The sequence below is a fragment of the Heterocephalus glaber genome, unplaced genomic scaffold (assembly GCF_053883595.1).
Source record: "Heterocephalus glaber isolate CG9 unplaced genomic scaffold, H.glaber_assembly_v1.0 deba00001594, whole genome shotgun sequence".
NCBI classification, from domain to species: domain Eukaryota; kingdom Metazoa; phylum Chordata; class Mammalia; order Rodentia; family Bathyergidae; genus Heterocephalus; species Heterocephalus glaber.
Genome location: NW_028258369.1, coordinates 12,029,877 through 12,318,234, shown reverse-complemented (window position 1 = coordinate 12,318,234; position 288,358 = coordinate 12,029,877). Strand labels below are relative to the sequence as shown.

Here is a 288,358-nt window from a genome sequence, read left to right as displayed (position 1 = left end):
TTTTGGGTGTTGATATTTTTCTCACACTACGACATTCCCACATGGTAGCAACCTGGGGACAAAAACAACACCCTTGTCTGAGGGAAAGGGGGTGGGGCTGTGTTCTTCAGATGCTTTGGAAGAGAACATGCATTTTGGGAAATGTTGCCATAGGGGGCTGTGGGCTCCTGGGGTGTTTGGCAAAGATGGCTTCTCTGCAAAGTCCAAAGGTGATATATTTAATAGGCGGCTCATTTTCTTTCATCTTCATGGTAAGTGTCTAATCCCAAAGGCAGTTCTTAAAACAAAACACAGCAGGTAAGATGAGATGAAGTCCCCATCAAACTGCTGCTAAAATGGAGTGGAGAGAAAGGCTGAAAAACAGCAGCATGAGATGTGGCTTCTGTAAGAGGAATAAAAAGAAACACAACCAGGGAGGAAGCTGGTGGGGAGGGAGGAAACAAAGAAATAGAAGCCACAAAGCAATAATGTATGAGCAGGATACAGACAAGGGACCTATCTCTATGGGAGGAAGGTGAACGCCAGAAAGGGAAGGCAGAGGCAGGAGGGCAAGCATTTCCAAGTGGAGCCTCCCAACAGACACCCAGCCTGGAAGGCGTCTGAATATTATGAGCCTCATTTTAAACAGTAGAACTTTTCCTACAAATAAGGCACCCACAAATATCCACTGAACACTACCGCGGCACTGATCACAAAGCCTAGAGGTAAAAATTAGGCCATAAAATTTGGATTTTTTTTCTCTGATTATAAAAGTAACACATGTTCATTATGGAAAATACAATTATATAAGAAAGAACAAAGGTTCCATTCAGTCCCACCACCCAGATAGAACTACTGCCTGACTGCATTTTCTTTTTTTCTGAAAAAAATGAAAACACTCGGTATATGAAGTTGTATATCTTTAATTCTTTACTAAATATTACACAGTACTGTATTTTCCTGCTTCTTGAATATTCTTTGAAAACATGCTTTTAGAATGAAAGTTACTATTCATTTTATATAAATCTTTTATAATTTTCTGATTATTTTCCTAGTATAGATATCTGAAAACTAAATTGCTATGTCAATAACAATATTTACTTCTAAAGTTCTTAATGCTTATTACCAATTGCTTTCAAGAAAGTTTACACCACTTCATACTCCCACTGCAATAAATACGGGTATACTCATATTACTTTTTTATTCTTCACTTTATAAAGCAGCCAGTCTCTGTCAATGAAGTACTACTATGAAGATACAGAAAGAAATCTGAGGATTTAGTCTTGGTTCTGTCGTGTATCTTTAGGAAAATTACTTCACCTTTTCATGCCTTTGTTATCTTTAAGAACATACTTCAAGTTCTAATGCACTTTGAAATTGTTTTTTTAACTAAGAAAGATTTTTAAAAGAATATATGTCACGTTTCACCCAACTAGTACAACACCAAAGACATGGTAGTGTTAAATAAATGCATATACTAGTGAAAATCTATTAAGCATTTGAGATTGGCGGAATTTAATACTCTTGAGGATAGTCACTAGAATATGCTATTAAGGAAGGGATTTGCATCTGTTTTGCTCACTGCCATCTTGCTATACCAAAAGGCATACTGAGAATATGCTAGGTGCTTTATAAATATACATTGAATGTGCAAATGAATTCATGGGGAAATTTTTATTAACTAGATATACTCAATGCCGTTGGTGCCCTGCCAGTACTCCTTGGCCCACTTGCAAGTTACTTACAGCTTTGGTGGGCAGTTGTCCCCACGCTGGAAGATGCCCATCTGTAGCAACTGGGTCTCTCTCTCTCTCTCTCTCTCTCTCTCTCTCTCTCTCTCTCTCTCTCTCTGAGACTCTATCTCAGTCCATGCAGGGTGAGTCAAAAGTGCTAGGGACCTAACACCTCTAAGAACAAGTCTCAGACAGTGAGAATGGGAGTTGGTGGATAAATGCCCTAACTCCCTTGCCCTTTGGTGGGATGGTTTGAGTTACATTTTACACAATCTCTCAGAGAATCCTCAGCAGGCCTGAGCCCAGTTGAACCCAACGGAAACCTGCTCGTTAATATGCCCTCTTTTCTACACACCCTCACTTTGCTTCCTGGGGCCTCCCAGAATAAACCACTTGCACCTAAATCTTTACCTCACAGTCTGCTTCTCGAGGAACTCAAACCCTAGAATTGATGTTTGCAAAATTATAGGTGTATGACTTGAAAATGTATCCTCGTTTTTATCAGGAGCACCCTCTCCCTCCTTTTCATTCCTGAAGGTAAGAAGTAGACTGGTAATCTCACTCGGAGGTGGTGATATAAGTGGGCGTGTGTGTGTGTGTGTGTGTGTGTGTGTGCGCGTGCGTGTGTCCAAAACAGCCTCAGTCTCAAGATTAATTTGATTGTAGATGCCAAGAAAGAAGATGAAATGCTAATTACTTTAGACAATTCAAAATGAACAGCTAAACAAAGAAATAGAAGCCAGAGAGCAAGGATCTCTGAGCATGATGCAGACAAAGGGCTCATGTCCATTAGATGCTGGTGAGTACAAAGAAAATGAAGCTCCAGAAGGGGAGAGCAAGGCTGAGATGAAGGCATTCTCAATGAATGCTCTCAGCAGTCACGCTGGCTGGGAGGCTTCTGGACACTGTAAGCCTTTTTTTAAACAGTATGATTTTTCTAAGACTACAGTATACACAAATGGCCACTGAACACTTCCCCAGCACTATTATCAATGCCTAGGGGTAAAAATTAGATGTTCTCTAACTGGAGAGGAGTCAGAACTGTTCTTCTCTGTCCTGAGGAAGACCTTGGTGTGGGGACGCCAATCACTAATATCACCTTGTGTGTGCTGCTGGAATGAGGCACTGAAGCCTCGTGTTTTTCTGAATACTTCCAGCTGTTATTACAGTGCTGAACACAAAGCAGGTCTTAAAGTAAGAATCATTTGCTGCTTGAAACATAAGTTAGATCTTTGGGTATTAATACACAACACACATAGAAAACCATATGTATCAGGATTTTAGTTGCAAACAACAGAATCCATTCTAGCTATGAAAAAAATTGAAGAATATAATTTCTGACGAGCTAGAGAACCATTTTAGAGACTATGCCTGCAAGGAATGATGCCTGCAAATTTCACCCAAGGACTAGTCTGGGAGAGACATCTCTGCCGCCTTCTCAGCAGCGTCACAACAGCTGGCATTACCCACTCGCCAAAGCTGACACTGCCTCAAAATTTGGTGACTCCATTGTCACCTTAATGACTTCTTCCAAGACAAAGGCTAACTGGAAGTGTCTGCTTGGCTGAGCCATGGTCTCTATTTGCAAGGGAAACTGGAAGCATGAGAAGCTTTATTGATTGTAGAAAAATGGTAACTTAAAAGGTAAGCACTCTTCGAATATAAGAAAGGTGATCTAAGGTGCTAGGTCAAAAGGGATGATGCTGGGTCCCATTGCTGAATACCTGTGAGCCTTGACATATATCTACCAAGTCAGTGGTATCTTAGCAAAGGCTACACGCTGAGCACACAGTCAGAAAGCATAGGTTAGAAAAAGAGCCTCAAAAAGAAGGGAAAAGAAAATATATGAGAAAAGGAAAAACATGGAAACAAAGTCTTTGTAAATAGGGAAGGGTGGAAGGGGTGAAGGGAGGGCAGGGGAATGGGGGAAAAATAAGAACCAAGATACATCATGTAAAGGTACAAGATCCCAATGATGAATGTAACTGTATTGTATGCCTAAAATGTACCAATAAACTAAATGAAAAAGAAAGAAAGAAAAAGAGCCTCAAATGGCCAATGAAATTCCCAGGGGCCCTTTGATCCATGCTATCCAATAGAAATATGAGCCACAAACACAAGTCGCACATGGAATTTAAAATTTTCTAGTAACTGCATTTAAAATATTAAATGAATGATGTCTATTTTAAGAAAATATTTTATTTAACCTAATGTATTTAAATGTCAAGAGATCAAGATAAAATCCAAGATGAACTTATCACTTAGACCTTACCACCACTTGGACCACATTGCAAGTGGCTGAGCCGCTACATGTGGCAGGTGGCTCCCATAATGGACCGCTCAGACACTCCTTTCTGAATGCCAGTGCCCGTGCTGTGCCCCCTCCTCCTCCTCAGCCACAAGCCACCTGCTCAGGCCACCGTTTAGAGAGCACATATTTTATACCACAATGGAGAAGAGAACTGTTACTAGGTTTTCTTTAGGAGGTGAGCTGAGTTGCACAGTTTATCGGTCCTGGTCCTAAGCTCTCCTAGCTCCCTGAGATAGCTATGATCTTGTTCCCTCTCTACTGTCATGCTACTGCTAAACCCTCCGGGACCTCATCTTCTTCAAAGCTAGGGACCAGAGACTTACCTTGGATGCGAAATGTAAAGGGTTGCCAAAAGCTCAGTCACCAACATCTATATTTTAATGCAATATTTTAAAAAAGTAAAATCAGTGTAAAGATCTATGATGAAGATAGTATGAATTTTTTAAATAATAAGTTCCATCAGGGCTAAGATTAAGGTAAGTCAAGTGGGTTGGTCATGGGAGAATAGGGCCCAGCCTTTCCCTTCCCTCTTTCTCATGTCTCTTAGGGTCCACAGGCAATGAGGCCACTTTCCTGGCCCACAGTTAAGTGCTCAGTAAATATTTCTGGGCAAATGAAATGAATAAGCAAAAAGGCCTTTCTCTCTGGCTCTTGTAGGCTGGTCTTGAACTCACAATGTAGCCCAGGTTGGCCTTGAACTCGCAGTGATCCTCCTGCCTCAGCCTCCTGAGTACTGGGATTTCTGGAGTACACTACCATGCCTGGCTTTTTTTTTTAATGGTTCTTTATTACTTAACATCAAATTCAGTTTTAATGAAAAGCAATGATGTATTGGTTTGACACAGTTACAATAAAAATCTCACTAGAAAAAATTGTAACTTGACAAATTGATTCTAATATTTACACTGACGAATAAGCAGGTGAGAGTTGTGAGCAAGAACACGTAAAAATAAAATGAGAGTTATTTTACAAAGCAGGAAAAAATTATTAAGAACCAAAACACTGCTTGGTTTCTGCTTATTGTCTGAGCCTTGCCTCCTAAAGAGGGCCAGGGATGTAGCTCAGTGGTTTCGCCGCCTGCTGCGCAAGTGCAGGGACCCGAGTTCGATCCCCGGTACCAAAAAAAAAAAAAAGACAAGAGTCACAGCTCCTTCAGCAGCTCCGCAGCAGCCGTGTGAGCAACTCACCCCTCCAGGGCCTGTCCCCTCCCAAACTAACCCTAGCAGACAAAAGTGTTTGAACAGTCAGCAAGGGTCTTGAAGGAGGAAAGGAGGGCGGGAGTTCCCAAAGTGCAACCTGTGGCCTGAGGAGTTCAGGAAATCGGAGAGAAGTGCTAGCCATTCCTGCCCCACAAAGCTTCAGGCCCTCTCTCCACCCCAAGGCCACCCGAGGTCCTGGCCACCTTGCTGCAGCCCCCCCATTGGCCTTCCCTTGATCCTTTCTCCTTCTAGCAGTATCTCCTGCTAGCAAAATCCCTGAGAAAATATTGAATTAGCACCACCAAGGAGAGCTCACAGACCTGCATCAGATTATGACATGAGCAAAACCCAAACCTTTATTGTATAAATCACTGAGCTCTTGGCGGTGATTTGCTGCCACAGCATAGCCTACCCTGTCTTGTCCAATAGAACACCTGGGAATAGAGGGCCAAGAGTCAAGTGGAAAAGAAGGCAAGCATCTATGAAGCTGCCCCAAGGGAAGTGATGTCGAGGGCTGGGTATGTAGCTCAATGGTAGGGCACTTGCCTAGCACATGCAAGGCCCTGAGTTCCATCCCTGGCACTACAAGAAATAAAAAAGAAAAAAAATAATCTCTAAAGTAATGAGGCAGGTTTTCCAGGAGTATATCCTCAGCTCCAAGTCAAGCACCTTAATTTATGAAGTTGCATGCAGAGGAATTTGATCAATAAAAAGGAGAAAGAATACCCTTCCTTTCTGTCTTTTCTTGTGGCTAGCTTAAGATTTAAATGTATCTGTCATCTGTCATTTAATATTCTTTCATGTGATTTAAATAAGAGGTACGTTCTATTCCAAAGCACAAAAACAAGAAAAGCCAAAGCATAAAACCAATCCTTTTTTTTTTTTCATATGGGAAAGATTTTATATCAGATGGGAAGATTCTTAAAACCCCAGCGCTACATCTTTGTGCATATCATGAGTCTACTCATTTTTTTCTTCAAGAATGAAATTTTCTTCCTGTGAGTCTATCCAGGCTGTCAAAAATACTATAAAAGACCATACATATAGTTTTCCTGACCAAATGTGCATGGGTTATAGAACATGCCAGCTATGGAATGCACTTTGTTTGAACTTTACACTCATTTCAGCCCCCAGTTTTATTATCAGCTTTTTCCATATAATTTTCTCTAAGTTTCTAGTCTGTTCAGGGAACAATTGAGAAGGTGGTGTGCAGTTAAAATTAAAATCTGCCACTTCCCACATAATATATGTAAATAGAGCAAGGCTGTTTGCATTTTTAAAGGCAGCAACTTCAAATTCTCTTTAGTATCAGAAAGTCCATGGATTAATTTAACCCAATGTCTTCCAACCCTTCACATTCCATAGGAATTTTAATTAATGTGAAGGATTAAACATCTGGACATGTGGCCTCCATCTAATATTTGCCATTGGGTACAGTTGCATATGGCAGAGTGGTTCCCTTCATCTCATTCTTGAACCTCTATGAAAAGCAACCAAAATGGAAAATTTCTTCTGGTTCCTGCCTTGGAAAAGAATGTCCTGGTCAGTATCATCAGAATCACACTATAGCACACCAGAAGTACGGTATCCTATAACTACCTTAACTCTTAGTCTCTAGCTAAGACACTGGAACTTTATAGAGACTGCAACTTTACAGAGAACTACCGATTTTGCTGACATTCGTTTTTTTCAATTATAATTATTTAGAATGTACAATTTTGAAGTAATAGAAAATGTATTTTGTTCACTGACAGGCACAAACACTAATGTCTGTCCCTACATTTTCTCACGTCTTCTGAACATTTGGAGTCACCCTACTATTGAATATTAAATGATCTGAGCCCCCAAATTAGTCAGGTTAAGCTAGGACTTGCTATAGTAATGAATTAATCATAAATTCTCCTAGGAAGTATTCATCACTCACATAAAATCTAACATAAGTATTCTTGTTCAGAGGTTCTCCAGTTGACTTTTCTTCCAGTAGTGATTCTAGGATCCAGGACTTTTACATCTTATGATCATCCCTACTCTACTGGCTCTTCTGAATTTGGCTGCCTGATTTTAAAAAAGATAAAAATATTGAGAGTTACATGGGATGGCTCAGGGGTCAGGCCCATATTCAATTAATCAATATGAGTTTGATGAACATCTGACCAATTTCTGTCGTAGCCTCTATGCCAGGCATCAACAGATACCATAGCGTTCTCTCCCACCAGCATTTCCAAGAGCTCTCAATCACTGCATTCTGCACTTTTTAAATGTAGAATTATACATTATTAAATATACCTACATAAAGTATTCTACATCATATAACAGCAGTGATTCACAACTGAAGGTGACTTGCCTGCTCTCTAGAAGACATATGGCAATATCTAGAATCATTTCTAGCTGTCACCATGAGGGGGAAAATAGACTTCTGTCTCTGGTCCAGAGTGCAAGTAGCTTAGAAGTCATTGCTTTTCTCACACACACAAAAACTGAATGAAGTGAAACCAACAAGCCTTTCTAGATACATCAGAGTACAGAGGTCACGGGACAAACTACTGCCCCTAAATTGAGAGAGGCAGGTGGGCAGGTACAGAGATCCCTGTTTACTATCAGGAGCAGAAAAAGGAAATCATGTGGGAGCCAGTACCAGGATGAGAAAACCTAAACTTTAATCGGTGACTTACTAGAGGCTCAGGAAGGACAAACTTGAGAGTTAAAAATGCCAGATGGGGTGGGGGGAGTGTTATGGAGGGTCATGCTTTTGTTGGTTTTTACCCCTGCGATCCTTACCAGGTCCTCACAGTTAAGATGGTGAGGGGGCTCTTGATTCTGACAGAGTAAGAAAGTATTCATTTTGAAATCTGCCCAGAACACTCTGCTCTTCAGGCTTGCCCTCAAGGAAGAGCCTAACTGACATAGGAAAAAGGAAACACCCAACTCCAGCCAACTTTAGCCCTCCTGACTCACCTAAGGAGGTGCTAAGAAGCATATAATGAGGTCACAGGCCCACTGAAAGACTGAGACCTAATCACAGAACTACAGGATGCTTTTCCTCTCCCCAAACCTTACCGCCACACCTACAGGGCTCCTGTCTAATAACAAAAAAGCACAACTGAAAGAACTGCATATCTCCAACCTTACTTAATAAATCTCTAAGGAAACTGAAAGACAACAGGGGAGATAAAAACAAGGACATGAGAGAAAACTGTAACTTTTAACACCCATAGCTATAGTAAACACAGCTTAACTCCTAGCCACAAAAGGCCTATTTACCTCAGTTCCTTTTACCCACTACATCATGACTGGTTTTTGATCTAAATATTTTAAAAATCAATTTCTTTAAAAAGATATAATCCTGGGGATATTTAGCTCAGTGGTGCCACTGCCACCCTCGCAAGCACAAGGTCCCGAGTTCAATCCCCGGTACCAAAAACAGATATAATCGTAATGGAAAACGTTGAAGAATGCAGTAGATACTTCACAAAAGAAGAAATACAAATAATTAATAAATATGGGAGAGAATTTCAACTTCCAGCTAGTAATGGAATGCAAATTAAAACAAGATACTATTTTTACCTTTCAGATTGATAACATTTAGAAATTATACTACTCTGTTTTGACAACTGCAGTGACATGAGCACTTCATTGCCTTTTTTAAGCACTATAAATTTGTAAGATTTCCTTAAGAGCAATTTGGAAATATGAATCAATGGCCTTAGGAAATCATTATAAATTTGAGCCAATAGTTCTACTTCTAGGACTTGTTCTAAGGAGACCATCAGAAACACGTGTAATAATGAATGTAGAGGGCCTGTGCTCTCAGCTATGTCTATTACAGAGAAAAACTGAGAACCCAGAGGGATGGCTAAGTCAGGGCACATTTATTTAATAAACCTTTAAGCATCCATGGAAGAATATGTTTCCAAGGAATATTTAACCACATGAGAAAATGCTCAGAACATAATGTGAAAAGCAGGATATAAAACTGTATATTTCATATTCTAATTTTATACTGAAATGCATGGAGGAAAGCAATGAAAAATGTTAATAGTCTCTGTAGTGAAATTATGGGTGGTTTCTAGTTTCTTCTTTATTCTTTTTTTTTCTTTTCAGCACTTTCTCCCATGTTTCCTATAGTAAAAAGGTTTTAGCTTTATAATCAGGAAATAAACAAATGGAATGTAATAATCATTTTTAGCTTTGTCACATAGCTAGAAGGAAATTCACACTTGATTATTTGTAAAGTTGAACATGTTTTTGTCAGACCTAGTAGAGCCTGTTGGCATTAGGACTGATTCTAAGTCAGGGATCCCCAAGGGCCTGAGAAACTTTCCACACTATCACTCAGGCAACTTCCCAGTTCTTTGTGTTCCATATCGGTCTTGTCTGCGGCACAGCTTGGAAGTTGGGAATTTTTGAAGAAGTCACATGTAACTCCTCAGAAAACCTATTCGATTGGTAGCTCCATATTCTGTGAAGGAGGGGAAGTAATGAGAAGTAAAAGTAAGAGATTCCTTGAAAATCATTCATTTTACTTCCAATTGTACAGAAATAAAAAGGTAAAGAGGAGACATGCTCCTTGGATCTGAAAGAACAAATTGATGCAGTGTCCTTTAAGGGTCACTGCTCTGTATGCAAAATGCTGTGTAACAAATCACTCCAAATCATAATAGCCAGAAAACAAAAATCAGTTGTTATTTCTCATAGTTTTCTGAAGTTTAAACAGGAGTTCTGGCTCAGAATCTCCTGACATTGCAGTTAAGACTTCAGCCAGGGCTTCAGTCACCCAAAGCCTACCAGGCACTCCAGCAGGATTCGTTTCCAAGATGGCTGGCAAACTGGTATAGGCTGCTGTCTGTAGGCCTCAGTCCCTAAGTGAAGCCCTGTCTAGTAGATACAGAGATATACTTATAGCATCGTGGTTGGCTTCCCTCTGAAGAAGCAATCTAAGGTAGAAACTACAGTGCTTTTTTATGACCTAGCCATGGAAACCACATTGTCATTTCTGCAATATTGGTGACATAGTCCAGCTCTATCCAATGTGAGAGGGGTGGCATTCTCCCAGCCTCCAGGCTTAGTTCAGGGTTTATTATATGCCAGATTTAGACCAATAAGGTGTAAGAGAACACTTTAAAAGAGCTTCTCAAAACAAAGCCTTCAGGTTCCACTGATGTTCAAAAAAGGCACCAAGAACATACAATACAGAAAGAACAGTCTCTTCAACAAATAGTATGGGTAAAACTACATATACACATGCAGAATGCTCAATATAAAAATCAACTCAAATAGATTAAAGACTTAAATATAAGGCCTGAACATATAAAACTACTAGAAAACATACAGAGACAGCTTTATGACATTGGTCTGGGCAGCAGTTTCTTGGATATGACCCCAAAAGCACAGACAAAAATACATTAATAGATTACATCAAATTTTAAAACTCCTACACAGCTAAAGAAATAATCAACAGAGTGAAGAAACAACCCAAGATTGGGAGAAAATATTTGCAAATAATATGTTGGATAAGAGGATAATATTCCAACTATACAAGGAACTCTACTCAATGACAAGAAAACAAATAACCAGGGCCGGGGATTTAGCTCAGTGGTTTCACCACCTGCTGTGCAAGCGCAAGGACCCGAGTTCAATCCCCAGTACCAGAAAAGAGAGAAAACAAATAACCCTATTTTAAAATGGGCCAAGTATCAGAATAGACATTCCACAAAAGACGACATATGAATCACCAACAGGTATATGAAAAGATATTCAACATCACTAATCATCAGAGAAAAACAAATCAAAGCCACAGTGAGATATCACCTACCCCCAGTAAGAGTGGGATTATCAAAGACACTAAGTACTGGCAAGGATGTGGAGAAAAAGGAACACTTGTGCACTGCTGGTGGGAATGTAATCAGCATAGCCACTATGGAGCACAGCATGGAGGCACCTCAAAAAATGAAAAGTAGAAGTAATGTGATCCATCAATCCCACTACTGGGTACATAACCAAAGGAATTGAAATGAGCATGTCAGATACCTGCACTCCCATGTTCATTGCAGCATTATTCATCATGGCCAAATTATAAAAACAGAAGTGCCCATTAATGGATGAATGAATTTTTAAATGGCCTTTAAAAAGCAGGAATCCCTGCCAACATAGATTAACCTGGAGGACATTATATGAAGTAAAAGAAATCAGACACAAAGAGACAAATACCACATGATCTCACTTTTATGTGAAATCTTAAAAAGGTGCACTTGTAAAAGTAGAGCAGAATGGTGATTATGATAGGCTGAAGAGAGAGGAATGGGGAGAGATGGTGTTCAAGAGGTAGAAAGTTTCAGGTAGATAGAAGTGATAAATTTTGGTGCTCTCCACAGCAGTGACTGTAGTTAATAATTATATACAGGATATTTCAAAATAGCTAAATGAATAGATGTGGTGAGAGATTTGTTAAATATCCTGATTTTCTATTCCAAAATATATACATGTAGCAAAACTTCACATCATATCCCCTACATAAATACAATAATTATTTGTTAACTAAAAATGAAGTAAGACTTTTTTAAAGAGAGCCACCTGAAAAACATGGAAAAAAGCTTTTCTCTGCTCCTCAGATGTTTTGCGGGGAGGGTCTGAGGCCCGGGTGCACTGCAGGGTCCTTTGCAGACAGAATGAAGTTATTCCTTGGAGGAGAGAGAGTATCACGAGAAAATGTGTCAGTCTTGAGAGGGCCTGAGCTGGTCACTGCCTGCTGCTGCACTCTTCCCTTACTCGGGCCAATAAACTTCTGTACTTTTGAAGCCACTTTAAGATAGGACTTCTCGTACACAGCCGAAACCCATCTTCCTCTCTTGCAAAATGGAGATATCATGAAATTAAAAGGAATGAAAACAAATGCTTTGAAAATGAAAATAAATATTACTCTCTAATATTCCACCTGATTATATATACCAAATCAAAATTTGGGATAGTTACACTGATGTGTAAACAAGAATATTATCCAGTAGGCCTAGTCCAACATGTTCTCAACAGTGGTGTCTTAGTTACTTTTCTCGTTGCTGAGACAAAATACCCAACACTCAGAGTTAAAGGAGGAAAATTTTACTTTGGCTCACAATTTGTAGAAGTTTCGGTCCATAATCCACTGGCCCCAACGAGGGTGGTATGGCAGAGGGGCATCTCAGAGGAGAAACAGTTCATGGCAGGAAGAAGGCAGCAAAAGCAGAAAGTGGCAAGCAACCCCAGCAACCTTCTTTCTGTCTCTTTTATCTTACCCAGACTACCCATCCTTAAGGTGGGAGCCCTCACACCCAGGGTGGGGCAGCCTTACTCCTAGCATCTCACCATGAATCAATCCCAGCAACACATCCTTGATCCCAGCAGCACACACCCTAGATCCAGTCACCTCCAAAAAGCCCCACCTATGACTGCATGAGGCTTTGCGGGGACATCTAGACACAGGCCATCACAAATAGCTACCACCATGGGCTGAACTGATAATAGTTTTGTGGGTGTGACTTCAGAAGTGGTGTGGTGCCATGGGTATGGGGATCCAACTAAGGGAACGTCACAAGCACAGGATTTCTGAGCTGTAGTGAAGGACACCAAGCGAGTCCACACAAAACTGGTCTTCAACATGAGCACCAAGTGGCACAAAGAGGTCCACCACTTGTGGCCAGTGCCTGAAATGCCACTTGAGCCCCTTGATGTAAATCTGAGAGAAGGAGCACAGTGAAGGTTATCAGTCACTACAGTAGAATTTTCCCATGAATTAGTCTTTAGCCCCACCTGAGATTGGTATGGGATATTTGTGTAGAATGAGAGAACAATGATGGGATCATGAAGAGGACAAGATCCCACTGAGGTGAAGGGGCAGAGAAAAAGAGCCAGGAACCTTGAGGGCATTGGAGACAAATTTTGTGGAATCACCCTTTTGCAGATGGCAGAAAAATGTGGCTGACTCAGTTTCACCAAGAGCAATTCATTTGAATTATTTGAGAAACATGTAAATCCATGTGATGTACGCCAGACGCTGGTCTGAGTACTTTACGAACATTTACTTATTCAATCCCAACAATCCATGAAATATGTATCCCTGTTGCAGAATAGGAAACTAAGGCCAAAAGAGGTCTAGATACTCAAAATCACAGTTGGAAACCGAGGCATAGAGAAGTTAGGAAACTTGTAAATGATAGCAGCAGACTTTGAACGCAGACTAGGGGCAGGGCCTATACCATCATTTTTCAGTTTCTTTGCAGACTTGCTGCCAAATATACACTGGTGAGAAGGTTTCTTTCTGCAAAATGGTTCACTCTAGGGCTTTGTGAAGCTAGCACAAGTTTAAGTACATGTGGTAACCAGGGGTGGTTTTGCTACAGGTCTGGCCCTCAATCTAGGGATCTTGAGTTGCCACAAATTCTGGTTCTATCATCTTCAACCAGCCTGGTGAACAGCCATCACTTTGGGCTTGTTAAAAATGTAGCCAATCATAAGGGACTCAAGCCACCCATTTCCCTCTTTGCCCAAACTTCCTGATCTTCCCAGGCCTCTGCCCATCACACACCCTCCTTCCTAAACACTATCATCAGTGCTGGGGTCATTAGGGAGAAAACCAATGAAGAGGAAATGATTATAGAAGTTACATCTGCTATTCAGGCAGCTGTTCTCTTTCCTCATTAGAACAATCAATCATTTTTCAACATCATTTTTGTAACTAGGAAAGGGCTTCATTTATTCTAAGAGTAAAGAGCGGGAATGAGGGAATTAAACCCCACAGGTCTTTAGCTGATAAGATTTTTTTAATATTCTGTCCTCACCAATGACCTAATTAAGCTTTCAGAGAATGATAAACTCTCAGCTCTTCTGTCTCATTTCCATCTGTGCCCCTGCCCAGTGGAAGCTACTTGCCTCCAGTAGTGCATGACTTTTCTCTCCAACTCTCTCTAACTTTCTCTGAGGGCTTCTCTGAAACCTCAGAGTGTCATGGAGGAAGATTTTCATATTTCTATGGAATCACAGAACTGAGGAAAATTACCTTTTATAATAATTATGAGCCTTGACCGCCAGGCCACACTGACTGCCCGGGTTCAAATACCAGCTTTGCTCCTTGCCAGCTCTTTGATACTGGGCACATTACTTAGCCTCTTGCTGCCTCTGTGGCATCTTTCAAATGGAGAATACTGCATACCTATCTCATAGGATTGTCATGAAAGTTAAGTTCATTAATGTGTTCCCCCTGGCTTGACCCACCAGTGGTACATCCATGACTGTCCCATCGGGTGGCATGAGATAGTCATGCAAATACAACTGGTGGTTCAGAGCCACCCAGCAGTGAGACATACAAGTTATGGCCTCTCATGAATGTGTTAAGACTGTATGTAAAGCCCCTAAAACAGTGAGTGCCTGGCATACAGTAAATACAAAATTGTAAGCATATCTATTATTATTGTCTTTGCTGCTGCTGTGCTGCTATTGTCTATTTCCCTACCTTGGGTGCCTCTGTTTCCTCCTGAGCATCTTCTACAAACCTCCAGGGCTGGTTCAGCCCAACTATCTGCCTTCTCCATGCCTACACCCTGGCTGCCGAGAGCTTTGGAAAATCATCACACAGGTATGTGGACTGCAGAGCCATGGTTCCCACCTGCACCCACTCCTGACACTCGCTCTATATTCTCCCTGCACAAGTCAGGGTCCAAGCAGTAAGACAAAGGACAGCAGTCTTTTTAGCAGGGAGAACCCAGTATCTTGCTTAAATGAGTATTGGAGGACTAAAAAGAGCAGGAGATGCTGAGATACCACAGAGGTGGTGTCTTAGTTACTTTTGTCATTGCTGAGACAAAACACCCAACACCCAAAGTTAAAGGAAGAAAGGTTTATTTGGTTTAAAGTTTGTAGAGGTTTCAGTCCATAGTCAGCTGGCTCCAAGGCAGAGCAGCATGGCAGAGGGGCATCACAGAGGAGAAACAGTCCATGACAGGCAGAAAGCAGTGAAGCAGTAGCAGAGAGCCTCCCTTTCCCTTTAATTCCATCCAGGTTAGCAGCCTATTGGCTGGTGCCACCCACACCAAGGGTGGGGCTTCTGTCTTCAGTAAATCAATTCGGCCACACCCAATTAAACCAATTAGTGGACTGATCCAACACCACACACACTTAATCCCAGTATCACACACTCATGATCCAGCCACTTCCCTAAAGCCCCACCCATGGGCAAATGAGGCTTTTTGGGTACATCTAGAGGCAAGCCAGAACAGGTGGAAACCATGATCAACCTGAGTTTGGGGGAATAAGGAGGAGGGACTGTATTGGCTGCAGCCCAGGTCCCTGAAGGGACCATCCAGCTGGGATTGAGGTCTCTAAAGGGACACAAGGAGATGGGTTCTGAGAGGGTTGGGAAAACTGCACCCCGATGGGAATAAATGACGCCCCCAGTAAGAGGAAATCAATAAGAAGTGAACAAGAAGAATCCACCACCAGTTCAGGGCACCATGGCCATTTGCTCTTCCAATAAAGCAAACCTGTCCAGATCACAACGCTTCTTAAAGCTCTCAGTGGCTTTCTGAACATCTCGAGATGGATCTGGAGAGGAGCTTGGCAGACAGCCCCCAGCAGCCCCCACTGCTTACCAGCACTCTTAGCATGCTCCATACGCTCCTCTGCCACTCCAGGTGCCAGCCATGAGGAACACACTGCATTTTCCCAAACACCTTGGGCTTTGTCTCCCACTCAGGAAGCTCTTCTCTGTGAAGTCTTTGTTGATCACACAAACTAGGGAAGACTAGTCCTCTCCATGTGCCCTTGCTGTAAAACCCTAGCCCACTTCCTTCAGCAAACGCTATCAGGGCTCTGTCCATCCTGTTTGGTATTGCTCACTACCCAGAGGGCTGTGTACTACAAACATCTGTGGCTCCTTGTGGGGCTTTATTGTCTGCCCGCTGGAGAACATTCAGGCCAGGTGTGAGGCAAACTGAATTAAAGGCCTTCAGGGCCACCTTCAAACAATGATAAAGAAGATTTAATGGCTAACTCTCGCAGCTCCTTGGCCACTAAATAGAGAGAACTCTAGGGCACGCTTTACAGTATTTCCCAGAGTTCCCTGCAAAGATGGAATGCCAACTGCCCATAGCAGTAACTAATTTAAAATGCAACCTTGATCAGCTTTCTTCTGTTCCCTGCCTCAATTCTCTGATCTTTTCTACCAATGTTTCCTGGGATCACCTCCCACTACATGTTTACACCCAAGTTCTTCTTGCAGGACCTGTTTAATTGCCCAAAGAAAGGCACTTCTTTCATAACCCATTGCCTAGTGGAGTTTTGATTTTTTAAAGGGACTTCAACTCTCTGAGGGCCAGGATTTTGTATCATGATAAAATGATAGAATGGCAAGGAGAACTAGATGCATCACTACAACAGTTGGAGACTTCAGCACTACTCTATCATATATAAACACATTCATCAAGCAGAAAATCAGTAATAACATAGTTGAAACCAACAGCACCATCAATTGGATATAATAATAGACATCTGGGGTGTGTGTGTGTGTGTGTGTGTGTGTGTGTGTGTGTTTTACTGGGGATTCCATCCAGGGTCTTTGCAATAAACTACATCCCCAGTCCTATTTATTTACTTTTTATTTTGAGAGTCTCATTAAGTCACTATGTTGCCCGGGCAAGGCTGGAACTTGTGCTCCTCCTGCCTCAGCCTCCCACAGTGCTAAGGTTCCAGGTGTGCACTACCATGCCTGGTTTAATTGGCATCTATAGAATGCTTCAGGTAAGGCTTATGGAGCCAACACAGGGCAGGGGGCGATTATCCTTTTGCGGTGCTCCTCCAGTCTACCCAGAATGACACAACTGCAGATTGGCAACAAATTTAGGCCTGGGGTGCCCTCTAGTGTTGAAACCGTGAAAACGCACCAACTACAGACTCATGGCAAACCTGGACTTATGGCGCCCCCTTGTGTTGAAAGAGTAGAAGTGACCACCAATTCGGAAAATGTAATAAACAGCCTGTATAGAATTTTTGAAGACAGGCACAAACAAAACTGGATGATGAAAAGTGGAATAAATACCTAATTCTTTCATAAGCTAGTGCCATCATATACCAAGAAGTATCAAGAACTTCAGGACACTGAGATAGGCAAAGATTTTGTGGTTAAGCCCCTAAAGCACAAGAAACAAAAGGGAAAAGAGACAAATGAGGTTACATCAAACTAAAAACTTCTGCATAGCAAAGGAAACAAAAAAAATGAAGAAACAATCTACAGAATGGGAGAAAATATTTGCAAACTGTACACCTGACAAATGTTTAAAATATAAGGAACTCAAATAACTCAGTAAGAAAACAACCCAGTTTAAAAACGGGCAAAGGATCTGAATAGACATTTCTCAAAATAATAATCACCAGGGCTGGGGATTTAGCTCAGTGGTTTTGCCGCCTGCTGTGCAAGCACAAGGACCCGAGTTTGATCCCCGGTACCAAAAAAAAAAAAAGAAATGAGCTATTGAGGAGTGAAAAGACATGGAGGAATCTTAGATGCATATTAGTAAGTGAAAGAAGTCAATCTGAAAAGGCTACATACTGTACAGTTCCAACAATATGACATTCTGGAAAAGGGAACTATGGAGACAGTAAAAGGATTGGTGGTTTCCAGAGGCTGTGAGAAAAGAAGGAAGAATAAATGGAGCGCAGTGGCTTTTCAGGGCAGTGATATGGCATTACCTGATATGGTAATGGAGGGTATATACTATCACACATAGAACAGAATGTGCAGTCCCAAGAGTGAGCTCTAATACAAACTATGGACTTTGGATGACAATGGTATGTATTGCAAGTTCGTTGATTATAACAGATGTACCACACTGGAAGCTGTTGGTTCAGGGTTCAGCTAGATGCAAAATTGGAAGAAGGGAAAGGAAATCACGGTACGAGAGTGTTACAGTTACTAGCAGCAAAGCTAACACTTGAACCATGGCACTCTATCTCTGGTGTGTGTACATTTAACCACTATACCACCTGCCTCCCAATTTTTTTATTACCATTATTAGTATTATTTTGCAAATAGGTACATTAAAGCTCAGAGAGTCGCTTGCCAGGGTCCCAGATTTGGTGAGAGACAGAATGAATTCCAGGTTTCCTGAGCTTCTGAATGCCAGTTCTTCCTCCACTCTGTTACACTGCTTCTGCATTCTACCAAGTCTACTTCCTCACAGCATGTGGGAAGATCCAAGCATATTATCCTGTAAAGGGGGAAATTCATATTCCAAGTACAATATTCAAATACCCAAATCTTTCCGAAGCCAAACTCTTTCCTTTTCCCTTTTAATCTCGCTTTATCATTAAAATGAGAAGAGGATATTCACCAGTGCAAGTTATCAACAAATAAAAGCTGGATCTAATCTGCTGCAGGACTCCAGCCTTTGTAGCATCCCTAACTTTGGCACCAATTGCATGTATTCATGAGACACATAGGGTGAGTACAATGCAGACCAGAAGGAAACCCAAGTGTAAATGTAGCCAGCAAATGGCAAGTAGAAGAAAGTGGATTTTTCCCCACTGAAAAAGAGAAGCTATCCACTGAGGCACTAGAGAAGGTGTTTTTTTTAAATTCTAAATGCTTGTCCATCTGCAAAATATATGCTATAATTACCTGACCTACTTTTTTCCTGATAAGAGATAGCCAAGATACCCAGATATGAGGGATAGTGTCTCTGTAGAAGGCTTTTATTTGATTAGACTCTACTTTCATTTCATAGAAATATATATTTCCAAGGGCATCTCCTTCCTTGCTTTACTTTACATCCCAGCTTCTATTTCCTTCCACAAAACCCAAGGCTCTATATCTTCAAATTAATACCACAGTGCACCAGAATGCATAATTATGTGCAATCTAATTTCCTTTAGGTATGTTCACATTCAGTTATTTTATACATATTGAGAATAACTCAATATGTATAATCTTTCCTTTGAATTTTAAAGCTGTTAGTTCAGTCTGCTCTAAGATAAATTAGACATTATTCCTAAGGCTTAGTGTGCTCTGGTGAACTACCCTAAGACCCCAGGGTTTCAAACAAATGTCTTTCTTTTTCTCCTTTCAGAAAAATAAGGTGGGCCCAAAGTGTGTCCCTTGCTATTGTCATTTCTTATTATTTCCTTTCATCCCTAGAAAATATCCCAGTTCGGCATGATCCAATGCCTCAGTCATTGGCTGAGTGATGTTTGCTTAAGTAACAGCCTTTCCCAGATGACTGATGCTAGCTTCAGGTCAAAACATAATGAAACTAAAGAGTGATCAGTGTTCAGAAATCACTGGAGTCTTGCTGGGTATGTAAGCATAATGCAATTTCATTGTATCCTCTGATTCATAGCAAACCTGAGAGGAAGTTGGAAAGGGCTATTCTTTTCTATTTGCTTGTTTTGGAAGTTTTTGGGGAACAGAAGTTTCTGAAGGCTGAGAGTGACAATGAAAAATGAAAAAGGAATGATGTGTGTATTCATGTTTGCATGTGAGTAATTAGACATCATGCACAAACGTCATAGTAAATATCTTGCTTCCAAAAACAACTCCAGGGGAGAATATCAAAGATAATAGAACTTAACACTTATTATAAAACCTAAGGCAGATTTTATCATCTGGGAGAATGTAACCATCTTAAGGAATCTGGCAAAAAAAAATAAGCTTGAAGGTAACATAGTACTTCCTTTTGATTTTATCCTAGTATACTTCTATCAAAGCATTCAAATTATGAAAAGTCAAAGTTCATTTAAAATCCATATTTTCATTCCACATAAAAATACGTATGATCACATTAAATATACTTGGCATATCTGGAACCAACCATATAAGGAGTCTTACCCAGAAAACCACACCTTTCTATTCACTACTAAACTTAACATTCAAATATATGTACATGAAGCAAAAATCATTCCCTTCCTGTACAAGTTGTTCTACAATTTTCAAGGCACTTTCCCACAAATGATCTCCTTTCATCTTCATAATACCTGTGGAACGGAAGGGCAGAAGTTATTCGCATCATTTTACACTTGAAGAAATGAGATCCCAGAGAATATAGTGGAAACTTGCCAGTTGTTCACAAAATTGTCCCTTTTCCCTTTGGGCATACAGCAATACTACATTTCCCAGAATGTCCTAAGGTTAGTTATGAATATGAGATGTGTCTTGCCTGATGGAATGTGGATAGAAGTGATGTGTACCACTCCAACGACTTACCCAGAAAAACCCTCCTGTATAAGCCTCCCTTCCTCCTCCCTCGTTGCCTAGATAAATGAAGATTAATTGAAGGACTAAGACAACTGCGAAGCCCCAAGATGGAAGAAGCCTGAGTCAACACTAGGAGGGTAGCTGTCCAGGAAAGCCAGCCAGCCAGGAATATATATTGAATTTTTCCATGAATAAGAATTGCATTGTTTTAAGTTACTGGATTAAGCTATAGGATACAGTACAGTGCCTCACATATGGTTGGTTCTGGTAAATTAATGAATATTAAACTAAACACCAGAAAAACAGTTTTGTTCTAGTTTTTAAAAATTAGCTGTATAACACTGAGTAAATCATTTAAATTTTCTATATCAATTGGAGTAACTGCTACAGAAAATAATTTAAAACACTGTAGTGTTTAAAATTATGACAGACAAGTCACACACAAACTTTTTGTATCTCTCAACTCTGTGAGGATCTCCTCCTTCTGCTTCTTACATATGTTCTTCCAATAGTCACTTCTTCAAAGATCCCAGCAACACCCAAATACAGTGACAGATACCAGCTATACTGATCTAAGGGGACTCATATCTGAAAATTATCTCTCCTGAGTTCCCTTCCTTCATGATAATACAATCAAGAGTTAATAAACCACGTATTTTCTACTGATGAGATAACCTCAAATAGACTTCTTTAAAAAGAACCTGATAAATGAAACTGCCAGAAGATGCAGAAAACAGGAAGTGACTGAAGTACCATTCGGTATGGGGCATTAACAGATAATACCAAGGAACCAGAGGTCAGAGGGCAATGCCAAGGCAAGCAGAAGTAGGGATTCCATTGGGTGAGAAGTACTAGGAAGAGGAAGCTTCCACCAGACAGGAGAGGGAGAGGCCAGCAGTTGTTCAGGACCCTGGAGAGCTCCCCGTGAGCATCTTTGTGGTCAGAATGTTTACTCTGAGATCCAGTTGGGTAGTTTGCCCCTTTTTCTGAACTTCCTAGTTGATAAAGAGGTCTTGTCCCCTATATGAATGTCTTAGTTTCTGTGGAACAGGACACACATTCTCGTTCTTTCTAAGGAGTTCAAGGTATGTGTTCAATGGGTAACTTGAGGATGTCTCATCTAGCCCTACTGAGAACCACGTGAGATGCACACATCTGAGAAAATCTAGAAAAGTACATACTCTGTGATAGTTGATTATGTCAACTTGAGTAAGAAACACCCAACTAAATTGGATCAGCATAGTTCTGGGTGTGGAAGACCCACCTTAAGGAAGATTGTCTCCAGAATGGTATAAAAAGGAAATGAAGAAAGAAGGCTCACTTCTGTTTATTCGGAGAAGCTCCACTCTTCACCTCCGCCTTGGACGTTGTCTCCTGTTTCCAGCACAGACCCTTTAGCCTTCCATTACAGACCCTTCGGCCTCCTGATACAGACACACACAGGACACTACAGTGGCCCTGGGCCTTCAACTGGATCTTTCAGATCTCCAGCACAGACAAACCTTTTAATTCTTCCACATCTGACTCTGTGGGCAGCTATTGTAGGCAATATTGTCAATTCTTATTGCATTAAGTCTGTTACTCTAGTAAGCACTGACTGATACATACTCAAAGGACATCTTTAATTGATTGTGTTCTAGACCTTTAATTCTAGACCTTTACTTTTATTGTGTTCTAGATCATTAATTTATTGTGTGTCTCTCTTCTAGGTTAGAAGTTGGTGCTTAGATGTGTCTGAGCTCCAAATATCTCACCCTAATGAAATCTTGTTACTATAAGAACCACATTGTTAAGCCCTATGAACCTAACAAGAGATCTCTTAAATTGCAGGACCCTTTCTTCCTGAAGGTGTGTTTTCAAGCAAGTAAACGTGTATTCTGTGAAAATTGATTCTATAGGAAAGTAATTTGGAGAAAATTTGAATAAAAATACTTGAAGTGCCTTTTATATATTTCTCCTCTCATTATAAAGTACAATGTGATAAATATCTTCAGGTATGTAACATTTTCTGCTCTTGGGATTTTTCTTCTTTGTAGATGTGTTACCCAAAGCATTATTCCTAAGGTAAAGGGCTTGAATAATGTTGTATCTCTTCATGAGTAGGGCCAAATCCAATTGAGATTGTTCAATTTTACTTTCATTAATAGTGTATAAAAGTATCAATTTTTTGTACTTGATACTAATTTTTTGTGTTCTTTAATGACTAGCAGCTAGAACTCCTTTGATAAAGTAATTATAGTAGATACTCAATAAAGGTTCTCAATAAATGTTTTGGTTTGAAATGAAAGGTGTAACACAAGTATGTGGGAGAGTGTTACCCCCATATATTTCTGTGCTAAGTACAGTTCCTCATTTGGAATTGCTTATTATATCTTTTATTCTTTATTATCGGGTTATAAATGTTTGCATTTAATTTGTTTAATCTATTAAGCCTCTGTTTTCCATGGTTTTTTTGTTTGTTTGTTCATTTGGGTTTTTTGGTACCGGGGATCAAACTCGGGTCCTTGTGCTTGCACAGCAGGCGGCAAAACCACTGAGCTAAATCCCCGGCCCTGTTTTCCATGTTTTTAGAAGTATTTTCCCTGTGTTGTGTAATTTCTTATATACACAATTTTAATTTTTTGTGTGGTCAGATCTGTCAGTCATAAGTGTGATGTTTTATTAAAGTTTATAAAACTTATGAAGAACTCTGTAGACCTCATAAAATTCATAGTTTTTCCTTTTGGATTAATTTTTTATGTATAATTTATCCATCTGGCATTGTGGTATGAAGTGTGGGTCTAAACTGACTTTTCTATAATTTAGTGATAGATATTCCAATATAATTTATAGTCTAATCTTTTTCCCTGGTGTCCTTTCATTTTTACCAATGGCTCTTACAACATGTGCAGATTGAAATAAAATAGGATGTTTCAAATCTCATGAAAAGAGGTAACGTGAGATTAGGTGGAATTATTTAACCATTTCTTGCATGGATTGATCCACCCTGTTCATGAAGGGTTTACAATCTTGTTGTCAAAAGTCAAACTTTTGGCTACACCCTTCATGTATTTGAATATAACAACTTAGCAGCCTTAAAGTGGATGCTGAAATTTCACTTACATAATTCAGATGTGTAGTAAAAATGTAGTTTCTTTATTTCTTATCCTAATATATTATTTTTCACAAATCCTAATGTCACATATTTCCAAGCCCATGTACTTCTTTGGCTAGAGTCTACATCAGTGAAGGGAAACTTTTTAGAGCTTTCATTGATAACAAACAACCATGAATGTCTATATTCATAGGTTCACCATGAATGGTCTAGATATCGGGTAGTTATGTAAAATATTGATCTTGGAGGGGTGTGCTTGAACTCTCTGGTACTGTGGACCCCTGATGCCTTTGAGGTCAACATCTCCAACTGGTGAACTTATGGTCTGTTTTGGGGTTTGACTCAGTGTTCTAGAAGAGTATTGGTCCATTCCTTCTAGTGGCTTCAATCTCATCTCTAAAAATCCCCGAGCCTCTGTTACAGCTTCTTTCTCACTCCATGTGAGAACAGTTTATCCTTATCCCCTTCTCCAAATTGCTGTGCCCTATCATAGCCAGCCTCATACCGGCTTCCTAGCTCCCATATAGAATCCATACTACATGAGAACTAAGGTTGACTCAAGAGTACCAACCAGATCCCCGCTGTGGAACAGGAGTCCACAATCCTTGGGCCATGAACCAGGCTTCCCAGGAGCAATTAAGTAGCAGGCAATTGAGGAAAGGTTCACCTGTATTTACAGCTGCTCTCCATCACCCTCATTACCATCTGAGCTTCATCTCCTATCTGATCACTGGCAGCATTAGATTCTTGTATGAGCACAAACCCTACTGTGAACTTCACATGCCAGGGATCTAGGTTGAATGCCCCTTATGAGAATCCAATGCCTGATGATCTGAGGTAGAGCTGAGGCAGTGATACTAGCACTGGGGAGCTGCTGAAAATACAGATTAACATTAGCAGAGAGTTTGACTGCATAAAGACCATAATAAATAAATTGCTTGCAGACACATATCAAAACTTTATCAGTGACTGGCAAGTGCAAGCTGCATCTGGTGGCAGGCTTTAGAGTGGCAAGTGAGTTGATGTACTTCATTTGCATAGTTGCATCTGATGGAAGGCTTTAAGTCAGAAGCTGACATTTATTTTATCTGCACTTTTCCTCTCCATTATTTTATTGGCCACTTTATCCACACTTCCTTCCCTCACTGTGCACTTACCATCAGTCACAGTTTTGATAAGCCCACAAGCTAAGCCTAGACAAAGTGAGGAAAAAACAAATGTCACTAGAGAGCTTCTTTGAAAAGAGAGAAATATTCAATGATGAGACACAACAAGACTCGAGTTTTAACAACAACAAAAAGGCCACAGTTAAAAGATAATACCAAGAGTTCTACTTAAATTACAGGTTCATTGCAACAAATGATTCACATTCTCCAAGCCCACTTTGTAAAAGATATGGTGACCACTATCCAACAAAATCACCAAACCTTCAAAACTGCTTCACCACATGGAGACAAGGCACAGTGCAATAAAAGACAAGCCTTTAGAGGGTTATTTTTCATTAATTTTATTGGTACATTTTAGGTATACAATATGCTAGCATTCATTATTGGGAATTTGGAACTTATCATAATATATCTTGGTTCTTATTTTTCCCCATTCCCTTCCCCTCCATTCAACCATTCCACCCCTTCCTATTTACAAAGACTTTGTTTCCATTTTTCCCTTTTCTCATATTTATTCCATTCCCTTCTTTCCTTTCCCCTACCCCCCTTCCTCTTCCCCTTTGGATCATTTCTGCCTATTTCACATTATCTATTATGCATTCTGATCATTATATACACTTTCAGTTTCTCACACTAGCAAAACTATTCAGTATTTACACATATGTGTCCTATTTATTTCGCTTAAGAGTATCACCTCAATGTGCATTCATTTAGCTATAAATGTCTCTAGTTTCTCATTTTTTATGGTTGAAAAGTACTTCATTTTATTTTTTTAAAACACATTTTCTTTATCCAGTCTCCAGTTGATGGGCAATTGGGCTATTTTCAAGTTTTAGCTATTAAAAACTGTGCCACTATGAACATGGGTGCACATATATTGCTGGGGTATGATTCTTTTAATTCTTTGGGGAAGATACACAGCAGGAGAATAGCTGGGTCAAATGAGACCTCTAATCCTAGTTTTTTGAGGTATCTCCATGATGATTTCCACAGTGGTTGCACCAGTCTACACTCCCACCAACAGTGGAGAAGGGTTCCTTCTTCCTCACAGCCCCGCCAGCATTTGTTATTGGTTGATTTCTTGATAGCAGCCATTCTTCTGAGGTGAGGTGGAATCTCAGCATTGTTTTCTTCTGTATCTCTCGAATGACCAGTGATGTTGAACATTTTTTCATGTGTTTATTTGCTATTTCTACTTCTTTGTCTGACAAATTTCTGTTCATTTCAGATGCCCATTTTTGGATTGGATCTTGAAATTTGGGAGGTCTGACTTTTTAAAGTTCTTTATATATTCTAGATACCAGACCTTTGTCTGAGTCTTTCTCTGCTCTGGGGATCAAGGTGATGTTTGCTTCCAGGAATGAATTTGGGAGTATTGCTTCCCTTTCAATTTCATTGAAGAGTTTAAACAGTAGTGGCAGCAGTTCCTCTCTAAATGTCTTGTAGAATTCAGCAGTGAAGCCATCAGGACCTGGGCTTTTCTTAGTTGGTAAGTTTTTAATTATGTTTTCAATTTCATTGGTTGATATTGGGTTGTTCAGAATTTTTAGGTCTTCTTCGTTCAACTTTGGTTAATCATATGTATCTAGGAATCTGTCCATTTCTTCTGTGTTTTCCGTCTTATTGGCATAGAGGTTCTCAAAATAGATATTGATGTTCCTCTGGATTTCTGCTGGGTCCATTGTAATTTCACCCTTTTCATTCGTAATTGCATGGATTTGGGCCTTTTCTTTCCTTTTTCTGACAAGGTTGGCTAAGGGTTTGTCAATTTTGTTTATTCTTTCGAACAACTAACTCTTGGCTTCATTGATTTTTTTATCATTCTCTTAGTCTCCATTGCGTTGATTTCTGCTCTGATCTTTATAATTTCCTCCCTTGTATGAGCTTTGGGTTTGTCTTGCTCTTCGTTTTCTAGAAGATTGAGGTTCAGAATCAGGTTAATTGGGCTCGCTCTGTTTTCCTCATATGGGCATTCACTGCTATGAATTTCCCTCGTAAGACTGCTTTCATTGTGTCCCATAGATTCTGATATGTTGTATTGTCATTGTCATTTAATGGAAGGAACTGTCTGATTTCTTCTTTAATTTCCTCTGTGACCCATTGGTTATTCAGAAGTGTGTTGTTCAATTTCCACATGTTTATGAAATTCTTGCAGTTTCTTTTGCTATTGATCTCACTATGGTCTGATAATATACAGGGGATAACTTCAATTCCTTTACACTTACTTAAACATGTTCTATGAGTGAGTATGTGGTCTATTTTGGAGAACGACCCATGTGCAGCTGAAAAGAATGTGTATTCTGATTTTGTGGGGTGGACCACTCTGTAAACATCTGTTAAGTTCATTTGTTCAAGAGTTGGATTGAGTTCTAGTATGTCATTGCTTATTTTTTGTCTAGTTGATCTATTTGTGACAGTGGGATATTGAGGTCCCCCACTACTATTGTACTAGTGCTTATTTGGTTTTTCATGTCCGATAGGATTTGATTTATATAGATGGGCGCACCAGTGTTTGGTGCATGTATATTTATGATTGTTGTCTCTTCCTCTTGGATTGTTCCCTTTACAAGGATATAGTGTCCTTCTTTGTCTCTCTTAGTCACAGTGAATTTGAAATCCACTTGATCTGCAAAGAGGATAGCTACTCCTGCTTTTTGGGGGGTTCCTGTCTCATGCAGTATTGTTTTCCACCCTTTAACTTTCAGTCTATGAGTTTCCTTTTGAATTAAGTGTGTTTCTTGTATGCAGAATATTGTTGGATTTTGCTTCTTGACCCATTCTGCCAGTCTATTTCTTTTGATAGGTGAATTGAGACCATTAACATTGATGGTTATGATTGATTCATACTGAGTTATCATTGTCATTACTTTTTCTTTTTGTTGGATTCTCCCCCTTTGCATTTAATTTCTGTCATGCCTGATGGATTCATTCTACTGGGCTTCCTGGGGTTGTGATCATTGTCTTTTCCTAGAATATTGTATAAAATTATTTGGAGTGCTGGTTTGGTATTCATGAAGTTCCTAAGGTGCTCTTTGTCATGGAAGTATCTTATTTCTCCATCAATTCTGTTTTTTTTTTTTTTTTTTTTTTTTTTGTACCAGGGATCGAACTCGGGTCCTTGTGCTTGCAAGGCAAGCAACGGTACCACTGAGCTAAATCCCTGGCCCTCTCCATCAATTCTGAAAGATAGTTTTGCAGGGTACATCAATCTAGGTGGGAGGCTGTTTTCCTTTAAGGCTTGAAATAGGACCCTCCAAGCTCTTCTTGCCTTGATGGTTTGCATTCAAACCTCTGCTGTGATTCTGATGGGCTTTCCTTTGTATGTGTTTCTTTTCTCTAACTGCTTGTAGAATTTTGTTCCTCTACTAGGTTTCTGGAATCTTAACTATTGTATGCCTATGTGTAGATTTTTCTTTTATCAAGGATAGTTGGAGTCCCATATGCCTCACTTATCTGTATGTCAAGTTCTTTTCCCTTGCTTGGGAAGTTTTCTGCCATCACTTCTGTGAACAGGTTTTTTTTTTTTTATGTCATCTGCACTCTCTCCTGTTTCTTCATTAACTTCAATGAATCTTATGTTATTCTTCTTTGCATCATCTAGCAGCTGCTGGATTGATTTCTCCTTGTCTGAGGAACACATGGTAAAAAAGACATTGTAGCTTGTCTCTTTACACTGTTGTTGGTTTCTCTTGCTGTGCAGAAGCTTTTTAATAAGAAGAGATCCCACTTGTCGATTCTTTGTGGTAGTTCATGGGCAACTGAGGTTTTGTTCATAAAAACTTTTCCTATGCCAACAACCCATATCATACTAAATGGTCAAAAACTGAAATCCTTCATACTAAAATCAGAAACAAGACAAGGATGTCAACTATCACCACTCCTGTTCGATATAGTTTTGGAAACACTAGCCACAGCAATTAGACAAGAGAAAGAAATAAAAGGAATAAAGATAGGAAAGAAGGAAATTAAATTGTCATTATTTGCAGATGACATGATACTTTATATAGAAGACCCCAAGAACTCAACCAAAAGTGTTCCAGACTTCATAACTAAATTCAATAGAGTAGCTGGATGCAAGGTCAACACACAAAAATTAACAGCTTTTCTGTACATGAACAACCAACTCTCCGAAAGAGGATGTAAACAAACAACTCCTTTCACAATAGCATCCAAAAAAATGAAATACCTAGGAATCAACCTAACAAAAGAAATCAAAGACCTCTACTCTGAAAGCTATAGTACTCTGAAAAAAGAGATCGAAGAGGAGATCAGAAAATGGAAAGACATCCTTTGCTCCTGGGTAGGAAGAATCAACATAGTGAAAATGCCCATACATCCACTGCGAGATAGATTCAATGCAATCCCAATTGAAATTCCAACAGCATTCTTCAGACCTTGAGAAAACAATTCAAAAATTCATTTGGAACAAGAAGAGACATAGAATAGCAAAAGTAATTCTAGGCACCAAAGACAACATAAGGGATATCACAATCTCCAACTTGAAACTATACTACAAAGCTACTGTGATAAAAACAGCATGATACTGGTAAAGAAACAGACCCAAGGATTAGTGGAACCAATTAGAAGATGCAGAAACAGCTCCAGACACACTCAACCACCTCATCTTTGACAAAGGAGCCAAACACATTCATTGGAGGAAAGATAGCCTCTTTAATAAATGGTGCTGAAAAAATTGGGTTTCAACTTGCCAAAGAATAAAACTAGACCTACATCTCTCACCATGCACTAAAATAAAATAAAAATGGATTAACGATCTAAATATTAAAACAGAAACATTAAACTGGCTGAACAGGGATTGGATAGAACTCTTGGAGTTTTTCAAAAGAAAAAAATATGAACATGGTAAAAAGAAGCAATTATTAAAGGCCACAATTTCATCAAATATGTCCGCATAGAGAGCCTTATTTTTAGTAGCTAAACTCATTGCTAAAGTTAAGGAGTCCTTTACTATTGGTGAAGAGTTTATCCTACCTGCTGCTGGGGACATTTATTATGAACTTTAGGATAGACTGCAGCTCACAAGGTGGCATGTGTACCTCTTTTGGTTAGCATCATAACTAGGCAAATTGATAACATAGCAGAAGATTTGAAGCATAATTGTTAGAGAGGATTAAGTAAGCCCTCCACTTCCAAATATTTGAGTAGCAAACCTTCACAGGTGTACTGTATAAGACTCTGTCAGGTGGAGAACTGGACATACAGATAAGTGAAGTATATAGAACTCCAACTAGCCATGATCAAAAAGAATCTACACCTAGACATATAATAGTCAAGATCCCAGAAACCAACAGAAGAACAAAATCTGACAGGCAGTTAGAGAAAAGAAACAAATCATCTACAAAGCAAAGCCCATCAGAATCACAGCAGACTTCTCAATACAAACCCTCAAGTCAAGGAGAGCCTGAAGTGAAGTATTTCAAGCCCTAAAAGAAAACAACTTCCAACGTATACTGTTAAATCCTGCATAATTATGTTTCAAAATCGAAGGGGAAATTAGATACTTCCACGACAAAGAACACCTGAGAAATTTCATGAACACCAAACCAGCACTCCAAGCAATTCTAAACAATACCCTAGAAAAACACAATGAAGATCACAAATCCATGAGCCCCAACAGAGGGAAGCCACCAGGCAAGGTAAGAAACTAAAGGGAAAGGGGGAAAAATAAATAAAAGAGCCAACAAAAGTAAAACATCATGACAAGGATGAGTCAATATCTATCAGTTATAACCATCAAAGTTAATGGCCTCAATTCACCAATCAAAAGAGATAGACTGGCAGAATGGATTAAGAAGCAAAATCCAACAATATGCTGTATACAAGAAACACACCTAACTCACAAAGAAATTCATAGACTGAAAGTAACAGGATAGAAAACAGTGCTCCACACCACAGGAACCCAGAAAAAAGCAGGGGTATCAATCTTATTTGCAGACAAAGTAGATTTCAAACCAAGATGAACTAAGAGAGACAAAGATGGTCACTACATCCTTGTGAAGGGAACAAGCCAAGAGGAAGAGATGACAATCATAAATATATATGCACCAAATACGAATGCCCCGAACTATACAAAACAAATATTAATGGACATGAAAAACCAAATAAGCACTAACACAGTTGTAGTGGGGAACCTCAATACCCCACTATCACAAATAGACAGATCATCTAGAAAAAAAATTAACAATGAAATTCTAGAACTGAACCAAGCTATTGAACAAATGGACTTAATAGATGTTTACAGAGTGTTCGACCTGACAAAATTGGAATACACGTTCTTTTCGGCTGCACACGGGTCATTCTTCAAAATAGACCACATGCTAGCTCACAGGACATGTTTAAGTAAATATAAAAGAATTGAAGTTAGCCCCTGTATATTATCAGACCATAATACAATAAAATTGGAGATCAATAACATAAGAATCCGCAAAACCCCCACAAACACATGGAAATTGAATAACACCCTCCTGAACAACCAATGGGTCACAGAGGAAATTAAAGAAGAAATTAGACAGTAAATGATAATGCCAGTACAACATACAGGAATCCATGGGACACAATGAAAGCAGTTCTATGAAGGAAATTCATAGCAGTGAATGCCCATATTAGGAAAACAGAGAGAACTCAAATAAATAACCTAATGCAGAACCTCAAGGTTCTAGAAAAAGAAGAGCATAACGAATCCAAAGCTCATACAAGAGAGGATATTATAAAGATCAGAGCAGAAATCAATGGCATGGAGACTAAGAGAAGGATAGAAAAAATCAATGAATGAAAGAGTTGGTTTTTTGAAAGAATAAATAAAATTGATAACCCTTTAGCTAAACTTATCAAAAAAAGAAAAGGAAAGGCTCACATCCATGCAATTAAGAATAGAAAAGGTGAAGTCAAAACAGATCCAACAGAAATCCAGAGGATCATCAATACTTATTTCGAGAACCTGTACTCTAATAAAATGGAAAACACAGAAGAAATGGACACATTCCTAGACACATACGAATTGCCAAAGTTAAATGAAGAAGATATAGAAATTCTAAACACAGCAATTACAATGACTGAAATTGAAAATATAATAAAAAATTAACCAACAAAGAAAAGCCCAGGTCCTGATGGCTTCACTGCTGAATTTTACAAGACATTTAAAGAAGAACTATCACCATTACTCTTTAAATTCATCAAGGAAATTGAAAGGGAAGCAAGTCTTCCAAATTCATTCTTGGAAGCAAGTGTTACTCTGATTCCACAACCAGGGAAAGACCCAACCCAAAAAAAGAACAACAGGTCAATCTCCCTCATGAACATAGATGAAAAAATCCTCAACAAAATACTGGAAAACAGAATACAGAGGGTCATCAAGAAGATCATACACCCTGACCAAGTTGGATTTATCCCAGGGATGCAAGGATGGTGCAACATTCGTAAATCAATCAATGTAATACACCATATTAACAGAGTCAAGGACAAAAACCATATGATCATCTCAATAGATGCAGAAAAGTCATTCGAAAAAATCTAACATCCATTCATGATTAAAAACCCTACAGAAAATTGGAATATAAGGTCTTTATCTCAACCTGATTAAGGCTATCTATGAAAAACAAACAGCCAACATCATACTAAATGGTCAAAACCTGAACACTTTCATGCTAAAATCAGGAACAAGACAAGGATGCCCACTATCACCACTCCTGTTCAATATAGTTCTGGAAACATTAACCACAGCAATTAGAAAAGAGAAAGAAATAAAGGAATAAAGATAGGAAAGGAAGAAGTTAAACTGTCATTATTTGCTAACGATATACTTTACATAGAAGACTCAAAAAACTCTGACAGAAGGGGAAAGGGAAGAAAGGAAAGGAAAAATTATAAGAAAGAAAAAAATGGAAACAAAATCTATGTAAATAGGGAAGGGTGGTAGGGGTGAAGGGCGCATAGGTAGTGGGGAAAAAAATAAGAACTAAGATACATCATGTTCAAATACAAACACCCAATGATAAATGTAAATGTATTGTATACCTAAAATGTACCAATTAATATTTTTAAAAAACTTACAAAAGACTTCTAGACTTAATTGACAAATTCAGTAGAGTAGCTGGATACAAGATCAACACTCAAAAAAATAGCCATCTTATACACAAATAAGAGACTCACTGAGAGAGAAATTAGGGAATCAATTCCTTTTACAATAGCATCCAAAAAAATGAAATATCTAGGAATCAATCTAACAAAGGAAGCAAAAGACCTCTACAATGAAAACTACAGCACTCTGAAAAAAGAGATTGAAAAGGATATAAGAAAGTGGAAAGACATCCCTTCTTCCTGGGTAGAAAGAACCAATATAGTGAAAATGGCCATACTTCCAAAACTGCTATATAGATTTAATGCAATGTTGACTGAAATTCCAACAATATACTTCACAGAACTAGAGAAAACAATCCAAAAATTCATTTGGAACCAGAAGAGACCTAGAATAGCAAAAGCAATTCTAAGCAACAGAGACATGGCAGGGGGTATCACAATCCTCAACTTGAAACTATACTACAAAGCCACTGTGATAAAAACAGCATGGTACTGGCAAAAGAACAGACCTGTGGATCAGTGTAATAGATTAGAGTATGCACAATCAACTCCAGACATACTCAGCCACCTCATCTTTGACAAAGGAGCCAACCACTATCATTGGAGAAAAGATAGCCTAGTTAATAAATGGTGTTGGAAAAACTGGATTTCAACCTGCCAAAGATTAAAACTAGACCCATACCTATCACCATGCACTAAACTAAGATCGAAGTGGATTAGTGATCTAAATATTAAAACAGAAACACTAAACTTGCTGGAAGATAAGTTAGGTAGAACTCTTGAAGACACTGGCATAGGAAAAGACTTTATGAACAAAACCTCAGTAGCATGGGAACTAGCTCAAAGAATCAACAACTGGGATCTCATCTTATTAAAAAGCTTCTGCACTGCAAAAGAAACCACCAACAGAGCTAAGAAACAACCTACAATATGGGAAAAAAATTTAGCAGCTGTACCTCAGAAAAAGGGCTACTATCTAGAATATATAAAGAACGGAAAAAGTCAGACCCCCCCAAATTTAAAGACCCAATTCAAAAATGAGCATCTGAAATGAACAGATATTTCTCAGACAAAGAAGTAAAAGCAGCAAATAAATATATGAAAAAATGTTCAACATCACTGGTCATTCGAGAGATGCAGATGAAAACAACACTGAGATTCCACCTCACCCCAGAAAGAATGGGTGCTATTAAGAAATCATCCAATAACAAATGCTGGTGGGGGTGTGGGGAGAAAGGAACCCTTCTCCATTGCTGGTGGGAGTGCAGGCTGGTGCAACCACTGTGGAAATCAGTATTTCTCAAAGACCTAGGACTAGAGGACCCATTTGACCCAGCTATTCCCCTGCTGGGTATCTTCCCAAAAGAATTAAAAGAATCACACCCCACCGATATATGTGCACCCATGTTTATAGTGGCACAATTTGTAATAGCTAAAACTTGGAAACAGACCAAGTGCCCATCAACTGGAAATTGGATAAAGATGTGGGGTTTTTTATAAAATGGAGTACTACTCAGCAATAAAGAATGAGAAATTAGAGTCACTTATAGCTAAATGGATGCATATCAAGGTCATACTCTTAAATGAAATAAATAGGACACACATGTATAAATACCGAATAGTTTCTCTAGTGTGAGAAACTGAAAGTGTAAATAAGGGTTAAAATGTTTAAAATGAATAATTGATAATTTGAAATAGGATGAAAGGTCCAAAGGGGTAGGGGTGGTGGGAGAGGAAGGGGAAAGGAAAGAAGGGAAAGGAAAAATTATGAGAAAAGAAAAAAAATGGAAATGAAGTCTATGTAAATAGGGAAGGGTGGAGGGGGTGAAGGGCGCACAGGTAATGGGGAAAAAATAAGAACCAAGATACATGATGTACATGTACAAGCACCCAATGATAAATGTAAACATATTGTATACCTAAAATGTACCCCAAAAAAACTTCAGAATTAAAAAACACGCTGTTTCACCACTCACAGCCCAGAGGAAGGGGCTTCAGGACCACCGTTCCACGACTCCCAGCCCAGAGGAAGGGGCTTCTGGGCAACTGTTCCACCGCTGACAGCCCAGAGGAAGGGGCTTCTGGGCCGCAGTTCCACCACTCCCAGACCAGAGGAAGGGGCTTCTGGGCCACCGTTCCACAGCTCCCAGCCCAGAGGAAGGGCTTCCGGACCGTCTTGCCACTGGTCCCAGCCTAGACGAGGTGAGACACACAGGTGCCAATAACACCACCACCACCACCACCCCCACTGAAATGAGAAGACACGTAAATAAGTCTCAAAACCAAACTTTCAGATAACCTACAGCAACCCCAAAGGGAAATGAGATGGAACAATCTGATACTCAACAACCTGGACTCCCTGAACTGGCAATAAAAGAGGATCTGGAAAAAATGAAATCAGAAATAATTTCTCAAATAACAGCAGAGATTGTGCTCATAGTGCAAGACATGATTTAAAAAATCTAGAGAGGAGCTGAGGAACATGATGAAATCCCAACATAGGAAACCAATGGAATCCATGAAACAGATGCAAACAGATTTCCAGGAGATCAAAAACTCCATTGAAAGTCTACACAGCAGAATGAGCCAATGTGAGGACAGAATTTCAGATAGAAAAGATAAGATTGTGATTAGTGAGGAGGAAAAGAAAAATTGCTTCAAAATTGTAAGGGACCACGAGAAAGCAATCCAGCAACTGCTAGATGATGCAAAGAAGAATAACATAAGACTGATTGGAGTCAATGAAGAAACAGGAAAAAGTGCAGATGACATAAAAAAACTCTTCACAGAAGTAATGGCAGAAAATTTCCGAAGGAGGGGAAAAGAACTTGACATACAGATAAGTGAGGCATATAGGACTCCAACTAGCCTTGATCAAAAAAAATCTACATATAGGCATATAATTGTTAAGATTCCAGAAACCCAACACAAGAAAAAAGTTCTACAAGCAGTTAAGAGAAAAGAAACAAATCACATAAGGAAAACCCATCGGAATCACAGCAGACTTCTCAACGCAAACCCTCAAGGCAAGAAGAGCTTAGAGTGACATATTCCAAGCCCTAAAAGAAAACAGCCTCCAACCCAGACTGATGTACCCTGCAAAACTATTTTTCAAAATTGATGGAGAAATAAGATACTTCCATGACAAAGAGCACCTTAGGAACTTCATGAATAATAAACCAGCACTCCAAATAATTTTATACAATATTCTAGGAAAAGACAAGAATCACAACCCCAGGAAGCCCAGTAGAATGAATCCATCAGGCATGACAGAAATTAAATGCAAAGGGGGAGTATTTAACAAAAAGAAAAAGTAATGACAATGATAACTCAGTATGTATCAGTTATAACCATCAATGTTAATGGTCTCAATTCACCTATCAAAAGAAATAGACTGGCAGAATGGGACAAGAAGCAAAATCCAACAATATTCTGCATACAAGAAACACACTTAATTCAAAAGGAAACTCATAGACTGAAAGGTTTTTTTTTGTATTAAATTCTTTTATTGGTACATTGTAGGTATACAACACAATTACATTTCTCATTGGGAATTGTACCTTTACATAATGCATCTTGGTTCTTATTTTTTCCCCATTCCTAGCCCTCCCTTCAGACCCTCCACCCTTCCCTATTTGCAAAGACTTTGTTTCCATTTTTTCCATTTCTCATCATTTTTTCCTTTCCCTTCTTTCCTTTCCCCTGCCCCTCCCACTACCCCTACCCCTTTGGAACTTTTCTTCCTATATTACATTATCGATTATTCATTCTAATCATTGGTACATTTTAGGTATACATTATAATGACATTTATCATTGGAAATTTGCACCTTTACATAGTCTCTCTTGGTTCTTATTTTTCACCCTTGCCCAGCCCTCCCTTCAACCCCTCCAGTCCTCCCTATTTACAAAGATTTTGTTCCTATTTTTCCATTTTGTCATATTAATCCCATTCCCTTCTATCCTTTCCCCTAGCCCTCCCACTTCCTTCCCCTTTGCCCCTTTTCTTCCTATTTCACATTACCTATTATACACTTAGTCCTTATTTACACTTTCAGTTTTCACACCAGAGAAACTCTTCAGTATTTACACATGTGTGTCCTATTTATTTCACTTAAGAGTATTTCCTCAATGTGCATCCACTTAGCTATAAATGTCTCTAATTTCTCATTTTTTATGGCTGAGTAGTACTCCATTTTATAAAAAAAACCACATTTTCTTTATCCAGTCTCCAGTTGATGGGCATTTGGGCTGTTTCCAAGTTTTAGCTATTACAAACTGCGCTGCTATGAACATGGGTGCACATATATCACTGTGGTATGATTCTTTTAATTCTTTGGGGAAGATCCCCAGCAGTGGAATAGCAGGGTCAAATGGGACTTCCAGTCCTAGTTCTTTGAGGTATCTCCATACTGATTTCCACACTGCTTGCACCATAGATGGAAAGTTAAAGGGTGGAAAACAATACTCCATGCAATGGGAACCTGAAAAAAAGCAGGAGTAGCTATCCTCTTTGCAGACCAAGTGTATTTCAAACCCACACTGATTAAGAGAGACAAAAAAGAACACTATATCCTTGTAAAGGGAACAATCCAAGAAGAAGAGATGACAATCATAAATATCTATGCACCAAACACTAGTGCACCCACCTATACAAAACAAATACTAACAGACGTGAAAAACCATATAAGCACAAATACAATTGTAGTGGGGGACCTCAATACCCCACTGTCACAAAGAAATAGATCAACTAGACAAAAAATAAGTAATGAAATACTAGAACTCAATCAAACTCTTAAACAAATGAACTTAACAGATATTTACAGAGTGGTCCACCCCACAAAATCAGAATACACATTCTTTTCAGCTACACATGTGCTGTTCTCCAAAATAGACCACATACTCGCTCATAGAACATGTTTAAGTAAATGCAAAGGAATTGAAGTTATCCCCTGTATATTATTAGAACATAGTGTGATAAAATTGGAGATCCATAGCAAAAGAAACTTGAAAAATTTCATAAACACATGGAAATTGAACAACACACTTCTGAATAACCAATGGGTCACATAGGAAATTAAAGAAGAAATCAGACAGTTCCTTCAATTAAGCGACAATGACAATACAACATATCGGAATCTATGGGACACAATGAAAGCAATCTTACGAGGAAAATTCATAGCAGTGAATGCACATATTAGGAAAACAGAGCGAGTCCAATTAAATAACCTGATGCTGAACCTCAAGCTTCTACAAAAAGAAGAGCAAGACAAACCCAAAGCTCGTACAAGGGAGGAAATTATAAAGATCAGAGCAGAAATCAATTCAATGGAAACTAAGAGAACGATACCAAAAAATCAATGAAGCCAAGAGTTCGTTTTTCAAAAGAATAAACAAAAATTGACAAACCCTTAGCCAACCTTATCAGAAAAAGGAAAGAAAAGGCCCAAATCCATGCAATTAGGAATGAAAAGGGTGAAATTACAACAGACCCAGCAGAAATCCAGAGGATCATCAATACCTACTTCCATAAACTATACGCCAATAATATGGAAAACACAGAAGAAATGGACAGACTCCTAGATACATATGATTAACCAAAGTTGAACGAAGAAGACCTAAAAATTCTGAACAACCCAATATCAACCAATGAAATTGAAAATGTAATTAAAAACTTATCAACTAAGAAAAGCCCAGGCACTGATGGCTTCACTGCTGAATTCTACAAGACATTTAGAGAGGAACTGCTGCCACTACTGTTTAAACTCTTCAATGAAATAGAAAGGGAAGCAATACTCCCAAATTCATTCCTGGAAGCAAGCATCACCTTGATCCCCAAAGCAGAGAGAGACCCAACTGAAAAAGAGAACTATAGGCCAATCTCACTAATGAACATAGATGCAAAAATCCTTAATAGGATAATGGCAAACAGAATGCAGAAGATCATCAAGAAGATCATACACCCTGACCAAGTGGGACTCATCCCAGGGATGCAGGGATGGTTCAATATACGAAAATCAATCAATGTAATACACTATATCAATAGAGCCAAGGACAAAAACCATATGATTCTCTCCATAGATGCAGAAAAAGCATCTGACAAAATCCAACATGCATTTATAATAAAAACCCTACAAAAACTTGGAATAGATTGTCTCTACCTCAAACTGATAGAAGCCATCTATGAAAAACCAACAGCCAATATCATACTAAATGGTCAAAAACTGAAATCCTTCACAGTAAAATCAGGAACAAGACAAGGATGTCCACTATCACCACTCCTGTTCAATGTAGTTTTGGAAACATTATCCAGGGCAATTAGAGAAGAGAAAGAAATAAAAGGAATAAAGATAGGAAATGAAGAAGTCAAATTGTCATTATTTGCAGATGACATGATACTCTATATAGAAGACCCCAAGAACTCCACCAAAAGTCTTCTAGACTTAATACCCAAATTCAGTCAAGTAGCTGGATACAAGGTCAACACACAAAAATCAATAGCTTTCCTCTACATGAATGACAGACTCACTGAGAGAGAAATAGGGCAAATAATTCCTTTCACAATAGCATCCAAAAAACTAAAATACCTAGGAATCAACCTAATGAAAGAAATCAAAGACCTCTTCTCTGAAAACTATAGCACTCTGAAAAGAGAGATTGAAGATGATATCAGAAAATGGAAAGACATCCCCTGCTCCTGGATAGGAAGGATTAATATAGTGAAAATGGCCATACTTCCAAAACTGCTATTTAGATTCAATGCAATACTAATTGAGATCCCAGCAGCATACTTCAGGGACCTTGAGAAAACAATCCAAAAATTTATTTGGAACAAAGAGACCCACAATAGCAAAAGCAATTCTAGGCAACAGAGACATGGCAGGAGGTATTACAACCCCCAACTTGAAACTATACTACAAAGCTACTGTGATAAAAACAGCATGGTACTGGCAAAGAAACAGGCTTGAGGACCAGTGGAACAGATTAGAAGATGTAGAAAAATGCCAGACACACTCATCCATCTCATCTTCAATAAAGGAGCCAAACACCCTCACTGGAGGAAAGATAGCCTCCTTAATAAATGGTGCTGGAAAAATTGGGTTTCCACTTGCCAAAGATTAAAACTAGACCTATATCTCTCACCATGCACTAAACTAAAATCGAAATGGATTAAAGATCTAAATATTAAAATATAAACGATGAACTGGCTGGAACAGAGGTTAGGTAGAACTCTTGAATACATTGGTGTAGGAAAAGATTTTATGAACAAAACCTCAGTTGTCCATGAACTAGCACAAACAATCAACAGGTGGTATGTCTTCTTATTAAAAAGCTTCTGCACAGCAAGAGAAACCACCAGCAGTGTGAAGAGACAACCCACAATGTGGGAAAAAATCTTCACCTGCTGTTCCTCAGACAAAGGCCTACTATCTCAAATCTATAAAGAATTTAAAAAGATCAGACCTCCCAAATTTAAAAACCCAATCCAAAAATGGGCATCTGAAATGAACACATTTCTCACGCAAAGAAGTAGAAATAGAAAATAAATATATGAAAGAATGTTCAAGATCACTGGTCATTTGAGAGATGCAAATAAAAACAACACTGAGATTCCACCTCACTCCAGAAAGAATGGCTGCTATCATGAAATCAACCAATAACAAATACTGGCGGGGCTGTGGGGAAAGAGGAACCCTGCTCCACTGCTGGTGGGAGTGTATACTGGTGCAACCACTGTGGAAATCAGTATGGAGATACCTCAAAGAAGTAGGACTGGAAGTCCCATTTGACCCAGCTATTCTCCTGCTGGGGATCTTCCCCAAAGAATTAAAAAATCATACCATAGTGATATATGTGTACCTGTGTTCACAGCAGCACAATTTGTAATAGCTAAAACTTGGAAACAGCCCAAATGCCCATCAACTGGAGACTGGATAAAGAAAATGTGGGGTTTTTTATTAAAAATGGAGTACTACTCAGCCATAAAAAATGAGAAATTAGAGACATTTATAGCTAAATGGATGCACATTGAGGCAATACTCCTAAGTGAAATAAATAGGACACACATGTAAATACTGAATAGTTTCTCTAGTGTGAGAAACTGAAAGTGTAAATAAGGACTAAAAGGTATAATAGATAATGTGAAATAGGAAGAAAAGGGGCAAAGGAGAAGGGGAAGTGGGAGGGGTAGGAGAAAGGAAAGAAGGGAATGGAATTAATGAGAAAATGGAAACATTTCTTTGTAAACATGGAGGGATGGGGGGGTTGAAGGGAGGGCAGGGGAAGGGGGAAAAATAAGAACCGAGAGATCATGTAAAGGTGCAAGTCTCCAATGATGAATGTCATTATACTGTATACCTAAAATGTACCAATAATTAAAATGAATAATTGATAATGTGAAATAGGAAGAAAACGTCCAAAGGGGAACGGGAAGTGGGAGGGGTAGGGGAAAGGAAAGAAGGGAAAGGAAAAATTATGACAAGTGGAAAAAATGGAAACAAAGTCTTTGTAAATAGGGAAGGGTGCAGGGGTGAAGGGAGTGCATGGAATGGGGAAAATATAAGAACCAAGATACATCATGTATTGTAAATGTAAATGTATTGTATACCTAAAATGTACCAATAAAAGAATTTTTTAAAAAAAGAATTTAAAAAAAGACTCTGTTAGCTTACAAATAAATCTGACTTATGAACAATTCTCCCAGAATGGAACTTGTTCACAAGTCGGGGACTTACTGTAATGACTCACTGTGGTACACAATCCAGCTTTTTAAGTTTACTAATGCTGAAAACAAGACAACAATGCTTGTTTTTGTGCAATATTTTTTCAGGAGGATATACATGAAGATATGTTATGTTCATTTTTGTTGCCAATCAATACCACAGCTGCAGAACTATTCAAATTGCTGAATGATCACATATCAGGACAACTAAATTGGTCATTTCATGTAGGTATACTCATGGATGGAGTGGCTCCCATGAATGGATGGATTCCTGGTTTCACTACTCAGGTCCAAGAGGTCACTACTGAATGTGAGTCTATACACTGTGCCATCTATAAAAAAATGCTGGCTAGCTAAAAATGTCACCTAGCCGGGGATTTAGCTCAGTGGTTTCAGCACCTGCCTCGCAAGTGCATGGTCCTGAGTTCGATCCCCGGTACAAAAAAAAGTCACCTAAACTTTATGTTTTACAGGATGTGCTTAAAATTGTCTACCATATTAAAGTATGTCCCCTTAATTGGCGTCTGTTCATGTAGGTTTGTGACATGATGGATGGAAAATATACATCTTCTTTTATACACAGAAGTGAAATGACTTTATAAAGGTAGTCACTGACTAAAGTTTTTGTTTTTATTGTTTTGTTTTGTTTTTTTTGTTTTTTGTACCAGGGATCAAACTCAGCACCTTGCACTTGTGAAGCAGGCATGGTGCCACTGAGTTAAATCCCTGGCCTCCTAAAGTTTTTGAATTATGAGAGCTGCTTTGAGATTTCTTTTAGAAAAACAGTCACCACTGGTAGCACATTTCAGTGACACAGGATGAGTTGCAAAACTTGCTCATTCACATAACATATTCAACAATGAACTCAATCTGTCACTTAAGGGGACAATGGCAACTGCATTCAAGCCAGCAGAACTGCATTATTCAAAGCCAAAATGGGGAATTATGGAGGCAACAAGTGAATACTGGAATTTTTGACATGTTTCAAACATTAGCAGAGATTTTGGAAAAGACTGAGCCAAGGCCTTCTTTATTCCAGCTTGTACTTAATCACCTATCTCAGCTTTTAAAAGAGTTTGAACATTACTTCCCAACCACAAAAGACCCCAGAAGTGAGAAGGAATGGATCTGTTACTCATTTGTGAATAAACCAGGTGAATTGACTTTGTCTATGCTAGATCTCAAGTGCTTGAGATCACAAATGACAGTGATCTTAAATATATGTTTGAGACAACTTCAAATCTCCATACATTCTGGATTAAAGTCAAGGCAGAATATTCTGAGATTGCCATAAAGCAATTAAAAATCCTGCTTCCATTTCCATCATCCTACCTTTGTCAAGCAGGATTTTAGGCAGTGATAGTAACCAAAATAAGATTATGGAGTAGACAGGACATAAGCAAAACACTTCAGGTGTCACTGTCTCCCATCACCCCCAGACGGGACCATCTAGTTACAAGAAAAGCTCAGGGTTCCCATTGATTCTGTGTTATGGTGAGTTGTATAACTGTCTCATTATATGTTATAATGTAATAATAGAAATAAAGTACATAATAAATGTAATGCACTTGAATCATCCTGAACCCTATCCTACCCGTCTTTGGGAAAACAGTCTTCAAAAAACCAGTGTCTGGTGCCACCCAGTCCTCTGCTGTTATAGAGGACACTATTGGTTTTCCACAGTGAGTCTATTTACCACCAATTCATCCCTCCCTCCAGCTATTGGGTATTGGTTTCTAATGGCTTACAGATGTTTCTTTCTCTGAAGAATTTCACCCAGCTGAATGAGATCCACTTCTGCCCAGAAAGTTTTAATCACTTCCTCCTTTGGGGTGCACCCCACAACCAATGACTCAGTGCTACAGGAGTGTAAATTCTTATTGCCTCAATTGAAACAACTCTGTGGAGCAATTCATGCCACAGAACTCTTTGTGGGATTGGGCTAAGAACATATCCTTACTTAGAACCTTTCCCTACTGTGTTCCTCTTTCCTCCCTCCCTGTCTTCTCAGAACATTCCACTACTGAATAGCCTATACAAGAACCCCTGTCTCCAGCTCTGCTCCCAGTGAGGGCTTCCTAAAACGTGCACTATGTCTGATAATGCCTCTCTTTATGAGGATGGACAATCCTATTGCCTTGGTATGATTTATTCTGACTGACATCTCTTTTTTCTACAGTGCAATGTATGTTACATATTAACCTTTTGTGGTGATGTTTCTGAGTATTTCATTATATTTCTTTGGTCTATTTGAAAAAATAATATACTGCCTTTTTTGTGGTACTGGGGATTGAACCCAGGGCCTTTGCACTGAGCTACACCCCCAGCCCCTTCTTTATTTTTCATTTTGAAACAACGTCTCACCAGTCTCCCAGGGTGAAAGGATTATAGCATGCCTTACCATCCCTGGCCATATACTGTCTTACTATGGATCTGTGACAGTATTGTTATATACTGGATCAAGTCCTTCTGTCTTGTTCTCCTGTTTGAAAAGAGTGGTAGCTATTCTTGGAATTTTGCATTTCCTTACATATTTTTAAATCAGTCTATCAGGTTCTATCAAAAATGTATTAGGGAGCCGGGGATTTAGCTCAGTGGTTTCGCCGCCTGCTGCTCAAGCCCAAGGACCTGAGTTCAATCCCGGGTACCAAAAAAACCACCAAAAACAAAACAAAACAATGTATTAGGGCCGGGGATTTAGCTCAGTGGCATGTGCCCTGCGTCAAAAGTGCAAGGTCCTGAGTTTGATCCCTCGTACAAAAAAAAAATGTATTAGAATTGTGTTGAATTTTGAGATAAATTTGTTGAGAATTGTCATCTTTTTTCATATTTACTGTGGTAAATCTCCCCTTTTCATCATTTCTTTAATGTCTTAAAATAAGGTTTGATCATTTGTCTCTAAAGGTCTTGCACATATTTGATGAGATTTATTCTTAGGTATTTGATATTAATTTCACTTTGTTACTGGTATGAAAAAATATATTGGATTTGGGGATATTGAGGTTTTACATTCAAGGACTGCTAAATTCTCTTATTAATCCAATAGTTTATCTGTCAGATCATTTCCATTTACTATTAAAATACTCATATCATCTTAAAATAATGACTATTTTCTGATTCATTCTTTTCTATTCTTAGGATATTTCTTTTTCCTTCCTTGTCTTATGTATTGGCCAGAATAATGTTCACAGTGTTGAATAGCATCATTCTTTTGTTCCTGATCTCCAAGGGTAACTTTTCAACATTTTATCATTTAATATAATGTAGGACTTCTGGAAAGTGAAAAAGTTCTCTTCTTCTCCTAATTCTCTAAGTGTTTATCATGAATCCTTGTTTAATATTATTGCATAAAGTCTACAACTATTGAAACAGTCATGTGAGTATTTTCTCTTACTCTGTTATATCCCAAATTATACTGTTTGATTTTCTAATTTTGAGTCAACTTTACTTCTCCAAGTGAAAATCAGATTGGTCTTTATCATATTCTACAAACATTCCTATATATGTCTTCTGGTACATTGAGTACACGTATCTTTTGGCTTTTATGTATAGAAGTGGAATTGCTGGATAATAGGGTATGGGAGTTGGTTTTAAGAAAAAGATTGAGTTTGATTTCAGATGTAGTGAGTCAAAGCTTTGGGAGACCCCTAGGGGAAAGTGCTCAGCAGGAATTAAAAATGTAGGCCTGGAGTTTGGGTAGAAGCCAGAGGTGTGGATTTGGAGTTATCAACATGAAGCTTATATGTGAAGTCATCAGAATGGAATGTTCCTTGTAGGGGAAGATCAGGGAAGGGAAAGAACTCCAGATCAGCACTTGGAAAACACCTGTAAGTAGGAAGCAAGATGACAAAGAGCCAGGAAAGATAAGGTGGGAGGAAAACTGGGAGAATACCAGGCTTCCAACACTACAGAGATAATAACTGTAAGGAGATCCTTAGATTTGGTGTAAGGTGACGGGGGCCATCACATTATTTTCTTGCTCGCTGCAGCTGCTCCTACAACAACTGCTGGTGCTTTTTTGTTTTCTTGCTTTTACTTTGTATAAAGTTCTTTGGATACTTTTGGGGCCATTCCAATTTGCAGAACTATTATCACCCTGGCAGGTGCTAAGAACATTCTCCACCACCCCACAGAAATACTCAGGACAGAGTACTTAATGAGCACTTCCTAATTATAGACCCATCAGTCAAAATTATGACCTCCAAAATAGCAGGCTTTCAAAAGTCAGCTGAAGGTGCATATGTCACAGGACAAAGCAGTCACACAAATGAAGAGGGGGAAAAAAGTTCCCTTTAAAACTCTTTGCAGATTTGGGTATCTTGGGTTTCATGGCTTGATATACTGAAGCTCCATTTATGCTACCTCTTGCACCTTTTGTCAACACTAATCCAGGCTCCTTTTTAAATACTGCGGATAAAAAAAATCATGAAAAAAGAGAAAGGGGGAGGAGGATCAACCAAGTTCTGTGGATAAAACACTAGAGAAAGTATCAGAAGACTTCTTTAGTTTACCTCTATTCTCTGTGAGCAGGATGTAAAGCAACATATTCACTGTATGTTACTAGGTGCACAGCAACAACTCTCAGATATGTAGTGGATTACTCTACAGGACATGTATTTATCATCATTTACTCTATTCCAAGTAAAACAAAGACAATTAAACTTGTAGAAACTGCCTCACCAGCAACGTAAAAACATAAAAGATCAAAAGGCAATGGAGGGGCCGGGGATTTAGCTCAGTGGTGCTGCCGCCTGCCTCACAAGCACAAGGTCCCTGAGTTCCATCCCAGTAACCAAAACAAATAAACAACAAAAAGGTACACCTAAAACATAATGACACATATAAGCCAAAATAAAAGATATACTAGACAAGTAATAACAAAATTAATATCAGGCAAAACAGAATTTAAAGGAAAAAAATCTTAGTAGGAATAAAGCAGGACCTGACTTGACAATAGAAAGAGCAATGAATAAGAAGCTATACCAATTTTGAACCTATGAGTACTTAAACTGTGATTTCAAAAAATATAAAACAGGGGCCGGGGATTTAGCTCAGTGGTTCCGCCGCCTGCCTCGCAAGTGCAAGGTCCCAAGTTCGATCTCCAGTACAAAATATATATATAAAAAACAGAATTTGTATAACAGACTTACTATCATAGGAGATTTTGCTTAACTTTTCTCAAAAAGTTATCACTAAGGTGGGTAATAATATGCTTAGTAAGAACATCCAACTAAAAACACAGCTTTAACTTTTTTTATACATAGCATTATACTCAACAAATAGAGAATACATATTCATTTTGAGATTATATTAAATACTTAAGAAAAACCTGACCAAGTATGAAGTAGTCTATAAAGAAAATCGCTCCAAATCTATAGGATATTGACCTTACATTACAGGTGGAGAGAAATCTACTAATACTGCTGGCTCTTTTAGTTCAAGACTGAGTCAATCTCAGCCTCCATATGACCAAGTCAGGAGCAGATGGCTACCTGACCCAAACTGAGATCATGTCAGATTCCAAGAAGGCTTTCTCGTTAACCAGAAAACATGATACAAACTAAGTCATTGGAAATTCCATATTTTAGAGTTCAGAAACAAAACCATTTAAAAACATTACAGTGAGAAATCAGCATTAGTTTTATTTTCTAGTTGACTGCTCTTCTTTGCTTCAATTTTCTATCCAGCTGAAAACTGTGAAATCATTTCTACTGCTACCTTCCATTACTCTTGTGCTTTCAGATATTACTGTAATTCATTTGATCCTCGCAATAACCCTACAAAGTAAAGATGGTATTATCATTCTCCTTTATGAAATGCAAGTAAATGAACCTGCTTCTTGTTCATCATCAGAAAAAAAATTGGTGGCATGTCAGACTGTGTTGAAAAATATGTTATTCTGGGTATCCAAAAGCATCTTTATAACACTCACCCATCCCCCTAACCTATCAGCACAATGCCCATTTTGCTCCCAGGGAAGCATACTCAAAGTGCTGGGAATTAATACTCCCTGTGTTAGTCAGCTGTCCTTTACTGTAACAAAACACCTGAAATAATCAACTTATAAAGAGAAAAGGTTAACTTTTGTTCATAGTGTTGCAGATTTCAGTCCATGCTTCACTGTACTTTTGTTTTAGGGGCACGGCATTATGGAAGGACAGAGCAGAATTGCTCACTTCATGGCCAGGAAGCACAAAAGAGAGAAGGAGAGCTTGGGATCCCACTGTTTCCTTTCAGAACACACTCCCAATGACCTAAAGATCTCCCACTAGGCCTCACCTCTTAAAGTTTCCACCGCCTCCCAATAGCACCAAATTGCAGACCAAACATCTTAGTCACTTTCCTTGTCACTGTGACACAATACCTGACACATACAACATGGAGGAGAGGTGTTTTTGTGTGTGTGTTCTCACAGTTTCAGTCCACAGCTGGCCAGCTCCAAGGCAGAAACAGCATACCAAAGGGGCACGGGAGCCAAAAAGCAGTTAAACCCATGGCATCAGGGAAGCAGAGAGAGAAAAGAAGAGCCAGGGATGAGAATACACCCTTTTAGGTTACACTCTTAGTAACTCGCCTCCAACTAGGCCTCACCTCCTAACAGCACATTTAACTATCAACTTATCAGGAATCCACTGATGAGAATAGCACCCCCATGATCCAATTACTTTCCAAAACTCCACCACTGAACACATGAGGCTTTGGGGGGACATTCTAGATCTAAATTTAAATACAGTCTCTAAAATAGAGGCTTTGGGGGAAACATCTAAACCAAAGCACTCCCCAGTAGTCCTCAGCGCAAGCAGTGACAGGTTTTGGAATATAAATCCTTCTGCTTCCTCACCCACAGGTGAGATAAAACCAAGGCAAATTTTCTATACTGCCTCTTAGAGTTCTTCAGCAGGTATAGGATCCAGTTCACCTCATTTGCCCACTTCCTACTAGTACTAACTATATTACCTTTATCTCTAATGATTTGCATCTGAATCTTTGTCTTGGGATTGGCATGTATGGGAACCAAAACTAAGACAATATTTCATTCAGAAAAAAATGATAGTGTGTCTTGCACAATTTCTACTTATTGCTTAATGTCAGAGATAATTAAGTCCTTACTTTTTTGGGTCTTCTGAAATGTAGAGTTTGTGGTAAAATGTAACCAATGAACATGTTATTTAGTGAGCACCCTCAGTGTGCATAGCTGGATAGTGATGGCCTTCTTGACAACAGAACAACACAGAGCAATGCTATGCAAGCTACTGAAGAGGTAAAAGGAAGAATAGACTCTTTAAGGTTGGTATTTACAACTAGACTTAGCAAGGGTGTAGGGTCAGGGAGGGGCTAACAACCGCTCCCGTTATAGGCATTGCAAGTGCTTTGCCTGTGTATACTTCAGAAAGCAGCACAGTTTGAAGCTCCAAGAGCTGCTATGCACTACAGTGGGGTTTTGCATGGCTCTGATTCCACATTGTTTCCACCCCCAGGAAAGACTGGCCTTCCCGTGAATACCTTCTGTAAAAACGATGTCCTCGCCCACTCTCTGTAATGTCAGAGTGAGGCCTGATTCCAGACTGCCCAACTCCACAACTTGCACCATTTTTGGAGGAAATTAAGAAACATTTCTTCTGCCTTTTATTCTCTTCAAGATGATTTGCAACCATTCATTGTGCATTACTTACAATGACCCTATGAGGCAATGCAGGCGAAATCAGGGAGATTTCTGGATGGGTTACTCAGTCAAAATTACCACTTCCAGCATCCTCACCCCCTTCTTTGGACAGAAGAAAGTCTCTGAAGATCATACCAAATCTTCCTTTGAAGTGACAAGACAATGGAAAATAGTTCAAAGGGATATTTTATTTTCTAAAAGAATTTAAGATCTTGCTCCACCACTCTGTATTTTAAACAGCTTTATAAAGACTTTGGAGTTATATTTATGTTATTCCTTCTGCTTTATAGCCATGTTTTTAAAGGCCAAATCCATTCTAAGATAAATAAGGCTTTATCCCTAGTAAATTTGACTTTAAGTTCTTACAATGCATGGGTTCTGTCTCTGAGACCATTGTTTTTCATCTCCATTGGGATAATATCCTCTTGTCTAAACAAACAAAGAATATATAAAAACTGTGGCAAGGCACAAGGGATAAAATGGGTAAGTAACTAAGTGAAATGATGGATGTGTTAATTTGTTCCACTATAGTACATATATAGTCTGCCCAAGAAATGTATATACCAGGAAAAGAAAAACTTGTATAAATATTTTAATACTAAGTTTATTGAGACATCATGAGATAACCACAAGTTACCTTTGGCCTCTACAATTACAAGAGGCACTCAAAATGTTGGCCATGAGCTTCCAGATATTTATTACGGTGAAATGCTGACATTTTTTGGCAGACTCTGTATATGGTTTTTTATTCCTTAAATATGTGCAATAAAACATATTTTTAAAAAATACTGTGAGAGAAAGAAGAAAAACAGAAGGAAGAAAGCAATTAAAATAACAACTAGAAGAGAACACCCCTTGTTCTTTCTTGTATATATTCCAGAAAGTGGCTAGTGTAGGGCCAAGGGTTCTTGGTCACTTATAACAAGAATAGAGACTCAGCAGGGTCTTATGTGAGTTATACTTACCATCACAAATCTCTTCTTTTTAATTTTTCATTGTTTTCAAATTTCACATTTCATATTGGAAGTCATCTTGGCTAGAAATGGGAGAGGGATTGTAGACTCATGGCCTTCAAGGGGCAAATTCCTTTTTATGCAAAACAAATCGTATTTGAATTTTCAATGTATAAAGCTGATTTAAAATTGGTACTTTGGAAGGGAAGAACGATAGTAGAGTAAAAGCCTCTCTAGGACCTGGAATCGAGACACCTAGAAAACAACAACTTATGAAGAGAAAGAAAAGAAGAGCTCCAACAATCAATAAAGAACAGATAGGAGGGCCAGGGAATTAGCTCAGTGGCGCCACGCCTACCTGGCAAACACAAGGTCCTGAGTTTGATCCCCTGATCCCTGGTAAGGGAAAAAAAAGAAAGAAATGATAAGAACAGATAGGAAAGCTAGAAATGAAAGAGAAACTGGTGAAATGGAAGCCAATGCAGAGATAAAGAATGAGATAGTCTGGAATCTAACCCTGGATCGTAGGGAAGAGGACTTGTCTCCACAAACACAAGGCAAGCCTAGAGAGGGCAGAAGTCTCAGTGACAAAGAACAGGTGAGCATCACTAGACCCAAAGTAAGCCCAGGGCTATGGTAAACTGCAAATAGTACAGTGTGAGATTTCACTCTGAAAGTGACACCTTCAGAATGGCAGCCAGTGTTGGGGAAGAAATCCACTGCAGCACCCACCATATTTCAGACTGATATCATCAGGGGCCATTTTGAAAAGGGGCTTATTGTTTAAGACTGAGCTATTCTGAAAGTCAGGAGTCATAGATAGAACAATCATACTTCATTGTTTCTGGGGTCACCCTGCTGCAGTGACTGGGTAGGAAATGGCCACAAAAGACAGTCTTGGAGAGGGGGAGGGCTAGTCACAGACCCTCTGAGAAGTTTAATTAACTGTGAGCTCAGGCTATGGAGGACACAGTGATCCTACCCTCTGTGGTGAGAAGCCAGGGTGGTCACATGTGGCTTTCTGAGGGGCTGGGTCTAAAAGTTCTGTGATTAAGTCTAGTGGACTACTTTGTCCCCCTCACTGCCTACCTCTAGAACAGAACTCAGGAGCCTATTTGCTTCCCTTCTCTGTCAACATGATCAGGAATATACCTTAGCTTGCACATTTGCCACATCCCAGGGTATATAAATAGAAGGGCCTCTGGAGCAAGTGGGGCACGGGCACCTCACAAGCCCATAGGCTACAAAGCTAATTAGGGAGTGCAGTGGCTTGGGCCACAGAGCAGGGTACAAACACTAAAAGTCACTGGAGTGAGTATATGCCTGAGTCAGACAACACACCACTGACTGACCCTGCCCAGATGAAAAGCCAAGGCAGGACTCAGCACTTACACACAAAAAAGTAGGTCATTGAAGGGCCAGGAATTTAGTTCAGTGGCACCGCACCTGCCTTGCAAGCGTAAGGTCCTGAGTTTGATCCCCTGTATCAAAAAAAAAAATGTAGGTCAAATTGAAAACACAATAGGCCCCAGTTGTATCATTAAACATCCCCCATATCCAGTGGATTCCAAAACCACAGGCCTTGGAAAGAAATTACCCACCTAAATACCTTCATGAGGAGGATTTTTTTTTACTTATTTGTATTTTTCTTTAGGTTGGGGGGTATTTTTATTTTTTCCTTCCATTTGCTCTTTGTTTCATTCTTTTTCCTTATTTTTCTTTTGTTCTTGTTTTTTTTTGTTTCATTTACCTAATTCTATTTACTTTCTTTTATTCAATTGAATTTTAACTTTTCTCTCCTTTATTTCCTTTTTTTTTCAAATTTTACTTCTTTCATTTTCCCCTTCCACATCTCCATTTTTATTATCACTACTATTAACCATTTAAATTTTTAGCTATTTAATTCATACCATAATTGTTGATTTGTTTTCTATTGTTAATGGTTGCATACTTCTGCTTTTAGTAGATAATTCACTGTATGTCAGTACTTACTTTGTCTTTGACTTTATTATTATTATTATTATTTTTTTTTTGGTATCAGGGATCGAACTCGGGTCCTTACGCTTGCGCAGCAGGCGGCAAAACCACTGAGCTAAATCCCCAGCCCCTTGACTTTATTATTGTTGTTGATTTCTTTTCTATTATTAATGGTAGCATAGTTTTAACTTTTTATTAGTTTTTACCGTATGCAGATATCTGGTGTGACTTTGTGTCATCAACATTACCGAGGTTTGTTTTCTCCTCTCGGAGTAGAGCCTGTGGCTGAACATACAGCTCTTGACAGGGTCACACAATGCCTTGGTTGTGCCTTTTGATAAACAGCTGTTTGCTTCTGTGATAGAAGGGACTGATCCACTAGAGTTGTCACAATTACGGCCTAGCTGCTGCAGAAGCCTTCTTCTGAAGGTGACACAGACTGGAGGGGTCTCCTTTTTCTCTTAAGACAATAAGATGATATAGGCCTACCCCAGCCACCAGAGGCAACAAAAAGGGTTCTTAATATGCTCATGCAGCTATAAAAGGGACCTAGTACTTTCAGGGCTCAGATGGTCACTGTTGGGAAGACACTGAGGCCTTGCTCTAGTGACTCTACTGGAGACAGTCAGGCAGAAACTGCTTCAGCCATGAAGAGGTCAGCCTCAAAGGGCACGGTCAAGTTCATAGTCTTCAGCAAGGATATGCTTTGCTGATCGGCAGATTTAGTCTTTAGAAACAACCTGGGAAAGGAATCTTGGAGATAGATTCTTCTTGTATTAGTCAGTTTTCCCATCAATGGGATAAAATACCTGACACCTGCAACTTAAAGGTATAGAGGTTTATTTAGCTTACAGTTTCATATCATGGCAGAAGGGCATGGCAGAGGAAACCTGCTCATCCCATGGCAGCCAGGAGGCAGAGAGAGAATGGAGGAGCTGGGGACAATACAACCTTCTAGGTCACACCCTCAGTGACCCACCTCCAACCAGGCTCCACTTCCTAACAGCATATTCAGCTATGTACTCGTCAAGGGATGAATCCATTCATGAGTATACCACCATGATGATCCAATCACCTTCCAAAAGCCTCATCTCTAAACACATGAGACTTTTAGGGGACCTAAACCATAACACTTCTAATCTAAGTGGGTGAGGGATCTTGAGATAATGATTTTAATGACATGGATATAGATGCACATATCCTCCCCCCAAAAGAGAAAAGAGAATCATTGAAAGACGGGGAAGCCACCTGCACCAAAGAGCCCAAAGGAGAGTACATGTAACTAGAAGAGTAGTTAAACAAAAGGAAAAAATAAAGAAATAAACATAGGAGAAAGAATGCAGTGACGGGATTCAGTAAATGCCCTAAAATAATATTTCTCAATGTCAATAGTCTTAATCCCCCAGTCAAATGACCCAGACTGGCAAATTGAATCAAAAAGTAAAATTGAACCATATGTTGCCTTCAAGAGACATACCTATTCCAAAACAAACCCCATAGACTGAAAGTGAAACAACCTAAAACGATGGTTGATGCAACCACAGCCCAAAGGCAAACAGGAACAGCTATCATATTTTCAGACACAGAAGACTTCAAGGCAAAACTAATCAGAAGAGACAAATATAGCCACTACATACTACTAAATGGAACAACTCAACAGGAAGAGACAACAAAATGGAACAACTCAACAGGAAGAGACAACAACTATAAATATATGTGCATCAAATATTGGTGCACCGAATTTAATACAAAAACTACTGGACAAAAAAAGGACAGATAGACACCAATACAATCTTAGCAAGGGACTTCAATATCCCACTGTCACCAACAGATAGATCAACTAGACAAAAAGTAAATAAATATCAGTGTTAAAAACATACTACTGAAAAACTGGACTTAACATATTTCTACAGAGTGTTTCATTCAACAAAATATGCATTTTTCTCAGCAGCACACAGAACATTTTCCAAAATAGACCATATCCTAGGCAATAAAGTATGCTTAAATAAATACAAATTAAATAAATACAAATAAGAATTAAAATAATCCCCTGCATGCTATCGGATCACAATGGAGTGAAACTAGAAATCAACAGCAAAACAAGACCACAGAAATTATGCAAATACACAGAGATTAAATGATGCATTATTGAATAATCAATGGAATATAGAAGAAATCAGTGAAGAAATTAAAATTTCCTAAAATCAAATGACAATAGAAGCACAATATAACAAAATCTATTTATGGAATACAATGAAAGGACTCCTAAGAGGGAAGGTTATAGCTGTGAATGCCCACATTACAAAAATACATTACGAAAATAGAGTGATCCCAAATAAATAACCTACTGATTCATCTCAAGGTCCTAGAAAAGCAAGAACTGTCCAAATCAGAAAGAAATAGAAGGGAAGAAATTATAAAGATCAGAGCAGAAATTACTGAAATTGAGATTAAAAAATACATAAGATCAATGAATCAAAAACCTAGATCTTGGAAAGGATAAATAAGAATAATAAGCCCTTAGCCAAACTTCTAAAATAAGAAAAAAAAACTTGTACCAATTCAACTAGAAATGAAAAAGTTGAAACAATGCCAAAAGTCAGAGGATTGTAAGTGTTATGGGTTTTATCTAGATGTCCCCCTAAAACCTCATGGGCTCATAGGTGGGGCTTTTCAAAGGTGGCTGGCTCATGCTGTGTGCTACTGGGATTAAGTGTGTGTGATAACCAAATGGATTTAGCATAGTTCTGGGTGTGGATAACAGAAGCCCCACCCTTGATGTGGGTGGCACCAACCAATAGGCTTTCGATACTCCTAGATTAGGTATTATACCTTTTTTTTTACCTTTTACCTTTTTTACTATTACTTGAATTAGAATCAGTCTACTTTAGAGTATCCATTCATTTAAATTATAAATAATTGAAACAATAACATCTCCTCACATCTATTCCTTCCCACTCTCCCTCAGAAGCAACCAGAGTAAACATCCAAACAACTATTCTCTGATGTTTATGATTCAGTTATATATCACATATAGACCCATGCTTTTCAATAATACAAATGAAATTGCATTCCATTTACTGATCTGTAACTTGCTGTTTGAACTTGAGAAATATATCTTTGCAAAAAAAATTTTTTTTAATTTAAAATGAATGTCTCTGCAAGTCAGGGTGTGATTTTCAAATCACTTTATCTAGATTGACTACATTCTTTTTTTAACAGTACTGTTATAATTTATAGAATCCAAATACACAAAACTGAAGTACAACTTGAAGAGATTTTACATGTATATATATATTCCCATGTGACCACCACCCAGTTCAATGTGTAAAACATTTCAATTATCCCAGAAAGGCTCCTGTGTGCCCCTTCCAGTTAATATCACCAACAGAGGTAGCTACTACTCTGACTTCCAACACCACGCCATAGTGTTGCCTACTGAATGTCACATTTATGGACTCATATAGCAGGTGTTCTTCTGTCTGGATTTTTTTGTGCAACATAGCAATTTGGAGATTCACCCATATGATTGGCACCCATGTATTGGCAGTTTTGGGTTTTTGTTGCTGCTGCTGAATTGTCTTTTTACTACAGTTTGGGTTCCTTCTAGTTTGGGGCTTTTGTGAATGAAGCTAACGTGAATATTCTTGTAGAAGTTCTTCTGGACATATGTGCTCATTTCTACTAGAAATGTAATTTCTAGGTTACTGCACTTTCCATTTATTTAGTTAGTTCTGAGACAGAGTCTATATAGTTCAAGCTGGCCTTGAACTTGTAATAGAGCCAAGCAAGTTGGAACTATAGAGATGGGCCACACTCTGAATTGAATGGAATCCTTTATTATAAGCTGGCTGATCCAGAGCAGGCTCAGGCCTCCAAAAACTCTGGACAAAGGAAAGGCAGTTCGGAGGGTCCTTTTAAGGGCTCTTCTATTTGGGGAGGGCTCAGGGAGAGGGGGAGCACAAACAGAGTTTCACAGGGGCAGAATTTTGCTAAGCTAGTGGGGATGGGGCAGTTTCACACAGTTTAGTTAAAACAAAGTATCACACAGGTGCAGGGGGGTCTTCTGTTTACAAGGTAGTAAAGATAACATAGTTGTAGATTGCTCTATCAAAAGGTCACAAAGATAACATATAGTTACAGACTCACACAGGCATCCTGTTTACAAGGCAGTAAAAATGATGGCAGTGTGTCATGCATTAACTGAGGGGGACTCCCAAGCGGGAAGGCAAACCACCCCCCCCCCCATCACTGGACTTTACACAAATGGAGTCAGGTTGGCGATCACAAACTCACTGTGTAGCCCAGCCTGGACTTGAACTCATGCCGATCCTGACTCAGCCTCCGGAATGCTGGGATTACAGGGGTGCACCATCATGCCCAGCTCTGTCCATTTAATTTTATTAGAAACTACTGAACATTTTTCCCACAGTGCCTATGCCATCTTCTAGTCCTGCCAGCAGTACTACATGGCATTGCAAATGTTCCACAGCTATGCCCACAATTTGTATTATCAGTCGTTATCATACTAGCCATTCTGACAAGTATATACTGGCATCTCATTTCATTTTTAATTCGCATTAATCTGATGAGTGATGTTGAGCACTTTTTCAGGTGCTTACTGGCCATTCATATATCTTTTTAAATATGGAAGTATTTCATATATTAGCAATAAAGCTGAACAGCTCTGTTATCAGAATGTGTGTTCTTATGTAAAAAGAATGATGATTAAAATTTAAATTACTTTTATCTTTAAAATATAAAAGCTGTTTCCATATGAAAGCATTTCCAGGCCCTCTGAAAGCATTTGGAAACCATAACTTGAGGACCAGAAATGGATACACTCCCTTTCTTTCAGGTGCTGGTATTATAGTACACAGAGCCTGCCTCCACATCATCACTTGCTTATCACTCACTAGTCTTTGCCACTAGCCTGAGCTTACTGAAGGCAGACATTTTGTCTTCAAGCCAGGCATAATCTCAATACTCTAGAAAGCTGAGGCAGGAAAATCACAAGTTCAACACTAGCCTAGACACCATAACAATTTAGTGAGACCTTGTCTCAAAATAAATTTTTTTTAAAAAAAGATTGTATCTTTGGTGCCTAACCCAGTGATCTGGGAATAATAGGTGCCCATTCAAGGATTCTACCCATTTTTCAAACTGGGTTGCTCATCATTTCATTATTGATCTATAGGATTATTTTATATGTGCCTTGGTTACTTTCTCATTGCTGACACAAAATACCCAACACCCAAAGTTAAAGGAGGAAAGGTTTATTTCAGCTCACAGTTTGTAGAGGTTTCAGTCCATATTCGGCTGGTTCCAAGGCAGAACAGCATGGCAGAGGGGCATCGCAGAGGACAGTCTATGGCATGGCAAGCAGAAGGTAGTGAGCAGCAAGCAGCCAGCAGCAAGCCTGTCTTCCATCTTTCTCTTTTATTCCATTCAGGCTACCACCCTTTTGAGTGGTGCCACTGACACCCAAGATGGGGCTTCCATTATGCATGCCTAGAACTATGCTAAACCAATTTAGTCATCATATACCTTCAATTCTAGTATCACACCCTAACCCAGCATCACCCACCCATGATCCAGCCACCTCCTCAAAGCCTCACCTATGAGTGCATGAGGCTTTGGGGAGACATCTAGGTATAAGCCATAATAATAAGTAACAGGTATAAGTCCTCCATCAGACATGCATTGTTCATATTTTCAGTCTACATCTGGCCTTTCACTTTAATACTGTCTACATTACTTTTAATGGATACTTATTTCCCCACTATAGTGGCAGCTTCTTAATCTATAATTCTATATTCATGGATATTTACATTTATAGGAAAAAAATGTGCTTCAGTGGAAAACTGCATTTTCTAGAGCACACGCTTCTAGAGTCTAGATTATCTGATTCTGATTCTGCACCTTTTATTGTCTTTGAATCACTTTATTCTATAAATTATATGTAACTGATAGAAGTGCATCTACAGACATGCAAATAAATTCTATCTGGTGGTTTCAATTAACTTCTTTCTGCCACTGTGGAAGAAGCCAATTCTGCCTCAATTTGCACATTCATTTTAATATTCTGATTTATACATGTGTCTGAGCTTTGACTTGTCTTTTGAAATGATAACATCTTACCAGTTCCTTCATTAGTAATGAATTAAATCTCTAATTTGTGTTCATTTTATATTTGTAGTCTTGCTTTTACCTTTTATAAAATTATCAGAACATTGTTTTCGTTTCTTTTCCTTTTACAGAGGAGGTTGCAGCCCTTATTGCACACTTATGTTTGTGCAGAAGTCTCTGAAGACTAAACAAGTCTTGATGCTCTTTTCATGAATCAAACCAACTTTCAGGAAGGGATTTAACATCTTAATGAAGGCATGAGTGATGAGAACAGACATAAATAGGGAAAAGGTCAAATTAAGCACAAACCCAAGAAATAAAACTAATGGCAGGATTTCTGAGATAGTAAGGCAGAGTGAATGAGAAACATGTTTGTTTATTGGGCACTTACTATTCTCAGACCGCTGCATTAGGCACCAGACATAATCTTTACCCTTGGGAAGCTCAGGTTAGAGGCAAAGACAAATAAGCAAATGAGTGGGATTGTATCTATTTCTGGTCCTCTGGTTATGGTTTTTGAGTGCTTTCAGGGTGCCTAGAAATGCTCTCATATGGAAACAGCTTTTATATTTGAAAAAAAAAAAAGGGAAATTAAATTTTGATCTTCACTTTTTTTCACATAAGAACACATTCTAATAACAAAGTTATTTGGCTTCATCGCTAATATATGAAATATTTATTAAACTGCTCATGGCTGGGTATCAGCACAATCAACTTGTGAGTCCTCTCATTTCTAATGGCAACAACTCCAAGGGTGGTGAATTAACATATTACACTGATGTCAGAGGTCATTTCAGGAAACAAGCCGTGGTATATCACCAGGTATAAAAGATTTTAGCATAGGAATTAGCAGTTTGCTGGACTATTAAGAGGTGTAGGACATGGGCCGGGGATTTAGCTCAGTAGTTTTGCCACCTGCTGCGCAAGCACAAGGACCTGAGTTCCATCCCTGGTACCAAAAAAAAAGAGTTAGGACAGAGGTCAAAGGAGGAGCGATCAAACAGGAAGGAAGCAGACACTGGAGATCTCAGTTTGAACCACCACGGCCTGAAAAATTTCTGGCAAGCTGCTGAAGTTCTCAGGAGCCTCTGAAAACCTATCCTCACCCTATCCTCCTCACTGCCTGCATCTGCGAAAGTTGTGATTCTCCTGAGTTCCTCAGGAAGTTTCTGTAAATCTCATCTGCCTGTGGGTCTGGCTATGAAGAATGGTTTTCCCCTTTTTACCTTCAAGTTTCACACAAGTTCTTCTCAGTGGCAAACTCTAACTTGGAATCATACTAAGATAAGGATCTGAGGGCATATGTTTTTCAGCTTCTCTTCTGCAAAACAAATCCAGGAGGGCAAGACGGTCCCCATAAAAAAAAACCCAGTGTCTGCCACACAGCTGAGGCATAAGAAATATTAACCATCATCATCATCATTCATGAAGCAACCCAGATACTGAGCAAGTGCTTAACTTCTTGATGTTTGAAACTCCTATTTCTCTTCCAGGATTTCTGTCTACCTCCAGCTTCCAACAAGGAATGGGTAGTCATGACCCTAGAAGGCAAGTGCTGAATAATTCAGTGGTGTTGAAAAATATATGAGAGGCTTTATGGGCTAATGGTAACACTCCAAGCACAACAGTGAGACTTGAGGTCTAGTCCTGACTTTGGTGCTAGTGGCTCTGTGATTTTGGACAAACTACTGAACCATCTTGTTAACTGTTTTATTGAATAACTCAAGAGGCTGCAATACTGAGAAGAGCATGTCATCTCTGGGGTGTTCTTCCTAAGAATGCCTCAATCTAACTGAGAGAAAACAGGCAAACCCAAATATAAGAGCATTCTAAAAAGAAAAAAAATTGGTCAGTATCCCTCAAAATTGTTGAGGTCAAGAAAAACGAGACTGAGGATTTGTCAGATTAGAGGAGCCTAAGGAGACATGACACAAAATAAATGCCAGAAGGGATCTTGCATTGAATCCTGAAAGCCAAAAAACAAGTTAGTGGAAAACCAAGTGAAACATGAAGATAGTCTAGAGTTAGCAGTATTGTACCCATGTTAATTTAATTATGTACTATGGTTATATGAGCTGGTGACACCAGAGGAAGGTGAGTGAAGTATATATAGGAACTCTGTACTATTTCTGCAACTCTTCTGTAAGTCAAAATAATAAGTTAAAAAATGGAAGAATGTGCTATCTAAATAATACCAAGAGTAAATTAATCATTTTGTGCTGGGCCTGCAGATTATGTAGCCAGTCCCATACGAAGTGCAGTACACAGAGAACTGCACAAAACCCATTTCCTGTGAAAAATGAACAACAGCAAAATGATTCCTATGAGTTTGAGGGGATCCTGGAAGGTGCAGAGATAGGAACTGCTTGATCTAAAAGGGTCTTAGGGACAGAAATAACAATAAATAACAATGGCTAATGGCTAAAGACCAGATGGGACAAAAGGACATTTCAACTGATGGCTACAGAAAATGACAAGAATCTAATTCTGATGTCCTCTACCTAGCTTGGCATTGTTCAAGACCCCTAGAACTTAGAAGCATGTCTGGCGAAAATGAACACATCCACCCACAGGTATTCCCCCAAACCTACCTCTGATCATGTCCTGGGTTACTCTGCCTTCCATGGAAACTCAGAAGCCTTGAATGATCAAAGTTGTTTCCACTCCCAGTTCATGGAGCCTCAAAATAGAAATTAAAGCCAAATATGGTGGCATACACTTGTAATCCCAGCACTCTGGGAGGCTGAGGCAGGAGAATTTCAAATTCAAGCCCAGCCTAGGCATCTTAGCAAGACCCTGTCTCAAAAAATACAAAAAAAGGGGGGCGTCTGGGGATGTAGCTCAGTGCAAAGGCCCTGAGTTTCATCCCCAGTACCACAAAAGAAAAAAAAGTAGAAATTAAGTTATCCAAAAATAAAGTTATATTTCCTGCCACTTGTGTTTGTGGATTGAGAGTTGGATCTGTCACCCATCAATTTTCTAAACTAATTTTACTAATTATGTGGAAATTACCAATTATCGCATCTCAAAAGAGGTGAGCATATTTTTTAGAGTGTTATAAAAGGTCATTGTAAATTTAATGTATTGCTTGTTTTTGCTCATCAAGGAAGAAAGCAAACACTCTAGCTGTCACATTTATGAAATTGGCTGAAAATGTTATTAATATAAAACACTGCAGATAACAGTACAAGTTCTGTAAAATGAGTTCATTAAAAATACAACTAGGGCCAGGGATTTAGCTCAGTCGTTTCGCTGCCTGCTGCACAAGCACAAGGACCCGAGTTCGATCCCCGGTACCAAAAAAAAAAAAACAAAAAAACAAACAACTAGCTGGGCATGGTGGAGGATACCTGTAATTCCAGCTACTTAAGAGGCTGAAGCTGGACTATTGTGAGTTCTAGACCATGCTGGGCAACTTAGCAAAAACCCGTCTCAAAAAACAACCACCATCAACATATCTCTAGTAAGACTTTTAAATGTTTATTGATTTTACTTTGGAAGCAAATGTTAAAGATAAACATGTAGTAAGAACAAGTTTCAAGAACAGACATTTATTGGGGTAATACAATAAAAAGATTAAGCTGAAGCATTTTGAAGACAGGAATTTAGTTTAAAATAAAATGTGAAATATCTTTATAAAATCTATTTTGCTCAAATGTCTGTATTACTATTAAGCCATGGGAACTGTTTTGCACACGTTTTTAAAATAAAAGACACTGCTGGAACTAGGGCTGTAGCTTAGTAGTAGAGCACTTCCCTAGCATGCACAAAGCCCTGTGTTAGATCCCCAGCACTGAAAAAAAATAAAAAAATTAAAAAAACTGTCATCCAACACAGTAGCCACTATCTACCTATTATTTAATTCTAAATTTTAATTAGCTAAAATGAGATAAAACCTTAAATTTACTTCATCTAATTAGCCACATCTCACGTGCTCAAAAACTACATGTGCCCAGTGACTACCACATTGGACAATATAAATTTATTTTTCAAATTTGTTATGTTTATGTTTCCATTGTTATGGAAAGTTCTATTAAGATAAGGCTGCTCTTATATATGCAATCACCATAAAGCATAAACCTTATAAGTACTGAAATATGTTTGCAAATATAGTTTTTTGTAGTTCTGCTTCCAGTCCAAGGAATATTTTAGAGATCAGAAAATGCAAATCTAACTTGAATTCTACATATACAAGTTGAACTTTATTCTTGCCAATTATATAGTCTTACTTTTATAATTTTATTTTTAACTGACATAATAACTGCATATATTTTGGGGGCATAATATGATGTGTTTATAATGTGGATTACTTTTATGTATTAGCTCTATTACTAGTAATTTGTACAATTATTTATGAAACTGAATGGTGAAGGTAAAGACTTAGATGAATCTAACTCTGTACAAAACTCTTTTGCCCCTTATGGGAGAAAAAGTTTTATATGAAGATTTTAAAAATTATCTACTTTTTAAAACCTTTGGGGCGGCGATTTAGCTCACTGGTTTCGCCGCCTACTGCACAAGTGCAAGGACCCGAGTTCGATCCCCGGTACCAAAAAAAAACCAACAAAAAAACCCCATCAGACTTAAAACCTTTGTAGGCCTAGCCTAAATATATAAACATTATATGTAGAAAAACTATAAAGGCAACTACTATAGCAAATTATTTATTTAGACAACAGAGTACTGAAAACTAAATTCTGTTCAGGCATGGTAGTGCATACCTGTAATTCCAGGATTCAGGAGGCTGAGGCAGTGGCTCATGAATTGAAGGCCAGCCTGGGCTACACAGTGAGAAATCTTATCAACAAATAAAAAATAAATTTTAAAATTTCTTTTTTGCTCCTGGGATTGAACCCAAGGCCTCAAGCATGTTAAACATGTGCTCTACTGCCTAGGTACACTCTCAGGTCTCCAAAACCAATCTTTCATGTCTAATCTTTATAAAACTGTACTAAATTTCACTGAAATATTCTAAAAGTTGAACTTAACTTTCCCAAGACATTTCATATAAAAATATGCATTCAATAAAGTAGTTGTACAAAAACATCTTAAACTATTTCACAGATCACAAAAATAAGACGACTTGTCAATTTTCATGTAAATTGTAGTAACTGACTGGCTGACATTACTTTCTGTTGAATTTACCTTATCCCAAAACTGAAATTAGTTAAGGTCAATTATCTAAGACAAACCTATGAGTCACAAGAAAATGGCCAAAGTAACTTATACAAGGGAAAAACTTGCTTAATAATTAAAATTTGCATTAAGTGAATGAGGACTGTTTGACAGGTTGAAAGCTGAAAGAGGGTATTATAGCTCACAAAATGTTTCTTACACAAATGATGAAATTGTACTTATTTCCTTTGGATAAAACATTGAAGAATTTTCTTTAAAATTAGGGGCTTAGGTTAAAAATAAAATCCTACTCATGAGTAAAATAGATTTTTTAAAACTCTAATAATTCTGCCAATATCCTTTAAAACTATTTTCATCTCATTAAATTTCTGACTATTTTCTTTCATTTAAATATTGTGGGATATAAATTTGTATGCATTCTTGACTAGTAAAATCTATCTGAAAATATACAAAATATTAAAACCTTCACCCAGACACTTTGGAAACCAAGAATAAGGTTAGTGTCTGCATTTGGTCAGATTCTTATTATTCACAGTGACATAGTCTTTAAACTTAAAACTACTTAAAAGGTATCAAAACATCTCCTGATATAATTTTATGGGTTCAGCCTGAGAAAACGTCTATGATAAAATGTTATCATGAGTAGTTAAAAGAATACTGTTCTTATCAGGAGTAAATCAAAAGAACATTAAGTCTTGTGTCTGGAAGGCTTAGGTCAGACAAACGTTATATCAATCCTAAGATTCTAAAGAATGTATAAGAAAGTGAGAGTGGGTATGTTGGACGTATGTAAATCACACCTCCCTTCTAAATCACCAGTTTATATCTAAACTGTGTTGTTTCAATTTATTTGATAAATACAGAGTGTCTATTACATGCAAGTTACTATGCTTGGTATTGTGGTTTGTGCTTCCAACCACAGCTCTCTGTCTATCTACCTGTGCTTCACTGACACTCAGATTTCACCTATCACTAAATGCTAAATGTGTTACTCTACATTCAAATAGCAACAATAACAACTGTTGAGTTTGCTACTATTCCCTCAATCAGAGGTTCATAGCAGCATCCTACCCATCATTTCGTTCAAAGACAAAACCATTACATATCTTCCTACTGCAATTCTGTCTCCCTTTGCAGGCAGAAAAAAAGAGCTTTGGCTATTTCTTCAGGTTTGTTTTGGAATTATAACTGAGAGGCTTACAGACAATCTAACATTTTAAGAAAGTGGGATGGCTGACATTCAAATGTTTGAGTCGGTTTCATCATTCTCTCTTGGCTCTGGCTATGTTGAAGGATTCACTGATGAAAGCCGCTTCTGTACTTTGACCCTAGAGTCCTCAAAGTCAGATCTAAAACTATGGAGATAGCTGTTGATGGCGATCACACACAATTGCCAGTCGCATCCAGTTTCTTCTAGATCATAAGCAGAGAAGTTGTCTTGGAGAAATTCTGGTGGTGGTAAAGTCCCAAAACAGAACAGTTACTTCTGAGAGAAATGAATTTTTTCACCCCTAATTCTACTGTTTTTCGGGGGGGGCGTGCTATGGGGCTAAATTCAGGGTATCACTTGTGCTAAGCACACACTCTTCCACTGAGCTATACCTCTAGCCCAGTATCTTTGAAATTTTAACTAAAATGTATCAAACATGCATCTAGCCTGCTATTCATTATCTCAAACACAGGCATGTTAAGCCTTTGTAATCCACAGGAGGCTGCAGTGTCTTTAACCTTGGAGATGCAAGAAGCTGAAACTGCTAACGTTTTTTTTTTTGCTACTCCTGGATTTATATCTGACAAAAGGGATGACTATCTTTAGATCAGGATGACTTGCATAAGTGAAAATAACAGAGAATCATAATTCAAGCACTCTGAAAGTGGGAGGACAAAGGGAGAGACAGAGAAGAAAAATGTTTATTAGAAGATCAGAGTTGCCTTTGATACTTTTTAATGTATATTACCTCAGTACTTTTGAGCCCTTACAAGAGAATTTAGTGATCCCTACAACTTGGCATTAGTTTGCAACATTAACCTCACTTTTCACTAGGGTTAATAGACTGATAAACAGGACAATGCCATTAACACCGCATATATCCAAAATAAAGGTGTATCAAAGTGAAAAGGTTTTCATGCCCAAAGGAATAAAGGAAACATTTATATTAGGTCAACGGATTCAGTATCAAGCTCTCTTCTGCTGAACTGAATATTTTTATTAACAAAAGTTAGGGAAAGGCTTATTCATGGGCCCATGAAGCAAAGCTGGGATGGGTAATTAACACACGGGAAGACAAATACACCATCTCAAAACCTGCAACAGGCAGTGGCAAAGGGCCAAAACTGGTTGGTGTATTCTCTAAAACACTGGTCCTGGAAGAAGTTTCTTGAGGAAAAGACTCCGACTGTATAAATGGGAAATGTTATTCCCCACTGGGGGATTTACATTATACATGGCATATTAAATACTTTGCGAAATTCCACAGTGCAGATGTGTAACATCAGTAACTGTCGTTGTTCTAAGATTATAAGTGCTTATAAGTGCAGTGGCTCTGGTAGGGCACATAAATGAGGGAGATGACACTGCATGACAAGAGGGCCAAGCCTGAGCAGAGCTGGAAGGCTTGACAGCTAAAGGCATTCAAAACATGTTTTAAAATTGAGAGTCCACTGAGGCCCTTATGGTGCTTACTAGCTTAAAGTCTTTGCTGATTATTTGACTAAGAAGCATGTTATTCATGAAATACTTATCAACTCCAGCTGTCTTTGAGAAACAATTTGAGGAAAGCTGACCTGTACTAACAGGATAAAATGAAGAAGAAATAATATGAAATCCTACACTGATATTTAAACATACTAACAGCAGAAATGATGTTCTGGTTTGGATCTAATATGTGCCTCCAAAGTCTCAGGTGATTGCATCATGGGAGCACTATACTTACTCATCAGTGCATTTAGGAAGGTTGAACCTCCTGGCCTGGAGCCAGGTTGAAGGTGGGTCACTAGAGGTGTGCCCTGGAAGTGTATTTTCTTGTCCTTGCCTTCTCCTTTCTTTTTCTCTGCTTCTTGGCTGCCATGAGGTAAGCAACTTTCCTCAACCATAGCCCTCCACCGTGCTGCTTCTGCCTTGGAGCCAGCTGATCATGCACCAAAATAAACCTTGCCTCCTTTAAGTTGTAGGTGTCAAATATTTTGTCCCAGCGACGGGAGAGAGACTATTATACATGATAACAGCCAAAATGCTAACAATATCAGTACTACATAAATGTCAGTATACAGGAAAAGATATCTAGGGCTCTTAGTTGACCATAAACTTAAAAGAAGCAAGTGCCATTGTAGGCTATATTAACAACCTAGTAGGTAATAGTGCTACTGCACTGTGGATCGACTTGAGCACATCTGGAGACCATAATAGAATCAGATCAGGGAAACATGGCAATATAGGAAAAGGTTGGATAGAATGCTTCCTCACCAACTCTCATGCTTCCAGGTGGAGATATCTCTACATTGGAAAGTTTGGAAGAATTGGGCATGTATGATTCAAGAATGAAGCTGATATTTTTATCTCTACCTGATTCAAGTGACTGTCTCTCACTTCATTCTGAAGGGCAAAGGTTATTATCTCCTAAAGCCCTAGCCAGAAGTAATAGCTGTCTTTAACTATCTGATGGCCCAGCCTGTGAAAAATGATGGATTGACCTGAAGAGCTAACTAGGACAAACGTGTAATTTACAAGGGGGTACATTTTAAGTCACTACAAGAAAAAGCTTTGCATGAACTGGAGCTCTTTTGAAATGAGTGGATCGCCTTATTGAGACAGAGGGTGGCTCATGATCGCAAGCATTTAAAGGCCCGGGGCAGGCAATTCTGCATCAAAGCTGAGATGGGAAATACAGCTGTGGGTGGGACACTGGATTAAAAGACGTGTAAAGAACTTCCTCTTGCTACAATTTTATAGTTCTGTAATATACAGACATGGATGGAGGGATGTGTAAGGAGTAAGAGTTTTTTTATTACAAAACTGTAGCCTATTAACTTTCTCCATATAAAGTAGTCTCTAGAGAGCCCTAGAGAGCCCTTAAGAGACAATGAACTCTTGTCAAAGAGAATTTCTTATGCGAAATCAACTCCTTTGCTTAATGGACATAGTTATCCTTGACTACTAAGTTCCTTCAAAAACAATCTTAGGATAAGAAATGTTACTAGAATAGAAAAATAACTTAGTTTATCCATTCAATGGGATAATAATCACCAGTTAAAATGAACAGGTCTCTAAAAACAATGTAAAGGGACAAAAAGTGTACAAAAGGATATGTACTGCACATTCTCATTTATGTACATTAAAACTATAGAACAGTATTGTATATTATTTATGGCTCTATTAACATAGGTAACATGAGAATGATCTATCCAACTCCTGGACTGTGATTACTTCTAGGGAGGAAGAAAAGGGAAAGAGATGATGGGCTGTAGTCTTCATTATATAAACAATACCTTATTATTTTTAAAATGTCTATGTCAGTAATGGTTAGACAAGTACTGATTATATTATTATATTCTTCTCCATACATTTTAGTGTAACTGTTTGCAATGAAGTGATACTTTCATAGATTACATTAGAGGCTATAAGCCCAGGCCTTCTACTGAAGACATCTCCTCCTATCTCTGGTCACTCAGTTTTTGTTTTGGCTCTTTCAGTTCTCCAAGTTCATTTTATCCTTATATTAAAGTGCAATATGCTTCCTTGTTGGCTTCTACTCTTTGGGTCTGGCTCTGCCCCTAGGGATAACAATGACTCCTCTGTTTTTTCTCTGCTGAAATAAGTCACAGGATTGCCCTTTCTACAAAGCAACAGAACTTTGAATTTTATGAGAAATCTATTAAAATATGCCCTATGTGAATAGTATGTCAAACTAGTGAGTATTTTTTACTGCAAGAGACATTTTCTTGATTTCCATGTAATTCAGTAAGGCAGAAAACAAGATGAAATATACAAAAATATTTTTCATCAACTTTTAAGGAATTATGCTAGTTCAAATATTAAAGAACTATAAAAGTAACCTTGCTTCCCTCACACTAAGACATTATTTCTTCTATAAATACATTCATTTCCAAATTAGTTTAAAAAACCTTTTCTATTTTAAGGTATGAGGACATTGGGTTTGGAATTTTTGCCTGGTGGGTTAACTCAGTGGTGTTCAAATTGTAAGGTAAGGTGGCCGGGGATTTAGCTCAGTGGTTTCGCCGCCTGCTGTGCAAGCACAAGGGCCCGAGTTCAATCCCCGGTACAAAAAAAAAATTAAAAAATAAAACTAATTAGACCATACATATTAAAAAAAAAAAATTGTAAGGTAAGGGGCCGGGGATTTAGCTCAGTGGTTTCGCTGCCTGCTGTGCAAGCGCAAAGACCCAAGTTCTATCCCCAGTACCAAAAAAAAAAAAAAAACTTAGCAAATTGTAAGGTAAGATCCATTACTAGGTTGCAAAGTCAGTCACAGCAACATTTTTAAAAGAAATATAACAGAAGCTGGGTGTGGTGGCACACATCTATATTTCTAGCACTCAGAAGGCTGAGGCAGGAGGATCACCACAAGTTTAAGGCCAGCCTGAACTATAAAGTCAGACTCTGTCTCAAAAAAAAAAAAAAAAAAGAAAGAAAAAGAATATAATAGAAAACACTGGAATATAACTTTTTTTTTTCCGGTACCAGGGATTGAACTCAGGAACTTGTGCTTGAAGGCAAGCGCCACTGAACTAAATCCCCAGCTGGACTACAACTCTTATACAAAGAGAAAATACTGTTTGTGAAACTTTTGCTTTGATTTTTTTTCTTTTTTTTAATAAACCACATACACATTCATGGACTAGGTCGCAATGTAAATTTTTTTTTTCACTGCAAGTTGCAGTAAAATTTTAAAAAGTTGAAAAAATTGCGTCAGATGACAGCAAATGCTTACGAAAGGAGTAGTAAGCAGAGCTTTAGTTTAGTATAAAACACAATGTTGTTCCAATTTGCTGCATATGAAGGAAATCAGGTTAGGTGGGGTCCAGAGCTGTCTTTCCTGAGTACCAGAAACACAAGAAAATACTCTTGCTTCCTACTGTCCAAATTTAAGATTTCATACAATTGCTTTTAGAAGCTTTCTTACTTCATTTACATGTCACAGATAGAGACTACAATGTGCTAATATTCATCATAAAAAACTAGCAAATTAACCTGCTGTGGTATGGTTGGCACTTCTGCAAATTGATGAGGCCTTTCAACTTTGACCTTAAGCCTCAAAGAAGGTGTTTGAGTTTCCATACCCTCAGCAGGGAGGACAGAGCAGGGAGTCAGTCAATAACCCCTTTCCTATCATAGTAAACCCATTCAGGGCAGAGCAATTAGCCCTAAGCATCCAAATGTAAAGAGAGATACAATTAACTTTGTTATTCTCTAACTAGGGACTTAGTGTAAGCACCACCTCTCCTGAGAACATACACAAACTGGATGGATTCTTTCTGCCCTTCTTCCCTAAAACAGCTGGCTTGTATTTATTCCAACATACTGTATATGTAACAAACCTCGGATGGCATTAATCCTATTGGAGTCAAGGGCACACAGGCCTTGCTCTAAACTGCCATAGACGTTACTTCTTATCAGGACATCTTCTGTGAACAGGTGGTGGAGGAGGTATTTGGCTGACTCCTCTGGGCAACGCTTGGATTTTGCTATATCTATTACTGAATTTGGTATCTTTATATGCCTGGATGGATTTCCAAAATATCCTGGAAGCAAAAAAGAAAGACATCAATTTTCATGGCAGATGTTAGGTTGCATTTTTTAAAAGGCTAATTTTTCTGACTTGGGGAGGTGGGGGAGACTGGGGATTGAAGTCAGGGTCTTTTGTTTCACACTGAGCTACAGCCCTGACCCTTCTTTTATTTTTGAGTCAAGGTCCGGCCTAGGCTCTACCTTGCAATCTTCCTGCCTCAGCCTCCCAGAATGCTGGGATTATAGGCATGAGCCACCATTCCTGGCTGATTTTTCTGAATTTTTAGACATGAGAATTTGAGAAGTTAAAAGAATGGAAGCCTTAAGTTTTAGTGGATTGTGAGTTAGCATGAGAAATGAGGCAGAAATCACTGATAAGGTGATTACACGTGTTCCCATTGTTCAAGAGGAAGATTTAGTATTCTGCTACCTTTTAGGATACAATAAGTTTTAAAATTTCACTTACTAATAAATTTCAAGTAGTTTTAAGTATTGTTTCTCTACTTATAAGAAAAGCTTTTCCAAAAATAAGCACCATGTTTCTTACTGAAATATTTAAATTTTTAAGATGTAGGTTTTCTATTTAGTATTAAATATTTCTATTTAGTATTAAACTCATTTTACAAATCAACACACTGATGATTCATCTGAAATATATTTTAGATATATTGAAGCTGAGCTGACAAAATAAATGTTAATTTAAGCTTTTCAATTCTCAATTCTAGTTCATCTTCATCTCTCTGCAGTTCATGGTGATACACTTAGTTGATCTGTTCCCAGGCAGAGCTTGTACGACACCTGTAAACCAAGCTCCCCAGATGAGATACTTTTTCTTTCCCACAGCCTTGGGGCCATTCTTGGGGCCTAGCTCCTACCTGCCATAGGTTTGATTTGTACTTCGCTTCTTTAAGTACAGGAGCTAGTTATCTGTTGATTTTTGTTGTTTAATTTAGCCAGTCTGTTTCTACAGTGCATACAACCTTAACGAATACAGCAGTTAGATGATGATGATGATGATGATTTTGGTACCAGGGATCAAACTCGGGACCTTGCGCTTGTGAAAAGGCGGAACCAATGAGCTAAATCCCCAGACCCAGATTACTTTTATAATGGAAAAATAAAATATAAAAATATATCACGTCAATAATTCTGTTTGGGGCTGGGTATTTAGCTCAGTGGTTCCACCACCTGCCTCAGAAGCACGAGGTCCCGAGTTCAATCCCCAGTACCAAAAAATAATAATAATAAAAATAATTCTGTTTGAACAGGATCTCAGGTAACATTCTACTGAAGGCTGACATGGAAGATAGGGTAAAGACACAATAAAGTTTTGCCATCTCGGGGACACTTATTGGTAGTGATGATGCTAAAGGCCAGCAGTGAGGCACTAGGGGCTAGTGGAACTGCCCCCTACAGAACCGCCACTTGACACAAATGAAAGCAGGACATGACTTCGATAGACAGCTGGCAGTGGGAATGCAACATTCTGAGGAATGGGATTAATTCATGCCAAAAACTTGCTGAGCATGAGCAATGTGCCAGACACAGAGAATATGAACTTCCAGCTGATCCCAGCTGCAGCTCCTTCCCCTTCACCTGCAGAGGCAGGTGCCTGAGAGTTTATACTTCTCAGATGAGTGGGTAAAGAGCTGCCCTCCACAGGAAAAATAACGGATTCAGCTTAACTTTACAAATGACCAGTTTTAGAACCAGGCATCGATATTTTATTAGCTCATTAATATGAGGATAAATAGCTTCAATTTCTTATGAAATTTTTTCCAACATATGTAAAAATAGAATAGCATAGTGAGTCCCCTGAACACATAACCCAGATCCCATATATATCACCAAGAAAATTTATTTTTAAAACCCACCTAGTGATTCAGGAGTGATCACTGCATTATCACTGCTGTCAGGTTTAGTATTACTGCTCTGCACAGAATTCCCATTTTCTTGTTTCTAAGGCCCTTGTCTATGGAGACAACTGAGAATTACCTTTCCTACCACCAGCCCTTCAAGCATTCATGTGTACAGATGTTGGTATAATGGGGTTGGGAGGGGTGTCTTTATTTTTGTCAACAATGTATAAACCAAGTCCCATAGTAACAAAGTATGTACAAACGCTCCTCATTAACAACCCAGTTCCATTCCTGTGACTGTCTTAGTTACTTTTCTTGTTGCTGAGACAAAATACTCGAAACCCAAAGTTAAAGGAGTAAAGGTTTATTTTGACTCAGTTTGTAGAGTTCTCAGTTCCTAATTGGCTGGCTCCAAGGAAGGGTGGCCTGGCAGGGGGGCATCACAGAGGAGAAAGTTTATGGCAGGCAGAAGGCAGCAAAGCAGTGAAATAGTGAAGCAGCAGCGAGTGACAACAGCAGCCCTCTTTTCATCCTTTATATTGTATCTGGGCTACCTGCCCTAGCACGGATACCCTTAGACCCAGCACCCTTAATCCTAGCATTGTGCCATGAGTCAATCCCAGAATCGCATCCTTAAACTCTGCATCACACACCCTAGGTCCAGCCACCTCTGAAAAGCCTCACCTATAACCACATGAGGCTTTGGGGGGACATCTAGATGTAAGCCATAACAGCTGCGAAATGGGGAATTGTATATAGTATGTACATTACAATGTTCAGAACAAAGAAACTGTCAAAGAAAATTCCAACTTGATGACTTTGCTTTTATTTGCATAACTTACATGCAGTACTGTAATATAACAGAACATAAAGCAGTGGGTTAAGTGTGAACAATTGTTAAACAGGTAGGTCATTAAATGAGAAATATCTGTACATGCTCTAGCATCTACCAGGAATTTGTAGGTTGGTAGGGAGGCAGTATCTCTAAAAAGCTGGGCTGACATTACATAAATACTGTGTGCCACAATACTATCTGAAAGGAAGCAGAGGTGTGGATGCTCCCTCACGCTGCCATGACTTGCTACTTCTCGGGGACTTGGTAGATCTATCTGATGAACTGAACAATAATTGTTGGCACAAAGTAAGTGCCTGATAAACATTCCATGAATAAATGAGTAAACAAGTTTCTTGGGGAATGACAATTTTTGTTTTTAATGGTTTTTTTTTTCTCCCTACTGGCTTTCTAATCTGGCTGTACATCTGAATTACCTTTAGAATGCTTTTTTCAAAAACATCCATGCTGGGTCCCACTCTCAGCAAATTCAACCAGAATCTCTCGTGGTGTAAGAGGAGAATTGGCAAGAGTAATGTTTTTTATTTTATTTAACTTTTTTGCTTGAATTCTTTTATTGGTACATTTTAGGTATACAGTATGTTTACATTTATCATTGGGTGCTTGTACCTGTACATGATGTATCTTATTTTTCCCCCATTACCTGTGCACCCTTCACCCCCTCCTCCCTTCCCTATTAATAAAGACTTTGTTTCTACTTTTTTTCTCTTCTCATAATTTTTCCTTTCCCCTTCCCTTCCCACCACCCCTACCCCTTTGGATCATTTCTTCCTATTTCAAATTATCAATTATTCATTTTAATCATTTTAACCCTTATTTACACATTCAGTTTCTCACACTAGAGAAACTATTAGGTATTACACATGTGTGTCCTATTTATTTCACTTAAGAGGATGGCTTCAACGTGCATCCATTTAGCTATAAATGTCTCTAGTTTCTCAATCTTTATGGCTGAGTAGTACTCCATTTTATTAAAAAAACCACATATTCTTGATCCAGTTTCCAGTTGATGGGCACTTGGGCTGTTTCCAAGCTTTAGCTATTATGAATTGTGCCACTATAAACATGGGTGCACATATATTGCTGTGGTATGATTCTTTTAATTCTTTTGGGAAGATACCCAGCAGGAGAATAGCTGGGTCAAATGGGACCTCTAGTCCTAGTTCTTCGAGGTATCTCCATACTGATTTCCACAGTGGTTGCACCAGTCTACACTCCCACCAACAATGGAGAAGGGGTCCTTTCTCCCCACACCCCCGCCAGCATTTGTTATTGGTTGATTTCTTTTTTGGTAATGGGGATCGAACTCAGGACCTTGTGCTTGCGAGGCAGACACCAGAACCACTGAGCTAAATCCCTGGCCCTGGTTGATTTCTTAATCTCCTGGAAATCTGTTTGCATCTGTTTTATGGATTCCATTTGTTTCCTATGTTGGGATTCCATCATGTTCCTCAGATTCTCTATTTTTTTTATCTGTGTCCTCTCTACATTAATCATGTCTTGCACCATGAGAAAAATCTTTGCTATTATCTGAGTAATTATTTCTGATTTCATTTTTCCCAGATCCTCTTTTGTTGCCAGTTCAGAGAGTCCAGGTAGTTGAGTATCAGATTGTTTCATCTCATTTCCCTTTGGGGTTGCTGTAGGTGATCCAGAAGTCTGTTTTTGAGGCTTGTTTATGTGTCTTCTCATTTCCACGGGGTGGGGAGGGGGTGCTTCTGGCACCCGAGCGGCTCATCTTCTCTGCCCTAGGAGCTTGGGATGGCGGCAGGGGAGCTTCCTTCTGGGTTCTGGGACTGGCTCAGCTTCTCTGCCCTAGGAGCTTCCTGGTTGATTTCTTGATAGCAGCCATTCTTTCTGGGGTAAGGTGGAATCAGTGTTGTTTTCATCTGCATCACTCCAATGACCAGGGATGTTGAACATTTTTTCATATATTTACTTGCTGCTTTTAATTCTTTGAAAAATGTCTGTTCATTTCAGATGCCCATTTTTGAATTGGATCTTTGAATTTGGGGGGTCTGATTTTTTTCAGTTCTTTATATATTCTAGATAGTAGTCCTCTGTCTGAGGTACAGCTGCTAAACATTTTTTCCCACATTGTAGGTTGTCTCTTAACTCTGTTGGTGGTTTCTCTTGCAGTGCAGAAGCTTTTTAATAAGATGAGATCCCAGTTGTTGATTCTTTCTGCTAGTTCCCATGCTACTGAGGTTTTGCTCGTGAAGTCTTTTCCTATGCCAATGTCTTCAAGAGTTCTACCTAACTTATCTTCCAGCAAGTTTAGTGTTTCTGTTTTTTAATACTTAATCTTTAATCCACTTTGATTTTAGTTTAGTGCATGATGATAGGTATGGATCTAGTTTTAATCTTTGGCAAGTTGAAATTCAGTTTTTCAAACACCATTTATTAAATAGGTTATCTTCTCTCCAATGAGGGTGGTTGGCTCCTTTGTCAAAGACGAGGTGGCTGAGTATGTCTAGAGTTGTTTCTGCATCTTCTAATCTATTGCACTGACCCTCACATCTGTTTCTTTGCCAGTACCATCCTGTTTTTATCACAGTAGCTTTGTAGTATAGTTTCAAGTGGGGGATTGTGATACCCCCAGCCATGTCTCTGTTGCTTAGAATTACTTTTGCTATTCTAGTTCTCTTCTGCTGCAAATGAATTTTTGGTTTTCTCTAGTTCTGTGAAGTATATTGTTGGAATTTCAATCAACATTGCATTAAATCTATATAGTGGTTTTGGAAGTATGGCCATTTTCACTATATTGGTTCTTCCTACCCAGGAACAAGGGATGTCTTTCCACTTTCTTATATCCACTTCGATCTCTTTTTTCAGAGTGCTGTAGTTTTCAGTGTAGAGGTCTTTTGCTTCCTTTGTTAACCTGATTCCTAGATATTTCATTTTTTTGGATGCTACTGTAAAAGGAATTGTTTCCCTAATTTCTCAGTGAGTCTGTTATTTGTGTACAAGACGGCTGTTTTTGAGTGTTGACCTTGTATCCAGCTATTCTACTGAATTTGTCAATTAAGTCTGGAAGTCTTGTGGCAGAGTTTTTTGGGTCTTTTATGTAAAGTATCGTATCATCAGCAAATAATGACAGTTTAACTTCTTCCTTTCCTATCTTTATTCCTTTTATTTCTTTCTCTTTTCTAATTGCTGTGGCTAATGTCTCCAGAACTATACTGAATAGGAGGGGTGATGGTGGGCATCCTTGTCTTGTTCCTGATTTTAGCGTGGAAGTTTTCAGTTTTTGACCATTTAGTATGATGTTGGCTGTTGGTTTTTCATAGATAGCCTTAATCAGGTCGAGAAATGTTCAGAAATTTTCTGAATCAGGTTGAGCATTTTTCTCATGAATGGGTGTTGGATTTTGGTGAATGCCTTTTCTGCATCTATTGAGATGATCATATGGTTTTTGTCCTTGACTCTGTTAATATAGTGTACTACATTTATTGATTTACATATATTGAACCATCCTTGCATCCCTGGGATAAATCCAATTTGGTCAGGGTGTATGATCTTCTTGATGACCCTCTGTATTCTGTTTGCCAGTATCTTGTTGAGGATTTTTGCATCTATGTTCATTAGGGAGACTGGCTTGTAGTTCTCTTTTTGGGTTGGGTCTTTCCTTGGTTGTGGAATCAGAGTAACACTTGCTTCCAGGAATGAATTTGGAAGACTTGCTTCCCTTTCAATTTCCTTGATGAGTTTAAAGAGTAATGGTGATAGTTCTTCTTTAAGTGTCTTGTAGAATTCAGCAGTGAAGCCATCGGGACCTGGGCTTTTCTTTGTTGGTAAATTTTTTATTACATTTTCAATTTCAGTCATTGTAATTCAGGTGTTTAGAATTTCTATAGCTTCTTCTTTGGCAATTCATATGTATCTAGGAATCTGTCCATCTCTTTGTGTTTTCCATTTTATTAGAGTACAGGTTCTCAAAGTAGGTACTGATGATCCTCTGGATTTCTGCTGGGTCTGTTGTGACTTTACCTTTTTCTTTCTTAATTGTATGGATTTGAGCCTTTTCTTTCCTTTTTCTGATAAGGTTGGGTAAAGCTTTATTGATTTTATTTATTCTTTTGAAAAGCCAACTCTTTGATTCATTAATTTTTTGTATCGTTCTCTTAGTCTCCATGGCACTGATTTCTGCTCTGATCTTAATAATTTCCTCTCTTGTACAAGCTTTGGGTTTGTTATATTCTTTTCCTAGGAACTTGAGGTTCTGTATTAGGTCATTTATTTAAGTTCTCTGTTTTCCTAATATGGGCATTCACTATGAATGCTATGAATTTCCCATGTAGAGCTGCTTTCATTGTGTCCCATAGATTCCTGTGCGTTTGTTTTCAGTACTAGGGATTGAACTTGGGTCCCTGCACTTGCGCAGCAGGTGGCAAAACCACTGAGCTAAATCCTCGGCCCTAGATTCCTGTATGTTGTACTGCCATAATCATTTACCTGAAGAAACTGTCAAATTTCTTCTTTAATTTTCTCTGTGCCCCATTGGTTGTTCAGGAGAGTGTTATTCAATTTCCATGTTTTTTTTGGGGGGGGGGTTGCAGATTATGTTATTGATCTCCAACTGTACTGCACTATGGTCTGATAATATACAGGGGCTAACTTCAATTCTTTTACATTTACTTAGACATGTCCTATGAGCTAGGATGTGGTCTATTTTGGAGAATGACGTGTGTGCAGCTGAAAAGAATGTGTATTCTGATTTTGTGGGGTGGAACACTCTGTAAATATTTATTAAGTTCATTTGTTCAATAGCTTGGTTCAGTTCTAAAATTTCATTGTTAATTTTTTGATAATCTGTCTTTTTGTGATAGTGCGGTATTGAGGTCACCCACTACAACTGTATTAGCGCTTATTTGGTTTTTCATGTCCATTATTATTTGTTTTGCATAGTTGGGGGCATTCATGTCTGGTGCATATATATTTATGATTGTCATCTCCTCCTCTTGGATTGTTCCCTTCACAAGGATGTAGTGACCATCTTTGTCTCTCTTAATTTGTTTCGGTTTGAAATCTACTTTGTCTGCAATTAAGATTGCTACCCTTGCTTTTTTCTGGGTTCCTTTCGCATGAAGAACTGTTTTCTATCCTTTTCCTTTCAGTTTATGAATTTCTTTTTGAGTTAGGTGTGTTTCTTGTATACAGCATATTGTTGGATTTTGCTTCTTAATCCATTCTGCCAGTCTATCTCTTTTGATTGGGGAATTGAGGCCATTAACATTGATGGTTAGAATTGATATTGCCTCATCCTTTTCATGATGTTTTACTGTTGTTGCCTCTTTTGTTTCTTATTATTCCCCCCTTTCCCTTTAGTTTCTTACCTTGCCTGGTGGCTTCCCTCTGTTGGGCCTCATGGAATTGTGACCTTCATTGTTTTTTTCTAGGATATTGGTTAGAATTGTTTGGAGTGCTGGTTTGGTGTTCATGAAATTTCTCAGGTGTTCTTTGTCGTGGAAGTATCTAATTTCCCCATTGATTTCGAAAGATAATTTTGCAGAATACAACAGTCTAGGTTGAAAGTTGTTTTCTTTTAGGGCTTGACATACTTCACTCCAGGCTCTCCTTGACTTCAGGGTTCGTGTTGAGAAGTCTGCTGTGATTCTGATGGGCTTTCCTTTGTAGTTGATTTCTTTTCTCTCACTGCTTGTAGGATTGTGTTCTTCTGTTGGGTTTTTGGGATCCTTACTATTATTATGTCTAGGTGTAGATTTTTTTTTTGATTGTGGCTAGCTGGAAGTTCTATATGCCTCACTTATCTGTATGTCTAATTCTCTACCTGTGTCTGGGAAGTTTTTGACTATTCCTTCTGTGAACAGTTTTTTTAGGTCCATTGTACTTTCTCCTGTTTTTTCCTGGATTCCTATCGGTCCTATGTTATTCTTTGTATCATCTAGCAGCTGCTGGATTGATTTCTCTCCCTTACTATCTTTAAGAAAGCTCTGTTTTCATGGTCATCAACCACAATCCTGTCTTCTGTATCTGATATTCTATCTTCAGATTCCCTTAGTCTGCTGTGCATACTTTCAATGAAGTTTTTAATCTCCTGGATATGTTTAATCTGTTTCATGGATTCCATTTCTTTCTTATGTTGGGCGATCATGGTTTCCATTTCTTATGCTGGGCATTTATGGCTTCCAGCAGGTTTCTGAGCTCATCTATTTTTTTTTTATCTGTTTCTGTTCCAGAGCCTCTAATCATGTCTTTCACTCTGCTCACCATCTCTGTAGTTATCTGAGAGCTTATTTCTGCTTTCAATTTTTCTAGAGCCTCATTCATCTGTTGTTACTTCCTGTGCTATCAGTTCAGGGTGCCCAGGTGGTTGATTATCAGACTTTTCCACCTTGTTTCCCTCAGAATTTGGCTTTTGTGGGGTGGAAGTCTGAGTTTGTGCCTTAAAGGTCTTCTCATTTTTGTTTTTGGTACTGTCTTTGGTTTAATTCCTGGGTTGATACTTCGAAGTTACTTATTGTAAGTATCTTTGTTGCTTGTATTTAGAACTCTTATGGAATGATTGCTTCTCAGAGGTGTCTTCCAGATATAGCTGGTTTTTTGGTTTTGAGTCTCTAATGACTCTGAGGCTGTCGCATTTTCCTTATACCAGGAAGGACAACTGATTAGATCAATCACAACACCTTAGCCCAAGTGATACAATCAGCAACACCATAGCGTCAAGTACATCTTAGAAGAATTTGTAGTAGTTAATCACTTTTAACTGTGTGAATTAAATCAAAATCGAGGACCAGCCCAACATATGTTTATAGTGAATAAACTCTTCACTATAGCAACTTTACCCTTCGGGATGGGGAGTTAGAAGGAGTTGGGGAGAGAGGGATAGGTAGGTAGAAGGATAGAGGAAGGTTAGCAGTGAGGCCAGAGGACTCAGGTGAGAGAAGGAAAAAGAGAAGCAAAGAAAAATAAAGAAGAAATACAAATTAGGGCCAGAAGAGGAACACAAGGGAGATGAAGAACAATGTGGTACAGCAAGGGAGTGAGAAAGAAAGATAAGAAAGAAAAAAGAGAAAAATAAAAATCTGAAAAGAGTAAAAAAAGGAAAAAGTTAAAAATATGTGCAAAAAAACCTCAATAATAATTTTGAAAATAACAAATAAAAGATAAAAATGAAGGGCCTCCTTCAGGGTATATCTTTGCTGTCACAATAGACAACATGGGCAGCAGTGTGCAGTTATAAGTCAATGAGTCTCAGCGAGCCAGTCACAGACCTGTGAAATTCAGGCAGATTTCTGGCTGCAAGTTCCAAGTTGAGCTCCCTGTCCTCCTGCAGGGTTGAACTCTGCAAGGCTCTACTGCAGGTTCCAGCTGCCCTTCCTGTGAAGATAGTCCAGGTTCCAATGGGAGGTGATGATCCCTCCAACTTACCAAGTAAAGTGGTCTGGTGTGCCTTTATTGCAGAGATTCTCTTCACTTTTCCAGTGGGCTTCAGTTTTCATCAAGGAGCCTGAGAGAAGCCCTCTATCTGTTGCTCACTTCTGCAGCTCAGGATGATTGCCTTTATGGCCCCTGTGCCTCTATAGTGTCAAACCAGGTAGCAGGTAGCGGCACAGCCAGGAGGCCAGAGGTGGGGGGGGGTGCAGGCACCCACGTGGCCAAGCTGGTCGCCGGTGGGTGTGTTGAGGGGGTCCAAGAGTAATGTTTTTTAAAAAGATCTTAGATGATTATAATATGCATCCAGGAGTAACAACCACTGCCATAAGTTAGGGCTTCTCAAACTTTAGTGTGCTCACAAACTACCTGGAGGGTCTTGCTAAAATGTAAATTCTGCCTCAGTGAGTCTGATGTAGAATCCAAGGACTCCACTTATAAACTGACCAGAGCTGCTGCTGCTTTTGGGCCACAAACCCACTTTGAATGGCAAGAACCTATCCGGTTGTTTGCCAAGCACACAGGAGGCACCTGGCAGATGTTGCTTCTCTTCTGATGCTCAAGCATATAATGCAAATTATCATTTTCCAGGCGGCATCCTAATTTTACATGCAAATTGTTTTGGGTGCAGTTTTTGAAAGCTATAAAATGGAATGTTAAAAATAAGCAGACCGGTTTTAGACAGATGGTGCTTGAGCTATCACTGAAATCAAGCCATTCACCAGGAAAACATAAGCTCAGCTACAAATATTCTTGGCAAAGAGTTTCCATAAACTTACTCCAGAGAGATAAGAGTAACTAGCCATGGCAAGAATAAAGTGAGGTTTTTAGAGAGGTTGGTGGAAATTAGAAATTGTCATTAAGTTAAATACTTTATCAGGAGAAGACAATAGATATGATATTCTTTGCTAATGGCTCGTGTAGGATACAAAAAGTCTAATGTACTTTGAAGATAGAATGGTTGAGAAAGAAAGATTCTTGTTACTATTTTAACTATGTAGGGTGTAAAACATTTGTGATAGTTTAACCTCATGACAAGTATTATTTTTACCACGTTCCATCATCACTGGACGGGAACAGGTAAGGAGGGGCCTGCCTTGAGGTCCTCAGCCACTAATGAAATAGTCAAGGAACATACACAGCTGGTTCCTTTTCATGTTACTCGGTGAGATACTGAAAAAGATTTTCTAAACATCTTTGTAGCTGAAATATTTTCCAGTATAACCCTTAGTTTCAAGTGTACTAATCATAACACTATATTTGATTTTTCTTTAGGTTATTTTATAGTCTATAAAAATCAAGTAGTGAAACGGGAACTATGCTTTTGAAAAAACGTCTCCTGTCCCCTTAATTAAGTAAATGAAATATTTAGCACAAGGCCTAAAGATTCTGTGTGTTACTCTATCAGTTATGCAGTTGTATACAGTATGGACTTATGAAGCAGTTACCACACTTAGATGAAAAATAACTTACTGAAGTACTTTTGGCTTCAAAACCTAAATAGCAAATCAGAGAACTGATATGGGAAATACAGGCTTTTTGGTCTTTTCCATATTCACTCCAATCAAAGTTGAGAAAAAGTGTTGCCAGATATTCTGCAAATAGCAGAAAGTATTCAGGAAAATCAGAAGTGAAATTAACAAAAAAAGACTAAGGAAAATTGTATTTAAAAGAAATACAGACTTTTTCTATTCCTGATTGCCATTCTTTTCCCTACCTCATTCTGAGAGTTTAGAAGTTTCACTTAATGGAGATGCTCTGCTGAATTATATTTCCTCTCATATGAGTTACCCTAAACACTAACCTAGGAACCCAATACTAAGATCTTGGTGCTTTTAAAGTTTTTAACCAAAAGCCAAATCTTGCAAGGTGCTAATACTAATAATCCAATGGATAAGTCAGAACTAAAAAAGAAAAGAGAATCTGTAAAGAGAAAATAGACTCACTGCAAACATTATGACACCATGCTTTATTTTCCTGTGCATTTACCCCATCTATCTTGCCCATAAGGTATTCTTTCTGCCTGAAACATCTCTCCTATGCCCTTTAAGAAATTTTCTGATTCAAATGTCTGTTCTTAGCAAAACCTACTGGAACTTTCTCAAAGAAGATGCTCTGCTCTCTAAGCTTCCTGTCATTACCACCACACTGGCCTGGAATTTCTGTTGCTACTGATGCGTCCCATTCTGGACCGTGAGCTCCTTGTGGGCAGAATACTTTTTCCTTGTGGTGTCTTCAGTACTCATGCACTCTAGGGCCTCAATACAAAATTTCTGGAAGTGAATTTATCATGAGTTTCTATTTCACTATTTATTGCCAGTTACTAGCACTGAAAAGTCTCGTTTTATTCTCATACCCTTTATTTACTTATTTAGGTTCTTTATTTCTTTATATCAAGTTTCAGCACTAAAAAAACTGATTTATTATTTATCATAAGCAACTAACATCAATAGGGCTTGTCTTAATCCATCAGTCTATGGACAAATTTTGTTCCTTATCAGTTATTACCTATTATATATCACAAAGTTATAAAATCGGGGTCTGCCAGACAGCCATTGTGGACTCTCCCACCTCTGATCCTATAAGCTTACCTAAGAAATCCTTGTATAATTATACATATATTTTCTATTGATCCCATTCCTCTAGAGAACCCTAACCAATACAGATTTTGGTACCAAGAGTGGTTCTAGAGGAACAGGATTTTAAGGATAATTTCTCTAATCCATTTCATGGTTCTTAGAGTTGGCTCTCTAATTTGGTGAGACCTAAAGTTGTCATGATCTCTCTTTCTGATAATATGGAGAGTACTGATTGATAGTCTATGGTGGGAACTATTTAAAAGTAATACACAGCACAGATCCATTTGATTATCCTAATTCACCGCTTATGAGATGGAAGGAATTTAGTAATTCTATACACAATGCTTTTGAACATTTTTTGGAAGAGTAAGAAATATAATGTTGGCTGATTAGTCTTAGCATCCATCTCTGGACAAAGTAACAAAGGAAAATCATGGGCTTAAAATTCAAGTTATAAGCTCCATACCCACATAAATGACCTAAAGCCTTCTAAGATAGCACACATCTGATGCTCAGCCATGAAGGGTTATCTGTAGTTAAGGTGAGGGCACTGTTTGGAAAAGAATGGGATCCTATAAACTGAGATGGAGATCTGAGGAAGAACTTGATGAGGCTGGAAACACTGCATTCCTAAATTTTGATGAGATTATCTTTCCAGGGGAAGAAATTTCCCCATTCCCTCGGCAGAGGCATCCAAGGATAGGACATGGCAGTTATGAGTGCAGTGTCAACTTGATCGGCTTTGAAATTCACCCTGGGATTGGTAGAGCACACTTCTGGGTGTGTCTATGTGGGTCAGGGAGGTATGACCTTAGGGTCTATGTCTGGTCCTTTGTCCCTTCTTCTTTGGCACTGTTCTCCCACTCTGCTACCCAGCTCACATGAAATAAGCATTTTTGCTCTGCCGTACTTTCACCATGGTGTTTCTGCATTAGAGCCAGCCGACCACGTACTCAATTCCGTGGAAACCATGAGCCAAATTAAATCTCTCCCTCTTTAACTTGTGAAGGTTGGATATTGGGTCTCAGTGGCAGAAAAGCTGACTAATACACCTGTCATTATGATTTCCCTTACAGGTGACATTTACATTGTACTTACATTCTGGACATTGCTTTAAGAGCTGTAAATGCACTATCCCATTGATCTTCACAATTCTATGACATGGGTAGTTAGTTTTGTCACTTCACAGCTAAAGAAACTAATATTTAGATTGGAAAAGTAGCTGAAGGTCACAGGTTAGTAAGATACAGAGCTGGGATGTGAACCCACCAGGCAGTTACACTTAAGAGTCCATGTTCTCAGACATTATTCTTCACTGCCTTACATGCCATAGTGTTAACGCTTTGTGTCTAAAATGTCCCCCAAACCCACGTGTGCTCATAGGAGGGGTTTGGGGGAAGTGACTGGATCATGGGTATGTGATACTGGATCATGGGTGTGTGATACTGCATTAGTCCACTGATTGATTTATAGCTGGGAAGTGAAGCCTGGCTGGTCACTGAGGTTGTGGTCTGGAAGTATATATCCTTCCTACTCCCTTGCTCCCTCCTTGCTTCTCAGCACCATATCATGAACTCTTCCTCCTCTGCCATGCCTCTCTGCCATGCCACCCTGCTTGGAGCCAGTGGACTATGGACTGAAACCTCTACAAACTGTGACCCTAAATAAACCTTCTTTAACTTGTGGGTATCAGGTATTTTGTCCCAACAATAAGAAAGTAACTGAGACAGATTTTGGTACCAGAGAAGTCATTGCTTTGACACTACCTAGCTATATGGTTCAGAAGCCTTTGGAAATGGCTTGTGGGAAGAGTCTTGAAAGGTTTGGAGTCGCTGGCTAAAGAAGCAGCCCTAGTATGCTGTAAGCTGATCTTGATGGGAGATTCTGGTAAGAGCTTAGAAAACCAGAATGCTGATAGAAATGCAGCCAATAAAGACCAGGTTCAGGAAGTTTCAGTTGGGAACAAGGATTGTGTTGGCAGCTGGACTTCAGGCCATGTATGTTATGCTCCAGCTGAAAATTTGTCTATATTTTCCTCATGTCTGGAGACATTGTGGGGGACTAAGATTAAGGGTGGTGGACTAATTAATCTGGCAGAAGAAATTCCAAGGCAGTTTAATGTCGAGACAGTGGTAATTGCTACTGCTAGGGGCTTTGGGGTAGCTCTACATTGAGAATCAAGAGCACATGTTCCAGCAGAATGATTTTAAACGTTTTTGAGTTTGGCCAGAAAAGAAGTTCTGATAAAGTAGGGGCCCGCACAGATAGAGCAGAGGAGAGCTTGGCTGCTGAAGAAATTAGCATTAAAATGAATCCATGTACTTTGGACCAGGACAATAGAAAAGATAGCCTGGGGGCATCACAAGAACCAGCAGGACCCCCACCCTTTGAAGGCTCAAAATTACAAAAGTGAAAGACTTTGCTTTGACAAGAGGGCCTCAGGGTACCCTGTCCAGAATGGGGGCAGCCTAGCAAATAGTAATTGATTCCTTGGGATTCAGGTCAACTTGTTCACCCATCCAGGCATTCAGGGGTTTCTGCAACTACCAGCAAAATGCAAAAGGGTTCAGCTACCACTCCAGCTGGTGAAAGACCTTGGCATCATCCATCCATGTGGTGCTGGTTTTGCATGCATGCAGAATGCAAGAGTTGTAGGATCAGCAAGGCCATGGTTTCAGAAAAAGGCCTGGGAGGCCAGGCAGTGTGCTCCTGAGAAGGCAGTTCTTGAAGCTGTGAGAGGGAAGCCTAAAGTGCTATGGTGAACTCAGGATACTGGAAAAACCAGGAACATGAATCATCTGAGGAAAGCTTCAAGGAGTGAACAAAGCCAGCCCAAGAGAGAAGCAGTGAGAAATGCAACCACCTGCACGGCATTCAGGCAGGACCACACAAGTGGTTCAGAGTTCACATCTTGCCACAGATTGCCCTGGGTGCTGGACATGGAACTATGGGATTTAATGTTTGCCCTGCTGAATTTTGGTCTTGCTTTGGTCCCATTCCTTTCTGTCCATCTATTTCTACTTTTTCGAATGATAGTGCTTATTCTGGGCCACTGTGTCTTTGAAGAGTTTAACTTTCTTTTCATTTGTACAGGGGCTCACAGCTAAGTGTTTGCCTTAAATCTCAGAGGAGACTTTGGTCTTGGACTTTTCAGCAATGCTGAAACTGTCAGGACTTTGGCAACTCTTAGAAATAGACTAAATGCATTTTGCACAAAGAGACGCACATGAGTCTTTGGGGGGCCAGGGGCAGAATGTTATGGTTTATATCTAAATGTCCATTGACGCTTTATGTGCTCTTAGGTGGGACTATAGGCAGGGGACTGGTTTATGGGTGTGTGGTGCTGGATTAGTCCACTGATGGTAGCGGAGTGTGATGTTGGGAGGTGAAGCCTGCTTGGAGGAGGTGGGTCACTGAGGGTGTGTCCTGGAAATATATATCCTTCCTACTCCCTTCTCTTCCCTTGAAGGATCATGCCATCCTTGGAGCCAGCCAAGTATGGACTGAAACCTCTACAAACTCTGAGCCAAAATAAGCCTTTCTTCCTTTAAACTGTAAATGTTGGGTACTGTGGTCTCAGTTATAAGAAAGTAACTAAGACAATGGATACAATAGAAGTCACTTAACTAATTCCCTATTGTTCCTTATTTGTTGCCAGTTTTCCACGATTCTATAAAAGGATTTTCTTTTTTCTTTTCGTTCCAGGAATAGAACTCAGGCCTCATGCTTGCCAGGCAGGCACTGTGCAGATAAGCTACATCCCCGGCCCCTAAAAGGACATTCTTATACCAAAATTTTAATGTAAATATTTTTATTATAGCTTTAGATAGAAGTGGGATTACTAAATCAACTGGCATAAATATGTTAGTGGATTTTTACAAACTACCCTTCAGAAAGTCTCCAATTTACAATTGTAAATTGTAAATTTACTGCACCAATGTGCTCATTTTAGTACAAAGAGTACAATTTCTCAATGTTTCTTCTAGTTTTGGTAACAAAACAATTTAAAGGAAAGGCTGTGCTTTAGGAGAGTCAGGAAACTGCAGTCCCCAGGCTGATCTCAATGCTTGTTTGTATAAATGAAGATGCACAAGTGTGCAGCCACACTGGTCCACTGACACATCATCCCTGGTTGCTTTTTTGTTACAACAGCAGAGGTGAGCAGTTCAGACAGATAAACAAATAAAGTTTGCTGACTTCTGCTCTAGAGTATTAATTAGTGATAAGGACTCAGAAATGAAGACCAAAAGGAACTATAAATTATTTGGAAGGCTTGCCCTTAGAGACCACAGAGCCTTGGGTCCCCTCATCTCTACCACTGTGGCTTGGGAGGAAGTACAGTGGACTGGTAAACAACATGAGCTTTAAAGTTAAAGATAACTGAGGTAGAGTTCACCAAGTGTCACTCATCTGCTTTGTGAACTTGAAGATTTGAGTAATAAAAATGCCAACACATCATGGAGTCATTATGAGTATTAAGTGAGAAGAAGTATGTCAGTTGATCACCACAATGCCTTGTAAATAAAATGCACTTAATAAATTCAAGTCATTATTGTACCACCTCAAAATAGGAAACAAATAGCTTCCACTAGCTTGCAGCAAAATGCTAATGAACGTAGGTTAAACAGTGCTACTTGTAATAGGTGTCATTTCAGACTTACCAAAATGAAAACAACGAGAAACAGATGATGAGGAATGATGCTGACCACCATAATTTCTCAGTAAGTTTGGGCAATTCTTCAGGCCACAGTTGTTTTCCATATTGGTTCCTGTTTTTACTGATGTTTCTGTAAGTAAAAATGTTAAAAGAAATAAGCTCTCAACTGCAAATTCTATATCCAGCAAGAACTGTTCTTTGGCTATGAGAGGAAAATAAACACACAAGACACAAGAGGAAAGTAAAAGTATTTGTCACCAGCACACCTACTCTTAAAGAATAGCTCAAGGAAGGTCTTCAGACAGGAAAATTATGATGATGGAAGGACTCCTGGAGCATCAAAAAGAAAGGAAGAATAGAAATATGCATGTGGAGAAACTAGATCATTCATATATTACTGGGGGAGATGTAAAAATGGAACCGCCACAATGGAAAACAGTTTGGCAGTTTCTTTAAAAACTGTATCTGCAATTCCACATAACCTAGTAATATCACTCTTAGGCATTTATCTTAGAGAAATAAAAGTCCATGCTGACATAAATCCCAGCACATGAGTGCTCTTAGCTTTATTTGTGATAGCCCAAAGCTAAAAACAACTGAAGTGTCCTTCAATGGATGAATGGTTAAGCAAATTGTGATAAATCTATACCATAGAATGCTACTTAGCAATAGAAAGGAAGAGCAGAAATATAGGTAATTTTTTTTAAAATCATGAACTTTCTAAATCATATGGAATTTCTGAAACCAAAATAAAAACTCCATCTGATACCTAACCCAATGAAACAAAAGTGGGGAGGCCAAAGGGACTTAAGAAGAATTAAAGTTTCAAAACTTTACTCCAAGCCAGGCATGGTGACAAACACCTGGGAGGCAAAGGCAGAAGGATTATGAGTTCAAGGACAGCCTGGGCAACAGAGCAAGTTGGAATCCAGCCTGGACTAGTGAGACCTTATCTCAAAAACAAAGAAAGAAAAGAAAAAACTTTACTCCAAGTGGCAAAATGTTCATACCAACAGACTGTGATAAGTGATATATATATATAATAATCTAGAGCAACCACTAGGAAACCTATGCAAAATAATACTCTCAAAGTAATAAATCAAAATGGAATACTAAAAACCACTCAAGTAACCTAAAGAAAGGCAAGAAATAGAAATACAGTAATGACTAACAAAAGAAAGAAACATAAAAACAAATGAAGCCAAATATGATGGCATATGCCTGTAATTCCAGCATGCTGGGAAGCCGAGGCAGGAGAATCACAAGTTTAAGCCCAGCCTGGGCAACTTAGCAATTTACCAAGACCCTATCTCAAAAAGTAAAAAAAGACAAGGTCCTGAGTTGGATCCCTGGTACAGAAAAAAAAAAGTAAAAAAGAAAAAAGTGCTGGACATGTAGCTCGGTGCAATGACCCTGGGCTCAATCCCCAGGACTCCAAAAAAATTTTTAATAAAATAAAATGAAATAATAATAAAATTAAAGACAGAGACCTTAGGATGACAATAAATATCTTAAATGCAAATTGTCTAAACACATCAATTAAATGGCAACAATGACAAAGTAGATAAAAAAATAAGATGGAACTATATGTTGTTTATAAGAGGCTCTACAATTTCAATGACATAGGTAGGTTAAAAGTAAAAGGATGAGGGCCGGGGATTTAGCTCAGTGGTTTCGTGGCCTGCCTCGCAAGCGCAAGGTCCCAAGTTCGATCCCTGGTACCAAAAAAAAATGAAAAAAAATGTAAAAGGATGAGCCAGGCATGGTAGTGCATGCCTGCAATACCAGCACTCAGGAGGCTGAGGCAGGAGGATTTCTGTGAATTCAAGGCCAGCCTGGGCTACATAGTGAGTTCAAGGCCAGCCTGAACTACATAGCAAGACCCTGACTCAAAAAACCAAAACAACAAACAAACAGAAAGGAAAAGGATGAAAAGGATGAAGCTGGGCATGGTGGTGCATGCCTGTAATCCTAGTACCAGGATTACACTTGCTGAAGTAGATCACAAGTCCAAGTTCAGCCTGGGTAATTTATCAACTTAGCAAGACCCTGTCACAAAATTTAAAAAAATTTAAAAGGCTGAGAAATGTAGCTCAGTGTAAAGGGCTTAGGCTCAATCCCCAGTAATGAAAAAAAGGGTAAAACGATGAAAAATATATACCATGTAAACATCAATCCAAAAATAAAGCAGCAGAGCAAAGAAAGTTACTAGAAGAGAAAGGTTGTTATGTAACAATAAAAGTATTAACCCCCAGGAAGATCTAATGATCCTCAATGTGTATATAGGAAACAACAATCTCAAAAACTGAAAGAGCTGAAAGGAGAAACTGACAAGTCCACAATTATAGGTGAACCTCAACACCAGCTTCTCAGTAACTGATGGGACAACAAGACAGAAAATAATCAAAGGTATAGAAGATCTGAATAACATGGACCAATCAACAAGATTTTTATCACAGAATATTCCACCCAAAAAAGGCAGAACATACATTGTTAAATGCCTATGGAACATTCACCAGCACAGACCACATCCTGGGCTAGAGAAACAAATCCCAACAATTTAAAAGAACAGAAATCATAGGGGGTATATTTTCCAACCACAATGGAACCAATAATAAAGACAATAGGCAATTCTCTAAATGCTTAGAAATTAAACAACACACACCTAAATACTCCACATATCAAGAGGAATTTTCTAAGGAAATTAAAAAGTATGTTGGACTTAGTGAAAATACAACACACCAAAACATACTGGACACAGATAAATCAGTACCAAAAGTAAAATTTATAACACTAAATACTTATATTAGAAAAGAGGAAAATTATCTAATCTCTAAGTTCCTTAACCAAAAGCTAGGAAAAGTAAAATAAAATAGAAGTAAGAGAATGAAACAATAAAGAACATACCAATGAAACTGAAAGCATAGAAATAATAGGAAATCAATGAAGTAAAAAGGTGATTACCCAAAAATATCAATATAGCTAACAAACTTCTGGAAAAACACAAAGAGATGATATAAACCATAAACATCAAGAATGAAACAAGGGATATCACTGAATATTCAGCAGCCATTGAAAGAATAATGGTAAATACCACAACCATATTACATTCATATATTTCAGTAACTTAGAAAAAATAACCAACTCCTCCAAAACTACAAGCTATCAAAACTCAACCAAGATGGCATATGTAATCTAAATAGTTCCATAAGCATCAAAGAAATGGGATTTGTAAGTGAAAGTTATCCACTAAGGAATATACAGACTCAGATGATTTTACTGGACATTTTAACCAAATAAAGAATTAAAACCAACTTATCACATATTCTTCTGTAAGATAAGAGAGATCACATAGCTACTCAGTTTAAGACTAGTGTGTACTGATACCAAAATCAGACAAAGGAAGTCAAGAAAAAAAAAAACTACAAATCAACATCTTTTATGAAAGTGGACACAAAAATCCCTAGTCAAATATTTGCAAATAAAATAAATAATGTATATTAATTATTACACACCATGACCAATTATGCAAGGCTGGTCAACACTAAAAAATTCATCAAGATAGGCTACTGTCCCAACAGGCTAAATATATGAAAAACCGTGTGAATACTGACATAGAAAAAGCACTTGCCAAAATCTGTCAACCATTCATGACAGCTCTCAGCTCATTAGGAAAAGAGTGAAACTACTTATTAAAGAGCATCTATGAAAGGCCTAAAGTTAATATAATACTAAATAGTGAAAAACTAAATGAGTTACCCTTGAGAGCAGAATCAAGACAAGGTTTTCTACTCTAACCACTCATATTCAATATAAAATTGGAAGTTTTAGCCACTGGAATAAGGCAAGATAAATAAAAGACAAACTGACTGGACAGGAAAAAATAAAATGGTGCATATTTTCAAGAGGCATAATTAGCTAGATAGAAAATCTCAAGGAATTGAGTTTTTTTCTTAATTCTCCCCAAGTTGATCTGTAGTTTTAAGATAATTCCTAAATGTGGTTTTTTATAAAATGGGAAATTAGAGACATTTATAGCTAAATGGATGTACATTGAGGCAATACTCTTAAGTGAAATAAATAGGACACCCATGTAAATACTGAATAGTTTCTCTGGTGTGAGAAACTGAAAGTGTAAATAAGGATCCAAAGACATGATATTGTGAAATAGGAAAAGGTCCAAGGGGGAAGGGGAAGTGGGAGGGATTGGGGGAAAGGAAAGAAGGGAATGGAATTAATATGAGAAAATGAAAAAAATGGAAACAAAGTCTTTGTAAATAGAGAGGGGCAGAGGGATTGAAGGGAGAGCAGGGGAATGGGGAAAAACTAAGAACCACAGTAGATTATGTAAAGTACAAATTTCCAATGATGAATATTATATTGTATACCTAAAATGTACCAATAAAATTTTAAAAAGATAATTCCTATCAAAAATTTCAGAAAGTTTTTTTTTAAACATTAACAAGATTATTCTAAAATTAATATGGAAAGGCACAGGACCTAGAATAGCTAAAGAAATTCTGAAAAAGAAGAATAAAGTAGGAAGGCTCATTCTACCTGATGTTAAAGCTTACTGTGCAACAACGATTATCATGATAGTGTGATGTGGCAGGGGACAGAAACAGATCAGTGGAGCCAGGTGTGGGAGTGTAATCCTAGCACTCTGAGAGGCAGAGGTAGGAAGGATCACAAGTTCAAACTCACTCTGGGCAATTTAGTGACTTAGCAAGACCGCGTTCAAAATAAAATATAAAATAAAAAGGTGTGGAATGTCTCAGAGCAAAGACCCTGGGTTCAATCCTTAGTACCACACAAAAAAAGAAAAAAAAAAACCAGTTTGTGGAACATAACTGGGAACCCTAACTTATATTTGATAAAGGTGCAAAGCAATTCAATGGAAGAAAGAGAGCCAATAAGAAGAAAACTGGATAAATTAGACTTCATGTAAATTAAAAGCTTTCTGTCAGCACGGGAAAAACCCTACAGTATAGGGAAGACAAAAAGGCAAATTGAAGACAGGAGAATATATTTGCAAACTGCATGTCCAACAAAAGACTAGTATCTATAATGTAACTAACTTGAAACTCGGTGGTTAAAAAAAAAACACATTGGGCCGGGGATTTAGCTCAGTGGTTCTGCTGCCTGCCTCTTAAGTGCAAGGTCCTGAGTTCAATCCCCAGTACCAAAAAAAAAAAAAAAACCCACACTAATTTAAGACACAATCAGGTATTTCATAGAAAAGAATACAAAGATGGAAAATTAGCACATGAAAAGGCAAATACACGTTGAATCCACCTATTAAAATGGCTAAAATAAAAAATAAACCACCAATGACTAGTAAGGATACAGAGAAAGTGAATTACATATTGTTAGTAGGAATGTAAAATGGTTTACCCACTCTGGAAATTGTTTAATACACATTCTTATAATACTAAATATGCATTTAGCATACCACCACGCAAGTAAATGGATGAAAAATATATGTTCGCATCAAAACCTATACACTAGTGCTTGTAGCAGCTTTGCTTTTAATAGCCAAATAACTGGACACAATCTAGATATCCTTTAAAGAGTAAATGGATAAACAAGCCATGATATATTCATACAACAGAACAGTACTCACCAGTTAGAAGGAATGATCAGCTAAAATGCAAAAAGCTACTACTTATGCAAAAAATAGATACATTTCCAAGGAATTGTTCTGTGTAGAAAAAGCCACTCCCCAAATTTAAATGCTATATGAGTTTGTTTGTATAACACTGTAGTAAACATTCTTGCAAGGACAAAATTATAACGAGGGAGAACATACTACCAGTTGGATGGGTGAGGGAAGAGATCAGGGAGGGAATGATATGGAGGTAAACGTATTTATAAAAAATCAACAAAATGGTTCCTGAAAGTGATGGGACAGTTCAGAATTTGATGGATACCTGAACTTGTACATGTTATAAGATTGCAGAGAACTAAATACACATACATTCACAAATGAATACAGAGAAAGCTGAAGACATATAATAGACCAATGTCAGTAACTAGGATCAATTGTATCAATGTTAAAATCCTAGTTATGACATTTTACTGTTTTTTGCAAAATATTATTACTGGGGGAAACTGAGTAAAGGTTATACAAGAATTTCCTGTATTGTTTCTTACGTTGACATATAATTCTGAAATATCTCAAAATGTAAAGTTTAATTTTGAGAAGTTATCACTAAGAAATAATATTAAGAATACTGATGAGTCTAGAATAAAGAGTGCTATTTGCAATAGGTACCATTACAAACTAACCAAAACTGGAACTGATGAAAGAAGATTCTGTATTACTATCTTGATCACTGTCATTTTTTAATTAAATTTGGGCCATTCATTGACTCAGGTCTCATTTATAAGTTGGATTGTTTTGAGCAACATTTTATTTTTTATCTTTTTTTTTTTTTGGTACCAGGGATCAAACTCGGGTCTTTGTGCTTGCGCAGCAGTGGCGAAACCACTGAGCTAAATCCCCAGCCCCTTTATTTTTTATTTTTATAGTACATGTTTGTAGTATACAATGATTACATTTATCATGGGGAGTTGGTATATGTGCATAATACATCTTAATATGTAAAGTATTTTTAAGTGCTGAAAGACAAAACATCTCACCCAGTTTTTTTATCCTGCTAGAATGAAGGAAAAATAAAGCCATTCTCATACAAAGAAACACTTTTTTAAAAAGTTGTCATTGGATGACTTACCCTTAAAGAATGACTAAAGGAAAATCTTCAATCTGAAAGGATATGAAGGAAGGAATCTTGCAGCATCAAAAAAGAAAAAAATGTAGCTCAGTGGTTCTGCTGCCTACCTCACAAGCGCAAGGCCCTGAGTTCGATCCCAGGTACCAAAAAACAAACAAACAAAAAAGAAAAAAAACAACAATAACAGAAAGAGCAGAAATATTTATGTAGGGAAACTAGATCACTCCTACAATTCTTGAGGGAACAGAAAATATTACAGCCACTCTGGAAAACAGTTTAGCAGTGTTTTATAAAACCAAACATACAATTAATATGTTGATGAAGCAATTGCACTCTTGGGAAGTATGTCAAAGAAATGAAAACATATGTTCACACAAAAATCTGTACATGAATGTTCATAACAGCTTTAATTCTAAATACCAGAAACAGGAAACAACCCCAATATCACTTAATGGGTGAAAAAAAGAAATGAACTATGGTATATCTATACCATGAAATAGTACTCAGCAGTAAAAAAGAAATAACTACTGATACATGCAGTGACTTGGATGAACCTCCAGAGAATTATGCAGAGTGAAAAAGCCAATCTCAAAAGATGGTAGACTATGAGTCTACTTATATAAACTACAATTTTTAAAAAAAAATATAAAGGAGAACAGATTAATGGTTGCAAGTGGGAGAAATAGGGCAGAACAGAAGTTAAGAGGGTTAAAGGAGGAAAGTGGATATGGCTTCAAAGGGTAACAGGTAGGATCTTTATTTCTGTATCTTGATTGTGATGGAGGATTTGGAAACCTTCTCATGTCATGAAATCACACACACACAAGTAAAAATGAGGACATCTCAATAAAATTTGATTTTATCTACATAAATATCTTTGTTTTGACATTTTACTAGACATTTGCAAGATGTTCTCACTGGGAAAATTTTGTGCAGCTAAAACTTTCTCAAAATAATTTACCATTAGGAAAAGCTACCATTGACTCATATGAAGAAAGTGATGGTGAACCTTTTACATCTTTCAATGTAACAGAGTTGGCTACAGCACACATGTCATAGGTTCGCCACCACTGATCTAGATTAACTAGTCTACATGTGGTATACATCATTTCAAACTCACCAGGACTGGACTTACTAGACATAGATGAATAGGGAGATATATCACTCTCATATTCCACGAAAGGTAAGTTGTTCGTTGTCTGAGGGCTCCTTTCAAGGCCAGTTTCTTGTTTACTCAACATTCCTATAAAGAAAACATTTTTGAAATGCTGTAAGAAAACACTAATCATATTGCATATCCAGCAAACCATCCTTCAAAAACGAAGTGAAAATAAAGATATTCACAAAGAAAAAACAAAAGTATTTGTTACTAGTTGCCTCTTAACTTAAAAATGTCTTTAAGGGGGACCGGGGATTTGGCTCAGTGGTTCCACTCCCTGCCTCACAAGCGCAAGGACCTGAGTATGATCCCCAGTACCAAAAAAAAAAATGTCTAAAGGGAAGTCTTTGATCAGAAAGACTATGATAGAAGGAATGGAGCATCAGGAAGGAAGAAAGAAGAGCAGAAGTATGGTTACAGAGAAACTAGCACCATCATGCATTTCTGGTAGGAATGGGAAATAGTACAGCCACTGGAAAACAGTTTATCACTTTCATATAAAACTAAAGATGCAATTACCAAAGGACCCAGCAGTTGGACTCTTGGGCATTCACCATAAAGGAATGAAAACTTGTGTGAACAAACAAAATAAATAAAATAAAGCTAAACTAAAACCTTAAATGAGCGTTTGCACCAATGTTATGCGTAACAGTCAAAAACAAGAAACCTAGAGATTTCAATGGGTGAAGAGATAAACAAATTATAGTGCATCTAGACCATGGAATACTCCTCAGCAATGAAAAGGGATGAAAGATATACAACAATATGAGTGAATCCTCAGGGAATTATACTGAAGAGAAAAAAGTAACTCAAATGTTACATACTATGTGATTCCATTTATATGATACTGAAGGGACAAACTACAGATCTGGAGAACAGATTAGTGGTTGCCAGCAGTTAGAGAAAGCAGAGGTGGGAAAGGAATATTGTTTGGAGAAAGCAAATGTGGTCATAAAAGAGCAACATAAGGGATCATGGTGGTGACAGAACTATTCAGGGGATTCCTATAGTAGAAGATACATGGCTCTACACTTATAGTAAAATTAAACTGTGACACACATACATACATATGCACACAAATAAAGACAAGTAAAACTGGGCACATCTCAATATATATGGACAATATCAATATCCTGGTAAAAAACTGGGTAATGGGAACACAGGCTCTTGCTGCATTATTTATTACAACTGTCTATATGGCTAAATTTTTTCTGAAAATTAAAAAGTTTAATTAGAAAAAGCTACTATCTTACACTACAGACGTTAATGAACCTAGGTTCAATAGTGCTACATGCAACACATGTCATTTCAAATTCAACAAAATGATGGAAGAGGCAGTGAGATTATGTCATTTTCCAATAAAGGAAAATAATTTGTCTCAGGGCTCCTTTCCAGGCTGGTTTGTGCTTTTTGCCAACATTTCTATAAATAAATATTATCAAATATTGAAAAAAAAGAAATCTCAATCATGAATTCTGTATCAGGCAAAACTATTCTTCCTGAATGAAGAGGAAATAAAAATATTCTCACATGACAGAAAACTAGAAGTATGTGTTAACAGCTGAGGTACACTAAATAGAATGGCTAGGGCCGGGATTTAGCTCAGTGGTTCGAGCACCTGCCTCGAAAGCGCAAAGTCCTGAGATCGATCCCCCGTACAAAAAAAAAAAATGGCTAGCCAGATACAGTGGTGTATGCCTATAATCTCAGCTACTTGGAAGCCTGAGGGAGGAGGACTGCCTGAGCCCATGAGTTTGAGACCAGCCTAGAAAATATAGCAATAACAAAATAAAACAAAAAAAGAGAATAGCTAAAAAATTTTCAGACAGAAAAGAATCGTGAAAGACCAAATCTTGGAGCATGAAAAATGAAGAAAGAAAAATGAATGTATAAGGGAGCAGAAATAATCACTTATACATAGCTGTTGGGAACCTAACATGGTATACAGGCTTGCTCAAAAACCATTTGGCACTTATAAAACATGCAATGACCATACGACCAAGCATTTGCACTCTTAAACACTTATCCTAGAGAAATCAAAACTTATGTTTATACAAAAACCCATACATGAAAAGTCGTCGAAGCTTACTTTTAATAGTTAAAAACTGAAAAAGGCCCAGGTGTCCTTCAATGGATGAACAACAGATAAACAAGCTGTTGTACATCCACAGCATGAAACAGTATTCAACAATTACAAAAGGAAAACTGATATATGTAAGAAGACAGAAGAATCTCCAGGGAATTATGCTGAGATTAGGTATGGTTATAAAAGGGCAAGAGGAGACATCCTCGTGGTAATGGAAATGTTGTTTATCTTGGACATCAAACCTACTCAGATGACAAAATGGAATAGAACTAAATACATACACACAAATTAATACAATTAACCAATGAAATATCAATAAGATTTGTGTACTGCATCAATGCCAATATACTGGTTGTGATGTTGTTCTATCATAATTATACAAAATTGTTATTGGGAAAAATGGGTAAAGTGTAAAGGATATTTCTCTCTGTATCATTTCTTACAACTATCTGTGTACCTTACATTCCCACAAAATTAAAAGTGTAGTTAAAAAGTACCACTAGATTTGCATTAAGGATGTTCATGGATCTAGACGAAACAGTGATATTAGCTAGGACTATGAATCATTTTGAACTCACCACAATTGGTGCAAATGAAGTAAAATGAAGATGAAGGACTTTGATCTCTGTCATTTTCCAACGAAGATGGGTGACTCTCTATCTCAGGACTGTCTTCTGAGCTGTTTTCCATATTTGCTGGCATTTCTATCAGTATAAATTTTTTATCTATTGAAGAATAAGAATTCTTAATCATGAATTCAATACTGGGTAAAATTATCCTTCAGGATAAAGAGGGAAATAAAAATATTCTCACAAAAAGTAAAATTAGAATTTGTCCCTAGCAGATTTACCTTTGTTGGTGGTGATGGTGGTTTTTGTTTGTTTTTTGACTCACTATGTAGTTCAACCTGGCCTTGAACTCACAATGATCCCCCGCCTTATCCTCCCCAGTGCTGGGATTACAGGTGTGCACCACAACACCCAGCCAGATTTACCCTTAAAAAAACAGGTAAAGAACTAGACATGGTGGCACATCCCTGTAATCTTAGCACTCAAAAGGTTGAGGCATGATGGATTTTGAGTTTGAGGCCAGCCTGAGCTACACAGAGTTCAAGACTGGCCTAGACTAATAGTGGACCTGACTCAAAAAAAAACAAAAAGACAGATATGGTAGTGCACAACTATAATTCCAGCACTTGGGAGGATGACGCAGGAGAATCACTGCAAATTCTAGGCCAGCCTAGGCTACATAGTAAGTTCAAGGCCAGCCTGGACTACATAGCAAGACCCTGTCTCAAGAAAAAAAAAATGTAATACCTAAAGAAAAGTCTTCAAATAAAAAGGACATTTACAAAAGAAGGAATTTTGGAGGATCAAAAAGGAAGAACAATGGAAAGATCAGAAATATAGGTGTAGGAAATCGCCCATACATTGCTACTGAGAATTTAAAGTGGTACAGCCGCTTTGGAAAACTGTTTGGCAGTCAGTTTCTTGTAAAACAAAACATATTATCATAAAGCCAGCAATTGCACTCTTGCCATTCACGACAGAGGAATAGAAACTTACATTTACACAAAAGCCAGGATATGAATGTTCATAACAGCTTTACCTACAATATCCAAAAAAAAATGGAAAGAAGAAAACCAGATATCCTTCAATGAGTGAATAGTCTGGGTTTTTTTTTTTTTTGGTACCGGGGATCTAACTGAGGACCTTGTGCTTGCGGAGCAGGTGCCAGCACCACTGAGCTAAATCCCTGACCCTGAGTGAATAGTTTTAAAAAACCGTGTTTATATCTATACCATGGAAAACTCATCAATAGAAAGAAATGGAAACATATTTACACAAAAATGTGCACATGAATATGCACAGTAGCTTTATTCTCAATAGCCAAAAATTAGGGAAAAAACCCAGATGTCTTTCAACAGATGAATGGTTAAGCAAAATATATCCAAACCATGGAATACCATTCAACAATAAAAAAATAAACTATTAAAACACACAACAATCTGGTTGAGTTTCTACAAAATTAAGGTGAGTGGTAAACAAAGCCAATCTCAAATATGATTGCACTTACATAAAAATCTGAAGGGACAAAATTATAGAGCTGGAAAAGAGGTCAATGGTATCTAGGTGTTAGGGATGGGTGATATTGCAGGGAGGGTGACCCAAGAGTTGGGTGTGGTTATGGGCAAACAGCACATTGCACTGATGGAAATGCTCGCTCCCTTGACTGTGAGGATGGACACAAAAACCTACTCCTGGGATAAAATTGCCTAGTGCCAAATACATACACACATAAAAAGATACAAGCAAAACTGGGGACATCTCAGTATGATCTGTGGATGGCATCAATGGAAAAATGTAGTTTTTCCCTTTCCCTCTTTTCCTTTCCCCTTACCCTCCCCCCTTCACTCCTTCATCTTTCGACCTTTTTTCCTATTTCAAATTATCAATTATTCATTTTAATCATTTAAACCCTTGTTTACACTATCAGTTTCTCACACTAGAGAAACTATTCAGTACTTAACACATGTGTGTCCTATTTATTTCACTTAAGAGTATGGCCTCAATATGCATCCATTCAGCTATAAATGACTCTAGTTTCTCATTCTTTATGGCTGAGTAGTACTCCATTTTATAAATAAACCACATTTTCTTCATCCAGTTTCCAGTTGATGGGCACTTGGGCTGCTTCCAAGCTTTAGCTATTACAAACTGTGCCGCTATGAGCATGGGTGCACATATATCACTGTGGTATGATTATTTAATTCTTTTGGGAAGATACTCAGCAGAGGAATAGCTGGGTCAAATGGGACCTCTAGTCCTAGTTCTTTGAGGTATCTCCATACTGACTTCCACAGTAGTTGCACCAGTCTGCACTCCCACCAGCAACGGAGAAGGGTTCCTATGTAAATAGGGAAAGGCGGAGGGGGTGAAGGGCGCACAGGTAATGGGGAAAAAATAAGAACCAAGATATATCATGTACAGGTACAAACACCCAATGATAAATGTAAACGAACTGTATACCTAAAATGTACCAATAAAAGAACTAAAAAAAAAAAGAAAAATGTAGTTTTGTAAAATATTACTATTGGGGAAAAGTGGGTGAAGAATACACAAGATCTCTGTATTATTTCCTGTATTTGCAGGCGATTCTGAAATATCGCAAAATGAAAAGTTTAATTTTAGAAAGCTGCCATCAAGAGTTAATGTTAAGAACACTGAATCTAAACTAAAAAGTGCTACTTGTATTGTGTATCATTTCAAACTTGCCAAAATTGGGAGAGGTGGTGGCAGATGCAAGGCAGGTGCTTGTTCAGCAAAACTTCCTAGTAAAGCTGGGTAGTATACTGTCCTATCACGATCTTTCAGGTTGGCTTCTGCTTTTGCCAGTATTTCTACCAGTGTAACTTTATCAGTGCCTGAAAGAAAATGATCCTCAACCCTAAACTCTATATAAGGTGAAATTATTCTTCAAGGAAAACTAGTGAAATAATATTCCCACACAAAAGAAAACGAAAAGAATCTGTCCTAAGCATACTTACCCATATAAAAGGTTGAAGGAAAATCTGCAAACAGAAAGGATATTACAAAAGAAGGAATTTCAGAGTATCAAGAGAAAAGAACAATGGAAAGATCATAAATATCAATGTAGAAAAAATGGATCATCGCTATTGGGAATGTAAAATGGTACAGCTTCTCTGGAAAACTGTTTGGCAGTTTCTTATAAAACTAAACATGCTATTCCCCCAAAGACTTGGAAATTACACTCTTGAGATTCATGACAGAAAAGAAAATTTATACTTATACACAGCTAGCACATGAGTGTTCATAGAGGTTTATGCCTAATACCAAAAGCTGGGGGGAATAATAACCTATGTCCTTGAATGAGTGAATAGTTAAAAACTATTGCATAACCAAACCATGGAAAACTATTCAGCAATAAAAAGGAAGGAACTAGCTGGGTATAGTAGTGCACACCTGTAATCTCAGCTACTCAGGAGGCTGAGGCAAGAGGATCTCAAATTCAAGACCAGCCTGGGAAATTTAGTGAGAATCTGTCTCAAAATAAAATAAAAAATGGCTGGGGATATAGCTCAGCAGTAGAGTACTTGCCTGGCATGCTCAAGATCTGGTTCAATCTCCAGCATCACAAAAGAAGAAACATTCTATCTATACATAGAACCACTTGCATGAGTTGAGTTTTCACAAAACTATGCTGACTTTAAAAAACTACATACCACGAAATTTCCTTTACATAATAAAAGTGGTAAAATTACAGACAGTATGTTTGCCAGGCATTAGGGAACAGGCAGTAGGGAAGAAAAGGGTGACTGGAGAGAGGTGGGTATGGTTATAAAAAAAGGAGATAAGGCAGCTAGTTGTAATCAAATTGTTTTGTATCTTGCCTAGGGTGGTGGCAATTAAACCTATTCATGTGGTAAATTTGCATAGAAATAAATACAAATGTACAAAAATTACAAGTAAAACTGGGGACATCTCAGTAACATCTGTGAATTGTACCAAGGTCAATATCCTGATTATGTTATTTTACCATAGTTTTGCAAGATGTTATTATTGAGAGAAAAGAGTAAAGTATAAAGGGAATCATTATTTTTTACAAATATATGTAAATCTAAAATTATTTCAAAATAAAAAGCTTAATTTAGAAAGAGGAGCCAGGGATTTAGCTCAGTGGTGCTGGCGCCTGCCTCGCAAACACAAGGTCCTGAGTTCAATCCCCGGTACAAAAAAAAAAAAACAAAAGTGAACCAGACATGGTGGCACACACCTGTAATCCCTGCACTCTGGGAGGTTAAGGCAGGAGAATCACAAGTTTGAGCTACCCCAAACAATTCAGCAACTTAGCAAGACCTTGTCTCAAAATTTAAAAATAAAGAATAAAGGGCTGGGATAAAGAACAAGAAACTAGGGCCAGGGATTTAGCTCAGTGGTTTCGCTGCCTACTATGCAAATGCAAGGACCTGAGGAGTTCGATCCCCGGTACCAAAAAAAAAAAAAAAAAAAAAAAAAAAAAAGAATGAGAAACTAGAGACATTTATAGCTAAATGGATGCATATTGAGGCCATATTCTTAAGTGAAATAAATAGGACACACGTGTAAATACCTAACAGTTTCTCTAGTGTGAGAAAGTGAAAGTGTAAATAAGGATTAAAATGATTAAAACGAATAATAGATAATTTGCAATAGGAAAAGGTCCAAAGATGTAGGGGTGGTGGGAGGGGGAGGGGAAGGGGAAAGGCAAGAAGGGAAAGGAAAAATTATGAGAAAAGAAAAAAAATGGAAACAAAATCTATGTAAATAGGGAAGGGTGGAGGGGGTGAAGGGTGCACAGGTAATGGGGAAAAAAATAAGAACCAAGACACATCATGTACAGGTACACGCACCCAATGATAAATGTAAACATATTATATACCTAAAATGTACCAATGAAAGAATTTAAGGAAAAAAAAAAAAGAATAAAGTGCTGGGAATATAGCTCAGTGTGAAAGCCCTAGGTTCAACCCTCAGTACCACAAAAAAATGAACAACTAGCTTGCATTAACAATGTTAATGGGTCCATATTCACTAGCGCTACTTGTAATGTGTATTATCTAAAACTCACCAGAATCAGATGAGGAGTTGGCAGACGAAGACAAAAGATGCTGGCTATTGTCATTATCCATTACAGGTGGGTAATCCCTTGTCTCAGGGTTATTTTCCAAGCTAGCTTCTGCTATTCCTGGCATATCTATAAGAAGAACATTTTCAAAAACTCTTACCATGAATTTATATATAGCAAAACTATCATTGAGTAGCACAGAAAAAATACATTTTTGCATGAAAGAAAACTAAAATTATCCCTCACAGATTTATCCTTAAAGAAAGGGCCGGGGATTTAGCTCAGTGGTTCTGGTGCCTACCTTGCAAGCACAAGGTCCTGAATTTGATCCCTGGTACCAAAAAAAAAGAAAGGCTACAGGAAAATAAAGATATGATGAAAAAGGATCATCAAAAAAAAGGATATGATGAAAGGAATATTGAAGCAACAGGAAAAAGGAATAATAGAAAGAACAGAAATATGGATGCAAAGAAACAGTATCACTCATATATAGCTGGCAGGAATATAAAATGGTCTGGCCATGCTAGAAAACATAGTTTTTCATAAAACTATTCATGTGTTCAAACTCATCAAATTGTGTACATTAAATTTGTGTATAATTTTGCATATTAATTACTATGGTTTGAATGTATCCTCTCCAAAATTCAGTGTTGCCAATGTGACGGTATTAAGAGAAGGGACCTTTAAGAGGTGATTAGGTCATGAGGTTTCCTTACTCATGAATGGTATCAAGATCCTTCTAAAAGAGGCTTTATGCAATGTTCAGTGAGCTTGCCTTTGAACCCTCTGCCATGTGAGGACAGAGATTTTGTCCCCTCTGGAGGATGCAACCCTCACCAGACAATCAAACCTGCAGCACCTTGATCATGAACTTTCCAGCCTCCAGAACTGTGAGAAAATAAATTTCTATTCTTTATAAATTTCCCACTCTGTGCTATTTTGTTATAGAAACACAAATAAACTAAGATATCAATTATATCTCAATAAAGCTATTTTAAAAACTAGGGCCGGTTCAGTGGTAGAGTGCTTGTCTAACATGTGCAAAGCCTTTGGTCCAATGCCCAGTACCTCAAAAATTAAAATAACTAAACATGTAATTAGCATATAACCAGCAATTGCACTCTAGAGAATTTATGCCACAGAAGTGAAAGCTTAAATTTACACAAAAATCTGTCAATAATGTTCATGGCAGCCTTACCCCTAATAGTGAAAAACTAGGGAAAAATTCCTTCAACAGGTGGATGGTTAAACCATGCTACACCTATAACAAAGTCTACAGAATTTAACAATAAAAAGGAACTGCTGATATATTCGACTTGGTTGAATCTCCAGGGAATTATGTTGAGTGAAAAAATGCTAGTATCAAAAGGTTTTATACCACTGTATATGTGTCCAGTTACATAGCCATATTGAGGTGACAAAACTACAGATAGAGAACAGATGGGTATTTGCCAAAGGTTGGTGATATGTGAGAGTGGAAGGGGAGGGCAGCCAGAGGGGAATGGGTTTGGCTGTAAAGTCAATACAACCTTGGGTGATAGAAATGAACCCTGTAGTAACAGAATGTACTGTACCTTGACTATCATGATGAACATACAAACCTTTTCATGTAATAAAAGCACAGAACTAAATTTACAGAGACAAAGATGAATACAATTACAGTTTTAAAAGATGCTACCACTGAGGAAAATGGGATAAAAGAGATATCTCTGCATTATTTCTTACAACTACCTGTGGAGCTACAATAATCTCAATATAAAACTTTTAATTAAAAAATGACAGTTTTCAGGAAGGATTTTTTTAAAATCTAGATTAAATGATGACATTTATAATATATGTCATTGCAAACTCACCAAAATGGGAAAGGATGAAGACAGACGACGGCAAGGTAGTTTCTGGGCTCATGCTCCCATTTCTTAGAATGTCCGAGTAATTCACCCTATCAGGGCTATTGGCCACACTAGGGTATCCTGGTGGTGGAACTTCTGTAGATGCTGCTACAGAAGGCTGGGAAAATGAGGAGACATTGTTAGAACTTTTAGCACTCCCATTGAAAGGGCAAGATACTACAGAGAGACCAGCACATGAACTCTCCTCCTGCATAAGACATGGCTGGAATGAATATATAGAGGCAGTTCTAGGGAGGTGCTGGCCTCTATCTGTGTCTAAGCTCCTGCACTTGACAGCTTTCTGCTGACTGAAGCGATATTCCTGGAGCATTGGCCTGGGCATCGGTTGTCCACCTTGCCACTGGCAATGATGCGCTATTTCCCTGTTCACAGTAAGAGAACAAAATGACTTAAGTTCTTTTCTTCAGTTCCTGGACTTTAATTTCTCATGAGATACACAATCAAAACTTTCTGTATGAATCCAGATGACCGCTAAAATAACACCAATCCAGTTAAGTCAACTGTGAGTAAAAATGAGGATTAAAAAGCTTTTCAGGGCTGGGGATTTAGCTCAGTGGTTCCAGCGCCTGCTGCGCAAGCCCAAGGTCCAGAGTTCGATCCCCAGTACCAAAAAAAAAGCTTTTTACCAGAGGCCAGGGATTTAGCTCAGTGGCATCGCACCTGCTTCACAAGTGCATGGTCCTGAGTTTGATCCCCAGTACCAAAAAAAAAAAAGCTTTTTACTATTTGCTATATATTTCCACTATTAAAGGTAAATGCTGTATTTAAATTATGATTTTTATTCCTCTTTAACACTACATTTTGTACATGATGATTACTGACATAATAATACTGTGTTGTAATACATCAAACCTAAACTTCAGCATTCTTTCAACAGAGTTTTAGTTCCCTATCTGCTACTATCATAGTATAGATCAGCCTTGCTAATATCACAGAATTCCTAGTTCCATATCACTTTCCAGCAGTCTCGCATCTTTAGAAGCAAGACATTTATCAAAGTTGTAAAACTGTTTTCATAATACTTACGCATTGTGGTATCAGTGATCTCTCCCAAAACTGTTGCATTGCTGAAAAGATTCCATTCAGCTTGGCAACCTGCCTATTCGTTTGTTCCATAAGATCTTGTAAGCCCTATTATAACAAAAAAAAATTAGTAATTCCTACTTCAAAAGAAAAGTAACATGTCAGAATGCCATTAAGCCAAATTTTTACTGCGAGGCACAACGGAAGTTTTCAAAGCACCAGAAACAACTTCTTTCCTACTTGAGGCCTAGGTGTAGGTGACACAGAGCCCACCTGGCTGAGACGAGGATCCTGGACCTGCCGCTATCCTACTCCATCCAACTCACGGGGACACTGGAAGGAGGAAGCAAAGGCATCACAGCCCCTCTACACCATCCCATTTATGATGCAGCCATTTCACATCAAGGAAGGTGCTATTTCAGGAAAGAAATGTTCAAATCTGCTAAAAGGTCAAAGAGTGACCTTCCACACAATGACTTATGAACTAACAGTGAATTTTCTGCTCTGGAAAGAACATGGAGCCAAATATAACAGATGTGGGCCCTGGATTTAGCTCAGTGGCACCTCGCCTGGCTCGCAAGCAAAAAGGTGCTGAGTTCGATCCCTGGTACCAAAACAACAAAAAACCAAACATAACAGATGTGACTTTTGGCTTCAATGCATTTTATAATCATTCAGTCAGCAAACTTACAAAACCATTGAGTACAGGACCCCTACATGGCCATCAGGAAAAAAATCTGAGAATTCTTGAAATACACAGAAATTTTGAGCAAAGGAAAAAATAAAAGACCAGAAACACTTCCTCACTCATTCATTCATTCAAATGAGCACTTATTAACAGCCTACTACCAGTCAGATCTTTGCTAGGTACTGGAAATGAGGACAAAAGAAAAAAAATTTCCCATCCTAGAAGAATGCCCATCTTCACTGGGGAGAGAGAGAAGAGACAATTTCAACAGAACAAGTGACTAATAACCTGGGATAGCTGCTCTCAAAGTGTGGTCCATTGACCGGCACCATCACCAGCAAGCTTGAGAGACAGCAACACTGCAGCTCCACCTCAGCCCTACAGAATGGAGACCTGAGTGGAGCCAGCAGGCTGGGTTTCAACAAGCCTCTAGGTGCTTCTGATGTGCACTCCAGTGGGAGAACTGTGGGCCTGCAGTGCTGAGGCAAACAGCTCAGGACCTACATGGATGCCTTCACATACTAGAGTTCTGCCACTTATTAGCAGTGTGACCTTGGGCAAGTTGCTTGACTTCCCTGTGCTTCAATTTCCTCATGCACAGAACTGGGATGAAAATATCTCTTAGGGATCCTCCTGAGGACAGAACCTTACTATAGCCTTATGTTAATGCTAACAATAACAACACTCCACATGACTGGCCCAACAGTGCTCAGTACTTTGTTAGTATTATTATTGTTACTGTCATTAGCACCATGACACAGGTAAGCACAAGAGGCTGAGCATACCCAGAAGAGCAGGACTGAACTCAAGCCGGTAGTCAGGGTGGGCTTTCTCAGGTTGAGAGTGAAAGGAGAGCAGGCATTCACCAGGCAAAAACGCATGGGAGGGCATACAGGGCAGAAGGAACAGCATATTCCCAATCACAGAGAGAAAGTCAGAAGCCATATGTTCAGGTGGTGAGTATAAATGATGCCCATGGAGCTCAATCATCAGGAATGGGAGAGTGTGGGTAGCAGCTAAAAGGGATGAGAGGTCAAAACAAGTGGCGATGTAAAGCTGTGGGAGAATATCCTGCTAAGGGTAAGAAGCGCTAAGGCTGGGCTGGAGACAAAGAAAGGGGGATGCCAGACACAGGGAGCTCTCTGAGCACAGGGAAGAAGGCAGATGCAGAAACCAGCAGAGGTGACAGCCTGAGGCAACAGAGGACCTATTCCAATGCCCCTGATTGGGAGGGACCAGAAGGACTGCTAGGCAGGTTTGGTGGTGGTGGGGACAGGAATCAGAACATGGAGGGACAACTGTGCCAAGTCCTCCAGTGTCCAGCAAGGAAAAAGACCAAAGTGAGCCTAGGCAGCTCACGTGGTGGGAACTGACTGAAGCTTTGGAAGGGCTGCAGGGCAGAGGATAGCTCAGCACAGGATGATACGGATGAGGGAGGCTAGGAAAAGAGAGGAAAGTGAAGGGCCACGTCATATGCTACACCACGGGATGTAGAATGATAAGGATGAAAAGGGAGAAAGAAAGAGCCAGCACACTGGGAGAAGTGGAGAGCAGCCTTATGGTCCACTTTGGGCTATGGCTTGGGAACCTGGTCACTTCTCATCCAAGATGGTACATCCCACCACAGCTTGCACAACTGCTCAAGGGTAAGGGGACTGGACAGTCCTGCTCAGGCCCCAGCCCCTCTCCCTGCTGCTCTAGCCACCTCTGCCCATCTTCTCCTCAAGGCATGAATAAGCATCCCACTTCTGTCCTCACTAGGAAGAATGAGACTCACACAGACTTTTCTAGTCTTCAAATTATGCCAGCTCATTCTAGACAAGAAAATTTAGAGGTTTAAGAAACATATATTTTTATAAACTTGCATTACCTTTGGGGTATGTAGCTCATAAAACCCTTTATAATTATATACTTCTATCAATCTCTACTAACATGCTTATTTTTATAAAATTCCCTCAAAACTATAGCAGATATACTCTTTACAAAACATTGATGGGCTACCATTTTGTTTCAGTTGAGATACCTTGATCTGCATTTAGGCACATGCTAAATTTCATCTAAGGTGGCCACTTTTCATAAAATATTACACTGGAAAAATTAAATGTCAAACAATCTAGATTATGAGTTTTTTAAAGTTACCAAAGCCATACTTTTATTTCCAAATATTCACCTGGGGATACTGTTCCAAGTAGAAATTTTTTTAAAGTATATTACAGTGGGATGATAATAGTACAGAATTTGACACAAATTTTCTATTAATAGTATAATGACATTAAATGGAATAAAAATTTTAATTCAATATTGCAGAAAATTACATTTGTTAGAACTTTGATACCTGAAAACATTGTTGAAATGCTCTAAGTTGGTTTCGGTGATATTCATCATAGAATTTTTCAAACACATTTCTTTCCTACAAGTTTTATAAAAACAAGTGGTCAATGCTTAACATCACTAGGAGCCTATTTGAGCACAAGAAAAAACACTTTAAATAGTTATCTATTTTAATTGTTTGTATTTTTCACTTATATGCTAATAAATTTCAGATGTCTAATAATACAGAAGTAATAAAACCCACATTCATGTCAGAATAAAAAGCACTGATTAACAAAGGGTTAAGGAAAGAAGTTATAAGAACCTAAGTTTAAGGAAAACTACTGAACATTGGTATGAATACAGTTAATATAAATATAGCTCAATATAAAAATACATATTTATGTGTTTGAATGGATTCAGATACACATTTATTTCTGTCCTCTGAGAAGGCCAAGGATCAATGACACAAAAAACAGCAATCAACATACCAAATGTCCACATCTTGGTTTTTAAATAACATTCCCAAGTTTAAAAAACAAATGAGGGGCTGGGGATTTAGCTCAGTGGTTCTGCCACCTGCCTTGCAAGTGCGAGGTCCTGGGTTCGATCTCCAGTACCAAAACAAATGAGGATTCCTTCAAAAAACAGTTGAATTCCAGGGCTGGGGCAGGGAAATTTCATATGAGCCTAGAACATCTTCTGATGTCAGAAAATAAGAAAATGTTCAAAAAAGGGTGGGGGCACCGAGTAAAAGGCCACAGCAACAAACTGGAAGGAACACCCAATGGCTAATGCTGGGAAATTAGCTTAACAAAATAAATAATGGAAATGTTGGATAATTCATACAATACAATAAATGTTCGTGAGTCCATATTAATACATATGACTGAATAAGCAGAAAATAAATGACAGCACTTTCTTACAAATAAATTCTAGCTAATAAATATAGAATGAATGATGGAAATAGTCACTATCAGGCAAATAGAGTAACAACTGCTGCAGTTAAAAACCATGGACAGATGCTAACTCAACTCACTGAATTGAAGAGAAACGGTATTAGCAGAGTCTCAAAGTACCCTTCCACTCTTATCTATCACTTAGAAAGGGGAAAACAACTCTACAATGGAAAAATTTAGAAGACACAATGTTAATCAAGTGATCAACGTTAACATTACCAATAAAAAGATAATGGACACAGTACCACCTAGTGGAGTTCAATGAGAAATAACAGCATTTGCATGGAATTCTTGTCAAAAATACATAATCTCAATCTATTTAAGAGAAAGTATCATATACACCAAAATTGAGAGATATTTCTAACAAAATAACAAACTAGTACTCATCAAAGGTGCCAGGATCATGAAAAACAAGGAAAGAATGAGAAGCTGTGATAGACTGGAAGAGGCTGAGGAGACACAACTAAATTCAATATGGGGAGAATGGCAAAATTCAAACAAGGACTGTAATTTGCCAAGTAGTACTGTACTAATGTTAACATCCTAGTTTAGATTATAGACAATTACAGTAATTTTGAATTATACAGTTAAATTAACATTAAGGGAACCTATGTGAAGTATATACATGAGAACTCTGTAATATTTTTGTAACTCTTCCCCAAAATCTCAAATTATTTCACTATTAGAAACCCAATGAAATGGGGCTCAAAAATACTTTGAATTGGGCTAGAGATACAGCTTGGTGATAGAATACTTACCCAGTATGCTCAAGGTCCTTAGCACCATAAAAAAAAGTGCTGTAAATGAGGGGAGAAGGGTTCCTTTTTTCTGCTTTAATTGTTTGATATAACTCATCAGTTAAAATGTATATGAGCCTGTTGCTGTCATATAGGTAGGTTTTCAAGCTAGGAATATGCTTTAATAGGTGCTATTCAAATTTCCTATTTCCTCCAGAGTCAGTTTCATTAATTTGTCTTCCAAGGTACTTCTTAGAAGTTGTCAAATTTATTTCAAAAAACATTTTTGTAATATGCTTTCTATATCCTTTTAAATTCTGTGAAATCTGTGGTAATGTCTTCTAGATCTTGATATTGTAATTTTAAAAATGTATAATTGATATTGTGTAATAGGAAGAAAAGGTCTAAAGGAGCAGGAGAAGTGGGAGGGGTAGGGGAAAGGAAATAAGGGAAAAGAAAAAATATGAGAAAAGAAAAAAAAATGGAAACAAAGTCTTTGCAAATAGGGAAGGGAGGGCAGGGGAAGGGGAAAAAAAATAAGAACCAAGATACTCATGTAATGGTACAAGATCCCAATGATAAATGTAACTGTATTTTATACCTAAAATGTACCAATAAACTTAATGGGGGAAAAAAGTGCTGTGAATTTCTATTAAATAAATAAAGAAGGAAACAAAATGGTTAAAAGTCCACTGTCTAGGGCTGGGGATTTAGCTCAGTGGTTTCGTCGCCTGCTGCGCAAGCACAAGGACCAAAGTTCGATCCCTGTTACAAAAAAAAAAAAAGAGTTCACTATCTAAAGAAGTGTGTACATTTAGGAGACAGAAATATTTCCTTGAGTATGAGTTCAGAGTAAGTGCCCAGGATATGAAGGCTAAAAAGGAATCCAAATCATTTTCTTGATAAGTGTGAACATATTTAGCAATTTATGTAAATCTTCGAAGTCTAAGGTGCAGTCATTAATGATACTTTCACCTTCTCAAACAGATATTGTATTCATGTTCTTACCTAAGGAAGATTAACAAATCAAAAATAAAGGAAAGAACTGAAAGAAAAGTTCAGGATTTCTATTTCATTTTCAGGAAGCACCAAAGGCTTATTTGTTATGTCAAAGAACCTCTGCCTGTTACAAATATTGCAACAGCATGAAAAGATGTACTTGTAGAACTGTGTTCTCATTACCCAAATACAATTAAGATACCATTTCTATCTAGTTTTAACTCTCTGTACTTCAGGGTAAAAAGACTAGTCTTTCATTAATTAGCTCTGTTACTACTTTAAAAGCAACTATTCCTAACCATGAACAAAGAACCAAATGTTACATGGTTTCTGATTTTCAAGTAATCCAACAGTGACACTCTGTGGACAAGATAGGAAATACTTAAACCTTTTTGTTCTTGATAAATTAATGTTTAAATCACTTCACCTAATTTTTTGGAATAAGAATAGGGTATAACTAAGATAGATAAGCAAGTAATCATCACACTTAATTATAATAACTCTGTATTCTAAGAGTAAATTGTCAACTATAAGGATAATTTTAATACAAATATACTAAGAAGTTATCAATGCTCATGATTAAAAATTACCTAAATTAGCCCTGCATCACACAACTATCACACAGCCAAAATTATAGTCTTACAATGTAGATTAATAATTATAAACACAGTATTATCATCCTACCCTTGCATAGTGCTTCGTTCTTTTCAAAATCTTTCCAGATAATTATGCCCCAAACCCCAACACTTGGTAGATAATTAACACTATCCCCAAAAATTAAAATACTGGGACTGACAAGTTGAGAATTACCTATATAGTACTACTTATGTGGCATTAATATCCAAATCTTTGAGTAAATAAGTATTTTAAGCCTTTTTATAGTTTGTCTATTTAAGTCTATAGTTAAATCTATTTTATTCAACTTCAAAGATAAACAAACACAACATAATATGATGGAACTGTAAAACAGTACAACCATTTCAGAAAATTCTTAGGCAGTTTCTTAAAAGTTAAACCTTAATCTGATATAATCCTATTTGTTGATTCCTGGTATTATTTCTTATGCAAGTAGGGTTCTGTTCAGGAAGTCCTCGCCTATGCCTACATCTAATTTTTAACTTGCAACAGATTCAGTGTTTCTGTTTTTATATCTAGGCCTTTGATCCATTTTGATGTGATTTTAGTATAGGGTAAAAGATATTCCTCTGCATGTGGATAACCAGCTTTCCCAGCACCAATTATTAGAGGCTATCTTTTCTCCAGCATATGTTTTTGGCCTCTTTGTGAAAAATCAGATGTGAAGGTGCATGGGGTTGTTTTTGTATCCTCAATTTTATTCCACTGGTGAACAGGTCCATTTTTGTGCCACTATACCATGCTGTTTGTATTACTGTACCTTTGTGCTATAACTTGAAATCAGACACAAAAGGATAAATATCAGGCAAATGTGGTGACATACACTTTTAATCCCAGCACACTGGGAGGGTGAGGAAGAGGATCAAAAGTTCAAGCCCAACCTGGGTAATTTAGTGGTTTAGTGAGGCCTTGTCTCAAAATAAAAAACAAAAAGGACTGGGGATGTAGCTCAGTGTGAAGTATGAAGGCCCTGGGTTCAATCCCCAATACTGGCAAAAAAAAAAAAGAAGGTAAATGTTGTATGGTTTCTCTTATATAAGAAAACCAAAATATAAATAAAGAGCAAAACAAAAGAGATGGTAACAGGGAGGTAGACTCTGTAGAGATGGGAAAGGGATCTGTGGAAGTGGGAAAAGAGAGGGCATGAGTTAAGGGAATTAAATATCATCAAGATGTAATATGTATGTGTACCAATTCCCCACAATTAGTAATTATTATGCATTGTAAATATAACAATAAAAATAAAAAATCTTTTTCAAAAAGTTAATCTTTAATCTATCTCATGGCCCAATATTTCCACTCCTGGGTATTTATTCAAATTAAATATAGGGCTGGGGATTTAGCTCAGTGGTACCATGGCTGCCTCGCAAGCGCAAGGTCCTGAGTTTGATCCCCAGTACCCCCCAAAAAAAACAAAAAAAACCAACCAAATTCAACATAAACATGTTCACCAAAAGATCTCCATACACAAGTTCATAGCCACTTTACTCATAATAGCAGGGTACCGCTGAGAATAAATAGGAATGAAATATTGATACTACAAAATGAATCTGCAGAATATTACTCTAAGAGAGACTGGAACCAAAAAGACAATTCTATTTATACAACATGTTCTATTTATACAATTCTATTTATACAACAGAATTCTATTTTTTCCATTCTACTTATACGAAGTTGTAGGACAGTCCAAAATAACCTAGGATGGAAAAACTATCAATATGATATTTTCACCAAGACTAGAGAGGGCCAGGATTTACTGGGAAGAGGACTGAGGAAGATTTCTGAGTAAATGGAAAAGTTCCTTATCTTGACAGGGGCATGACATACACTATTTATCAAAACTCATTGAACTGTATGTACTTTTATTTGCATTTCAATATATGAAATTAAACTCATGGCTTTGCTCTGTAGTCCAGATTGGCCTTGAACTCACTACGCAGCCCAGACTGGCCCCCAACTCAAGAAGATCCTCCTGCCTCATGCACCACCATGCTTGGCTAAATTTAACAAAAGAATTATAGCAGAATGAGAACAAAAAAAGAAATATTTTCATTTTACTATACAAACCATATTATACTGTCTTGGAGGAGATGATAGTCTTTTTTTGTTTGATGAGCAAAAATCCTGTTCTGTTGGCTCAGACCTGTATCTTTTTAAGTGTGTTGGATGGTTCATTTGTGAAACTAGTTGATCAGGGTGGACTTCTGCACCTTCAACTCCTGTAAAGCAACACAAAAAATTTACTTCACACACTTACTACACTACCTAAATAACCTTATATAGATATTCTCTGAAAATGCCACCTCAAATTGGACCCTGGTTGAATTTTAGAAAGTGATAAAAGTTTTTTTGTTGTTTTTTGTTTTGTTTTTTGGCGGTACTGGTGATTGAAACCAGGGCTTTTGCACTGAGCTACAACCCCAGACTTTTTCATTTAATTTCTTTCAATTCTGAGACAAGGCCTCCTTTAGTTGCTAAACTGCCCGTGCTGGGCTTGAATTTGTAATCCTCCTACCTCAGCCTCCTAGAGTGCTGGGATTACAGGTGTGTGCCACCATGCCTGCCTAAAAAAAGAATTCTTCCATAAGCAAGTTAGAATAAGTCTTTTAAAACTGAAGGGGTACACTGTATATGACCAGGAATGAAAATCAAGTAAAATGCAGTTCCAAATTGTAGAATTAGTCTACCAGGTAAATGCTACAAACAACTGAGCAAAAGAATACATTTGCTGACTGCCTGCTTCACCCCTGTCCCGTCTCCTGGGGTGTTGGAAATTGAACCTAGAACCTTTGCATAGAGCTATAACCCCAGCCCTTTTTTGTTTTCAGACTGGGTTTCACTAAGTTGCTAAACTGCTCAGGCTAGAGTCAAACTCTTGATCCTCATGCCTCAGGCTCCCAGAATGCACCACCATGACTAGCACTAACTGCTTTTGTTTTTTGTTTTTTTGGTACCACGGGTAGAACTTGGGACCTTGTGCTTGCGAGGCAGGTGGCTGAACCAATGAGCTAAATCCCCAGCCCACTTACTGCTTTTGTAAAGAGGATCAAAAGGGCTTTTCACTTAGGCAGTGTTATGATTTAGATTTAAAATGTTCCCCCTTGGGCCAGGGATTTAGCTCATCGGCATTGCGCCTGCCTGGCAAGTGCGAGGTCCGTAGGAGGTCCAGAATTTTCCCTGGTACAAGAAAATAATAAAATAAAAATAAAATGTCCCCCCAAAGCCTCATGTGTTCAGAGGTGGGGCTTATGGAAGGTGTGATTGGTTCATGTAGGCGCTATATCAATGGATTAATCCACTGATCTGTTCATACCTGACTTATGCCTGATTAGAGGCAGGTCACTGGAGGCATGACCTGGATGGGTAGATCTCCCTCTCTGGCTCCTTCTTTCTCTCTCTGCTACCTGGCCACCATGATATGAACAGCTTTCCTCCACTGGGCTCCTTCCACCACGCCCTTTCTGCCAGAGCCAGCTGACCATGGGCTGAAATTCCTACACTGTGAGCCAAAAAGGAACCCCTCTTCAAGTTGAGGTGTCAGGTATTTTGTCCCAGTGATGAGAAAGGGACCAAGACAGGCAGACAGTGTGACCCCAAAATGTGCACTAACAGTCTGTTCCGGATTGGGCCCCGGTGCTGTGTGGAGTAGAGACCCTGGCAGATATCACCTCTCCTCCTGTGGTGTAAACCCACTGAGTGTAGCTCTCCACTTCGTTTTGATTGCCTTATTAGTTAGGCTTTAGGTTAAATCTAAATAAATTGCTGTGAAATATAAGCCTGAAAAATCTAGAATTCCAAAGGTTCAATTGTGGCTCAGAGTCACATAACTACGGAGCGGAACTAGAACAAGACATGGACTATGATCATATCATAGAATATCACAGAATATGACATTATCATATTCTATCTTGTACTCCAGATTTGGTTTGAATACTTGCATCATTTACTGGGAGGAGCACCTTAATGAAGAAATGAATTCACTTTATCCATCCTGACTCATAGCAGCAATGAGAGCCACAGCTAAGGGATTCAAGTTTCATCTCTTTTCCTGCTTCCCCTTCCTTTCACAGAGGAGGTACTGATCACCAAAGGCCCAAAGAAGAGACAGAAATCAAAAGGGGATTAAGAAGATGGGAGAGTTCACTCCCAAGTTAGACAAATCCAGACTAATGTATAAAAATTTCAAGTTGTAAAACATCTCCAGTTTGAGCTGTAACTTTCACCCAATTTTATTTTTTAAACTGCAGGATTTTTCTGATGATAAAGCTAATGTATGACTAATAAACTTTGGTGTATTCATACAAGCAAAGACTCATAGCAATGAGAATAAATCAACTATTGCTACCCTTAGCAAGGATGAACCTCACAACCATAACCTTGAGTAAAAGCCAGACACAAAAGAGAACATAGTGTATGATTCAATTCACATAAAGCTAAATACCAAGCAGAAGTTATGGTAGGAGAAGTCAGGGTTGTGGTTACCTTGCAAGGGGATTACTGACTGGAAGGGATTGGGGATAGATGCTGGAAGTGCATTACCTTCTGTTTGTTGGTATGGGTGCTCATTACCTGCATATATTTATTTGAAAATTATTTAAGCTATATTTATGATGTGTGCATATTTTTCTTTGCAATAGACTTCTATTAAAAAAAACTAAAAAATTCAGCTCCTGTTTTAGTTAACTCCTCATTGCTGGGCCAAAATACCTGATACCCACACTTAAAGGAGAGGTTTATTTCAGCTGTTTCAGAAGTTTCAGTCCATGACTGGCAGGTTCAAACCCAGAAACTACATGGTGATTGTGCATGTCATAAAGAAAAGTTCCTCAAGTCATGGCAGCCAGGAAGCAGAGAGAGAAGGAAGAAACCGGGGAGGGAGATCTACCTTTCCAGGTCATGCTATACCCTTCCAGGCCATCCCCCTAGTGACCTGCCTCTAACCACCTCCTAACAGCATACTCAGATGCTGAATTCAGTAGTGGATGAATGCACAAGTAAGTATAGCTCCCCCATGATCCAATCACCTCGCAAAAGCCCCACTTTTGAGGGCATGAGAGTTTTGGGAGATGATTTAGATCTAAGCTATAAGAGCTCCTTATAAAAAAAATGGAGAATCGGGGCCGGGGATTTAGCTCAGTGGTTCCGCCGCCTGCCTTGCAAGTGGAAGGATCTGAGTTCGATCCCCGGTACCATAAAAAAAAAAAAAAAAAAGGAGAATCTAAACAGAGAAATTAATCCATCACCAATAAATATAATAAGCTTTAAGAATGTATTTAATTCTATTTTTCTTATATACTTTAAATTATACTCTATATATAGTCTGAACAATTTTGCATGCTTAAATTTGGGGGGGGGGGTACCAGAGATTGAACTCAGGACCTTGTGCTTTTAAATGACTTCATAATACAGTATTTCATTTTACGGATGTCCATAGGTTATGCTATTTTCTATTATAAGACATTTATACGGCATCTAATTTTTCACTATTTTGATATAATGATGTACACACATTCAAGTAGAAATATTTCTGTTCATCTCTGAATAGTTCCTTCTATCTAGAAGAATCACAAGGGGTTTGTCATAATGTCCAATTTGTACTCCAAGAGAACTGAAATTCAATGTTTTACTCCATTATGACTAAAGTGAATTACATCTTAAAAACTGCTAACTTGGGCCGGGGATCTAGCTCAGTGGTTCCACCACCTGTCTCACAAGCTCAAGGACCCGAGTTCAATCCCCAGTACCAAAACAAAAATAACAAAACAAAACAAAACTGCTAACTTGATAGATGGTTTAAAGTTTGTATCCCATGTTAATTTGCATCTCTCTCGATATGAATGCAACTGAGTATTTTTTCAGATGTTCTCTCTGCATTAATATTTCTTGCTCTGGGAATCATTATTTGTGCCCCCTGTTCATTGCCCAATGAAGTAGTGATTCCTATCTAATCTGTATGAAATCTTCCTATTTTAAGGATAATAATCCAGATGGGCACAGAAGCACACACCTGTAATCCCAGCATTCTGGAAGGCTGAGGCAGGAGAACAGCAAGCTTGAGCTCAGCCTGGGCAACTCAGTGACTTAGTAAGATCTTGTCTCAAAATAAAAAAAATTAAAAAGGGATGAGGATGTCACTCAGAGCAAAGGCTCTGGGTTCAATCTCTACTACCACAGAAAAGGATAATAAAATATATAATTGTCACAAAATATATAATTGTGCCTAAGAATATATAATTTCTTAGGTGGTGGTTTTTTTTTTTTGAAGTCTCATGTTTTATCAGGGAGAGATTTGTTGCTTTCATTTCATCAAATTCATGAATTTTTTGTTTTCTTCACCTGTTTTTATACTGAAACTTTCACTAGGACTAGGAAAGCATTCAGCTATATTTTCTTCTATTGTTCCATACTTCCACTTATTAGTTATTAAACCCTTTAATCCATCTTAAAATTATTTATATGTGCAATGTGAGATGAAATCTAATGGGCCTCCCCCCAACAGTTAAACATTTGTCACCACACAATTTATTCTCCATCTTTTACATATTAATATACTATAGTTTTAGCTTTAAATTCTTTATTCTGTTTATGACCTTACTACATTAAGTCTGACTCCCTACTTCAGAACTAGTACCACAATATTTTAATAATTGTACCTTTAAAATGCTTTATTGTTTGATGTGGGAAATCAACACCTATCCCTGAAATAGATTTCTCCAAGATTTTTAAAACTATGCCAAAAAATAATGTGTCTTTCCACTTACTCAAGTCTTATTTTATGACCCTCAGTAAAGTATTCAAGTTATTTTCATACAGGTTCTACTATTTTTATTTTTTTAAGTGTTAGATATGTTTCACAGCCACTATGAATTGGGTATTTTGGTATATATTTTCTAACTGCTTGATGCTAGTATAAGAGAAAATGATTTGTTCTTATAATTTAAAAAAATTAATTAGATAAACTGACTCAAGAAGAAATAGACTGGGCTGGGGATGTAGCTCAGTGATAAAATGCTTGCCTAGTATGCATGAGGCCCTGGGTTCAATTGTCAGAAATTCAAAAGAAGAAAGAAGAAAACAGAGGAGGAGAAGGGAAAATAGAAAATCACAACAAAACAATAACAAGAGAAAGAGATTGGATCAGTAATAACCTCCCAAAAACAAAAGGACAGGACAAGATGGCTTCACTGGTGGATTCTATAAGCATTTCAAGAATAATTAACACCAGTCTTTTCTCAAACTTCAAAAACTTGAAGAGTAAACAACACTTCTTAACTCATCTTGCAAGGCCAGAATTACTCTGATACCAAAGCCAGATAAAGATAACACAAGAAAAGAAAATTACAGACCAATATCCCTTATGAATATGGATGCAAAAATGCTCAGCAAATCTAATCCAACAGCAAACTAAAATGATCCCAAGAGCAAGTGGATTTGTCCCAGGAATGTAAGGTTGCTACAACATAAGAAAATCTATGTAATATATTAATAGAATGAATGGGGAGCCACATTATCACCTCATTCCATACAGAAAAGGCATTTGACAAAGTCCAATACCATTTCACAGTAAAACATTTCAGAAAACTAGAAATAGAAGGAAATTTTCACAACTTAATAAAGGATATTTATGGAAAACTATAGCTAACATCGTGCTCAATGATGAAAGACTGAAAGCCTTCTCCCTAAGATCAGAAACAAGAAAAGGGTCTCTGCTTTCATTGCTGCTATTCAACACTGTACTGAAAGTTTTAGTCAGATCTATTAGGGCAATAAAAACAAAAAAAGGCATCCAACTTGGAAAGAAGAGGTAAAACTATCTATTCACAAGTGACATGATCCTGTATATAGAAAAGCCCAAAGAATCCGAAAGAAAGCTACTGGAGCCAATATGCCAAGTCAGCAAACTTGCAAGGTATAAGATCCACACACAAAACTCAGCTGGGTTTCTATACACCAGAAATGAATAATCCAAAAGGGAAACTAAGAAAGCAATTCCATTTACAATAGCGTCTAAAAGAATTAAATACTTAGGAATAAATCTAACCAAGTTAGTGAAAAAATTATACATTGAAAACTAAAAAGCATTGCTAAAAGCAATTAAAGAAGACCTAACTAAATGGAAACACAAACCATGCTTACGGGTAGGAAGACTTACCACTGTTAAGATCAAAATAATCTACAGATTCAACACAATCCCTATTAAATTTCCAACAGTGTTTTTCACCAAAATGGAAGAACCATCCTCAAATTTATATGAAATTGAAAGGGACCTTGAGTACTCAAAATTGTCTTAAAAACAATAATGTTGGAGGATGCATATTTCTTGATTTTGCGACTTACTACAAAGCTAAAGTAATCAAAACAGTGTACTACTGGCATAAAAGTATGTGCTACATACATATATACCAATGAAATAGAACAGAGACACATGAAATAAACCCTTCACTGATTTTTAACAAGGATGCCGAGAACATTCAATGGTGAAAGGATAGTCTTTTCAACAAATAGTGCCAGGTAAACTGGATATCCACATGCAAAAGAATGAAGTTAGACCTTTATCTTGCATATAAAATTTTAACTCACAGTGGATCAAAGATTTAATGTAAGAGCTAAAACTTAAAATACTGAGGAAGACCTTCATGACACTGGATTTGGGAATAATTTCATGGACATAACATCATAAATATAGGCAATAAAAGAAAAAACAAGGGCCAGGGATTTAGCTCAGTGGTGCCACACCTACCTCGTAAGCACAAGGTCCTGAGTTTGATCCCTGGTACTGGAAAAAACAGTTAAACTGGGCTTCATCAACATTAAGAACTTTTGTACATCAAAGGACACTGGCAAAAATGCACTAAGAGCTGGGTGTGGTGGCACATGGCTGTAATCTCAGCACTGTGGGAGGCTGAAGCAAGAGGATCTTAAATTCAAGCCCAGCCTCAGCAACTTAGCAACTTAGGGAGACTCTGTCTTAAAATTTTTAAATAAATACAAAAAGATGGCTTGAGATGTAACTCAATGGAAGAGCATTTACCTAGCATGCATGAAGTCCTGGGTTCAATCCTTAGTAATACCCTCCCCATGAAAAAAAGCAAAGAGATAACCTACAGAATGGCAGAAAATATTTGTAAATCATACGTCTTATAAAGAATTAATATTCAGAATATAAAGAACTAAAATTTAAAAAAACAATCTAACTCAAAACTCAGCAAAGAGGGCCTGGGACAGCTCAGTGTTTCCTCCGCCTGCCTCGAAAGCTCAAGGTCCTGACTTGGATCCCCGGTACTAAATAAACAACAACAACAAAAAAACTCAGCAAAGGACTTTGTAAAGAGACATTTCTCCAAAAGATATCTAAATGGCCAATAAACACAGGAAAAATGGTCACTATCATTAGTTATTAAGGGAATACAAATCAAAACCACAATAAACTGACACAACAGCACATGCTTGTTATCCCAGCTTCTCAGGAAGCTGAGGCAGGAGAATTGCAATTTCAAGGCCAGCCTGGGCAACTTAGTAAGATCCTATCTCAAAATAAAAAATAAAAAAGAATGGGGATGCATTTCATTGTTCCCTTACTGGAAAGAAAGGGGGGTCAGGTTGAGGGAGAGAGAAACAGAGACAGAGAGGAGGGAAGGAGGGAGACAGGAAAGGAAGGAAGGAAGGGAGGAAGGGAGGGAAAGAGAGGGGGAGCAAGAAGGAAGGAGAGGGAGAAGCTGAAGAAAAAAGAGAGAGGAGGAAAGAAAGGCAGGCAGGCAGAGAAAAGCAGTCAGGCAATTAGACACCACTTGAATAGCTATCATGGAAAATAATAAGTGTTGATAAGCATGTGGAAAAATCATGAAATGCTGGTGGAAATGTAAAATGCTGCCACCTCTGTGGAAAACAACATGAAAGTTTCTCAAAAACTAAACAGAATGATCATAGCATCCAGCAATTCCATTCTAGGTATATGTCTACAAGAACTGAAGCACAAAACATGAACAGGTATTTGTACACCCATGTCCACAGAAGCCTAATTCACAATAACCAAAAAGTGGAAACAGCCCAGATGTCCATCAAGTGATGGACAAAATGTGGTATATATGTAAAATGCAGTATCATTCAGGCTTTAAAAAAGAATGAAACTCTGATACAGGCTACAACATGCACACATCCTGAAAACTTCATGCTAAGTGAAATAATCAAGACACGAAGGATAAATATTATATGTACTCATTTATATGAGGTACCGGAAATAGACAAATTCAGAGATAGATATATTAGAGGTTACCAGGGGAGAGTTACTATTTAATTGGTACAGTTTATGTTGAAGATGATGGAAAGGTTTTGAGTACAGTCAGTGATGACAGTTGTACAATACTGTGTATTTAATGCCACTAAGCTGTACACTTACAAAGGGTTAAAATGATAAATATTTATATTTACATATGTATATAATCACAATGAAAACGATTACTTGGCTATCTTCTGTGAAATTTCCTAGTCTGAGTTTTTCTGTCAGTTAGATAAAGAGAAATCAGGCTATAAGTACTGCTCAGCAACCTCCTCTTTTGCTAAACATGTATTCATCTGTCAAAACCAATATCTTTGCACTTTTAATAACTCCTTAGTTTTTCTTCATGTAGATAAGCCATGATTTAGCCAATCCCTAATACATGGATATTCAGGTTACTTTTTTGCTCTTGCAAAGAATGCTGCTGAGCAGTCTTGCACTTGTGCAAGTATTTCTGTGGGATAAATTCCTACAAGTAGAAACAATGGGTCAATGGATTTACTTCTTTCCCACTAAAGCAGGCAGTTAAGAGTCAGCCAGGTGTTTTAAAACTAGAACAGATAAGTGGTATCAGTTAGATCAGAGATCAGCAAAACACAACCTGGGCGCCAAATCCATCTTGCTGCCTGTGTGGTTTTTGTTTTGTTTTGTACTAGCCCACAAGCTAAAAATGTTTTAGATTTTTAAGTAATTGAAAAAAGGAGTATTTCATGAAATGGGAAAATTATAGGAAATTCCAATTTCTCTGTCCATAATATTTTACTTAAACAGAGCCACTGTAATGGCTCTCATCACTGTAATGGCAGAGTTAAACGTAACACTGATGGCTTGCAAAGCCTGAAATATGTACTACAGACCTTTATTTTAAAAATGTTTGCCAACCTCCAACCTAAGCTATATTTTACAAAATAAGAAGCCCAATCCTCTAAGTAAAGAACAAATTGGCATATAGCTACTGAAGGAATATTGCTAGGTGTCTCTTGGCTCCCTATATAAACTTGGACATGAGTGGTCTGACATTTCCTTCATCACTGTGATTAGGAAGGAACAACTGGAAGGACAGGCAGCTATAGTGGTTCAGATTGCAAGAGTCCACTCTCTGTGGACCCTTCTGGGTGCTAATGTAAATAAATAAATTTGTAAATGTAAATAAATACATTTGCTAATGTAAATGAATTTTCACCCAGAAGGGTCCACAGAGAGTGTAGTCCAATTCTAATTTTTTATTGCTAGTATGTAGTAAAGTGGTTAATTTTTGTATATTAACCTTTTATTTTGCAAATGATAGTCACTTATTCATTCCAGAAAATTTTTGTTGATTCTTTGAGATTTTCTTCATAGAAAATCATGTTATCTGCTCCATGGACTCTTGACCCAAGTTGATATTTCTGTAAGTTCAATTTTAGCTTTTCAATTTCATTTTGCTACCAAATAGTTATAATTATAGTTGCCAGATATAAACAATTTTCAGAGACAGAGAACATATTTTCCCCAACACTTTGAGTCTATTCCCCATACAGTAAAAAGAATAAAAAGGGGGCCCAGGATTTAGCTCAGTGGTTCCGGCACCTGCCTCGCAAGCACAAGGTCCCAAGTTCTATCCCCAGTACCCAGAAAAAAGGACAAAGGGGGACATGTGAGAGCTAAAGTAAAAGGAAAATGCAAACACAAGTTAACATTGCCATAGTACTAGAAAGCTCAGCTCTTTTCATAACTAACTGATGTAAAAAGTTACAGAAATAGTTAAGTAATTTACTAGAAAATGAGATCAGACAGCAAAATTTCCCCCAGGAGGAAATACAACAAAATTACCATATGTCATGCCGAATAGTTGCTGAAAGTTCGCACTGCCGCTTCCAAAGTTTGATTGTATCATCAGTGCATCATCAGAATCATTAGGATTCTCAGAATTCTCTGTTTCAGAATCCTCTTTTGTCACAGCATCCTCATCATCAATGTTATCGTAGCTATCTCCAATAGTTAAAATAATATAATCTAATAATAAAAGAGAAAGTTTAGATTAGGTACCATAATAAATAATGTTCAAAGAAAGCTGCCTCATAAAGTTAAATTGTTTTAAAAGTATGTTTTAGCTAAAAGAACTGTATTAAGTATTTTTATATCTGTGATCATTACAAGTTGGCTAACAAATCAATTATTTAGCATGCAATTGCTAGTACTTCTAGTTTTATAGAGCAATAAATTTCTCCACTGGAGCAATGAACTGATTTTAATTCAAGAAATACCATCATATTTCCCATGCTACAGTTTGTTCAGTGATTTACTTTTAACCTTTAAAATGATTAAACTGATACTAGATGGCCATATTTGTGCTGACCATGAATCTCCAAACTTGCTCTCTAAAAATTAATACTTATAACTGATAATGTTTATTAATAAACCACAAAAGTAAATTGTTAGAAATAAATTCAATCTGAATCTCATTAAAAGTGAAATAGGTAGCCACAAATAAACTAAATATGAAATATCAACTCAGTAAACCATCTTAATGAATATGAAAAACATCACATTATGCAAAGTATCTACATGGGTTTTCTTATTTCTTAAAGTTGGCTTGATAAAAAAATGTTTAAACTTGAAATATTCACTCACAGATCTTGTTTTCATTGCATCATAATCTGGATTCCCATATTTATTTCAAAGAGGCCAAAACAAAACAGTAATTAGCTAATGTGGAGGTGCATGTGGTGGTATGAAAAGGGCACTAAATGGGGCTCACATAATCACATAAGGAAAGTTCTGATTCAAGTTCTGTAGTTATACAAAGGTATAATCTTTGGAACAGACAGATCAAGTCTTCTGCCTCTATTTTCTCATTCCTAAAATGTGAGGTTTGGTTTGAAGAGTCACTCTGAATGCTAACAGTCTTCTCTTAGGAAAAAAATATATTAGAAACTACCTAGTAATGTAAACAAAAGGATTAAAGATTAAATAAATTAAGGTATTTCCCTAAGATATAATGGTATATAACCAATGAGAAGCATGTTTTCAATGAACATGTTTTGATATTAAAAATGCTTGTGAAATAATGTTAAAGAGAGGGAAATGATTCACAACAGAAAAAATACATTATAATGCTAATTTTGAGGGTCAACGAAAATATAAAATGGTTATCTAGGTGGCTATCTCTGAGTAGCAAAACTACTATCTTCACTGGACCTCTGTCAGTTCTCTACGATAAACTTTACAGAAGAAAATTTTAAAAGACCACTGAAAAATCATTCGTGTATCAACAAATTTTTCAAGCTAGGGCTAGTAAAGCTATTGACAACACCACTGAAGTTTCTCAGTAAATTAGTAAAATTCCAATTTATTCCTTTAGGTATTCACATAACTTCCACAAATAAAATTTAAGACATAAAATTTAGAAGCTTTTCTGCTCCACATGTTTTATTGGTTGGCTGACTGTGCCAGGATCTTACACCTATGCCACTGAAAATTCTTTTTTTGTTCCCCCTTTTTGTGGCGCTGGGGATCTCAGGCATTTTCACGTGCCAGGCAAGCACTCCACCACTAAGCTACACCATCCCCAACCCAATTGCCAATTTAAAGAAACAAAACCATGTGTTAATACAACAACCAATAACTTTCTAAATCTTCTGGCAGGACTCTCAGAAGTAGCCCTTCCATTGTCCATATCCAACGTCAGAGCCTAATAAAGTACACCAAATGCGGGATTAAAGCAGCTGCAGCCCAGCACTTGCTCCAAAGTTAGTGCTTTTTCTATGAAACGACCTGGCGGTTCCCTGGAGCACACTTCGAAGTTTCCCTCACTTTACAGGATCCCCACATTTTTCAGTTTTTCTGACTCTAGCATCTGCCAATACACGAGGTCGTCTCTACAGCAACTACAACTTTACTTTCTTCCTCTTCATTAACGCATTCACAATAAAACCAAACGCACTTCCCACGAAAGCCGCAAAATCTACCTCTCAGCCTAGTGTGGAGGCGAACGCCAGCAATCCCAGCACGCTGGGAGACGCCCTGTCTCGAAATAAAAATTTTTAAACGGACGTGGGGGAATACAATTTTAAAAGGGTTGCAGCTCAGTGCTAAGGCTCTAAGTACTGAAGAAAAGAAGGAGGAAAAAAACCCCAACTCCATCGCAATCTCAAAAGACGCTGTCTGAAGCAACTCTCAAGTTTGTCAGATCTTTAAACTAAAAACTCCATGAAAGTCTGAGAGTCTGGGTCTTTCCTCAGCCCCACCCGCCTCTGCCACCGAAGGAAAGGATGGAAAATGAGCGACTCCGCCCAGAAAATCAGCGCCAAGCCCTTCACAGGTGGTCAGGCTTCAAAGGCTCCCCGCCCGCCCGGCAGCCCTGAGAGGCACGAGAAACCACGGCGCGGCTGAAATTTGCTGCGGCACCGTGCAGACTCGCTCTTCCCCTAACGCCTAAGTCAAACTGCTTTCCTATTTTAACACGGCTGTGTTCAAACTGCACAAAGGCCAAACAAACAAACAAAATGTGGCCAGACAGACATCTCCTGGCGCTAGGGCCCGCCACGCCGCCAGGCGAGGGCGCATGCACGGGAAAGCCATTCCCGGTGGTTCAGTCTCCCAAGATGGGCGACCGCCGAAACTGTTTCAGGGGCCCTGGAAAGAACGAGGCACACCGGGAGCCCCAGGGTCACCTTGAACCCTGAGACCACCACCGACCCTGAGGTCTCAGCTCCAGGATCCCGTCTAGCCCGAGCGGCTGTCGAATAGCGGATACCCTGAAGGGCGGAGACGCCACGGCCCCCACGCCCGCCCTCCAGCAGCAGGCGGCCACGAGCGCCAGAGATACCAAGAGCCCGGGAGCCAGCGCGGCCCCTAGTCTCGTCTCGGCCACGGGGACGCCATGCGCCCCACGGTTACTTCGAGAGAGTGGCCACCATGAACCCGGGAGCCAGCACACCCCCTAGTCTCGTCTGGGCCACGGGGACGCCATGCGCCCCACGGTTACTTCGAGCGAGCGGTGCGGCCACCATGAACCCGGGAGCCAGTGCACCCCCTAGTCTCGTCTCGGCCACGGGGACGCCACGCGCCCCACGGTTACTTCGAGCGAGCGGCGCGGCCACCATGAACCCGGGAGCCAGCGCACCCCCTAGTCTCGTCTGGGCCACAGGGACGCCATGCGCCCCATGGTTACTTCGAGCGAGCGGCGCGGCCACCATGAACCCGGGAGCCAGCGCGCCCCCTAGTCTCGTCTCGGCCACGGGGACGCCATGCGCCCCACGGTTACTTCGAGCGAGCGGCGCGGCCACCATGAACCCGGGAGCCAGTGCACCCCCTAGTCTCGTCTCGGCCGCAGGGACGCCACGCGCCCCACGGTTACTTCGAGCGAGCGGCGCGGCCACCATGAACCCGGGAGCCAGCGCGCCCCCTAGTCTCGTCTGGGCCACGGGGACGCCATGCGCCCCACGGTTACTTCGAGAGAGTGGCGCGGCCACCATGAACCCGGGAGCCAGTGCACCCCCTAGTCTCGTCTCGGCCGCGGGGACGCCACGCGCCCCACGGTTACTTCGAGCGAGCGGCCCCTAGTCTCGTCTCGGCCGCGGGGACGCCATGCGCCCCACGGTTACTTCGAGCCAGCGCGCCCCCTAGTCTCGTCTGGGCCACAGGGACGCCACGCGCCCCATGGTTACTTCGAGCGAGCGGCGCGGCCACCATGAACCCGGGAGCCAGCGCGCCCCCTAGTCTCGTCTGGGCCACGGGGACGCCATGCGCCCCACGGTTACTTCGAGAGAGCGGCGCGGCCACCATGAACCCGGGAGCCAGTGCACCCCCTAGTCTCGTCTCGGCCGCGGGGACGCCACGCGCCCCACGGTTACTTCGAGCGAGCGGCGCGGCCACCATGAACCCGGGAGCCAGCGCGCCCCCTAGTCTCGTCTGGGCCACGGGGACGCCATGCGCCCCACGGTTACTTCGAGAGAGTGGCGCGGCCACCATGAACCCGGGAGCCAGTGCACCCCCTAGTCTCGTCTCGGCCACGGGGACGCCACGTGCCCCACGGTTACTTCGAGAGAGTGGCGCGGCCACCATGAACCCGGGAGCCAGTGCACCCCCTAGTCTCGTCTCGGCCGCGGGGACGCCACGCGCCCCACGGTTACTTCGAGCGAGCGGCGCGGCCACCATGAACCCGGGAGCCAGCGCGCCCCCTAGTCTCGTCTGGGCCACGGGGACGCCATGCGCCCCACGGTTACTTCGAGAGAGTGGCGCGGCCACCATGAACCCGGGAGCCAGCGCGCCCCCTAGTCTCGTCTGGGCCACGGGGACGCCATGCGCCCCACGGTTACTTCGAGAGAGTGGCGCGGCCACCATGAACCCGGGAGCCAGTGCACCCCCTAGTCTCGTCTCGGCCGCGGGGACGCCACGCGCCCCACGGTTACTTCGAGCGAGCGGCGCGGCCACCATGAACCCAGAAGCCAGGGCGACCCCTAGTCTCGTCTCGGCCGCGGGGACGCCATGCGCCCCACGGTTACTTCGAGCGAGCGGCCCCTAGTCTCGTCTCGGCCGCGGGGACGCCATGCGCCCCACGGTTACTTCGAGCCAGCGCGCCCCCTAGTCTCGTCTGGGCCACAGGGACGCCACGCGCCCCATGGTTACTTCGAGCGAGCGGCGCGGCCACCATGAACCCGGGAGCCAGCGCGCCCCCTAGTCTCGTCTGGGCCACGGGGACGCCATGCGCCCCACGGTTACTTCGAGCGAGCGGCGCGGCCACCATGAACCCGGGAGCCAGTGCACCCCCTAGTCTCGTCTCGGCCGCGGGGACGCCACGCGCCCCACGGTTACTTCGAGCGAGCGGCGCGGCCCCTAGTCTCGTCTCGGCCACGGGGACGCCATGCGCCCCACGGTTACTTCGAGAGAGTGGCGTGGCCACCATGAACCCGGGAGCCAGTGCACCCCCTAGTCTCGTCTCGGCCGCGGGGACGCCATGCGCCCCACGGTTACTTCGAGCCAGCGCGCCCCCTAGTCTCGTCTCGGCCACGGGGACGCCATGCGCCCCATGGTTACTTCGAGCGAGCGGCGCGGCCACCATGAACCCGGGAGCCAGCGCGCCCCCTAGTCTCGTCTCGGCCACGGGGACGCCATGCGCCCCACGGTTACTTCGAGCGAGCGGCGCGGCCACCATGAACCCAGAAGCCAGGGCGACCCCTAGTCTTGTCTCGGCCGCGGGGATGCCATGCGCCCCACGGTTACTTCGAGAGAGCGGCCCCTAGTCTCGTCTCGGCCGCGGGGACGCCATGCGCCCCACGGTTACTTCGAGCCAGCGCGCCCCCTAGTCTCGTCTCGGCCACAGGGACGCCACGCGCCCCATGGTTACTTCGAGCGAGCGGCGCGGCCACCATGAACCCGGGAGCCAGCGCGCCCCCTAGTCTAGTCTCGGCCACGGGGACGCCATGCGCCCCACGGTTACCTCCAGCAAGCGGCATGGCCGCCATGAACCCGGGAGCCGCAGGGGTTGCCTCGAATAGCGTAGCCACCATGAGCGGGAATCACCGCAATCCCAGAATCCCCTCAGCCACGGGGACGCCACGAGCCCCAGAGTCCCCTCGAGGCCCTAAGGAGCCCTGCACACAGCCGGACCACACTGGCGCCCCAATACCGGGGCTCCCATGCTCACGCTGACCGACCCGAGACAGCCCCGCCGGCCAATGGACGAGCTGGGCCCGCTATGGCTAATGACCAGCCAGCCCTGCAGTCGCCCACGAAGCTGTCTCCGAAGGCACCGTCGGAGCCCTGCCAGACTCCAAAGCAAATGCCAGTAGAACAGCTAAGGGGGGCCTCACCCTGATCCTGATGCGAATCCTCTGCCATTGTGAGGTGTAGTGGTGTGTAGCTCGAGAGCTTGAGGCCCGGCGAGTGTAAAGCGGCTGTGTGGAGCCGACGCACACTAAGTGCTTTGGGGCGCAAACCTAGCAAAGGGTTCTGCGACTGCGCAAATGCCCGGTGCGCTTGCGCAATGCTGTGGGGGAGGGCAGGGGCGTTCACCTGTTCACTGTTGGCCTCCCCCCATTTTCTGCCTACATTTTTTTTTTCCGGTGCCGGGGCTCAAACTCAGGACCTTGCACTTGCGAGGCAGCCGGGGTGCCACTGAGCTTCTGCCTGCTTTTTAAAGGTATACCATGTGCAAAAATGAAAAATATTCATACACATATAGTCTACATCTGGAGTCAGGAGCCAACCGTGTAATTCCGCTCTTACCAAAATACACGTATCATTTTAAAAGTCTGAAAGTCCAAATTTCCTATTTTACAGGTTGTGTACTCACGTCCATTGTTGCCTTTGGGAACAAATCTGAAAGCAATTCCGCTTTTAAAATATGCCCCGTTCCAGACGTGGTGGCGCACGCCTGTAATCTCAGCACTCGGGAGGCTGAGGCAGGAGGGTCGTAGAGAGTTTGAAGGCAGCCTAAGCTACGTAGTGAGTTCAAGGTCACCCTGCACTGCTTAGCAAGACCCTGTGTCAAAAATAAAATAAAATATGCCCCTAATGATGCCCACTAATCCCACCATATCACCTTGTTCTTCAGCTATGCAGCTTGGTTTGCCATTTTCGAAGTAAGGCATGAGTCACTTAATATGTCCAATCTTAGTGTGTCTTCAACACCATAAGAAGTCAGTATTAGTGTACCACTTTAAAGATGAGAAAACAGGCTTGGAGGATACTATTTTTCTCAAAACCATGAGGATATGAGAGAGAGAGAGAGAGAGAGAGAGAGAGAGAGAGAGAGAGAGAGAGAGAGAGAACAGAGTCCACCAAAAAATGTATACACACTCTTCAGGAAAAGAAAAATTTGTATAAATATTTTAATACTAAACTTATTGAGACATCATGAGATTAACACAAGTTACCTTTGGCCTGTACAATTACAAGAGGTGCTCAAAGTGGTGGCCATGAGCTTCCAGACATTTATTAGTACGGTGAACTGCTGCTTGGGGAACCTTGGTCAGTGAGATTGCTGCACGTGCATTTTCAGTTTCTTCTCTAAGAGCCAGGAGTGTAGTGAGTTTTCCATAATATACAGCATCCTCTAGGGTCCCCCATAGGAGGATAATACTATCTGTTAAAAAAAATCATACTATTTTTCTTTTCCTCAAGTGTGTACACATTTTTTGGCACACTCTATTCTCTCTTTCTCTCTCTCTCTCTCTCTCTCTCTCTCTCTCTCTCTCTCTCTCTCTCTCTCTCTCTCTCTCTGACAGGGTCTGTTTATGTTGCCCTTGCTGGCCCTGAACTCCCGCACTCAAGCTATCCTCCTGTCTCAGCCTCCTGAATAACTGGAACAACAGATATGGGTGGCCCTAGCTCAGAGTTACAATCTGCACAGTCAGCCCCCATAGCACATGCACATAGCTCCTGTTAGTCTACCTCCAGCTCAATTCCATCCAGAAATTCTTCACATCCCTTGACAGTTGTTCCAGTACTGCATCTCCCCTAATAATTCCTCCACCAAGACACTTTCCTATATCCCCAGGAAGAATGAGTCACTCTTCTAGGAACTCACAGCAGGTTACCTTCGCCTCCCTTATAGTACTTAAGTTATTTTGCCTGATATTAGAAACCCTTGTCAGTATGCCCCTCTCCTATCTTAGCCCTAGGAGCAGTGCCTGTTTCTTACAGCTGTAATTGCTATATTCTTTTAGAGTTTTATTTCTTACTAGCTAGATTCCTCGGTAATTTTTTGTTAGACTTAATACTTCAGATGTGAAATTTTTTGGTTCAAATCACTGTGGTTTTTCCTTGGTATTGGCCCAGGCTGATTCACTCACCCTTTTGGGTTTCCTTCTAGCACCTCGTATTCAATGGGTACATACAGTTTGTGACTGAAAATCCAACAGATACTAACAATCCCTTTCAGTTGCACTTTTAGTCAGTTCTCTCCATTCATTTGCTTGACCTCTCTTCTCCATGGAGGGAGATGGAGATGGAATGCAGGAAAGAAATGATCTCCTTACTGGCACTTTTTATTTTCTTTTTGGTTTTTTGAGACAGAGTCTCACTTTGTAGTGCAGGCAGGCCTTGAACTCACTATGTAGCCCAGGCTGGTCTCAAACTCACGGCGTTCCTCCTGGCTCAGCTTCCAGAGTGCTGGGATTAATAGGTAGGTGTGCACCACCATCCACCACATTACTGGCACTTCTAAGGCTAGCTTTTCATTTTCTGGTCTGCCTACACTGCATTAACTGGAGTAGAGCAGAATAATAGTGAAAGCAGGCAAGGCAGGTGTCCCAGCAGTGGGAGAATGTGTGTGTGTGTGTGTGTGTGTGTGTGTGTGTGTGTGTAGGATGCAGGTAATGGTAGCTACCTATTTTCAAGTATAAACTGGAGCCCTCAGGTGACATACAGAACAGCCAGGGCAGTAATGGCACTCTGAAGTTCCACTGCCTGTAATGGTGGACCAGGTAAGGCAGAGCAGCCATTGCCCTGGAAGACAACTAAGAAAGATGGAAGCCATAATTTAACTATATATCATACAATTAAAGAACAACACAGTGAACAAAACCATGGGCAATTACTGAGCTAAGAATAGGAAAGACCAGGAATCTAGGGACTTGTGAAAAGCTGAAAGGATGGCTTTTGCTCTTACACGTTGACTAATCATGAAAAGGCAGAATCTGGGCTGCCCTTTCAGTGGCTTTGTAGGACTGAGAGCCAAAAGTGAGAATCTGGGCCCCATCAAAGGAGGGAAGTTGGGAAAGAATACCTTGCCTCAGACTGGGAAGATGAAGAGATATGCCTTCAGAGTAAGAGTGATCCAGAATGAAATGACAGGGAAAATGATCCAAAATTAAACTACACATGGTCCGTAGTTCAGCCTCATGTCACCCAAGGATTTGGCATTCCCAGGTGTCTGGTATCAAGCAAACAAAGATTTGCTCCTATTAAGATAATGTCAATTTATTTCTACAACGAAGTTATCTAGTATAAAGTGAAGTATAATCAGATACAGAAGACAGCAAGATAATCAATAAAAATACCACTGCGGGGGGTGGGGGGTGTTCTGCTGTATCCTGCTCGTGGCCCCCAAGGAGGGCAGACAACTTGCTGACCTAGTGTGATGTGGTCCTGACAACCACCGGGCTGGAGACCCTGGTTAGCCCAAGGAAGCTACTGTTTTAGGACAACCCTGCGAAGGGTCCAGGAGAAAATCCAGGAGAGTCCCAGCCTTCAGAAAGGAGCCTCTGACCCTTCGTTAGAGGAAACTGTGTTACAGCAAAGCCTGGGAGAGGCTCGCTGGCCTCTGACTTCCCTCCTAGGCTGGAGCTGAAGCCGGGGACTGCACACGCTGCAGTGTGTGGAGCCGCAGCCAGGTGCTCCGTGTTTCTGGGGCCAGGGAAATGGCAGGGAACGGCTGCCAGGGATCTTGGAACCAGCAAAGGAAAGGAGGGAACTGCAGGAGGAAAGGCAGCCTCTGGGAGCGCAGACCCAGAATGGCAGCCACTGCCCTTGCCCTCAAGGGCAAGGCCAAGGGGCACCTGAGTCACAACTGGACTGGCCTTGGTCACTCTGCCAAATGCCTGCTTCTCCACCCTGGCCACTCCTGGCATCACCAGGGGAGCCATGTAGACTCCTGATCCCCAGGCCTCAGCCCTGAGCCTCCCGCCTGCCTTTTTTTTTTATTCCCACAGTACTGGAGATTGAATCCAAGGCTTTTGCATTGAGGTCCATCCCCAGCCTTTTATTTTGATCCCAGAGTGCTGGGATTATAGGCACCAGTACACTGAATATCCCAAGTACTTTGTATCTCCTCTGAAATGCCCATGTCTTCCCCAGTTCCAGCTCCCCCACATTTCCCCACAGCCTTCCATGCTATGAACCAGCTGATGAACCTTGTTATTGCTAGTTTTCTACCCCATCAATTATGCCTCGACTATCATTTGTACATGGATATTAACATATGTATGAAACAGTGAATGCTGGTTTTCCACTAGTTCAGTTCTCCTCAGAGTAAGAGCTTATTGGCTGATTATACAACCACCTTCTTAAAGGACTTCTGCAGGGATAGAAGGGGCTGAAGTGGATGTGGATGAGATGGCAGGAGTTAGAGCAGCCACTCTGGGCCAGGAGAAGGAAGCCACATGCCGAGGAAAGCAGAACAAAAAAAATGAAAGGTACTTGGATCTTGGATATATGTAGGCCACCTTAAGACCACCAATGTGAAACAAAAGAGAAACAGCTTTCTATATTTAGGAAGCTCCTGGTGTCTGGGGCTTCTGGTAAAGCAGCCAAATGCTATCCTAACTGTTGCAAGAAAAACTGGAGAAGAGATAGGCCTTTCACTTACCCTGCCCCTCAAGGGAGTTATTAGCATCCAAGACTACTGAGAAAACAGGAGGGTCAACACAGGTAGCTTGGGGCACAGGCAGGCATCCTAAAGGTTGATTTGAGGGACCTCTGCAGGCAGAAGAGCCAAATGACAAATCTGTTGTTGGGGACTAGGCTCTGTAACTCAGATCTCACAGTCTCAGTGTCAGTGTTATCTTGGCCCTGGACAGGGAAGTATGCAGAAAGCTGCAAGCCCCCTGGCTATGGACAGAAGGCTGCTAACCTGGCACTCCTGAGGCAAGACAGCATCTCCTGAGGACAATTGTCAATATACAGGCATTGGGGTGTAGAAAAAAATCTGATTCCTCATTAATTTAATCCTTTTCCACCCATTCTCTATAGTTGCTCTTTCGTGAAATGTGTGCTACTCCTTCCCCTGCGCTTCTCACTGGCTAATAAAAACTGCCCAACCGTGGAGTTTTATTCAAGTCTGTCCGCTAGAGGCAGATCTCCTCCAGGTCCCCTCTTTATATCTTGAAAATTGTCTCTGTCTCTTTTTATTCCTCATCACCCCCCCCACCCCCGCAAAGTGTAGCTGAGGGTCTGATCAGCCCTCGGTACTCACCACAACGCTCTTCCACAGAAGGTGTGGCTTCTCTCTGGTTCCCAGACATTCCCAAGGAAGAAGAGGTTCAGAAGGCTGACCATACCTTCTCCTTGTGGTCCTCCATACCTCCTTCCTGGCTCCTCTGCTTCTCCAGCTTCCCAGACCAGCCCCAGGATCCCTACCTAGCATGGGCTAGGGGAGGATCATCTCTGCCCTACGGGACCCATTCACCTGTGCCAAATCACATGTGCCTTTGATCTACAGTGGCTCACTGGTTGCTTAAGACCAGCATTTCAATCTTTTGTGTGAGACACTAATCATCTCACAATGTATCAAAACATCACATTGCACATGGTAAATATATTGGATTTTTATTTGTCAATGATCCCTCAATAAAGCTGTAGGGAAAAAAAAAACCCCAGAAACTAAGATCTACCCTCTTGGCAATTAAAAATAAAATTGCAATATCATCTTATTATGTGTCAGGTTGGCGTAGACTTCACAATCCTGCCTCAGCCTCTCAGGATAGCCATCCACCACCACACCTAGCTTTTGCAGTTTTTAAAATACTGTGATCACTGTACTGTACAGCAGACCTCTAGACCTCTTATACATCTTTCACAACAAAAACTTTGTGCACTAACGTCTCCCCATATCCTTTCCCTACCCTGAAAACCACCATTGTTCTCTGTTTCTATGAGTTTGACTATTTTTGATTCTTTTTTTTTTTTGGTACTGGGGATCAAACTCGGGACCTTGCACTTGTGAGGCAGGCGGCAGCACCACTGAGCTACATCCCCGGCCCCTATTTTAGATTATGTAAGTGACACATGTATTATCTGTCCTTCTGTGTCTGGCTTATTTCCCTTCTCATAATGTCCTCTGCATTCATCCATGTTACTGCAAATGGCAAAATTTTCTTTTTGGAAGGCAAACACATTTAAACCTTTTATGTCTTCCAACCCCAGCAATAGTTCTCAAGTGTGAGTGTGCATCAGAATTCCCTGAAGGGCTTGTTAAAACACAGATTCCAAAATGCCCCCACTACTACTTTCTGTTTCAGCAGGTCTGGACAGGGCCTGGGCATTTGCATGCCTAATAAATTTCCATGCTGTTGATAGATGGCAGGTAGATGCTGCTGACCCAGAGACCACACTCTGAGACCCACATTTGATCTCTTAGACTGGGCCTTCCATACTGCAGCTACCAGCTGGATGCAGTTAATAAGCACTTGAATGCAGCAAGTCTGAATGAGAGGCCCTCTAAATGAAAAACTATCAGACTTGAAAGACAGCACACATGAATACAAAATATCTCTAATAATTTTATATTGATCATATGTTAAAAATTGTTTGGATATTGTGAGTGTTAATCACAATATGTCAAGTTGATGGATTAAGAAATGCCTAGCAGATTAGTAAAGCACAGTTCTGGGTGTGTCTGTGAAGATGACTGGCATCTGTGCCAGCGAACGGGGGAAGACCTACCCTGGCTGTGGGTGGAATTAAACAATAGCTCATAGCCTGGATGGATTAAAAAAGGGAAAGAAGAAGGAAGTTTGTTCACTTTTGAAGAGCTCCAGTCTTGAGTGGTGCATCCTTTGCTGCCATCACCTTTGAACATTGGTCTCTGGTTTCTTCAGCCTTCCAACAGCTTTGCATGAGCAACTCTGCAGCGAGTTCTAGGCCTTTGACCTTGCACTGGTGCTGCAGCCTTGATCCCCCTTCTGCAGTTTCCATCCTCTTTGGCTGAGCAGCTACTGGATCCTCCAGCTCTCTCGTGCACAGACAGGCAATGTGGACTTTCCCATCTCTGATTGCGTAAGTTATCTAATAAATCCCCATGGCATAATTATACATGTATTTTCTATTGATTCTGTTTCTCTAGAATCTTGTTGTATCCAAAGTTCTTGTTTTTGAAAAATGACTTTGTATTTAACTATCCTTTGCAGCATTTATTTCAACACTGCAGTCCAGCTTGGGCCGAAAGTGATTACCCCGTGTTTTAGTCCCAGCCAACTGCCTTTACTACCTTCTCGCATCTGAAGCACATACCTCTTTTTTCCAGGATTTCGTGCTTGTCCTTGACCTTGATGTGAGGTACACTGCATTGTCGATTCTTTCCTTTTTCTCTTTTCTTTTTTCTTCTGAGTAGCCTCACTCGCAGGTGATTGCTCGTGGTTCAAGCTCCCACAATGGGCACCAACTGGGAGAGACTCCTGCAGCCAGGTTCCAGTATCCACCTGCTCAGTGTGCGATGCGGGCCTGAGAAAATAAATACACTAGGCGATAGAACTAGGAGAGAAAGTGGGGTGCCAGGACGACCAATGGTGGTGCAACCGACAAAGGTGCTGGACAGTCCCAGGCACTGACTTTTATTGGCAATCAATTGGGGTAAAGGCAATGTATGGTGTCTATGGGAATTAATGTAAACAAGGTTCATAAAGGGCAAGACAAAGCATTCTTGAATTAGGAATAGAATAGACAAAATACATGATTGTAATTAGAACATTGTCCTTCTAGTCTGAACAGAATTTGGGTGTGACTTACTCTGACCTTGGCAAGTAGGCTTCAGCCAGACTCGCTTCTATAAACAAGCCAATTGTGGGGTTAACTCTTCACAGCCTGCTTCGGGCATAATCAATATTACAGTCCTCCGCATTATCTCAAATAAAATATAGTATGAATTACTATCATATATTTACTTTTTCAATATGTCTATTGGGAAATTTAAAAATTTTTTTGTTTTTTTTGGTATTGGGGCTCGAACTCTGGTCCTTGCGCTTGCGAGGCAGGTGGCAGAACCACTAAGCTAAATCCCCAGCCCGGGAAATTTAAAATTATGTTAAGTGGCTCACAAATTTCTGTTGGATAGTGTTGTAAAAATGAAAAGGCATAAGATATCAAACTATGAAAAAGAAAATATGATGTATAACTAGAGATTTAAATGCTGCATAAACAATTCAGGAATTGTTAATTTTTAAATTTACTTTTGAATAGTTTTAGATGGAAAAGTTGCTAAGATAGTAGAGAAGGGGACTACTGTTTAATCTCTTTACAGATAATATTAAGCTAAACTTTTGCCATGTCATGCTTTTTCTTATGTTTTTTGCTTATTCTAATGCCTGCTAAATGGCAGTGTTTTATCTTCCATAGTGATTTGGAAATGATGTGGCTTATGTTCTTATAATTAAACAATTATTAAATACACTGCTAAGAAATCACAAAGGAAATACCAAGGTGAAACATACCCAGAATCCCACCCACCCCGAGATGTCAACTATGAACAGGTTCATGTGTATATTCCAAATTAGTTTCTAAACATGTGAATACATTTGTATGCAAACATAATAGAAGTCCCTAGAAAAGTAATGCTGTACATTATCTATGATCTGCTTTGATCAACATAAGAATATCTGTGTGAATAAATAAATCTCCCCAACTTAACTTTGCGAGGTGCCTAACTATGGACCTATTCAGGTCTTATATATATATTTTTTCAAATTGCCTTGTGGATATGTGGTACCAAATTTATTTTCTAACATCATAAATACTTAGTATTTTTTTGATCTTTGCTTTTTTAATGAAATGTAAAGAACACACATCCTGCTTTAATTTATACTTCTTTAGTTACTACTTAAGTTGAACATTTTCATGTTTTTGTAGAATTTTCCTTAAGGATAAAGGTGATTTTTTTTTCTTTTTTACCACTTGGGAAGATATTCAGTAAATGATGCAGACACAAATAAGTTTACCATAGAGACAAAGGATAAAAGGTTTTCAATAAAAAGATCACTGGATGTATATATTTCCTAAAAAAATCCCACACACCTACTAGAGGAGATATAGGTAGGCACTGATAGCTCACTCTTGCTCAGTGGGTTGGCCTTCAAGCACACTTCCTGTCAGCCCTGCTCCCGTCATCCTTCAGGTTTTGGTGGAAACACTTTCTCAGGAAAACTGTTCATCATCTTCACCACCTCATAAAGGTCCCCTGGTGTATCTCTTATGGCCACTTCACCCTTGCCACATTTTGTACCCCTATAAATCATCCTGGTATTTCTGTCTTTAAGGCTGTTTTCCCAGGCTGTAAGCTTCCTGAGGAATCTTACCTACTTACCTTTTTAATGGTACTGGGAATTGAACCCAGAACATCTGCACTGAGTTACATCCCAGCCCCCTCCCCCTTCATTTTTTGAGACAGGGTCGCTAAAGTCTCTAAATTGCACAGGCTGGGAATGAACTTGGAATCATCCTGCCTCAGCCTCCCAGTGTGCTGGAATTACAGGCATGTGCCACTAGGCCAAGTTCTTGTTTCCTTTTATAGACTGAGTTGCCTGTCCATACTTAGTACCTTTATGAGAACATTTTCTCCTAATCCTTTCTAGTTTTTGATAGTTAAAAAAAAACACAAAACACACAGCACAGCCTTCGCTCCCATGAGGGCTCTTCTTGCTTTGGCTATCACTATCAGTGTTTTGTCTGTGGGGTCTAGATGCACAGCCCCCTGCTTCCACTACTAAGAACTGCTCCAGTCTTCTCTGCCTCTTTGCCTAGGGCTTACTGGGTTTTTTGGAATTGGCATAACCCCAAGGGAAAGCACAAGGTGAAGCATGAAGCATGACCAACCCACTGACTGTTCTGCATGGAATCTGAAGATGCCATTGACTGCAAAATATCAAGAAACCAGACGTGTTCAGTTGTGAGGGGAGAGGATACTTAGAATTGATGATGTAGGCATTTTTTCAGTCTAGCACTGATGACCTTTGAGTTAGTAGGAATTATTTCCCAGACTAGCAACAGCTTGCCTTGCCTGCCCATCTTAGTTTTCAGGGGTATCATGCATTTTCATTTTCTTCCAGGTATTTAGTGAGAAGACATGAGTGAGATTCAGGGGCTGCTAGCAAGATATTATGTTAGACCGGATGAGTGGGAATTAGTTCTCTTCAGAGCCACTTTCTTCTCCAATAACTCACTCATTCTTACTGTAGTTTTACTGCTTGGCAGTACATATGTAAAACAATAAGTAAAACCAACCAGAAAATAATCTAAAGGCCAAATAGCAATTTATGTCATTAGCTTTCATACTTACAGAAAGGCTTAGTATGTGTTTGGTTAACTTTATCAACCTAAATCTGATTCCTGGGATTCTGACACACAAAACATCTTAATTGATTGAGTCATCCTAAGTGCCAATCTGGATACTGGAGAGAGTAGGAATTATGTGAACAAAACTATTTGTCCTCATGAAGTGTTCACTCCAGTTGGGGAAGACATCCGATATACAAATAAGCAGGTTAAGGTCAGGGATTTAGCTCAGTGGTTCTGCCACCTGCCTCGCAATTGCAAGGCCCAGAGTTCAATCCCTGGTACCAAAAAAAAAAAAAAAAAAAAGCAGGTGATGTCAAGAACAGTATGTTATATTTCACCGTGTCTGTGAGCTGTGATAGTAAGTCCTTAAATCCCGGCGACTTACTCACACTTATTTCTTGCTCATGTGATACGAAGATGAGAGAATGAATGGCTTTGGTCCAGTCCCACATGCCTTTTGCCTCTGAACTGTGGACTGAAGGAGCTACTACTATCTAGCCCACACCACTCTCCTGGTAGAAAATGAATGATTTATTCATTGTCATTGTAAAGCTGCTTGGATATGGTGCTCTTCAGGTCCGCTTTCAACCCATTGGCTAAACCAGGGTTCCTTGATGGAGAAGATAAAAGCAGGAAAGGATGGGGGAGCTAGGTTATGTAAGTGCAATGGGGATGGAGGATTGTAATGAAGAAACTGTCGGGCTTATAGGAGGCATTTATGGACTATTTGCTCTTAGGATCATGATGAATGCTTATTAAGATCTCTATCTATCAAAGACCCACTTCTTCATTTTTATGAACACTTTTTCCAGGCATTGTTATAGTAAGGAGTGGCCATGAGACTGAGTTACAGCCAACAGATTGGGAACAGATGTGTGCCATGGCACATGGAATCAAAGATAGTGAAGCCAAATGAGCCTGGGTCCCCAAATCACCCCAGGGAAGAGGAGTATGAAAAATAAGTTGATAGTGTTATTTGGGACCTAATGTACTTTGGGTCTTTTGTTAACCACAGCTTAACATATCCTAACCCATCATTTTCTCCAATACCTTGCCTAGGAGACACTTTCTTTTTTTTTTGGTACTGGGGATTGAACTTGGGTCCTTGTGCTTGCGAGGCTGGCGGCGGAACCACTGAGCTAAATCCCCAGCCATAGGAGACAGTTTCTTAAAAGAACTTTAACAAGGTGAAAAATGTGTGTGGGGATATATTCAGAATTTCCAATTCTAAAACCCAGCCTGGCATATCATGTGACAATGATGGAAATGCTATACATATGTCAAGGGCTAATTATGTTAACTAAGGCTAAAGTCAGGCTTTCACAAAGTAAGTAAACTACCAAGGTGAAAACTGAAACTTTCTGATATATGGAAATTCACTTGGTAGTAACATCATTTATGGTAATACTGGTTTTAGTGGACTCTCCTTGGAGACTTGTGAATTTGAGGAACAAGGTATACTGGCAAATGTGAGCCATGGACGACCTTTTTTAAGTATGTGAAAGAGGATTACATATGAGAAAAAAGAATGAAAAAATGACATAAATAATCCCTTTTTCTTAAAAGAAAAATACTTGAGAGATAATACTGGAATAACCAAATTGAGAGTGGTGATAACTCTGAAATAACCACTGTACTTGGAGGAATTCATCAAGTGTGAGAAGTGAAGAGGCATCTTTAGAAAAAGTACAAATTGCTCCTTCCAGAAAAGCACCCTCAGATTCCACCAGAAGCTGACATGTTTTGAAACATCTGTATTTTCATTCAACAGGACGGCAGATCTGTCACACTGCAATTTATCTTAGTATCTGCTTCTCCAATTCTTTGTGATTTTTCAACAGGACTCCTTACAGTATTTGCTGACAAAGGAATGTATTTGTTTTACACCTATTACCTTTACCTTCTTTCACACTAATTTACCATGAAACATACATGAAATTTACCATTTTAAGTATTTTTATGTATTCAATTAGTATAATCATAATACTGTGTAACCATTATTGCTACCCATGTACAGAACTCTTTCATCAACTCACACTGAAACAGTGCCAATTAAGCAGTAACTCAATTCTCACCATAAACCCCGGTAACCTCTATTTCCTGTCTATGAATTTGACCAAATAGCACACGTAAATGTATTCATGTATTTGTCCTTGTGTCTGGCTTATTTCATTCATGTTGCCATATGTATCAGAATTTCATTCCTTTAAAAGACTGAATATTCCATTTTATGTATATACTACACTTTATCCATTCATCTGATGATGGACATGACTTACCTTTTGACTGTTATGAATAATGCTACACTGAACACTGGGTACAAGTACTTGAGTCTCTGCCTTTAAATTCCTTTGGGGATACAAGGGGTGATTGAAAACTATGGTGAATGTTTAAATTTTAAAAATTTATTACTGTAAAAGATACATCGCCATTAACATCTCTCAAAATATCCCCCCTTGCTTTGAACATATCCAGTCATCCTTGCCACTTTCTGAAGCAGTTTTGGAAGTCCTCATTCATGAGTGGTGGTATCAGATGCAGTAAAAAAAACCTATGGTGAATGTTGCTGCCAAGTGCCATCCATTGGAAAGGCAGGCTGATAAAAACATTACAGTGTGTCGTCATCTCCTTATTCACTGGATCTGACATCATGCAACTTCTGGCTCTTCCAAAGTCAAAATGACCATGAAAGGTAAACATTTTGAATGGATGGAGGACATCAAGGCAGCCACAAGAGCACAGACAGACACTCAAAAAAAGACTTCCAGAACTGCTTTAGAAAGTGGCAAGAATGACAGGATAATTGCGTTTGAAGCAAGAGGAGAGAATTTTGAGGGGTACTAATGGCAATGTGTCTCTTCCTGTAATTTTTTCTTATTTAAATACATATTGTATACCCAGAAGTGGAATTGGCATAACACATACAGTTTTCCACAACAGGTACAACATTTTACATTCCCACTAGCAATGTGCAAAGGTTCCATTTTCTCCATATCCTCATCAACACTTATTTTCCCTTTTGTTTTTTAAATAGTCACCCTAATGGGTATGAACTAGTTTCTTTTTTAATCACATTGAGAAGAACAATTGTTTCTCTATGCTAAATACCTTAACTATTAATAACAAGGAATCTCTAGGAAGGTATCTAAATGTTTATCCTTAACTTACTGAAATTATGAACAACAGGGAAGTGAAAAACACTGCCATACATTCTTAAAGATGGGCCCGTCGTCCTGTATGTCTTGTCTACCCCACAACCTCCCTCATTTTCTGAATCAGGGGACGTCTTCCAGCATCAGGCCTATTAAGAGCCTCAGAAATTTAAACCTATTTCATTTATTCATTTACTCAGGCAACTCCAAGTATAATCCATTCCATTGCTTGAAAAAGCAGTATTTTTCCTCCTAATAACACCATTGTCACAGGGGCTCTTTTTTAAGTTCAACAAATTCACACATTAATGTAATGCAGTGAAAGTAAAATCAAACCCGAGGCCTTGACACTGTTGTAGCTATTTGACTTTATTATATTTTAAAACATGAAAACTGTAAAACACAGCATTTATATAAACCTGAGGACTGTTTAAATGGGCACAGTATCTTCATACAAACAATTTGAAAGAAGATCAAGTTTGAGAATCTAGTCTCATAAGGAGTAACAGACAAACTGATCCTTCAAATAATTGCATTCTTATCTAAAGTACACTTAGTTTTCTAGAAAGAAAATGTACATTCTTTCCCTGGTGAACATTTTGGCATTTAAAACAGATGGCTAATACTTTTATAACCAATTTTCATAGCTTATTAATACTTCACCAAGTAGTAACAATAAACATATAGCACCCTTTCCCCTTGAAAGTTCTAACTTTCAAAGACCAAAATAGTAAGTCAGAACTGATGTATTTCCTAAAATGTAGCAGAATAAATGGCTCAAAACCAAGCAAATTAGTAAGAAACATTGCATAGGGTAGAGAACATCCCTGCATGGAAAGCAATCTACACATTGTTTCTTATCACCTGAAGAGCAAGCTGAGCAGTACTGGTGACAGCAAATGATGCACAGATTTTTGTGGAATAAAAACATCTAACTATATTCATAGCACATTCTTACCCCTGTGGCAGTGCAAAGTGCCATATTAAGTTCATTTACTTGTGTATACCTACAAGTATAGAATAGTATATATATGAGAAATAAACAATAAAATATATATCTCTTAAAAATTTGGACACAGATACAGAGATATGTGAAATGCCTAGTTAATGTCTAAGCTTAGCAAAAATATAGGTTTGCAAATATATGTATTTTTGTGAAAAAACTTAATCCTACTCTATCCAAACCACTCCTATAGTATAAAGACCTGCACAAAATGATCATTCTAACAGTCTTATTTCTAAAAATTATAAAAATGAGTAAGAACACTTTATGAATGCTTATAAGCTTGCTTTTTCCCTTTAAATATGAACAAATACAACTTTAGAAGAACAAACAACAGGAAGGAAAATAATTTATATGGCTATTCCTTTTCTAGGAATTCTTAAAACATGAACAGAACACTGTAAAATCAGAGAGAAAATATCTGAGAAAGAAATGATAGCTACAGGTACATCTTTAAATTTTCTTCTGAGGAAAAATTCTCAAGGATTGAATTATAAAAGTTGTTAAATCTCTAATATTTTCCTCTTTGGGATTTAGCTGTTTTGGTTCTAAATATAAAGATTAATCCAAATCAAGTTTTTCTGCTTACTGCATGAAGTATATTTGTAAAATATATAATGAAAACAAGAAGATACAAATGAACTGCTAATTTGAGTATGCTAATACTAACATGTTAAATGGCTTTTAAAGAAACAGACTGGACTGTTAATATAATTCAGCAATTCTGACAAACCATTTTTATAGGAATCTTCTATGAAATAAAAATTGCTAAGAAAACTACTTTTAAATTAAAATGTTATCAGTACACCTGAGAATTATGTCCAATCTAAACTGATACTTTTTTTCAATTATATTTTCCTTCTTTAAGCTTTTCAATGTAGTAACATAGCTTTATTGCTGGTCCCAGCTTCAGCCCCATATACTTCATCATCACGTCACTCTTGAGTAGAAGCAGAGCTTTCCCATCAATCTCCTACAAAGACAAGAAAATTATAATTTATCAATTTTCTTCGAATTTTAAGAGGAAATTTAACATAGTATCTTTGATGAATGTCCTAAGAAAGTAGCTGATTTCAACCACTTAACAGTTTACCCCAAATGTCATTGAGGCAGTGTATTTGTTTACCTACTGACTATCCCAAGCGTTGCTCAGGCAGGTGTCATTTCAACTAGTAGATTCTTGTATTGAATAAATTTGATAAAATTGTCATTTTTATATTTCCTGTTATATTAGCTTATAAAAGTTAACAAAAACATGTAATTTTTGGTCTTCCTATATTTAAATAATTGGACTGGTAAATGGTTAAATACTGTATGTTGAATAAAATACTATATATCTATAACAAAGGGTCAACAACTATGAATGATAGAAATGAATCTCAGATGGTCATTAACTTTCTAAAAAGGTCTAGGAATATGCCAACATCAATGCAAACTATAAACATGCTATATAGTGTTATCTTTATGTAAAAGCTGATTAGATAGTTGTCGGAATTTGGTTAGATGCTAAAACTACCACTCTTAACACTATTAAAAAGAATACATCAGATATTAGATTGCTAATTTGATTTGTTAGAAAACAAAGAAAATATTGCTTAATAGTCACAAGGTATCCTTCTAAAATTCTTTTTTTGGTACCGGGGATCGAACTTGGGACCTTGCACTTTCGAGGCAGGCGGCAGAACCACTGAGCTAAATCCCCAGCCCCTCCGAACATTCTTTATCAACTTTATTAACTAATTTATGTTATGGAAGCCTTATTTGGTATTCATTAATTTGTTTAAAACAAAGATGCACTTAATCTTATACAATTGCTGGATTTATTAGGTACTATAACAAGAAGGCCACCCTGTTAAGTTTGTGATCACCCTCTCCTACTCATGGTCCTAGGCCAAGCAGGGACCAGTCTGGGGAGGGGGAGGATTCTTGTACCTGTCATTACAAAAAGGGTGGCCACCTGAGGGTAGTGATGCTGAATCATCATGTCTTAAGAACTTGAGATTATTTAGTCATTAGGCAAAAAAGGCATTATCCCCACCCCTACCCCCCGCCCTTTTGGTACCAGGGATGGAACTCAGGCCCTTGTGCTTGCGAGGCAGGCGGAGGCACCGCTGAGCTAAATCTCTGGTCCTGGATACCCTTTGTAAAGAACACATCATTAACCTTCCATTTAAAGATCTAATGTTGGGCAAAATAACCTTTTCACAAATGGAAAAATCAGTTGGTAGGGTTCCATTCACACACTCAGTATCCAATGGAAAGGCCAGCAAAGAGGTCATTCAAAGGCATTATGGAAACAGGAAAACCAGATCAAAAAATACATTACATGTTGCCTGAAGAGGTCAGCGAGGGGGTCCGATATCTGAGGATCTGTATGTTTCATAAACTGTATCACTTCATCCACAGACCAGGTTGAAGGGTCCTTAGAGAAGCCTTGTTTTAGGACACTGGGGTCAGGTACAGCTATATAACTTGGAGCTTCAATGGGGGTAAAAGAACAAATCATATTTTTTTTTTTTTGGTACCGGGGATCGAACTCGGGACCTTGCACTTACGAGGCAGGCGCCAGAACCACTGAGCTAAATCCCCAGCCCAAGAACAAATCATATTTCACCTGATCATTATCCTGAAAGAAGAGATGTTAGGTAGAGAGTAATGGCCTCATTACCAGAACCTTCTCTTAAGTAACCAAGCAAGGACTCAAGATTCCAACTGTGCAATCTAATGACAACCTATATAAAGACAATTTTTTTTTTGGTATCGGGGATCGAACTCGGGTCCTTGCGCTTGCACAGCAGGCAGCGAAACCACTGAGCTAAATCCCTGGCCCCTATAAAGACAATTTGTGGATAGCTAGTTGCACAAGAACATCCCATCTGACCTCCTCCAAATAGTAGAAGCAGCTTCAGAAGTTCCCTTAAAAATTCAAAGACCACAAAAAACCAAAAGGCAATCTAAGGCCTATTTGGCCTCAGGCAAATACAGTAAAAGATCTGTAACTAGGGTTAAATTAGGTTAATCTAACCTAACTCATTACTCTCTTACTTTGTTGCAATGAATTTCTCTCATTCTGTTAACTGCTCTCCCTTCTCTGTATAAATCAGGTTTATTTTAGTAGCTAAATTCAACGGAAATTGCCCACATTTACAGTTTTATGGTTGATTAAATGTTTGCTTTTGCAGTGCTGGGGATGGAACCCAGGGTCTTGTGCATGCCAGGCAAGCTCTACCACTGAGCTATACCCTTCATCCTAAATGTTTTTTTTTTTTTTCGTTCTGTGATGCTACGAGTACTAGAGCATCCATAATGGTTTGGTCCTAACAGAGATGTGAAGGAAAGAATCTGGCCTCCCAAATTGTGGCACGTTCTGCAGTATGATACACTTTTAAGAGAATGCTGCTGGGTGTGGAAACGTCAAGGGGAAAGATAGGCATGTTGGCTTAGTTTTTTAAATATACCTTCATTTTTCCTCTGCATTTGGAATTTAGCTTCACAGTAACTGCTCATGGTAGACGATTTGGTCTCCGCTAGTGTTGAACTTGAGGTGCCTGGCTCATTTTGAGAAAAAACCCTATGGACGGACGTATATGTAAGATCGCTACAGGTAGCATTCAAAGAATCTTCTGAATTTAATGATGAATTCTTCAATTTTTTAAGCTCTTCCTCTTTGGGCATGTCTTTTCCCTCAGGAGACAATGGTTCTTCTATAGGGGAAAACACAAAGGGGATTACCTTCAACATACAACTCAAATACTATTAAAAGGTCAACAATACCATTTCCAACAATACTTCACATAATTTATGTTACACTGAACTATAAATTTCTATCCTAAAGTATATGGCCATTCCCTACTCATCATTTATAATAATGGATACTATGTTGAAATCCAAATTAATTCCATGACATCATCTATATTTTCATGGTGATTTAGTACCTCTTGTTAAGTCTTTCCACCAAGTCTATCAAGATCTCACAAAAGCATTTGCTCTTAGGAATGTAGTTCTTCACAACTACCTGGTATATATGATCACACAGTTGGTTTCTAACATTTGCTTACTACTTGAACAGTAAACACTTTTACTGGAGAAGGGTACTGAGTTTTTCTGTTCTTTCTATCAGTTTTTAAGCAATACAAAGCTGAATGAAAAAGGTTATTACAATACTTTTTAATCTAGGGAAAAACGACAGTTGTGTTCTTTTGAAGGGAATGCTATATGCCCAAGCTGCCAAAGTAGTAGACTCACTGCCAAATTTACTTGGGCAAATATATTTCCCTAACCTCCAACACCATATATAATTCTTTTATTTTTTTGTACTGGGGATCGAACTTAGAACCTTGTACTTGCCAGGCAGGCGGCGGCACCACTGAGCTAAATTCCCGCCTCTAAGAGCATATATAATTGGTAGTGGAGGAACTTTTCTTCCCAGTCTTGGGTCATGTAAAGCTACTTACCTTTCCAAACATGCACTGTTTTGGGCTGTTTAGCAGAGATAGGAATGACACAAGGTATAGGTTCAGATCGTTTGATGCTCTGCTTTTCTGGTATTTCTTCTTTCACTGTTTTTTTAAAAAGGTGTCTGTTACAAATAATTACTCAAGCATTTTCATATAATTTGCAAGAGATAGTTCTCTTTCTAAATCACTTGCACACCGTCACTTCAACAAATAACTTTTAGCAATCTAGTTCCTGACTGCACTTGAGTTTTATTTTTAATCATGGACTACAAAACCAGTAGGCAAAAGATATTTCAGTGAATGATTAGTAATGTAATTTCTTCAATTAATTAAAGCATTTAAATTCTAAGGAAAGAGTGCTGAGGATGCAGTTTGATGGTAGTGCACTTGCCTAGCACAGATGAAGTCTTGGGTCTGATCTCTATGATTGCTAGCACTGCAAAAAAATAATTTCTAAAGAAATAATTGTTTTTTCATATTCATTTAATGATACAGAAGCTTCAAGTCTTATATATATTCTAATATTGAATATATATATATATATATATATATATATATCTCATAGTGAAAAAATTATGTATACCAGTGCTGAGGATTGAATCCAGGGACTCTGCACTGAGTTACATTTCCACTCTTTTATTTTGAGACAGGGTCTCACTAAGTGGTCAAGCTGTCCATTCTGGGCTCCAACTTGCAATCTTCCTGCCTCAGCCTCCCAAAGTGTTGGGATTATTTACAGTTCTGTGTCACCATGGTCAGCTCCAAATAATCTTTTTCCACATAGAGATTTGTTTACCTCAGAATCTAGTCTATACTTATTTTTTATTTATAATATACTAATGCTTTTTGAAAAGTTGGTGTATGGTCTGCTAGACAGGGCTGAACAAACATGAAATTAACTCTTGACTTATGATGTTTCTGGGTACTGTAGTAAACTAAGGAAAGAAAGTGTTCCTACAAGGATAACTAGGAAAAGCCAGATAATTTACAAAGTATTTTGTAAGTCATCATAGAAGGGAAGTTCCAGGATGACTCAAGAAAGACCTCCACCAACTCACTCTTTAACATTAAAAACACTAGCAAAGATTGTGCAAATTAAGTTTCAAAACTCTGGAAATTAAAGGCTTACCACACTCCAAAGAATGTTTATTCAAGAAAAACAGCTGAATCCCAAGAAAGAAGGACAAATTTGGTGGCATTTTAACTTGTTCTAATATGTTTCCTTTCAACCCATTTTCACAGTAGCCTTGAAAACTAACAACTTCACAACTACAGTAGGTGTTAAAACCAGCAGCTTAGAAGTCACTGGAGGGGGCACAGTAGCTTTGGAGCTCTTCAAATCCCCATTTCCAGAGAACTATTACTATTTTACCAGCCTTACTGAAAAGCAATTTCTGGGCTTGTCTCTATCTGACCTGAATCAGAGATTTCTCTGTGTGAACAACCCTATTGTAGGGCACGTGCTGGTAACAAAACCAAACAAAACAACAAAAAAAAAACCCCAAAACAAAGCATTAGTAATTATTTAACTTTGTAGCTGCAGGTAGCATTACCAGTTGGGACTAAGAAAAGGCTGAACAAAAAGTTTAAAAGAAAAAAAAATTGGATAAGATGTCCAATAGGGGACTTTGAAAAACACTGATATATTCCTGGGAATCTAGAAAGACACAGGGCTGGAAGGACATGTGCAGGGCTATATGTAAGCCCAGGGAAGACCTGTGAAGGCCCTCATCTTTCATCTCTGGCTGACTCTGAGAGTGTATACACAGCAGACTTACAAACTGCCACTTCAAGAATGTTTAAATTATGATCAACACACCCAAAGAATCTCTTGGGAAAGGCTGGGAGATGCACTGGTTCCAGGCATATAGTCATTAGCTTACCACTAAGCTCACAGAGCAGCCTTCAATAGCACATACAACAAAGAATGGAGACTTTATAAGGAGGCACCACTGTAATTATGAGATTGCTGAGGTAGTGTTTGGAATTCTCCATATGAGCCAATTAATATAAGGAAATGTACATATATTGTTAGTGTTGTAAACAGTGCAGCCTGAAGCCTGAGTCTATCCAGAATGGATGTAACTAATTTTGACATCATGTTACAGATAACTAAGCATTGAAAAATAGACCAAAGAACCACAGTATATTCTACCTCTAAATTTTTGTAGACCATGTTTTGTGGATACCTTCAGTTTTACCATAAGGCTGATAAATTTCAATATTTTGAAAATATAAGTATTAATTTTGAGTTCGCAGAGGTAACCTAACCAACTACTTTTATGTTTGGCACTAAGAGATATACCTTTCAATAAAATTATTGAAATGCAAAAAAAAAAAAAAGAATGGAGACTTTAGAAGTTAGCGTAGGTAAGTCACTAGGCCAAAATTACCAGCAATGACAACAAAACCTAAAGAGAAGGAAGTAGTCTGATTTCCAGAATTGCCCCATTATATTATTTTTAAATATTTAATTTTCAAGAAAAATTTATGAGATATGCAAAAAAACCCAGAAAAGTTTGCCCTATATACAGGAAAAAAAATTACTCAATAGAAACTGTCCTCGAGGAAGCCCAGATATTAGACTTATTGACAAAGACTTTAAATCAACTATTATAAATATGTTCAAAGAACTAAAATGAGAGAATCATGTCTTAACTAAAGTATAAGACTATCTTACCAAATACAGAACAACAGAGAAATTATAAAACATAAAACAGAAATCCAAGAGGTGAAAATAAAATAAATAAAAAATTCACTAGAAAGGCTCAATAAGTAGATATGAATTGGCAAATGAATGAGCCAACAAATTTAAGAACAGTCAATTGAGATTACACAGTTTGAAGGATGAAAAGAAAAAGGAATGCGGAAAAATGAATAGATCCTTAAAGAACTGTGGAAGCATACCAAAATACACAAAATGAAAAATTCTCAGAAGGAGAGAATGGAACAGAAAAATTTGGAGAATAGTCAGAAGCTTCCCAAATTTGATTAAAAAAAGACAATGTGCACATCCAAAAAGATCAATGGTCTCTGACTAGGATAACCACAAAGAGATCCACACCTACAAAAAGTCAAATTGTCAAAAGCAAAAGACAGAGTCTTGCAGTTAGCAAGAAAAAGCAAATCATTACATAATGAGACTATCAGCTCACTTTTCGTCAGAAACTAGAAGCCAAATCACTGAACCAACAACAACAACCAAAAGGTCAACAAAGAATTCTATATCCAGCAAGGCTAACACTCATAAATGTAGGAGAAAATTAAAAATTCTCAGATAACAGAAACAGAGAGAATTCTTCACTCACAGGGTTATTCTATAAGAAATACATTACCCAGAGTAACTAGGCAAGAGAAAGAAATAAAAGGGCTATGTATAGGAAGAGAAGAGGTCAAATTATCATTACTTGCATATAACATGATCCACAGAAGACCCAAAAAATTTCATGAAAAGACTCAGAATTAATAATCAAAATCAGTACCATAGCAGGATACAAAGTCAACTCACGAAAATCAATAGCATTACTGTACACCAATAATAACCCATCAAGAAGAAATTAGGAAATCAATAGCAGTCATAACAGCATCAAGAAAAATTACTTAGGAATTAAGCTAACCAAGGAAGTAAAAGACCTCTATAATAAAAACTACAATACTCTGAAAAAGAAGAGCAAAGGGTACATCAGAAAATGGCAAGATATCTCTTGTTCCTGGATAGACAGAATCAATATTGCCAAAATGCCCACATTACCAAAACTGACATATGAATTTAATGCAATCTCAATCAAAATACCAACAGCATTACTCACAGAACTAGATAAAACGATCCTAAGATTTATACTGAACCAGAAGAGACACAGAATAGCAAAAACAACCCTAGTGAGAAGGGCAAAGCAGGAGGTATCACAATCTCAAGCTTCAAGTCATATTACAAAGCCACAGTGATAAAATAGCATGGTATTATGTAAAAATAAAAAGACTAGACATGTTGATGAATAAATCAGAATAGACAATGCAGAAACAACTCCAGGCACATTCAGCTACCTGATCTTTGACAAAGGGGCCAAAAACTTACATTGGAGGAAAGACAGCCTCTTTAACAAATGGTGCTGGGACAACTGGCTATACACAAAAGGTTGAATGTAGACCCGTATCTCTCACCATGTACTAAACTAAAATCAAAACAGATCAAAGATCTAAATGTTAAAACAGAAACATGTAATCTACTGAAAGATAAAATAGGTAAAACTCCTGAAGACAGATGTAGGCCAGGACTTGCTGAACAGAATTCCAATTGCATGAGAATTAATACCAAAAATCAACAAAAGGGACCTATTAAATTAAAAAGCTTCTGCACAGCAAAGGCAACAACTAACAAAGTGAAGAGATAACCTACAGAATGGGAAATTCTTTTTTTTTGCCAGCTATTCCTTAGACAGAGAACTAATATCTAGAATATTACAAAGTACTCAAAACTTAGACACCCCCAAAATAAAAGATCCAATCAAAAACTGGGCAACTGAAATAGACACTTCTCAGAAGAAGCAGTACAAATGGCCAGTAAATACATGAAAAACTGTTCAACATCTCTAGCTATTAGAGAAATGCAAATTAAAACAACACTGAGATTCCATCTTACTCCAGGATTATGGCTATCATCAAGAAATCAAATAATTAACTAATGCTGGCCAGACTTCAGGGGAAAAAGGAACCCTTATACATTGTTGGTGAGAATTTAAAACTCATACAACCATTATAGAAATCAGTAGGGAGATCCCTCAAAGAACTAAAAGTAGAGGGACAAACTGTTACTATTTTCCTGGGGCCAGACAGGGGCCACCCATGTGCAAAAAAAATAAAAGTAAAGATTCCATTCAACTCAGCTATTATCCTTCTAGGTATCTTCCTGAGAGACTAAAAGATATAATATTACAGTGATACCTGCATACCCATGTTTATAGCAGCATGGCTCACAACAGCTAAATCTTGGAAGTGGCCTATATGTCCATCAATAGATGAATGAATAAAGAAAATGTATTTATATACAGTGGATACTACTCTGCCATAAAGAAGGATAAACTTGAGTCATTTGTAGGAAAAATGGATGCACCTTGAAACCATAATGTTAAGTGAACCAAATGACACACAAGCTTAAATATCACATGGTTTCTCTTATATGGGAAACCCAAAATATAAATAAAGAGGAAGATAAAAAGATAATAGGAAATAAAAAAGAAATGGAGAGAGAAGGGAGGGAAAGGAAAAAAATGCAACCAGGAGGCAAAGGAGGAGAAGGGGACAAAAAGATGTGTTACTACATGTACTGAATGAATGAATGAATGTAATCACTATGAATGTATCATTGAATGTAATCATTATGTACTACAAACATATACTAATAAAAGCAAAAAAAGAGTACCAGTAGATGTATTTTTATTTGTAACCCTTTTCTTCTCCCTCCTCATTTAAAAGTCTACTACATAAAGAATAATATCTGGGAGGCTGATGCACAGGGATTGCAAGTTCAAAGCAACTTGGGGAGACCCAGTCTCAAAGTAAAAATAAAAAAAGAGCTGGGGATGTAGCTCAGTGTGAGGGCCCTCTGCCCAATACCCAATACCTTACAAAAAAGAATAATTATTAAAACTGTGTTGTTGAGTATATAATGTACAGAAGTCTAATTTTTTTGAAAATAATAGTACAAAGAAGGGGGAGGAAACAGCTAGAGTATACTGGAGCAAAGTTTTTGCATAATATTAAAATTAAGTTGGTTCAAATCCAAACTAGATTGTTTTAAGAAGCTAAGTGTAGGGCTGGGGATTTAGCTCAGTGGTTCTGCCATCTGGCTCACAAGCACACGGTCCCAAGTTTGTTCCCCTGGTACACGACCCCCCCAAAATTGTAATCTTCAAGTAAACAACTAAGAAAATGACTAAATAGCAGTAAAAGGTACGTCAGGGGAAGTAAAATTATATACAGTATAAGATAAAAGGAGTTGATGAAAGACTAGAAGATGGAAAAGATATAAGACATATAAAAAATAAATAGTAAAAGATAGATGCAAATACTACTCTATCAGTAATTGTACTAAATTAAATGAAATAAACACTCCAAAAAAAAAAACTTGAGATGGTAGAAAAGGGAAAAAAAAACCATGATTCAATTAGTAAACCTTTACTGTAAGGAACATATGTTAGGCAGTTAACATATGTTAGACATATGTTGAAATATACAAATAGGTAGAAGGTAAAAGATTGGAAAAATACATCATATTAATAGTACCCCTCCAAATTGAACAGCTATACTAATATCAGATAAGATATGCTTTAAGATAACATTGTGATTAGACACAAAAGATGTTTTACCTCATTAAAAGGGCCAGTCCATTAGAAAAGCTTATCTGTGTAAGTTATCTGTGTACCTAACAAGAGGACTCCAAAAGAGATGAAACAAAAACTGAAAGAACTGAAGGAAAACACAACAGTTTAACATAGTAACTGGCGACTTCAATATCCCAACATTCCATAATGGAGAGAACAATTAGACAAAAGATTGACAAAGATACAGAACATTTGAACAGCATTATATAACAATTAGACCTCTCAGACACCTATAGAACCCTCCATTCAATAAAAGAAGAACACATACTCTTCTACAATGTACATAAAACATTCTAAAGGGTGGGCCATATATTGGATTATAAATCAAGTCTTAATGAGCTTGTAAGTACTGAAATCATACAAAGCATATTCTCTCACTATAACGGAAAAACATTATAAATCAGAAACAGTGGGTCGGGGATTTAGCTCAGTGGTTCCACTGCCTGCCTCACAAGCACAAGGTCCCGAGTTAGATCCCTAGTACCAAAAAAAAAAAAAAAAAGAAAGAAAAAGAAATAAAAAATCTGGAAAACTTACAAATAAGTAGAAATTAAATGTGCTTCTAAGTGAGCAATATGTCAAAAAAGTAATCAAATGAAATCACAAAAACTTTTGAGACGGATGAAAACAAAAATACAATATCAAAACTTATGGGATGTAGCTAAATCTGTGCTAAGAGGAAAATTTATCATTGTGAACACCCATATTACAAGACGGGAAAGTTCTCAAATCAATAATCTAACTTTTTACCTCAAGAAAATAGAAAACAAATGCAAACTAAATTAAATCAAGCAGGGAAAGAAATGGTAAGGGTGAGAGCAGAAATAAATGAAATATAAACAAAGAAAAATCAGTAAAACTAAAGGTTAGTTCTTTGGAAAGATCAACAAAACTGACAAAGCTTTATTTAGCTATATTGACCAAGAAAACAACACTCAAATTACTAAAATCAGAAATGAAAGTGGAGATATCACTATGAACCTTACAGAAATAAATAAAAGGGAATACTATGAACAGATATATGCCAATAAATTAGATAATGTAGAGAAATGGACAAATTTCTAGATACATAAACTATGAAAACTGGCTCAAGAAGAAATAGAAAACCCAAATATACCTATAATAAATAAAAATACTGAATAAGAAAAATTTAAAATTCCAATAAAGAAAAGCCCAGGCCCAGATGGCTTCACTAGTAAATCTACTAAACATTTAAAGAATTAACACAAATCTTTTTCAGACTCTTTAAAATATAGAAACAAAAGACTACTTCCTGATTCAGTCTAGTAAAGCACTGTTATGTTGATACCAAAGACAAAGAAATCACAAGAAAGAAATCTACAGATCAATCTTTTGTAAATATAGCAGCAAAAATCCTCAACAAAATACTAGGAAACTAAATCAAGCAACATATAAAAAGAATCATACACCTTTATCATGTGAAATCTACTCCGGTAATGCCAAGTCGTTTTAAGACATGAAAAATCAATACAATATGCCATTTTTTTAAGAGGGGAAAGGGTTTATTTGGCTTACAGTTTGTAGAGGTTTCAGTCCACAATTAGCTGGCTCCGAGGCTGGGATGGCAAACAAGCATCTCACAACAGAAACAACACTGTGCACACAAGGCAGCAACAGTAACAAGAGGGATTCCCTGCATCCTTTTGCCTTTTATCCTATCCAGACTACCAGGATTAGGGTGGTGCTAAGCCACTAATGTGTAGTGGTTTAGTAATCATGTGCCCTTAATCTCAGCATCATACGTTCCAGATTCAGCTACCTCTGAGAAAAAGTCCCACCTCATTCTGCGGCTTGGGGGGGGCGCATCTAAATACAAACCATAACATCCCGCCCCTGGCTCCCCAAAGACTCATGCATATGCATATCCTTTATGCAAAAAGGATCTAGTCCACCTCTAAGAGTCACCAAAGTCCTAATAGTTTCACCATTGCTGAGAAGTCCAAGTCCAAAGTCTCCTCTGAGATTTAAGACAAACTCTTAACTCCAAGCCCCTGTACAAATGAAAAGTTAAATCCTTCCAACATTCAATGGCACAAGATAGATGTTACCATTCCAAAAGGTACAAACAGGAGGATACAAAGACGTCCAAAATCCAGCAGGCCAAATTCTAGTCCCACAATTCTACTTGCAGCACCTGAGGCAATCTGTGGCAAGTAGTAAACTCCAAGAGGCTTGGGTGGCTCCACCCCTTCGGTACTTCCAGGTGATTGTAGCTCCCATGGCTTCTCTCTTTGGCTGGCTCTGCTCCCTCCTTGCAGCTTTCCTCAGCTTCCCTTGCACTTTTTCCTCATGCTCCTGGCTTCTCCAAACTTCTGGGGTCTCCACTGCACATCTGGCTTCACACTCACAGCTTCACACACTGTCCTCTCAAGGGCACACTGCATGGCCTCCCAATCCCTCTTCTGAAATCCAGGGTGAAGCCTTCCTGACCCCACAACTCTTGCATTCTGCATGCACCTAAAACCAGCGCCACATGGATGATGCTAAGGTCTGCTGACAGCTGGAGCAGTGGCCAGGCTTCCTTCTCTTTTGGCTGTAGGGGTCCAGTGACTATGAACCAAATCCCGAAGAGCAACTTCCCTAAAATGCCATTTTGGAGCAACTTCATTAGGCTGCTGCCATTCTGGAACATTGTGCTCTGGGGCTTTCTTCTCAAAGCAAAATATTTCACCTTTACAACTCTGAGGCCACAAAGAGTGGAGTCTTGCCTGCTGCTTCCTGTGATGCCCTCAGGCCATCTTCTCTATTCTCCTGTTCCTTCTCAGCAATCAAGATCTCCTCTGCTCTATATGTGCAGTCCACAGCTTTACTGGAGCTTCCTCTCTGGCCAAACTTTAAACATTTTAAATCATTCTGCTCAGCTCTTGGATCTTGATTCTCAACGTAGATCTGGGTAAAAGCCCCCAACAGTAGCCATACCATCGCCTGAATATTGACTGCCTTGAAATTTCTTCTGCAAGATTAATTAGTCCACCACTCCTAATATCAGTCCCAGACAAAGTCTCTGGACACAAAATGCAGACAAATTTTCTGCCAAGCAATAACACACATCATCTGGAGCCCAACAGCCAATGCAGTCCTTCTTCCTAGCAGAGACGTTCCCAGCTTGGATTTATTAAGCTTTCTGGTCTTCTGATCTCTGACCAGAATCTCCCATACAGAACAGCCTAAGGCCTTCCAGCCCTACTTCTTCAGCTGGTAGCTCTGAATCTTCCAGCTAAGTCTCTGAACACAAGCAAAATTCAGACAACCTTTCTGTCAAGCCATAATGCACATCTTCTAGAGTCCACGAGCCAATGCAGTCCTTCTTCCCAGCAGAAACCTCCTGAACTTGGTCTTTACTAGCCTTCTGATCTGCTGAGTTCTGATCAGAATCTCCCATAAAAAACAGCCTCAGGCCTTCCAGCTCTGCTTCTGTAGCCAATGTCTCTGGATCTTTCCTAACTCTTCCCCTTCCCACAAGCCAGTTTCAAAGGTTTTTAAGTCACATGGCCAGGTAATGTTACAGCAAGGACCCCACTTCTCTGGTACCAGAATTTGTGTTAGTTACTTTTCTCTTGTTGCTGAGACAAAATACCTGACACCCAAAGTTAGAGGGGAAGGGGTTTATTTGGCTTACAGTTCGTAGAGCTTTCAGCCCATAATTGGCTGGCTCTGAGGGTAGGATGGCAAACAAGCATCTCAGAACAGAAACAACACGGTGTACACAAGGCAGCAACGGTAACCAATATGTCATATTAAAAAGGGACAAAAAGTACGTGGCCATCGTAGTAGAGATAGAAACAATACTTAAACAAAGAGAACATTCTTTCATGATAAAAACTCTCAACAGGCTAAGAATAGGAGTTTCTCGATAAAGGTGTGTATGAAGAACACACAACTACCTAATGTCAACCTTGGCTGAAAGATTGACAGAGTGAAAGCTGCTAAGATTAGGAACAAGACAAGGATGTTCACTCTTGCCACTTATATTTAACAGTGTTCCGGAGGTTCTAGACAGGACAATGGCCAAATAAAGGCCTTTCAGAATGGAAAGGAAAAAACAATTTTTATCTACAGATGACATGAACTTAATATTTAAAAAATTCAAAGGAATGCACATACATAAAAAAGGTATAAGAACTAATCAATGAATTCAGAAAGATTACAAAATACAAAATCAATATATACAAATCAATTATATTCCTATACATTTGCAATGAACAAACTGAAAATGAAACTAAAACAATTCCATTTACAACAGCATGAAAAATAATGTTTAGGAACAAATTTATTGAAAACAATGCAAGATGTGTTCTCTGAAAACTGTCAGATATTGTTGAAATAGACTTACATGAGAATAAATGTTCACGGATGGAAGACTCAAATTGACAAGCTGATCCTAAAATTCATATGAAAATATAGGGGACCCAAAACAGCCAAAATAACCTTGAAAAGAGAACAAAACTGGAGGGCTCACACTTCTCAAATACGAAACTTACTACAAAACGTACCATTAAGTCTATGGAGGACAGACACACAGGTCAATAAAAAAGAACTGAAAGTGCAGAAATAACGCCACATATTTATAGTCAAATGATTTTCAACAAACAGTGCCAAGACAACTAGATATTCACATCCATAAGAGTGAAACTGGATCCCTATCTCAGAACATATATAAAAATCAACTCAAAGTACATTAATGAGCTATATATAAGAGCCAAACTATAAAAATCAGCAGAAGACATGGGAGCAAATACTTAGGAACTTGGGTTAGGCAATGGTTTCTTAGATATGAAACCAAAGTACAAGCAACAAAACAGAGAAATTGTACTTCACCAAAGTAAAAAAGCTTTTGTATTTTAAGGCATACCATCAAGAAATTCAAGAGCTGAGGATGTAGCTCAATGATAAAGTACTTGCCTAGAATGTATGACACATTGGATTTACTTCCCAGCAACAAGCACGCACGCGCGCACACACACACACACACACACACTCACACACTCACACAGACAAGTTGAAGGATGGCATAAAATATATGCAGAGTGTATATATTAAATGAGATTTGTAACTCAAATAAAGAACTTTTTACAACTCAACAATAAAAAGAATACAACTAAAATGAGAAAAGGATTTGAATATGTATTTCTCCAAAGAAGATAAACAAATGGCCAATAAATACAAGAAAAGATGGTCAATATCAGTCATTAGGTAAGTGAAAATCAAACTACAATGACATATCATTTCACACTCAAAAGGATGGCTATAACAACAACAACAACAAGAAGGACAATAACAAGTGTTGACAAGAATGTGGAGAAAATGGAACCTTAGTATGCCGCTGTTGGGAATGTAAAATGGTACAGCCTCTTTGTGTCAGCTCCAAAAGAAGTTAAACACAGTTTTACCATACAATCCAGAAATTCTACTCCTAGGTTTATATCCAAGAGAACTAAGAACATATGTCTACACAAAAACTTGCATACAAGTGCTCACATAAGGAATATTCCTAATAGCCAAAAAGTGGAAACAATCTAAAAGTTCATCAATTGATGAATGAGTAAACAAAATGTGATGCATCTACATAACAGAATATTGTTCAGCCATAAAAAGGAATGAAGGACTGACACCACTACATTAAAATATTATATAATGTAAAAGAAGCCACACATAAAAGGCCACATACTGTACTAATATAAAATGTTCACAAAAGACACTCACAAAGACAGAAAGTAAATTAATGGTTTCCAGAGGCTGGAGGAGATTGGTAAATGAACGCTAATGGGTATGGGGTTTCTTTTTGGGATAAGGAAAATGCTCTGAAATTAGATAGTGGTGACTATTGCAGAACTTCGTGAACACACTGAAAGCACTGAATTGTATACTTCAAAGGGGTAAAATTATAGTATATGAATTATATCATTATAAAGTTATTGTACAGCAGGCATCATAGAGGTATGGTAGTCACAAGAATTAATATAATCAAATTCCAGAGAGGGAAGAACCATTCATTCTAGGTTAAACAGAAAATTTCATCAAATTTTTTCTTGTAGGAAATTTGCTGATTCTTGGTACTGCATTGAAATTAGGATTTGACCCAGGCAATGGGCCCTGGTGAGGCAAAAATAAATTTAAAAAAGATTTAAAAGCTTCACAATCTGTTTTTTTGGGTACCAGAGATTGAACTCGGGACGTTGCGCTTGCGAGGCAGGCACCAGAACCACTGAGCTAAATCCCCAGCCCAAAAGCTTCACAATCTGGAGTGACAAATTGGAAGTGCAAACTCATAGGTGGCTTTAACCCATGGGACATCTGCTGAGTTCTGGGGCTACACAAAAAGTTGCATAGCTAAGTTGAAAGTTCTTTAAAAGCACACTGGAATCTCCTACGGTCAGTCTCACAGAACTTATGAAATACAGATCTACCAGGAGAAGGGGTCTAACTCAAACATACAGTAGTCTATTCCTCAGCACATAAGACAAGTTTGGGTAATACATGAGGAAGAAGGTTAAAGAGCTGAGCTAAATCCTCTAAAGGATAGAAGCATAGTTTCCCATGGTCTTTCAGGGCTAGGGAGCTCCCGAATTGCCAGGCTCTCAATCAAAAAACCTGGGAGGTCAACATTTGCTGAATAGGGAGGAATCAGATAGACCGAGTCTCAATAAAACTGTTCTTCAGCCCCACCTAGCGCTGTCTCTGGCTGGAATGAGCCCCTCGCTTGTCCTGCCTAAAGGAGAAAAGAAGAAACCCCATAAGGAAGAAATCTGGAGTGCCTGCCGATCTTTTATACATAATGTGTGTGGCTACTTGTATACATAATGTCTACCAAACAAAAAATAGGCATGCAAAGAAGCAAGACCACTTAACTAATAATTGAGAGAACTGGTGTCAATAGACTAGGATTATAACACAATTTTGGTCAGTAAATTCAAAAACATCCGAGAAAAATATGGACAGGAGAAAAAATTTCACCAGAGAACCTATTAAAAGGCTGATAAGACAGTAAGGTAAGGTAATCACTTTGAAAAACTGATGGTATCTACCAAAGCTTAACCAATGCATTTCCTATGATCTAGCAATTCCACTCATAGATAGACAGATACAGGAACAAAAAGGCATACATACTTTACAAAAAAACACATACTAAAATATTCACAATAACACTACTGATAAAGGCAGCAAACACAAAGTACTTAGATACACAAAATAATGGCCTATTTTTACAACAGAATTTTATACATTAAAGAGACTAAATATCTGACTACATATACTACAGATAAATCTTACAAACAAAATGAGTAAAAAACAGCTAGACACAAAAGAACACAGAATCTATTATTTTTATAAAGTTCAAAAATATGTAAAACTAATATATGGTACCAGAAGTCGGGACAGTAGTTACCCTTGTCGAGGTTAAAGGGGAATAGTGGATGGAAGGGGTTTGACACGTTAGGGGTGCTTCTAGGGTACTGGCACTATAGTGGTACCTCAGTTCATGACCAGAATTGTAGAAATAAGTTTATGAACTGAGATACCACACTGTATCTACTTCTTCAACCAGAACCTTGTTAATTGAGTTGTGTTCACTTCGTGAAGCTGTATTTTATGTGTATTTTTCTCTAGGTATATTATATTTCAGTGAAATGTCTTTAAGACAACTATTGCTAAAATATGCAAACACCGGATCTGTCAGAATTAAAATCTCCCAAGAGCACTTTGTCTGAAAAATATTTTTAGTCACTTATTCAAAAAATGTAAGACAAATGAGGTAGTGGACATAGAATTTTTGAAGAATCAACTTTATAACATTTACATGCAACTTTTTGCCTTTTTTCCCCCTGGTACTGGGAATTGAACTCAGGACCTTGAGCTTGCCAGGCAGGTGCAGCACCGTTGAGCTACATCCCTGGGCCTTATATGCAACTTTTAAAACTGCAAGCTAACTAAAAAAACTAACATAAAAATTCCAGTTCAAATCCATTTTCAAATGGCCAAACAAATAAACAAACTGATAAAAGCTTAAAATAATATTATTTGATTATTCGGTGTATTCTATCAAATAGTAACCTATCCCAGTTATTTATCTAAAAATTTAAACATCCTGTGCTGAATTTTAAAAGAACAAATAAACATAAAAACATACAAACCATTCTCCCAAAGAACGAAACACATTAGCCTAGAAGCTCAAAGAGCTTTCTTACTTTAGTGAACGCAGCCACCTTTGGTTATACGAGACTGCCTTACACAGATCCTCTCATTCAGGCATCAGTTGAGGGTTTGTGTGGAAGAAAGGCAACCAAGGCTTAAATGTTAAGTTCAAGCAGATCATTGCTGATAGCCAATGCGCTCAATATGCTTTGCTAACATTTTAGGATTAAGGTCAGTAACTTTAAATCTCCATTTCAATCTAATAGAAAATCTGTAACTCTGTGAACTAGTCACAAAGAAGCCAAACATAACTCACTGATTTTGATTCTCAATTTTATTATGAACACAAAAAATTACTTTCTTTCTATTTGCCTGTCTGTCATCTATTTTGTGGTACTAAGGCATGAACCCTAGGCCTTCACACTAAGCTATATCCTCAGCCCTTTTATCATTTTTTAACTTTTTTTTGAGACACACTCTTGCTAAATCACTAAGTTGCTCCGGCTGGGCTCAAACTGTGATCCTCCAGCCTCAGACTCCTAGAGTGCTAGAATTACAGGAGTGTTCCACCATGTCCAGCTTATTTTCCCATTTTAAATGAATAAAAACAATCATATATTATATATGCCTAATTAGTTCTTTATTGCTAAAACATTTACTTTGAGGAAGACAGAAAAACTGAATTACACAATTTTCTCAAGTTAAGCACAAAATAAACAGAAGCATAGTATAAAAACTTACATTTTCTCTTACCTGATATATTTTTATCATGTTCCACAGGGCTTTGGATATTACCCCTGTAAGAGCTGAAAGGCTGGCTACTCAAAAGGTTATCACACTGCAGGCTATGGCACAAAGTCTCAAGAAAGCGAAGAGCAAAGGATGCACTATTTACTGGAGGCAGCTGGATGGAATGAACTTCCCCATCAAAAGAGGCTATTTAAGGGGGAAAGAGATGTCAGTCATCTCACAAAAAAGTAAGAAATACAACGCAAACAAAAACCTCCATCAATTTAGGAAATGTATGACAAGTTTAATTTGTAGTTTTTGTAATTCATAAAGAAATAAACTTAAATTATAAGTTCTCACTCAATAGCTTATAGTGGTAAAAACCCTCTTATTTAAAAATATTCACAAAGAAAAAAAGAAAAAAAATATTCACAAAGTAAACAAAATCAACAGAAACCCTATTGACCTATAGCAACATTTCTTTCTATTCCAAGGGCAAAAATGGGGTATCCAATCACACAAGTATGGAAACCACCCACTGTATCTTTTCTCTTAATGAGTTTTTGTTTTTTGGTTGTTTTTTTTTTGGGGTACCAGAGATCGAACTTAGGACTCTGCACTTGCCAGGCAGGTGTGGTACCACTGAGCTAAATCCCCGGCTCTCTTAATGAGTACTTGAATCACATTTTTATTTAAAGGTTCTTATAGATCAGCCTGTTTTCTACACAAATTAATACATATTATAACCAAGGTAGTGTCTATACTGAGCTTAACACAGCATGTAAAAGGAAAAATCTGTACCTTTTATCTTAAATTAGCATATTACACTAATATCATTTGTCTCTTGTTTTTATTTTTGTTTTTTGTACTGGGGATCGAACTCGGGACCTTGCGCTTGTGAGGCAGGCACTGGAACCACTGAGCTAAATCCCCAGCCCTCATTTGTCTCTTCTTAAATAAACTTTCCAAACCATGGTTAAAAGTTGATTGTAGCTATTATACATATTCTATCAGGCAAATATTACAGCATAACTAGTAGAATGATAGCCTGTATGTTATAAAATCCTAGCATCTCAACTTAAAATCAAATTTGGAAAAAGAAGTTGAATAAAGAATTAGATTAGTATACCAGTTATGACTTCTCCTCCACGATTATCTGGCTTAAGAAACCCAAAAACGGTCTTTGACTCAAAGGCACAATCCACGCAGGCTTGCACAGTCCGCCGGAGCACCACATTTACAGGGCCTGGGCCAAAGTGATCAGGTAGCTGTTGGATTCTCCTTGGGTCCAGGTGAGGGCCAGGGTTTCCATGTTTGTTTATATAAACACAGACTTGAGGGAAAATGTGTACACAGATATGACGATATAGATTAAAAGGAAATTTGTAAAAACACTATGTAATTATTGTATCAAAAAAGTCACTTCACTTAAAAGGAATCTAAATACAGTTAGTATCAATGGTCACTTCTGCTATCTATGTAGGTAAATATATCCTATGTGTGTAAAGATACTAAACATACAAAGAAATAGTCAAACTGTTTATTCAATATTTTAGAATTATGCCCAAAATGATTATATTAGAAACTATACAAGTTGAAGGACATCACAAAAACCATTCTTCATACATTTCACATTATAGAAAATGGCAAAAAGATAGTTGAATATTCTCCTTTTTTAATTGTACACATAATACAAGAATTTCCTTTCAAAAATGGTCATTCTGATATACTCCTTTTGGACTTAATTTCCTTTATGTCACTAACATTGAATCTCAATTGTATTATCTGGAGTAAACAAATAATTTAAGGTATATGTCAGTGTAACATCTAATAATATAGAGAAATTAATTTCATTAATTTAAAAAAAATAAAAACATTTGCTTCTCGATATGCCAATTTTATTGAAGAAAATTTAAAAATAAACTAGTATAAGGCATAAGATAGAGAATTCATCTATAATCACACAAAGCTCAAGTTTCAATAATTTTTACGAGAATCAATGTAACTAAAAAAACACAAAGGTACATCATTATCAAAACTATTGCTTTCCTAAATCAAGAAGCACATTATTTAATCCATTAGTTTATAACGTAAATTTTCATAGATTAGTACACCTCTGTTTTGACTGCAACATATGACCCAATGTATGAGGTCAGGTATTTTTCACTCATGGTAGTGTGTCAGCACTCAAAAAGTTTTGGATTTGGGAGCATTTCAGATTCAGATGGTCAACTTTATCCATTTGGCTAGTCTCTCTTGCTGATAGATTAAAAATCAGAAATAATTAAAAATTAGGTATGTCATAATATTTTAGAGTGATTTCTATTTCAAAACATTAAATTATAATTTCCTTTCAGTCAAGAGAGAAAAATGTTGGAGAAAAAAGTCCAGGACATACTATAAGGGAGATAATTAAGGATCTAGGGGAGGAAGTAGCAAAAGCTGCTTTTTAAAAACAGGAATAAGCAAATGTACAGAAGATAATAGATAAAACGGATTGATTTGTTTGGGTTTGTGTTGGTTCAAACTCTTCACATACCAGATAACAATTTAAAGTTACCATTCTCCTTCATAGGCAAGGACTGCTAAGAAAAAATATTTTCAAAAGGCATTAAAAAAAAGGTTTGAGGTAGCTTGAAAATACATACAATACAAAAAAACAAAATAAAATCTGAAGAGATAAAGGGAAAATAACAGATTTGACAATGATAGAAATGTTATTTCTTACTTAAATGGATTAAATGCTGTAAGGATACTGAATTTTAAAATGAGATATATTTAAACAGATTCTCTTTAACATCAAATTTAACAATCAATATTACAAAATAATATGAAAAATGCTATAAGAAATGTTAACTATTGTCATCATTTTTTTTCATTTCCAGGACTTCAAGACTGAAAATAATATAATATAAAAGATAGATAATTTTATAGTTCTTTGGAAAATACTAATTTACCTGTGGACATCACTATTTTAGATGGAGCAGCACTGACATTCCTATCCCGTGAAATTCTTGCCAGTGTTCTTAGAGAAGTTGTAGATGTAGAACACAACACAGGTATAGTTTTTTCCTGTTAAACAAAAAGAACGTAAGTATACATTACTCTTTAAAAATTGCTTGATAAGAAGGTAAGGAAATTATAGGCACTGTTGGTTCACAAAATTATCAGTTATCAGAAACGCTCAAGGTTGGAAACCACTGTATCATTGATAGTAAACCTCTTAGAGATGAGTGCCCAAGCTATAACCCAAAACCCACTTATTTATCGCAAAGTGCCAACATTGCAATTAAACCTGAATACTGAGGTTTTAGTTTAGAAAAAACCTTATTTTTCTTTTAAGACAAAAGATGTTAATGTATAACACTCATGCCATAGGTTCACTATATGTATTATGAACTCCAAGTACTTTTGAGCCATCCAAATAGGGGACAAAGAGACCAAGAGGCTAAGAATTCCTGCCCTATCCCTTGCTCCAACTGATCACATCTTAGTCAAATCATGTATTAAGTGTCAAATGTCTCCTGAGCACTGTTAAATATCACCATGATGTTTCCTTTTATTTCACATCAACTTTTTGGATTTTCTTGCAACTTCTTTCAAACACTACTCTTTAATATTAGAAAAGGGACTCTTGTGCCTGGAAAAGGTCACAGTAGAGGACACTTAAAGGCAGGGACAAAGGAATAAAAAATAGGACAGCATTCAAAAGTGTTGGAATTTGTGTGAATTAATGATTATCATTTAGGTTTATAGTATTCTAGTAAATCATGTTATTTTTACATATTGAATTATAATTAGTCCTTTATCTTACTCTCATTATTTTAAAATCTGAATCCCTTGACTTGAGATATATTAAGACAGTATGTTTACATCAACATTGTAAATTGAGGGCCGGGGATTTAGCTCAGTGGTTTCGCTGCCTGCTACGCAAGCGCAAGGACCCGAGTTCGATCCCCGGTACCAAAAAAAAATCAAAAAACATTGTAAATTGAATAAAGGTACACTTATTTAGAAATTGCAGTTCTGTACTTCTAAAATCCTTAAGGGTATTAAGAAAATGACAGTTCCCAAAGCAAAGAGATTACTACAAATAATTTTTACTAGTTCAGACTTTCTGAATATCTAAACTATGAACATGGCCAGTACTGAGACATGAATATAGGTAAATGTATGAGAATCTTCATCTTTTCATGGTGAAATAATGAAGCTAAAGAGGATGAAATTGAACCAAAATGCTGTCTTTGAAATAAAAACTATAGTTTATTATCAAAAACAAGACTACACTACCTATCCTTTCCCTCTAAGTTTACTTTTATTCTTTTTTTTTTTTTTTTGGTACTGGGGATCGAACTCGAGACCTTGTGCTTGTAAGGCAGGCACTGGAACCAATGAGCTAAATCCCGGCCCTCACTTTCATTCTTGAAATGTACAATTTTGGGTTGACAATTTTTTCTGTCTTTTAGCACCTTAGAGATGTTCTACTCTCTTTTGGCATCCATGCTTCTGAACAAGGAAACTCAGTTGATAATCAAATTCATGTTTCTCTGTACATATTTTTTCATTTTTACATTGTTGCCTTTTAAGATTTGTTCTTTATCTCTGGTTTTCAACCGTTTGGTATGCCTTGGCTTAGACTTCAGTTTGTTCTTGGTTGTATATTCCGTCTGTACATATGTCTATCATTCATGAAACTCAGAAATCGAGATATTATTTGTTCAATACATTTTCTGCCCAATCTATCTTTTTCTTTTAGGACTTCAATTACATGTGTTAAACTTTTGATATTACCTAAATTTTAAAATCCTAAAAGATCTCTGGAGCTGTTTTGTTTCTCAATCTTTTAATTTTATCTCAGTTCTTCACATCAGAAAATTTCTATTTTATCTTCCAGTTCCCTTGCTGTTTCTTTTGTCATCTCCAGTCAATTCCTGTTACTTCTATACAGTGATTTTCAATACCTGAATTTTCATTTGGTTCATTTCTAACCTTTATGTTTCTCTGCTAAGATAGCCTATCCTTTTTTTTATTTTTTATTTTTTTGGTACAGGGGATCGAACTCGGGTCCTTGCACTTACGCAGCAGGCGGCAAAACCACTGAGCTAAATCCCCAGCCCAGCCTATCCTTTTAATCTCTGAAATTATGGGGGGGGGGCTTTTAACTTCATCAAGGACAAATTTCTTTTTTTGCAGTACCAGGAATCGAACTCAGGACCTTGCGCTTGCGAGGCAGGTGCAGTACCACTGAACAAAGTCCCCGGCTCCCAAGGACAATTTTAATAGCCATTATAAAATTTTTGTTTGCTAGTTCCAACATCAAGGTCACAAATGTGTTCATTTTACTGTGTCTTTTAGGCAATTATGGATTGTATCTTAGACATTATGAATGTTAATTTATGCAGATTATGGATTCTATTTTTTCCTCATGGGTGTTATGTCCTATATTTTAGCAGAAAATTATCTTTGTTGGAGAAACTTTAAACTCTGATCTTGGGCATAACTTCAGCCTCAGTGCAAACTTTTACTTTAGCTAAGCTGGCCTCTGTGCTATCCACACATTTGGATCAATGGTCTGTCAGAAGTGTTGGTAGACAGTTTGGGGGTCTTCTTTCTGGCTCTTTCCCTTCTATGATCTCTCAAATATCTTTAGGAGCCACAGTTTTCCTGGATTCTGTTTTCTGTTTTCCTCATGCCAGACAAACTCTAGCTTTCCTAGCAACACCACTGTCACTAACATGTTACACAGTGCACCTAACCGATGCTAAAAACAAAAATGGAAACTCACTTTGCATAAAAAACCTTCCTTAGGGTGTACTTTGCCTGCCAACAGAATCTATCTGCTTCCATTCATTCTCCAGTGTATCTTCAATTAATTGCTTTTTTTCCTATTACTTCCAGATTTTAGACATGTCTTCTTTGGGGGAATCAGGTAAAATGTTAAGTCAATGTCTCAGTGACTAAGACAGATTTATATCTAAATGTCCCCCCAAAGCCTTATGTGCTCATGGCGCGGGGGCTGGGAGGTGAGTGCATAATGGGAGCATGATACTCACTAGTGGATTAGTCTACTGATGAGTTTATAACTAAATATGATGTTGGGAGGTGAAGAGGTGGGTCATTGTGGGCATGACCTGGAAGGATCTATCTCCCTCCCTCTTCCCTTGATTTCTCTCTTTCTCTGCTTCCCACTGCCATGCCATGAACTAATTCTCCTCTGCCATGTCCCTCTGCAGTGGTGCCCTGCCTTGGAGCTAGTCAACTCTGGAGTGAAATCTCTATCAACTGTGAGCCAAAATAAACCTTTCCTCCTTTAATTTCTGTGTGGTGGGTATTGTTTCTCAGCAAGTAGAAAGTAAGAGTTTTTGGTACCAGAGTCTGGTTGTTGCTGTGATGCTACATGATCATGTGGTTCAGAAGCCTTTAGAACTGGCCTGCAGGAATTTAGAAAGTTTTGGAGACCTGGCTGGAGAAGCAGCCCTAGAATGCTGTGAGCTGAGCTTGATGGGAGAGTCTTGTCAGAGCTCAGAAAATTATAATTTTGACAGTAGTGGAGCCAGAAAAGACCAGGCTCAAGAGGTTTCAGTTGGGAAGGACTCCACTGGAAGATGGATCCCAGGCCGTGTGTGTTATGTTCTGGCAGAAAATGTACCTTTATTTTACTCGTGTCTAGTAAATTTGTGGAAGTCTGAGATTAAGGGTGGTGGACTAATTAACCTGGTGGAGGAAATTTTAAAGCAGCCAAACATTCAGGCTGTGGCTTTAGGTGCTGTTGGGACCTTTTATCCAGCTCTACATTGCAAACTAAGAGCAAATAGCCTAGTAGAATGATTTTAAAAGTTTTGAGTTTGGCTAGAAAGGAAGCCTGGGTAAAGCTGGGGCCTGCGAAGAGGAACTTGGTTACTGATAAGGTTACCATTAAAAGTACTTGTTTTTTTCAACTTTGGTGTTTGTGAATGGGATGAAGACGCAGTTCAGAAGAAAGGAATAGAGCTAAGTAATAGAGAAAATCCCTCCTCTCATACTGATGCACCAGGCTACAGCAACCATCTAGAAAACACTGAACATTATAAGAGAGTTTGTTGCCCATATGGGCTTAATTATAAAGCAGGAGGTATGTGACCACATAGAAGAAATCATGGCCTTCCATTTAAAGGAAACACGTAAGCAGGGTTGGTCACAAAATAAAATTACTGAAGCAAATGCAAAACAAGAGAAATTCTCACAAAATGCAGAGGAAAAGGGCAAATAAATTAAGAAGAGAGGAGAAGAAGATAGGTGTAGAGGGCTTGTCCAAGAAATATAATCTACATGTAATAGGAATACCAGAAACAGAGGACAAAGCAAATGAAGCTGAAACAATAATTAAGGAACTAATTGAAGAAAAGAGTTGAAGAATGAAGCAGGCCTGCAAATGAAGAAGGCTCACAGGGTACCTTTAAAATTTCATGAGAAGAAAGCAACACTTAGACATATCCTTATGACATTTTAAAATTCCAAGGATAAGGAAAAAATTTGCAAGTATTCTAGCAGAGCAGGTTACCTATAGAGGAGCAAAAGTCAGACCGACCTTCTCTTACAATTCTAAATGCCAAAAGACAATGAGACAATATCTATAGAGTTTTAACGGGAAAATAATTTTCAGTCAAGAATTACATACCCTGCCAAGTTAAGATTTGTGTATGAAGGCAACTGGGAGACTTTCTTAGATACCAAGGGGTTAGGAAAGTATATCGACCAAACACCTCTGAAAATGTTGCTGAATGATTTACTGCAGCCAACAGAAAAATTAAAAAGAGTAGGGAGATAACTATGAAAGATTTGATTGTTAAAACTAGTTAAGAAACATGATATCTAAAATTTTTGCATATAGGGTAATAAACCTAATGCAAAATAGATTTGTAAGCTAGATCTAAACTTTTCAGTTTATATACTTTTAAACTGTCAAAGTTCATGCCAAATATTCAATGTATTGGGTAAATAAATACCGTTTTATTTTTGCCATGTAATATTATAACAATACTTGTTGTTAAAGCCAAATCTATGTTAGATAAAAATGGTTTGTCACTGTGGGCAGGACAAGTACAGTAAAGACATTCTAAATGTTAATCTGACAAAATTAGAAAATGGTAGCTTTATTTCCTTTTAAAAAAATAACAAGTCTATAATGTTAATAATAATAATGTAAGGAGAAAATTTTCAAAGCACTGGTTGGAGAGGTGTGGATATGTCTGAAATACTGAATAGGGAAACCAGTAATTACTGCATCAAATGGTAGTTCATATAAGTCAATTTGTCACTGAGTTGTAGACAAAAATAGATTATATATATTCCAAGTTTCTGGAATTGAAAACAAGTGAAAAAATCAAGAGAAACTAGCAAAAGAAAAATACCATGGAAGCATTAAAATTTGCAGAAAAGATATATTGACAGAGATAGAAGTAAATTACAGACTGGTTAAATTCCTAATTAATAAGATCCAAGTTGACTAAAAAACAAAACAAAACTCTGATCTGAGATACTCATATTTGTAAAAAACAGAGGTTAAAGGAGTTTAAAGGTAATAGAAACCCTTGAGGTTTAGAAATGGAGAGTAACATTTTTATTAGGTAGAAATAAGGATGTTAAAAGAAATTTCATATTTAAGAAACTGGCATTCATATGTAAGATTTTTGTTCAAAATCTTGATGTGGGTGGTAGTTTTACTGTTGTAAATTGATATAGATACATGTATTTTAAAACACATTTAAAATTAGTGATTTTATGTACTTAAAATTCATTGAGTAATCCTTCAATTAGAGAGAATACAAGTAGAAAAAAAAGAGCCAAGTACTTTGGACCAGGACAATAGAAAAGACGGCCCCTGAGAACCAGCAGGATTCCAGCTGTGCAGGCTTAAAACTGCAAAGGTTAAAGACTGCTTTGAGAAGAGAGCCCCAGGGCACTAAGCTCCAGAATGGAAGCAGCCTAGGGAATGGGAATGGATTCCACAGAATTCAGTTCACGTGCTCAGTCATTCAGGGGCTTCTCCAACCAAGAGAAAGATGCAAAAGGATTCAGTTACTACTCCAGCTGGTAGCAGACTTTGGCATCGTCATCTGCATGGTGTTGGTTTTAGGCACACACAGAATGCAAGAGTTGAGGGTCAGAAAGGCTTCCACTCAGATTTCAGAAGGCCTGAGAGGCCAGGCACTGGCCCCCGAGAGAGGGCAGTTTCTAAAGCCCTGACAGTGAAGTTAGGGCAGTGGAGATCCCAGCACGTTAGAAAGCCAGGAATGCGGAATGTCTGTGGAAAGCCCCAAGGAGTGAGCAATGCTGTAAGGGGCAGGGCCACTCAAGTCCTTTGCAGTTCACACATCTAGCCACAGATTGTCCCAGGTGCTAGACACAAACTACAGGGTTTAATGTTTGCCTTGCTGGATGGATGAGGTCTTGCTTTGGTTCCATTCCTTTCTACTGTCCTATTTCTACCTTTGGAATGGGAATGTTTACCCTGTACATTTGTATGTTGGCAGAATTTAACTTTCTTTTCATTTTTACAGGGGCTCGAAGCTAAGAGTTTGCTTTAAATCTCAAAAGAGGCTTTGGGCTTGGACTTTTCAGCAATGCTGAAACTGTTAGGACTTTGGCAACTCTTAAAGATGGTCTAAATGCATTTTGCATAAAGAGATGGGCATGAGTCTTTGGGGGACGTCTAGATATAAACCGTAACACTCAAACTTACTAAACTCATCACACTGATTCCCTCCCATTAGTTTACTGAAGTATAGTTTATGTACAGTAAAATGCACTTCATATAGATTTTTTAAATACACTGAATTTCAGCCAAGTGCAGTGGCACGTGCCTTGTAATCCCAGCTCCTAGGGAAGCTGAGGCATGAAGACTAAGTTTCTGAAGGCCAGTGCGGGCAACTCAGTGAGACCATGTTTCCAAGTATAAAAGGGCAGGGAATGTAGTGCACTGATAGAGTTGCTTGTCTAGCATGCATGAGGCATTCAATCCCCAGTAAGGCATAATAGTTTCTGAAAGTATATAAATTTTAAACTAACTAGCAAGAACACAAATATACCCATATAGTGCATCCACAGTGGTTTTGAAGATTATAAAAAGTATCAAATTACCCAAGAAAAGAAATGTCAATTTCTCAATAGCTATGTGGGGCCTTTAAGAACGCTATATGATCTTAGTACATTCCTAAAGAGCCTAATCATAATGCTGACAAATTCCTAACTGTATGTCACAAATACAGCACTAGAGAGACCTATATACAAATTAGCAGGAGATACAACTAACCTTTTTTCCTGAGCTTTGACTTTTTTTCTTTGGTATATTTTTAAAAGTACTGCCCTTCTCAGGGGCTGGAGTAGGTCCAGGTGGTTTATTAATTCGAGCCGATTTCCTGATCTGTTGTGTTGGCAGTATTACAGCAGTTTCCTGTGGAGACTGCATTGAATGCTGGGTTGCGTCAAAAGGGGAAGATTCTATTTTTTTTGTATTCTTTGCAATAGGAACTGAGAAAAACACAACAAAAAATTAAAGTAAATGACATAATTAAGGCATTATCTTCTTATGACTCAAGAGAAGTTAATCTTTAAAATTCTCCCCAAAGGTTATTCCCTGAAAATCACTTAAAATAAAAGTACTATTTAAAATGAAGTTTTAGAATACTTTAAGATTTCGTATCATCAGGAAATAGTCTAATTCTCTAAAAAAAAAAAAAAAAAGGGTTTTGTAAGAGTAATCAGTAACTTTGATGTAGCCCAGTGAAAATTTCTGGCAAATTACCTTTTGGCTACTTTCTGTATTTTTTTTTCTTAGTGCAAAAAGAGTCTTTCCTTCAGAAAACACTACCCAATTACGCCGTTTATAGAAATCATCTTGTACATCAATATAGAAAAACAGCAAAGCAAACTACCTAGTACCTAGGGCTCTTTATTCATCTTTCAGAGGCCAGCTGATTCCATTTTTCTTTTTTTTTTCCAGCTTTAAGGAGGTATGATTTAAAAATAAAATTATAAGGCTAGAACACATTATATTGTTTCATGTATATACACCGTGCTGAAACTGTATTTAGTATTAAAACTACATCAAACAGAAAATGCATGTTTAAGTAAGGTTAAAGCGATATCAGCATTATAACTGTGTACTCACAGTGGTCACAAAGTAAGAACTTTTTAGTTTTGCTGGAGTTTTATTACTGGGAATTAAACTCTGGGCCTTCCCAATGAGCTACATTCTCAGCCTTTAATTTTTTTTTAAATTTTAAGACAGGGTCTTGCTAAATTGCTCAGGCTGGTCTTGAACTTGTGATCTTCCCATCTCAGCCTCCCAGAATGCTGGGATTACAGGCATGCACCACTGTGTAGAGCTATTATCTCCATTTTAAATATGAATAAAAAGAGGCTCAGCAAGATAAGTAACTAACCAAGTGTCACACCAGTCTAGAAATGGTAGAACCAGGATTCAAATTCAGAACTATCTTAGCCAAAAAGCCCATGTTCTTTGCTTAAACTGGGCATTATTTCTGATTTGAGATGGAAAATGAAAAGACTTGTTTTGCAGTACTAGCTATCAAACCCAAGACCATGCACATGCTAGGTAAGTACTCTTATCACTGAGCTATATCCTCAGCTTGAGATCTTTTAACCAAAACATTTTCTTCTATAAACTTAAAATACAGAAATAAATAATATGGTTAAGATTTTTTTCAGGTTCAAATATAAGAAAGATTACATGTAAACCACAAAGAAAAAAATTTAAAGTAGTGCTAAAAATAAATATCAACATACTCCTCTAATAATCTAGCATTTAGTCCCATCCAGCTCTAAGATATAAAAAATTTTAAAATTATATTTCAAAATAATTGAGGTTATAACTGAGTGAAAGCAAATGAATTTTCAATTCTCTTAGCTAAATATACCTTTAAGGGTAAAAAAAAAATGCACCAAATACTGGAGTACCACCTTCTGATAATTTTTCTTGACTATACATTTTCTAGTGGAATTTCTCTACTACAAGCATTTACAATCAGAATACAGTTTAAGTCTATTAATTACTAGAATAACAGAGTAAGAATATCCAGGTAGACAGGACCAAACCAATATAATTTATTACGCATGGAACAGAGCAAAACATATACTTGTAAAAATAGTCTCAATGACCACTGGCAATTAACATTTCCTTTTTTCCCCTTGAACCCAGGGCCTTTGCACTGAACTACATTCCCAGACCTTTTTTATTCTTTATTTAAGTTGCCCAGGCTGGGCTTGAACTTTGAGAGTCTCCTGTCTCACTGTCCCAGAGTGCTGGGATTATAGGCTTGTACCACCATGCCCAGCTTAATGTTTCCAATTTTTAAATTAAAATATCCTAAGACTTATATACTAAAATATTAGCAAAGATTATCTCCAGAAGATAGGGATACAAGTAATTTTTAAATTTCCCTCTTATTACTTAGCCTCATTTTCCAAATGCTGTACAATAAATACCAATGTTGTCATTAAAAATACAAAATGCCCAATAAAGATAAACTTAGCCACATCTTTGAATAAAAATACAGCCATCCATTCTAAATATTTAGATGTCTCTAATGAAAACAAATATTCCAACACAAGCATAATACCCTATTTAGATAAAAAGCCATACAATTTTTAGAGTAGCACACAGTTGGCTCTTTGCAATAGGTTCCAAAATCATGGATTCAACCAAGTAAGGTTTAAAAATACTTAAAATTCCATTTCTACTGAACATGTACAGACTTTTTGCCTGTCATTTTCCTTAAAGAATACAGCATACCAACTATTAACATAGCAAATACAGTGCAACAGGTATTACAAGTAATCTAGAGGCTATTTAAAATGTACCTAGTGCTGTGCACATGCAAATATCACAGCATTTTATATAAGGGATTTTAAGCATCCTTGGATTTTAGGGATCTCTGGGGGGTCCTGGAACCAACTGAGGATAGTGAAGTACCACTCATCAATTCACTAAAAATAACATCAGAAATAATCATGCAGGCTCACTGCATGCCAGCAGTGCTCTTCAGAAACCATAAAAATAAAACACAATCTGCAGCTCAGACTCCAGCAAAATCAGAATTAGAGTGGATCACCTCAACACCACAGCCAGAAACTGTTCAGAGAAGCTGACTCAGAAAAACATAAAGGAAAAGTCATCTGCATTGTCTGAGTGGTAGATTGTCCTTGTCAGACAGCTCCCCCCCTCAGACCTCAATCCTGCCTCCCATAGATATCTACTTATCAATCTTCCTTGTATCACCACTTAAAGACTTCTCCAAGATATTGTATTTTGACTCTATCTCCTACTTTCCTTCTGTGTACAAAACAAGTATAAAAGACCCCTTCCTCTCCACTCCTTTCATTTTCACAGGTTTGTTTTACAAACTGACTGCCACAAGGAAAAAGAATGAAGTTACAAAGGAAAATAAGGTCTCTAAGTTTTAGTGGTATCTGTCCCAGTTTTTATGGAAAATGGATCTGCCTCTTCATATTTTAAGCCTTATTTGACCTTACACCAACTTCCCAGTTATGATCTGAGGGCTTACTTCAGTTCTGTACTCATCTACCAACCACATCATAGGCGTGCAATAGCATGAAGAAGCCCGCCCTGTTGCCTTAGCTCCTCCATCATTCTGGAGATTGGTAATGACCCATGCAGATTTCCCTTCCAACACCAAGAACCAGTTTCACAGCATTAAAAATATCTTAAACACATAAGAAAAGTTAACTCCTACATAAAAATGATTCATTCAGAAAAATATTTCATTTAAAACAGCTTGCTTTTGATGCTCTGACCAAGCATTCTCATTTGGGAGATGCTATTATGTCTTTTCCAGTAGATTTTTAAAAATTTTATCTGGACAACTAAACCAAAACCAAATATATTTAAAGGACTAATAGCTTTGATTCATTCTTATTTCAAAACTGGGCTTTGAGATCTAAGATAAACAGATTAAAGGAAGAAGAAATTCTTCATATACCTTATAAAAATACCTTAAATGCACAGAACATTCCATCTTAAAGCTGAAAACTTGAAAAAACGTTGTTGGGAAAAATTTCTCAAACATAACTGAAAAGTCAAAGGATAGCTCTGTAATAAACAAAATATGAAAGCCCAAGTAAAGCAGTTTCTCTACCTGCATAGCTAAGCAACAGTGTGTCTTTGTTTGTTGGCATATATGCTAAATTAAAACAAGAAAATCCAACTTAGTCAAATTTACATGGCTTTCCTACTGTTTCAAAATTTTACCTTATAAGTATTCAGCCTAGAAAAGAAATCATAAAAAGGTAAGAAGCAGCTAGAAATCACAATTAGAATTTAGAAGGGCTTTACGAGTTTTGCTTTTAAAATATAACTGTTTTCTACTTGGGGACTACAAAAGCTCTGTGAACTACTCCTTTCAGCCTCACTGTGGGGCGGGGAGGAGGAGGAGGGTATTTCCAATGAGAACTATTTTATTTCACAACTGCCACTCATGTATACTTGGCATTATTAAGGAAGATTATAATCTCCATAATTTTTAATATTTCCAGAAGAAATAAAAAAGGAAAGCAATTTCAGTTGTTTTAGGTCGTCATAATTCATTTAACAATACGAGTTTTTAAAAGCCATTTGATTTTTACACTACAATATATTTTTTATTGCTGAACAATTTCTATAGAATGAATTCCACTATGTTGTTTAAAAAATTACAGCAATAGCTGCTACAATTAACACAAAAATACATTAAATGTATTGGTATAATATTTAATTAGTAAAATGTTATTCCCATTTTTGTACAAAATATTTTAATAAGTCCAATCTAATACCAATGAAAAATAATTTATTGTCATATTCTTAAAAGTTACAAAAATTTGACAACTTTCATTACAAAGTGGTGATTTAAATAACCAAATCTGACTTACAACAGGGTTGTTCCTTTTTTTAAAAAGGAAAAAACATTTCTTATGGTGGAATTTACCAAAGATTGATTTTTTCCTTTACTATAAAACAAATTTTAGAAGTGAATGTTTAAACAACAGTGTCAATAATTTCAGTAAATAATATTTAGGAAAAATACAAGATTTTCTGAGGTAACAGAAATTACTGGGCTATTCAAAATACAAAAGCTAACAAAGCAGACAATGAATTTCTTTAACCACACCTCAATTACAATATAAAAAACTTTTGCTATAATTCCTACCTTTATAAATATCCTAGAGAAAAATGTTGCTGCTGTATTTACCATTAAGTTGATTTGAGTTCCAGTTGATAGCCTTGCTCCTTACCAGGAATAAAACTGCAAATCTGGAGAAAGCCAGTCAACAACAAAGCCCATGTTGCCCTAGCAAGCCTGAATTTCTAGCAAATGGGGATGAAGCTATTTGCATTTGTTGGTTTAAGGGGGGAGGTGTAGGAGGAGGGGACTAAAGGGACTGCTAAAGTAATTCCCATATTGTCTGTGGCCTGCAGAGACAGTGATCATCAGTCACCTGCTCAAGCTTCCTTCACTCCCGCCTTAGACAAGGACCAAAGGTTACCTTGGGTCAGAGAATCTGGAAAGAATGCCAAAATCTAACTGCCAACCCATTGCATCTATAGAAAAACTTATCCCTGCTGGGTCACATGTCCTAAAAACCAAGACAATTTAATAGTCTCAAGAGAACTTGTTAAAATATATCATAGAACTGAACCAGGCTTTACTTGAAATTATTGTAGTACAGTATATAGCTGAAATCCTTAAAGCAAAGAGAGGACTTTTTTTTTTAAAAGATACTCCTTTGCATCATAATAGCCATCTCCTCACAGAAGCAAAATATGTTTCAAGCTGTTCATATGAAAAAAGAAAATAACAGTTATTTTAAATTTTAGAGGTTTTGCATGAAATATTTGGGTGGATAGCATTTCTAGCCATTTCACTTATGCCAAATATGCAGAGCACTGAATATACTAAAATATATTAATCCGTATTTTATTATAAACTACATTAAGGACAAAAATCTAAATGAATACTTGAGTATTTAGAAGCCTTCTAGAAGGACTAACACATCTCTAAGTTTTACAGCCTTGGTTATATGTACCTCTGCCACTTCTGACCCACTGTAACACAGAAATGAAAGTGCCGCTTTATGTAGTTTTTTGCCAAACAGATACATTCCTACACAAATAAAAAAACTCGTAAAGATATGCCCACAAAATTTTAATTTTAGAATTCAGAAAGGTAAAGCACAAGTTACAGAAACCACACACTCCTTCTGTGTCTGAATAACAAGGAAAAAGAAGCCATAATTTCTAATTTTATGGGGGTAAAAACGAGAAAGGGGTAGGGGCTGGGAGTACACTATCTTATTTGCTCAATGAAAATGCTGAAATACTTCTCAAAAGACAAACATTGAAAATCAATTAAGAAGGAAAATGTTGTATGTAAGGAGTTGTTCATAATAAGTCTATTATACATAAAATGACCAGTTACATTTTTAGAAGATCCAAAGTTTAGATTTTAGAACCCACTCCCTAAAAATTAAACTAAAGCACAAATACACCTGCACACAAATAAACCAGTATTCAAAGAAGCTAATATGCCAAGAATAATTATGTTTAAGATCTATTAAATTTTTTTTCTTTAATCTTAAGAAGAAAATTTCTATTTGTAAAATTATGTCTGAATTGGCAACAAAGAAAATCTAATTTACCAGATCTAACAAATATTCAGTATCAGAAATGTTTCTGCAAAGCTGTGAATGAAATGCTACCACTGCATTTCATTTCTGAATTAAAGCTGTTTCCATCAGAGGAAAGCAGGGGGAGAGGACCCTAGTAAACTGAAGGGTTGGTTATATCAAGAAAAGAATTAAGACAGTCTCTAAATGCTTACAATGCCACTGGACAGGAATGCTTGGCAATACCTTCCTGATTTTAGGTTTTCCCCTCCTCCAAGCTCCTTCTGGACCACAGGAATTCCTAGATACCCTTGGGATCCTGCAACTTTATACTCAAAGCATCTGGAAGTTTGCTGCCTGGTCTCCTTCCTTGTCTATAAGGCCACATTGTTAAAAGAATTACACTACAAAAGGACACTCCATACAATGTAAGTCATTCATTTACAGTCAATGCTGCATAAACCTGAAGCTACACTTAAAATGAATTCATTCATGATTTAGAAATTATATGTTTAAATTTTAATTTATACATTGAAAGTATTCAAGTACCTTTAAAGCAAGGTAGTATGGCTTACAATGTAACAATTTTTTTAAAACCTTGAATATCCCATAATCTTAGAAAAAATTAATATTGGGAACATTTAAAAAAGAATGTCTCTGAATCCCCCAATTTTACAAAAAACTAAAAATATTTATTATTTTCATAAATAAAATATGCATTTGGTCATAAGCTTGCCCCCAAAAAGAAAGGAAAATGAAAAAACAATTCAGTTTTAAATCTTACATAGCTTTCAAAGTAAGAGTAGTTCCAGATATGATTCTAAGTTGCTGGATTATCACTGTTGAATATTTTCTCTTTAAAATCCTTCCTCTCCTATTGTTGGGGAAATCAAGCTAGTGACTATCCTACAATTAAGAATACTTTTTGTTGTTTACTCAAAACTTTGATCACTGCCTCCTGTCAACCAAATATAAAGCGCACCGCCCCACACATCTATATTCCTACCTATAATAAAAAAAAATTTCCTTGAGTGAACATGATGACTCTTAAACCTGCTTTCTTAACGAGGAGCTACCATTTTTTTAGGCTCCATATCTGCACGGGCAGCTATCCAATGGAGGATAGCAACTAGATGTACCAAAGTTACCCTGAATCAATTAAGATTAAGTTTAGCTAATAGTAAGTGAAAAATCTAAAAGAACAGTTGTTTAAATAACACAGTTCACTTCTTTCAAATAAGAATCTGGAAACAGACAATGCAGGTTAATATGAAAGTTCTGCTGCACAACATCCTCAGGGGCTCCTGCTCTTTCTTTTTGCTCTCCACTCCACAGCGCATAGGATACAGTATAGTCCCAATCTCATGGTCCAAGATGGAACTCCAATAAAACAAAAACACTCCTAGCAGCAGGACAGAAGCAGGAAGAAAACACACTCCTCTCTCTATAATACACTTCCTGGAAGTAAAACACACTATCTATATTTAGTCTCATAGATATACAATACTGCTGCCAAGCTGGGAAAGTAGTCATTACGATACACAGCCAAATTGTGCCACTAAGAAAAAAGGGGGAATAGATACCGGAGAACCAAACTCACCATGTCCCAAACTGGTAAAAGAGGTACCTAATTTAAAAAAGAAATCGGAGTATATAGTATTATAGTATAGTAGAATGCATTAATATTCCAAACTACAGATTTTAATAGCAGCTTTGAGAATATAGCTATGTAAGCTCTTTCCTACCCTGTCTTCCTCTACACACTTTACTCATTTTTCTACATCATGCTTATTTCTTGTATAAACACATTTACTGAGATAAATTTTAATCATATTTACATTCGATTACATGAATAAATTCATAAAAACTTAGACCAATGACTGGGTTCTGTATGTAGATCTCACTTAAATAACTGCAGTGATTCCATCACAGAAGAACATGGTAGACACACGCCTTAGTCTTTGGAAGTTACCAAGGAGCTTCAATACTTTCATGACTTTTCTCTGAAAGAAAAGTATCTCGATCCAGTGATGCAAGCCTTTTAGAGCTCTCAACGATACAAAGAGCCTGCTGGGGCACACATGTCATAGGTTTGCCACCACTTATCTAGATAATCACAGTAAAGTGTTTAATCCAGGAAACAGTGTTAACAACTGATAAATACTGCCATAACTAAAATAACACAGAAATCTACAATGGCTTCCAAAGAGTCAAAAATTTTCACATACATGTAGATTTTACTTAAGATTAACAAAGTATTAATTTAATTTGAAAATAGAACCAAATTCATGTCAAATTATGTTTTTAACAGTTATACCCAATCTTTAAAAAATTATCCTAGAGATATAAACAATGGAATACCATGTGTAAATTTTCTTTTTTCTTTTCTTTTTGGGTACTAGAGATCAAACCCAGGGCTTTACATATGCTAAGCATGTATTCTACCATTGATCTATATCCCTGATGCCCTGAGTAATATTTAATTGAATAGCAATTATAAAGGTAGCTGCCCACCACCCTGCCCAGTGCTTAAAGCCACCAAGCCTTCCTTGGTACAAATGCAACTTTTAGCTTTGTCTATATTCTCCAAGGTGGACTGGAGCTTACATATGATGTTGAGGCAGCCTTCAAAAATTCTAATCAGTCTTCCTTTACTTACCTCTGGTTCTACAGGACAGTGCTCTCACTGTTCTGCCTGACCCTCTAGTTGGGCATGAAATCTTAGTATCATCAAAGCTAACCGTAATGCCACCAAAAGTAGTTAAATCCAAATTCATTAAAGTAAAAAAACATGTAGTTACTTATTAGCTTACCCTTATTTCCTGGTGGGTGTAATACATCTCCTGTCAGGCAACACCACCCAACTGGGAAAATTTCTCTAGAATCATACTTGCACCAATAATCAAATACTCCACTCCAGCCATCAAACGTGATGTAAACTTCATCTCCTTTAACACCTCCAATTGTTGCTGGGCAGATGAAATATGGGTTCTTTCTGTCAGTAGCTTCCAGTTTCATCCCCACTTTAAAATTATTTAGGGGTGGCTTTGGTGGTTCCTACCAAAATATTTAAAAAATTTTTCAATGTTAAGATGTATTAAGAACCATTTGCTCAAGTGTATTCTCTTACAACATTTAGCAATCATAAATAACCCTTTGTTTTCATTTTGTCAATTAATAAAGGAAGAAAAGAGTTCTCACAGATCTGAAAATCTGCTCTCCAAAATCTCATTTTTATTCTAGAGTACAGCCAAGGACTTGGAAGGAAACAAAACCAGCCTGATCCATCCATCCATTCAAAATATATGATTTATCTACTATGTAACAAGAATTTAAGATTCACTAGTAGACAAAAATATCAACGATTCCTGCTCTGGTGGAGTGTACATTCTAGCAGTGTTGGTAGAAGAGGTTGGAGACAGGAGAGAACAATGGACAAGAAAGTTTAAGAGAAAGTAGATAACGCTACTGAATATGCAAATTGTAGGAGTGCACTGAATATGGCTAAGTACAAAGGGAAGCAACAACAGCAGCTAATATCCTAAAATAAACTCAAAGTATAAAATGCAGACATAAAAACATGAAAGTCACATAATATGGATGATAGCCAATACTCAGAAATTGATATTAAAATAGCATTCCTAGCTGGGCATGATAGCACATGCCTGTAACCCCATCACTCTGAGAGAGCAGGATGATCAAAGTTCAACCCAGCCTGGGCAACTCAGTGACTTAGTGAGAATGTCTCAAAATAAAAAATAAAAAGGGCTGAGGATGTAGCTAAGTGTGAAGGCCCTGGGTTCAATCCCAGTACTGCAACCCCCTCCCTGAGCATTCCTTAGTTACAATGCTGACAGGATTCTTAGAAAATCCAACTGCTATGTCAAGAAGCAACATCTTTTCTTTCAATCAGCTTTTCATGCAAGTAAATGGGCACCATCACAGTAACCCAGTCACCCAAGCCAGAAGCCTAGACATAGTCCTGGACATAGTTCTTAGCCCTACTGAACGTTGGAATCACCTGGGGCCACACCACCAGAAATGTTAATTGAATTGATAAAGGGTGGGGCCCAGGAATCAGCATGTTTTAATTCCCCAAGTGATTCTAATGTGTACTCAAGATTGAGGACTGCCCTAGATTCATACCTTCCACTTACCCACAATTCAGTCAAAACCCATAACCTGCCAATGACCCTCCTCTCTAAAATAATATCAAATATTAACCTTAAAATTTTATTATACACCAGGCACTATTTTAGTTTTATATATATTCATTTAGTTCTTATAAGAATGCTATGAGGTCAATGCAATTATTGTTCTCATTGTGCAAATGAAAAAACCGATACAGTACATACTTGCCTAAGAATATACTCCCAATTATCAGGGCTGGATTTTAAACCTAAGCAATCTTATCTGATGGCCACCTCCCTGAAAACCCTACCCCAACAACAGCATGGCCAACACCAACTCATCCACTTCAAAGCCCAGCTCTCCTGGCCCCCTTGAATGCTTCCCTACTAAACACTGCCCACTTCTAGGCCCCATCTCAACAGGGCTCCTTGTTTTCACTTATGAAACCACTGTTGAGGTGTCTACACTTCCATGAAATTGAGAGAGGTGTTAATTACATCTTATTCATGTTATCATTTTCAGCACCATACCCAATAGCAAGCATTTATTTAAAGGAAAAAAGCCAAGGAATCATCCAAGGACAGTAAGTAAGCTCCTAGCTTTTTTTTTTTGGTGGTACTTTGGATTGAACCCAGAGGCACTCTTTCACTGAAGTACATCTCTAGACCTCCCTTTTTAAAAAATTTATTTATTCATTTGTTTGTATTTATCTTGTGATACTGGGAGTTGAACTCAGGGCATTCTCACTGAGCTATATCTGAGCCTTTCTGTATTTTTTATTTTGAGAAAAGGTCTTGCTAAATTGTCCAGGTTTGGCTCAAACTTGTCATCCTCCTGCCTTAGCCTCCCAGAGTGCTGGGATTACAAGCATGTGCCATCACACTCGGCTCTTTTTAATTTGAGACAGGGTCAGATTTAGGTAATTGGCAAAATAGTTCCCTAGGCTGTCCACAAAAGTTAATGATATAAAATGCTTTTAAATGTTTTTAAGGAATTTGGCTTCTTAGTATCAATTCTTGAATGACTTCTGAAATACAATAATTTCCAAAAGATATAGCTAAAATAAGCAAGCGATTATTCTTTTACTGTGAGACAAAAATGGTTCTATTCTAGAAGGTAGCTAGTAAAGAATGCTCTTTTAACCTCTCTTCCTACCTACCTACCTATAATATGGTTCTGTGGTATCCCATTAACTCTAATGCCAGTCTCATCATTTATCTGTATTACTCCTCTGCCAGGAATATTCTTAATCTTGGTATCTCCATGGTTCCCTCTCTCTTTCTTCAGCTCTTCATTCAAATGGCACCTTCTCAGCAAGAACCTCCCAACCAACCTATCTAAAACGTCAACCACCCTGCTGTGCAAGCACAAGGACCAGAGTTCGATCCCCCGTACCAAAAAAATAAAAAAATAAAAATAAATAAAACGTCAACCTCTGATCTCCTAATCTTGTAGAACTACCAAATATAATACATGTTTTAATTATAATAGTTTATGAAACATTTCTCCAATTAGAAGGTAAGACCGATAGTAGCAGTTTTTATGTTTTGTTTATTGCTATATTCCGAGGGTCTACCTGTGACCAAAAACTCCTATACTTAACTTCTACCTTCTTACTTTTAATCCACTTCTTTGATCTTATCAAATATTCTAGTCCATTAACCTTCATGTATTCACTTACTAATATTTATAATCTACTATATGTGAGACATGACTGAAGGTTTTTTAGATATATTAACCAGAAAAACAGATAAAATCCCACTCTTATGGCACTTATATGCGTAAGAGGAGAAACATACAATAAACATAACTTAAAAAGCAGAACATATACAAATGCTAGAAATGATAGCTGTTATCCAGAGAGAGAAGAGAGAAAGGGGAGAGAGAGAGGGAGAGAGAAAGGGAGAGAGAAAGCCAAAGAAAGCAATGTGGGGGGAAAGGATGTACAATTTTTTTTTTTTTTTGTACCGGGGATCAAACTCTGGTCCTTGCACTTGCGCAGCAGGCGGCGAAACCACTGAGCTAAATTCCCGGCCCAGGATGAACAATTTTAAAGAAGGGAATTAGGTCACATGAAAGGTGACATGTGAGCAGAAACCTGAAGGATATGCGATCTGAAGAGAAACCAGAGTATAAAACCTGAAGGATATGATTACTAACCATGCAGATGTCAATAGAGAGGTGTTCTAAGCATTCTAAGCAGAGAAAATGCCCAGGGTAAAGGTCCTAAAGTAGGAGATACATGTCTGAAAAGTCTGAGGAACATCAAGGAAGCAAGCATAGCTACAATGTAGTATGTAAGTGGGAGAGCAGCAGAAATGAAGTCAAATTGTTAACAAGGAGTTATACCATGAACTATATTGCAGGCTACTGTAACGACTCTGGCTTTTACTCTGAGTAAAATAAGGACCCCCTATGGGCCGGGGATTTAGCTCAGTGGTTCCACTGCCTGCCTAGTAAACCTAAGGTCCCGAGTTCAATCCCTGGTACCAAAGAAAAAAAAAAAAAGACCCCCTGGAAGGTTATGAATAGAGGAATGATATACTATAATGACTTATATTTTAAAAGAAATACTCTGAGTGCTACATTGATTACTGAGGAAGGTATTACAGCAATCCCAGTAAGAGATAAAAACAGCTTGTACCAAGGTAATAGAGATGGCAAGAAGTGGACAAATTTGGTATACATTTTAAGGGTAGAGCCAATAGGATTTCCTTTGGACTTGATATAAGGGGAGAAAGAAATAATCATCAAAGTTTTTGGCCTGAGCAACGAGGATAGTTCCCACTCCCTGAGATGGGGAGATTGGAGATGGAATTTTAGATGTCCATTAGATATCCAAGTGGAGATGCTGAGCAGGTAGGTAGCTGGATACATAAATCTAAGTAAGTTAGGTCAATAGGTCTGGATTGAAAATACAGATCTGAAAGTCATCCGCACATAAACTGCATTGACAGCCAGGAAATTAGGTGAGATTATCACAGTATTAAAATTAGGGTTTCTCAGCCTTCGCACTACTGACATTTAGGGACAGAACATTTCTTTGTTGTGGGGGGACTGTTTTATGCATTGTAGATATTTAGTAGCACTCCTGATCTCTGTTCACTAAATGTCAGCAGCATTTCCCTACACAGTTGTAACCAAAAATATTCCCAAACACCACCAAATGTCCCTGGAACTGAGGCAGGCAGGGAAACCACTCCCTCTTCCCGCTGAGTACTACTGCTACAGAAAAGGACTGCTACAGTTCGGTTTGAAAATGTCCCCAAAGGGCTGGGGATTCAGCTCAGTGGTTTCACCGCCTGCTGCGCAAGTGCAAGAACCCGAGTTCAATCCCCGGTACCAAAAGAAAAAACAAAATGTCCCCAAAAAGGCTGATGTGCTCAGAGGTAGGGCTTTCGAAGGTGATTAGATATGGGGCACAAATCTCATGAGTTCACTGCTGAAGGTGCTATTAGAAGGTGGGGCTAATTGGAGGAAGCAAGTCAGTGGGGACCCCTCTCTCGCTGTCACTTCCTATTTATCACATAATCAAGAATCAGCTTTCCTCATAACTGACCTCTATTTAAGTGTATGATGTGGGCTAGGCACTATGAAATTCTGAGTTGTACTTGACTGTTGCCACTCCTTAGTCCTTGCAACTCTGCCCCACTAGGTTCAGTGACAGTTTATTCTAGTTATCCACCTCCTTCTACTTTTAAGGCTATTCTGATTCCTTTACCCACCTTATAAAGGTGGGTAGGTATTTCTCCAGGTTCTAATCTTGATGCTCCTATCTTTTATGTATTTTTTGAACTAGCTCATTCATGCTTAAGGCTTCTATCACTACTATTTGTTCTAAAAACTTTCAAATCCACACGCCTAAGCCAAACTTAGTTTATAAGTTCCAAATCCTTTATTTCTGATAGCCTATAGACTTCCCTACTCAAAGTTCCCACAAGTACCTCAACATATCCAAATCCAAAGCTATATGCTCCCTTCATATGTATTCATCTTCCTGTACCCCCTTATCCTTTCAACCATTTAACAAACAGAAGCCCAGGAACTAAGATAGGCACTGAAAATACAGACATGCTAACTGTACAACTGGAACTCATATTCTAAGACACAAGAGAGTAAAATAATATAATCTAATAATACAAAGATGGATATATGCAAAAGATGCTACAGAAGTACTGTAGAAGAATGGATGGCAGGAATTAGGGGAGGTACCTTAAGGATTTAATGCCTGCTCATATGTTTAAAAAGTAGAGTTAGCCAGGGATTTCCAGTGTGAGTCAAAGCACAGCTCTAAAAAGGAACATGCTATCTATAGGACATTATAAGCAGTTTAGAACATAAAATCCAAAGTAGGGTGCAGCAGCTGCAAACCAGAGTACCTAAGAGGCTACATTAAGAAACTTACATTTCATCCTAAGTGTGACCAGAAACTTCAAAAGAGTTTTAAGCAATAGAACGAATATTAAGGTTTTTGTGTCACATACACATCTCTAGCAGTTGTGTGGAAGGGTAAAGATCAGGGGTAGTTAAAAGGCTAGCGTAACACTCCAGGCAAGAAGAAAGCCTACACAAGAGGCAGTGGTGTAAGATTAGAAAGAAGAGACAGAACAAAGCAACAATTAGGAAGCCAAGTGCGTGGACCTACCTAATTAATTGGCTATGCATAGGCCAGAGTCCAAGAGGAGTATAAGGATTTAAGAAGGTTCCTGGCCAAGTTTCAAATTTGGCTGGAAAGGGCACAGACAAATCAAAAAGAAGAAAAGAAAGACTGTGCAACAAAAAAGCAAGCAAAAGCTATGAGGAGGCAATTTACAGAAAAACAAAAGGTCATTAAACAAATTTCAAAAGCTCAATTTCACTGCTAATTGGTGCAGTGCAAATTAAAATAGAGGGCTATCATCCCCATCTCTGACTCTCTCTCAAAAATTCATAAAATTTTAAAAGATGGATAATATATTAGTGAAGGTTTGGGGATATAAACATATCTATATGCTCAACAGTGGAGCACAGCTTGGAACACCCTTTTGGAATGTCATTTCAGAGTTTTTTGTCTTTAGTTTTTCAGACAGGGTCTCAAGGCTGGCCTTGAAGTCACTATGTAGCCCAGGCTGACCTCAAACTGATGGTGATCCTTCTGGTTCAGCCTCCAAGTACTGAGTTACACATAAGTGTCACCATGCCTGGCTCAATTTAACAGTAATTATCAATACTTAAAACATACATCCCCTTGAACCAGCAATTCTACTTCTGAGAAAATAGCCGTTCATATTTATACACAAAACTTAATATAAGAACCCTCACATAGAACATTCAAAACTAACAAAAATTCAGACTACCTAATTATCCATCCTTAGGTTAAATTCTGATAATCCATACTAGAGAAAAATACAATATAACCCAAAATATATATGAATTAAAATGGAAAGATTTCTAAAACATGCATATATTAGGAGAAAAAAAGTAAATCGCAGAATGATATATATAATATATTCTTATTTATGTCTAAAAAATTAAAAGCCTGTATCTGTTTGTGAATGGAGAGAAAAAGGTCTAGAGCAGTGGCAGTGAACCTCTGGCATGTGTGCCACAGTGCGTTGTTTGTTATCACTGAAAGCTCTAAAAGGTTCGCCATCACTGGTCTAGAACAAATAAAACTTCACTTTAGAGAGAAGAGTGGAATGAAGGTATAGACAGAACAAAAGGAGCTGCATTTTTTACTCTAGCAAAGCATAAAGCTTGATCCTGCCCACGTATCCACAAGAATTACTTTTATAATTTAAAAACTGACAATGTGTATGACATGTGGCATGTGACTAGCTGATAGAGCAATCTGATAAGTAAAAGAGATCCAATGGCTTTTCTAAAGCCACAGCCCAAGGTAAGAGGTTTTAATAAAGACTACTGCCAGCCAAGAGTGGTAGTGCATGCCTGTGATCCTAGCTCCTAGGGAGGCTGAGGCAGGAGGATCCCAAGTTGTAGGACAGCCTGGGCAACTTAGGGGCCCTGTATCAAAATAAAAAATAAAAAGGGCTGAAAATGTAACTCAGTGTTTCCCGGGTTCAATCCCCGATACCACACATATACACTCATGCAAAAAAACTACTGCTAATTTAGCTAGTTCATACTGGTCAAAAGACTTGCATTTGCTGATCTACCTTGCTGGCTGGGGAAGCCCACTTTCTGTATTCATGCTGCTCAAAGGTGCACTCAGATAATTTTTCTTCACAATGCAGTTGTATTAATTGATGTCTTATATCCTTATGTCTTTCATCTTCTTAAAAAGCTTTATAAAACTATAATCAGTTTTTACATTCCCAGTATGAATAGTTGTAGTAAAATTTAAGTACTATATTAAAAAGCCATTTGGAGAGTGAGAAAGAAATATTAGGAATCATAATTTAACTAAAACTTAGCTTTAATTCACTATTTCTTCACACACTCTTTTCAGTATTTTCTCAAGAACATGAACTACTTTTGGAGTTTTCTCTCTCATTTTTATAATATAACAAGTATTTACTTTTGACAATTCTTTCTCATGACTACTTTTAACTTTTACTTCTGAAACCAAGTCTCTTCGAGTAACTTTCAGGTAGTTTTTTGGCTTATCATCATTTTCTCCAATATGAAGAGAATGACTAATACAGCATGGTAAAGAGAGGCTTCAGTTCTACAGGTAAATTAAAAAAGAGCAATGAATATCTGCTGCCACTAGAGCACCCCTTACATATCTAAAGTCAAGAAAGAGGCACTCTGAGAGACTGAAGCAGGAAGACAGAGGTCAAGCCCAGCCTGGGTAACTTAGCAAGCCTGTTTCAAAATATAAATGAATGAATGAGGGTTAAGATGTAGCTTAGCATGAAGGCCCTGGGTTCAATTCCCAGTACAAGAAGAGGAGGAGGGGGAAGGGAGAAAGAGTGGGAGGAGGAGGAGTAAAAGAAAGAAAAACAACAAAAAAGAGGGTGCTAATTTGGCCAGTAAGTGATTATAATTGAATCATTTTTATGACCTGGTGTTTTGAGCAGAATTGTGTCATCCCCAAAATCTTTATGTTGAAGCCCTAACCCCCAGAGTACCTTAGAATGTGACTATATTTGGAAATAGGGTCTTTAAAGGGGTAATTAATTTAAAATGAGGTCATAAGGGTGGGTCCTAATCCACTATGACTAAATGTCCTTGTAAGAAGAGAAAAGTAGGACACAGAAACAGATCACATGAAAATACAGGGAAAAGAGCACATCTACAAGCCAAGGAATGAGGGAAGAAACTAACCCTGCCCACACCTTGATTTCCAACTTCTAGCCTCCAGAGCTATGAGAAAATAAATTTTTGTTGCCTAAGCTACTATTATGAATTTTGCCCGCTCAAAATTAATGTTGATGCAACTAATCAACAATGTGACTGTATCTGGAGATAAGTCCTTAAACCAGTATGACCAGAGTCATAACAACAGGAAGAGACCCCAGGGATGTGCACAAATACAGAAGAGTCTATATGAGGAAGAAGGTGGACATCTGTAAGCCACAAAAAGAGATTTCACCAGAAACCAACGTTGAACCTTAATTGTAGACTTCTACTTTCCAGAGATGTGAGAAAATAAATTTTTGTTGTTTGAGCCACATAGTCTGTGGTACTTTGTTATGGTGGCCCCAGAAAACTAATAGATTTGCTGATCAAGTAATTTAAAAAGCATTTTTTTCCAGGCATAGTGGGACAGACCTGTAATCTCAGCACTCGGGAAGATGAGGCTGGAGGATTGCTGTGAGTTCAAGGGCAGCCTTGGCTCCATAGTGAGTTCAAGGCCAGCCTAGAATACATAGCAAGACTATCAATCAATCAATCAATTGCTAGCAATCTTGTTTATCCATGTCAAAGAAGACAAAGCATTTAAGCATTCCCATTAAAATAATAAAACCATGGCCCAGTAGATAGAGGCCTTTAGTAACATTTTTCTTACCTTCTTGAAGATTGTTGCAGGTGCCAGCTCAGATCCATTTAGTGTTCGGAAAAGGAACACTGGCCAAGATGATACATTCATCTGGTACCCTATTTTTATGAAAGAAGTTATGTATCATGAAAAAGCTTTTCTATGATTCTATAGTAAACGGGCATTTAAAAAGTAGGTTTCATTAACCACTATTTTCTGGAGAATTACTTTCTCATCTAAGGACTTGGGACATGGGCAGAAGTAGTAGATCTAGCCTCTTCTTGTTGATACTGGCCCCACTGTAATATGTGGCAACAATGCTATAGTGGGGGCTAAAAATTGATATTTAAGAGAAGCCACTAGCTAGGCTCACCGACAAACACATATATCTTGGGGAAAGGCCATAATACTAAGGGTGATCCAAGCCAGAGCCCAGGAAAGTTTCAATTCTACCACCAACAAGCATACAAGCATAAGCAAAGGTTGTAGAAGACTTCTAGCTTCCTTTTCCTCAGAGTACCTGACTTCCTTTCCTTTTCCTTTCTTTCAGAAAGACAATTTTCTGTCAAACTCAGCAAATGTATACATACAACAGTGTATTTCATTACATGTAAGTTTTGGGTCAAAAGAAAGACTGTATTTATTCTAGTTAATGATATACATGCTCAAGTATTTTCAGGAGGTGTACTACAGTCAATAACTTACTCTGAAATACATTAAAAAATAAGATAGGTTGATAAATCAATAGGAGAGCAAACAGATGGACAGATAAATGGTAATGGTAGAACCTATGTACAGTAGTAGTTATACAGGTGTTCACTATAAAATTCTTTCATCTTTTTTGTATGTTTGACATTTTTTCATAAAATGTTACAAAAAAAAAGACTGCTCTCACATTAGCAGTCACATACTAAACATGATCTTAGAATTTGTATCAGAAGTTGCCAAAATAAACACAAGAGCTGTCTTTTCTAGAGCTCTCACCAACTGGTATCACAGCATCCAGCATATGTAGCAGAGAGCAGAGGTCTACTAGTTTTACTGTTTTCTGGGGGCAATGTGTTTCACGCAATACCTGCATGCCTCAATGTCAGAACTGGAAAGTTGGCATGCACTTCTAACGGGTACATGCATTAAGATATGGAGGTAGCCAGGTGTGGTGGTGTAAGCCTGTAATCCCACCTACTTGGGAGGCTGAGACAGAAAGACTACAATTTGAAACCAGGCTAGGAAACTTAGTGAGACCCTATCTCAAGATAAAATTTTAAAAACAGGCTGGGGACACAGCTTAGTGGTAGAATGCTTTCCATATGTGAGGTACTTGGTTCAATTCCCAGTACCTCCCCAATCCCTCAAAAAGATAGGGAAGCATATGAGTCACTGGTAACAGACCTATCAATAGGACAAAACACACAAAAGAGTTAAGGCTGGAAGTCATGCTCTAATAATCCTATACTCAAACTTCCTTAATCTAACTAGGGAAACAATTTTTTCTAGGAAAAAAATGGGAGGAGGCTGATTTATTACTCTGTTATAATAAGGTAAATTACTGATATCTAATAAATTTGTTAACTGTTTATTAAGTATCTCCACCATTATCTGTAGACTACTGCATTAGAATGATTCGGTTCCTTATGCCTTTCTCTTAGCTCCCATCTTATCCATACAAAACACTGTATGATTTTTGGGGTTTTTTTTTTTTTGGTAACGGGGATAGAACTTGGGACCTCGCGCTTACAAGGCAAGCGGCAGCACCACTGAGCTAAATCCCCAGCCCAACACTGTATGATTTAAAAAATATCATAAATAAATGTGAATGACTATGAAGAAAAGAAAGCAAAAAGCATACACGGTCTAAACCATCTTCTTGTAATAATATATCTCTGCTTAGTTTTAAAAAATATTTTAAACTGCCAGGTGTGGTAGCACATATCTGTAATCCCAGAAGTTGGGAGGGTGAAGCAGGAGGACAGATTTGAGTTCAAGGCCACCCTGTGCTACATAGTGAGTTCAAGGACAGCTTGAACTACATAGTGAGACCCTGTCTCAAAAAAACAAAATATTTTAAACTAACTTTTTTGTTGTTGTAAGGATTGAATCCAGGGCCTTGTACATGCTAAACACATGCTATATCACTGAACTGTGCCCCTTAGCCCTTAAATCAAATTAATTATAATTAACAATTAAAACAAGGACAGTATGAAAAGACAAAACTAAGAGGCAGTTATTTTCAATATCTTAAATTTTTACTTCTTGGTGAATTTTTATAACAGGAGACAAAGACATCGATTCTCTCATTGTGCTTTATAATAGTTTTTACTTTTAGTACATGAAGAAGAAAAAACCAGGCATGGTGGTATATGCCTGTAATCCCTTGGGGATCACTCAGGGAAGCTGAGGCGGGAAGATCCCAAGTTTGAGCCCTGCCTGGGCAACTTAGACTCTGCCTCAAAATAAAAACTGGAGGGCCAGGGATTTAGCTCAGTGGTTCCACCGCCTGCCTCGCAGGCACAAGGTCCCAAGTTCAATCCCCGGTACCAAAAGAACCCAAAATAAACAAAATAAAAAATGGAGCTGCGGATGTAGCTCAGTGTGAAGGCCCTGGGTTCAATCCCCAGTACCACAAAAAAAGAGAAGGAAGAAGAGGTAAACAACAGCTAAAAACCAACAACTATTGCTCAGAATGTAGAATGGGGACCAAATAAATTAAATCACTTATTTTCTATACAGTATCACAACATGCTTAGATTTTAAAAAGAAAAACTTTGCCTCAAAATAAGAGTCACACCCTTTTAAAATGTGGGCCAAATCTGAGTACTACATATATGTTCCACCTTAAACCCTTTGCTAAAAGTTCCATACTTTCCTCCTTTTCAGAGACCTAAAGGTAAGTTCTCCTAAAGGTGGTTAGGATTTGGAACTCTCTCTAAAGACCTAAGGGTACTGACTCCTACCCCTATAGCTCTGTTTCTTCTGACCGTAGGCGTAATGATATTTTCATCTTTGAAACTGGAGTCTGAATGTGGAATCATACCTTTCCTCTATGCTTATCCACCGACCAAAACTGTTAAATGGCTCACTAGAAAATATCAAGAGGGGATATAACTCATCAAATGCTACAAAATACTTCCCCAAAAAAGTCTCTGAATCTGCATGTGAAATCTAATAAAGCTGCTTTGGCACTTCAAATCTGAAGACTTAGCATAAGACTTGCCTTGAAATGGGACCCTTTAGCACACATTAACCACCTAAACATCTACTTGCAATAATGCCTAACAACTTTAAAAGACCATTTAAAACTATTTCTACTAAATATCACATTAGTAAGAATATGTTATTTTATAAACTGTTTATCCTTACCTAGTGGAGGCTGAAGTAAGTTTCCTTGCTTTTCACATGTTCCAACAGGCTGTATGTCTGAGGAATCAACAAGCCTCCAAAAATCATTACTACTGTCACTACCATCCAGCCGTAAATTTAATCTGGCCCCAGAAATTCCAATAACTGTGGCAATACACACTGAAGTAGCATTGCGAGGGTCATGGGCTTCTAATTTCATACCAACTTCGAAGTCATTAGCAGGAGGAATCTTAGACTATATATAAATAAAATTTTGTTAAAATACATCAACTATAAGAAAAAAAAGATGGTCAGTTATATTATCAGAATACCTTGGAAACATTTAAAATGTTAATAGTAAGAGTTACAATAGATGGTGAATGAGGTCAGAGCTGTACAGGTCAAGGAAAAGATCTCCAAATTTTCTCCTTAACTTGACATGCAGCATTAGAAACAGGACACCTAGCTACTATCACTCATCTGCTCACACCCAAGCAACCTACTACCACTTCTAAAATTCACCCTTAAGTGGCTTTCTAAAATAATAATCTGATTAGGCCATTTCCTTTGAAATAAGTGACCTAGCAGCTTAACATTGCCTATGATAAAAGTCCAACTCCTGAGTCATTTAAACATTCCCACACCTTTAACCTTATTCCCACTCTACTACCTCAATGCATCTTGTGCTCCAGCTACCCCATGCCATCTCTCACTACTCAGAGTCTTTCAAACCCATCTGCCTTGGCTTCAGATGTTCTCTCTGCTTGGACTATCCTTCTCTTCATTCCTACCATCTCAAATACCACCTCTTCTCTGAGTTTCCCCTGCCCCAGTACAGTTATCACACTTCTCATAATTATTTACTTACCTGTCTGTCTTTTCCTCTAGTAAGGGCTTAGTATACCCAACACAGAATACATTCTTAATGAATAAATGCAAACAGACCATCTGACTCCCAAGTTACACAACCACAACCCCAGTTTCTCCTCATACTGCCAGAACTTAAAAATCAGACCCCTTCAACAAGTAAATGGTTTACCTCATCTTACAGAATTTTGGCATACCTGTCTGAAGCACTCTGAGGGGGCACTTAGAGATCCAGTCTCTTTCAAATACATGTTCCAGTCAAAATCATCTGGAAAAAAAAACCCATATGTACATAAAACATATATACATTAACTTTCAGAATAAAGTGGGTTTTAGCTCCATACCTCTTTTTAAAAATACTCCCTAAAGAGCAGATTGAAACTTCTTGATCTCCATTCGATTACTAGCATGGAAATAAAAAACAAGCCTATTTCCTGAAATATAATGGCTCTGATATAAATACAATCCAGATCCCCTCAATGTACTAAGGACTAAAGCATAGTAATTCTAAAAATGTGGATAGAAACAAGCAAGTAATTTTTGTACAGTAACAGTACTCTATTTACCTGTCTCTAATATAAATTTATTCAAGAAATGTGTCTACACAATCTCATCCCATTAAAGTAAAAGTGTTCAGGGCCGGGGATTTAGCTCAGTGGTTTCGCTGCCTGCTGCACAAGCGCAAGGACCCGAGTTCAATCCCCGGTACCAAAAAAAAAAAAAAAGAAAAGAAAAAAGAAAAAAAAAAAGTAAAGCTGTTCAGATATGTGGTCTAAAAAAATTTTGCCCCTGGAATGTTTTCTGGAAAGAAAAACATCTAAGAACCAGAGTAATTGCTCAATGAACCATTAGATCTCCATCCAGAGTGACAAGAGGATGGGGGCAGGACGAAGCAGTAAACTCATCATTAATTCAGCCATCAATATGCATTATTTTAATGATCTACTCTTACTTCTTTTTTAATACTAGATGGGAAGATCAGAAAAATCATACTTTTCTTGGCTTTAACATTTCATGTGCAGACTGTGATGACACTGAAAACTTAATTCTCATCAACCACAAAGTTTTTCTATACTCGTTAAATTTCCTCCTTATAAAAAATATTAGGTTTGATAGTTCCCCTTCGTTGGGGAATCCGCATTACCAGCTTCATATATTCAGTAGTCTCTCTTACCCTTATTCTCCTCAATCCACAATGTCAGTTACCCATGACCAACTACAGTGCAAAATTAAGTGGAAAATTCCAGAAATAAACAGTTCGTAAGCTTTAAATTGCATGGGATCTCTGAGTAGCCTGATGAAGTCTCACAGTCTCACTCCACCCCACTCAGAGCACTAATCATTCCTTTACCCACGCTGTGTACACTACCTACTAGTCACTTTGTTGCCATCTCAGTTATGAGATCAACTGCTGAGGTATCAAAGTACCTGTATTCAAATAACTTATTTTACTTAATAATGGCCGTAAAGTGTGAGAGTAATGATGCTGGGAATTCAGATATCCAAAATAGAAGCCATAAAGTACTACTACTTTAAGTGAAAAGGTTAAAGTTCTCAACTTAGGAATGGAAAAAAAGCACACGTTAAGGTTGCTAAGATCTATGTAAGTTACAAGTATAGTTGTTAATCCTTACTGTGCCTAATTTATATATTAAGCTTTATCATAGATATGTAAAAGTATAAGAAAAACATATAGGATATAGTACTCTCCATGGTTTCATGCATCAACTGGAGGTCTTAGAATGAATGTATGCCAGATAAGGGGGAAATATTGTATTCTTCAAAGGATACTGTATTCTCCCCTTTTTCTGTCTGTCTCTCTTTCATACACACACACATACACACACACGAGTGTTGATAAATGTTTAATAACCAGCTTTATGAAAATACAACCAAAAAGCCTAACTGGTAGTGTGGCTTTCTGTAGTGTAAATACTACCACCATGGCTGACTGCGAGGAGCCAACGTGAAGTTTCCAACTACACAGTTAGGAAGTGATGTGCACAACAGATTCTCCCAAGTCAGTGTGAGCCAGGTGTAGCACACTACCATTACATATATGTACATTTGTATGTGTACGCATTATATATGGTATTGAGCATGTCATATATAACATTCAATACCTTACTTTTTAAACACTTAACCATAAACTTAAAAACATAGTGTTTAAGTCCACTTCCAGATGATGTGAGTGAGCATTACCAGAGTATTGAAAGTCATGTAGCAGTGTCAAGCATATGGACTTTGGAGTCAGAGTTGCCTGCATATGACTCTGAACAAGTCATTTCACTTTCATCTATAAAACAAGGAAAGTAATATATATGGTACTAGGTGTTTTGAGGATTAAATGAAGTAGCACATAAATAAGTCAGTTAATAAATGGTATATTATAAAACTAAATGTCATAACTGTGCCTAAATTTGTGAACTTAGTAGCTTTGTCAAAAGTGAAAAGAGAAATCCATGGCTTCAAAATAAAACTGACCAGATGTTTCAGTGGTCTCCTAATCTCACAATCAGGAGACAAAATTTTAACTGAAACTACCACATGATCTAGGGCAGTGGTGGTGAAACTACGGCACATGTGCCACAGTGGGCTGTTTGTATCATTGAAAGCTCTAAAAGGATCACCATCACTGATCTAGGAGAATATTTAAAAAGAACAAAACAGCTAGGTACAGTGGCACATGCCTGTAATCCCAGCTATTCAGAAGACTGAGGTGGGAGGATTCTATGTTTGAGGCCAGCCTAAGCAACTTAGCAAGACCCTGTCTCAAAACAAACACACAAACAAAAAAGGCTGGGGATGCAGATCACTGGAAGAGTGCCCCTGAGTTCAATCATCAGTACCACAAAAAATAAAACAATAAAAATGTTTTTTAGGGGTTTTTTTTGCTTCTGTGATTTTTTTCTTTGATACTTGTCTAACATGCATGTGCTGTAAAAATAGTTAACAGGAAAATAACTTGAGGTGATGGCTAGCTTTGTTTAATGTCTTAAATTTTTGTGAACAATCCAAGCATAATTGTTAAGAACATATGTATATTAAGTTCGTGTACGTGGAATAAAAGTTTTATGAATGGACTTTTCAACTACTTTCTCTACAGCTTTTCATGTAAATTAGCCTTTTGGTTTTGAAACTTCTCTGAAGGAAATTGTACGTTCTTGGAAATTTATTTCTTCCCTCTTGGCAGTTAATGGGCTTTTTCCAAGTTTAAAGGCAAAGTTTATCATAACAAAAATACTAGTAATATAACTACCATTCTCAACCATATCCCATGTCTCCCCTTTACCCCCTAAAAAATAATTGAAATGAAAAAAATTTATTTTATGATGGAAGAGGAGATTGGAAAAAATTAATGTGTTGTTTAAAATTTTGGTATATGGCATTTCTAACTTAGGAAGCCACAATGTTCTTGACCCATCATGATATTGGGTAGCATTGACTGCAAGTTTTGTGCTTCCTGATCACTTCTGGTTTTTAAGAATTTCTTGATACTCTTTATAGCTTGCCTTCAATTTTAATCCTTTATTCTCTTTGTCAGGTGCACAAGATTACCTTTTTAGCCTTCTGTCTTGTCACCAACCATTCCTATTTGGTGGCCATGTGCTTGGGAAAAGGCCGCATGATCTTTCTGGCTCCACTCAATGTCTAACATACCTGCTTCCTCTGCTTGCATCCCACAGACTACTTCCCTCATCTTCTTCACTTGGCACGACTCTCCTTAGTTGGTGAGACTGTGTTTTCTCCCTGTAAGCCCTCCCTATCCTGATAGTCTGTCATTGTCTGCTTTTAAAATCCTTTCTCTTTCTCTCTTCTCTAAATAACGATGGGGCTAAGTTATACCCAAAGCTCACCCTACAGAATATTTCCTCAGTACTTTACAGAAAACACCAAACAAAAATGCCATTTTAAAAGAGGTGTATTTTTTTTCCTTTTAGAATGTAAGCTCCTCAAGAGCAGGGACAATGTTTTCTGTATGTTCTATTGTGCCTAGTACACTGTAAATGCTCAATAAATATTGATGAAGGGAGGCAGTAAGTCTTGATGATAAGGGTGAGAAACAAATCCCCCCCCCCAAAAAAATGAATGGAGGAAACTTTCAGTAGGATGTCATAAAGGAGCTGTAAGGCAGAAAGGAGTTTAAGTTGAGAACAGTGACATGGAAACTAAAACCTCACACGTATTGTATACCCCAAAGAACACTCTTTCATAAGCCAATAACCTTTGTAAAATTTTTCAATCACACTGGAAAATACTTAACAAATTTGCTCTCCAATATCACCATTTATGTTGCTATGGGCTATAATTTGTGCTACCAAAATCTTTATAGTGGTATAATGTAATAGAATCATTTTCTATCATATTGCTAGCTGGTGATCATAAGTATCATTTACCATTTGGAACCTTAATTTTTGTTGTCTTTTTCAGAAGGTAAAATTTTTAGACTGCCTCAAAAAAACTGTTCATTCTGGCTGCCTGTGTGATGAGACCCTATCAATAACTTAGTGGAAACACAGGTGGATGCAGGCTTTACTAGTTTAGATTTGACACATCCACATTAACAGTACAGCTGGATTTCTCAACCAGGAGCCCAAAACAGAGAATCTTAACCAACCCTATGGTCCCTGTCTGCCTCTGCATCTTGTTCTAATTGAAAGATAAGAAAGTGAGGGTGGGTTGGGTTCATTTTTTTTCTTAAAGATACCCAGAAACTGATAGGTTTCTTCACATATATAACCCTGTGATCTGATTACTAACTGTACATGCCCATGGTTGTCCTTATTTGACTTCTACTCCATTCTAGCCTATACATTAGCTGCAACACCTTTTGGCACACTGAATATAATCTATATAAGCCCCACTGATCTCCAGAGTACATAAATAGAATCCTAGCACCTTTCATTAGTTCTAGGCTTGGATTCACAAGCTACGTGAAGAAGATAGGCAAAATATCCAGAGGTGGAAGCTTCTCAGTTGAATGATCAGCACTCACTACTTCACGACATTTATCCCAACTGTAATAGCATTTTTAAAAATCTATCTTGCCCTGTAAGCTCAAAGAAGGCAGAAATCATGTTTGTCTTGTTCATCACCGGATTCCCATACTGGATCACCACTATACACCACTGTCCTAAGTACTATGACTGCACCAATTAATAAGATAGACAAAATCTTGTGTCTCTCTTGGAGCTAACATTCTAGCAATCACTTACTAAGATGAGATGTTAGAGTCTAGGATCTGACAAGTATTTGTAGATGACTGTCAATTCAATTAAGTAATCTTGGGCCAGGGATTTAGCTCAGTGGTTCCGGCGCCTGCCTTGCAAGCGCAAGGTCCCAAGTTCAATCCCCACTACCAAAAAGAAGCCCAAAAAACAAAAAACAATTAAATAATCTTTTCTTAAATGAGAAGTTTGAGAAATTTGAAAAGTTACTAGTTTCAACCTTTAAGAATATATATTTTAAGCTTATTTATATGAAATATCCAGAATAGCAAACCTAGAGACAGAAAGTAGGATCACTGTTTGCCTATAGAGATAGAAAGCTGATCAGTATTTGCCTAGGAGAGGGGAATGGGGAGTAATTGCTAATGGCAATAGGGTTTCTTTTCAGGATGGTGAAAATGTTCTAAAATTGACTGTAGTGATGGTTGGACAACTCGAAATATACTGAAAACCACTGGATTGTATAAGTAAATAAATAAACTATATGGCATGTGAATTATTTCTCAAAGAAGTTGTTATATTTAAAATATATTTTAAAAAGCAGGAAAGAAATAAGAACATTCTAACCTAATGGTCTCCATTTCCTTAGGGAGTTTGGGGGGGGGGGTTAAGGGAAGAGCTGAAGAATAAATAAAGCCAATGAAAAAGGAATCTAAGGGAGCACTGAGGGCTCAACTACAGTGAGAAACAGTGATTCCATGGGGATAACCTCTATAGGCAATTTTCATGTAGGAATAGAAAGCCAGGGGCTGGGGATATGCCTCAGTGGTAGAATGCTTGCCTAGCATGTGCGACACCCTGGGTTCAATTCTCTGTACTCAAAAAAAAAAGAAAAGAAAAAGGAATAGAAAGCCATGGGGTGAACTCCAGAATCAAGGCTGGCAGAGCAGGTACAATAGAAAGACAAGGGGCAAGAAGTTGGCCTGCAAATTTCTCATAAAACAATAGTTTGCTAAGGTATTTTTATTCAGCTTTTGTATGCATATAACTTATTTTTATTTTTCTTAGGAGCAGCAGATCCAGTGTGTCAGATGCAATCTCTTGAGTTTCTCTGATGCAGTTGTATACACATGCTGTTCAAAATAAGAAACTTAAAATATGAAATAATAACTCTCAGGGTTAATAAATGAAGTTGGTATCTACTGAGTATTTACTACATAACTAGGCATTATATTGTGTGTTTTACAATCATTTTTTTATTTAATTGAAATAGTTCCATAAGGTAAGAACTATTACTGGGCCGGAGATTTAGCTCAGCAGTTTTGCCGCCTGCTGCGCAAGCGCAAGGACCCGAGTTCAATCCCCGGTACCAAAAAACAAAAAAAAAACAAAAAGAAAACTATTATTATCCCTGTGCTACAAAAAAGAAAAAAGAGACTAAGGGACATTGAGTAATTTGTCGAAGGCTATTTAGCAAGTAAGGAGTGAGGTCATGATTCTAGAACAGGTCCGTCAGATCCCTCAATACCTAAGCACTTAACAAATCAGCTGCTTTTGAAACATTAAAAAAAAAGAACTTTTACAATGACTAATGTTAAAAAGGGAGGTTTAATAATCGAATTATTTCAAGGTGGTAATAAATGGCAATTAATAATGCAGTATCTAGGATTTGGCAAAATTTGCAATGAAACATAGTTATCAATTTATCTCTAAGTAAAGTCATAAAAAATTTCAAAAGTAAAGTAATACAAAATTTTTAATCTTTTGTACTGCTTGGATGATTAATTTACAGGAGTTTATTGTACAGATTGTAGAAAAAGCAATAAGAGCTCATTTTAGCACTGAGGAAAAAAAGATGTTACATTAAGCTACTTTACTTTAAAAACCTACCACTTTGCACAGAAGATGTGGATGAATGAGTTTTCTCTCGAGTCTCCTTCTTGACATCCATTGGATCTAACAAAAAAAGAAAATAGCAATACACAACGTCACAGCAATAGTCTGAAAGAGTACTTCAAACAATATAAACTAAAACTATTTTAATGGGCCAGTTTTAATTTTATGATTAATATCTTCATTTTTAACATATGTCTTAAATACGGTGAACCCTCAAGTTACGACCTGCCTGACATAGGAACAACTTGGGTGAATTAGTTTAATGGAAGATTCATCTGCTTCTTGTTATCTATAGCATGTACCCAGGTAAACATCCAGATCTCAGCTATATTGTCTTAAAACCAACTTGAGTTACAGCCAGCCCATGGGAACCAATCCAGTTCATAAGTCAAGGTTCCACTGCACTTTCTAATATACTATGCACTTTATAATTTGCTCATTTCTTTTGTTTACTGTATATCTCATTCTATTCAAATGAAAGTTTTATAAGAGCGAGTATTTCTCTGTCTTGTTCATTGCAGTATCCTCAGTTCCTAGAATAGGACCTGACATACAGAACAATCACAAGCATTTGTTAAATGAATGCACTGATAGATCAAATTGAGCTGATCCTTACAATGCTTAAATTAACATGTCCTAGAAATAAAGTGGATGCTTGTGATGTTCAACATGTAACAGAGAAACCAGAATACAATGTAATTCAATGAACTATGCAGTGTTTCCTCTGTGCTAAGCTACGGAACTCAAATAGACCTGTGAGACTGCATCAAATCTAAGGCATATCATTTTATCTACATTTATTACAGTATGTATCTTTGAAAGGACTTGTTTTTAAAAATTTAAGAATACAGTTATTATACTTGAAAATTAATCACAATTCCTTAATATCATCAAATAACCAGGAAGTGTTTATATTTCATCAATTGTCTTAATTATCCTAAGTATGTTTGAACCAGATCTCAAATAATATATGTTGATATGTGTCTTGAGTACCTTGTGATATATAGATTCCTCTTCTTTTTTTTCCTTGAAATTATTTTGCTGACAATACCAGTTAGCTAGTACTTACAGAGTTTTCCAATCTGGATTTTTTTTTTTTTTTTTGGTACCAGGGATCGAACTCAGGACCTTGTGCTTGTGAGGCAGGCAAGGTGCCACTGAGCTAAATCCCCAGCCCTCCAGTCTGGATTTTGCTGACTCCTTTCCTAAAGTGTTGGGTTCTTCTGGCCTTCATATTTTTGTCTAAATTGGTATTAGTTTTTCAATCCATAAAAGCACCCCCCACACACACCACTGACCAGAAGAGTTTAATCTTATTTTAGAGGTAGAACTACATAACAAGGGATAAAATAAAGTTATCCCCGAATAAAGGTAGGAAGAATTCAAGATCCCTTTAGTTTGAGATTAGTCACACACTAGACAATCTTTTTACATTTTCCCTCTTGAGTCATGAAGCTTCCATGTTTTACTATGCTGATCATTTCAATGTTAGATCAAATAGTTTTTCCTTTAGGAGAATATGACCACGACCATCTTATTTCCTTTATACATATATTCCACTAACAGTGAGAATAGTGCTGAGCAGAAAGACTCAAAGTGAACCCAAATGAAAATTCATAATATTCACCAAATTTAAATTTAAAAAGTATATCAAATATTTGAAATCCATATGTATCATTGGAGATTTATTTTCACTCCCGATCCCTCTATTATTCCTACTTCCAAGATTTTTCCTTTGGCATATGCAAATGTGTAAATTCTCAATGTAGGCACTGTTGTAATACTAGTTGTAAGATCAAGTTGAATGCTTAAATTTACTTTTAAGCAAAGATTTCTGTCTTAAAATGTACTACAGTACTCAGCCCAGCACAGTGACACACAACTATAATCCCAGAATTAAAGGAGGCAGAGGCAGGAAAATCAAGTCCCAACTGGGGCAACTGTGCAAGACACTGCCACAAAATAAAAAATAAAAAGAAGGCTGGGGATGTAGCTCGGTGGTACAGTAGTAATAAATAAATGCATCTGTCAGGTGTGGTCGCGCACATCTGTTATCCCAGTACTCAGAAGGCTGAGGCAGGAGGATTGCCAGGAGTTTGAGGTCAGCTTGGACTAAACAGTGAATTCGAGGCAGCCTGGACTACATAGTTAAACCTTGCCTCAAAAAAATGCATGATCTATAATGATCAGACATACAATTACCTGGGTTCAATCCTAAGATACTGCAAAACTGCTCCAGGGAGCATAACCTTCAAACTGTCGTGCTCTAAACAGACAAAATTTTACAGCAAAATATTTCACCGTCTTTCTTGTTACAAAAATGCCCTAGCCTTATAGGAAAGAAAATCCCTAATGGGAGAATGAATAATTCACTTTCAAATATACAAAATGCTTTTCTACTGAGCTTTCAAACCATAAGAGTTAATCCATTTAAACCAGTGAACAAAATCTTTTTCTGTCTCACTTGTACAAATGACTTTATTAGTAGATGTGCATTGTAGGCAATAATTCCATGTACTATTAAGGGTCTATGCCTAAGAGAAAGAAAACAAGGCCTCTGAACTCTGGGAGTGCCTTTGCGGCCTTCCACCCTACATTTAGCAGGTATTAAAGCAAGTCTTGTTTGGTCTAAATTGTTTATATACCCACCTACCTCTCCTCCTAGATTATAAAGCGATAGAAGATATGGAGCATGTATTATTCTTCCTTGTAGCTTTCCCTCAGCAAGCACAAAGCCTGTACTTAACTGTGATATGATCCCATTTGTATATAATTTTGGAGTGTAAACGGCATGAAGAATGTGTAAATATTTTGGTGATCCTCCTTCTTGATATCACAGGGTAGCAAAACATGAGGTGATCTTTATCTTCCATTTTTGTAGAATACCTATTTGGATTCTTTACAATGGCAATTACTAAAAAATCAGAGAAAATTACTTTCATGGGGAGGGGGCGTCCTGAGAAGTTTTATAAATAACCCCTAGATGTTATATTAAGAAGCTATATATATGAAATGTTGATTTGCACATAAATTTAAGAAATTATATATTCTTTTTTTTTTCGGTACCAGGAATTGAACTCAGGACCTTATACTTGCTAGGCAGGCATGGTTATTACACTGTAATAACTAGTAATGCCATATCATTACACAGAATAATTATTTTAATTGCTTAAAGCTGTTACCAGTTGCTTTGCTTTCCAGATTCTTAGTTTTCCCAAGTGTAAATTAAGGCTAATACACCCTAAATGTCATTGTCATTGAAATCATGAAAATGAGATAGAGGAGTGAATATGTAGCACATCCGGCTTAGTGTTGTGAACAAATGGATGCTCAAAAACTGTTTCTAACAAGATAAGGATGCCCACTATCGCCACTCCTATTCAATATAGTTCTGGAAACATTAGCCACAGCAATTAGAAAAGAGAAAGAAATAAAAGGAATAAAGATAGGAAAGGAAGAAGTTAAACTGTCATTATTTGCTGACAATATGATACTTTACATAGAAGACCCAAAAAACTCCGCCAAAAGACTTCTAGACTTAATTGACAGATTCAGTAGAGTAGCTGGATACAAGATCAACACTCAAAATATAATAGCCTTCTTGTACACAAATAACAGACTCACTGAGAGAGAAATTAGGGAAACAATTCCTTTTGTAATAGCATCCATAAAAATGAAGTATCTAGGAATCAATCTAACAAAGGAAGCAAAAGACCTCTACACAGAAAACTACAGCACTCTGAAAAAAGAGATCGAAGAGGATATAAGAAAATGGAAAGACATCCATTGTTCCTGGGTAGGAAGAACCAATATAGTGAAAATGGCCATACTTCCAAAACTGCTATATAGATTTAATGCAATGCCAATTGAAATTCCAACAATATATTTCACAGAACTAGAGAAAACAATTCAAAACTTCATTTGGAACCAGAAGAGACCTAGAATAGCAAAAGCAATTCTAGGCAACAGAGACATGACCGGGGGTATCACAATCCCCAACCTGAAACTATACTACAAATCTACTGTGATAAAAACAGCATGGTACTGGCAAAGAAACAGACCCGAGGATCAGTGGAATAGATTAAAAGATGCAGAAACAACTCCAGACATACTCAGCCACCTCATCTTTGACAAAGGAACCAAACACCCTCATTGGAGGAAAGACAGCCTAGTTAATAAATGGTGTTGGAAAAACTGGATTTCAACATGCCAAAGATTAAAACTAGACCCACACCTATCATCATGCACTAAACTAAGATCTAAGTGGATTAAAGATCTAAATATTAAGACAGAAACACTAAACTTGCTGGAAGATTAGTTAGGTAGAACTCTTGAAGACATTGGCATAGGAAAAGACTTTATGAACAAAACCTCAGTAGCATGGGAACTAGCAGAAAGAATCAACAACTGGGATCTCATCTTATTAAAAAGCTTCTGCACTGCAAGAGAAACCACCAACAGAGCTAACAGACAACCTACAATGTGGGAAAAAATTTTTAGCAGCTGTTCCTCAAAGGACTACTCTCTAGAATATATAAAGAACTAAAAAAAATCACACACACCCCAAATTCAAAGATCCAATTCAAAAATGGGCATCTGAAATGAACAGACATTTCTCAGACAAAGAAATAAAAGCAGCAAAGAAACATATGAAAAAAATGTTCAACATCACTGGTCATTCAAGAGATGCAGATGAAAACAACACTGAGATTCCACCTCACCCCACAAAGAATGGCTACTATCAAGAAATCAACCAATAACAAATGCTGGCAGGGGTGTGGGGAGAAAGGAACCCTTCTCCATTGTTGGTGGGAGTGAAGACTGGTGCAACCACTGTGGAAATCAGCATGGAGATACCTCGAAGAACTAGGGTTAGAGGTCCCATTTGACCCAGCTATTCCCCTGCTGCGTATCTTCCCAAAAGAATTAAAAGAGTCATACTATAGCGATATATGTGCACCCATGTTTATAGCGGCATAGTTTGTAATAGCTAAAGCTTGGAAACAGCCCAAGTGCCCATCAACTGGAAACTGGATAAAGATGTGGTCTTTTTATAAAATGGAGTACTACTCAGCCATAAAGAATGAGAAACTAGAGACATTTATAGCTAAATGGATGCATATCGAGGCCATACTCTTAAGTTAAATAAATAGGACACACATGTGTAAATACCTAATAGTTTCTCTGGTGTGAGAAACTGAAAGTGTAAATAAGGATGAAAATGATTAAAATGAATAACTGATAACTTGAAATACGAAGAAAAGGTCCAAAGGGGTAGGGGTGGTGGGAGGGGAAGGAGAAAGGAAAGAAGGGAAAGGAAAAATTATGAGAAAAGGAAAAAATGGAAACAGTCTTTGTAAATGGGGAAGGGTGGAGAGGGTGAAGGGAGGACAGGTACAAGCACCCAATGATAAATGTAATCATATTCCTAAAATGTACCAATAAAAGAATTTAAGCAAAAAACAAAAACAAAAACAAAAACTGTTCCTAACCAGGCATGGTGGTGTACACCTGTAATCCCAGCACTCAGGAGGCTGAGGCAGGAGGATCTCCAAGAGTTCAAGACTAGCCTGGGCTACACAGTGAGTTCAAGGCCAACCTGGACTACCAGCGAGAAACCGTCTCAAAAAACAAAACTAAACAAAAGAAAACAAAAAACTATTCCTTATCCTATCCCATCTGCGCCAGTTACAATTTACCAGTGAGTTTAGTATTAATACTTAACAGTAATTATAGTGTAAAATAAAACTATGTTCCAATTTTGATTCCCAAACGGTTACTTTTCCAACGTGTAAGCCAAAAGGGTATTTAACAAAACAGAAACTCTTAATTTAAGCATTCTTACAATAAGCAGTAATAATTAAATGCATGTATTTATAATGATCAGATATATGATTACCAAAGAAGCAGCCATCACCTACTAATCAGCATTATCAGAAAAAAGTTATAATACGGCAGCTAAAGCCAAAAGAAACTTAGTGTCACTTTGTGGTGGATGACTTTGAGGTAATTATTCATAAATATATTATTTCCTGTAGGATAAGTATGCCAAAACAGCCCTGTGAACTCTAAAAAATTGGAATGTTTTTCTCTTACAAACTCATCATTTCACACAAAACCCTTCCCAAAATTAGAATACTTAAGTAAAAATAAAGAAAAACATCCCCTTTAACCCCACAATCAAATAATACCAGCTGTTAACCATCTGGTGACATATATATGTATATACTTCCAATTTTTATAAACCATACATGTAAATGTATATATATCTGAATGACCTTTAAATATATACTTTCCAAATTCCATGTCAATAATTTTCAAATGAAATTGGGTCTGTATTATAAATTCATAAAGTCAACATTTTAGCTAAAATGAAAATTGGACAATGAATAATAAATGCTGTTTAAAAATTCATGCCTTAAGAAAAAATTCCACTACTCTCAAGATTGACACTTAAAGGGCCGGGAATTTAGCTCAGTGGTGCTGCCGCCTGCCTCACAAGTGCAAGGTCCTGAGTTCAATCCCAGATACCAAAAAAACAAACAAACAAAACCCAAAAAGATTGACACTTAAAGCAGCACAAAAGTTATTGCATAGTTTGTAATCCAAAGTGATAAATACCAAAGTAGGTGAAATTTATTAGAATCTGGGGGTAAATTTTTAAATTTATGACTATAGATATCAAATACTACTTTTTAAATACTGTTTGACCACCAAAACTTCTAACCATTTTCTATATACTTTTTTTTTTTTTGGTACTGGGGATCGAACTCGGGTCCTTGCTCTTGTTCAGCAGGCAGCGAAACCACTGAGCTAAATCCCCGGCCCTTCTATATACTTTTTAATGTTATATACTATGCTATTTTTGAAAAAGGCTTAGCAGTTCCAATATAAAAATACTTAGGGAGGAGCTTTTTTATGAGACTGATGCACTACCTACTGTGCTAATAAGGCTCTTAGGAGCTTTTTTAATTAAAAAGAGAAAATTATACTAGTTAGGGAAAATGTAGCACTCAGCCTCAATGATTCATTTCTCTCTGGGCTTCTTAGTAGCTAAAGCAAAAACAGAAAATACTTGGGTTATATAAGTCTGCTACAAGATAAAAGTACATACTGCGCAAGCGCAAAGACCCGAGTTCGATCCCCGGTACCAAAAAAAAAAAAAAAAAAAAAGATAAAAGTACATACAAATCCAATGGGAAAGGCAAACATTTTTTTAGGACTGAATACCATTAGGAATTTGTGAAGGTTCTGATATAAATGAATAATGGCTAATGTAATTAAAACTGTCTGACTATAATTTGAGGGAAACAAAGTTCTATTGTCCCTCTTAAAATGTCCCAGCATTACACTGTAAGACATTATAGAATACAAGATTTCCATTATCTATTAGTAAACACTAGATAGCCACCAACTACAGGACACATGAATCCTCAGAGTACCTCAAAGAAAGTGTATTATACAGTGGAGTCAAGAACTTATCTCTATGATCTATACAGCAGATATGCAAACAACACAGCTCTTCCTGCAAAAAATCAAGAACCTGACATTCTAAAAACATAACTCAACTTCTACAGTGGGTATTCTGCAGAGAAAACTGTAAAAAAAAGCTTATCTTTGCTGTTGATATACTTTCAATCTCTTCAGCAGTGTAAGAAAGGCTCAAATAAGACCTTCAAAGTAGCTTTCCTGTTACAGAGGAGGGAAAATTTTGGTTTTTGAAAAAACTGAACAGCTTTGTTTGTCAGCATATTAGGAACAACTCCAACGGGCCGGGAATTTAGCTCAGTGGTTTCACCGCCTGCTGCACAAGTGCAAGGACCTGAATTCGATCCCTGGTACCAAAAAAAAAAAAAAATACCCATTAACTACGGGGCTGGGGATTTAGCTCAGTGGTTCCAGCACCTGCCTCAAAAGTATGACGGATCCAGGTTCAAAGCCTGGTACCCACAAAAACAAACAAAAAAAGAAAAAAAAAAAGGAACAACTCCACTGTAAGAAAAAGCATATTCAAATAAAAGTAAGGCCCCCTCCAAAAGGTATTATTAAGTTTGTACTATTTTATTTTTGGTACCAGGGATTGAACTCAGGACCTTGCACTTGCGAGCCAGGCGGTGGAACCACTGAGCTAAATCCCCGGGGCCCAGGTTAGTACTATTTTACAAAAGTGACTGACACTGAAATTTTCTTTACCAAGTGACAAGGTCTATACTAAATCTAGCAATTGTATTTAGCAAGATTTGAACAAGTACGCACAATTTGGGATCTTTTCTGAAGCCATTCATTTAGCAGTTTGTATCTTGTTATGTATAGAATTAAGTTAATAAAAAAGATCAACAAAGAAAATCTTCGTTTTAAACCATTTTCACAATATGATTAAACAATCCAAACAGTGATTAATAGTGGAATTATTAAGCCTAAAACTTTCATTGCACTTATGTGATTCTGGAGAAAATTATACTATTTGTTAAGAAAAAGTATAAAAGAGCTATTTAGCATTAATAGGCCTATAATTCTAAGATTGCAGGAACCTTCCATCATTTTTGCTTTCTGGGACTTTAAGTTAGATCTTTCTCTCCCCTCCCCCCCTTCCTTTCTTATTTGTAGTACTGAGGATCAAACCTAGGGGTGCTCTGCCATTGAGCCACATTTCCTAGTCCCCCTTTAAAATTCTGAGACAGGCTCTCGGTTACATTGTCCGGGCTGGCCTGGAACTTGTGAACCTCCAGAGTAGCTGGCATTTACAGGTATATGCCACCTCCACAGGCCTCTATCAGTTTTTGTTTTGCTTTTAAAATAGGGCAAGCTAACTCTGAGTCTCTAATTAGGGATCATTACCTCAAGAGTCAATAAAGGTAAACATTTTGACAAGGACCGTAACTAACCAAGTCTGACAGCAAGAAATCTCTCAGGAACCTTTTCAACTTTAGGCTACTGGGTCAGATGTTATAAAATGGATGAAATTTATAGAATTTCAACCTGAGAGACTAAAAGAATCAATCCAATTCAGAGGTTAAGCTTTTAAAAAAACAAATCTGTGCCAAGCCCAGCAAGGTTTCCTGCCACATTTCCTAAACAGAAGTCCTAATACTGTTCAAACTTAAGCATTCATTATGAGAATTATTCACTGAATCTCCCATTTTAGAGTTTTAAAACCTACCTTCTGAAAAGTAGTAAAGTGCCCCTATGGGCATTTGACCTAAAATGGAGACAATATATAAATTTTTACCAGTATAAAAAAATCATTCTCTATTATATAGATACTAGATGCTCCTTGACTTACAATGGAGTGATGTCCTGATAAACCAATCATTTAAGTTGAAAAACTCTTAAGTCAGAAATGCATTTAAGGCTGGTAACATAGCAGTATTTACCAGATTGACTAACCTTTTCCTGATGTCCATGGTTACAGTAATGAGTATCAATAATAACATACATAATATGGAAAAAAGAGTTGCTGGGATACCCTCACATTCTGCAATCTAGCCTCTACCTTCTCTATTCTCCTTTAACTGCTTTCCAAGACCCAAATTACCTTTTTAACATCAAACTTCATATCAGTGCTTCAGATCTCACTCTTTGACACTTCAGGAGCCCTTTGTAAAAATCAGCCCTCATTCCAGATAGTCCTCTTCTCTTGGCTTCCAGTATATGATATTCCCTGGTTATTCCCTACCTCTATTAGCCTTTTGTATCTACTTCCTCCTTCTGTTCTACCTGTTGATCTTCTCTAGTTACTCAGTCTCTTCCTCAAGAATTCTATTCTGTGGCTAATTCAACACCCCTATGCAGCATCTCTAATCCCAACCTCTCTCCAAAATTTACAGTCTAGCCAAATGAACACCAGTCGAATGCTTCACAACTACCTCAAACACTACATATTTAAAAAATCAAACTCTTTTGCCATCCAAAACGGGGACATTTTCTTCTGCTTTCTATTTTTTTTATTCATTTATTTATTTTTTGGTACCAAGGATCAAACTCCGGTCCTTGTGCTTATGAGGCAGGTGGCAGAACCACTGAGCTAAGTCCCCGGCCCCTGCTTTCTATTTTAATAGCCATTACAAACTCACAATATTTCTGAACATTAGCCATCTTTGACTCCCCTCTTCCTTTATTTAGTGTCTTAACAGTTACCAAGTTCTATTGATTCTTCGAAATCAGAAAGCTAATAGTAAAAGAAAAATGATTCGGGGCCAGGGATATAGCTCAGTGGTGCCACACCTGCATGGCAAGCACAAGGCCCTGAGTTTGATTCCTGGTACCAAAAAAAAAAAGATTCAAACCAAGATCTGTCAGATGCCAAAAGACAAGGCTCCAACTAACTGTACATGCTTTGAAAGGGAGAAATTAGAAGACATAATATATCATGCAACCTAGACAGTACAGACCCATGAGGGCAGGATAAAACAAAACTTATGGTCCCAGAGATCCAATGACAGTAGTGTTGGCAGTGATGATAATACATACTAGAAGCTGTCACTTATTGAGTTCTTGCTAAATGTCTGGTACCCACTTAAGCCTTTAGATACATTTTTCCTTATCTAATGCCTATTACAAGCATGTAGGATAGATACTATTATCAATGCCCATTAATATCCATTTGAAAGTTAAGGATATTGAGGCTCAAAGATCTGCCCAAGATCACCGCACTAAATTTGAATTTAGGTCCATAAATGTGTAACCACTTCTACTATGTTCAACTATGTGCATGCCTTAACACTCCTGCTAGTCAATAAGCTCCTTACGGGCATTACCATGTCTAGTTTATTTTTGAATCCTTCATAATAACTAGAATAGTGCCTGTCACACAGTAAGACCCCCAAAATATTTGCTGAATGAATAAAATCCCCCATGCTATATGCTACTTTTATCTAAACCACACAGAATCAGAATATTATACTTTTATTTTTGGTACCGGGGATCAAACTCAGGATCTTGCACTTGCGAGGCAGGCGGCAGAACCACTGAGCTAAATCCCCGGCCCAGAATATTATACTTTCAAAAATGTTTTGGTGAGATTTTTCTCTTGGCTGTCACTGTTATTCATCTCTGTTCCTACAGTATCAAATCTGTTGTCTCAATTTACACATAAGTCTAAGTTTGTATTGTAAGACTGAGGTAATCCTCCACTCCATCTTCCTTCCTGCACTTTTATTTTTTCCCTCTGAATTCCACCTCTTTCTAGGATGTTTGAAGTTTCAAAAAGATAGACCCAGGACAAATGGGTTACTGTTAAAGGTGTTTTTTTCAAGGAGAGGAACACCTACAAGCATATGCTATACCAGAATTCAGTTTATAAATTCTAATTACTTAACAGGTGGAACAAAAGCATGCATTTTAAACCAATATTCACCAAAAAAGAGAAAACACACAACAGTACTTATTCACAAAAGTAATGGCAAAAATGTTTCATATCTTCTTGAGTATATCACTAGTATAAGAAATTTCAAGGGTAAGGCGAGGTGTGGTGGCGTATGCCTATTATCCCAGCACTTGGGAGGGAGGCTGAGACAGAAGGATCTCTAGAAGTTCAAGGCCAGCCTGGGCTATAAAACAAGACCTTATCTCAAACAAACAAACAACCAAACAACCAAACCAAACAAAACAATTTTCAAGGCTAAAAGAAGTTCATATATATATATTTACTGGTGTTTTAAAGTAAATGTTGGAATAAGTGATGCAAAGTCATAGATATAATTCAATAGAGATTAATGAGACAACACAGGTAGAAGGAAATTTTCCCCTTAATCTATCTTGTTACAGATACTTTTCAGACATGAACAACAAACAAAAAGCTCTTCTTCACTGTCCAGTCAGTATGCAAAAGAGGGAAGGTGTGGGTTAAGTGCATAAAATACCACCTTTAAGTTTTTCATTTTGACTTAAACATAGTTTATTATTTTGTTTAAAGAAGTACTTCACATTTATATACAAATGCAAAAATATATTGATTTAACTCATATATATTATAGCTATAATATTCCTCTGGCAAAAAGAAACTATCTTTTAACTAAAATTTTGCTTCTAGTAATGGTGATTATCCTAATTCAGGAGAGAAAAAGTGTATATGCTCATTGTATACCTATATGTAACTTATGAAATTGGACATGACTCTCCACTTTAAGACTGGTCAATTATCTACTCAATTCAAACAAATCAATATAATAATCAAAGGTCCCATTTTCTGACATAAAAGTAATCAAAAAAAACCTAATGTTGCAACTACATTTCAAAACAAAATTCCATCTCTGAATTGTGATTATTGAAAGAACATTTTTTGATAGTAAGGATTTATACCAAATCAAGCCTTCTGGTGGAAAGGTTTCTTCTAGAGGAACAATTTTAATAATGCTTTAGTAAAATATACCTAAACAAATTATAAATTAATCTTTTTCTGTGTCAAAATAAATCCAAGAAGACAATTATTTTCAAGAATTTTTTAAGTTATCTAAAAAATTATGACCTATAAGCTAAAACAATTAGCCACTAGCAATTTTTTTTTTTTTTTTTTTTTTGGTACCGGGGATCGAACTTGTGTCCTTGTGCTTGTGCAGCAGGCGGCGAAACCACTGAGCTACATCCCTGGCCCACCACTAGCAATTTTAAGTGATTTATGTGAAACCTATGTACTTGGTTAAGAAAGATGTCAGAAAACAGATAATGAAAGACAAGGGTTGCTAAAATCCCAGTGTGTAGTTGTAAATTCCTAAGGTTTTAAAGCACAGTCACAGGCTAATTGCCCAAAGATCTGTTACCCAGAGACATCTGTGGAGGACTGGAGTTAATGGCAGGGCATGTCAATTTACTACAGACAGCTCACGGTGGGCCATTTTGACAAAAGAACTGGATCGGGTTACAGCCTGTTCCTATTATCACCACAGTCTAGATTTATGGTTTCTAGCACCAGCCCTACAAGAAATAATGGAAATGATGACAACAATCCCTGCTAGACAACAGACTGCAGAAAAGCATGCAATAAACCACAATCTAGAGTAACCCCAAAACTAAACATCCTTGACAATACTTCAACTATGAGGCAGGTGTCAGCAAATTACTCATTTAAGTATTTCTGTAACTTTTCAAAACCTCAACATACATACACACCCAAAATCTCAAACTATAGTTTCTAAAATAAACTAAGACCAAGCAATGTGTAAATATACTTATTGAATACTACATCTCAATGACCATCAAAGACTTTCATTTAATCAGATTTATGAAACTCTAAAAAGCTGGTTAAAAGTTAACACTACTTACTACTTTCAAAACTTTAAAGTATTTTGGAAAACTTCCAAATAACACTTTTTAAATGTTTCGAGGGAAAAAAAAGACAACAGCAAATGGCTTGCTTCCAACAGTATTCAGAAAGGTAATGGAATTGAAAAGATGAAATACATTTGATTTATTTAAAATGAATGTATAATCACTGAGTGTGGTGGCACACGCCTGTAATCCTAGCCCTTTAGGAGGCTGAGGTAGAAAAATTTGAAGTTTGAGCCCAGCTTAGAAAGACCCTATCTCATAATAATAAGTGAGGATAGAGCTCAGTGCAAAGGCCCTGGGTTCAGTCTCCAATATTGAGGGAAAAAACCCAAAATCAAAATCTTAAATCTGCTAAAACTAATAAAAGTCAGGAAGTGGCCAAATATTAAAAAATAAGGATTTTTCAAATACACATGCTTAAGTAACTATGACATAGTTACAAGATAGATACCAAACAGAGCTATTTATGTCTGGACTTCTGCACCAGTTAATCCTTCTGAGAAACAGAGGATGAGTAAAATCAAATGTGTATTCTAAAGACAAAAAGCAGAAAGACTAACCAACTTTTCCCTGAGAGAAGAATGCATCCTCAAGGTATGCCCTAGAATGGCAATATATTTGTCCCGTCTGAAGTTTACAATGGCATGTTACCACAAAAGGTGGGCACTCTTTCCGCCCTTACAACAATTTGCTCCTATAAACTTAGGAAGGGGCAGAGCCATAGTCATAAACACAGGCATGGATAGTAGGTAGTCACATGCTATCTTCAAATTTCCCCAGCTCTTTACTCATACAAAGACTTAACAAGCTTATTTTATTTTTTTAACTCTTTAAAGAATTCATCTAGCCTACGTAATAAAATTAAAAGGAAAAATACCATCAAACAAACTACCATCGGAGCCCAAAATCCTTCACTTTTCACACAATGAGATTGCGCCATTTCTTATGTTAAAATCATATACCAAAAAGAAGAGGTTTAGGAACATGTTTAGTAGAAACAGCACCATAAAAACCACCAGTATTATTATGTCTATGGCTGCCAAGTTTACTTATATTAGACAACATAAAGGCAAAATAACCAAAAATTTCTTATTCATGAAAACCAAAGAACATATACTCATTTCTAATCTTAGATGGTTTCTGAAATTTTTTTAGTTATCCTGCTTTAAGAACCAACAGCTCTGCTATCATTTACTGAGATGTTACTACAGTAAAGGCATTTCTGTGCTGAAAGTAACCAAAATCCAGACTAGTTAGCGTCTGGTAAACATATTTAGTACTAAATTATACTAGTATTTATATAATACCATTTTAATCTAAGATAAAAGGATAATGAGTATTAAGACTCCAAGCCAGGGAAAGTAAACTTTCAAAAACACCAACACTGGCCATTTTCAGTATTTCCAGGTTTTTGGTTACTGCAATCAACAGTCACTTCAAATTCTAAGACATTATGTCCTAATTTTCAGGCATTAATACTATGATGATTCTAAAACTCTTAGGGGTGGTGCTTGACTTGCTCACACCAAACCACAAAGCATCTCCTGGCAATGCTAGACCAAATTCCATAACACAGCGCTAACTCTGATAGCTGGTAGGGCTAACTTTGTTCTTTTATGTCCTAAAAACCAGGAATATGAGACATAGGATTCCCCGGGAGGGGAGCTAAAAGAAAAAAATGAGCTTCGATTTCTATGCGCAAGTGGAACACAGCTGGCATAAAGGGAGAAAGAAGGCAGACAAGATAACCCAGCAAAAAAGGACTAGAAGTGACTAATAATTCAAACAAATCCCTTGCATCCACCACCAGTGTGGATTTACTAAAGTCACAATAGTGATTTCTATTAACCCAAGGAAAGTAACCTTAAGATACTCAAGTGAAACCCCTCCCCCAAGAGCTCAAACTAAAAATGGGGTTTGGATCTTCCTTACATGGAAGAGTCTTTTCATTGAAAAAACTTAGTATTTACTCGGCCTTTTCAAGGCACTTTAGCATCATCAATTATTTCTCAGTGAGACAGCACAGGATTACCATAACCATTTCACTGATGCAGAAACAGACACCAACAGCAAAGAACACGAGCAGGAAGAGGGATGATAGGAAGCATCTGGGAGGAACAGGCAGGCAGCTAGAAAGGAACAAACCCACAAGAAAATGAAAGTCACATCTGACCATCATAAACCTTGTTGTTTTTGAATTGAGAGAGATTTATAAAATATTTTATGGGAAAAGTGCTTTAAAATATCAGTAAGTTAAAGTATAGCTACAGTCTATATTATTTGGTCATAAAAGTGTAGCTGCTTAGATTTTGAAATATCCAATCTCCAGCTCACATACTGATTTCATTTTATACCAACAACATTTTTCCTTCAAGCCTCAAGAGTAGTATATTATGTTTTATCCAGAAAATAATCTTCATAAAAATGTATAACTTTATACAATTGTACCAGAAAAGCACAAAACTCAACGTGTCAAAAGTAATTTGCATTTACAACCAGAATTTTGCTTAGAGAATTATTAAAACACTGAATGAGTTTGGCCTTTAAGGAAAACAAGTACTTGTTCTACACTCATAATGATTTTCTTAACTATAACCTTAAAATATTCAGGAATAAACTATTCATGGGAAGCCTTAAGTATCCAGAAATTAGCACTTACAGTGGGCTCCGGATAAAGGTGCCTTCAATTGAACTCCATACAAAAGATAGCCAAGTGCTCAATAAAGGTATGTCGACGGAATCATAAATCAAAAGGACTGACCAATCGTCTCATGAGATGCTGTTACACTTTTGAGGTATCACCTCTTTTTTTTGGTACCAGGGATCGAACTCAGGACGTTGTGCTAGTGAGGCAGGCGCTGGAAACACTGAGCTAAATCCCGGCCTACCATCTCTTTAAGATTGACCCCAAAAGGGCTGGGGATTAGCTCAGTGGTTCCGCCCCCTGCTGCTCAAACTCAAAGACCTGAGTTCCATCCCCCCTACCAAAAAAAAAAAAAACAAAGATTGATCCCAAAGTTCTTTGTACACTTATGACACCATTAGTTTTCCAGTATCCTCACACATAATGCAGTACTGTTCACATTAATCTTTTTTCCTAAGCTATCAATTCCAAAACAAATCAGGTTCTTTGGGGTTAACAGGTACATACACTATTATGAAGCCTAGAAGGCTGCAAGAAGATATATATGAAGTTTATTCAAAAATTTCAAACCCATGTTAAGTCTTTTTTTTTTTTAAATCAGACTGTTTCAAGGTTATGGATAAGGCTATATAGCAGAACAAATACAAGGCATCAGGTGTGTTTCCTTTCTCAAAATCCCAATAGGACTAACTTCCAAAAGCTTATTTTCACAGTCCTCCTATTGAACATACAAAGCCACAAACAACCTGAAAGAACATCCATCACTGGAAATGTTAATAATAAGTAATAAAGAATGGCAAAGGGCCGGGGATTTAGCTCAATGGTTCTGTCCCCTGCCTTGCGAGAGAAAAGGTCCTAAGTTCGATCCCCGGTATCAAAAAAAAAAAAAAAAAAAAAGAATGGCAAGGAAGGAAATTATCATTACTGAAGAAAGTTTCAAGCAATTAACTGTGTCTACGAGTTATTCTTATAATAAAGTCGCTTGCAGTAGGAAGTTGTACTCCATAAATGTACATCTTATAATACTCTTCCATTAAAACCGAAATAGGCATAATGTTGGAAGCATTAAAAACGCAACAGCATCTAAAGCTACCTTATTCTGGAGGGGAGGAGAATCTCTAATAATTCCGAAAATCACATGATCATAAGTTACTTTCCTGCCTCTGTTCCTCGGATAGTCCAAAGTCACTCTACAGGTCAGCCATAATCGTTAATCTAATTCTTCAAAACGGAGACAACTATTCAGTTGTAACCCACTTCGTGATGTATAATCAAAGTTTAACAACCTTTTCCAAAAAATCAATACTCTTAAACAGCAAGCTGTAAGTGAATACCTACCTGGGGCTGCCCAAACATTTCAGTGGAGGGGACAATCACGGTTCAGCCCTTGAAGCTAGGTATATAACTCAACGTATAAAATCGATCAAATTTTCCTATACTCATTTTCCCTCTGGCTCTTCACACTCAGATGGAACACAAAGTCTATCCAAAGAAAAAAAGTGAGAAAAGAACCATTTCATGGAAAGACATCCCTTGCTCCTGGGTAGGAAGAATCAACATAGTGAAAATGGCCCTACTTCCAAAACTGCTATATAGATTCAATGCAATCCCGACTGAAATCCCAGCCGAGTACTTCAGACCTTGAAAAATCAATCCAAAAATTCATTTGGAACAAGAAGAGACCTAGAATAGCAAAAGCAATTCTAGGCAATAACGACAAGGTAGGGGATATCACAATCCCCATTTCATGACTGTTTCTAAATGAAGGCTGCATTGGTCCCTAGACTTAAACCGTGATGGCGCGGCGACCGCCTAGTGGCACTTTGAGAAACTTGGAGCCCCTCTCGCCTTCCCGCCCGCCAAGGACGGGCCCCCGTCCTCCGGATCCGTTTCGCCCTGAAGGCGAGCTACCGGCGTCCTTGGTCCCCGCCAGGAGCCCTGCGGAGCGCACCTGGCACAGATGCGCCTGCTCCCCGCCACGGGCGCATCCTTTCGGGCGGACGTTCCTTCCCAAAATCCAAGTTACCCAAGTCCCCGGAAGGGGCTCGGGTCCATCTGATCTCAGACCACTTGAAGTCATCCCTGCCCCTCGGCCCCATCAACTACCCAACTACCCGCAATGTCCCCAGACCCCAGCCCGGTCCCACCTACCCAAGGGAGGCTGCACAGGAGGGCGCTGTCCGCGCAGCCTGCAAAGGGGCAGCTGAGGAACCGCGGCCCAGCGCTGGAACGCCCCGAGGCAAGATGGGCCCGCGCCCGGCGAAGGGGATCCGGGGAAGTGAGGGGCGGCGCGCTGAGGCTGAGGAGGGTCCGCGGAGAAGACTAGGTAGGGCAGGGAAGCAAAGGTCTTGGGGGTGAAGCCGCCGGGGTAGACCTGCAAGGATGCGGGGCCAAGCCTAGGCGGTACACCAGCTCAGCGGCGAGGGGGCGTTCCTCACATGGGACCCGCTGCAAAGCCACCACGCCGTCCGCCCTACGGACGATAAGGGCCCGACCGCCACAACCCCATGCTCCGCTCCTCTCGGGGCTCGGAGTTACTACGCACCTTGGGTCCTGTCGGCAAGAGCAATGAAATTCTGTCCCGCTGGTCCCGTGAGCCAGGAACGGACTTTACACCGCCGCCGCCATATTTAAGAAGCCGCGCGCGCCGAGCCGCGCATGCCCCGCAACCGCCACCGCGGCCCCGCCCCTCCAGGCCGGTCCATTCGCTCCGCGGTTGCAGCGAGCACTCCCTTCTACTGCTGCCGCGTGCGGGTCCCGGACCAGCACTGCGCTAGCGCACGCGCAGGCAGAGGGCGACAGCGAGACCCTGCGAGCCCGGGAAACCGCAGGCAGTTTTCCCTCATTACCTCCAACCACAACCCCCCACACACACAGCCCATTCATCCAAAGCCCACCAAGTTTCATCCTGGGAACTCGCTCCCCTTCGCCATCGCATTCGACTCCCGGTCACCGCCCACCCTGGCCACTGACCCCAAAAGCAGCCGCTTTCGTAGAAATTCAAGCGAGTTCGAGGAGCAGGGGGAAAAAACAGTTCCTTACAGCAATTTCAGCAAAGCCACTCCTTTCCAGGTCGCAGCATATTCCTTGAAACAGCTTTCATTTTTTCCTCATGATTTTTTGCCACGCAATTCCCGTGCAATTCTACTTTCTGGATTTCCTTGTTCCTCTCAACCCAGGATTGAGCTAACATACTCGATTAACCCGAAGGGTGAAATTTTTCATTCACGGACTTGAGCATTATCAGGAGCATCCCTGGGAGTACGTGTTGGGGGGGGGGGTCGTGGGGGGAACCCTGCTGAGTCAGATCCTCGATCCTCTCTCTGCCCAGAGCAGAGCCCAGAGCGCAGGTGAAGGTCACATCAAGAGGGAGCAGGACGGAAAATAGCCTTAAAATGGCCCGCGATTGTTTGCACAAAACACAGCAAACGGAAAACCAAGGAAAAACACTCAGACTTGTAAATTTGGGTATAAACAGATTCCAAACGTTTGCTTCAAAAATAATAGGATGAGCTGTTAGTCAAAAGTAAACTATTGGCAGGCCTTCTCTGACTACAATTCTTTCCAAATCTAGGGGTAAGTTTTGCATACATGATTTCCTTAACTTAATGTATAGAAGAGTATAATGTACTTTTAAAACCACAGTTCTGATACTGGCACAAAAACAAACATGTGGATCAATGTAACAGAAAAGAGGATACATGATCCCGCCGCGCTCCATTCCCCAGTCGGCCTCATGGAAACTTCGTGGAAACAGTGAGAGCCGGGCCCAGTGGAGGACAGGCGCCCTCCCCACCCTGCCCGGCCAGGCCCAGCCCGGAGCACGCCGCTGCCGAAGACTCGAAGACTCACGTGCGCTTGCCAACGGCAGCAGACCCCTTCCTGGGCTGCAGTCTGGTCGCAAGGGGCCACCCCCGTGGACAAGGGTCAGAGCCGAGGGACCTTCCCCTGGGCTTCCGTCCCTCCTCTTTGCCTTTAGATTGCCCGACACCAGTAGAAATGTGGACCCCAGGGCCGGCTCTGGTCCCAGCCTTCTTCCGGCCGGCGCCGGCTCGGCTCACCCTGGACACTGACCGCCCGGCAGTGCTGGCGCCGGGGCCCCGGAAGCTGAGCCGGGCGCCTTGTTTCTTTATGCTTCTCCCTGTCTTAGGCCCCCGATCTTTGCTTCCCTTCATGCCAATCTATAGGTTGAAAGTTTTGGTTTTTCTTGAATCACCTCATGATGATGGAGTTGAGAGTAAACCGCGTGGCCCCTCGCCTGGAGAAGGCACCGAGGTGCACAGCCCTGGCAGTGGCCGGCCAGGCCCAAGTGGCTCTCGGACACAAGGACGCCAGTCGAGCTCCTGCCGGAAGCCTCATTGCTGCTCTTTTGGGGCCCCCGGATCCCCCACACTCAGCAGAAGAACACAACGTGGCCAGGTGCCGCCCAGGACCCAGGGTTCAGAAGCCGGCCTCCACGGGCAGGAGGAGAAAGTGGAGAGAGCCGTCCGCAGCCGCGGCGTGGAGCCCGACCCGAAAGAAGCGCGGGCGGCTGGGCGGGGCAGTGTGGTGGTGGTTTATTTTATTAAATTTTTCCTTTCTACTCATTTTGATGAACACAATTTCAAGCTGCCCCTGCCGAGGCGCCGCGCAGGTGCAAGTGCAGGCGTGGAGCAGGCTGCGCCCCAGACTTGAGGAGCTCACGTACTTGAGCGTAGCTAAAACCCATCCCTCAGGCTGTGCTGCTGTCAGGGTTTGCTTTCCGACTTTTTCCGCCCCTTGAGAGAGAGTCTACAGAAAGGTTTTTTAAAGGATCAGGTCTGCTTTTAGTTTTGTTTCTTTCCCCTCCCACTCTTTAAAAATGGGTTCCGTGAGGAAAGGCAGAGCTGCTGTGTCTGCCGCAGCGCACCTGAGTGAAGTGGGGGCGCCGCTCCTGGTTCCGTTCCAGCCCCGTTTCCCTACTGATGCGATTAGGGACTTTAATTTAAAACCCTCGTTCTGTAGGACACTCTCCAGACAACTTCGACGGCCAGCGTTCTAATAAAGGCTCATTTAACCCACCCACCGCCCCCAAAAAAGAAAAGAGGATACAGAAACCACCCCAGGTACATTCAGCTGACCAACGGGCCAAAAACAAACATGGAGGAAAGACAGCCTACATAACAAATTGTGCTGGGAAAATTGGATATACACATACAGAAGATTGAATCTACACCCATATCTCTCATCAAGTACTAAATAAAAATCAGAATTGGCTGGGGATTTAGCTCAGTGGTTTCGCCGCCTGCTGCGCAAGCCCAAGGACCCGAGTTCGATCCCCAGTACAAAAAACAATCAGAATGGATCTAAATATTAAAACAGAAACAACCTGCTAGAAGATAAAATAGATAACTCTTGAAGACATAGGCATGGGCAAGGACTCTGAACAAAACATCACTAATTCTTTTATATTATATAAAAGTTCTTATACATAAAAGGAATTTAATGTATACTTGGTAAATGAGAAACTGGATGAATATCTTTCATTATGAAGTTCCACAAATTTTGCCCAGAAAACCAAAAGTAAGGCAATTCTTTGAACCATGATTTCTTTTTCAGGCAAGCCTCAGATTTGCTCCTGCTAATTTGCTCCTATAGTTCTCTTGACTGAGCCCAAGATCTGTGCAACCTTAAGATATGTTACCCTACCCAGTCCAAGTCCAATTCAAAATCCTCCTGTATCTCAAGTGTGTATGATTATTTCCTTTTGTACCTTTCTTTAGAGTTTAATATTAGTGAAGCACAATGAAAAAAGATAATCTTTCCCAGAAAAGAAAATTCAATCTAATTTTTATCAATATACATGCTTATACTGAAATAATATTATTTGCATAATAAAATTAATGTCATAGGATTAGGGAACACTCCCTCTAGTTTTCATACTTTCTTCCTAAAACACAGAAGCCTAGCAAAGCCTGGTTGACTAAAGAGCTAATGTGTAACTAGTAAACACTATTTGTATTTTCATCTTAATGAAAAAAATTCATATAGTAGGTGTTAAATAACTAATAAATTAATTAAGATAGTAACTGGGTTTATAAACATCTTCAGATCCATGTTTCTAACTTTTTTTCCTCATGAAACCAAGAGTGCATATCAGTAAGATATAAATTGGCATTAGTATTTTTTGTTAAACCTCTTTTCCTAACTTCAAAATAGTAACTTCCCTGGAAAAATATTAAGAAGTGAAATCTGTGATAGGAAGCCTAAGAAGCTAACCAAACAGATGGCTATAGATTGACACAAAAGGAGGACATGGCTGCAACAGGAGCCGTGAATGCTTATCTGGAATAGAAGCCATTATCAATTAACTATATCTCCTTTAGAATCATTCCATACCTCAAGTTCTTTTCTTTAAATGAGGACAATGAAATCTGCTACTTATGTCACAGATGACATGTCAATTCAAATCAATAAAAACTACAGTCTTAACAGATCCCCATACTTTAAAAAAAAAATAGATAACTTAGTCTTTTACCCAAAAAATAGTCACACATCTAAGTTGACTTTGGCCAAGTTAAGTATTTGATAGGCTGTAAAAAGTGGCATAACCTCAGTGAATACCATATTACACAGTGTTTGTCCATTATTGATTTACTCAGTCCTTCATTCAAACAGTGATTCATTGAATGCTCATTGTATGCCACACTCTGCTAGAAGTAAGGACACCAAGAATAAGATACCATGAATAAGATGATTTGAATGGTCCAGGAGTTTACACTCAGAGGAAAGATAGTCAGAAAAACAGATGTTTTAAGATCTTCAAAAGAACTAGGATCTAAACTGGGTGCAGTGGTGCATGCCTGTAATCTCAGGTACTTCTGAGGCAGGAAGATCACAAGTTCAAGTTTGAGATCAGCCTAAGCAGCTTAGTGAGACCCTGTGTGTTAGGGTTCATATCTAGATGTCCCCTCAAAGTCTCATGACCTCATAGGTGTGGCTTTGGGGCTTTGGGGATGTGATTGGATCATGGGGGCATGATATTCATCAGTGCATTGGTTTACTGATGAATTTATAGTTAGTGTGATTTGGGAGGTGAAGCCTGGTTAGAGGAGGTGGAAATGAGGAACAGCACCAGGCAATGATGCCACGAGCCATAACTCATTAGCTGCAACTTTTCTGAGCTTTTGCATGGCCATGGCCGGTTATACATATATATATGACAAGATTTTAGCTTTGAGTTTTCTCATGAAAAACTGAAATTTAATGTCTAAAATTTAGCAAGGAGATATTCTAATTAAGAGACTGAAATTCTTTTAATGTTGTGCTGTCCTCCTGGAATATTTAAAACTGCAGCATCATATTTAGTTGTTTGTGAAGAATGTATGAAAACAAAAGCAAGGATATATAGATAGATAGATAGATAGATAGATAGATAGATAGATAGATAGATAGATTTTTTTTTTTTGCTTGGACTGGCTGTGATTTTAGCAGAAGACACCACAAGGTAGAAAATATACTCAGATTCCTTTTTCAGAGCAGGTCAAAAGCTGGTGGTCAGTGGAACATTGCCCCCTTAAATTGGTGGTCAGCACATTCAAGAGGAACCCCAGCTGGGAATCACTGCCATAGTATTAATCCTTTATTTATGTACAGTAATGTCCAGTGGCTGAGCAGAGTATGAGTCCCAAAGAGATATGTAGCCTGCTTGGGTGAAATCAGGAGACCTCGGGTACCCCTCCCCCCACCAACCCTTCTGTCCAGGCTTCCGCTTGTTCGGCTTCTTCTCCAGTTTGCTTTCATCTCACTGCGGCTTCTGCTCCGCCGACACAGCGTGCTGAGGAAGACCCTAATTCTCTAGCCCCTCAGCCATCTCGCAAAGGTCTAGCTGCCCCTCTTGTGAAGCCCACTTCTGGGGCCACTCCCTGTCCCCGTACCCTGCAAAAGGCTGTTACATCGAGCTAGGGGGTTGGAGACCCTTTGTGCTTTCCTGTCTCGATTTTGCCTGACCCTGACAGCTCAGAGGTGGACATGTATGTTCATGCCTCATTTGATTTTAACATCCTAAAGGACCTCAGGCAGAGCGTGCTAACTAATGGTGTCCAAAGCCCCTATACAATGGGTTTGTTGGACAATGTACTTCAGACTTATTCTCTGGTTCCACATGATGTTTTTCACCTTGCAAAAACGTGCCTGTCCCCCGCTCAGTATCTCCACTTTGAGGTGGAACTGTGTTCTTTAATCAGGGAACAGGCTCATAAAAATGCTCAGGGAGATGCTCAGTCGAGAGAAGTTACTATTGATATGTTATCGAGCACAGGTGACTTTTCGGATTTAAGCAGGCAGGCCTGTTGCCCAGCGTTACTCTTTCACCAGCCAGAGGACCTCCTGTGGAGGGCTTGGGCTTCTATGCCAGTTGATGGTGCACCAACAAAATCATTTACTCAAATCATGCAAGGGCAGTTGGAAACTTACACAGAATTTGTAAGATGGAGACAACCTTCTGTTTTCCTACTTCTCCAGAGAAAGCCAAATTTGAAGAACTTGATCTCTCCTGCTTACACTGGTTGGATTTTGGAAATCTGGAAATGGGAGCTACTGGAATTTCAAGAAAGCTCTATCTGGAAAAATAAATTCTATGACCTGTGTGCAACACCTGAGAAGATAAGATGTGAAGGGGTAACAAAGGATAGCACAGTTGATAGTTCAACAGCAAAGATCACGTTGATTGTGCAAAAACACACCAAATACAAACTTTCACCTTTAAATAAAAAGCTGTATCACTGAAAGCTCTGTTGTTGTGTTTTTCTTTTAAGACAAAAAATACTAATGTATGAGTTATTATTATTATTATTGGTACTGGGGATTGAACTCAGGACCTTGCACTTGCAAGGCAGGCATGGCGCCACTGAGCTAAAACCCCAGCCCGGTTTTGCCTATTTTTTACATCTTGGTTTTCTGAGTAAACTGATTAGTTTCTTGAGGATGAGGTTTCCTAATTTTTTGGACCCAAAACTCGTTCCCAAAAACATGTACTTGTTGACTCAACCTAAACAATCATGAGACCCAGATAAAACAAAGTCTTAGTATTTCAACAATAGCAGCAGCATCAGCACCAGCAAAGGACCCCACAGGGGAAAAAAAAAAGACTACTCACCTATGAGGAAATAACAGTCCTATAAACATAACAAAAAAAGAAGTAGCAAAAAAGGTTCCTAATAAGGAAAAGATACAAGGTATGTGTTCAGAATCAGAAAACAAAAGATAGGTGCTTAGTTCTCAGGTATTTTTATTATGCTCCTTACAACTTAAATTTTATGGTCCTAGATACTTAGAGAATAAGAAAAGCTTAAAATTAATAAGCTAACTTAAAAAGGTGGAAAAGAATCAACCAAAGGAAAGTACAGTAGAATGAAAGACAAAATAAAAGCAAGTGAAACTATCAATGAAATGGAAAATTCAGGTAGAACAGAGACTGGCAAAGCTGAAAGTTGGTTCACACACACAATAAACTATAAAGGATTAGCGTATTCAATATTTCCCAGATTAATCTGTAGATACAGTGCAATTCCAATAAAAATTTCAATGGCATTTTTCAAAACCCCCAATAAACTGATTCTAAAATTTATATCAGGGTTTCTCACCTTTGACAGTTCTGTTATTCAGTCAAATAATTTTTTGTTCTGGGAGATTGCCCTGAACATTGTAGGATACTTTGCAGCACCCCTGGCTTCTACTTACTATGGTATATGACAGCTAGAATCCCTCTTCAACCAAGTTGTCACAACCACAAATGACTAGAGATATAGCCAGATATTCTGATGTCATGGGTGAGGATAATATCAATCACTCCCAGATGAGACACACAGAATTATACTTTTAAAGGGAAAGGATCAAAAAGTCAAAACAATTTTGAAGCAGAAAACCAACTTGGTCTCCCAGACTTCAGGACTAATTACACAGCTTTAGTAATTAGAACAATACAGTATATGGTACGAGAACAGAGCAGTGACAGTAGAAATAGTCCTCTTCCCAAATTGCAAACTGGGAGAAAACATTTGCAAACCACATAACTAGAATATATAATCAACTCCTACGCATAAATAAGAAAATCCCAAGCAACCAAATAAAAAATGGGTACAAGGGATGAAGAGACATTCCACAGAAGAGAAAACTTATAGCCAACAAACATGTAAAAAGATGTTCAATATCATTAACAACCAGAGTAATTCAAATCAAAACCATAATGAGATGCTATTTACACTCCTTAATTGGCAAAACTGTGAAGTCTGACAATATAAAGTGCTGACAAGAATACAGATCGGGAGCCCAGGATTTAGCTCAGTGGTACCATGCCTGCCTCACAAGCACAAGGTCCTGAGTTCGATCCCTGGGACCAAAAAAAAAAAAGAATGCAGATCAACAGAATCATTTCTTTTTCTTTTGGTGCACATTGCTGTTAGGACTGTAAATTGATATAGTCCCTTGAGAAAATAATTTAACCTTACTTCTATCATGAAATCAAACATTCATAGACTATGATACAATAATTGTACCTCTCCAATATACCCCAGAGAAACTCTCACACATATATCCTAGAAGGTATGTACATATGGTCATAGTAGCATTGTCTTCAATAGCAAAACTCTGAAAACAATACAAATATCAATTGACAGAAGAGTAAATTAATGCCCTGTACTATATGCATATAATAGAATATTATATTTGAAGTTGAAACGAATAAACTACAGCACCACACCCCACTAGGGATGAATCTCCGCAAGACAGTATTATGTACAAGAAGTCCGTAAATATTCCACACAACTTGCTACCTCCCTCCCCCCTGGGTACCAGCGATCGAACTCAGAACCTTGCACTTGCCAGGCAGGCATGGTGCCACTGACCTGCATCCCCAACCCACTTGGTGCCGGGTTTTTGAGGGGTTTTTTGTACCGGGGTTGAACTTGGGACCTTGCACTTGCATGGCAGGTGGTGGAACCATTGAGCTGAATCCCTGGCCCACACTTGCTGCCTTTTTCAAAAAAGATAAAAACAACTAAAACTAAAAAATGGGGCAGGGGATGGTGGCCCATGCATGTAGTTTCAGAACACTAGAGCCTAATGCAGGAGTATCACAAGATTGAGCCCATCTTGGGCAATATGGAAATTTAGCAAGACCTTGTTTCAAAAATTTAAAATGGTAGGGGTTGTTAAGTAAAATAAATCCGACGTACAAGCTTAAATATTACATGGTTTCTCTTACATGAGAAACCCAAAATATAAATAATTTAAAGAGCAAAATAAAAGGCAGATAATGGGAAACAGATCTTTTGCAAATGTGGAGGGGACCAAGAGATGGAGGGAGTGGGGAGGGAGGAGAGGGGAAGAGGAAGTAAAAGAAATCAAGATATGTTATATACATGTACCAACTCCCCAAGATGAATGTGATTATTATGTACTGCAAACATGGACTAAAAAAAATAAAGATGCAATAGTTAAATCGCTGCCAAAAACAGAGACCAGTATGGACAACTTGGCAACTTAGCAAGATCCTGTCTCAACATTACAAAAGGGCTGAAGATGCCAGGGATATAGGTCAGGATGAAGGTCCTGGGTTCAACCCAGTAACAACAACAACAAAAATACCAAAACCCACGTGCTTACATGAGCTTGTGGATCTATTCCACAAAATTATTGCTTTTAACCAGTGCAATAAAGCAAATTTCAAGTATGTTACTAGACATTGATTTTCATTGCTTTTTATTATAGCAAACTTACAACAAATCTCTAAGTTAAATATATACTGTGTTGTAGATATAATTATCTTCTAATTTACCTTATTTAGTAACCTTCTGTTTGTAGTCCTTCTCTGACTCCTACTGTACAATGTAGAGGTGACCTTTACACATGTATTATATACATACGTAGAATCTCTGTCATACACATACCTAGCCAGGGAACAGCCCACAACTCCCATTCTCAGCCGACCTTGTCAAAGTTAGGACATGCATTGTCTCAACCCAGCTGAGCCTACCCTATTCTGGCATCTCAGTCTTCCTTAGTGCTGGCTGAGGAGTTTCCAGTGTTGCCTGTGCAAGTTTTAGGAAGCAGAACTTTGCCCTTTGAATCGCAGCTCTTCCTTAAAACTCAACACCATATTTCTATTCCTTATGTTTTCAATCCAAGATACAGGCCTACTCTTCTCTTCAGTCAACAAATATTAATCCCTTTTACTCTATGAATGCAGTGGATTAGGTACCATGGGAAATGAGCCAGATAAAATCCTGCCATCGATAACCTGAAAACCAGTGGAGAAGGTGAGACATATAAAAAAATAATCAGCAAAAAAAGTATGTCAGATCTTGCCCACACCTATAAAATCAACAGTGATCTATATTCCAGGATGAATCCAACCTATGGCAGGAAACATGTAACAGATTCCAGTCCCTGAAAGTCCAGATGTAAGCAACTGCTTACATTTTCTCATTCTTTGATTCTCATATGGAACATTAATACTTACATCCAAGACTCTTACTTTTCTACTCCACACATGTTCCTCTTTTAGAAATGTGCTTAGCATCTAAGTCTCCCTGGGGCCTTCAGGGCTTCTGATTTTTTATTCTGGCAACTTTCACAGTTTTGCCCTATCTTTGGCCTGACAGCCTTGCACAAAGTGGGGAACTGCCCCAGAATGTGAGCAAAGGAATTTGGATAGTATTCACTAGGAAATAGGGAGCCACTATCGGTCTCTGAGGCCAGGCAAAATCACAGCTGTACTTTGCCAGGTATATGCTAGGATATCAGAACTATATCTGGACACCTACAATGGATACCTGTCTCCTAAAGTCAAAAGGGTAAAGGATAAGAAGAAGCATTTACAAGACTCTTCTTCTTACAGGAAGAGAATGAAAAAATAAGACGCCAATAACTGATATATTCTCCTTTCCTGTCTTTAGGATTCAAAGATGACTTAGGTTTGAGACTTGCAAACCAGGAACATGGTACTGTGTATTTGATGGAAATAAGAAATGCAAGAGAAGGAAATGATGGGAAAAAGTGCAAACAGACTTAAAATGGAGCCTGTTAACCTGGAATTGTAGATAAGGATGGACAGAAAAATTAGAAAGACAATGACATGGGGGAAATTTTATAAATAAAGGTATAGATAAAGGATAGGGAGTAAAAATCTCTGTCAGGTTTCCAGTCAGGAAACAGGAATCCACCAGTGATCTCAATAGAGAAAATTGAATATAAGGAATTACTAGCCAGACATGATGGTGCACCCACGTAATACCAGCAGTGAGGGAGACTGAGGCAGGATTGCCAGTTCCAGCCCAGCCTTAGCAACTCAGGGAATTCCTGTCTCAAAATAAAAAATAAAGCCAGGCTTGGTGGCGCATGCCTGTAATCCCAGCAGTTGGGAGGTGGAGGCAGGAGGATCGCCATTTGAGGCCAGCCTGGGCTACATAGTGAGTTAGAAACCAGCCTGAACTACATAGCAAGACTCTGTCTCAAAAAAAAAACCAAAATGTAAATAAATAAAAATAAGAAGGACTTCAGTGGTGGAGGAACCCTTGGTTCTAACTCTGGTTCTAGAAAAGAAAAAAAAAAAAAAGGGCCTGTTCACAGTGGGTGGGCATGGTGTTGTGCATCTGTAAGCCCAGCTACTTCGGAGGCTGAGGCAGGAGGATCACAAATTCCAAGCCAGCCTGAGCAACTAACAAGACCCTATCTTTAAAAATTACAAAATAAAAAAAAGGCTGGGAATGTGCCCCTCAGTGCCCTTTTAATCTCTAGTACTTTAAGACGAAAAAAGAAAAGAAAAGAACTAACAATATAAAAAGGAAAAAAGCAAAAAATTATTCTGGCTAAGTACTAAAATGTACTTAGCCAACTCAAAATCCAACAAACAGCTACTGCAGAAAGCACTAGCTACTTACAGAGCTGAGTGAAGAATGGACTTTAAAAGACCTAGAAATTTTGAGAAGGCTTCCACCCCACAAAGCTAAGATTCAGACCTCTGAGGTGATGGTGAGGTATATCAACTACCACCACGGAGAGGTAGAAACACAGGGGAAGCCCTTCAGTAGAACTGAGCAATCAGCCCACTGTACCAAGAACCCCAAGGGGACCAGCCACTCAGCAAGACAATGTAGCTGGGTGACATACTATGAAGAAATATGCAAACAAGAATTACAGTCCTCCAGCACCCTCATTGGCAGATTGTAACACGAAGTCCAATTCCAACTGTTAGTGGACAATTGTAATCCCAACACTCTGGGAGGCTGAGGCAGGAGGATAGTAAATTCCAGCCCAATTTGGCTAATTTAGGATATTAGCAAGACCCTGTCTCAAAGATTAAAAAGGGGATAGGGATTTGCTCAATGTGAAGATCCTAGCTTCAATCACCAGTGTTGCATGAAAAAAGATTGTGGATTTAGGGAGTGAATCAGATAAAAAAATATGGTGTATGTGTAAATTTTAAAATATTTACTAGACTAAAAGACATACTGTCACGATTCTCCTCAAAATACTCTAACTTCAGATACACTCACCCCATCATTCTCGGCACTTTGAAACAGTTCTGGAAGTCCTCAATCATGAGTGTCTTTAGTTGAGCTTTCTTGGCTCCCTGATGTTCTAAATCCATTCAAAGTTTAGCTTTATGGTCATTTTGACTTTGGGGAAGAGTCAAAAGTCTAAATATTCTAGGTCCAGTGAGTAAGATGGAAGAAGTCACACTGTACTGTTCTTACAACCCTTCCTTTCCTTGGATATCACTTGGCAGCAGCATTCACCATATTTTTATTTTTATTTTTTTATTTTTTCGGTACCAGGGATCAAACCCAGGACCTTGTGCTTATGAGGCAGGTGTGGTGCTACTGAGTTAAATCCTTGGTCCAGCATATTTTTAGTCATAACTTTCAAAGATATTCACAAAGAGGACTTCCATAGGTCTTTCAGAAAGTGATAAAAAACAGTGGGGTGGGATGGGATAAGGGTGTGCCAAGCAAGCAAAAGGGAATTATTTTTTTGTGTGTGTGGAGGGGGGAATTAATGCCATGGTGCTTTACACTGTCATAAATATTATTATTTAAATATTCAGTTTGTATATTGGTCACCACTTGTATTTCTTTTTTTTTAACCCCCATTAACTTTATTGGTACATTTTAGGTATAAAATCACCACTTGTATTTCTGAAAAACGGGTCACAGAATTAGTGGTTCTTTGCCAGTGGAATGCAATCACATTTCAAATACCTTAATAGACACTGATTATGTTCATAATTTTTTTTGCTTAAATTCTTTTATTGGTACATTTTAGATATACAATACATTTACATTTATCATTTGGTGCTTGCACCTGTACATGATGTAGCTTGGTTCTTATTTTTTCCCCATTCCCCATGCTCCCTTCACCCCCTCCACCCTTCCCTATTTACAAAGAATTTGTTTCCATATCTCATAATTTTTCCTTTCCCTTCCTCTCCATAATTGTTTTTAATAGCAATTTATAAGAAGCTCTATATTAAATATTCACTGGCTTGTGCATGTAATTATTGCCTAAACTGTTTAGCAAGTCTGTATTTTCAGCCACACTCTGACCTCTACTCTCTACAATATATAAGTGACCTCCAAGTGTCCCTCCCACACATACCTAGCCAAGGGACCTCACAACAACACCCTTTCTCTGCTGACCTTGCCAGGTTAGGACTTCAACTGCTTTAATCCAGTTGAGCCTACCCCAGTGTGGTATCAGCCTCCCTCTTCTTTAGTGTTGGCTCCTCACCTCTCATCACTGCCCATGTAGATTTGGAGGACCAGAACTTTGCTACTTGAATCCACAGCTTTTTCTTCATCCGCAACTATCATATCCCCATTCCTTACTTTTTCAATCCAAGATCCAGGGCTATTCCTCTCTTCACTCAACAAATACTAAGCAGCCACTTTCATTCCAGGCCATGCACTGAATCAGGTACAATCAGACAAAAACCTGCACTGAGAAACTTGCAAACCAATGGAGAAAGCAACATACATACAGCAGAAATAATTGTCAGAGACAAAAGCAATATGGAAGGTCTGGCCCACACCTGTAAAATCAACAGTGATCTAAATCTAACCTAGGGCAAGGAAATACATAACAGGCTTCAGCCCTTGGAAGTCCAGATCTAAACAAATACCTACTTTCTTTTTTGACTCTCATTTAGAACATTAATTCTTTTTTAAATTTTATTTTATTAGTACATGTTTGTCCTCTTAGGGAGTAGGAACGTGTACACACTACATTTTGATTCTTTTTTAATCCCCCTCCGCATGGACTTCCCTCCATCTATAAATCCCCTTTCCCCATTTTCATTATCATTGTTACTATTATTATTTTAGCTCATGTTTATGACATATAAAGTTTATATTCACTGTTGGTTTTAGATAAATGTACATGTGCCAGGAAAAGGGTTAAAATGATGAGAGTCATCTGGAATGTGCGTGTTCACTGAAGTGACCTGGGCTGCGTGCCTTTCTCATTTGTTTTTGTTTTTGGTACCATGGATCGAACTCGGGACCTTTGCACTTTCAAGGCAGGCGATGGAACCATTGAGCTAAATCCCTGGCCCTAGGCTGCGTGCCTTTCTGCAGGGAGGCTGGCTATCTCCTGGGAAAGGAGTATATGGAGATAACTGTTACCACATGAAGGACTGATTGCTCCCAGAGTCTAGCCAAGGCTGGGAATGGTCTTTCCAGCCACACAGTCCTATTGGCACCAAGGCACTTTTGTTTGAACACAGTCCTTAAGGAATGGAGAAACTGGGTGTGGCGTGGTGTTTTCTTCTCTTGCCTGCCCAAGGATCCAGTCTCATACAAGATCCTTCCCCAGAGAATTCCCCTTCATCTTTGGTCCTGTCCCCTGCCTCATGGGGTAATATAATATTGGACTATACTCATTTCTGCTGTGCTCTTATAATAAACTGAACTCTATCTTTTAAAGATCATTGTGTGGCTCTTCTCTGTTTGTGGGGATCTGAATCTCAAATTTCTGTGGCCACGTATATGTGACTTCTTGCTGTCGCAACATGACACATCTTAAATCTTTTTACTTCTCCTCCCTCCTTCCCTTGCCCTTGGTCTCCTAGAACCCTTCCCATTTGCAAAAGATCTTTCTCCCTATTTCCTTCTGGCAGTCCTTTGTTTTGCTCTTTATTTGTACTTTAATTCTTATATCTAGGATTCTTACATTTCCATTGCACACACATTCCTCTTTTAGAAATGTGCTTAGCATCTATGTCTCCTACTGGGGGTTCTGGAGCTTATAATTGGATTCTTTCTACCTTGGCCCCTGTTTTTCATTTTTAGTTCTGGTAACTTTCACAGTTGTACCTTTTCTTTGGCCTGACATCCTTGTGTGCAGTGGGGAATTGCCTCAAAATGCCAACTACTAGATAGCACTTTGCTCATTTCCTTCTTTGTAACAGCTCTGAGATATAATTCACCTGCAAAGAACTATACAAATTTAATGCATACAAAATGCTAAGTTTGGAAATATGAAAATACCAGTGAAAACACTATCATAATTAAGGTAATAGTCCTGTTCAAGACCTCCAAAGTTTCTTATGTCCCTTTGTGTGTATTTGTGTAGTAAGAACACATACAATGAAATTTATATTCTGAACACATTTTGAAGTGCACAGTATTGCTGATGATATGAACTATGTCATTATTGATGATTCTCTGATGCCAGTACATATCTGCACTTTCAAAATTACCTTCCTTTGATTGGTTGAGCTATCTCATTCTGGGTTCCTGACTTAGTTACTTTCTCATTGCTGGCACAAAATATCTAACACCTACAAGTTGAAGGAGGAGAGATTTATTCTAGCTCACAATTTGTAGACATTTCAGTCTATAGTCAGCTGGGTCCAAGGCAGGGAGGCATGACAGAGGAGAAACAGATCATGTCATGGAAGGCAGGAAGCAGTGCAACTTCCTTTTTCTTTCCTTTTTTACTCCATCCAGGCTACAAGCCTATTGGTTGGTGCCACCCACATCCAGGATGAGTTTTCCCTCTTCAGTAAATCCATCATCCATACCCAGAATTATGCTAAACCAATCAGTGGACTAATCTAGTATCACACACCCATGATCCACTTATTCCCCAAAACCCCACCTATGAGGGCATGAGGCTTTTCAGGGACATCTAGACATAAACCATAACAATTTCCAATGCCATTTCTGCCTATGACTCAATGGTAATTTACCCTTTGACCCTGGGTCCTTTTATTTGTCCTGTCAAACTTTCCTTCCAGCTTCCATAAGGAACCTTTCCCAAGAGAAACGTAGCAACTAGTTCCAGGTTCCAATTCCCTGGAAGCTGGATATAATTGATCTTGCCCCAGCTGAATACTGTGGTGTAATTACAGACACTGAAACCGGTGTAGGTAAAGTGTACACAGAGTCAAACAATAAAAGACAGGGTTATCTTTCTAGATGAGAGAGTGCATTGAAAAGACATCATGGAGAAGTTCCAAATGGCCTTTGCAGGGTAAAGGACAAAAGTGAAAAAAATTCAGAGATACATAGAGAATAGAAAGTTGTTTAATTTGCTAGAGTAAAGAGCATAGAGTTCAGTGGTTTAGTAACATTAAGTTGTTTTCATTTCAGAGAGGGCCTGGAATATTAGGCAAAGGAGTATAGATGGAATTATAGGTTTCCAAGAAAGACAGGCTTGATGAGAGCAGCACTTTCCCAGTTATACCTTAGGATATGAGAAGTTTATCTGGGCCCTACAATGGGTCCTAAGTTCTGGCAGTCTCAATTGGAAGGGAAAGGAAAAGACAATTACAAGACTATTGTACAGGAGATGGGATAAAAAGATACCATTAACAGATACAACCATCTCCTTTGCCTTCAAGGTTCAAAGATGACTTAGGTTTGTGATTTGAAAACCAGGAGGATGGTGACTTTTTAAAAAACAGAAATAAGAAATCCAATAAATGGAAATGATGGAATAAAGAACAAAGTTGGTTTACAATTGAGCATGCTAATCTGGCATCTTAGAATGAAGATAAAAGTGTAAAGACAAGGTTGTGGAGGAGATTTATAAAGGAACGATATAGAGAAGGGGGAGGAGTCAGAATCAGGTTCCAATCATAAAAGAGAAATCACAACAGTGGTATCAGTAAACTCAATATAAAGAATTGTTAACAGGGCTTGTTGGCAAAGTACTGTAATCCCAGCAGTGAGGGAGGCTGAGGCTGGACGATCACCAATTTCTGCTGAACCCGGGCAAGTCCACTGGACCCTATCTCAACATAAAAATCAAAAACAGCTAGGGATGTAGCTCAGGGATGAAAGGACCCTGGGTTACATCATCAGTACTGGAAAAAAAGTGGTCATGCTGGATGGACACCAGGGCTCTCATCTGTAACACAAGCTATCTGGGAGGCTGAGGCAGAGGAATTTCAAATTTGAGACCAGCCTGAGCAAATAAGTGAGAACAAGTCAAAAATCAGGAAAAAAAGGGGGGGCTGTATATATGACTTGGCATCCCTTCAAATCCCACTAACAAAAGAGAACTAGAAAAAAGAAATACAAAAATCCAGAAAGGAAAGACAGAAAAAAAAGACAGAAGGAAAGAAAAAAGAGACAGAGTGAGAAAAAGTGAGAAAGCAAGAAAGAAAAAGTGAAGAACATGAAAGAGAAAGAAATACGTAATTATACAGAGGGAAAGAAAAAGAAGGAAGGAAAAAGCAGAAAGAATGAGAGATACAGGAAGACAAAAAGAACTAAAAAGTGATGGAGAAGGGGGGAGAGAGAGAGAGCAAAAGAAATTAGGTAAATACAGAATGAAGGCAAGAAAAAAAGAAAGCAAGAGAAAGATACAGCAAGAAAATAAGGGAGGCAAGAAAGATATACAGAAATAGAGGAAAAGGAAAAAAAGAAAAAGGAAGGAAGTAGGGAAAGAACCAAAAGCAAAGTAGGAAAAGAGCCCCCAAAAGTAAAAAAGAGAATGATAAAGAAAAACAAAAAAATAGGGAAAGCAAAAGAAATACAGTAAGGAGAGAGAGAGAGAGAGAGAATGAATTCTTCTCCAGGCAGAACAATGGGTGATGATTACAATGTAGTTAGGGAACTCAAACTGTAACAAAAATCTACAGAGGTAAACAATCAGCACTTCTAGAAAGAGGTTACAAAAACAATTTAACAGAGATGCACATAAGAAACAAAATTTTTAAAAAGCAAAGAAAAGATGAGAAAAAGAAAGATTAAAAGAGAATGAAAGAGAAAAATAGAGAAACAAAGAAAAAGAAATAAAAGGAAGGAAGAGAGAAAGAAAAAAGAAACAGCAAGACAAAAACAGACAGAAATAGAGAAAGAAGGTAACAGAAAGGACCATAGAAAAGAAAAGAAGAATTCTTCTGGAGGCACAAGGTGGATAGCTGCTGAAATGTAGTTAGGAATATCAAGGTATAGCAAATACCAACTGAAGAAAGCACTCAGAACTTGCACTAGCATAGAACATCTAGAAACTTTGAGCAGACCCCCCACCACCACCACGACAAGACCAACATTCAGATCTTTGAAGAGGGGATTGGGTTTATCACTTACCACCATCCTGAGGAGGAAAGGCCCTGGAAGCTGCTCAGCAGAACTGAGGAATCAGCCCTCTATACCTAGAACACCCAGGGGTGTGGCCACACACCAAGCCAATCCACTTGGAGCGATGGAGTAGGAAGAATAGTCATACAAACAGGAAATAGTCCGTCCGGAAACGCCCCCTACATGGCAGTACAACTTGCTATGGCAGGAGTCCACTTTCTATGCCCAAGACCTCATGGTTCCAGCCTATAATCCTGACCCTCTGGAAGGCTGAGGCAGGACACTTCAAGGTCAAGCCCAACCTTTGCAGTGCAGACACTTAGTGAGACACGGTCTCAAAATGAAGTATAAAGTATACGTAGCTCAGTGCAAACGCCTTGGTATCAATCTCTTGTGCCAACAAAAGAAAAAAGGAATTAAAAAATGAAACAATAGATTGCCCATACCAGTTTCAGATTACAAAGTAAGAAAAAGATGGGTGAGCTTCGAGCTAAGCACCAACAAACTCCTGGGACATTTGTGCCCATCTAAACTGAGACAATGGCAATGGCAAGAAAATAGGATTTCTTTGCAACTGCAAGCACGGCAATTAGTTGCAGAGTCGTGGCTGCCTCTCTGTCCTGAATCAATTCAAAGCATTTACATTTCATGGTCATTTTGACTTTAGGGAAGAACCAGAAGTTGCCTGGTGCTAGTTCCAGTCAATGAGGAGGATGAGGACACATCCTGATGTACTTACTAGTCAACCTGTCCCTTGGATGGCACCCACCAGATCATTCACAGAGGTTTTAATCACCCCTCACAAAGAAACAAAAGAGGACTTCCACAACTGCTTTAGAAAGTGGCAAAAGGTTGGGGTAAGTGTGTCTGAAGTGAAGGGGAGTATTTTGAGGGGGTTTAATGGTATTGTGTCTTTTACTATCATAATTTTTTAATTTAAACCATTTACCTGATATATTGATTGTCCCATATATTTCTGGAAAACTATCCAAAATTAGTGGGGTTTTGCCATGAGCAGGGAACCAAATTTCAAATATCTTACTTGACATTGTTTTATATTGTTCTTTTTGTTTTTAATAGCAACCTTGTAACAAAACCTACATTAAATATTCACTGGGTTGTGCACGTAATGATCTCCTAATTTACATTATCTAGTAAATTTTTACTCTGTACAATATATATGTGACTTCTATACATATACAGAATCTCCCTCATATACGTACTGAGTAAGGATACCCTTCCCCAACTCCCTTTCTCTGATGACCTTCCAGAGTAGAGCTTGTATCAACCTTCCCATTTGGGCATCTCTCTCACTCTTCCTTAGTGTTGAGTCCTCGCCTCTCATTGCCTTTGCGGGTTTTGGGAATGAGAACTTTGCTCTTTGAATCCACACTTCATTCTCCATTCCAAACTACTGCAGGCCCAGTCCTTATTTTTTCAATCCAATATCCAGGCCTATTCTCTCTTGACTCAACCAATAGATACCAACACCCTTCATTTTTGGCAATGCACTGATCTTGTTTTGAGCGGAAATGAACCAGATGAAATCCTGGCTTCAGTAACTTGCAAAGCAGTGGAGAAGGTCAAATACATACTGCAGAAACAATTATGAGGGACAAAAGAAATGGGTCAGGTCTTTCCCACACCTATAAAATCAACACTGATTCAGATTTGAGGGTGAATCTAACCTAGAAGCATGTAACAGACTCCAGCCTCTGGAAGGTCAGAAATAAACCACTAGCTAACTTTCCTCCTTATCTGATTCTGTATGGGACCTATATTCTTATGTACATGATCATTATGTTGTCATTGCACCCATGTTTCCATTTTGGAAACTTGCTTAACTTCTAAGTCTCTTACTGGGGCCTTCAGAGCTTATGATTCGACACTACCTTGATATCTGTCCCTCCTGTGGTTCTGGTAACTTTCACAGTCATATATTTTTCTTTGGCCTGACATTCTAGTGTGAACTAGAGAATTGCCCCAGAACTTCAGCTACTAGATAGCATGTCACTCATTTCCTTCTCTTTTTTGGTACGGGGGATCAAACTCAGGACCTTGCACTTATGAGGCAGGCGGTGGAACCACTGAGCTAAATCCCTGGCACATTTCCTCCTTTTAACAGCATCAGGGGTATAACTGATCAACAAAAAACTACACATATTTTATTCATAACTTTGGACAAATGCAAACACCAGTGACTCAATCATCGCAATTAAGGTAATAGATATGCCCAACACCAGCACCTCCAAGGACTGTTATGTCCCCTTGTGCTTGTTTTTGTGGTAGAAACACCTACCACAATATTTATACTCTAAACAAATTTTGAGTGTACATCACAGTATTTCTAATTACATGAACTATATCATTGGTGATGATACTCTAATACTAGTGCACACCTTTACTTTCAAACTTCACCTTCCTGTGACTGGTTGTGCTATCTCATCTAGAGTTCTCCATCCCAATCTGCTATGACTGAATCATAATTTGCCCTGTCTTAAATCACTTTCATTGCCACTGGGACACAATATCCAACACCAAAATTTAAAGGAGGAAATTTTTTATTGTCTTATGGTTTGTAGAGGATTTAGTCCATGGCTGGCTGGCTCCAGGGTAGAGGCTAGATTTCCTTGCGCCAAGGAAAGCTGCTTACCATAGGGCATTCAGGAAGCAGAGAAGTCAAAGGAGGAGCCAGGAAGGGAGATAAAACCTTCTGGATCACTGCTTACAGTGATCCACCTCTTCTGACCAGGCCTCACCGCCTAACACAAAGTCAGCTATAATGCCCCTCAATTACCTTCCAAAGTTTCCTGCCTATGATCAAATGAGGCTTTAGGGGGATATTTAGATATAAACCAGAACATTATCTTATCCAGAGTCCCCTCATGTTCCCACCAGAACTATCTGTCCAGCTGCCCCAAGAGAGCACTCTCAGAAAACATTAGCAACTAGTTTCAGGGCTCACTCCCCTGGGATCTGAGTATAACTGCGCCTGCCCACTATGAATATTGTTATATAAATGTACACACTGAAAACATGGGTAGATCAAGTGTTAGAGAGTTAAGCAAAACAAGACAAGGATTTCTTTCTAGATGAAAGAGTGCACTGGAGAAGTGCATTGGGAAGTTCCAAATGCCTTTTTCGGCAAAAACAGAAAGGTGAAAAAATTTCAGAGATGCACAGAAAACAGTGAGTCCTTCAATTTCTCTGGAGCAAAGACCTTAGAACACACTGGTTTAGTAAAGTAGGTTTATTACATTTCATAGATGGCCCTAAATGTTAGGCAAAAAAGTGCAGATGGCATGCAGTTGGAAATAAGAAGCCACTGTAGATTATTGATGGGGTCAGGGCTGACCAGAGCTATACTTTGTCAGGCACACAGTAGAGGACAAATATATCTGGACAGCTACAAAGGGGACCTGACTTAGGCAGTCACAATGGGAAGGGAGGGGAATGCACAATTACAAGACTGTTGCACAGGAGAGGAAAGGAAATGGTAAGATGCCATTGCCTGATACTTCCTACTTCATTACCTTGAGAACTAAATGAGGACCAGGAGTTTGGTACTGTGTATTCGATAGACATAAGGAATGCAGGAGAAGGAGCTGAGAGAATATATTGTATCACCTTACAAAGGATCATACTAACCTGAATCTTAAATAAAGATGGAGTCACCAATTAGAATGACAAAGATTTGAAGATTTATAAAGGAAGGCTATAAAGCAGGGTGAATCCAAAATCAGAATCAGGGTCTAGCCTGGAAATAGGATTCACACCTGTGATTTGGAGTAAGAAAACTGAATTTAAAGAATCATTACCCAGGTATAGAAGCACTTTAATTACAGCATTGAGGGAGGCTGAGCAAAGAAGACCTCCAGTCCAGACCAGGCTAGGCATCTTAGTGACACCCTGTCTCAACAAAGGAAATAATAGTGGCTGGGGATGTTGCTCAATGATAGATGAGTCAGGGTTCCACCCCACTGCCAAAATCAAACAAACAAAAAATCCACATGGGTAGGGTGGTCATCATGGCACCAACTTGTAATCCCAGCTACTCAGGATGCTAAGGCAGGAGGATCTCAAATTTGAAGCCACCTTGGGCAATTTAGGGAGATTCTGTCTCAAAAAATCACAAAACAAAATGGTCTGATATGTTCCTCAGCAGTCCTTCCATCTCCATTAACTAGAAATAAAATTAAAAAGGAAGAGGAAGGAGCAGGAAAAAATTAAAAGAAGAGACTGAGACAGACAGGGTGGAGGGGAGGAAGACAGGTGGGAGGGAAGCAAAAAGGAAGGGAGTGAAGGAGGAAACAAGGAAAGAAGGAAGGGAGGGAGGAAGGAAGGAAGGAAGGAAGGGAGAGAATGAAAGAATTCTTCCCTAGGCAAACAAAGGGTAAGTACTGAAAGTACTTAGTCAACTAAAAGTATAACAAATACCTACTGAGAAGCTCTCCTGTGGCTTCAGGGCTGAGCTAAGAGCTAACACAAAACGATCTAAAATTCTGACGATATCCCACAGAACAAGGTAGATTCAGACCTCTGTGGAGAGGGTGAGGTGTATCAAATTACCACCACAGTGAGGAGGAAATACACTGGAAGCCTTTGAGTAGAACTGAGCAATCAGCCCTCTGGACTGAGAACACCCCTGGACACCAAGACAATCCAGAGGGGCACCACAGCAGGAAGAACAAACATGCACATGAAGAATACAAAGTCCTCAGGTGCTGACTATGGTAGAGTATAAACAGGAGTCGGCTTTGGGAATACTCCCAACAATCTGGAGCCTAGGCAAGAAGACTGCAAGGTCAACCTCTGGCTGTGCAACTTAAAGGAAAAGCAAAACAAAACAACCTTAGAGAGTTAGTGTGCCACTGTTAAAAATAAAATGAAAACGTAACTAGGTATGACGCTCAGTGCAGAGGGCCTGGTTTCAAGAGCAAGAAAACAGAGAGCGAGAGAGAAAAAGTGAAAGGAGCAAAACAGAAAGAGATACTAAGAAGAAAGAAAAAAGGAAAGGAGAGGAGAGGAAGGAGAAGGGGAGGGGGAAGGGGAGGAAGGAAGGAAAGGGAAGGAGAAAAGTAGGAAAGGGAGGGAGGGAGAGAGGAGGGAAAGAAGGAAGGGAAGAAGAGAGGAAAAGAGAAAGGAAGGAAGGAAATACAGTTTGCACAGACCAGTTCCAGTATTACCCAGTAGGGAAAACAAGGGTGAGTTTCCAGCTGAGCATCAATAAACTAACACCGTGGACAATGGTGTCATCTAAACATAATGAATGGGAAGGATGGACGCCAGACCATGAAAACAGGATAACTATAGAACTGCAAGCAGAAGGTGTTAGTCAACCCTTGAAGTTCAATAATGAACTAATTTAGAAACAAGGAGGTGATTTTAGATACTGGAGGTTTTTCTCCTTTTAATTTTTTCCCCCGAGCCAAAACTAATCTAAAGTTCTGGCATTTAGAATTCTACTTACTCTTAGAGGATGGGATATTGGTTGGTAGGGCCGGAAATAGTCTATCTCTTGGTGAAGGTGGGGCTTACACAGGAATACAGAGGTAGAAATCAATCAAGCTATGAGCTTAAGGTTTCTTTGCTTTAATGAGTACATTTTATATCTATATTTTAAAAATTAAAATAGAATATGTTTCTAAATTCAGAAAATAATGTACCTCCATGAGTAAATTTAGAAAGTAAAAAAGAGAGGTCTTCTAGTTTCTGATGTTGCATGCCATAGTATTTGGGACAATTGCTCTTATGAAAAAAATCCACAAATTATAGTGGAAATATTCCTTTGAAAACCTTAGAAGCATGTAAATTGAAATATACATGAAACCAGGAAGTTAGAAAACAAAGGAGGGCTATTTTTCCTGCTTCTGGCCATAGGCATTCTGCAAATCACTAAAGTTGAATTGCAAAAATTGTCACTGGTTTTAGATGCAAAGGGTGGGGAGTTTAGTAGGAGACACTGGGTAAGTTAAAATGGGAGAATGAATGAGAAATACGTCTGCCACTGTTTCTACCACCAAGATTTTACAGTAACGTTTTCCTTAAACAAGACAGCACGAGGTAAATAGAGAGTAGGAAATGTTTTAAAGTGGGGTCATCCACTGAGTCAAACATCCAGGAAATTATACCCAAATTCACAGAATGCTCCAGGCAATGAATATTTTATATAAATATATTGTTTGGTGCCTTCAAGTACTAGACTTTTACTACTTTTTAACTCTAGTGGAGTGGGGGAAAAAGCAAATGCTCACTGGATTGTGATGCCTTCATCTGTAACTATCAGGCATCCCACACAAACAAATGCTCAGGCACACCAACCAACGCCCAGTTAAAGATGATCGAGCACACAGTTAAACCAGGAACTAGGAACAAGAAAGAGCAGAAATCACCTTCAGGATGTTATGACCACATGGCATATACCAGGAGCAAAATAAAAATACTACTCACTTTCTTTGGAGAAACAACAAATACATTTGAAGTTACCTCCAGAAAAACGAACAGGAAACTACAAAAAACACACAGCAGATAATAAAAAGAGCTTGCAGAAATTCAAAATACAATAACTGAAATGAAATGCTCAGATTGAATACAGTAAAAGAAAGAAGTATAGAAGTAGAAGAGACATTGAAAAACTGCACCCTCCTGAGAAAATTGAGCCCTCCGTCTGTTTTTTGCAAAAGAAGCTATACTAGAACATAGTCATATCCTTCCATTTACTTATAGCCAATGGCTACTTTTACAATAAAATCTCAGAGATAAGAATATGTGACAGATGTCACATTGGTTGTAAGTAAACAAATATTTAATTGATCTTTTACAGAATAAATTTGCTGACACTTGGGCTAGAATAAATATCAGAAGAATTTATCCAAACAAAAAGTGGAGCTGGGCATGTTGGCACGGGCCTATAATCTCATCATTGTGGAAGGATGAGACAGAGGATCAAAGTTCAAAGCCAGTCTGGGCCACCTGGCTACTTGGCAAGACCCAATATCACAATAAAAAGGGGCTGGGGATGTAGGTCAGTGTGAAAGTCGGGGGCTCAATCCTCAGTCACAAACAAAATAAAACAAAAAAGCACATGTTCACAGGAGTTTATGGACATATTTATGAAAACTCTACACAAAATTATGCCAGTGAAATAGAATGAAATTTCAAATATCTTAATAGACATTGTGTTTTGTTATTCTTGTTTTTTAGTAATAACAATATAAAAATACTTAAGTTAAATAATCACTTTGTTGCACCTGTAATTATCTCTTAATTATTTAGGAACTTTTTATTTTTACCCACTGTCTGACATCTGTACTCTACTGCACGTGAACACAACATATATTTTACATAAATACATCAACGCCCTACACACACATATTGAGCCAGAGGACCCCCACATACAATTCCCTTTGCCTCGTGACCTTGTCAGTTAGGATTTGTATCACCCCAAAACAGCAGAGCCTACCCCATCCTGGCATCTCTCTCATTCTTCCTTTGTGTTGGTGCCTCATCTCTCATCAGAACTTGTCAAAGTTTGGGGGATCAGAACGTTTTCTTTGACTCCACAGCTCCTTCATCATTCTTAGCTAACATGCCTCCTTTTCTTCTGTATTTACTTTGTAATCCAGACCTATTCATCTCCACTTAACAAATATTTACCAACCTCTTCCACTCTAGGCAATGGAATACATTAAGCATGATGTAAAATGTACCAGATAAAATCATGCCCTGAAAATCTGTGCAAACAAGCACAGAACATGATATACATATTGCAGAAATAATTATCAGGGATAAAAGAATGTGTCAGGTCTGGGCCATACTTACAAAATCAAAAGTGATCTGAATTCCAGGAAAAATCTAACCTAGGGGAGGAAACATGGAACAGACTGTACACCCTGGAAGGCCAGACTTAAGCAACTTGCTACTTTTCTTCATTAATTGCCTTGATAATTGCTCTTAATTCTTATATCCATGATTCTTACTTTGTCACTGCACCCAATTTCCTCTTTTGGAAACTTGCTTAGAACCTAAATTTCCTAATAGCGGCTGCTGAGCTTATGACTGGATTCTATCTTGGAATCTGCCTCATTTTTTATTCTGATAATTTTTTCCATTATATCTTTTCTTTGTCCTGAGGCCTTTGTGTAAACTTAGGAATTGCCCTAGAACTTCAGCTACTAGGTAGCACTTTATTCATTTTCTTCTTTTTAACAGATTTACTGAGGTAGTATAATTGATCTACAAAGAAGTATACATATTTAATGCATACAAATTAATGACTATTGACATGTATAAACACCAGTGACATTACCAAAAAGAAGGGAATAGACATGCCCAACACTGCCAAAGTTCCTGTGTTCCTTTATATATATATATATATATATATATTTTTTTTTTTTTTTTGTACCCAGGATCAAAATCGGGACCTTGTGCTTGTGAGGCAGGTGGCAGAACCGCTGAGCTAAATCCCCAGCCCTTATATTTGTTTTTGTCATAAGAAGACAATGCAGTTTATCATCTGAAAAAAATTCTGAATTGTACAACATAGTTTTGCTAATCATAGGCACTATGTCATTATTGCTGATGCCCTGGTGCAACTTATGCTCAATTACGAACTTTACCTTCTTCCAACTTATTGGGCTAACTCATGCTGACTTCCCAGTTCTGCTTATGTCTATGGCTCAATGCTAACTTGTCCCTGAACTGTGAGTCCCTTTATTTGTCCAGTTTAACTGCCTTTCCAGCTTCCTTCAAGCATGCTCTCTCCAGGGAACTGCAGTGATAACATTCAGGGATCACTTCTTAGTTTGCTGGGTATAATTGATCCTTTACCCTCTGAAACTTTTTTTTTTCTGGTACCGGAGATCGAACTCAGGACCTTGCACTTGTGAGACAGGCGTGGTGCTGCTGAGCTAAATTCCCAGCCTGAGCTAAATCCCCCGCCAATCCTTTACCCTCTGAATGCTGTGATGCAGTTGTAGATACTGAAATGAATCCAGGCAGTGTTTAGAGAGATAAGCAAAAGAAGGCAGTGGTTTCTTTCAAAATGAGAGGGTCCATAGGGAAGACTTCTTAGGTTTTCTAAGTGGCTTTTCCAGGCAAAAGCTGAAAGGTTTAAAACAAAAAGTCACAGTTGCAAAGAAAACAGTGAGTTGCTTAATTTGCCTGGAGCAAAGATATAGAGCTGAGTGGTTTAGTATATGTATGTTCAGTTTCACGGAGGGTCTTCAATATCAGGCAAAGGAGTCTCACTGGTATTCACCAGGAAATGGGGAGCCACTATAGGTTTCTTAGCAGGATGAGGATGATCAGAGAGGAACTTTGTCAACTATACAGTAGAATATCAGAAGCATATTTGGACACCTATAATAAGTAGCTGACTTCTGGTAGGGTCGATTGGAAGGAAGAAGAGGTAGAGACAATTACTATTGTACAAGAGAGGGAATGAAAACATAAAATACCTTTAACAGATACGACCTCCTTTCTCTTCAAGATTCAGAGAGGACTACTTGCATACCAGGTGCAGAGCACTGGGTTTTTACAAACATAAGGAAAGGATAAGGTAGTGATAGAAAAAATCGAAGCCAGTTTACAACTGAACGTGCTAACCTGGAATCTTAGGTAATGATACAGATATAAAGTAAAATGAGAGGGATTTGGCAGTGCTTTATAAAAGAAGGATATAAAGGAGGGAAGAGGAGTCAAAATTTGAATGTGCACCCATGTTTATAGCGGTACAGTCTGTAATAGCTAAATCTTGGAAACAGCCCAAATGCCCAACAACTGGTGACTGGATAAAGATGTGGGTTTTTTTTTTAATAAAATGGAGTACTACTCAGCCATAAAGAATGATAAAGTAGAGACATTTATGGCCAAATGGATGCACATTGAGGCCATATTCTTAAGTGAAATAAATAGGACACACATGTGTAAATACCAAATAGTTTCTCTGGTGTGAGAAACTGCAAGTGTAAGTACCAAAATGCATAATAGATAATGTAAAATAGGAAGAAAAGGTCCAAAAGGGAAGGGGAAATAGGGAAAGGGGGTGGGGAAAGGAAATAAGGGAAAGAAAAATATGTGAAAAAGAAGGAAAAATCGAAATAAAGTTTTTGTAAATAGGGAGGGGTGGAGGGGTTGAAGGGAAGGCAGGGGATCGGGAAAAAACAAGAACCAAGATACATCATGTAAAGGTACAAATTCCCAATGATGCATGTGATCATAATGTATACCTAAAATCTACCAATACACTTAATGGAAAAAAATTTTGAATCAGGCCCCAGTCAGAAAACAGGAATCACACCAGTGATCTCAGTAGAGAAAATTCTAAAGAACTTTTAGCAGGGCTGGTGGTGAAGGAATGTAATCCTAGCAGAGACGAAGGTTAAACCAGGAGGATCTCCAGTTCCTGCACAGCCTGAGAAACTCTGATAGATCTGTCTAAACATAAAAAAGAAAAAACAGCTGGGCCTGTAGCTCAATGATTGAAGGACCTGGAGTTACATCCCCACTAAAGAAAAAAAAAAATCCGTGGTGTGTGGGAACCAAAGTCACAACTGTAACCCAAGCTACTCTGGAGGTTGGGCATGAAGATCTCAAATTGAGACCAGCTAGGGTAACATAGTGAAACCCTGTCTCAAAAAATCACTAATGAAAAGGGGCTAAAGAAAGAAAGAAAGAAGTTGAGGGAAGGAAAGAAGGGAGGTAGAGAAACAGAGAGATCAAGAGATAATGGAAGAGAAAGAAAGAGAGGGAGAGAAGAATGAGAGCAACCAAGAGAAAAAACAATTTTATACTGAAATGCAGAAATAAAAGGAAAAGAAAGAAAGAAAAGATGGAATAAAGGGAGAAAGGGAAAAAAAGACAAAGAGGAAGACAAAGAAAGAAGTGAGGAAGCAAGAGAATGAAAGAAAAAAGACAAAGAAAGAAAGGGAAGGAAGGAGGGAGAAAGGAATTAAGGAAGGAAGAAAGAGAATAAAACAATTCTTCTTCAGGTAAACAGTGGGTAAATACTGACATGTTGATAGTGAAAGCAAAAGTACAACAAATACCTACCTAGGAAAGCACCTTCTGCTTCCGTGGCCAAGCAAAGAGCAAACATAGAACATTCTAGAAAATTCCAAGAGACCACACAGCCCAGTGTAGATTCAGACCTCTGAGGAGGGGCTGAGATGTCTCAACTACTACTGTAGTGTGGAGAAAATGGATTGAAAGCTACTGAGTAGAACTGAGCAAATAAGCCCTCTGTACTGAAAACACCCACAGGAAAAACCACACACCAAGGTAATCCAGAGGGGCATCACATTAGGAAAATAAACTATGTAAACCAAGAGTAAATAGCCCCCGGGTGCCAATGAGGCAGAGTAGAATGCAGAGTCAGCTTCCTGTGGCCAGGCTTGATGGCTCCTGCCTATACTTCCAGCAATCTGGGAGGCAGAGGCAGGAGGACAGCAAGGTCAACCCCAGGCTGGGCAACTTAGGGACTAAGTAGGACACTGCCTAAAAAAAAAAATTGAAAACAGAAAAGGCTGGGTATGTAGCTCAGTATAAAGGGCCTTGTTTCAATACTGCTCTGAGAAAGAAAAATACAGCAAGCCAGATCCTGAGCAAGAGTAGAAAGAAAACAGGAGAGAGAGAAGAAAGGAGGAAAGCAGGCAAGCATGCAGGCAGGAAAAAAGGTTGGTTTGCACAGACCAGCTCCAGTATTACAAAGTTTCGAGAGTTACAACCAGGTGTGTGAAGGATCCCAACACATTGCCAGTTGGCTGGGGTGAGAGGCAGAGCTCACAGGCAGGTAAGGAAACAGTGCATCACTGACATCTTCCATTCATCATTCCAGCCTTGAGCCAGGCTAGAAGCTGGAAAGAATGGGCTCCATGTGCTTTCGCCCCAGGGAGGAGCCTTCAGTGCTCACACACTTTTCGGGGAAACTGGGCTATGTTAGGCTGTTATGGGAGACTGAGTGTACCGGAGAGGAAGCACAAATGGTGCTGTGTAGTTAATCTTCCCTCAGTGCTGTGCTCATCTTGGGCACATTTTTGATGATGGACCTCGCCCAACCAGCAAAAGATACTGTACAAATTCGGCTTCCTTGTCCTTCACACCTGCAGACAGCAATGGCGCGGAAGGAGACGGTGGGGTCAGCAGCTCAGCCCAGACAGATAAAGCCGAGCTGTAGAGTAATGCAGAGTGGTGGAAGCAAAGTGTACTTAATGCACAGCTTATTAAAAATATCAAAATTGAAAAAAAAATGAGTTTCAAGTGAAACATCAATAAATTAACAACTTGGATATTGGTGTCTGTCTAAACTTAGTGAATGGCAAGAAGGAAGCCAGCTAACAAAACAGGGTAATTTGGGAATTGCAAGCAGAAGGCATTGATCACACACTAAAGTCTAAGAATTCTACTATATTTAGGAACAAGGAGGTCAATTTATTTTATTTTTTTTGTATATCCTTTTATTGGTACATTTTAGGTGTATAACATAATGACATTCATCATTGGAAACTTGCACCTTTACATACTCTCTTGGTTCTTATTTTTTCCCCCTTCCCCTACCCTCCCTTCAACAGCTCCATCCCTCCCTATTTACAAAGACTTTGTTTCCAATTTTTCATTTTCTCATATTAATTCCATTCCCCTCCTTTCCCTCCCCTACCCCTCCCAGTTCCCCTTCCCCTTTGCCCCTTTTCTTCCTATTTCACATTATCTATTATACCTTTTAGTCCTTATTTACACTTTCAGTTTCTCACACTAAAGAAACTATTTGGTATTTACACATGTGTGTCCTGTTTATTTCACTTAAAAGTATCATCTCAATGTGCATCCATTTAGCAATAAATGTCTCTAATTTCTCATTTTTGATGGCTGAGTAGTACTCCATTTTATAAAAAAAAACACATTTTCTTGATCTAGTCTCCAGTTGATGGGCACTTGGGCTGTTTCCAAGTTTTAGCTATTACAAACTGTGCTGCTATGAACATGGGTGCACATATATCACTGTGGTATGATTCTTTTAGTTCTTTGGGGAAGATACCCAGCAGGGGAATAGCTGGGTCAAATGGGACTTCCAGTCCTAGTTCTTTAAGGTATCAAGGAGGTCATTTTAGATATGGGAAGACTTTCTGATTTTTTTTCCCTCGGGCAAAAGTAATGTAGTAGTTAGAGGAGTAGTTAATCTTAGTGGGTGAGATACTGAGCACTCCCAGGTTGCTGCAAATGTTCTCTCTCATAATATAGGTGGTGGCTACACAGGAGTAGACATAGGTAGAAGTCAATCAAGCTGAGAGCATAAGGTTTGTTCATTTTATTATATGTATATCTAAAATTTAAAAAATTTTAAAATATAATGTCTATTTCTGAATTTAGAAGGTAATTATTAACCTCCCTGAGAAAGAAAATGTACAGAAATGACTTCTAGTTTCTGATGTGGCAAGCCATATTATTTGGAACAATTCTCTTCATGGAAACAATGAAAAAATTTACACCAAATAGTGGTTTTAAAAAATAACAAACTCTTTAATGAAATTGAAAGGGAGGCAATACTCCCAAATTCATTCTTGGAAGCAAGCATTACCCTGATACCAAAATCAGAGAAGGATCCAACCAAAAAAGAGAACTACAGGCCAATCTCCCTAAGGAACATAGATGCAAAAATCCTCAAAAAGATACTGGCAAACAGAATGCAGCAAATCATCAAGAAGGTTATACACCATGACCAAGTTGGATTCATCCCAGGGATGCAGGGATGGTTCAACACACAAAAATCAATGTAATACACTATATTAATCGAGTCAAAGACAAAAATTATAAGATCATCTCAATAGATGCAAAAAAACCATTCAACAAAATACAATGTCCATTCATGATAAAAAAAAACCCACAGAAAATTGGAATAGGTGGTCTTTATCTCAACCTGATAAAAGCTATCTACAACAAACCAACAGCCAACATCATACTAAACGGTCAAAAACTGAAATTTTTCATGATAAAATCAGGAACAAGACAAGGATGTCCACTATCACCACTCCTGTTCAATATAGTTCTAGAAACATTAGCCACGACAATTAGACAAGAGAAAGAAATAAAAGGAATAAGGATAGGAAAGGAAGAAGTTAAATTATCATTCTTTGTTGATCACATAGTACTCTACATAGAAGGCCCCAAAAACTCTGCCAAAAGACTTCTAGACTTAATTGACAGATTCAGTAGAGTAGCTAGCTGGATACAAGGTCAACATTCAAAAATCAATACCATTCTTATACATGAATAACAAACTCACTGAGAGAGAAACTGGGGAAACAATTTCTTTCACAATAGCATCCCCCCCAAAATGAAATATTTAGGAATCAAACTAATGAAGGAAGTATAAGACCTCTACCTTGAAAACTACTGCACTCTGAAAAAAGAGATTGAAGAGGATATCAGAAAATGGAAAGACATCCCTTTTTTCTGGGTAGGAAGAACCAATATTAGTGAAAATGGCCATACTTCAAAAACTGCTGTATAGATTCACTGCAATCCTGATTGAAATCCCAACAGTGTATTTCACAGAACTAGAGAAAACAATTCAAAACTTCATTTGGAACCAGAAGAGACCTACAATAGCAAAAGCAATTCTAGGCAACAGAGACATGACCGGGGGTATCACAATCCCCAACTTGAAATTAGACTACAAAGCTACTGTGATAAAAACAGCATGGTACTGGCAAAGAGACAGATTCGAGGATCAGTGGAACAGATTAGAAGATGCAGAAACAACTCCAGACACACTCAGCCACCTCATCTTTGACAAAGAAGCCAAACACCCTCACTGGAGGAAAGATAGCCTATTTAATAAATGATGCTGGAAAAACTGGATTTCAACTTGCCAAAGATTAAAACTAGACCCATACCTATCACCATGAACTAAACTAAAATCAATATGGATCAAAGATCTAAATATTAAAACAGAAACACTAAACCGGCTGGAAGATAAGTTAGGTAGAACTCTTGAAAGCATTGGTGTAGGAAAAGATTTTATGAACAAAACCTCAGTTGCCCGTGAACTAGCACAAACAATCAACAGATGGGATCTCTTCATATTAAAAAGCTTCTGCACAGCCAGAGCAACCACCGACAGAGTGAAGACATAACCTACAATGTGGGAAAAAATTTTTTACCTGCTGTTCCTCAAACAAAGGACTACTATCTAGAATATATAAAGAACTTAAAAAAATCAGACCCCTCCCCAAATTTAAAGACCCAATTCAAAAATGGGCATCTGAAATGAACAGACATTTCTCAGACAAAGAAGTAGAATCAGCAAATAAACATATGAAAAAATGTTCAACATCTGCATTAGAGAGATGCAGATGAAAACAATATTGCGATTCCATCTCACTCCAAAAAGAATGGCTGCTATCAAGAAATCAACCAATAACAAATACTGGCAAAGCTACAGGGAAGAAGGAACCCTTTTCCACTGTTAGTGGGAGTATAGACTGCTGCAATCACTGTGGAAATCAGTGTGGAGATTCCTCAAAAAACCAGGATTAGAGGGCCGGGGATTTAGCTCAGTGGTTCCGCTGCCTGCCTTGCAAGCACAAGGTCCTGAGTTCCATCCCTGGTACCAAAAAAACCAAAAAACAAAAAAACTAGGATTAGAGGTCCCAGTTGACCCTGCCATTCCCCTGCTGGGTATGTTCCCAAAAGAATTAAAAGCATCATATGACATACACACACCCATGTTTATAGCAGCACAGTCTGTAATAGTAAATATTGGTAACAGCCCAAAAACCCATCAACTGGTGAGTGGATAAAGAAAATGTGTTTTTTAAAAAAATAAAATAGAGTACTACTTGGCCATGAAAAAGATAAATTTGAGACATTATAGCTAAATAAATGCATCTTGAGACCATACTCATAAGTGAAATAAATAGGACACATGTATAAATACCAAATCATTTCTCTGGTATGTGAAGCCAAAAGTGTAAATGAGGACTTAAAATATATAATAGATATTGTAAAATAGGAAAAAAAATTCAAATGGGAAGGGAAAAAGGGAGGGGGAGGGGAAAGGAAGGAAGAGAAATGGAAAAAAGAGAATAGAAAAAAATGGAAACAAAGCTTTTGTAAATAAGGAAAGGAGGAGGATTTGATTGGGGGAAAGGAAAGGGGAAAAAAGAAGAATGAAGATGTATTATGTACAGGTACAAATTCCATATGATGAATGGTATATCTAAAATGTACCCGTAAAATTAATTTTAAAAACTGTGTAAAAGCATCAAAAATCTAACAAGATTGTAGGAAGTTAGAAAGGAATACAGGGGTTTTTTGTTGTTGTTGTTGCTATTGCTGCTGTTGTTGTTTTTGCTTTTTGCCCATAAGAATTCTCCAAATCACTAAACTGAGTTGCAAAAATTGGTATTGGTAGCTGGATGTGGTGGCACAGGCCTGTAATCCCAACACTTGAGAGGCTGAGACAGGAGGATCGCTGAGCATTCAAGGCCAGCCTGGGCTACATAGTGAGTTCAAGGCCAGCCTTAACTACATAGCGAGACCTTGCCTTAAAAAATTTTGGTGTTGGTTTTTGGAAATTGATGGTAGATCATCCAATAGGAGATCCCTGGTACGTTAGAATAGGACAAGAACAAATGAGATGTACATCTGTCACTGTTTCCACCACCAAGATTTTTGGGAAATGCTTGCCTTGAATGTGAGAGAACAGAGGCAAGAAGGAACAGGAAACGTGTCAAAGAAGTATCATCTACACACTGACACATGGAGGTTATTGTACCCAAAATTCACACACACACGCAAAACTCCAAGCAATGAACATTCTTCACTGCAAACAGGCACTAGATTTCTAGACCTCTATGTCCTAGGCAAAGTAAAAAAAGCAAATCTTTACTGGATGATGATGCTCTCGCCCTAGACTATCAGGCAGCAGCACCTCACAAACATTTGTTCAGGAACACTGATCAATGTCTAAAGATGACCAAGCACACAAAGAATGACCAAGCACAGCATTGAAGAATGTACTAGCGATAAGAAAGGGCAGAAATCAGCTTCAGATGTTATGACCATCCAGCACATATTGTAAACAACAGAACAGTTCTCACTTTCTTTAGAGAAACAAAAAATAAATTTGAAAAAAAGAGAAACCAAAAACACACAATAGATAAGAAAACGAACCACTAGAAATGAAAAATACTGTAAGTGAAATGAAGAACTCACACCAAACACCAATTAGAAGAAAGAAAGATCTCTTGAACTAGACAAGTGTTTGTAGAACTGTAGCCTGGAGGGGAAATTGAGGCCCTGCTTGATTTTGCAAAAGAGGCTCTACTGGAACACAGTCCTGCCCACTCTGTCAGTTAGAGCCTAGGCAATTTATAGTAAAATGGCTGAGATGACAAGATGTGACAGCTATACCAAATGGCTTGTAGGTAAATAAATATTTTTTATTTAATCTTTTTTTGTGTGTGTGGTAGCGGGGATCGAACTCGGGTCCTTGCGCTTGTGCAGCAGGCGGCGAAACCACGGAGCTAAATCCCCGGCCCCTCTCATTTAATCTTTTACATAGTAAATTTGCTGACCTATGGGCTAGAATAAACATCAGAAGAATTTACCCAGACAGAAAGTGGAGCTGAGCACTTTGGCACAGGCTTAAAATCCCATCATTTTGAAAGGGTGAGGCAGCAGGATTCCAAATTCAAGTCAGTCTGGGCAATCTGGCAACTTACCAAGCCTCTGTCTCAAACTAAAAAATAAAAAAGGGCTGGAGATGTAGGTCAGTGTGAAGGTACTGGCAGTAAGAAAGAAAGCAAAAAGCACATGCTCACATGAGTTTGTTGATGTATTTATAAAAAACTATTCAAAATTATTGTTTGCCAGTGAAATGGAATAGTTTCAAAAATCTTATTACTCATTTTTTAAAATTTTTGTTTTTAATGGTAACCTTATAACAAATCAAAAAGATAAATATTCAGCTTGTGTGCATGTAATTATCTTCTAATTTACATTGTTTAGTAAGTTCCTATTTTCAGTCACTCTGACCTCTGCAATATAACAAAGAGTATGTGACCACTACATACATATTATATACATGCATAGAACCTCCCTCATACACATTCCTAGCCAGGGGACGCCTCACGGCTCCTTTCTCTACTGGCCTCCCAGAGTAGGGCTTGTTTCATCCCAAACCAGCTGAGTCTACCTCTGCTGGAGAATCTCTCTCCTGCCTGCTTAATGTTGCCTCCTCATCACACATCATTGCCTGTGCAGGTTTGGAGACCAAAACGTTTGTTCTTTGAATGCACAGCTCCTTCGTCCACAGCTACCACAGCTCCATTACTTCAGTTTTCACTCTAGGATCCAGACCTATTCCTCCTCTCACTTGACAAATGTTTACCAAGCCCTTCTACTGTATGTAGTGCGATGAATACAGAACTGACTATGCTAACCTGGAGTGTTAGATAGGGATGTGGATACACAAACAACAAAGATTTGGTGGAGATTTATAAAAGAAGGATAAAGAGAAGGTAGGGGGCTCTAAAAATCACAGTGAGGCTCCACTCATAAAACAGGAATCACACCTGTGATCCCAGTAGAGATAACTCAATATAAAGAATTGTTAGCAGAGTTGGTGGCAAAGGACTGTAATGCTAGCAGGGAGGGAGGCCGAGGCAGGAGATTCTCTAGTTCCTGCACATCCTGTGCAACTTCACCAGACTTTGTCTCAAATATAAGTCATAAAAACAGCTGAGGGGCCGGGGGTTTAGCTCAGTGGTGCCACTGCCTGCCTCGAAAGCGCAAGGTCTTGAGTTCGATCCCTGGTACCAAAAAAAAACCTTCATGGTGTATGAGCACTGGGGCTCACAACTGTAACCCAAGATACTCTGAAGGTTGAGGCATGAGAATGTCAAATTTGAAGCCAGCTGGGACAGCATAGTGATACCCTGACTAAAATTCAATAAAGAAGAAGGGCTGGGTATATGCCTTGGCATTCCTTCAATCCCCAGCTAAAAGAAAGAAAAGAAACAAGGAAGCAGTGGAGAAAGAGAGGGAGAAAGGGTGGCAGGGAATGAAGTAGAAGAAAAGAGAAAAACAGAAACAAAACAGAAGGAAATAAAGAGAAGAGACAAAGAAAAAGAAAAATGTGAGACCAAAAAAGGAAGAAACAGAAATGAATGATTTAATCTGAAATGCAGAAAGAGCAACAACAACAAAAAAGAAGAATGGAAGGAAGGAAGGGAAATAGGAGGGCAGAATAGAGGAAAGGACAGAAAGAGAAGAAGAAAGAGAGAGAGCAAGAAAGATATGAAAGATAAAAGATAAAAAAACAGAAAGAAAGAGAGTAAGAGGGAGGGAGGGAAGGAAAGAAGGGATAAAAGAAGAATTCTTCTCTAGGCAAACAGTGGATACCTACTAAAATATAATTAGTGACCTCCAGGTATAACAAATGCCTCACGAGGAAAGTACCTGCTGCTTCCAGGTCTGAGGGAACAACAAGCAGAAAGATTAGAAATTTTGACAAGACCCCACAGCATAAGGTACATTCAAACCTCTGCAGTGACAGTGAGAGGTCTCAACTACTGCCATAGTGAGGAGGAAAGCATTGGAGACTGCTGAGTAGAACTAGGCAATCAGCCCTGTGTCCTGAAAACACCCAGGGGACAGGCCACACACTAAATCAGAGGGCCACCACAGTAGGAAGAACAAATAGGCAAACAGAGAGCAGAAATCCCTTGAGTGCAACTGTGGCAGAGTATAACCCTGAGTCAGCCTCCTGTAGCTAGGCTTCATGCTCCTGCCTATACTCGGCACGCTGGAAGCTGAGGCAAGAGGACCGCAAAGTCAATCCCAGCCTATCCAATTTAGAGACTTAGTACAACACTGTCTAAAAATAAAATTTAAAAATAAAGTTGGAAAAAAATAAGGCTGGGTATACACCTCAGTACAAAGGTCCTGATTTCAATACTTGGTGCCAGGAAGAAGTAAAGAGTAAGCAAGAGCCAGGGCGAGAGTAAGAGGGAGGAAGTGAGAAAGACAGAGATAGAGAGAGAGAGACAGAGACAGAGAGAGACAGAGACATGGACAGAGACAGAGAGAAAGCGTGAGGAAGAGAGAAAGAGAAAGTAAGAAAGAAAAAGAGGAAAGAGAGTAAGAGATAGACTGAAAGAAAGGAAAGACAGAAAGAGAGGAGAATGGAAGGAACAAAGGAAGGAAAGAAAGGACAAGAGAAAGGAAGGAAGTGAAAAAGAAAGAAAAAAAGAGAAAGATGTATTTGGACAGACCAACTCCAGTATTAGAACGTAGGGAAAACAAAGGTGAGTTTCAAGCTAAGTGTCAATAAATTAACACCTTGGACATTAGCGTCCAGCTAAACTTACTGAATGGTAAGGAGGGAAGCCAGATAAGCAAACAGTGTAACACTGGAATTGCATGCAGAAGTTGTTAGTCACCCATCAAAGTCCAAGAGCTCTACTATATTTAGGGAAAAAGAGGTCACTTTAGATATTGGAGGTTTTTCTTTTAAATTTTTTCCTCTCAGGCAAAACTAATCTGTAGTTCTAGCAGTTAGAAGAATAGTACACTTAGAGGATGCGATATTGACATGGCCTTCTGAGGTTGCAGGGAATGGTCTCTCTTGGCATTGGTGATGGTTACACAGGAATAGACACAGTGAAAAATCAATCAAGTTGTGAGTCTTAGGTGTGTTCACTTTACTGTATGTATGTTGTATCTACGTTTTTTTTTTTTTTGGTACCGGGGATCAAACTCAGGTCCTTGTGCTTGCTAGGCAGGCAGCAGAACCACTGAGCTAAATCCCCGGCCCCTACATTTAAAAAAAAAATTAGAGGCCTGGGATTTAGCTTAGTGGTTTTGTCACCTGCTGCACAAGCGCAAGGACCCGAGTTCGATCTCTGGTACCAAATAAATAAATAAATAAATATATATATATATATATATATATATATATATATATATATATATATATATATAATGTTTTTAAATTTAGAAGATAATCTTCACCTCCCTGGGGAAATATGTAAAGAAGAAAGGACTTCTAGTTTCTCGTGTGACCAGTCATATTATTTGGAACAACTGTGCTCAGGAAAACTATAAATTCTACATAAAACAGAGGTTTCAAAACTTTTATAAAAGCTTTAAAAATAAAGTGAAAATATAAAAGAAATCAACAAGTTAGAAAGGAAAACCAGGTTCTTTTCCTGCTTTTGCCCATAAGCACTCTGCAAATTACTAAAGTGAGTTGTAAAAATAAGTGTTGGTTTTGGAAACCGAGGGCAAGGAATCCAGTAGGAGAACCCAGGCATACTATGAGATAAGAATGAATGAGAAGTACATCATTCTCTATTTTTACCACCATGATTTTCCAGAAATGCTTGCCTTAAATGAGACAGAATATAGGCAAAAAAAAAAAAGAATAAGAAACATGTTAAAGAAATGTCAACCACAGACTGAAACATGGAGGTTACCATAGCACAGATTAAAAAAAAAATTCAAGCAATAAACATTGTTCTCTGTCATCAGGTAATAAATTTCTAGTATCCCCTAAGACCTGGGCAAATAAAAGCAAATCCTCACTGGATGCTGGTGCTTTCATCCTAGACTATCAGGTGGCCCCCATCAAAAGTAGTTTAGGAGCACTGTTCAATCAAAGAAGACCAAGTACACAAAGAACACACTATGAACGAGAAATAGCAGAAATCAACTTCAGATGTCATGACCATCTAGCACAGGTGGTAAGCAAACAAACAAACAAACAAACAAACAAAAAACAGCCCTCACTTTCTTTAGAGAAACAAGCAAAAGAAAATTGACATTCTCTCCAGGAAAAAAAAAAAAGAAAAAGAAAGAAAGCCATAAAGCAGACACAGCAGATAACAAAATGAGCCTCTAGAAACAGAAAATACGACAACTGAAAAGAAGAGCTCACGTTGAATAGTGACTGGACACAGAAAAAGAAAGATCTATAGAACTAGAAGAGGAGTGGTAGAACTGCAGCCTCGAGGAAAAATTAAGCCCCGCATGTTTTTGCAAAAGAAGCTGCACTGGAACACAGTCATTCCCATCCATTTACATAGAGCCTACGGCAACTTTCATAGCAAAATGGCAGGGATGACAAGATGTGACAGATACCACATAGCTTGTATGTAAGTAAACATTTCTTATTTGATCCTTTACTGGATAAATTTGCTGACCCTTGGGTCAGAATAAACAGCAAAAGAATTTATCCAGACAAAAAGTGAAGTCAGGCACATTTCCACAGGCTTAAAATCTCATCGTTTTAAAGGGCTAAGGCAGAAGGATAGCCGGTTCAAGCCAGCCTGGGTAATTTGGCCACTTAACAAGACCCTGTCTCAAAATGAAAAATAAAAAAGGGCTGGGGATGTAGGTCCGTGTGAAGGCCTTGGGTTGAATTGCCAGTAATGAACGAAGAAATCACACACACACACACACACACGCGCACACACACACACACACACACTCACATGAGTTTGTGAAAGTATGAAAAACTGTACACAAAATTATTTTTGCAGTGGAATGGATTCAAATTTCAAATGTCTTAGTACACATTGTTTTTTGTTGTTATTAACAGCAATCCTATAACAAATCCCTAAGTAAATAATCATTTTCTTGTGTATGTAATTATCACCTAATTAATATTTTATAGCTTTCTGTTTTATCACACTCTCTGACCTCTACACTGTACAGTATATATGTGACCATTAGATGTATATTATATACATACATAGCATCTCCCTCATACACATACGTTAGCAAGGGATCCCCACAACTCCCTTTCTCTGTTCACCCGCTCACATTAAAGCTTGTACCACCACAACCATCTCAACCTGTCCCATCTGGGCATCTCTCTCATTCTTTCTTAGGGTTGGCCCCTCACCTCTCATCACTGGCTTTGCAAATTTTGGAGACCACAGTTTTGCCCTTTAAATCTACACCTCCTTCTTTGTCCCCAACTACACTTCCACTCCTTAGGTTTTCACTCCAGGATCCAGTCCTATTGCTATTCAAACCTTACAAATATTTACCAACACATTCCACTCTAAGCAATGCAATGAATTAGTTACAATGCAAAGTGAACCAGATAAGGCTGTGTCCTGAAAAACTTACAAACAAGTGGAGAAGGTGACATACATAGAGCAGAAGTAATTATCAGAGACAAAAAGAATAAGTCTGGTCTTGCCCACCCCTATGAAATCAACTCGGGTCCAGATTCCATGGTGAATCTAATTTATGGCAAGAAACATGGAACAAAATCTAGCCCTTGGAAGGCCAGACCTGAGCCTCTAGCTACCTCCCTCATTAATTGCTTCCACTCTGAGATGCTAATTTTTATATCTGGAATTTTTACTTTGTCACTGCGGTCAAGTTCCTCTTTTGAAAACTTGCTCAGCACCTAAGTCTCATAATGGCAATTACAAAGTTTATAATTGGATTCTATCTTGGACTCTGTGCCTCAATTTTGGTTCTGGTAGTTTTCATTGCTAAATCTTTCCTATGGCGTGAGATCCTTTTGTGAACAGAGGAATTATCCCAGAATTTCGGCTACTAGATAGTGCTTGGATCATTTTCTTCTTTTTAACAGATTTACTGAGGTATAATTGATCTACAAAGAACTATGCATATCTAACACTTACAAATGGATGGCTTCTTGACATATGCAAGTATCAGTAATAACTTCAAGACAAAGAATATAATAATAAACACGTCCAACACTGCCAAAGTTACTTGTGCTCCTGTGTTTCTTTTTGTTGTAAGAGCACTTAACATAAGACTTATCAATGGTAGAAATTTTGAGAATTTTTTTTTTGTACCGGGGATCGAACTCGGGTCCTTAATGCTTTCAAGACAGGCGGTGTAACCACTGAGCTAAATCCCCAGCCTAATGGTAGAAATTTTGAAGCGTTCAACATAGTGCTAACTATAGGCACTATGTCATTATGGCTGATGCTCTGATGCTACATATCTTCACTTTTAAATTTTAATCTCCTATGGCTGGCTGACCTATAATGTGTGGTCCCTGTCTTAGTCATTCTCTCATTGCTGGGAAAAGTACTCACAAGTTAAAGGAAAAAAGGTTTATTTTAGCTCACAGTTTGTAGAGATACTGTTTAGAATTAAATGGAGGGAATGGAGTGACTCCTTCAGCTTTATTGTTTGTAACTGTACTAGAAAGACATCCCTGTCTCCCTTTGCTTAACTCTGTCATTTCACCTACATCTGCTGCATTATTTATCTGAATAGAACAGAGGACAAAGAATACTTCTGGAGGCACAAGGTCGATAACTGCTGAAATGTAGTTAGGAAACTCAAGGTATAGCAAATACCAACTGAAGAAATTACCCAGCAGACACCCCCCCCCCAACTCAACAAGACTAAGATTCAGATCTCTGAGAAGGGGATCAGGTTTATCACTTACCGTCATCCAGAGGAGGAAAGGCCCTGGAAGCCACTCAGCTGAACTGAGGAATCAGCCCTCTGTACCGACAATGCCCAGCAGTGCTGCTGCACACCAAGCCAACCCAGTTGGGAAGATGCGGTAGAAAGAATAATCACGCAAACCAGAAGTAGACCATCCAGAAACGTCCTCTATGTGGCAGTACAACTTTCCATGGCAAGAATACACTTCCTATGCCAAGACTGCATGGTTCCAGCCTGTAATCCCAGCACTCTGGGAGGCTGAGACAGGACATTACAAGGTCAAGTCCAACCATTGCAATGTAGAGACTTAGTGAGACAAAGTCTCAAAATATATTAAAAAGCATATTAAATATATTAAAAATATTGTAAAAATTAAGTTAAATATATAAATATATAAAAATATATAATAAATATATATATATTTTTTAAATTAAATATATTTTTAAAATGCTGAGCATCTAGCTCAATGCAATGGCCCTAGTTTCAATCTTCTGCCACAAAAAGAAGAAGAAAGAGTAAAGAAAAAAAAAATGGTTTGCAATATCAGTAGAGAAAAAGGGTTGAGTTTGCACCTAATCATAAACAAACACAGGGAACATCCTTGGCCATCTAAACTTAGACAACAATGGCAATGAGGGCAGCCAGACAACAAATAGAATTTGGTTTGAACTACAAGTAGAAGGCTTTGGTCGTCCATTAATGCACGAAAGTACTCCACCTTATTTAGAAACTAGGAGGTATTTTGAGATACTGAAGTTTTTGTTTTCAATTTTTTCCCTCACTCTAAATTAATCTAAAGTTCCAGCAGACACAATAGTAGATACTCACAGAGGATGGAAAGGGCCTTCTGAGGTTGCTGGAAATGGTCCATGTCTTGGTGTGCGTGGTGTTACACAGCAGTACACATAGGCAGAAATCAACAAGGCTGTGCACGTAAGGTTTGTTTTTTTACTTTGTTGTATGTATGTTATAAAGACATTTTTAAAAGTTTTTAAAATTAATATCTATTTCTAAATTTAGAAGATAATTTTTACCTTACTGAAAAAATTTTGAAAGTAAAGAAGACTTCGACTTTCTGATGTGGCAAGCCATATTACTTTGGAGAATCGTGCTCATGAAAACAACTACAAATTCTAGGGAAATATTCCTTTGAAAACCTCATAAAAGCATATAAATCTGACAAAATTGTAAGAATCAAGTGAAAATACAGCAGAAATTAAGAAGGTAGAAAAGAAAGCAGGATTCTTTTTGCTGCTTTTTGAAATAAGCAATTTGCAAATCACTGAACTGAATTACAGCACTTGGCACTGGTTTTGGAAGCCAAGGATAGGGGACCTAATGGGTGACTGCAGGAACATTTAAAGTGGGATGAAGAATGAATAAGTAAATTCTCCAGTTTCTGCCACCAAGATTTTTTAGGAATACTTGCCTTGAATGGAAGAGAACAGAAGCAAAAATAATAGGCAACATATTAAAGACTTGTCATCCACAGATTGAGCCATCATGTGAATTGCAGCCCAAATTCACAAAAAACTCTATGAGTATAGTTTAGTGTCATCAGGTACTAGACTTATAGGACACTTAAAACCTGTGTAAAAAATGTAAATCCTTTCTGGATAAAGATTTCTTCATGTTAAAGTATCAGGCAGCCCCCATTAGCAATTTCAGGAGCACTGATCAATATTCTGAAAAATGACCATGTACAGAATTAAGTGAGGTACTACAAAGAAGAAACAAGAGAGATCACCTTTAGATTTTTGTTTGTTTGTTTGTTTGTTTGTTTGTTTTTGGTACCGGGGATTGAACTCGGGACCTTGCGCATGGGTGGCAGGCACCGGAACCACTGAGCTAAATCCCCAGCCCACCTTTAGATGTTAGAATCATCTGGCATACATTATAAACAAAATGAAAAACAGGCATCACTTTCTTTAGAGAAACAATAAATAAAATTGAAAATATCTCCTTAAAAAGAAAAGTATAAAAAAGACACTGTAGATAACAAAATAGGGCCATAGAAATGAGAATACAAAAATCTTTTTTTTTTTGGTACTGGGGATGGAACTCGGGACCTTGCACTTTCAAGGCAGGCAGTGGCACCACTGAGCTAAATCCCCCGCCCTGAGAAGGCAATAAATAAAATGCAAAGTTCAGGTTGGACAGTGGTTGCCACAATAAAAGAAAGATCGGAAATGGCAAAATGGAGTCCCTCCCCATTTTTGTACAAAAGAAGCTGTACTGGAACACAACCATTCCCATTCATATAGCCTATGGCTGCTTTTATACTAAAATAGCAGAGATGAAAAGTGACAGACATTACATGGCTTGTAAGTAAAAATGCTTATTGGAACTTTTACAGAATAAACTTGCTGTCCCTTGGATTAGAATAAAACACCAGAAGAATTTATTCAGACAAGAAGGTGAAGTCAGACATGTGGCAAACACTTGTAATCCCAGCATTCTGGGAAGCTAAAGCAAGAGGACCAAAAGTTTTGTATTAATATCTTTTTGTTTATATTTGGTAAGAATCTTTTTGGTTTGTATCTTGTACTCTGAGTAACTACTTTGAAGATAATAATACACGGTGTATTAACTATTGTTATTCTCTTATTATTTTGTTATGAAATTTTGTTTTATTTTTTTCATAAAATAAAAAAAGTTAAAAAGAAAATAAAAGTTCAAGCCCAGCCTGGGCAACTTAACCCTGTCTCAAAATAAAAAATGAAATAGAGCTAGGAATGTAGCTCAGTGCAAAGGTCCTGAGTTCAATTTCAATTTCAGTACTGTAGGAAAGAGAAAAAGAAGAAGAAGAAGAGGAGGAAGGAGGAGGAGGAGGAGGACGAAGAGGAGGAGGGGAAGGGGAAGGGGAAGAAGAGGAAAGAGAAGGAGAAGACAAGGGCATGAGGGCATGCTCAAATGAATTGGTAGCTATAAGAGATGTGACTGGGAGTCGCGCTGAAAACACCAAATCAGCCCGCTGCAGACAGGCAGGTCTGCAGACGTGGTCCCGAGGTTGCCAGTCCCACTGAAAACAACGAATCAGCCCGTGCCCTGGCAGCAATCCACTGCCCCCCACCTCCTTTGGCCTCTTCTCTGTACAACCACCTGGTTCCACACTACAAAGACATAGAAGACACCGGACCACCAGATCACTATAGTGGAGCTAATCAAGTTCTCAGCATTTAAAGAATTCCTTCCCAGAGGTAGGGGCTTCTGAGCCACTGTTCCACTGCTCCTGGTCCAGAGGAAGGGTCTGCCCGGCCACCATCCTTCCCGCTGCTCCCAGCCCAGAGGAAAGGGCTTTTGGGCTGACGACTGTCCCGCCGCTCCCGGCCCAGAGGTAGGGGCTTCTGAGCCACCATCCCACTGCTCCTGGTCCAGAGGAAGGGGATTCTCGGCCACCAAACATCCCGACGCTCCCTGCCCGGAGGAAGGAGCTTTTGGGCCACCATCCCTACTGCTGCTCCCGGCCACTTGGCCCACCTCTCCCAGCTCAGAGGAGGTGAGCCGCGAGGGCGCCAACAGCAAACAACCCCCCCCCCCGTCAAAATGAGAAGACAGGTAAATAAGTCTCAAAACCAGACTTCCAGATCACCTACAGCAACCCCAAAGGGAAATGAGATGGAACACTCTGATTCTCAACCACCTGGACCTACTGAACTGGCAACAAAAGGGGATCTGGAAAAAATGAAATCAGAAATAATTTCTCAGATAACAGCAGAGATTGTGCTCCTAGTGCAAGACATGATTAATAAATCTAGAGAGGAGCTGAGGAACATGATGGAATCCCAACATAGGAAACAAATGGAATCCACAAAACAGATGCAAATAGATTTCCAGGAGATGAAAAACTCCATTGAAAGTCTACACAGCAGAATGACCCAATGTGAGGACAGAATTTCAGATATAGAAGATAAGATTGCAATTAATGACCAGGAAAAGAAAAATTGCTTCAAAATTGTAAGGGAACATGAGAACTCAATCCAGCAGTTGTTGGCCAATGCAAATAAGAATAACATAAGACTGATTGGAATCAAAGAAGAAACAGGAGAGAGTGCAGATGACATAAAAAAAATCTCTTAGCAGAAGTAATGGCAAAAAACTTCCCAAGCAGGGGAAAAGAACTTGATATACAGATAAGTGAGGCATATAGGACTCCAAACAGCCTTGATCAAAAAAAATCTACACATAGGCATATAATTGTTAAGATTCCAGAAACTCAACAGAAGAACAAAGTTCTCCAAGCAGTCAGAGAAAAGAAACAAATCAACTACAAAGGAAAGCCCATCAGAATCACAGAAGACTTCTCAATGCAAACCATCAAGGCAAGAAGAGCTTGGAGTGACATATTCCAAGCCCTAAAAGAAAACAGCCTCCAACCCAGATTGATGTACCCTGCAAAACTATCTTTCAAAATGGATGGAGAAATAAGATACTTTCATAACAAAGAGCACCTTAGGAACTTTGTGAATACCAAACCAGCACTCCAAAAAATTTTACACAATATCCTAGGAACAGACATTGAGGATCACAACCCCAGGAAGCAAAGCAGAGTGAACCCATCTGGCATGACAAGAAATTAAATGTAAAGGGGGAGAACCCAACAAAAAGAAAAAGTCATGGCAATGATAAGTCAATACGTTTCAGTTATAACCATCAACGTTAATGGTCTCAATTCACCAATCAAAAGAAACAGACTGGCAGAATGGGTTAAGAAGCAAAATCCAACAATAATGCTGCATACAAGAAACACACTTCATTCAAAATGAAACTCATAGACTGAAAGTTAAAGGGTGGAAAACAATACTCCATGTGACAGGAACCCCAAAAAAAGCAGGAGTAGCTATCTTCTTTGCAGATCAAGTAGATTTCAAACCAACACTGATTAAGAGAGATGAAGAAGGATACTACATGCTTGAAAAAGGGAAGAATCCAAGAGGAAGAGATGACAATCATAAATATCTATGCACCAAACACTAGTGCACCCAGCTATATAAAACAAATACTAACAGACATGAAAAGTCATATAAGCACTAATACAATTGTAGTGGGGGACCTCAACACTCCACTGTCACAAATAGATAGATCAACTAGACTAAAAATAAGTAATGAAATACTAGAACTCAATCGAACTCTTGAACAAATGAACTTAACAGATGTTTACAGAGTGTTCCACCCCACAAAATCAGAATACACATACTTCTCAGCTGCACATGGGTCATTCTCCAAAATAGACCACATACTCACACACAGAACATGTTTAAGTAAGTGCAAAGGAAATGAAGTTATCCCCTGTATATCGTCAGACCATAGTGCGATGAAATTGGAGATCCATAGCAAAAGAAACTCAAAAAAATTCATAAACAGATGGAAATTGAACAACACACTTCTGAATAACCAATGGGTCACAGAGGAAATTAAAGAAGAAATCAGACAGTTCCTTCAATTAAATGACAAAGACAATAAAACATATTGGAATCTATGGGACACATTGAAATCAGTCTTATGAGGGAAATACACAGCAGTGAATATGCATATTAGTGAAACAGACCAAGCCCAATTAAACAACCTGATGCTGAACCTCAAGCTTCTAGAAAAAGAAGAGCAGGACAAACCCAAAGCTCATACAAGGGAGGAAATTATAAAGATCAGAAGAGAAATCAATGCAATGGAGACTAAGAGAATGATACAAAAAATCAATGAAGCCAAGAGTTGGTTTTTTGAAAGAATCAACAAAATTGACAAACCCTTAGCCAACCTTATCAGAAAAAGGAAAGGAAAAGCCCAAATCCATTCAATCAGGAATGAAAAGGGTGAAATTACAACAGACCCAGCAGAAATCCAGAGGATCATCAATACCTACTTCCAGAACCTATATGGCAATAAGATGGAAAACACAGAAGAAATGGACAGATTCCTAGATACATATGAATTACCAAAGTTGAACGAAGAGGACCTAAAAATTCTAAACAACCCAATATCAACCAATGAAATTGAAAATGTAATTAAAAACTTATCAACTAAGAAAAGCCCGGGCCCTGATGGCTTCACTGCTGAATTCTACAAGACATTCAGCAAGGAACTACTGTCACTACTGTTTAAACTCTTCAATGAAATTGAAAGGGAAGCAATACTCCCAAATTCATTCCTAGAAGCAAGCATCACATTGATCCTCAAAGCAGAGAAAAATCCAACCGAAAAGGAGAACTATAGGCCAATCTCACTAATGAACATAGATGCAAAAATCCTTAATACGATAATGGCAAATAGAATGCAGAAGATCATCAAGAAGATCATACACCCTGATCAAGTGGGATTCATCCCAGGGATGCAGGGATGGTTCAATATATGAAAATCAATCAATGTAATACACTATATCAATAGAGCCAAGAACAAAAACCATATGATTATCTCCATAGACGGAGAAAAAGCATTTGACAAAATCAAACATGCATTTATGATAAAAACCCTACAAAAAATTGGAATAGATGGTCTCTACCTCAAACTGATAAAAGCCATCTATGAAAAACCAACAGCCAATATCATACTAAATGGTCAAAAACTGAAATCCTTCACGCTAAAATCAGGAACAAGACAAGGATGTCCACTGTCACCACTCTTGTTCAATATAGTTTTGGAAACATTAGCCAGGGCAATTAGAGAAGAGAAAGAAATAAAAGGAATAAAGATAGGAAATGAAGAAGTCAAATTGTCGTTATTTGCCGATGACATGATACTGTATATAGAAGACCCCAAGAACTCCACCAAAAGTCTCCTAGACTTAATAACCAAATTCAGTCAAGTAGTTGGTTACAAGGTCAACACACAAAAATCAATAGCTTTCCTCTACACCAATGACAGACTCACTGAGAGAGAAATAGGGCAAATAATTCCTTTCACAATAGCATCCAAAAAACTGAAATACCTAGGAATCAACCTAATGAAAGAAATCAAAGACCTCTTCTCTGAAAATTATAGCACTCTGAAAAGAGAGATTGAAGATGATATCAGAAAATGGACAGACATCCCCTGCTCCTGGGTAGGAAGGATTAATATAGTGAAAATGGCCATACTTCCAAAACTGCTATATAGATTCAATGCAACTCCAATTGAGATCCCAGCAGCATACTTCATGGACCTTGAGAAAACAATCCAAAAATTCATTTGGAACAAGAAGAGACTCAGAATAGTAAAAGCAATTCTAGGTAACAGAGTCATGGCAGGGGGTATCACAATCCCCAATCTGCAACTCTACTACAAAGCTACTGTGATAAAAACAGCATGGTACTGGGAAAGAAACAGACCTGAGGACCAGTGGAGCAGATTAGAAGATGCAGAAACAATGCCAGACACACTCAGCCATCTTATCTTGAATAAAGGAGCCAAACACCCTCATTGGAGGAAAGATAGCCTCTTTAATATATGGTGCTGGAAAAATTGTGTTTCAACTTGCCAAAGATTAAAATTGACCTATATCTATGGCCATGCACTAAACTAAAATCAAAATGGATTAAAGAGCTAAATATTAAAATAGGAACGCTGAACCAGCTGGAACAGAGGTTAGGTAGAACTCTTGAAGACATCGGTATAGGAAAAGATTTTATGAACAAAACCTCAGTTGCCCATGATCTACCACAAACAATCAACAAGTGGGATCTCTTCTTATTAAAAAGCTTCTGCATTGCAAGAGCAACCACCAGCAGTGTGAAGAGACAACCAACAATGTGGGAAAAAATCTTCACCTGCTTTTCCTCACACAAAGGTCTACTATCTTGAATCTATAAAGAACTTAAAAAGATCAGAACTCCCAAATTTAAAGACCCAATCTGAAAATGGGCATCTGAAATGAACAGAGACTTCCCAGACAAGGAAGTAGAAATAGCAAATAAATACATGAAAAATGTTCAACATCACTGCTCATTCAAGAGATGCAAATGAAAACAATGCTGAGATTCCACCTCACTCCAGAAAGAATGGCTGCTATCATGAAATCAACCAATAACAAATGCTGGTGGGGCTGTGGGGAAAGAGGAACCCTGCTCCACTGCTGGTGGGAGTGTAGACTGGTGCAACCACTGTGGAAATCAGTATGGAGATACCTCAAAGAACTAGGACTGGAAGTCCCATTTGACCCTGCTATTCCCCTGCTGGGGATCTTCCCCAAAGAATTAAAAGAATCATACCACAGTGATATATGTGCACCCATGTTCATAGCAGCACAGTTTGTGATAGCTAAAACTTAGAAACAGCCTAAATGCTCATCACCTGGAGACTGGATCAAGAAAATGTGGTTTTTTAATAAAATGGAGTACTACTCAGCCATAAAGAATGAGAAACTAGAGACATTCATAGCTAAATGGATGCACATTGATGTGATACTCTTAAGTGAAATAAATAGGACACACATGTATAAATACCGAATAGTTTCTCAGCTGTGAGAAATTGAAAGTGTAAATAAGGACTAAAATGTATAATAGGTAATGTGAAATAGGAAGAAAAGGGCAAAAGGGAAGGAGCTGAGAAGAGTAGGGGAAATGAAAGAAGGGTATGTAATTAATATGAGAAAATGGAAAAATAGGAACAAAATGTTTGTAAATAGGGAGGAATGGAGGGGTTGAAGGGAGGGCTGTGCAAGACTGAAAAATAAGAACCAAGAGAGATTATGTAAAGGTGCAAATTTCCAACGATGAATGTCATTATATTGTATACCTATAATGTACCAATGATTAGAATGAATAATCGATAATGTAAAATAGGAAGAAAAGGTCCAAAGGGGAAAGGAAAGAAGGGAAAGGAAAAATGATGAGAAATGGAAAAAATGGAAAGAAAGTCTTTGTAAATAGAGAAGGGTGGAGGTGGTGAAGGGAGGGCTAGGAATGGGGGAAAAAAAGAGATGTGGTTGGAAAATTCAGTGAACAACACTTAATTTTAAAACTATTTGTTATACTACAAGACTCATTGCCATTGTTCTTCTTAAAATACTACCACTTGGAACACACTAATCCCACCGCTCTTGTAACTTCCTGAAGCGGTTCTGGAAGTCCTTGTTCGTGAGTGACTTAACTTGCACTGTCATGGCAGCTTCTATGTCCTGAATCAGTTTAAAATGTTTACTCCTCATGGTCTTTTTGACTTTTGGGAAGATCCACAAGTTTTGTGGTGTCAGTTCCAGTAAACATGGACGATAAGAACACAACCTATTATTTTTACAAATCTTCCTTTCCCTTAGATGGCACTAACCAGTAGATTTCACCATAGTTTTACTCACATCTTGTAAAAACATCAAAGAGGACTTCCACAACTGATTCAGAAAGTGGTGACAATGATGAGTAAGTGTGTGGTAAATTGTAAGAGAGTTAAGAAAGGAAGACACAGATTTCTTTCTAGAGAAAGTATACGTTGGAAAAGATTTAATGGGAAAGTATAGCAAACATCTTTGCCCAGTACTAGCAGGCTATATATATATATATATATATATATATATATATATATATATATATATGTATATATATACACACATGTATATATATATGTATATATATACACACATGTATATATATGTATATATATATATACACACATATATATAACTGGCACATGGTTCTTGCTTTTCCATAATTTGTCTATATTGTTTTATCTTAGGAATCTGACCAAAGCTTTACGTGACTCAAATGGGCATGTCAGATAGCAGAGTTGAGTTAGCATTGCTCCTTTGCTCCTGGCTGCTACTGAGAGTTAAGTCCTAGTCCGTGAAGTAGCAGAGGTTGGCTGATTTCACTTCCAGCTAAGGTCAACCTGGCTCCAACCAAATCCCTTTTCCTGAATTATGTCTTCTCACTGACCTAATGGGTTGCTGGTTAATTGCAACCCAGTCTCAGCACCCTTTGATCTCTCCAAGCAAAATAAGCAGTGCCTTCCCCCTTTACATCCCTGTCTGCATATCAGCTATCCCTATCTACATATGAGTTATCCCTGCCTGCATATCAGATATCCCTGCCTGCGTAGCTTCCTGACAGATGCTTCTGGATGTTTCACACTGTTCTGCTAAATGTCTTCACAGCATACACTTCTTTCCTTCTCATGCTTGTAGTCAATAAAATACTGGGTGCCCTAGGGTGAAAAATAAGAACCAAGAGAGACTATGTAAAGGTGCAAATTTCCAATGATGAATGTCATTATATTGTATACCTAAAATGTACCAATGATTAGAATGAATAATTGATAATGTAAAATAGGAAGAAAAGGTCCAAAGGGGTGGGGTAGTGGGAAGGTCAGGGGAAAGAAAAGAAGGGAAAGGAAAAATGATGAGAAATGGAAAAAATGGAAATAAAGTCTTTGTAAATAGGGAAGGGTGGAGGGCGTGAAGGGAGGGCTAGGAATGGGGAAAAAATAAGAACCAAGATGCATTATGTAAAGGTACAATTCCCAATGAGAAATGTAATTGTGTTGTATACCTACAATGTACCAATAAAAGAATTTAATGTAAAAAGAAAAAAAAAATACTGGGTGCCCTTGGCACTCCTTGTCTTTGCTGCCTAGAACAGCACTGATCAACCCCAAGGCCCAGTTCTAAGTCTCATTTCTTTTCTTTTTTCTTATTATATTGTATTATAATGCCTCACAGGAGACTGCAGACTTACTGCAGAGGCCTATGGTAACATCTCCATTCCCATTCCCTATAGGGAAGTTCCAAACAACTTTTTCAGGTAAAAGCAGAAAAGTGAAGAGATTTCAGAGATGTGGATAGAGGGTGGGGTGAGGGAAAGGATAAAAATGGGAAACAAAAATAATTAAGATGTTTTATGTGCATGGACCAACACTTCACAATGATTGTAATAATTATGTACTGCATACATGTGCCAATAGTAACTACTATGAAAAATTGTATTCCAAAAACTTGGAAAGTCTTGAAGAAATGGACAGATTCCTAGATACAAATTACCAAAACTAAATCAAGAAGACATAAAAATTTTGAGCAATCCAATAAAAATGGTGAAATTGAGGCAATAATAAGAAACCTACCAACTAAGAAAAGCCAAGGACTTTGACTCATTGCTGAATTCCACAAGACCTTTAAGGACACAATAACACCAGTACTCTTCAAATTTTTCAATGAAGTTGAAAAGGAAAGAGTGCTTCCAAATTCATTTCTGGAAGCCATTATCACTCTTGTCCCAAAACCTCACAATGACTCACCTAAAAAGAAAATTATAGGCCAATCTCCTTAATGAACATAGATACAAAAATCCTCAATATTGACAAATAGAATGCAAAAGAGTCATCAAATGGATCATATATCATGACAAAGTAGGTTTTATCCCAGGTTTGCAAAGATGGTTCGATGTATGCAACACAATAAATGTAATACATCATATAAACAGAAGCAAGGACAAAAACCACATGATTACATCAATAGATGCAGAAAAAGCTGTTGATAAAATCCAACACATATTCATAATAAAAATAGGTATAAAAGGACCTTACCTGAATCTGATAAGGACTACCTATGACAAACCAACATCCATCATCATATTAAATGGGGGAAACACTAAGAGCTTTCCCTCTAAAATCAGGAACAAGACAAGGATATCCACTATCAATTCTCTTCAACATAGTACTCGAAACATTAGCCAGAGCAATCAGGCAAGAAGAAATAAAATAAAAAAAGAAATAAAAGGGATAGACATAGGAAAGAAAGAAGCCAAATTTTCATTATTTGCAGATGATGTGATCCTCTATATATAAGACCCAAAAATTTCCATCAAGAAACTCCTAGAATTAAGGACAAAATTCAGCAATGTAGCAGGATACAAAATCAACACATGAAAATCAATAGTGTTCCTGTACATCAGTAATGAACTCACTGAGAAAGAAATTAGGAAAACAATACCATTCACAATAGCATCAAGAAAAATTACATACCTAAAACCTAGCTAAAGATGTGAAAGACCTCTAGTACGAAGACTATAGGACTCTGAAACGGGAGATTGCAGTGGGCATCAAAAAATGGAAAGATATCCCCTATTCCTGGATAGGCAGAACCAATATTGTCAAAATGGCCATACTTCCAAAACTTACATATAGATTCAACATAATCTTCACAGAACCAGAGAAAACAATCCTAAAATTCATATGGAACCAGAAGAGACAATCAGAGTGTTGGGATTAGAAGCATATTCCACCACATCTGGCTTTAAAAAACAAACAATTGGTTTGTTTGAATTGGGATCTAAACAAGGTCTACACATTGTATTTGTTAGGTCTCTTAAATCTCCTTTAGCTCACAATGATCTCCCGTCCTTTCTTTTGTTTAATGTCTTTGACTTGTGGAAGAAATGAGGCCAGTTGTCTTGTGGAATATACCACCTTTTGAATTAGTTTGGTTGCGTCTCATAATAGTGTTTAACTTGCTCCTCTATCCCTTGTGCTTCTTCTAAGCTACAAATTAGTTCTTTATAATTTTAAGTGAAATAAATAAGACACACATGTTTAAATATCGCATTGTTTCTCTTGTGTGAGAAACCCTATGGATAAACAAGGAACAAAATGAGGGATAGACATTGGGAAGTAGGAAGAATATGTTCAAATGGGAAGGGGAAGAAGGGAGAGGGGAGGGGGAAGGGAAGGAAGGAAAAAGGGAAAAAACAAAGAATGGAAGGAAAAACATGAAAACAAAGCTTTTGAAAATGAGGAGGAGAAGAAGAGTTGAAGGGAGGAGAGGGAAATGGGAAAAAAAGAATTAAGATATATTATGTGCAGGTACAAATTCTCTATGATGAATGTAAGCATTATGTTTGGCAAATATATACTAATAAAAAATTTTAAAATATAATCAATTACATCTTGCATTGATTGATTCACTAGCTTGGAGAATACAATATTTCATAGGAAACCCTGTGCACTTCCTATTGCTTTACATCAATAGGCATATTACATCTATGATCCCCTTTTAGACTGACTAGTGGGTTCAGGCGATGACAATCTGATCCATTTATTCTAAAGATGTTTGTCCTTTACAAACAGTGAATTATCGATGGGGTGATACTCTGGGGCCCTGATAATGTCTAGTTCCATGGCAACATTTCCTCTAATGGTTTTAGCATTCTTTGCTCATTATTAGCTACATTTGTTATTTAATTAAAAGATTCCTACTGTGCTTATTAGCTAGAATTTTTCTGTAAAGAATTTTTTTAATCAACCAGGACTATTTGGCAATCCTAAACCAGTATTAGACTGCAATTCTTTTATCAAAAAAAAGAGAACTTTTTCTCAAAAAAGTACTCATTTGCATACTGAGACTGGTCATTTGCATATTCATTAAATGTCTATTTCCCAAATGCATCTTGTCCTTACAATACTCCGTGATATTTTTGTACATTTTTCCCTCAGTCCTTTATTGGGGCTGCAGTGATTTCTGTCATCGCTCCTCATTTTTCTCTCGTGCAAATTCCAAATCATGTGTCCGGGTCTAGTTCAAATGTTGCCTCTTCTGAGAAGCGTACCTTTATTTTCCCAAGCAGAATATGTCATTTTTTTTCATAGTAGAAAATCTTTACCTTTGATACCAGTTGAATTGATTAACTTCTTTCAAAACTCTGTGCTTCTCAGCACAGAACAATATTCCATGACAGTTGTGTTTAATAAGTTGAATAAAGGAAAGAGTATTAAAAGTTGGGATTCCTATCATCTTTCTCTTGGTATTCTAGTTCTTATTTCTTTCTTTGATACATTGCTAAATTTTTTCACTAATAATAATATCATGTGTTTAGTAATCTTTTGAATTTTCTTAAGTAAACCCAGAAATGCTAAGTGTAGTGAGATTGTCCATTTAGTAAGAGAATCAGAAATGGATCCTGGGTTTTCTGACAATGAGTATAACATTTTTTCCATGATATGACACTTTTTCTATAATATTTTGTACATTCCAGAGGATCAGTCAGATTAAATTACAAAAATAAATTCAAAGCATATTACATTTTAATGTGAAACTTTGAAAACTTTCCCTTAGAGGAAAAAGACAAAAAAACCTTTCTTACCACTTCTAATTCAACATTCATAGTATCTCAAGTATTACATAATTAAAAATTATTAATAGTTTTTAAAACAAAGCCTCTTAAACCTCCAAGTTGGTATTTTCTTCAATGCCTAATTTAAATAATAATAATTGTTTTATCTGAAATACATAAATCTTGATTTTTGCTATGACCTTTTTTTTATAAATCTTGATTTTTTTTGACTGGTATTCTGAGATACATACAAAAATTACTGGCAACCTTCATAAATTTTTACTGACAAGCTTCATAAATTTTTAATAAACTATCTCCCTTTATAATATCCACTTGAAAGATTTTCTAAATTACATAAAAAGGGAAAGTAGTACCAAAATGCATTCTTTTTTTTTTTTTTTTTTTTGGTACCGGGGATCGAACTCAGGTCTTTGCACTTGCGTAGCAGGCGGCGAAAACACTGAGCTAAATCCCCGGCCCACCAAAATGCATTCTTAATGTTACCCTAGTGCAGAGTGTGGTGGTGCATGCCTATATTTATAGCACTCAGGAGACTGAGCTGGGAGGATCACTATGAGTTTGAGATCAGCCTGGACTACGTAGTGGGTTCAAGACTTTGTCTCAAAAAAAAAAATCTAATGCACAGAAAATACATCAATGTTCCAGAATTATCATCTGTTGATATAAAAATTGATATATATTTTTCTACATAATTGGTGTTTCCAGAGTTTTTTCTTTGTTTCTCTTCATCTTCAACTACACACTCTCCTTGAATGATCCAGGCTTCTCATATGGCTTCATTTTCCAGACACCAGTTTACAACTGGCAACATTTTAATTCTGGCTGTGATCAAAGTTCTTCATTAAAAATTCTCTGGGGCTACTTGATATCTTTCCTTGATGTCTCAGTAAAACTGAACATGGACTAAATTCTTCTACTACTGGGTTCCTATCCTCTCTTTCACCCCCTCCCCAAGTTCTGTAGGACCGTCTCTATTCAGAGGGCCACTACCACGTCCAGGTCTTTATCTGTCCTGGTTTCCTCCAAGAGCATTACATATGACCTTTTGGTCCTTGCCTTCCCTTACTATACTTCGTCATTTACACTGCTGTCACAGATTCTGTCCTAAAACCAAATCTGTTTGTCTAATGTCCTTGCTTAAAAACCTCCCTTGGGGCCAGGGATTTAGCTCAGTGGTTTCGCTGCCTGCTCCGCAAGCGCAAGGACCCGAGTTTGATCCCTGTTACCAAAAAAAACAGCCTCCCTTGGAGGTTTCCAGTCTCAAATATAAGTGTGAAAGTTGTAACTCTATTCCAGAAAGTAAAAAATCAAACGAACTGAGAAATCAACAGCTGTTCTTAGATCCATCAGAGAAGGGAGATCGCAGATGCCCCCAAATCGAAGAGATAGACAGGTAGACACAGAGAATAACAACCTAATAAATCAGAAATCCCCAAGCAGAAACATCTAATGCTCAGGTAGGAAAACTTGAAATATAACTGACAAATTGCTGAAGGTTCAGTGTGAACAAGTCTGAGAGATGAAAACTCTGGGGGGACCCAGTTATAGGGGGAGTCCATAAACTTTAATGGGTTTTATTTCCAGGAGCTTGACCAGATTCTCACAGTGAATATCCAAGAAAAAGCTTATGCTTCCAGCAGAAGGAGGGAAAAGGAAGCATTTTGAAATATGTCAGAGCATTTAGTTCTTCCTAACAAAAATCTATCCTCAGGACAAACTATTTTACCACAGCCTAAATATGAAGTGTGATAAAAAAAACAGTGTGTGTTTAAATACAAATATATTACAATAAAAGACACATTGCCATTAATCCCCCTAAAAATGCTCCCCCTTGCTTTAAACACGCTTATCCCATCACTCATGCCACTTTCCGCAGCAGTTCAGGACGTGTTTTTTATTGAGTGTCTTCAGTTGTGTTGTTGTGGCTCCTTCATGTCCTGAATCAACTCAAAATGTTTACCTTTCATGGTCATTTTGATTTGGGGGAAAAGCCACAAGTTCCATGATGCCAGCTCTAGTGAATAAGGTGGACGAGGACACATGGTAATATTTTTACAAGGCTGCTTTTCTGTTGGATGGTACTTGACAGCAGCATTCACCATAGTTTTTTCATACATGGTAATACACAAAAGAAGATTCTAGAACTACTTCAGAAAGTGGCAAAAATGATAAGTGTGTTTGAAGTGAGGAGGACTATTTTTTTTTTTGGTACCAGGGATTGATCTCAGGACCTTGTGCTTGCAAGGCAGCCATCAGCATCACCGAACTAAATCCCTGGTCCTTTACTGTAATAATTTTAAAAAATTTAGGGCCAGGGATTTAGCTCAGTGGTTTTGCCACCTGCTGCACAAGCACAAGGACCTGAGTTTGATCCTCAGTACCAAAAAAAAAAAAAAAAAAAAAAAAATTAAACATTCAGCATAGTTTTGATTGCCCCTTGTAAACTATTAGGGTTTTGTCAGAGCCTGAGTTGGATAAAGGGAAATACTCTTAGCCCAGTCTAGCTAGAGCAACCTAGGAATATAGGGGAAACTTCCTCAACTTGATGAAGAACATCTATCAAAATTCTATAGCTAGCGTGACACATAATGGTAAGAAACTTGAAGCTTTCCACTATGATTGGCAACAAGGAAAGGGTATCTCCTTTCACCACTGCTTTCCAACATATATTGGAAGTCCTAGCTAATGTAGTACAACAACAAAAAGAAATAAAAATATACAAATTGTGAAAGTAGAAATCAAATTCCCTTTATTTGCAAATTACATGATAATCTATGTAAAAATTCCAAAAAAATAAAATAAAATCTCTTGGAACTTTTAAGTGATTATGGTAAGGTTGTAGGATGTAAGGCTAATATACAAAAGTCAGTTTGCTTTCCTATCAACAATGAACTAGTGGAATTTAAAATTAAAACTATAATATTGTTTCTACTAGCATCCCCAAAAAGAAATACTTAGGTATAAGTCTAACAAAATATGCACAAAAATTATATGACAAAAACTATAAAAGTCAAATGAAAGAAATCAAAGAACTAGATAACTGGAGAGATATTGCATCTGCATGGATAGGAAGACTCAATGTTGTCAACATATCAGTTCTTGCCTGGTGCATATCTCAGTGGCAGTAGCTGCCCCAGGGTTTGTTCTGGAAGAGCCAGAGAGCTGAGTCACCTGGGTCATGGGAGCCCACACTTCTTGGCTCAGTGGAGAGGGCCACTATTAGCACTAGGTGGAAGACTGTGACAGCAACTGGACATCCTTTGCCTGAAACCCAATTGTCAGGTAAAAAGGCCGAAAACCAAGACCAGACCAGGCCACAGCAAGCCTTTATTAGGGGACCAGATCTGCCAGGCTGTCTCTGAACAAAGGAGAGACAAAGGCAATATGGCCAGGGCAGGGAGTGTCTCTTATAGAGACTGGGGTGGGATTTGTAGGAGCTGAGGTGGGCTTGAATGAGGTAGTGACTAGGGAATGGAGGAGTCGGTGACGTCACTAGTTGGTAGGAGGTGAGCGAGTATTAGGTTACTCTCTAGGTGGGAACAGGGGCATGCTGGGAAGAAGGGTTTGTTCTTTGGTGGGAGCAACCATCTTGGCATGATGTCACACAGGGGAGGGGGCAAGGCACAATAGGAAGGCAGCTACTATACGTAATAGCTGCTGAGGTAGTGGGAGACCAATCACCAATGTATTGCTTTTAAGTTTCCTTTGAAGGGGGCAGTTGATCAGAGACTTACTGTAACCCAAAAGTTACATCAAAAGACTTAATTAATGCAATAAAAGAACTAAATGGGGAGTTTGAATTAATTATTGATTTAATTTATATCACAAGATATTATGAAATTACGATAAACTAATTGGAATTCATTGTACTAATAGAATTAGTAGAACAGGATACCTTATATTTTAGGTATCTTATGGATGATAAAGACTGGGATCCAGATATAGAAATTCAAGCTTTTTGTGAGGCCTGTGGCCAGTGCATAGATGAATGTGTTTAAAGGATATCAAAACTCGACCTGGGACCATAGAGACTAAACATCAAACTGTAGGGACAGTTGGGACCCTTAGGTAGGATTAGATTAGGGAACTGGGCCCCTTTAAGAGGTAGGAAGGAGGGGGCCTCTGCAACTCAGCAAGCAGCCTAGCTGAGAGCCAGTGGTTTTGAGACCCGCTTCTATGTAGTTACACTGAGCTGACAGTCTTGGCGCTGATACCTGCCTCTGTGCAGGCAGCACTGTCCCTCCTAGAGCAGGTTGCCATGCCCAACCAAATTCCCCTATTGGCCCACAAGACTAAACCCCTAGCAACAAGCCCCCAATATCCAATCAATCAAGCATCGACCCTCAGGGGCTGGAGACAGGACCCCTACCCCATAAAACAAGACCGCAGCCTCAGATTCGGCAGTGTCCCAGCTCTGGGCCCCGCCATTCCTGTGGCTCTTTACCACTTCCTCTTGCAATATGTATGATAAAATTACTTTTGCTTTGCACTGGTCTTCTGTTCTGACTCCTCTTCCTCTTTGTATGACAGAGAGAGAGAGAGAGAGACAGAGAGGGGCAAGCCCAGCAAGGGTGAATCTGGGGACCCCTAGACCCCATACGAACTGGACATAATAAAGAGAGGAACAGAGCCTGAGGGGAGTGACACTGTGGCCCCAGGGTGCCATTCCAGTCACCATCAAGTCAGCAAAGAGGAGCTGTGCTGTGTTTGTGTTATTTGTGGTGTTCCTGGCTGTATAACATGTATATTAGGTAAACAGCTTGGTGTAGTTTTACGTGTGAATAAATACAATTGTGTATCTGTCATCCAGATCAAGATAAAGAACATTTCCATTCCTCCAGATAGTTCCTTTGTGCTCTTTCTCGGTGATAAAGAACAGTCTACACAGATGGCTGCAAGTTGGGAAGATGAGAAAGCAACAGAAGCACCTTCAAACAGTTTTGTTGCTATTAAAATTGATGCCAAAAGATGCACTCATTAAAGGGTGAAACATGAATGGCAAGTGGCAGCCAGTCAGAAAGCTCAGTTTCTACTCCATCTGTCACACTTGAACCTAATGACGCCTCTGAAAACTCTCAATTCAGAAATGCAGAGCTTTGCAAGACACCTCCCACTTCTCCCGCAACAGGAGGAGAAAGTTCAGGCCACGCAAGTCCCTCTCAGGAGCCCAGTGAATGTTCAAATCAGAGGCCTGCAGAGGACCTCACTGTCAGAGTGGAAAGACTAACAAGAATAAATAAATAAATATTAAACTTGAACAGAGGAGAAAAGGAAAGATGAAGAACAGAGAGAAATTAAAAAGGAAATTGAAGGGCCGGGGATTTAGCTCAGTGGTGCTGCCGCCTGCCTGGCAAGCGCAAGGTCCTGAGTTTGATCTCCGGTACCAAAAAAAAAAAAAGGAAATTGAGACGAGAAAATTGGGGGGAGATGTTGGCTTATAAAAGAAAACAAGGAGAATTAAGGAGAATTAACAAAAAACTTTGGAAGAAAGAAACAGAAAAGGCAAAAGGTAGAGTAGCTCAAACGTATATAAAACAGCAAATTGTACTGGATCGTGCATAGAGAGCTGCTAGTTTTACAAAAACAAAGGAAGAAGTAGAAACTGTTAAAGCTGCTGTGTTGCTGCCCAAACAGGCAGAAATTGAAGTCAAGAGGGAATCATATACAGAGAAAGAAATACTGTTGCAAGAATTCAATTCCACCTGCCTGATGGTTCTTCCCTGACAAATCAGTTTCCCTCTGATGTTCCTCTAGAATAAGCAAGGCAGTTTGCAGCCCAGACCCTTGGCAATATTTACCCTAATTTTGCATCAGCAATGACGTTTCCCAGGAGGGAATTTACCAAACATTATAAAAAGAAATTATTGGATTTGAAACTTGCTTCCAAGTGCACCAGCAGGAAGACCAGCTGCATGCACCACACATTCTTCCAGTGGAGACATTTGGACACTGTTGGGGATGGCACTTTATCCATTTCTTGCCACCTGGGGATTGATTAGCACTTTCTTATTTAGTAACCCTCCTCCTACACAGACTTCAGGGAGAGCAACATTACCAGAACCTTCAAACTCTGGATCATCTAGCAAATAAGAAAAGAGTGCTAGAAAAATGAAAGACTTTATAAAAAAGGGGAAAGAAATATAGATCGAAGACTCAAGATGATGGTGAAGATGAAAATACTTGGAATGGAAATTCTACTCAGCAGATGTAGTGTAACAAGTACAATATGTATAATAATCATTTATTCTCTTATGATTCAATTCACTACAATTCTACTGGAGAAATGGGTCTGTTTTATGTTTTCCAACAGATCTATAAATTGTCTCTTTATTCCTGCTTAGTGAGTGTGAGTTAAAGTGTTTAACTTATAAAAGTCAAGACATAAAATAACTGGCTGCTAGGTCCTTGCATACAGTAACTACTTGCTAGATGCCTAAAAGAATAAAAATTTCTGCCACAGCCTCTTTCTATCAGCTTCTTATTTAGTATTTTATATATATCCTTTAGCCTTGTGCTCTCAGATGACATTTTGTTTAGAATGCTTTTCTCCAAGACTCTAATACCCACACAGAGTAACTGGTATATCACTGAGTAATTTGACTTCCAGAGTATTTTAACTAGCCAATCAGATGATGACTTATGCCTAACTTTTTGCTCATCAGCTACAAGCAAATTCTTGTCTTTTTAAATAGTAATTAAATACTAAGTAAAAAAAATCTTTTGCAAAAATCAGAAAGATCTTATTTTTGTTTTAAGCCTCTTTTGCTATACAGAGGTCTGTTGAGGTCACGTTTCTCTGCCCCCCCCCATTCCTAAGCTATCTCAGTAAAATAGCTGGCTACTTTAGCTTGGATATCAGTGAGGAAAGAAATTTTCCAGCATTAAATGATGCCACATTACTGTCTCTCCTCAGCAAGTGAGGCATTGCTTTGTATAACTTTATGTCTTCGTTCTCATTTGATCCAAAATGGATAAGAACTGCTTGTCTATAATCTCTTGCTCTCTCTCATCCTTATAGCAAAGTGTTGTACTCTGTAATCACACTTCCAGAACCTAAAGGACCTGTGGTGTAGCACATGAGGTATCTGATACTAATCTGATTATCCTTAAGAGACTGAAAGAAATTCTTAGTTTGACTTAACATGCCTTATCTACATATTTTTGTGGAGGCCACTAAACTAAAGATGCTTGAAAAGGGGCATGTAGTAGGGTATTTGGAGAGAGGAGCCTCTGGAGCAAGTGGGCAAATTCACAGGCTCATAGGCTCTAAGGATAGCAGTGACTGAGGCACACAGAAGGGCACAAACACTAAAACTGCTGGGGGTGAAAATAGCCCCGAGGCAGACAATACACCATCCACCGGCCCTGCCCAGTGGGAAAGGCAACGCAGGACTCAGTGTTCACACAGCAGAAGTGTGGAAACACAATAGGCCCCAGTGGGGACTCACTATCCATCCTCCATATCTGATGGATTCCATTGCCACAGGTTCTGGAAGGAAACTATCCACCCAAACACCTGAACATGGAGGAAATTTTCTGCACTCATTTTCTCTTTTTCTTTGTTTTTTTAGGGGGAGGGTGTTTGTTTAGTTTTATTTATTTATTGCTGTTTGTTTTATTCTTTTTTTCCTTTCTTTTTCTTGTTTTTTCCTGTTACTTTTATTTCATTGTATTTACTTTCTTTTGTTTTTTGATTAGATTTTTATATCACTTTTCTCTTCTCATTTTCTTTCTTTCTTTTTCAAATTTTACTTCCTCTTAGCCAGGTGTAATGGTACATGTCTATAATCCCAGCATGCAGGAGGCTAAGGCAGGAGGATCACCATGAGTTTGAGATCAGCCTGGACTATATAGTGAGTTCAAGGCCATCCTGAACTACATGGTGAGATCCTGCTCCCCAACACACAAAATTCAAGTTTTACATCTTCCTTCATTTTTCCCTTTCCTACTCTCCATTTTCATTATAATTGCTATTAAGCTTTATTAACTGTTAGCTAGCTTACTCTTTGATATTATTGCTCTTTTTTTCTATTATTTATGGTGATATAGAAGTTGCTTTTAGTAGATCATTACTGTGTGTCAATATTTGGATAGCCTTTGTGTCTGTATTATTATTACAGATCTCTTTTTTATTAAGAGTGGTGGTATAGTTGTAGCTTTTTTTTTTTTTTTTGGTACCAGGGATTGAAATCAGGACCTTGTGCTTGCGAGGCAGGCAGCAGAACCACTGAGCTAAATCCCCGGCACTGTTGTAACTTTTAATTGGTTCTTATAGTATGTTAATATGTGATTTGACTTTGACTATATTATTATTGTGCTGATTTCTATTGCTAATGGTAACATAGTTGTTGCATCTAATTAGTTTTTACTGTATGTCAATATCTGGTTTGTCTTTGAGTCTTCAACATTATTGTGGTTCATTTTCTCCTTTCTGAATGGTACTGGTCATCAAGCCCCCAGAATAAGGTGAGGGAATGGGTATGAAGGTGTTACCATAGACCCCTACAGTGGGTCTACAGTCTTCAATGAGGCACTACAACACAAGCTGATAAGAATAAAGAAACGAGACTTAGAGGGAATTAGGTCTTGGGGATGATCAATGCTGCTGTGGGCAGCAAAGACAAAGGGTGCCAAGGGCACCCAGTATTTATTGATTACAAGCTGGGAAGGTGAGCAGGGTGTGCTTTGAAGACATCTAGTGACATAATGTAAAGCCTCTGGAAGTATCTGGCTGGAAGCATCTGGTGATGGCTGATACGTAGACAGGGATATTGGATATGGATGCAGGGATAACTGATACACAAACAGGGATGTAAAGGGGGAAGGCACTGCTTATCTTGCTTGGAGAGATCAAAGGGTGCTGAGACTGGGTTGCAATTAACCAGCAACCCATTATGTCAGTGAGAAGCCATAATTCAGGAAAAGGGATTTGGCTGGAGCCAGGTTGACCTTGGCTGGAAGTGGACTCACCCAAGCCTTGCTACTTCACAGACTAGG

General features: G+C 38.5%; 2 protein-coding genes and 1 pseudogene across 3 annotated transcripts; 1 reads left to right on the top strand and 2 right to left on the bottom strand.

The window, feature by feature from the left end:
* Positions 1-61,794: 61,794 nt before the first annotated feature.
* On the bottom strand, positions 61,795-134,172 carry Bend2 (BEN domain containing 2). The gene is made up of 14 exons (XM_021245373.2): positions 133,797-134,172; positions 132,954-133,044; positions 130,396-130,571; positions 124,412-124,594; positions 114,391-114,542; positions 109,018-109,092; positions 105,998-106,102; positions 104,915-105,068; positions 103,065-103,190; positions 98,015-98,161; positions 95,327-95,434; positions 87,462-87,587; positions 69,925-70,128; positions 61,795-64,818 (listed from the first exon to the last, which is right to left on the bottom strand). The coding sequence occupies exons 1-14, from the start codon at positions 134,170-134,172 to the stop codon at positions 64,652-64,654; spliced, it is 2,190 nt and encodes a 729-aa protein (XP_021101032.2). The 3' UTR covers positions 61,795-64,651.
* Positions 134,173-144,075: 9,903 nt separating this feature from the next.
* On the bottom strand, positions 144,076-222,980 carry Scml2 (Scm polycomb group protein like 2). Of its 2 annotated transcripts, XM_004866143.4 has the most exons (14): positions 222,884-222,980; positions 204,423-204,488; positions 197,562-197,632; positions 196,519-196,753; positions 193,189-193,277; positions 183,917-184,160; positions 174,736-174,953; positions 167,402-167,516; positions 165,574-165,777; positions 164,469-164,651; positions 149,182-149,286; positions 148,186-148,431; positions 147,054-147,205; positions 144,076-145,700 (listed from the first exon to the last, which is right to left on the bottom strand). In XM_004866143.4, the coding sequence occupies exons 2-14, from the start codon at positions 204,481-204,483 to the stop codon at positions 145,572-145,574; spliced, it is 2,052 nt and encodes a 683-aa protein (XP_004866200.1). In that variant the 5' UTR covers positions 204,484-204,488; positions 222,884-222,980; the 3' UTR covers positions 144,076-145,571. The 2 variants fall into 2 exon arrangements, with proteins under 2 accessions (XP_004866200.1, XP_004866201.1); XM_004866144.4 differs by lacking the exon at positions 147,054-147,205.
* Positions 222,981-224,563: 1,583 nt separating this feature from the next.
* LOC101701107 (UBX domain-containing protein 4-like) lies at positions 224,564-285,572 on the top strand (annotated as a pseudogene).
* The last annotated feature ends 2,786 nt before the right edge of the window (positions 285,573-288,358 follow it).

What these genes read in the sequence shown, in the direction of transcription:
- Bend2 (XM_021245373.2), bottom strand. Translation starts at nt 134,172, where the DNA reads ATGGCTCCCCTGGTGATGCCAGGAGTGGCCAGGGTGGAGAAGCAGGCA. An exon ending in GGATTCGCATCAGGATCAGG is followed by an intron (nt 124,595 to 130,395) that starts GTGAGGCCCCCC and finishes TTTTATTATTAG; the next exon opens with ATTATATTATTTTAACTATT. An exon ending in CTTCATCCTTTCCCATTTTG is followed by an intron (nt 103,191 to 104,914) that starts GTGAGTTTGCAA and finishes TTCTTCTTATAG; the next exon opens with ATATGCCAGGAATAGCAGAA.
- Scml2 (XM_004866143.4), bottom strand. Translation starts at nt 204,483, where the DNA reads ATGGATGTCAAGAAGGAGACTCGAGAGAAAACTCATTCATCCACATCT. An exon ending in TGGAGGAGAAGTCATAACTG is followed by an intron (nt 164,652 to 165,573) that starts GTATACTAATCT and finishes CCCCTTAAATAG; the next exon opens with CCTCTTTTGATGGGGAAGTT. An exon ending in CTGACCTCTTCAGGCAACAT is followed by an intron (nt 145,701 to 147,053) that starts GTAATGTATTTT and finishes TTGTCTTTGTAG; the next exon opens with GAGATTGATGGGAAAGCTCT.